We start from the raw sequence: 288,358 nt of genomic DNA, 5'->3' as shown, positions 1-288,358 counted from the left end.
AGGCCATCATCATGTAGCTGAATACACTGAGGATTTTCGTGACCTGGCCAGCTGAGTCGACTGGCCAGAAGATATTCCACTCTGCTTGTTCAAAGATGGACTCTATGATGACCTGTATACTGCCTGCTTGGCCTGTGGGGCCCCTAACCTTCTGCATAAATGGTACCTGATGGCAGAGGGGGCGGAGATCGACATGGCCCATAACCAATATCACACCGGCAGGGTTTGGAGAAGATCTCCATCCCAGGGGAAGTGGAAGTTTTTCAAACCCCAAACTACCATGACTCCAAGTTCATCTGGCTGTTTCAGGTGTGGAAAGAGAGGCACAACACAGTGGAGTGCCATTCAAAAAACCCTGCCAGAAAACCAGACCACCCATCAGAAGGGGAACCTGGAAAATCCAACCTCTGAGGAAAAGAAACCGCCCTGAGAAGCTGAGAAGCCATGGTGTTTGGGTCCCTCCCAAACCCAGAGGAAGACTCTCCAATGCCCTGAGAAGATCTGAGCCAGTCCAAAAGTGATCCGGAAGATGATCCTCTAGTAAGCAACCCAATCGAACCACTCTCTTTACCCCTAAGACTGTTTATCCCCAGCCAAGGGAAGGGGGAGGAAGTAGCAGCATTATTGGATTTGGAATGTACCCAGTGCCTAATCAGCCCCACCTTAGTAGGGAAATTGGGAATCCAGCTAAGGAGAATGGAAAACCCCATTGCTTTTTGTCAATTAGATGGAACCATAGCGGTGGGGGGAGCCAGCCAATTTCATCACAGAACCATTGCAAATAGAACTGGGGAACGTAGCAAGATGCTCACATTCATTTTCTATTTGTAGCTCCGGGAATGGAAAGGCCTCTAGTTCTAGGACTCACATGGCTATGGAAATGGAAACCAAAATCACGCTGGAAGAAAGGAACTGTACATTGCCAGAAACATGTGACACTTGCAAACATCCCGGGGGGGGGGGGAGGAAAGAAAAGCCTGCCAAACCCATTAATATCCCCAATGAATACCAGGATTTGGCTGAAGTATTTAGTGAGGAGGCTTCTGATGAACTCCTGCCTCATCACACCACAGACTGTGCCATTGAGATCCTGCCAAGGGCTAAACTTCTAAAACTGAAAATATATTGCATGTCCTCCAGAGAACTAAATGAACTCAGAGCATTTATTGATAAAAATCTAAAACATGGTTTCATTGAACCTACTCGAGCGAAACTAGCAGCCCCAGTATTCCACAAAAAGATGGCACACTATGCCTTTGTGTGGATTTCCGTAACCTGAACACCATCAGCATGAAAAATATGTTCCCACTTCCCCTCATGAAGGACATGCTAGCTCACCTCTCAAAAGGAACAATGTTTTCAAAGTTAGATCTACAAGAGCCATACTACTGCATCAGAATAAGGGAAGGGGATGAGTGGAAGACTGCTTTTAATACCCCACTGGGGTGCTACCAGTTTAAAGTACTCCCTTTCAGACTACAAGGAGCCCCTGCCATATTTATGCAACTAATTAATGAGGTGCTCCATGATTTTTTTGTATAAAAGGGCCCTAGTTTATCTTGATTACATTTTAACTTATACAAAAACAAAAGAAGAACACATAAAGTTACTCTGAGCAATTCTCATGAAACTCCGAAATGCCAAACTACATGCAAAACTCTCTAAATGTGAGTTCATCAAGAAAAAATTGACTACCTGGGATACAGAATATCCCATGAGGGAACAGAGATGGACCCACAAAAAGTAAATGTTCTCATCAATTGGGAGCCACCCCATACTCACAAACAACTGCAAAGCTTCCTGGTTTTTGCAAACTTTTACCATCAGTTCATTCTGGCTTTTACATATATCACCCTCCCCATCACGAGCTTGTTGAAAATGAAATTGGGGGGGGGGGACCAAAGCCATGCAACCCCTTAACTGGACAATGGAATGCCAAGGAGCATTCGATAAACTTAAACAGCAGAACCAATCTTGAACCACCTAGATCCAGAGCAGCCATTTGTCATCCAAGTGGACACTAGCAACATAGCAGTAGGAGCTCCAAAAGAATGAATGTGGACAGTTGCAACCATGTGCTTATACTTCCAAGAAATTGACAGAAATCGAACAAAGATGGGCCATATGGGAGAAAGAGGCATACAGTGCGTGATGGGCACTCGTTTCATGGAGACACTTCCTAGAAGGAAACAAAATCCCCTTCGAAGTCTGGACTGATCATAAAAATCTAGAAGCCCTGAAAAATTCATGGAAACTCTCCCCCAAACAAGTATGTTGGGCACAATATTTTAAACATTTTAATTTTACTCTCAAATATCTCCCTTCTTGGCAGAAGCTCTCTGCAAGAAACCCCAATAAACAGCAAAAAGATTAAAATTGTAAAACCCATGATCCATCCAACCCAACTGGCTGCCAAAGTAATCACCTGAGCAGAAGGGAAGAAATAACCACTTGCTGACAACGCAACAACTTCCAAATTTTAAAAGGCACTAGTTAAGGACAACTGGCTCCAGGCTAATAAAAACATTTGCTTACTCAAAGACAATCTAGCCTGGGTAGAAAACAAATTTTACATCCCTGCCAGCCAGAGACTGGACCTCATGAAACAATGCCACAATTCCAAAATAGCTGGATTTGTAAAAATCTTGCACCTCATCAAAAGACAATGCTGGTGTCTGTCTCTCCAAAAAGACATTGAAAGCTATGTTGTTAGTTGCTCTATCTGCGTGACTTCAAAAAGAAGACAAGGGAGATCCCTTGGACTTCTACAAACAGTAGCAGAACCTTCAGCACCCTGGAGAGATCTCTATGGAGTTTATAATGGAGCTCACAGAAAGTGCAGGAAATACTGTTATTTGGGTTGTAATGGACCTTTTTTCAAAACAGGTTCATTTTATACCCTGCCAAAAGATCCCAACAGCCAAGGCATTAGCAAATATGTTTTAGTATACATTTATCACCTCCATGGAGCTCCCCATGATTATCTCAGATAGGGATGTACAATTCACTTCCACATTTTGGCGGGCATTTTTAAACCTATTAGGATTCACCCAGGGGTTGTCCTCTTCGAATCACCCTCCAACCAATGGTGGGATAGAGAAAGCCAATGGTGTATTAGAACAATATTTAAGGTGCTTTATTAATTATCAGCAGGACAATTGGACTGACCTTCTATCTTTTGCAGAGGTATTGTACAATAACTCGGTACACAGTAGCACTGGTTTCACCCCATTCCAGGTAGCCAGACAAGAATTCAACCCAATGCCGGAGCTACCTACCAAGGAACCAGAAATCCTCTCCCTTAAGGAGGGGATAAATAATTTACAAACCACTTGGCCTTACAAGAGTAGCCTTACAAGAGGCTAGAGCAGCATTTACAGCTCAAACTGAAAAAAAACACTGTGAACCTAAACTGTTCAAAGTTGGGGACCACGTATATCTATCTACAAAGTTCCTAAAATCATTACAACCCTCTAAGAAATTGGGACCTAAATTGATTGGCCCATTTTCCATCTCCAGAATCATCAACCCTGTTACTGTAGAGCTTCTACTCCCCAAGACACTTATACAGACTCATCTAGTATTTCATTGCAGCCTACACAAACCAGAGATCACTTCAAAAATTAGACATCCCCTTCCCACACCTCCAACTCCCATTAAGGTACACGGGGAACAACATTTTGAAATTAAAGATATCCTTTACTCATGCACCCACTGTGGATCCACACCTTCCCTCCTCACAAAATGAGTGGTTAGCCAAACTGCATGTAAAAACTTCCACATTACTATGGAAGTTCCACCAGAAATAACCTCACAAACCATCCTAAATTGTAAATGTAACATATGTTTTATGTCTTCCAGGTGAATTTCTCATTTTGGGGGGTGGGGGGAAGGGGACAATATGTCAGATCCATGCATATGACATTCTTCAATGGAAGAAGGGTGGTGGTGGATACAAATAATCCTTTTTGATGTAACCTGAATATCCTAATTTTCATATTTTTGAACTGCTGATCTTTCTCAAAGATTTATTCATTTTATAAATAACAAATGAGATATTATTTTCCTATAGTGTGTTTCCAAAAAATATTAATGATTTGAAGAATTTTGTGAGAAGAGACAAAAGAAATGAAAAGAAAATAAGTTTTAGGACTCTATGCAAAGGTACTAAAGATCAAGATTGTTAAAAGTAAAAGGGAGATATATAAAATTGGTTTATTTGATTAAGGTTAAAATAGATATGTTGTTATATCTGATAATCCTTAACTTTTGATAATCAGGACTGAAACTTTTGATGATCAGGATTGAAACAAGGAGACTTTAAGAATTTGTTTATAGATCAGAGTTGAGATATAGAAAGAAGAGATCAGCAACATAATTCTCCTCCTGTATTTCAATTGGGGCTGAGTTCTACACCAAGAATGTCTTTATAGAGTTACTGAGTTGCTATGTGGTTTGTATCAGTTCTCCATGCTGCATCGAGAGCCCAGGATGGGTTGACTCCTTCCTATGATGTCATTTAGCTGAGTCTGCATTAAGATATAAAAGTCAGCCCCCGGGAGAGACCCCAGCTTTTGACTCAGCGCCTTTCAGTCAGAAACTGTGTCTCTGAAAGAGTTCTGTTAGTTAGCACTCACCAGCGATCCTCAGTACTTTTTCCTCACTTCAAGCAGCTCCCAGAGATCTGGGCAGCTGCTCTTCCAGGAGAGCAGGGCTCTCTCTCCTGCAACATTAGGAGCAGTGTTACCAGAGCTCTGTGCAGGCGAGCTGGGCAGCATCTGTAGACCTCCCCCACGCCTGCGGTTTTGAGCGATCGTAAAAACGATCGGCAAACCAATAAGAGCACAAGCCAGTTGATTGTATGGCCGGTGGCTGCGTTTTCCTTTGCTGACTTTGCTCGGGGCTCTTTATAGCCTAAGGAGCAATTCTTCGATCTTGGAACCTGTTTCCCCTAGTCAGCAGCCATCTTGGATTAAAGCCTTCCACCACGAGGTGAGTGGCCATTTTATAAGCCCCGGGGCCATTTTATACCCTAAAGGACTTAATAAAAATTTCTAAACAGTTTCTTTCCAATGCAAGAGCCTTTATTCTACAAATGGAGCAAGATAAGGCTCAGGCAGAGTTTTCCCCCTCAGTGGAACAGTCTCTTAAGCCCAATAAGAGAAAAAGACATAGGCAATGCATCCAATCAGTCCAGAGGAAGGTGGCTGCTAAAATCAGAGCTAAGGCTCTAGCCCCTAAGAAGGCAACTCCGGCTGAGTTGAGGGCAGAGAAGTGCAGACATGCGGCCCTAGAGAGGCAGTTCAACAGAAGGGAGTGCAACTACAGCATGTTTCAGGTGATACCCATGGGCCCCAGCCAAGCCCCCCCAGGGGAGGAGAAGTTATCTATCAGCCTTTCCATCCTCCATCCTGGTCTCCTGAGGTTTTTGCAGAACAATCAGATCCTCAGGATCTCAGCAGATCTGGGCCTTATTTCCAACAGGCTTCTGGGCCCTATGCTCCTCCCCGTCCCTCCAGGCCTCGAACCTCTTCTCAGTCTAGGCCTGAAGCCACCTTCACTTCCACAGCAGTGGGCCTTCTGCCTTCTGCCTCTACCTTTGAGCATAGACTAGGGGATATCCAAGATGTTGTCTCATTGGCCATTAGGCAGGGATTGGCTGAAGGCTTCAAGCAAATTCTTCAACCTCTGGAAAGGGTTCAGGCCCTTCTCCCTTCTCAATCTATAAGTTCCTTGCCTCATCACCCAGATTTACACAGGCCCCAGGACCTCAGGGTCCATTCTTCTCTACCAGAATGGGAGGAGGTTGATGAGGAAGGAAGGGCTTCACCATCTGAACACAGTTACTCCTCTTGTTCAGAGTGTGAAGAGGATGAGATTTTTGACCCAAATCTTTCAGAGGAAGAGGATTCTCGCCCAGAGCAGACATCCTCTGCATTGGTCTTCAAACCTACTCTCTTCAGGCCATTACTCAGCAAGGCTTTGGTCACTGCCAAGTTGTTGCCGGAGGAAGTGGCTCCTGAGACACAAGGAAATCCCTCTAGCCAAGGAGACTCGCTCTTCTCCAAGCCTGTAGTGCATGCAGGGTTTTGCCTTCTCCCATTTTGTTCCTGGACATGGTCAAAGAACAGTGTGCTTCCCCTTCGACAGGTCCTCGCCCATCTTCTCTGGATAAGCATTTCTACAACGTCAGCGCAGCTCTGGACAATGCCCTGGCAGTGCCTTCTGTTGACATTCTGGTTCTGGCCTTGTTCTCATCTTCTGGCACTCCCATAGAGCCAGAATATATCCTGAAATGGAGCCAGAAGATATCCTGGATGATAAACATTCTGAACAGACCCTCAAGCGCAATCACCAGGCTGCTGCATGGGCTGTTCGGGCTTCAACGGTAGCATTCTTTTTCACAAGGGCATCCATACGGTGGCTATGCCAACTCCAGAATAGATTGCCTGCTTCTCACTTTTGGTCTCACCTCCTTAATAAGATTATCACAGCTGCGGAATTCACTGCGGATGCTACTCTCAATTCTGCCAAATTTGCATCCAGGGCCATGTCATCTTCAGTAGCAGCAAGAAGACTTTTATGGTTCTGAAATTGGCAGATGGAGTCACGCCAAAAATGGAAGCTGGCTTCAGTTCCATTTGCAGACGATAAGCTTTTTGGCGATGCTCTGGAACCTTATCTCATCGAAACCAGAGATAAACATAAAATTCTCTCTTCCTCTGGGAAGAAAGCCCATTATCGCCCAGTTCCTTATCACCCTCCTGCCTTTCAAGTGGAGACCTCATTCTGCTTCCCTGCTCTCAAGAGGCTGTACGCCAAGACCAATGTGCAAAAGCATCTGGCAGGCAGCAATCTTCTACTGGTAAATGGCCTTTTCGGAGGGAAGGGGGTCGTTCCTTCCATCGCTCTAAGTAATCCCTCGTTCTCCCCCCCATCGGAGGTCGCCTAGTCTTCTTTGCCTCCAAATGGGAGGAGTCAACGACGGACGCCTGGGTGCTCAGCACTATTAGGTCAGGGTTACAGTTGGACTTCCTAACACCACCCCCAGAAAATTTTTTGATCTGTCCTGTCTCTTCGGACATTTCAAGGCAAGCCCTGATGAATCAGGCCATTCAACACCTTCTTGAAATCAGGACTATTCAACCTGTTCCCCCTCTCAATGGGAATGTGGGCTTTACTCTTGCCTTTTCATCATTCCCAAAGCCTCAGGAGGAGGGGTGGCAAGCCATCCTTGATCTCAAATTTCTCAAACAATTTGTAAAATACAGGCGATTTAAAATGCAGACTCTGCATTCTATTTTAGAGAGCGTTCGGGAGGGCGACCTCCTCTCTTCCACTGGTCTCACGGAGGCTTACCTCCACATCCCAATTTGGCCTTGTGATTGCCAGTTTCTCCATTTCTGTTATCAGAATACCCATTGCCAGTATCGAGCACTTCCCTTCGGCCTCTCATCAGCTCCAAGTGTCTTCACAAAGGTTCTGGCAACATTGATGGCATCTCTGCGTTCTGTTCCAGTGAGGATCCAATGCTACTTGGATGACATTTTGATGCTGTCCTCTTCCATCCATGCGGCCCATCAGGATCTGCAAATTACCCTGTCATGTCTCCAGAGCCATGGATTTTCCATCAACAACAAAAAGAGCAAGCTCTCTCCCACAACCAAATTGCAACACTTGGGAGCAGTCATCGATACCACATCATGCCAGGTTTTCCTGTCCCCAGCTCATGGAAAGAGCCTTGCAGAGATCATCAGCCAGATCCAGCAACATCAAACTGTCCCCCTGTCGCTGCTGTCCAAACTTCTGGGGAAGATGGTCTCCTGTATTGGCATCCTCCCATGGGCTCGGCTCCACTCCCGACCTCTCTAGTGGTTCCTGCTTCCCTACCAATGAGCAGGAACCAGCCACTCATCCATCAAGGTCCCCTCCCACTACAAATCCAGAGATCTCTCAATTGGTGGTGTTCCCCGTCAATCTGGAAGGGACTCCTGTTCAGGGACCCAGACAGGCTAGTGATAACCACCGATGCCAGCCTCCTGGGTTGGGGTTCCCATATGCAGGGCCAGATAGCTCAGGGTGTTTGGTCCAGGTCAGAGCAGACCCTTCCCATAAATTGACTAGAGCTCAGAGCCATTTTTCTGGCTCTCAAGCATTTCAGGCAATCAATGACCAGTTCTCATGTTCTAGTCCTTATGGGCAACATGGCAGCAAAGGCTCATGTCGACCAGCAAGGGGGGATGAGTCCAAAGCCCTCATGAGAGAGGATCTACGGTTGGGGTTATGGGCAGAGAAACACCTGTTGTCGATATTGGTGGACCACATCTCCGGGGTCGATAACTCCCAGGCCAACTGGCTCAGCAGGAGCCTAGTCGACGAGGCAGAATGGTCCATTCCTCCATCTCTATTCAGGGACCTTTCCCTCAGATTCGGAACACTGGAAGTAGATCTCTTGTCCACTCCTCAAAATGCCCAAGTCACCAGATTCTTCACCAGGTTCCCTTGCCAGGGAGTGGAGGGGACCAATGCTCTTTGGTGCAGATGGCCCAAGGGGCTCATCTACGCATTTCCCCCTGCTTCCCATCATTCCAGCAGTAATTTGGAAGATGTTGGAGGAACGAGCGGAGTTCCTCCTCCTGGCACCCTATTGGCCAAGGAGGCCCTGGTTTGTGAACCTGGTCAACCTATCTGTGGCTTCTCCTTGGAGGATCCTAGCCCATCTAATCTCCCTTCACCAGGGGGCCCTGCTCCACCCAGAGCCCCAGTGGTTCAAGCTGACCGTGTGGCACTTGAGTGGCAGCGGTTAGAGGAGGCTGATCTGATCTTCCAGAAAGGGTCATCCTCACTATCCTGGTGTCTCGCAAACCTTCTACAAGGCGCATCTATGATGCCACTTGGAAGGCTTTTTCCTGATGGTGCCTTAGGGAGGGTCTCTCTCCTGCTTCAGCCCAGTTGGAAGAAGTTCTTAGCTTCCTTCAGTATGGTCTGGAGAAAGGCTTGGCCCCCAGTACCTTACACAGGCAGGTTGCGGCCCTCTCCTCGGTCCTTTCATGGGATTCTCTTCCTTCCTTATCCCATCACCCTTCAGTCAGGAGGTTTTTGAAAGGGGCTTCCAACCTGCACCCACCGGTGATTCACGGGTATTGTTCCTGGGGCCCTCATAGGGTCCTTAATGCCCTTACAAAGCCCCCCCTTTGAATCCCTTAGAACAGTGTCTCTCCGTTTCCTGACTCTGAAGTTAGTGTTCCTCATTTCCATCACTTCTACCAGGAGGGTTTCCGAGCTTGCTGTTGTTTCCATCAGACAGTACCTTTGTTCCTTTCACAATGATAGGGTTGTTCCCCATCTGGACCCCTCATTTATTCTGAAGGTTAACACCTGGTTTCACAGGTCCCAGGACATTGTGTTGCCTGACTTCTGTCCTCTCCCGCACCATGACTTAGAGCAGCAGTGGCACCCGCTAGATGTAAGAAGGGCTCTTAGAATATATATTAAGCGCACTTCCTCCCTCAGGAAGTTGGAAGCCATGTTTGTTTCCTTTTCCCCCTCTCACTTGGGGCACAAGGCCTCTTCTACTATTAGCAGGTGGCTCAGGTCTTGCATTGAGCAGGCCTACAAAGCTGCGGCCCTTCCGTGACCATACTTCTGCTGCCTGAGTGACCCAAGCATCCTTGGAGGAGATTTGTCGTGTGGCCACGTGGACATCCCTGTCTTCTTTCATCAGACACTACCGTCTGGATGCCTTTGCCTCGGTGACTGCAGCCTTCAGCAAACGGGGTGCTTCAACAAGTGGTTCCACAGTCGGTGTGATGAGCCAGACGAGGACCCGCCCGTGGACATGCAAGCTTTGATATGTCTCATCCTGGGCTCTCAATGCCGCATGGAGGAGAATGGGCATTGGTAAAAGTTACCGTGAACGCCCTTTCTATCTATGCTGCAAGAGAGCCCAGCCTCTCCCTTGATTCGTCCAGAGAGGGTAAGACATATTTCTGTATTCATTTGTGCTTTCAGATACACCTTTCAGTCTGTCAAGTATCTTCGCCAAAGCTGGGGTCTCTCCTGGGGGCTGGTTTTTATATCTTAGTACAGACTCAGCTAAATGATATCATAGGAAGGAGTCAACCCATCCTGGGCTCTCTTGCAGAAAGGGCGTTCACAGTAACTTTTACCAACGCCCAATTTCTAACAGGTTTTCACAGGCCATCAACTTATCATTTTGCTACCAAGGATTGGTAGTGACAAAATGTCTTTTTCATTGACTAGTTGTTGAGAACAATTTAATGCACAATTATTCTAGAGGTAGTATGTTCTAATGTTCAGAGAAATGTAAAATGTCATTGATTTTCAGTATCCATTCTCAATGTATTTCTAATTTTAAACTTCTTAGGTGACAATTTGACTTATTTTTACTGAAAAAAGAATTGATGCAACAATAATTAATGAAACTTTCTAGCTTTTAACATTTTCCAATGTGCCTCTTGATGCTTGAACAAATGACCTTGGATATAAACTTTGATCTCCTTAGGAAAATGAGACCAGAGTTTTTTCAATTATACATAATATATTCTAGGCCACAATGAATTTTTGATTTTGCACATAGCAAAAATGAGTGTGGAAATTTATAAGCAATATCCAAATACTTTTCCTACTTTCCAATCTCTTGAACTAATGTTGAAAAACATATGGTCAGTCCTAAACAGTGAAAAACACCACTGTTTTGATGATATTAGGTACATTAATGTGAAGGTAAATATTATTAAAATTCAAAAAACCAGAGTTTTTCTTTCAATTTTGGGCATTTGAGTTGATAAAATGCCTGCTTGGGTTTGTAGGTGTTAATATTTTTTTGTTTTGTTTTTAATCTGTATTTTCATTGTATTTCATCTTTCTCTACAGAAATGTGATGTGCTTTGGGAAGATTTTCACCAAAAGCTCGTAGATGGGTCATTACTAACTTTGGATACATATTTGGGACAGTTTCCTGATATTAAGGTATATCATGCCACTATGTGTCTTATGTCAAATGCTTAGCAAAAGAAGCAAAAATATTCTATTTGGAAGGCAGATAATTTGAACCTTAGACTTGCCAGCCTCTGTTCGTGCATCATAATACTCTATAAAAGCTTTCTTCCAGCTGCTTATATATAATTACCAGAAAACAGACAAGGATATTGACCCCTCTGGCTAAAAGGCACTTCCTTAGAAATTTACCCTCAACCTTAAATGTTGATAAGACTGGGGATTCTAGGTGGGATGAAGACAAATGGTTTTATTGTTTTGATTTGCCTTTGCACAAGATGTGACTAAATTTTTAAATACTTAAATAAGAATGGCAATGCGCCTGTTATCCACTCACTTTTCAGGACTCCAGAGAGTAGAAAATTAGAGCAGAGATTCTGCCCCACTCACATAGCAGTCTAATATTTCCCGACCCCTTGTATCGGTCCCAGGTGTATCACATTTATCTCTTGAACCAAATCAAAGTTTGTTTATTTATTTATTTATTTGATTTGTCAATCGCTTAAGTATAAACATGAGTAAGAATACAGGAAATAGGTACAAATAATTGGGGACAATAGGACAGGGACGATAGGCACAATTGTGTACTTATGCACACCCGTTACAGACCTCTTAGGAATGGGGTGAAGTCAATAGTGGATAGTTTAAGGTTAAAGGAGTGGGGGTTAGAGGATGTAACAACAGAATCAGGTAGTGCATTCCAGGCATTGACCACTCTGTTGCTGAAATCATATTTTCTGTAATGAAGTTTGGAGCGGTTAACATTGAGTTTGTGTCTGTTGTGTGCTCTTTTATTGTTGCAGTTGAAGCTGAAATAGTCATTGACTGGTAGGACATTGTAGCAGATAATTTTGTGTACTACACTTAAGTCCAACCGTAGGCAGTGTAGTTCAAGGTTGTCCAAGCCCAAAATTTCAAGCCTGGTGATATAGGGTATTCTGTTGCAAGCAGAGGAGTGTAGCACTCTTCTCATGAAATACGTGAAATACTTGAAGTTGAAACCATCTCTATGAGAATCTGATTTATATAGCATTTATTTCTTTGGAGCGGGGACAGTCTGTGAATGGAACATGACTTGTTTTAAGTCTAAATAAATTATTTGTGGTTTGGCTATATATCTGGTTTATCCAATAATATTTTTCATAGAAGCATTCTAGATTGTCATGAACATTCATGGAACAAAACTGATAATAGGATTTGCTATATGTTTTGTGCTAGGATTGCTAAATCTTTACTGTATTAACTAAATATCTTTGTCCAGGCATGCATGTTCTCCTGACATTTGAAATAGTACATTGTTTTTACCTTTTCTTTCAATTACTATATTTGCCTTACTGACCAACCTGATTCAATCACAAAGAATGGTCAGTGAGTTTTGTGTTTAACATCTTTGGTTGTTTTTTTTATCGTAAGTACAAAGTTGTTTTCTTGTATCAGCACTTTGAGGTAGAGCAAAACAAGAAGCGTACTCTAGCTCTATCTGTATTGCAAGGCTACATGAGCAAATTGTTGCAAGTCTGAAAATACACTTTTCCTCCCTAATCTTTACAGTCCAAACTAGATAGGACCTGTTTTGAAATGTTTGCTGTGCTTCTATTCCTTCTGTGGGCTCCACTGCCTCTTCTCTGACCATTGCCTAGTCTGTGGCTCTTTCTCCTATCTGCCAGGGTCAGTCCCATATATTATTACACCTAAACCTTTCATTACTAAAACATTCTGCTGCTCTGTTTGAATTTAATTTCAGAATTAAATGTATAATTTTTAATATTATAACTATTCTATTGTTTCCCTTCTTTTGCATAGTTTATTGTGGTGCTATTTTAATCCTTATCACAAATGAGTAAATGCAATAAAAACATTATTTTAAATTTTTAGGCTTTTTAAAAAAAATCTTTGGAGAAGATTTCATATGTTTTCAATAAAGTCTGGAGCAGCAAATTTTAAGTTGTATGTTGAATAGAAATATGGAATTTTAAAAGTTCAAAGTCTGTGGCTTTTGAAATGATGTGTTTTCTTTAGTCAAGAGTTTTCACTTTAAAAAATATAATCTCCATGCCTGGATTTTTTTAAAAAATAAAAACAAAATTTATGGGCCTCTTATCATTTTAGTTTTATAACAACAACTTTTCCAGGAATATTAGGGAGAGAGAAAGTGATAATTCAGGCATCTGAATGAAAAAAAGGAGACTTGAATCTGGGTCACCTTGGTTCTAGTTCACATATACCACACTGGCTTAGTTTTTAAGTGATGGAAGAAACTCATAATATTTTTAAAACAGGAAAGTTACCTTTTATTGTGATTTTTTTATTTGGATATCATTATTTACAGAATCGCATTGCAAAGCGGAGCAGGAAACTAGTAGACTACGATAGTGCAAGACATCATCTGGAAGCTTTGCAAAGTTCAAAAAGAAAAGATGAAGGGAGAATTTCTAAGGTGAGAGAGAGAAAGAGATACAACAATATTAATAATCTTTATAAGACATGCAGGGAGTGAATGAGATTAATCTCTGTTTAGTGCTGTTAAATTGTGTTTTATCATTCGCTTGGGCTATCAATATTTCAATATTAGCATGAGCCAATCATGTTAAATATCACTAGTTGTAGTACATTGATAGTATATCACAGATAGCCAATAATTAAAATGTCCATAAATGACATGTAGATCATGCCTCTGGGATTAGCATTTCCAAATAAAATAACATTTTCTCTTCAATATTGCACTGGAAATTAATTCAGTATGTGGATGACACATCCCTGTGTTATTGAGTTTAAACAGATTCAGATATAATTTTGTGGGAGGTCCTTCCTGGATGTATTAGATTGTCTTTTCCTTAAAGGAGCTTTACTCCTGGTACACCCATTTCCTTGGCCATAGTACAAAAGTTACTGTCTTCAGTCTTAACAAACTTCTCATTGTTTTTCAATTTTTCAGCCCAGCCTATACTGCTGAAATCCCTTTGTGATTTCTGTCCTAGTGCTGATAGGACTCTGTTTAATTTTGGGAAAGTATGACAGTTATAATCCAATGCTTACAAATGACAATATGTTAGCAAAAGCTGATAAAGCTCTTGGAGTTATATCAAAGTATCATCACATATTAAATCAAATGTAACTGATGACTTCATAAAACCTGTACAGATTAATGTCAGAAAAATTTAGCATAGATGTGAAATAGATATCTGCGGGATTTTTTTTTTTTTAGTTTTCAAATAAGATTACAGAAGACTGGTTCTCTCTTACAGCAAAGAGGAAATTTGAAGATTGTCACTTTATTTTTGCTCTACTTTCCTACTAAGTGATTAATTAATTAAACTTGTATTTAGTGCTTGAGAGGGATAGATATGTGTTTCAAGATTTTTGTATCAGACTTCAAAATGATTGGCTGGGGATGCTCTTTACTTTGATAATGGAAGTAAAAGCATCATTTGCTGTGCAGCCTTAGGATGCATAGTATTTTGATCTGACCTGTTTTAAATAGTTACAGTTGTGAAGAGAACGAATAACTTTTATAAGAATGGTAGTATACTGGAAGAGAAGGCTTAATGTTTTCCTTTACAGCTATGATTTCTGCTGCAAAAAAGAAAGAAAGAAAATCCCATTTGATAGGACTGTAAGCTTTCTTTTAAAAAGTTCCCATAGGCATTAAATGGCATTTTCTCATTAAAGCTTTATTGCCATCCACTTATTTTAAGGGATTAGGAATGGAGAAAGAAGGGATAAGTGACTAACACATGCACAATTGCACATTTGTTATGATATTGAATCAGGACATTTAAAACAGTAGCTTTTTCTTTTTAAAGGCTTGGTTGTATGGTGTCCCTAAAATTTAGGTTTAGCTTTAAACTCAACAACTTCAGCTAAGTGCAATGAAGGCAGTAATAAGCTATTCATATTCTGAGTCACATTACCAATATACCCTAGTATAAAAAAAATTATCAGCAATTTAAGAAAAATTAAAAAATTATTAACCTTATACAATAATAAATAAGTCTTAAATTCATTCAGATTAAAGCAAGGAAGCTGGAATCTCATTAGATCTTCAGGGTATTTTAACAAAAAAATCTCATCAAATTTAAGATTCTTTAATTTTCTTATTTTCTTTTTGTTTGGTACCAGGCATCTGAAAAAACAGTCAACCTCTGGATTAAGCTCTGAGACTGACTGCTTTTGTCCTTAAAAGGAGTACAAACCCAAATAAATCCCACCAGGAATAATATGTTGCATTTTTCAGAACTGTTTTGTTTCTTTTTTCCCCAAAAAAGTTTGCTAGGTATTTCACTTTGTTGTAGGCAGAAGAAGAGTTTCAGAAAGCACAGAAGGTATTTGAAGAATTTAACACTGATTTGCAAGAAGAACTACCATCTTTATGGTCAAGGTATATTGTTTGGAAAGTTATGTGCTTCATCTTTTTATTTCCCCAAAGCTTTTAAAAAAATAAATTGTTGTTTCTCTATGATCTTTTAATGGCATCTTTGAACCCTTAGAAAAATTCATTGGCTGTTCTAACAGTCATTTTCTTATTAGCACAGTGAACTAAGTAACTATGATTCAAAAGTGGAGCTTGTTGAGAAACTAAATCTTAATTTTATTTTCATTAAGTGTTGGAGACATCTAACTCAATGAGGGAACAAACAAAAATAATGAAAACAAAAGGGCAAACTTTGTGCTTCCAAATATGCTTCACTGTCCATTGTGTGTAGAGCAAGCCCAAGCAATAGGGATCTACACTATGGAGATAAATGTATCTAAAGAAAGCTTAAGTTTAATATCATGCTATAAATTTGCAAAAAAAGAGGTTGTTTGCCCATTCAAGTTATACATGTAAATTATATAAGTTTTATATTTTCAGGATTCTTTGAATAAGAATAAAATATGCTATGTCCATATACAATAAGCAGTTTTTCATTTTTTTTCTTTCTTTCTTTACAAACTTTTCATCTTTACCTGTCATTTCTACTTAGGCGTGTGGGCTTCTATGTGAACACGTTTAAAAATATCTCCAGTCTTGAAGCCAAATTTCATAAAGAAATAGCTTTGGTGAGTAAATACATAGAGAGATATAGATATAGATATAGATAAATGCAGTGTAAAAGTAAGGAAGGTATAAAATATAAAGCTGTCAATAAATACATATTTAATCTGTAAAGGTTGATTCAGCTTTCCATCCTTCCAAGATTGGTAAAATGAGGACCCAGATTTTTGGGGGCAATATGCTGACTGTAAAACTGCTCAGAGAGGGCTATAAAGCATGTAAAGTCTAATGGCTATTGGTATTGCTAACTGCAGCAATATCTTTTTGTGATTAAACTTATTGCTCTAATTATAATTATTGTAGACTAGACTAATGCTAAAATTATTATAGCAATAATCATCATTTGTTAAGTTGATTCCTTGACTTTGTTGTTGCCTGGGTTGTATCTTGCCTATGCTGGTTCTTTTTTTATATCAATTTCTTATCTTTGTTGTTTTTTTAATCTTGGTTTTTTTTTCTATTAGCCACTAGAGTGATATGCTTGAGATATGCTTGAGATTGACACTCATGTAGAATGAATGAATGAATTAATTAATTAATGAGTTAATGAATTAATGAATGAATGGGATGAATGAATGGGATGAATGAATGGGTGATATAATAATAAAACGAGTAAGCTTTTATCAACTGAAATTTAAGAGAAGACTTAAGCTTCTCAAGCTAAAAAAAAACCTGTGAATGATTCTGAACTTAGTATAATAGAGCAAGGTGAGTTTTTAGGATGATCACAGTCTACCTAGATTACAGGTAGCCCTCGGCTTATGACTGTAATGGAGCCTGCAAGTCACAATCACCTCACTTAACAAATCTCTCTGCTTTCCCTGATGCAATAATGTGAACGCTAAATGAATGCTATGTAAATTGCTAAATGGAGCATGGGGTGCCTCAGATATGGGAGAGGCCCAACCTACCTACCCAAAGTCTCCTAAGACTCTTCTGCCTGCTGAGGTACCTTGTGTTGTATTTCCTGCCCTCAGAATCTTCCTGCCTTGGGCCTGCTTTCCCATTCCATCAAATCCTATGCCTTCCTTTTCACCCCCATCACCCATCATGCACTTATCATATGTGGCTCTCCAAAGATTTGAATATCTGCAGAAAGTAAGTGGACCACACTCCCAACCTCCAATCTGTCACTTACCATTTATTTACTTAATAATTATTTGTCTGCCTATCTTACTACAGGGTAACTCTGGGAAGTTTACAATATTAAAAGATAAAATTACATGAATAAAATATTCCAAAATATAAAAATATAAAATACAGTAGGTAAAAATGGGGAGGGGTGAATAGGATTAGCAGGTATGATCCAATATTAATCTGTCAACCACCTTCAACAATGAAGCTCCTTTTCTGGAGCTCCAACTCAACTGGCAGAGCTCATGCACAAGATCAGGAGAGTTGGAGCAGACCTCACTCCAGGAGGCAGGATGTTCCAAAGTAGAGGGGCAATAGCAAAAAAGGCTCTTCTCCTGGACTCTACCAGCCAGAATACCCTAGTCAATGGGGTCTGCAATATGCCTCTTGCTGGCATGGGTGGTGTGGGCCAATCCCAATGAGACAGGTCCTCAAGTAACCTGGCTTTAAATGAAAGGCTTTAAAGGTTATTACGAACACCTTAAATTGCACCCAGAAGTAAACCATCAGCCAGTGCAGCTCGCGGAGCAGTGATGTTACATTGGTCACCCTTGGGACCCCAGCATTGCCTGTGCCACTGCACTCTGTACCAGCTGTAGCTTCCAAATGCTGTTCAAGGGTAGCCCCATATAGAGTGTGTTATAGTAGTCCAGCCATGAGATGATTAGGGCTTGAATGACTGTGTGCAGGGACTACTGATTTTGTAAATCTCCAAAGCTTTGGAGTTCATGTTGGAGAAGGGGAGCAGGCCACTCCATCTTTCATTCTCCCTAGACTATATGGCATAGTCTCAGAAACACCATTTTCTGGGACTGCACCATGCAGCCTCAGGAGCATAAGGGATAGATCTTATGTTGAGGAGAGAGAACAGGCCCCTCCACCCTCCTTGGGATCCCTGCAGGCTACATGATATGATTATGGAGACAACTGGCACAATTAATTGCAGATGCTGTGAAAATGGTGCCCATTTCTGGGGTTGTGCCACATTAATGCAAGTTGGGGAGCTCCAGAGATCTTCCAAAGGTAAGTATACATTGGGTGATTGAGAGGGTGGAGAGAAGGTATGGGATCCAGTAAAGTGGGAAGCAGGCCCAAGGTTTATGGAAACCTGATGGGGAGAGGGAACTGGATAATAAGTAGCTTTTGAGGCATTATCAAAACTTCAAATGGTTCGTAAACGGCTGATCATAAGTCGAGAACTACCTGTAGCTCTTTTCTCAAATAGAATTTTAGACTTAATACAAGTATCAATAATACCACATCATGAAATCTTATATAAAATACTGAAATACATTCCTGCTGTGAAACTATAGAGGCCATTATAATGTTTCTTTCCATAGTAGAAAATGCAGTAGTTTGAGTTTTATGCATGGCTTTAATATTTAATCCATTCTATATATTAAAAAACCCACCCCCTTTTATAATCATGTAATCATTTAATTCAGGGTAGAGTTGAGCTGAATGTTTACAGGCTGGATGCCCTTCCGGGGGTGGGGGGTGTTCTTCCCTAGGAAAGAAATGCCTGCCACTACTTAGAATTGAACTCCCATCTTCCAAATGGGAGGCAAGCATCTTAAGCACTAGACCACTACACCACTCCTATCCGTTCTGTACCCTTGTACCTAAAAATAAATCTGTCATGAATGATAATTTATACGCAGATACCAGGTCTGTGTGAAAGGTATATCTGTACCAAACTATTTCTACTTACATATACACATTGCAATAGCTATGATGATGGAGATAAAACATAAAAGGAACTTAGAACATTGTTTACTTTGATCTTGTTGAAAATGTCAAATTGGGCAGTTGGTAAGGAAATGGGAAATCCCAGAACATTTGATTGTCCTCATGCAAAAGCTATACACAGATAATTGGGAACAACATAGTAAAGAAGACTGGCTCCTGGTCAGCAAAAAAGTAAGACATGGTGACATATACTCTCACTTTATTTATTCAATCAATATGATATATTTGGGAGAGAGGTTAGATTGAAAAGAAATGGGCATGCTTTTAAAACTAAAGGAAAAAAAACATGAATAATCTATGCCTGTGAGGGTGAATCTATGGCACGCGTGCCACAGATGGCACGCATGCCACAGGTGGCACGCAGATCCATGTGTGCAGGCATGCGAGCCCCAGCCAAACTTACCTGCACTGTGCATGCATGCACCTCCCAGCTGATTTTAGGCCCATTTGAGGCCATTTTCCCTCTCCTGAGGCTCAAGGGAAGCTTCTACAGCCTTGGGAAGCTGAAAAATGGGCCCTCCAGAAATACCAGAAGTGCCCATTTTCAGTGTCCAGGTGGCCTCTGGTGCTTGGGGGAGGCTATTTTCCACCCTCCCAAGGTTCAAGGGAAGCCTCTTCAGCCTCAGGAGGTTGAAAAATGGGCCTTCCAGAAATACCGGAAGTGCTGAAACAGACCCGTTTTTAGCCTTCCGAGGCATCCCTTGAGCCTCTGGGTGAATGAAAACAGCCTCCCCCGCGAGAGAGACCCTCCGGAGGCTGAAAATGGGCACTTCTGGTATTTCCAGAAGACCCATTTTTTTCAGCCTCTGAAGCTGAAGAGGCTTCCCTCGAGCCTTGGAAGGGTGAAAACAACCTCAAATTTTTTAGGCCAAAAATCAGCTGGGAGGCATGTGCAAACACAAGGGGTAAGGGGGTGGGAGTGCTGCGTGTGCGTGCACGGGAGGCACATTGCATTGTGGATGCCAGCACGCGTGTGCGCTATCACATGCGCACTTTCAGCACACCACAACTAAAAGGTTCGCCATCACTGACTTATGCTAATAATGCTTTTTTGATAGCCGAAAATACAAAGCTATAGTGATGAAAGTCCAGGGACATAATGAAAAAAATATTTAATTACAGTTAAATATAAAGAATACCAAGGTAACAAACAGCTTTTAGAACTGACAATTAAGATATTTAGATTGATTTTGCTTTTTGTATCAATTTGGTAATCAATCTTATACAAAAATATGAAACTGTCAATAAATAAGCCATACGCATTCAGCAGAGCAGTGCTTTTCAACCTATGGTACACGTACCACAGGTGGTACTTTGGCATCTGGCAGGTGGTATGCATATGGACGGTTGAAAAGCACTGTAAAAATGTTGTAAAAAGTATAGCGGAGGGTGAGCTAAAGTGGCAGTAGTGCCACACAGGTCTGTGGGAGAGTCAGCTGGAGCTGCAGTGTTGCCAGGTCTCTGCTGAGCATCTAAGATCTGTGCATGCAGCTCCAACTGATTGGTGCTTCCGATAGCAGCATGCAGCCTTGGGGGGAGGCGTCAGCTAGGGTTACACCAAAAAAAAAGGAGGAAGGTTGAGAGTGTAGATTGTATAAAAGGAGGAGGTTTTAATGGGAAAGGGAGAGGGAAAAAAAGATGGCAGGAAGAGACAAAGAAAGACAGACAGAGAAGAGGACAGGCTTTTTTGAGACAAGCAGAGGGAGAGAAGGAGCAAGGATTAATGTCAGAGAAACAGGAACAATATTCCCATTAAAAGTGTGATAAGTGGATGTACAGATAGTCCTCAGCCTATGACCAAATTTATGACCCAGAAACTCTGCGACCATCATAAATATGAATCAGTTGCCAAGCATCTGAATATAAATTACATGACCCTGGAGATGCTGCAACAGCTATAAGTATGAAAAATGATCATGTCATTTTTTTCCAGTGCCGTTGTAACCTTGAACTGTTGTACTTGAACTGTTTCACTTTAACTAAGTGAACTGTTGTAAGTCGAGCACTACCTGTACTTTATCACTTTTTTCCTTTCTTTTTTTTGGTCAAGTTTTTGACACTTTGCTAGGTGACTGATGGTACTCAAATATTGCCATATCCTAAAAGTGGTACAATCTGTGAAAAGGTTGAAAAGCACTGCAGTAAAGAATCTGTGAAGGCCTTGGAAAAGAAAAGAGAATGACCAACATTCTCTTGGTCATTCTCTTCTCTTTTCCAGAAAGAGGAAAAAATGTCTGGATTCAGTTACAGGGGGAATTGGTGCATTATTAGAAGGCCTAAAGGACAGGTTTGGAGACAGATCATCACAGAGATGATCTGTGTGCTTGTTAAGAGTTGACACAATTTTGATGGCACGTAATCAATAAATCAATCATTTTATAAACTAATTTCTGATTAATGCAGTTAGTAAAATGAAGTTCCATATCTAATAGGCACAGAGAATTTTTTGTTTGGAAAATACACATATATACAATATGTGTCAGTAATTCCCAACTCCTGGGCCACAGCCAATTACTGAGCCCAGAGCCAATTGCAACCAGACTGTGGCAATGTGTGTGCACACATGCATTCTCTCTTGCACAAGCAGCAGGCAAGCACACACTCCCTTTGCGCAAGCAGTCGGTGCGTGTCTCCATTGTTCATGCAATAGAGTTTCACATGCATGTGTGCACTTGTCCGCCACTTGTGCAGGATCATCCCCTCTCCCTCCTCCACTGGTCCACAAAGGTAGCAATGTTGGGGAATTCCAATTTAGGGTAATCTAAATTCGCAGATTAGTTAGATTTTGACCGGAGATATACAGATATTATTTGATAGCTTTAAAGATATTGTTTTGTTGCATCAAATTGGTATAGCTGTCTATCAATCAGAATAGAGCTGGAAGGGACCTTGGCGGTTTTCTAATCCTACCTCCTGCTCAAGCAGGAGATCCTATACAGTTTGAGACAAATGGTTGTCCAGTTTTTTCATAAAAACCTTCTGTAATAAAGTATCCACATCTTCTGAAAATAAGCTGTTCCGTGGTTAATTGTTCTTACTGTTAGAAAGTTTCTCTAGAATTCTCCTTGGTTTTAGATTGCTTCTTTCCTTGATTAGTTTCCATCCATTGTTTCTTGTCTTGCCTTCTGGTGCTTTGGAAAATAAGTTGACTTCTTTGTAGCAGCACTTCAAACAATGGAATACTGCTATCCACTGCTGTCCACTTTCTCTGGTTCAAACTGTTTCCAGATAACTTGGCAAGACTTTTCTCCAGGCATCTTTCCTGGACCTGGAACAAGGCCAGCACTCAAGGAATTAATCCAATCAATTTTATCCAACAGAAGCTACAAAATTCCTCCACATTCATGTTAGAGTTTCTCTATGCCCAACAGAGCATGTGTCATACAAAGTAGGGCTGCAGGAGAGCAATCTGCAGATGCAATAAGAATAAACAAGCACTGATACTTTACTGCCTTTATTGCCACAAAGTAGGCTTTAATAGCAGCACTGACTCATGATTAAATTTGTCCTTCACTGAATACCAGATTAACTAAATTATGGTATCTATTTTATCAATGTATCTATTTTCTGTCTTAGTAGATTGAATGTTAATTGCATTAAATATTAAATTGGAGTCATTCTCAGCTGCAGTTGCCACATTTATTGCAAACTATTAATAGCTGTAAAAGCAGCTTTATAAATATCACATAAACAATTCTATAAGGAATCATAGTTGATTTGTGCTAGCTATTTAAATTTTGTATTTTCATATTTGAACCCTGGAGAAGAAAGGATATTTAGATCTGATGCAATGAAGATCTTTCTAAATATATTCCAGTGCAATAAATTCCATTTGTTGTGTTGGCCTTAATTTTTCTTCAAATCAGTTGTACAGAAGGTTGAATTTGTCATATGCCCAAAGGTGTAAGTAGGGCTTTTGGGGCTTGGACCCCCAACAGCATATCTCTCCAACAGGCTCCCCAATGATGAAAAAGCTCGTGAATTAAGGTCCCTCTGTGTTAAGGTACTTCAGGATGGGCAGGAGAAAGGTAACTGGAGTGCAATATAGTTGTTCCTTCTATGCTGCATCAGAAGAATTAACTCAATAAAAGTATCTCCTCTCCTCTTCAGTCACCCCCAACTATTTAATCTTCGTCTTCTCTTCTCAATAGAACAGATCCATTAATGAGCACAGCACAAGCTATCCTCAAATTTTAGATGTGTGAAATCTTCTAGGGCCTAGGCATACAGGTTATGTTGGCTGTACACATTTGGATGAACACTACATGGCAATGGTAATTTCATGATCTAATTTGCTGCCACTGGTCATTTGGAGTTGTTGCTCAAATTTGTTAGGCTAATTTTCTTTATTACTTCACAAGAAAGGAAGAGGAAAATGAGTGCAAGACTGGTAGCAGTTTCCTAGAAAAGTATCCACACCTCCAAGGCTTCCACTTCTAGTGCATATTCAGGTTATTATTGCAACAATAAATTTAATACTGTAAGAAAGAGAAGTAATAGTGCCAGCACACCCTCATTCCCTCCATTTGTCTGTGCTGTTGCTGTTCCAAGATAGTTCCAAGTTCATGCTTAGGCTAATGTGTCTGCAATACAAATATCTTAACAACCATGAGATGGAGCAACAAAGAGATGTGGAAGTTCATAGCCCTACTTCATGCAATCAAATTTGTTGAAGCTGTGGTGGAGGAACTAGACAGTAAGAGGGAGCCCACTCCCTGCACTCATGAACTCTCAGACAGCTGCTTCCCTAGCCTTTTCTACTGTAGATAATATAATTGTAACAGATTTTGTTAGATTTTAGAGTTGATTAAAGCACCCTATCTAACCATAACCTGAGCTTCATAACCCAAAGGTGCTAAATCTGAAAAGCATCTTGTCTTTATCCTGATTTCTATAAATGACATCAAGCATTTATAAACCCCTTTTCTCCTTCATTTTTTTTCACTGATTCATCCCAGCAAACAAATTCTTATTTGGTATATTATAAGTATTAAGTGTGAAATTTTGTATTTGTGTAATATGTGTGACGGTGATAATGTCCCATATTTGAAATTGTGTTTAACCTTAGTTCCATTGTCTGGAAACAAAAATTAACAGTGTTATTTCCCTCCACCGTTACCATAGTAGCTTTGTTAAAATGACAGTTTTGTTGTGGTGATTTTTCTCCTCAGCTCTGCCACAAACTTTATGAGGTGATAACTAAATTGGGAGAACAGCATGCTGACAAGGCCTTCACAATCCTTGGGGCACCCAGGTAAAAATCTTTTATCTAACTGCAGCTAAATGTACAAATAATATGATCTGGTTATTAGAGTAAAATAAATAAGTTGATAGTAAAAAAATGTTTATTGAATATGTGTTGTCATCTTTTCTATCAGTGCATTAAAAGGACACTTTAGTTGTTTGAAATTCAATATAATTTTGTAAAAGTAAATTATATGTTGCACTGGAAAAAGGATGGATATTTACGAGAGATGATTAAGGAACCCATTATTTACCAGTTCCAATGCAAACTGACTCCACTGGTAATTTCTAATTCATGTGCAGTTCAGTGTGGAGTTATTATCTGGATTTCTCAGTTCCCCAAATTTTGACAGTTCAAAGGAACTAAAATAAATATAAAGCTATATATATGTGCTGTATTTGAAGATAATGTATTGTTTTCTGAAAAAAAATAATCGTAATATGCATAGGCAATATTCAAATGCAATTTTCATATTCCTTTTTGTAACAAATATAAATGAATGCAAAATGGATAGAATGCATTCAGCTGAGAAATGAGTGCAGCCTACAGGGAGAGAATTGTGATCTCTAATTTCCAAATGTGGGTTTTGTGCCTGGACAGAAAAGCTTCTAGAGTTTGGTGGGAATAACCCCTTCCACCAATACTAGGCAGGGCTCTTATCAAAGTAATTTCAGCAAACTTCCTTTAAGATGTTCTTCTGTCTAAGTTATTTTGGCAATGAGATTCAATCTTCCACCCTAATCCAGTAGTATAATTTGGATTTCTCAGAGAGATACTGCTCCTAGAAGGATTCTCCTTTCTTTGGTCATTTGATTGCAACCAGAAACTCCTTTGGTATAGAGCTCATTCGTGATAAAAAAAGAATTAACCTCTTACATGTAACTGCAATTCTTGAGGTGATCATTGGTTAATTCATACAATTTAGCCTTCTAATTGAGATAGTAATTTCATGGTTCCCTCAGTTTGCTCAATTAGTCTTAAGAACTGAAGAATCTTGGTAAGAACTGTGGTTGGTTATATGATTGCAGGAGATATCTAGTCTCTGATCAATGACTGCTATAGATTGGGAGGCCAGAAATCATCTGGAAAAATGATACTTTGGTAAAGAAAACTGGATGAATGTATTCATGAAATCACCAGGAATCAAAGCTGAGTCAGAAGAAACTTGTTGTTACTGGTCTACATTAGACAGGGTTCAAAAATAACAGAATGTGTCCACCTGCTAAAGGCAAAATGTAGTTATTGTAGGTGCCAGCTAGATGCAAGCTTTTATTTCCTCATTGAACTTTTTCCAATACTGAAACAATCTGAAACCATTTATCTTTTCACATGTTATTTTATTTATTGGTATGCTGTGAGCATTTCTAAAGTTGGACCAGTTTCATTGAAAACATAACTATTTTATGATTCATTTAAAAAGAAAAATATTAGTAAATAGTTAATCCTTCTCCCTCCTTCTCCAAATTTGTAAGGGGTGGGGAGAAGAGGTGAATGTCTTCGAAAAACACAAAGGAAATTAAAAAGGGAAATGTTTCCTTAATCATTCAGTTTTCTATTTCTTTGTCTAAGTATGCTATTATTAAATGATATACACAAACAGCAATAGAATTCTTAAAAAAAAATTAAGGGGGATCAAAATGGGAAATACCTTGTAAGTTTCCCCTGGAGAAAAGCGTTTTCATTAGTTTTATTAGGCATACCAGGACTGTACTTATCTTTCCATAGCCATTCAGCATACCTTCATTATGGATTTGTTTTATGTCATGACTGGTGTGTTGAATATCAGTGTATTGTTACTGTTTAATTGGCTGCATCATGTCTCCTCAACCAAAATGGATTGATCTTCATCTACTTTGATGCCTACCAGCATGACTACGGGGATTGTTCAGACTGGTTCTGATTATGGGACATAAGGTCTATTTTATCTGAAGGCTAAGTAAAGAATGGGTCATATAAATCTTGATTAACCATTCAAATATTTTTAACAAGTAAACAACATTAAAGCAGCACCTAAGTAAATCATTGAAAGGTCAGAAGATGAATGAGTTCAAAAAATAAATTGCACTTTCTGAAAGCACTTTTTTTTTTTGCACCAGGCATGTTTGCACACAAAATATTTATAAATCCTATGAAGTCTCTTGTAGCTGTACCTTTGTTGAAAATTAGAGACAAATTGAATAAGAAAAAAATAACATTTCCTTCTTTCTTTTATTAAAACTTGCTCTTTTATATTTCTTCTCTTTCCATAGAAAGAGGTGGTGAGTGAACAGCAAAGTTTTTTGAATTTTAAAAATGATATTGCTTTGCTTTAGTATAGAAAACATGATTGAAATTTGAACAATCATGTATTACTTTAGTGCTTCACAAAAATGTTGAAAACCAAATTTCTTCTTCTTGTGAGGCTTTTAGAGTGTAATAGCTGCATGTACCTTCAAAATATAATATTAGTATTTTTATGTATTATAAATCTTAAGTGGGGTTTAGACAGCAAAATTATATTTAAATGTTTGGCTCTTTTAACACTGAAACTCTAGTACAGTAAAACTTTACTAATTAAGTGACTAGCTCAATGGTTTTCATTTCCAAATATATTTCTTGTTATAGCTTAAAAACCAAGGGCCTTTATAATGAAATGTATGTTAAAAATAGGACATGAAATATAAATGGTAATATAGAGAGATATAGAGAAGTGATATATTCTAGTAAAATCTGGTGAGCATTGATATTCAGAAGTGAACGTTAGCAATGCTATATAATCAAAGATTATGCTAAGAGATGTAATCTGAATGTTAATTGTTCACATGTCAGTACATGAAAAATAAGAAAGTAGGTATATCTTTGTAGATGTTCATAAAATTAAGCCAGCACTATACTAAGGGCTCAGATTCACTTCATTTTGTATAATGTAGGAAAGCTGTTTAAACAGTTATTATATCAGTTGTCATAGATAATAAGGATTTTCAGAATTCAGGAAACAAGGAGCTTATAAAATCAAAATCTAAGCAAATATAAGATTGGTTTCTAGGATGTATTGCATTTTATAGATATCATAAATAATTTAAATGTTTTAAATTTTCTTTTGTGTCCCTAGATGTTCCTTGAGAACGAGTATATTTTACATATATTAATATTTTGTGTTCCCCTAGTGATTCTGGTCCACTCCGCATTGCAAAAACTCCATCACCACCAGAAGAGGCTTCCCCACCACTTAGTCCTGAAGCTGATGCAAATCATACATTGACAACCCCAAGTTCTCCAGCACCTGCACGTCCTAAATCTCCTTCACAGGTAACATAATGCAGATAATATTTTTGGCACTCATAATCACAATTTAAGGTTGCTATGGTAAAATCAATTTTGAGCTAAAAGCTTTCAGTTGTCTCTGATATCGATCCAAGCAGTAAACCTAGCGTGTCTATTTTTATCCTCCTGATATAAAAAGGATATAATTTATTTTCCTATAGGCTGAATGTGATTTTATTTCTTTTGTCATTGATGGTTTACTGATCTGTGTTAGCATTACATGCTAGTGGCTGTTGAAGAAATTCTGGCTAGGTCTGCTGATGACCAATTAAACTACCTTTCACAGATTAGAACATCCAAATTGCTTTTCAGATTCTAAGTACAGAAGACAGCTATAGTCCACAACAGCTTTTGATTTATTGGCACATGCCTTATTTATGTAAGATAGAAATGTTCCACGGCAAATACTCTTCTTTCAATGGATTTGTGGACTCCACTTCACTCACGATTATTTCAAAAACTTGACACAGGTTCTCCTGGGATGAACAAATTTTAATAGACAATCCTATATACATTCACCTTTGCTTGCCAGCCATTATTTTTCTCCATTCTTCTCAGAGTAATTTTTCTTTTACGTCTTTCTATTTCTTCTTCCTTGCCAGCCCAGAAGAGGCCATTTTTACCTATAGGAAATACCACCTCTAACATTATGAGAGCCAGTATATCTCTCTTAGGCTCATTATGTATTTATCTAAACAGAGTAACCGACTGAACAAATACTTAAAATAAAATTTAACTAGTTTCAAGGATTTCATGATCCAAAAACTATATAGAAAATGTGTAAAAATTGTCCTGCTAAGGATTTTGCCATTCCAAGATGGATAAAGTATTAATGGTATGGTATTCATGGGGAAAAATACTCTGAAGCTGCTCATCCCCATTCCACACTGTTGGGTAAGGTTCTTCTTTCTCCTTACTAATTATAATACTAACTTCATCAAAGACTTACATTTGGTTTCCAGGAGATTTCTATCCTCTTGAGCAAATCACACCTGCAAAAAAGAGATGAAAATACCCCTACACACAAAATAGTTGACTCAAGGTTATATGCTGCCCACACTCAATAGTGGTACTTCCTTCTGCTATAACAAAGATTTTCATTTTTAGAATGATTCAAAAGGAGGGGCATCATGTGTGGTCTTTAGTTCAGTGCCTGCTTGGCTGTTCCCTAAAGCCAGCGCTGCTTTCAAAATATAGTTCACTGCAGCCAGACAGAAGTGGGTAGTCTTTCAACACACCAGAATTCCACAGGTTGCTAACTCTTTCATATGCCATGAATTGTCCAGATGGGAAGTCCATTGATGGCATAAGGAGTTTGATCTGGCTCAAACTCAAATCTTGAGTTTCAAGATTGATGCAGCCTTCCATCTTTCTGAGGTTGGGAAAATGGGGACTCAAATTGTTGGAGGCAATATGATAACTCAGTAAATTGCGTAGAGAGGACTGTAAAGCAGCATATAACTCTAAGTGCTATTGCTATAAAATGGAAAACATTATCCTTAACTAAAGCTCAATTTCTGCCTGCCTCATTGGTGGAATGTCTGTAAGATGGAATTCATTTGTGAGGATATGTTCCAGAGGTGGTGTTCAGCAGATTCTGACCAGTTCAGGAGAACCGGTAGCAGAAATTTTGAGTAGTTCGGAGAATCGGCAAATGCCACCTCTTACTGAGATTTTACAATATTCTTTCCCTGCCATGCCCACCAAGCCACACCCACAGAACCAGTAGTAAAAAAAAAATTGAATCCCACCACTGGTATGTTCCTTGGCAAACAGTAAATGGACCAGCTTTGTACTATAACAAACAAGAGACTCTGAGAATATTGCTGAGAGATCTTTTTCATTCCCCTTTCCTGTGCTGTCACCCAGATTTCATCCTGTGAAAAAGCACTGCAGTGTTTTTCAAATTTGGGAACTTTATGATGTGAAATTTCCCAGCTAGTAGTACAAACTAATTCTGCCAATTTTCAGGTGTATAGTGAAATTGGAGCTTCTCAGCAGAGCTTCTAATGATTGAGAGATAACTACATGAATACAATTTTGGTATTTTAAAATATTTGTTTTGTAATTTAATACTATCTTTTATGCTTTAGAGATACTCCTTGACTTACAAACATTTGTATAGCAACCATTTGAAGTTACAACAGCACTGAAAAAAGTGACTTATGACCAATTTTCACACTTATGAGTGTTGCAGCATCTCCATGATCACATGATTGGGTGCTTGGTAGCATGTATTCATGACAGTTGTACTGTCCCAAGGTCATGTGACCATCATTTGTAACCTTCCCAACTGACTTCTGAGAAGCAAAGCCAATGGGAGAAGCCACCTAACAACTGCATGGTTTACTAAACAACTGCACTGATTTTTTTAACAATTATGACAAAAAGGTCATAAAATTGGTCAAAACACACTTAACAATTGCCTTACTTGACAATGAAATTTTGTGGTCAAAAATTAAGGACTACCTATATAAACAAAGATTCTATTAGACATGGTAGAATAACAAAAACCAAGTAAATAAAACAAAATGTATGGGAATATACATCAATCCTTAGATAAGTAATTGAATAATTGCAAAATAACCCTTCCCAGAGTGGGAAATAAAAGGAAGGTAAAAATTGCATATTAAAGTTCCCATCTATGATTAATATAAAAAAATATGCATTTTTCTTGCTGTGACTTTCTATGAACTAAGAAACAATGTCACTTGAAGAAAGCTTGAAAGTAATGTTTTACACCTAAATGATATAGAAATTGCCAGTTCTAGTTCTGAAACACTGAAAAAAATAATTATTACTATGGTATATACTTTTGATATATTATTTAATCTTTCAAACATACTTATTTTTCTTTCAGCTGAGGAAAGGACCTCCTGTCCCACCATTGCCTAAACTCACACCAGTGGTAGACATGCAACAAGAAAATATCATCAGTTTATTTGATGATAATTTTGTCCCAGAAATAAATGTAACAACCCCTTCACAGGTGAGTCCAGATTGAATATATCAATCTTCTCCAGCATCATGTATTCAAATGGATAGTACTACAACTTGTTCATCCCAAACCAAAAGACCTTGGCACATCTTTTTGAATGGAGATGATAGGAATGACTCACATTCAAGCTATGAAATATAGAATAAGTTGTTCTTGTCACTGACAAAATATTTCCATTAATTTGAAACTGTTTTATACGTTTAGGGATGAAACCTCTAGTTCACAAAAACTTGGTGGCATTTGATAAGTGAATCCCACAAACTCTCTGTGCTTGGATGAGCATGACTAAAATTTGTCCAAGATGAGTACTGACTATGTAAATGACTATGATCCTTAGTCCTAACAGATTGTATTTATTTAAAGAAAAATACACACATGATGAAATATTAACTGAATCTGAGCTTGAGGCTAATGAAATCATTCATTAATTCCTCACAAAATGGTTTGCATAAAACAATTGAAAGCTAATTCAGAAAAGTCTGCTGTCTTACCCATTTTCTATTATATCCCATGACATCTTCCTTTATTCTGGACTAACGCCACTGAATTCTAATCTCTTATTGTTTGCCCTGATGAATATTTTATGAGGAAAATAATTTCTACATTCCAATTAAAGATTATGTTTAAAAATTTTGTAATTCTAACAGAATGAAGCTCCTGATGATAAAAAAGAAGAATCTTTGTTAGATTTGGACTTTGATCCTTTCAAGCCTGATAATGCATCTACTGTGGTAACCCATTCTCCAGTGTCTCAGGTATTTGTATGTCTGTGTTACTATGTGTCCCATAATGAGGGTTGTTTTATACCACAATCCTGTGGAAACCTAGAAATGTAGCTTTAATTTGTTAAAAGCAAGTTGCTGATTCTTATATTAAATGTTATAAAGAAGTGTAATAATTAAAAATAAATGTTTGATATGGCTGGCTAATATAAGTTGCAGTGATTGGAAATGGCTAAATGGCTTAGGTGATGTCTTGCAGAAGCAGATACAATTATACAAAATAGCCTAAAATCAATAATGAAAAATGTGCACAATTTTGGCCAGTTTACAAAATGTATGCTGATTACAGAATTTAGAATTTTTCTTAGTGTTTAGTAACATATATTAGAAATGAAGTGAGTAACAGAAAGTACTGAATAATGTGAAGTTAGGCTTGATGAGAGCCAGAATGAACATGTAGCTTTGATGCCACGTAGGGTTGCATATCTTTTTTTTTTAATTAAATTTTGATTGAATTTTACACAGTTAAAAACAACACAACAACAAAACAACACAAATACAAACTTTGCAGTGTTCTATCATCGAGTTTCCCAGTTTCTACTAACTACACACACACACACATTTTTTCATTTATATTATTTTTTATTCCTATTGTCCTACTATCCAACCAGTTATACCATTTTTTCCAGACTATAATATATTCCTTCCTCCCTCTCTTGCAATTCTAACATAAGTTTTACCATTTCTGTGCAGTCCCTAATTTTCTTTATAATCATATTGTCTGTGGGAGTACTGTCTAATTTCCAGCTCTGGGCTGCATGTCTTATTTGGAAACATAGCAGATTAACTATTTAATCAATCCAAGCTGCAGGTTTTTCCCAAAGCACCACTTTTAGATTTTATTATTTCAGACTTTACTAATAAATGATATTCAATCCTACAAATGTTATTTCTTTTTAACAGAACACCTGTCCTTAACAATAGATTTAAATTAAACATTTGTTCCTGGGACCTGGAGCCACTGACATTAGCCATTTAAAAATGCATTACTGTACATTGTGTCACAAATTATGTAAGAAATTAGACTTCTGTCAATCAGACCAAAGATCTGATTGTCTACTTATGTCTGTTACTGATATTTCAAAAAATGATTGCAAATTTTGCTGCTTATATTATATATGTTGTGTGTATGTGGGTGTGGCCTTGTGCATATGCATGCACACTTTCAAATCAGTTTTTCACTCCTGGTGATTACCTGACACAAATTTCTGCAGTTTTCTTGACAAAATTTTAGAAGTGGTTTGCCATTGTTTCCTTCTTAAGGCTGAGAGAGTGATTGGCCCAAGGTCATCCAAGGACTTTATGTCTAATACAGAATTAGAACTTATATGTTTCTAGCCTGATTCCTTAGGTGCTATACCAGTCTTGTTCTCTATAACACCATCTTTGCTTATACAATTTTTGTAATAGAAAAGTTTCTAGACAACTGAAACAAAATATACTGTTCATACACATGAACAATAATAGATTTCCATTTCAAAATATGTTTTTTTAAAGTCACCTCTGCATATACAAGTTTATATTGAATTACAATTTCCCACCTGACTAGTAACTATTTTATTTTATTTTTTATTTTACTAGTTTATTGATTTGAGAGGTTATACTCTAAATTTTGGTAAAAATGAAAGCAGAAAATAGCTTACAGCATGTTGAAAACTACAAAATTGGTTTCCAAATTAAATAACATTACAAATAATTAAAAAGCAAGCATAGACCTAACAGGCAATCAAATTAAAAATGGATGTAGTGCAATAAAATCTCTTCCCTTTTAAAACAACCTGTTTTTCTATTTCTGTGCATCTGTATACCATATACTGAAGACCTTGAGGACCAAGTAGGCCATAGGTAGAATGAGGTGTGCAAAGCTCAAGTCAATTAGCAAAGGCTTTCAGGCTTGATATATGGGACAGGGAGAAGAAACCTTAAAATGCAATTTGAGCTGGCACTATAAATAAGCTGAAGTTTCTTATAGTAAGTGGTTTGATATTGTAAAACCTCCCCTTATACTTGAGGCCATTAAAGAAGTATCTGAGAAGTTTAAAGGCACCATGGCAGAGTTAAAACAGACCACAAAGAAGTCATCAATATCATTGATTTTTAGTAAATGAATTTTTTTTGTATTATTGTATTATCGAGAAAAAGAATACTTTACCTGATATGATACTAAATAGGAAGAGCTGTTAAATCTACTTCTTAAAAGGTTGTTTTATGATAGAAGTTCTTGATTACATGCACTATGATTATCTTATACTGTTAAAGATGTTTGTTGAAATATACTTAGAAATGAAATTGTGATATGATTCAGAAACTAAAATTGAAGAATGAGTGGCAACAGAAAAACTGACTATACATTCACAGCAGAAATCTAATAAATCCAAGCAGAAATAATTTAGTTAAATAACAAGGACACTTAGAACATTGTTTTTGAAGAAAAAAGAGAAATTGTTTTTTTTTAATCTAAATGGCCAAAATAGAAATGACCAATGATCACAGATGATGAAGTATTTTTTTTCGGTCCTGAGCTCAAAAACAAAGACAGCTTGATGGCCCCACGCCTCTGCAGGGTTGTTTGCAAAAATGAATCAAACAAACGCAAATTCATCTTCTCAATAAATTCACTCGCAAAGAGCAACAACTACCACAAGAACCTTCATTTTCATCCTGATCTAACCTTACAGCAACATGTACGATTTCGTGAACTACGCTCTGAACTTAAAAAGCTACATGAATTAGGTAATACTAATTTATATACATTGACTACCGTGCAGATTGTATCAAAAGCAAGAGCCACAACCCACATCACAATAACCATCACCCAAACATTCAATGTTGGGGCTGCATGCCCCTTACTTTCTCCAGACCCACTACTTCATATCTTAAATGCAAACTACTCAATGCAAGAAGCCTCGCAAATAAAATGCATGAATTCCTCATCTTACTAAGCACAGCCGTATTCGACATTATATTTGTCTATGAAACGTGGTTGAATGCATCTTTCCCAGATTCCATTACCACTGTAAGAGAATATCACGTTTATCGATCTGATTGCAAAATCTGTAGAGGAGGTGGAGTTACTATATTCTATAAAAATCTAAAAAAGATTCGAATTATACAAGAGCTTGCTCTTCCTGAGATCATTGTCTGTGAACTGTCCTTAAATACCTCAATCCACTTCTTACTATGCTATTGAGCCTCTGACTGTGACATAATTCATGCAAACAACTAGCTTCACTACTGACATGGGCTGCCTCTTGCCCACACCCTCTTATTTTTCCTGTGACCTCTACTTACCTCTTATAAATTGGACACTAAATGAATGTACATCTGAACTCATTCATACAACCCTGTACAATGCCGTTACCACACTGGAACTGGATCAGTTAGTATATAACAACACCAGGCTAAACAACTGCCTTGACCTCATCTTCTGCAACAGCTCAAACTCAATTTATGGCCTACAAATACAGGAACCATTTTCAAACAGTGACCATAGCATGATTGACTTTTGTCTAAATTTACACCCTCTCAAAGAGGATCATAATGATGGATCTCCAAAATACAATTTTATAAAAGCCAATTATGAACTCATAGCTGCCAACTTTTCATCTCTTAATTGGTACATTCTGTTCTCTGGCTGTAATACTACAGAACAAGAACATAATGCTTTCTTGCTTGAACTCGAAAGAGTCATTAAACTATATGTTCCATTAGTAACCCCCAAAACAAAACAAAAAAAAACAATTTACCCAAAATAATAAGAAAATTTCAATTAAAAAAAAATCCTTATGGCATAAAAACAAAACTAAATATGTAACTAACTTTAAAAACTGATACAACACCTTATGCCGACAGATAAAGGCAGAATGCATTAATTACCACTGCAAGCAAGAGGAAAATCTTCTACACACAAAATCCACCAGTGCCTTCTATAACTTTTAAACACCAAACTTAAAGACTCAAAAACCATCCTACCCCTAAAAGGACCAAATGGGAAAGACTATAGCGATGAAGCCATTAAGGCAAACCTCTTCAACACATTCTTCAGTTCAGTCTTTGTAAACAGTAATGGCTCATGCCCCACATTTCCTAATTATACCACAACTAACTGCAATGATCTACTACATATTGACTCTACTGAAGATAACATAGAAAATGCACTACATTACCTAAAACCATTCTTATCTATCGGCCCTAATGGTTTATGTGCATACTTCTTAAAAAAGTTCTCCACTGCCATAGCAGAACCCCTAAGCATAACATATGAGATATCATTCAGAACCAGCTTCTTACCAAACCTATGGTCTTTAGCAACGGTCATTCCTATCTTCAAAAAAGGTGACCCCCTGCCTGGTTGAAAACTACAGACCAATCTCATTGTGTTGTGTCACATGCAAAGTTATGGAATCAATTATTAATCAATGCATTACCTTCCACCTAGAGTCAAACAACTTACTCTCCAATAAACAATTTGGCTTCAGAAAAAAATTGTCCTGCAATTTGCAACTTCTACACTGAAAAAACATATGGACTATATTACTTGACCAGGGCAAGGCAATAGATGTAATTGACATAGACTTCTGCAAAGCCTTTGACTCAGTGATACATGACAAACTATTATTCAAATTAAATTCTTACAGCATTTCTGGATCCCTTCACAAGTAGATTACTGCCTTCCTGTCAAAAAGGCAACAAATAGTAAAAATAGGAAACGCCCTATCACACCCTGCACCAGTTATTAGCAGTGTCCCCCAAGGGACACTATATAAATGACCTTTGTGATCACCTTATAAGCAACTGCGTCCTCTTCGCTGATGATGTAAAACTATTCAACACCACCGACAATGCTACCGTCCTTCAAAACAATCTTGATTATGTATCTGAATGGTCTAATAGTTGGCAACTCTAAATCTCGACCAACAAATGCTCTGTCCTACACATTGGTAAAAAAAATAAATACACCAAGTACAAGCTAGGCGAATATGATCTTGTTGGTGAGCCTCACTCTGTCAAGGACCTTGGTGTTCTCATAGTGAATGACCTAAGTGCCAAAACTTACTGCAACAGTATTGCCAAAAAGGCTTTAAGAGTTGTTAATCTAATTTTACACAGCTTCTCCTCTGGTAATACTGATTTGCAAACTAGGGCATTCAAAACCTTTGTTTGACCAATACTTGAATACAGCTCTACTGTCTGGAATCCGCACTGTATATCTGACATAAATACAATTGAGCGAGTCCAGAAGTATTTTACAAGAAGAATACTACGTTCCTCTGTTCGCAACAGAATACCCTACACCACCAGACTTGAGATTCTAGGCTTAGACAACCTTGAACTATGCCGGCTAAGATTGGACTTAAGTATAGTACATAAAATCATATGTTACAATGTTTTACCAGTTAATGAATAGTTCAGCTTTAACCACAACAGATATAAACTTAATTGTAGGAAGTATGATTTCAGCAATGGAGTAGTCAATGTCCTGAACGCACTACCTGATTCTGTTCTCACCTGCCCAAACCCCCCACTCCTTTACCCTCAAACTAACCTCTATCGACCTTACCCCATTCCTAAGAGGTCTGTAAGGGGCGTGCATAAGCGCACAATCATACCTACCATCCCTGTCCTATTGTCCCCAATTATTAGTTCCTATTTCTTATATTTAAACTTATGTTTATTCTTATTTTATAATGTAAGCATTTAACTAAATAAATAAATAAATATTTTTTTTTTAAAGTAGCAATTAGAGTTAAGGGGAAAAGAAGGGAGAAAGGAAAGGAGGAGATTAGAATGATTTTTCTTACAATATTTTTTTTCTTATCTTTTTTTAAACTTTTTTAAAATCTATTTTTACCATCAGATTTCAAAGTTTGCTATACAGGCAATTCTCGCCTTAAAATCATTCATTTAGCGTCTGTTTAAAGTTACATCAGCACTGATAAAACTGTCTTACGACCACTTTTCACACTTATGACTGTTGTGGCATCCCCATTGTCACATGATTGATATAGGGTTGCTTGGCAACTGGCATGTATTTCTGACAGTTGCACTGTTCCAGGGTCACATGATCACCAGTTGTAACTGTTAGATGTGAGCTAGATTAAAGAGGCAGGACAACGATAGAAGGAAAGGATTTCTTTATTTAGCTCTGAACAAAGATTGCCACCAGGTGTGCCTGCTGTTCTTTTTACAGGCTGCTGTCCACAATTTCAGCCACTGATGGCTGTTTATTTTCCCACCTAGAAAATGAACCAATGGGGGAAGTCTGACATCACTGACTTTTCCCCATTGAATATCTAACAGTAACAGAGGTGGTATTCAGGAGGTTCTGACCAGTTCTGGAGAACTGGTAGCAGACATTTTGAGTAGTTCGGAGAACCGGAAAATACCACTCTGACTGGAAATTTTACAGTATCCTTCTCCTACCATGGCCACCAAGCCATGCCCACAGAACTGGTAGTAAAAAAAATTTGAATCCCACCACTGAGTAGTAACCTTCCCAGATGCTTCCAACAAGTAAAATCATTGGGGGAAGGCAGTTTTTCTTAATGACCACATAATTCATTTAACAACTCTGGTGATTTGCTTAACTCTGGCAAAAAAAATCATAAAATAAGCAAAACTCACTTAACTGACTTGTTCAGGAACAGAAATTTGGAGCTCAGTTGTTGTTATAAGTTGAGGACTATCTGTAATGTAAAGTTCATTTTATGGATGCCTGTGTATTCTTTTCCCTTTTTGTTTTTGCTATTATTTTATTTTCTTAATTTTAAAAAATAATTAAAAATAAGGGATGTGATAATTCAGTCATGCTATCAACAATGCTCTTGAGAGCTACCAGTTTACCACAAGTGGGGGGTTTAGCAGCAAACCTCCTGGAGAATTACACTTTAAGAGATAAAATTAGAATTCCTTTTCATTGGATAAAACTAATATAATTTTTTGAGAATATGGTAGGAGAGAGGCTAGGATGCACCCAGATCCAATTCTCTAATCTATAACTAACTCCTTTGCCAATTTCAGTTTATTTATTTATTTTGTCAAATGCTTACAATATAATTATAATAAGAATAAACATAAGTTTAAATACATGAAATAGGAACTAATAATTGGGGACAATAGGACAGGGACGGTAGACATGGTTGTGCGCTTATGCATGCCCCTTACAGATCTCTTAGGAATGGGATGAGGTCAATAGAGGTTAGTTTGAGGGTAAAAGAATGGGGGTTTGAGCATGTGATAACAGAATCAGGTAGTGAGTTCCAGACATTGACCACTTTGTTTCTGAAATCGTACTTCCTGCAATTGAGTTTGGAGTAGTTTACATTTAGTTTATATCTGTTGTGTGCTCTTGTGTTGTTGCGGTTAAAGCTGAAATATTCATTAACTGGTAAAACGTTGTAACATATGATTTTATGTACTATGCTAAAGCCCGATCTTAGCCGGCATAGTTCAAGGTTGTCTAAGCCTTGAATCTCAAGTTTAGTGGTGTAGGATATTCTGTTGCGAACAGAGGAATGTAGTATTCTTCTTGTTAAATACTTCTGGACTCACTCAATTGTATTGATGTCTGATATACAGTGCAGATTCCAGACAGTGGAGCTGTATTTAAGTATTGGAGTAGCAAAGGTTTTGAATGCCCTAGTTTGCAAATCAGTGTTACCAGAGGAGAAGCTGCGTAAGATCAGATTGACAACTGTTAAAGCCTTTTTTGTGATGTTGTTGCTGTGAGCTCTGGCACTTAGGTCATTCTATATGAGAACTCCAAGGTCTTTGACAGAGTGAGGGTCGTCAATGAGGTCATATCCATCTAGCTTGTATTTGGTGTATTGATTTTTTTTACCAATATGTAGGACAATATGTTGGTTGAGATTTGAAGTTGCCATCTGTTTGACCATTCAGACACATAATTAAGGTTGCTTTGAGGGAAACTAGCATTATCAGTGGTGTTGAATAGTTTTACATCATCAGCGAAGAGGACTCAGTTACTTATAAGATGATCACAAAGTTCATTTATATAGAGTGTAAAGAGTGTGAGTCCTAGAACACTCCCTTGGGGGACACCACTGTTAACTGGTACAGGGTTTGATAAGGCATTTCCTTTTTTTTAACTAATTGTTGCCTGGTTATGCACATGTATAATCACATTGTTATCTAATGATGCTTTACAGTACATAAAAAGATGTACATATGAGGTTTTGAACCTTGTCCTTCTTTCCCTTCTCAGACGCTACCTTGGGATCTGTGGACGGTATGGATGGCTTTTATTTCTTTTTTTTTTGTTTTATATTTCAAGTTTTGTTTTATATTTTAATGTGCAAAATATATCAATCACAAAAAAGTTGTCTAAATTTTGAGAGGCCAGTTAGTGAAAGAAATAAGTAAGAGAATAACAGTTAAATGTTGATTTCTGTACTGAGATTTTAATTTAGTTTGAGAAATCTCTGAGGACACCTTCTGTATCTGTATTTTTATAGTAGCCCCAAAATTTTGAAATTGTCTTGCTTTAAGAAAAAATTAAATATGCTTTTCAGGAGGCAAATAGTATGTGTTGATTATACCTGTAAATAATATTTACATCACCCTCTTAAACTATAAATTATTCCACTAATATGTGGTGACAAAATTTAAGAATATAAACTGCGTTTATGTTAAAGAGCTCTAAGTAATGTAATTTCTTTGTAGATACCAATTTTAATACTGACAGAAATTATGCTAATATGGAAAAAAATACTCAATTATTTCTTGTTTTCCTCTCTTTATTGGGAATTACAGAAAACAATTTAAAGAATCCTACACTGATGAAAAGATTATGTAGACTCTTTGGTTACATTAATAGTCACAAATTACTGATACTGATACTCTGTACCATAAATTTGTAAATGAACTTTAAACAAACATAATTCAAAAGCACATCATGTTTTTGGATTAATCGGTTTTATTGGTTTTAGTTCACTGAGTAGACTCTATCCAGTGGAAATAATCTTTATCTGCATTTCAGACTGACCATGAAACAAAAGCTTGAAACATTTTGATTTTGCTCAGTTAAATCATCACCCCACCCCACCACCCCATCTTCAGATCTAGAAATTATTTTAAAGTAATTTTAGTGGTTGAACAGAGCAAAGCTGATGCTCATTATCCCTCCCTCTAACATGGACTGTGCCCTGGCTTGGATGCTCCATCGCCTCAATCTGTAAATACCTTCTTGGTGTTTGAGCTTCCTTGCTTCCTTGCAGACCTTTTGTTTTCCAGCTAAGTAGCATCTTCAGTGTAAAAAGGGAATAGGGTTTGCTCTGTTTATATACTGTATATTGCTCTGTCAATGATGGTAGGAGTGTTGATTTCTGCTTGGTAATTCCTTGTTTAGTCTGTTTTCTGCTTGATTGTTTGACTGACTTCATAGTTTCTTAATTGAGGTATTTTTTTACTGCTTGATTGTTTGTCTGGTGTTAATCCAGGGTTAATCCTCTTATTGGGTGATTGGTTGCTGGTAAGAGGTGTTCTGGTCTTTTTGTTTCCTTTGTAGCTTTTTGTCTCTTGAATAGTGTGTAAATGTTTATTTCTATATGCCTATTGATGGCTGATTTCTTTGAGTTGCCAAGCTTCTAGGAATTTCTGATTTGGATTTGGATTGATCTAGGATGTTCACAGTTTCCTATTTGGGACTGTGGTTAAGCCTGTTCATGTGTTGCAAAATTAAGGCATTTTCATTGTGTCTTCTGACTATTAGTTGGTGTTTATAAATGCACTTTAGATCTTTCAATTTATTTAATATGTTTCTTTTCAGTAACATGATGCAATATCGTCTCCATTTTCTCTGATCTTTTATTTTTAATATTTTCTTTCCTCACAGACCAATAATGAGGTGGTGCAGCCGGTAAGTAATTTCTTTCTTCAAATGTAGATTTCCTTACAGGTGTTACAAATTGTATTAATTCCTTAATTTAGTCAGTTAATTTTGAGTTCTGTATTTTTTTCTCCCTAACCTTTATCATGCTCATCTTGTTTTTTTTTCTTTACTTTCCTACTTATTTAAAGCCTGATTCTCCAAAAAGTCATTCCCTGTGTAACCTCATCATGGAGGAAAATCCAGACAGTGGGTCAACAGAAGATCTTAACAAGCCCCAAACTGATTTAGGTTCACTCAATGTGGGCCTAGATCCAGATTCCCTCAAGGAGGCAGCCATTGAGGGCCAGGAAAGAACTGCTGGTGATCCTATGCCTTTTCTTCAGGCAGAGGAAAATTCAGCAGAATTATCTGATATGCTAGCTACTCCTACTTTGCCTGCTGTAGGCGAGCATGAGGATGGTGCATCATGGACAGCTTATGCGAATAAACATGAAACTACTTTCCTAAAACCCTGCCTGGACATTAGTCATAGTGAAGACGATGGCATTGACCTGGTGGAGAATAACCAACTTTTAGTGAGTAAAACTTTGGCTGAGACGTCTTCAGTGAAAACCGACAGCTTTTCGGGTGGCAAGCCATTTAGTGTGGAAATGACAAAAGAGGTGAATCCAGGCTTAGAAGACACTTTCTGGACAAATACAGATCCACGTGAAAAGGTAGACACCAGAGGTCCTAACCTCAAGGAGTCCTTCAATTAAATTGAATGTCTTAAGCCATTAGGACAACCTGATAATGAAGCTGTAAAAAAGACTGAGATAGAAATTAGACAAGATTTAGAATGTACAAATGGGCAACAAGAAACAATTACTGATAGTTGTCCCCAGAAATTTGATGTAGAATTTAATAGAGCTGATATGGTTAATGAGACAGTTGGAAGAGATTTCAAGAATATGAGCAGCTCTACAGCTCTAGAACATAATAGACTTGAAATGCAAAATGCTTTGTTCCCTGTGTCGGGATCCTGAAGAAACATGTGAGGATAAGGGGGCCATAAAATGCATACAGGAAAGTGATATGGCAAGTATTATAGAAACTGCTAACATTCAAGTCAAAGGAAAACTTGGGTATTATTTTGAAGCAAAAGAGGCAGAAGAGCTTTGTAAAAAACATGAAGACTGTGGCCTCAATATCTCTCAAGAGAAAAAAGATATTGAATGTAAAGCTACCTGTATATCCTTTGACAAGGATATGACTCTGCAGCACAGGCTTGAGAATCCAACTAATGCATATTTCAGTATTTCTGGGTTAGAGAATATGGAAGGTAAATTGGAGGATAGGGGAATGTTTTGTTTGCCTGAAGAACCTAACATTAGTTTACACAAAGTGCTAGAGACAGAACCCTGGGATGACAGCTGGGATCCTACATTTAATTCTGATGCCTGGGGTTTTTTTAGCCAGTCAAGTAGTTATGATTCCTGTCACTTTCCTCCCACACAAGAATCTCTCGAAGGAAACTTGGATAATCTATGGCCAAGTTTCATACAAGATTTAGGAGAATTAAATAATAGCTGGGGAACTGCATGTGTAATGACCAGTCAGCAGAATCAGGAAGTGGCTTTACAGCAAGGATCATCTGGGGAAGAGACAAACATTAGCACCTGTGGATCAAACAAGATAAGTAGGCCACTGATTCTGCTGCAAATGGGAAACTCTGGAAATGCTAGCACCGAAAACTTCACTAGCCCCAAAGAAAATGAGACCAACAACTCAGATTTATCTGAAGATGAAATTGCTAACCGGAGATATGGATTGTTATACCAACAAACTGAGGCTGATAAAGAAGAGGTACCTACCCTATTATATAGCATAGTTTAGAAAAGAGAGATTCCCTAAGTGATATTTACCTTTGTATAAAATATGAATTTTATGAACAGCTGTCCTTATCTTTCTTTTGCTATGTAGTCATGCATTCATGGCACAATTCAACCATATAATTATGCTAGGTTGACCACAAAAAGGTTGACTGTTGAATAAGCCATCTTACTTTGTACCACATCTTGTTTTGGAATTTTGCGTTTAGATAGTTTATGTTGCTGGCATCTCTTCCAGTTATCAAAATGTATCACTGTGCTTTCTTTTTATTATTTTTTTAAATTTTATTGTCATTCTTTCCCTTCACTTTAAAAGATGTATATGTTTGGGCCATGCACAATTAAGACTTTGATATTAAAATCTGTCTTCTAATTTTTAATTTGGCCTAGGCATCAAGCAACACTTTTAATGGATTTGCACAGGTAAGGAGTAACTTTATTTTATTTATATATCTATTTATCTAAAATATTTTATAGCCATCCTTCTTAAAACACAACTCTGGGAGCTCACAACAACAATAAAACCCTAGATTACATTTAAAAAACCCCACTTCAGTAACCCACCCAAGGTCTCCTTACTCTATCCCAGAGTAAAAGGTCAGGTCTTGATGACCTCCCAGAAGACTAAAAGAGTTGAGGCCTGCTGTATCACTGGAAAGAGGGTACACTATAAAGTAGGGGAAAGCCATGGAAAAGCACCTTTCTGAAGTCCTCTAGATAGCAATATTTCAGGGAACAGATTTGGAACATGCTTATTGTATTTTATCCCGTGGATACTGTCAAAGACAAACCATTTTGCAATCAGTCCATTCCTGTGCCCTGTAGGGCTGTAAACATGATACCAGGATCTTTAATTTTACTTGGAAGGAAACTGGCAGCCAGTGCTGCTTGAGCAACACATGGGCAAATCTTGAAGCACCCAGCACTATGTGTGCCCATGTTCTGGACTAGTTGCAGCTACTGGGTAGTCGTCAAGGGCAGCCTAATGTAAAAGTATTGGAGTAATACAAAGATGGAAATAACTTAAGACATGAGTAACAGTAAGTAAGGCTTCTCAATCCATGAAAGGATAAAATTTGCACTCAAGTTGAATCTATGCAAAGCCTTTTCCAGTCATGGCTGCCAACTACTTATTGATCAGGACCCATGAATGCAAGAGGACCCTCAAATTGTACACAAGGTCAGTCCAAGAAAGTGCTACCTCATCCGAGTAAAACATGAATATCACCAAACTGTGGGGGGACGGATGATCCAAAAGACATTCTATCTTGTCAGGGTTGAGTTGATGTTAGTTTCTCCCTATCCAGACCCACACAGATTCCAGGCACTTGGTCAGCACTGTAGTAGAATCCTTTGCCCTACCAGGAATGGAGATATGTATCCTGTGCCATCAAGTGACTTCACTGAATAATTTCATGTAAATGTTAAAGAGGACAGGTGAGAGACAGGGTCTAAGGGTTTGGTCTCTCCTCCATAACACTGACCAGAACCAGCTGTGGAGAAAGGAGAACACTGCAAAACACTGCCTACCTAACTCCAGCAAGTGGGATCTATAGATGATGGCGTTGTAGGCCAACTTCACCAGAAGGCAGTGGGTTATCAGATCCACAATGTAATGGCAAATTCAATCCACATCTAGATGTCAGTAGTTTATTAGGTATAGAGGTATACAGACTTTGGATCTAAAGTAAGCTCCCTTACTGCACCTGTGAGGAGCTCATTAAGGCCATGCCTTTTCTTGTACTTGTATAACAGTGTCAAAAAAAATCATCTGGATTAAGAAACAGTAGAGAAGCAACAATGGTCTGCCTTCATGCTCCATGGATCCCTTATAAATGAAAAAGCAATTCAAAAAATGTTAATGTAAGAATGCTGTAATAATGAATGACATTGAATGAAATTTGCTGTTTAATAAGAAAATAGAATAGAAAAGTTTTAATGTCCAACCTTTATGATAATAATTCAGAATGCCTCATTTGATTACAAAGTCAGTTTGTTTCTAAAAGGAATGTTTTTGCAAATCTCAATCCCCAGATTCCATATTAGAAGCTTGCTTAACTCACTAAGAACTATGAAAAAAATGTCAATTATCAAATGCTGGGAAAATATTCAATTAAATGAGAAGACAAAATTTGAGTTGTATGTATTGGGGAATAGTTTTTTATATTGTACATAATTTTTAGAAGGTTTTTAAATGCTGATGCTTAAATGATTCTCTAGATGTATTCTTTCTATGTGTACATTCCCAGGATACCTCCCTGTTTTCATTGCAGCCAAGTCAGGACATTATAGATAGTAAGGTAAGTTGTTGCTTTTTGTATCAACTTATATTAACCTCACTTTCTAATTGCTTTTGGAAATTGCCATTTTAAATCTATTAGAGACTTCCAGAACAATAAGTTTGGAAAATATTGATAGAGGATGTGTTCAACAAAGAAAATTAATTTTAAGCCTAATAGCTTAAAGAATTTAGTACAAAGTTACATAAAACTTTGCTGTAAAAAAGTTATAAATGGACTAAAGTTTAGACACATTTTGAATATTTACCTTTATTGTAAATTTTTCTCTATTCTAGGTCATAGCAAAGAGAAATGATGATTATAGAAACTTGAGACTAAAGATTCTAAGCAGAAGAAAAAATATATAAGCCTGTGCGTCATGTCAGTTAATGTTGGGACTTAATGACACATATGACAAAATGACACAACATTATAACATCAGTAATATTAAAGAAAATATTTGAAGAGTAGAGCCAGACATCAGTAACTATGATACAGTAATTCAGTAATGATGCCTGCTTTTATGGATAGACTATTTTTAAAAGATATCAGTGAAGGAATCAAAGATATGGAACAAATTTTATCTGACAAAACAATGTTGAAACTATAAATGACATGCAAAAGAATCATTTTGGAAAAGAATATTCAAAAGAAACTTTGTAAAATTTTAAAATTTAAAAGACAACCATAAATGATAAACTAAGAAAATAATCTAGAAAATATTTTGTTATTGGATCTACAAAAGACGCTAATTAAAGCCGTGAAGAAATATGTGTGATGGGATGAAGCATTGAAGAGAAATCAAACCAGATTTAGCATTTAGGAAATTGTGTGAACCCAAACATTGAGCTTTATTTGTCTGCTTTTCCCAATTGAAGGCTGAAGAAGCAGCTCCATCTTTGGAAATCCAGGCAGAGGAAGACATCAATATTGCTGCCTCTGATACCAAGCCAGAAGCACAGGCTTTGGAGATTGATAAGTCCACAGCTGAAACTGTGGTGAGTAATTGGTAAAGTGATTTTAGAATTGATTATCACCCAATTATTATAGATAGTCAGTAGAGAAAATCTTCATTTGGGTCTTTGCTGTTTGATGAGAGGATTGAACCTGTCCCACCAAGACCAATATTCAAATCTCATACTAAGCATCAGGGGCACTGGGATAGGATAAAAAAGTCAGGATGGTGGGCAAAACACATAATCAAAGCCACATATAAACATGTGTAAAATTTGCTTTTACTTTTTTTTTATGCTTCACAATTGCTAGGATTTATAGCTGCACTGAAAGACAAATGGAAACATTAATATTATTTGCAAGGGATTATATTAACATTCCCTGAGAATTAAAAAATTAAAAGAAATGATTTTTCTTACATTAACATAAAACATCAAAATCATTTCACAATATAAAATCCTCTTTACTTCCTACATTGCTCACCATTCTTTTGTTTTTAATCCACAGCATGTTGCAATTATGACAACTGCATAACGTATCTCCTTATTTGCATGTCATGGTTGTAGTTGGTTGAGGTTAGTACTTTAATCACTAGGAAATACCAGGATTGTAAGATAAATTGGAATGTGTATGTATAAGTGTAATAAATGAATCAATGAATCTCCAGGGAGCTGTGGAGCCTGGTGAGGTGAGAGCTGCAAAAATTTTGACAGCAGCAGCGAAGGTGCTGGACAGCTAAAGAATTTGTGAAAAAGAAACCAGGAAATAATAAGATCTGAATAAAGCTGGAAGGGGCAAAAAAGAAGAGATACATAAGAGAAACTTTGTAGAGCATTAACTTTTTGGTGTTACATAGTCTATGAATAGAAAATAAAATAAAAATAGAGACTTGGAAATTTTAAAACTATGGTTAATAGCTAAGATGAATGGAGTCTATAAAAACAATGATTTTTCAATATAGAGTGTGACAATTAGAAGAGAGAGTCATCTGTTGAACATCTGTTGGACAGTAATTGGTAGTGTCAAAAAAAATCCTTATTGACTGTTGAATATAGTTACTATCAAATATCAATATAAGTTATATCTACTGTTAAAATTGCTATATAGGATATTAGAATAAGATAGCCTAATTATATTGTGGTGATATTGCTGAGAATATTATAATTACTATAATTAATATTTTTATAAGGATAAAAATAAAATTAAGGAATTATTTAGCAACATTGATATTGGGATATTCTTATTGTTGTTCTTTGATTGTTGATTCCCTACCTGGGCCTAAATCTCTCCTCCCCTCCACTGAATAAAGGGAACAAAGGAGCAAAAGAAAAATAGTTAAAGAATACTATCAATAGATGATTGGTTAATGCCCACATAAAGATAAAAAATATAAATTAACAGTGGAGGAACAAAGAGGTGGAAGTCATAAGTGGGATATTTTGTTAAACAATAATTTTTGAAAAATCTGTTTAATATGGCAAGCAACCCAAACTTGACAAAATAGGAATGGGCTCCATTATGTCTTCTAGCCCTTCGACACAAAAATTCATCGAAGATATGATCCAGAGGGAACGATCTAACCCTATAAGGATCACCAAATAATGATGCAGAACATGCAAGGAGTTATGTAAAAAATCAAGAAGCCATGTTAAAAAATCATGAAGACTTTAAAAAGATTAGTGTTATAAGAAATGACACAAGCGAATTAAAAGAAAAGATGCAATTGATAGATGGGAAGTTTGAAGCCTTCCAGGTACAAATTACTAAAAAATGAGCAGAAACTAGTAGAAGGAGAAGAAAGACTCTCCAAAGAAGAAAAGAAACTCGTGGAGATGAATGAGAAACTAGCCCTGGTTAACAAGGAATTAGAAACATCAGTGATCTTAGAAGCAGAGAGAGCTGCCCAATATCTTCGGCTCCAAAATATAACAGAAGAAAAAGAAGAAGATTTACCAGAAAAGATGAACGAATTATTGGCGGGAGCTTTAGAGACTGAGAAATAGTCTCAGAAATGGACGAGATATATAGAGTCCAAACAAGTTACGGAAGAAGACACCATCTCCCCAAAGAAGTTCACGTAAAATTTACTAAAAGATTGATCAGGGACGAAATCTTACATTGAACACGCAATAAGCAACTTGAATACAAAGGAAAACAAATAATAGTTTTAAAACAGGTTTCAAAAAAAATGAGGGATTTATGGAGAAATTACCAGTTTTTAATGATGAGATTAAACAAAAATAACATCAATTTTAAATGGCTAACAGCAGAAGGGATAATGGAACTTGGAAGGACAAAAGATATAAGCTCAACACCATTGAAAAGGCTGAAGATTTTTACAAGCAACACTGTGATATTAAAGAAGACTCAGGAGACCAAGGAGAAGAAAGCGATATAACAGAAAGCAGAGACTCAGAACAAGCAATAGAAGAAAAAGAAAGACCACAAGAAACGGAAAGACTCAAGAGAAGAGGAGAAGGAGATAAGGTAGAATACTATGGAAGGAAATATGAAGAGCCAAAGGAATCTAGAATTACGAGAAGTACGAGAACAAGATACAATTAAGAAAACAGATGAAGAGACTTCCAGTTGCGGCGCCGCAGCAGTGTGGGGAGAGAAGAGCAAGTTCTGCTCTCTCATCCCCAATCTGCATGCTTGGAGGCCCCAGCGAAGGGCGCGTAGACCCCAGAGGGGAAGACGAAGGTGTGGGGAAGCCCAAGAAGAAGTTTGACGGTGGTGACAGTCGGCAGCTTTGAGGGAGACCTCATTTACTCCTGCATGTGAGAGATCGGCCATCTCAATGGCAGTCCGAAGCCATGGTACTCTCACACAATGAGGAAGATACCAGAGTGTGAGCAGCATTTTTGACATCAACAGCAGATTGGGCAGATAGTGGAGAAGGCAGAAAGTGAAAGTCGAGGAGAGGAAACAGCAGAGGAGAGATGACAGAACTGTGAGTCTTAAAATAGCGGATGAAAGTCCAATCAGAAAATGACGATCCAGTGGTGGAAGCAAGGAACTTTTAAGATAGAGAACTGGAGCCGATCTATTTGAGGACAGAAGATTGACTGATGCTTTAGATTTGTTCTGATTAACTTGGAGCTGATTAAAACAGAGGGTTCAGAAATTTGGAATTTAACTTGATGGATTTGTGATTTGAAAATGAAGAACAGTGAAAGGAAGAGACAGGACTGGACTTAGGAACATAAGTGACCATTTGAGACTGCATAGAGAGAAGAGAAACTGATGCAATAAACTGTGACTAAACAGAATGTGAATGGAAAATAATTGAACAATAACTGTAACAATAACAATAACAATACCTAAAAACAATTAATGAAATAATATCTTGATTAAGGTTTGAATTTATTAGGCATTTAAAAATTTAAATGATATGAAATTGTGAGAAGATTAATGAATTGTCATATGGATGATTATTGATTGATTATCACTATCTGATTAACTCTATATCTTTATATTTATATTTATCACTTGCTTAACATAAATTAAATTCTAATGTTAAGGATAAATAATATAGTTGATACAATATAATACAATAATACCGTACAGCTAAATAAGGATAACCTATTGTATCTATTCTTTGCCCTGTTCTATTTTATCCTCTGTTTTTCTTTTCTTCTTTTTACTTATAATATTTTCCTTTTCCTCTTATCTTCTTTTATTGGTGAGCTACCTATATTAACTTTAATATAAGATAGAATTAGTCCTAATAATATAGATACATAACATAACAGGCTAGATCTGTGGAAAGATATATATTAAGGGTTAGGGTTAGGGTTATTGAATAGAATTGATAACGAAGATAAGACTAAATAGTGAATGGTAAAGTGGGAAGAAATTTATAATAAAGTTAAGAATATGACCAGCATTACGACAATGACTTTGAAAGGGAGAAAACTGATTTCAGGCTCATCAGTGTCCATCGCTTCTCCAGCAGGCCAAAAAACAATAGAAGGAATGTTGAATATAGAAAAAGCAAGCAACACCGCTAATATGCAAACGATGCAAGCAACATTGTCAGCCATCCAAGAAACTATGCTTAAAAAGCAGGAGACAGTGGTAAATAATCATACAGAGTTAAAGACAGAAATGGGAGAGATGAAGGGTAATATCCAAAAACTGGATGAGAAGATAGAAACGATTCAACAGATGATGGAGAAGAATGAACAAAAAATAAAGAATATAGAAATCAAAGCCGAACAAACAGATAAGAGATTGGAAGGGATGGACAGAAAAGTAACAGAGATGAATAGAGACTTGGAAGATTCGATAATTCACCTTGAAATGGAACATGCAGCATTTTATCTGTGGTTCTAGAACGTACCTGAATCTAAGGATGAAGATCTAGGAAACATAATGTTGCAATTAATAGCAGAAGCATTGCAGAGGGATCAACAAGAGATCGTAAAAGAACTAGACAAGGTCTTTCGAATCCACACAAATTATGCAAGACAAAATAAGTTGCCAAGGGAGGTCCATATTAGGTTCGCCAGAAAAAAACGTAAGAGACATTGTTTATAGAATTACAAAGGATGAGCTGATGGTGTACAAAGAAAAAGAGATTACAACCCTAAAACAGATCTCGAGGCGGGTGAGAGAGTTAAGGAAGGATTATAGATCTCTGGCAATACTTCTGAACAAACAAAATATCTGGTTCCGATGGCTGGTGCCAGAAGGAATGCTGGTGATGTGGCAAGAAAGAAAAGTAAAAATTGATAACATTGAAAAGGCACAAGAATTCTACAACCAGCTAGTAGAAATGGAAGAGGAAGGGAGCAACAAAGAAGAGTCGGAAAGTAAGAGTCAGGAGAACCAACAGGAAGATCGTCAACAAGGAATATTGGAGATGGACCAAGAAGAAAAAGGTAGAGAAGAGAGAGAACATCCAAGAAGAGAGGGACTAAGAGCAAGACCACTAAGAGAAACAAGAACCAACAGAAGATTTAGGTAATCCTATAATTGACAATGGATGAAGAAATCAAAATACTTTTGATAAACATCAACGGATTGAACTCCCAGATTAAAAGAAAACAAATATTGACCAAATTAACAAAACAAAATGTCAACATAATATGCCTACAGGAGGTACAAATCCAAACACAGAAAATGTCTAGAATATCCCAAATTAGACATACTTTTTACAGGATTGGCAGATCAAAAGAAAAGGGGGGTAGCAATTTATGTTAAAAAGGAGATAAATGCAAAACAAGCATATGCAGACGAACAAGGCAGAATTTTAATGATACAAATAAACATATATCAAAACAATTACTACTGGTGGGGATTTATGCCCCCAATGATAACCAAAAGTTCTACAAGAGATTACATGATAAAATAATTAGTGTAGGTGAAGAAAATATTTGTTTAATAGGGGATTTTAATGCCATTGAAGAAGTAGAAAAGGATTGTGTTAGTATGGAAGAAATTAGGAAGAAAAAAAAGAGAATACTACCAAAAACTTTCTTTGATTTAAAGAAAGAAATTAATCTGGAAGATATTTGGCAGAAGAGGAACCTAAATGAGAAGAATTACACATTTTACTCCAGTCCACAAAAATTGTGATCCAGAATCGATATGGTGTCGTTGAATGGGGCAATTGAGAAAGATATCACTGCAGTAGAAATAATGCCCAATAAATGGGCCAACCATAATCTGGTGAAAATTACTTGGAGAGGACAAAAGAAAAGAAAAAGGAGATGGATATTAAACTCACGAATTATAAAAGAAAAAGAATACAGTCAGAGAATTAAAGATGAATTAGACATATTTTTAGGATTAATTTAAAACAACACACTAACTTACAAAATTTATGGAACACCACAAAGGCCTATGTAAGGGGTATATCAATAGCGTATATTGCTAAGAAAAACAAAGAAAAATGGAAGAAATAGAATGAATTACAAGAAAGAATTAAAAAATTTGAATGTGAACTCCAAAAAGACCCAAAAAATACGGAAGCGAAGAAAGAAATAGGGATGATTAGACATAAATTAAATTTGACAGCCACAGAGGAAAATGCACGTAACTTAAAATTTGTTAAACAGAATTTCTTTGAATCAGCAAATAAGCTAGGCAGGTGGTTATCCCATAAATTAAACATAGAGAAAGAAAAAAAGACTAATCCATCAACTTAAGGATAAGGAAGAGAAGGTGTGTTATCAGATGGAGGAGGAAAAAAAATTGTGCAAAGATATTTTGGCGAGCTCTATAAACAAGAAGTTAAGGAAGAAAATATTAGACACTACTTGGAGGGAAATGGTCTGACCCAATCTCTGAAGAAAAAAGAGAAATACTTAATAAAGAAATAATATTGGTAGAATTACAAAAGGCGATACAAAAACAATAAAACACCAGATCCAGATGGTTTACCTGGTGAACTATATAAAAACTTGCATGAAATATTCCAACCAATATTACTAGAGTTATACAATGAAAATTATTGGAAGCCAGACTCCCGAGGTCCTGGTCCGAGGCATACTTCTCCTTAATCTCAAAAGATGGCACCGATCAACAATTAATTTTGAATTATAGGCCAGTCTCGTTGCTAAATACGGATTATAAGATATTTATGACAATATTAGCAGAAAGAATGAAACAGGTTTTGAGCAAAATTATATATCCAGACCAGAATGGTTTCCTGCCAAACAGACAAATTAAAATCAATATCAGAACAATATTAAATTCAGTTGAATACTATGAAGCACACCCGGAAAAACAGGCAGCCTTAATCTTCTTAGATGCGCAAAAGGCATTTGATAATCTCAATTGGCAATTTATGTTATATCAAATTAAATAATTGAATTTTGGTACCAATATAGAAAAAACATTACAAGAAATATATTCAAATCAAAAAGCGAGTGTACTGGTAAATGGAGACCACACGAAGACTTTGAAATTGCGAAAGGAGTGAGACAAGGGTGTCCACTATCGCCCCTGCTGTTTATCTTGTCCTTAGAAGTGTTATTAGCCGCAACCATACAGAACTCAGAGATACAAGGATTAAAATTAGAAATGAGGAATATAAGGTTCAGGCATTTGCCAACGATTTGGCATTTATAGTGGAAGACCCGATGAATATGGGACAAATATTGTTACAACAAACAGAAAAATTTAGGAAAGTGGCAGGACTTAAAATAAAGAAAAACAAAACTAAGAGGATAGTTAAAAACTACTCCAAAGCAGAAAAAAGAACTGGAAAATATAATGAAACTGCAAATAGCAAAAAAAAGTGAAATATCTGAGAATTTGGTTATCTCCCAGATGTTTGTTACTAAAAGAGGATAATTATGTTAAATTGATTAAGCAAATTAGAAAAGAATTGGAAATAGGAAGAATAGCCATACTGAAAATGAATACCCTACCAAAATTAATATACTTATTTCAAATGATCCTGATTAAATTAGGGAAAACCTTTTTTACAGAATTAAATAAAATGACGACTAAGTTTGTCTGGCAAGAAGCCAAGCATTAAAATGAAATTATTACATGATAACAGGAGCAGAGGCAGTATTGGAATACCAGAATAGGAACTCTATTATCAAGCAGAAGTGTTGAATTGGGTTAAGGAGTTGGTGAAATTAAGAGATAAGAGAACATTAGAAGGACATGACCTCCTGATAGGTTGGCATGCATTTCTGTGGGAGAACAAAAGTAATGTACATATCTATTTTAACCACCATTTAATAAGGGATTCACTGATTACAACATGGAATAAAGTTAAAAGTAAACATTATATGGAAATACCATGATGGCTGGATCCATCCAAATAGATTAGATTTAAGGAAAATGGTGAACTATGGGGAATTATTAGATAATCCAGGAAATTTACAATCAAATCAAGAGCTAAAGGAAAATGGAATTATAATTCACTGGTGGCCATATTTGCAAATCCAAAATAAATATAAAAAAAGATTTGAGAGATGTTGGATTTGATAAAGGGCAAAACCAACTAGACAAAATTTTAATGGGACTGGAACAAAAATTTATAACCAAAATATATAAATACTTACTAGACTTTAAAATGGAAGAGGAAACAGTGAAAAGTACAATGATAGCATAAGCCCAGAATTTTGGATACTATATAGAATTAGGGGAATAGGAGAAAATATGGAGCGTAAATTATAAATTAACTATATCCTCAGCATACAAAGAAAATATGTATAAAATGTTTTATAGATGGTATTTAGCACCAACAAGATTGGCAACAACACAAGTCCAAAATGCTGGAAAAGTAAGAAAGTTGACGGTACATTTTATCATATGTGGTGGCTATGCCCCGAGACTAGGAAATTTTTTTTTTAATAAAGTTTTATTTGGGTTTTCACACATACAAAATACAAGCAAAACATCTTTTTTGAAAATAGCATGGTCCCGGGTTGAGCTTCTTTATACAGACACAAAACTCAATTTCATGCTCCTTTTTGTATTCTATTCCGTATCTTATACAATTTTACATTTTCTATATTATACAATTTTACATTTTCTATATAGTTTCTCTCCCTCTTTTAATTTCCTCAATTTTATTTTGATTATCTCATCTCAATTCAAATCATTATATTTATACTTTTGTCTGTTCTGTTTCAATTTCATATTTTCTCATTAAATAAATTTTCTCCTGTAGTTACCAATTGGAGTATGACACCTTTATATCTTTTAATTACATCCATTCAAGTCTTATTTAAACTTCAATATATACCTTAAGTTTATGACCTTCAATATAATACATAATACAAAACTTCCAATCGAATTCTGCTTGGTACATTCTTATAATACACACTATATTCTTTTTTAAAAAAAGAAAGAGATTGTAAATATATGTAATTATAAACCCTCATTCCATTCCAGTTCAGTTCTATCATTAATAATCATTAAAATCTTAACATCTTTAACACTTCTTTTCAATTAAATATCATACTTCCTTAAAAACACATATAATCTCCATAATTAATTTTTCCCTTATTTCTCTTCACATATGTTTTATAAATCATTAAATATACCTTTTGTTACATTTATTTATTGACATTCCACTGAATTACGATAGCTATTTTATCAGACATTTTAATCATACATTGTTTCATATTTTCTAAAACTATTTCTATTTCTAATATAACCATACTATCTTATGTAGCTTTGCAGAATCCCTTTTTCCATTTAGTTTTCGCCCATTATCTCTAAATAGGCCCTGTTTCTCTATATTTTGCTTCTGTCCTTTATAACTTCTTTTCCTTTTTTCTTCCCTCTCATCTTCTCCCTCCCCTTTTTACCCCCTTATCTCTCTAGTTCTAATTCTCTCTTCTGCATTTCCCTCTTCTGTTGCTTTCTGATTTTATACTTATTTTTCACTCTATTTTGGAGGGGGGAGTTGTTTTCCCAATCTTAAACTTTCCATTCTCTTTCCCCCTTTCCTTTTTTCCCCATCTAAGATTACTTGTTCATTAAGATAGCTTCTTCTTTGTCACAATCTTCTTGTTCTGCAGGCATTTCTTGTTTCTCATAATTCCAAATCTCCATTTCTAAAAACTGAAATACGAAGCCAAAAAAACCTCTCCCTTCTTGTGCATCTTGTTTGTACTTTTTAAGTTCCATTTTCAGTTCTTCTAAAAGTGGAGCCATTTTAAACAGTTTTAAACAACCACCCGATTGATTTTAGTCATTCAAAACAATAACCAAGAATCCAGAAATCATCAAGTAATCCCAATAGTCCCAAGTTATATCTTCTTATTTCTTTTTCGACTTTCTCTTCCTGGGGTTTTTGTTGCGATATTTCAGTTAGAATGTATCTTTTGGAAGTCTTGTTGAGATTTTGCTGTAAGTTCTTTCTTAATTCCAGGCAGTCTCCTCCCTTCCAGATCCTGCCCTTTTATTCTTTTTTTCTCCTTTCCTGTTTTCAAAAGCTTTTCAAAAGATACACTGAATAGTAAAATGTAGGTTTTACTTCCAGTAAACGGGTAAACAAAGTCCAACAAACAGTCCAAATCATACACGGTTAAAGCAGTTAGTATCAGTCCAGGGATAATCCAAAAATGAAGTCAAGTATCATAAACAAAGTTCAATAAATGGAGTTTGCTAACAGTTGCAAGTCTCACAACAATCCAAGTCGAACAACGATCAGGCAATACGGCAATACAGGAAATGCAAGGAGAAAGAAACCAGTTTTCTGGCTCCATCTTATGGCTGTTGGAGGAACCTCAGCCAATCACACTTACAGCATTCTCTTAAAGATACAGTATTAAATTACTATCCTGCTTTATATATTTCCAACCCAACTGTTAGGTGACTATCATTCCTCACAATTTTGGATTCAAATTAAAAACTGGCTACAAGAGATTACTGGTTATGAGATTGAGCTCAGACCGGAAACCTTCCTTTTAGGAATTATTAAAGATAGAATACCAAAAGAAATAAAATATCTATTGTTACACATCACAACAGCTGCCAGAATAGCCTTTGCACAGGTATGAAAAACTCCCAATATTACAATATTACAAATTACAATATTACAAAAAGTAACAGAAAGCCACCGAAATGAATATGTTAACGTTGAAATTGAAAGAAAGAGATGATTCTGAATATTTCCTAATCTGGAACAAATGATATGACTGGTTAGCGAACAGAAATAAAAAATAAGACAAGAAACTTACTTGTGAGAAGCCTTAAGAATATAAAATTGTAAATTTGTAAATCATGTAAGAATATAGGAATAACAATTATAGTTAAAATTAGTAATATTAGATAAATATAAATACAATGTATTAAGGTATTTATGATAAGAACGTGTATAGATGTCAAGAATGTTGTTGAAACTGATGCTTTATGTTGAAAATTAGAAACTTAATAAAAAACATATTTAAAAGAAAAGAAAACAGATGAAGAATATGGGATCAATAAATATCAACAGACTCAATTCACCAATAAAACAACAAAAAATATTAGCTAAACTACAAAAATTGAAAACCGATATAATTGCTTTGCAAGAAGTCCATATAAGAAATGATCAAACATCTACTAGAACAACCTAAGTTAAGGAACCTGTTTGTATCAATAGATCAGTTAAAAAAAAAGGTCTGGCCTTTTATGTGAAAAATAAGATTAAGGCAAAATAGATTTACAGAGATAAAGAAGAGAGAATTTTAATAGTTGAGATTAAACTAAACAACAAAAATATAATTGCCTCAATATATGCACCAAATGGAGCCCAAGAACTCTTCTATAAAAATCTTCATAACATAATCAGAGATATAGAATATGATGGGTTATGTATAGTGGGGACTTCAATGCAATTGTAGGTAGGAAAAGAGACCTCAAACATAATGATACAAGAAAGGAGGGGAAAAGAATACTCCCCAAAACATTTTTTGATATGATTAGAGATCTAAATTTGATAGATCTTTGGAGAGAAAGGAACAATGAAGAAAATTATTACACATTTTATTCTAGTTGCCATAAAGCCTGGTCTAGGATTGACATGGTCTGGATATCAACAGACTTAGATTCCGAAATACAAAAAGTGACTATAGAGACTAATACCTGGGCCGATTATAACCCCATAAGTTTACAGTGGAAGGGACATAAGGCCATACCAAGATGGACTTTTCAAAGGGCAATTCTCAAAGAAAAGGCATTCAATATAATGATGGAAAAAGAATTGGATATCTTTTTAAAATTAATAAACAAGACAATATTTCAATACATGCTCTCTGGGACAGGGTCGCCAATCTTTGGGACCTCAGGGACCACCAAATTCATAATTTTAAATCCCAGGGACCACTAACCGGTTCTGTGGGTGTGACCTAATATGTGGGTGTGGCTTGGTGGTCATATGACTGGTTGGGCACAGCTTGTATGTAAATATAAATATTTATATAAATATTGATTTTGTTATTTAAAAAGAGCAACATTTACCCAAAATCAGGCAAAGCAGGCAGGCAGATTGAGCTACTCACAGAATCACAGATTCATTCAGAGATCTATTTATCTGTGATCGGCTACCTAAGTCTGTCACATAAAATTTGCTTGCAAGCAAACTCATAAAATTTGCTAGCCAGTAAACTCACAAAATTAACTCACAACACACCATGTATGTAAATATTGAATTTTTTTATTAAAAAAGAGCAACTTTTACCCAAAATCAGGCAAAGCAGGCAGGCAGATTGAGTTGCTCACAGAATTATTCAGTGATCTATCTATCTGCCTTCGGCTGCCTGAGTCTAACACATAAAATTTACTTGCCATGAGTGCACTGAATAATAGAAGCTTCAATCCTAAGGGAGGTTCGGCTGTGCTTAAAAGTAGAGCCGAAGATCTAAAGACTAGCTAGAAAGCAAGAAATGCAACCATTTCCTGCTTTCTATCTAATCTAAATCTCCCAGCACAGCAGAACAGCTGATAGTTGGAAAGAAAAGAAAGGAAAAATAGCAATTTAGCAGGCAAGTTTGCCAGGTAGGGAGTGAATGGGCGGGGAGGGTTCCCACAGGCCATGTGGGCGGCACAGCCTTGTGTTTCTGCACAGCCTGGATTAATTTCTTTGGGCAGTGCTCAGGGGGTGACATTTCTCTGAGGCCCACCAAAATTTTCTCGCGGCCCACCTGTGGGCTGCGCCCCACCGGTTGGCGATCGCTGCTCTGGGACACTGCTAAAGCATACGTACGTGGTGTAACAATTTCCTATACAGCAAAAAGAAATAAGGCAAAAAAAGAACATCAAGAAAAATTAAAACAAGAACATAGGCAAATTGAGGTACTACACCAGAAAAAACCCAATAACAAAAATCTGAAAAGTGAATTAGATCTTCTTAAACATAAACTACATATTTTGAAGACAGAGAGACTAGCACAACAAATCAAACTAACCAAACAAAATTATTTTGAAAACACCAATAAATCTGGATGTTGGGTGACACAAAAATTAAGAAATTGCAGAGAAAAACAATGAATAAACTACAAGATGAAGAAGGGAATATATATTATGACGAGAACTCCAAAAAAGATATTGCCCAGAGGTTCTATCCAAAATTATATACAAGAAACGAAAGCTACTCAGAAGAAAAGATTAGGACTTATTTAAGGAAAGCTAAACTACCAAAGATTCCAGAAGCTATGAAATCAATGTTTAATGAAGGAATTACTATGACAGAAGTAGCTAAGGCAATCAACAAACAAAAAAATAACAAAGCATCTGGCCCAGATGGTACTCCTATAGAGCTGTACAAAGAACATCAGAATACCCTGAATCAATATTTATTAGAGGTCTTCAACGCTGTGTTTTATGTAGGGAAAATACCAAAATCGTGGAGAGAGGCCAATATAGTGTTGATTTAAAAAGAAGGTACAGGTTAGACAAGAATTCAAAATTACAGGCCAATATCTCAAATACAGATTACAAAATAGTTACAACGATTATTGCTGAGAGATTTAAAAATTATTTAAATGAATTCATACATAGTGATCAAAACGGCTTTCTCCCAAATAGACAAACAAAATATAATGTGAGAATAATTTTAGATGCTCTTGAATTTTATGAAGAACATAGCGATTGATAGGCAGCCCTGTTATTTCTAGATGCCCAGAAAGCTTTTGACAACATAAATTGGCCCTTTTAAATTACAACAATTAAAACACATGGATATTGGTGAAAAGTTTTTTAAAAATAATTATGGCAATATACACACAACAAGAAAAAAAATAATACTAAATGAAGAATTGACAAGTAGCTTTCATATACAAAAAGGCATGAAACAAGGCTGCCCTTTGTCCCCATTACTATTCATATATACATTAGATGTCTTAAAGAGAATAATTAGGCAAGAGCTCCAGATCCAAGGATTGGAAATTTGAAAAGAAATTTTTAAATTGCAAGCATATGCTAATGACTTAGTATTTTTCTTGGAAGTCCCTGAACAAACAGGTCCAAAATTATTAAAAAAACTTGAAAAATATGGTGGCTGGTTTGAAAATAAAGAAAGAAAAAACAAAAATCATAACTAAGAACATGATCAGCAAACAAAAAGAAAACCTCATTAAGTTATTAGATATTCAAAAAGTACAAAAATGAAATATTTATGAATCAATATCTCGGTACATTGCTCAACAATAAAGGAGGATAATTATGAGAAATTATTACATATTAAAAAAGATTTAGAAAATTGGAATAATCTTCAATTATCATTAATAGGCAGAATTTAAGCAATCAAATGAACATACTACCTTTGTTTCTATTCCAAAATATACCAATTAAATTAGGGGAAATTTTCTTTAAAAGATCTGAATAAAATAACATTAAATTTTGTGTGGCAGAGTAAGTGACCAAGAATCAAATTAAGACACAAAAGAAAGAGGGGGAGATTAGGCTTTCTGGATTGGGAACTGTATTATCAAGCAGCAGCCTTAACATGGATTAAGGATTGGATAAATTTGGATAATAAAAGACTTTTACTTTTAGAAGGGCATGATTTACAACAGGGCTGGCATGTGTATTTGTGGCCCAGTAGACATACGACACACCAATATTTTTTGAGGCATAAAATCTGACAAGCTCTAATCTTAATTTGGAATAAAATAAGATTACAAAGATATATGGAAACTCCAAATTGGTTCTCCTCCTCAGAAGCCATATCATGTCTGAATCTCTATAACCAGAAAAAGGCAAAACAAAGAATAGAACTTAACCAGAAGGGTTTAACATTGGAATGGTGGGCATATCTCCAAGTACAATCTAGATATGAAAGGAGTAAAAAAGAATGGGGAATTAACTGTCAAGATACAATATTAGATAAAATATTAGGATCAGAGAAGAAACAAAAAAAGAAATTATATAACTATTTACTAGATTATAAAATGTATGAGGAGCAGGTTAAAGAACCAGTGTTAACTTGGGCTAGAAATTTTGGCTATAACATAAATTTGGATCAATGGCAGCAAATTTGGGACCAGAATAAAAAGATTACATTAGCCACATCCTACAGAGAAAACCTGTTTAACATGTTTTACAGATGGCATCTTCCATCTGCTAGGTTAGCCAAAACATATAGCTTTCAACCACCTACATGCTGGAAATGATTGAAATAACATAGCACATATTATTATATGTGGTGGGAGTGCAAGAAAATACAATTCTGGCACAAAATATGACAATGGGTAGAAGAAATGTTGGATTTAAAAATAAATTATACACCAGAAATGTTTTTATTGGGAATAATAAATGAGAATTTTTAAAAAGAAGATATTTACCTAATCATTCATGTTATTAAAGTTGCAAGATTACTATTTGCCCAAACATGGAAGTTAAAAGGAATACCGAATGATGAAGCAATAATAGAAAAGATTTTTCAATGCACTGAATTAGATAGTATGGTGTTATGACTCCCCCTCAAAATTCAAACGAACAAAACAGAAAGCAGCCGTTTCACAATTAAATCAAACGGAAAGAAGTCTTACAAGATAACGGCTGGCAGAAACCACAGCATAAATCTTTACTCTGTCCGGCAAACCAGTCCTGGCAATAAATCTCCAGTCTCAGAGCTTCTTGCTGTAACGTCCTCACTCAAATAGTCATTTTGTTCCTGGCAAAATGTACCAGCCCAGCTGTGTCCTTTTATACTCATTGAGGCAACGTGCTAATTTACTGACTCGCTCTCCTCATTTGCTCCAGCTGATTTTGCCTTCTCAACCGTCTTCTATTTTTACATTTAACCACAAATTTTCCAAGTTCTCATCTCCACTAGAAGACTCTCTCAAAACTTCCTGTCAGCCATTCCCGGCTGTTGATCAGATAAGGAACCAGAGGAGGTCAAAGGTCCTGACAATTCTAATACATCAGGTCTGTCGTCCTTTGTCACGTCCATCTCCTCATCCTGGTTATCAGTCCAATCAGTAAGCCAGGCCGGCTCATATTTTTCTGCCATGACCTCCTCACTTGAAGTCATATCAGTCACAGGAGCTGAATCCAAGCCCGGAGCCACAACACTATCCCTCACCGCAGGGCCCTTCCCCCGGGTCTGACGATCCAGATGCGGTTTCGAAGGGAAACGTTCATGAAAGTCCCGAATGATGTCTGGAGCATGAACTGCAGACGCATCCATACATGAGCCAATTTCCGAGTCATCCACTCTCCTCCCGACTAAATACTGGAAACGACCCTTGAGCCAACACGAATCAGTAACGCTGACCACTGTGTCATCAACCTCCGCCTCCTCACGGGGTGTTGATGGGGAAGTCGTACCAGCTGGAGCACGCAGAGGACAGTCCGGGGAGTCAGGAACCAAAAGAGAGCGATGGAATACAGGGTGAATACGCATGGAGAGCAGTAATGTGAGCCAGTATGCCACAGGGTTGATAACCGCCTCAATCGGGAATGGACCGATGAAACGATGGTCCAATTTCCTAATTGGGCGATCGATCCGAAGGTGTTTCGTGGACAACCACACCTTGTCACCCACAGCTAACGGAGGCGGTGCTCGATGTGACCAGTCCGCAAACCGTTTATAGTCCTCTTTCGCTCGTTCAAGTTGTTGCCTTACTAAACGGTGGACCGCTTGTAGTTCCTCCAGAAAATCTTGTGTCTCAGGAACCGGTGAATCCATCCAAGTTAATGGGAAGAAGCGCGGATGATAACCTACATTCGTGAAAAATGGCGTTACTCGAGTGGAGGTGTGCTGCGAGTTATTAAAAGCGAATTCTGCCAATGGGAGGTATTTCGCCCAATCACTTTGTCGCTGATTAACAAAACACCTCAAATATTGGGTAAGAATGCCAATCACCTTCTCAGTTCCACCATCAGTTTCCGGATGGTGCGCTGACGCTAAGCACACCTGAACTTGTAGCGCTGCCATTAACTGTTTCCAAAACTGCGCAGTAAACTGAACCCCACGATCAGGAACCACTCTATCTGGCAGTCCATGCAGACGAAAGATATGCTGTAAAAATAGCTGAGCCGTAGTGCGGGATGAAGGTAATCTCCGACAGGGAATGAAATGAGCCATTTTAGTCAGCATATCAACTACCATGAGCACCGTCGTGAAGCCCGACGAGGATGGTAAATGCGTTAGAAAGTCCATGGAGATCGCTTCGCATGGTCTGCCCGGAGTTGGCAATGGTTGGAGGAGTCCAGGGGGCGCACCCGATGCCGCTTTCACTTGCCTACACTGGACGCAAGAAGCGACGTAAGAGAACACATCGTGACGAACCCGAGGCCACCAAAAAGTCCGGGTGACCAAATGCAAGGTTTTATAAAATCCAAAATGGCCAGCAGCGGGGTTATCATGACATTGTGTCATGATGAGAGCTCTCAACGACCTGGTAGGTGCGTATAATAAACCCGATGTCGAGCAAGTCCTCTTCAATGGACCATGGAGAATCAGGTCCGACGTCCCTCCGTCTCTGCTGGGTCCACGCATCCAATCGTTGCGCCTCTCGTATGCGAGCCCGCAAGTCTACTGGATCTTGCAGTATGGCCAAGGATTCCGGTGGTAACACCGTTCGTAGAGGAAGAGGATCCTCGGGCCCGATATACTTGGGCTTCCGAGACAATGCGTCTGCCCTCCGATTCGGTCCACTCGGAACATAAGTAACGGAGAAATTGAACCTGGCAAAAAACAACGACCACCGAATCTGGCGTTGGTTCAATTTCTTAGCTGTGGTCAAATGTTCCAAGTTTCGGTGATCTGTCCGAACCTCTACCTTGTGCCGAGTCCCCTCTAAATGATGTCTCCAGGTCTCAAAAGCAGCCTTAATGGCCAACAACTCCTTTTCCCAGATGGTGTAGTTGCGCTCTGAAGCGTCACATTGCTTTGCAGTAGCTGATTAATTTGTTGTTGTTGCTGCTCTACCAAACGCTGCAGTTGATTTGAATCCATCTTGCTTTAAAGATGGTTTGTTTGGGCCAGGAACAATAATGTTATGACTTCCCCTCAAAATTCAAACGAACAAAACAGAAAGCAGCCGTTTCACAATTAAATCAAACGGAAAGAAGTCTTACAAGATAACGGCTGGCAGAAACCACAGCATAAATCTTTACTCTGTCTGGCAAACCAGTCCTGGCAATAAATCTCCAGTCTCAGAGCTTCTTGCTGTAACGTCCTCACTCAAATAGTCACTTTGTTCCTGGCAAAATGTACCAGCCCAGCTGTGTCCTTTTATACTCATTGAGGCAACGTGCTAATTTACTGACTCGCTCTCCTCATTCACTCCAGCTGATTTTGCCTTCTCAACCGTCTTCTATTTTTTACATTTAACCACAAATTTTCCAAGTTCTCATCTCAACTAGAAGACTCTCTCAAAACTTCCCTGTCAGCCATTCCCGGCTGTTGATCAGATAAGGAACCAGAGGAGGTCAAAGGTCCTGACAATTCTAATACATCAGGTCTGTCGTCCTTTGTCATGTCCATCTCCTCATTCTGGTTATCAGTCCAATCAGTGAGCCAGGCCGGCTCATATTTTTCTGCCATGACCTCCTCACTTGAAGTCATATCAGTCACAGGAGCTGAATCCAAGCCCGGAGCCACAACAGTATGGCGTTAGAATTGAAGGAATGGGAAAATTTCTATGTATGGAGGGATATGAAAGGAAGTCTAAAAATGTGAACTAGAATTTAAGAAGAGATTGTATCGCAACATAATGTCTAGGATAGAAATCAATATAAAGATCAAATGTAAATATGTATATAGTTGTATATATGTATATAAATGTTTTATTGTTGGATGATATTTTGCTTATATAACAATGTAAAGACTGAGATATATGTCAAAAAGACCACCATGCCCAAGAACAAATCTGAAAAGTGCTGGAAATGTCATCAGATACCTGGCTCATACTACCATATGTGGTGGACTTGTGAGGATGCTAGAAAATATTGGACTAAAATTCGCATATGGTTGGAAAAAATGATAAAGACACATATAGACTTGAAACCAGAGATTTTTTTATTGGGAATCTTACCTGATACATATAATAAAAATTTGAAGTATTTGATTGTAAATGTATTAACAGCGGCTAGGATTGTATTTGCTAAAAACTGGAAGAGTGAGAAAATTCCATCAGAGGAAGAAATTATTAAGAAAATATTGGATTGTGCTGAAATGAGTAAATTGACATTTGAAATTAGAGAACAAGAAGATAAACAATTTTATGAAGTTTGGGATCTTTTTTATCAATGGTTAGATAATAAAACATAATAATAAAACATTTAGACTTAGGATATAATTTTTTTTTATATTATTTTTATAAAACTTTATTAAGATAGATTTGGTATGATCTTACGATTCATTGCAAAATAAATTAAGTAAATTATAGTTATCTCATTAAAGTATGAGTTAATAAAATTATAGATAAATGATTTCTTAGTGATGATATTGGGTTATACAATTATTGATTGATAATATGAGTTATTATGTAATATAATTATATTAGCGTTTAGGAAATGGATGCACACAAAAAAAGTGGTAAATCAACCGATACATTGTTTGTAAATTTATGAAGAAGGATGATGTTTTTATGTTTTATGTTGTATGTCTTATGTTGTTTTGTTTGTTGTTAAAATAAAAAAACTTTAAAAAAAGACCACCATGTTCAATGTTTTTAAAGCTTAATTTTAATAAAAACTATTATTTAAAAGAATAAATAAATAAATCTCCACGAGAAGAATTACATATGCTAAGAAGAAATATATGCTATACCTTCCAGCAAGTGGCACTGAGAGGCATCCTCTTTATATAGTATATTGATGGCAAAAGACATGTCTTCATTGAAAGTCATTAGGCAAACCTTTATCCCATGATTTTCTCTGCACTTTCTTTTAAAAACTCTTTTATTTATTATAGGATTGGATATTAAAAAGGATCTATGTGAATAACAGTTTTACCTTTCTTATTAGTTGCAGATGGACTCAGTAATTGAAAGTCCTACTGAAACTGAGTGTGTTGATGCCACTTCTACAAATGAAGGTGGTGAAGTTGCTGTTACTGATGAAATAGCAGTTACTGAAAGCAACATGGATTACATAGAAGGAAAAGCAGAAAACATCCAGGTACTACTAAAGCACAAATCTTTTTTTACCCTTTTTCCCTTCCAGTATTTTTGAAAATTCATGGTCTTAACTCTACCACAAATCTTCAGTTTGGTCATGGCTTGTCCCAAGAATTCTAGGAATAATTGAGTGAGTTATTGAGAATTGAGGTATTGAAAATTCTCTTTGACATTCCTCTTTAATCACTCCAATAGTTTTTAGAATAATTGTATAATTATGATTTAAGTTAAAATCTAACGTGACTTTATGCATGATGTGTAATATGTTTTAAAATGGAAGATTTTTTGAAAAAAAATCAAGTTTATAGCCTGTATTATTTTAAATTGTGTTACTTTGGTTTCACAATCTTTTTTAACTCCAGCATGACACACTTTCTAGCAAGGTAACAAAAATTCTTTATGGTCATTTTAAAAAAATCAATAATATAAGCCTCTAAGGTAAAATATTCCAGATTAATTTACAATAATAAACTTCTATCTATAATGATTGTGACATAAATGTAAGTTTCAGAAATATTACTTTAAAAATCCTGCATTAAGAACCAGAATTTTAATATTACTATTCTATCTCCAATATTTCCATTCACATTCTAACAAGATTTTCAAAGCAGCAAACATAATGTACTATTTAAAACTGTCAATTAATAAATTTATATCAAACAGTCAAAATCTCTGTGGACAGCAAAAATTAAAACATTAAATAAACTTTTCTATTAGGCAGATGTGTGGGTGTTTCAGCCACATGCTAGTAAAATCCTGTGAGTGTCTATATTATTAGATCTTATCTTTTTTTAATAACCTTTATTAAAAGTTTAAAACATTAAAATACAAAATACAATATAGATATTTAAAATGAAAATATTATGTATATTAAAATCCATTTTGATAGTACTTACATTTCAAATATTATTCCAGTGCATATTTTATACTCCTAATTGTTCATATATATGTATGTATGTATGTATGTATGTATAAACACACACACACACATACACACACACACATATATATATATACACCTCTATCTTTCTAAACTATACATTCCTTATTTATTTTATTGCTTGTTTCTATTATTTATCCAAAGATAGCAATTTTTTCAAACTATAATAATCTGAGTCTTCTTCTGTTTTAGTTCTAATGTAAGTTTGTTCATTTCCCCACAATCAAAACTCTTTTGGATTATTGAGTTCTGGTTAGACTCCCACACTGATGGACCGAATCCACGACCGTCCGTGGTTTCAGTTTGTGCTTACCACTGGAGGGCCCCTATCTACCTGATTTGGGGCCAAAGCCACCCTGTAGAGGTGGCAGAGAAAGGAGAAAACACCAGCTGAGTTGAGGGGAGTCGCATTTCCCCTCCTTGGTGAGGCATAAAACTCCCCTCCGAAGGCGGATACATTGATGGCCAAAATGGCCATCCCAAAGAGGAAGATCTGACCAGACAAGATTGTGCAGGAGTAGAGAGAAGAGGACAGCTTGGGTGAACAGGCTAAGCAGGATTAACATCTGAATACAAGGTACCCTGGAGCTAAAAAACTTAAGAACTCTTAGGAAAAGATTTTTAAAGCTTTGGCACGGAAGAGAGGGAAGATCTGAAAAAAGGGGGTGGAACTTGGACATACTAAAGAGTACCTGATGCTGAAAGAAATTAATGTCAACTTTTAAAAGACTTTTAAAGAAAAACAAATTAAATGAAATGTTGCTACAATCAAATAGAGCCCCTGGAAAGTGAAGATGGAGTTTGGAACTTTGTAACAAAGAAAGAAGCAAGAAGAAACTGTTCTGGAATTGTTTGATGATTTTGGAAACTTTGGAAATTAATTCTGGGAAGCAATCTTATAGAATTTAGTTGTCTAAAAGTACTGGGAAATGTTGAAAGATGGCAGAACTTTATTTGGAACTGAAAATGGAACTAAAAATATGAAGGAATAATTGCAAGTGAAAGGAGAATTATTTGGCTTTGTTCTGAAATCCCTGGAAATGGCAGTCTTGGACTATGAGGATCAGCAAAAAGCTTCAGAGGAAGAAGACTTGAATAAAGGGAAGGTGATCTTTAATTAAAAAAAATCGAGACAACGAGGTTTGAAACTCAAAAAAGGGGAAAGGGACTTAAAACTGGAGATTAGAGGAAGTAATCAGAAAAAGGAACAGTGTGAGAAATAAACAAAATATAAGGAAAGAGCAGAAGGGAGGATTACAGAAGGAAGCATTAAAGAGGGAGGGGACAAAAATTGGAGTGAGAAAAAGAGGAGGAAAATAAAGGAGAAAAGAAGTTACAAAAAACAGAAACAGGAAATAAGAAATATGGGAAACAAGAATTAAAGGGAATAGCTTAATTGATAGGCACAGAGATAATGGTTAAAATCACAACTAAAATAGAGGATTCTGCATGGTGATAAGGGATTTTATAAATATTTTAGAAAACAGGAAAATATATATAATTAAAATGGAAGATGAAACGGGATTGTTACGTAATGGAATGTATGATAACAGGTAGATCAAATAAAAAACAAAAATATGTAAAATAAAATTGAATTATATTAATATATATTAAGGATTTATAAAATGTGATTGAAATGAATTATGAGAAGGATTATAAGGGAATTAATACCAGTTTTTTCTTTAGGATGAGTTTGAAATGATTAATTAATCTCTACCATTTTATCTATTTTTTATTTCTTTTAAACTTAAAATTGGTTAGAAGTAATTTAAAGGGGAAGTACCATGCAGAATCTGTCTAAAAAGGGATTTATGTTATAATATATTAGGTGATGGAAATTATAATTGCTTAATAGGATAATTTAGGAGTAGAATATTTAAAGGAAATCAACTATAAGATATGAAGGTGACACACCCCTCCCCTCAGGAGCACAAAGCACTCGCCACTGTCTGGCAGCCACCAAGCCTCCTCCCACCATGCTTCTCTTTCTCCCTGCCAGAAGTGCTCACATGCCCAGTGGGAAGGAGGAGGCTTGGCGGGAGCCAGAGGGGTGGTGAGCGCTTTGCGGCTCCTGAGGGAAGGGATCAAGCCTCCTCCTTGCAATATTTTCACCTGAAGGCATCACCGGCAGCCGTTTCCTGCGGCTCAGGAGGTCTGCACTCTTTTCACTGTTGCTCAGCCTCCTCAACGTGCAGAGGCAGGAGGCAACAGCCACAATACAGGTTTGCTAGGGAGACTGCAGTATTGCCCCACCTCCCTACCAGCCATCCAGTCTTCAGAAAGAGAAGACACGCACACACATATACAGAGGGAGAGAGAGAGAGAGAGGGAGGGAGGGAGGGAAAGGGAGGGAGGGAGGGAAAGAGAGAGGGGGGGAGAGAGAGAGAGATCCTGATTTGTTTTCTGTGGGAAAAGTGTCCAAAGGACTCTTTGAGTATTTAAGGTTGCAGAAACAGCTAGGTTCTTGAAGGGCCCCACTTATTACCACTGATGGGATCATCAGTGGGAGTTCAGGCACTTCAGCGAGCACCATGCTGGATTCATATTAGTGGTAAAGTGATATTATGTCCAATTTTAATCTTTGTAATTTTAAAAATATTTTCTTTCTTTTCATAGGGGAGTTCAGCCCATTTATATTGACTGATAGCATCTTTGTTTCTTCTTGCATTGTTTTCTTATATATATATAGGTCTTATACTTCTGGTTTCTCTTATTTCTCTGAGTTCTTTTGCTGTTGCTACTTCTCACTCTGCCTGTTCTATTTTCACTCTCATCTTTTTTTTCCTTTTTTTATTTTTTTGGTTCTATAAACACATCATTGTGTGAACAGTGTGGTTCCAGGGTGCCTTACATTTTAAACCAAACATGGCAATATTTTCACAGTGGTATTATTAACTTTCTTATATAATTTGATATTAATATATATTATCAATCTTAATCATTCAATATTCTCATGTACTATTTTGTATCAATCTCTACATCCTTAACATCAGTTCTTACTATGTTACAGAGCCCCTGATTATGACATCAAACATGCAAAGAAGCTAAATACACTACTAACATGGGTAGCACCCTGCCCACATGCTTTTATCTTTCCTGGTGACTTCAATCTACCTCATGTTAACTGGACCCTAAACAAATGTACAACTGAACCCATACATGTAACCTTCTACAATGCTAAAACAAATCTGGGACTGGAATAACTAGTAACCAAAAATACTAGACTTAACAACTGCCTTGATCTCATCTTCTGCAATAGTTTGAATTCAATTTATGGAATACAAATTAAAAAAACCCTTTTCCAACAGTGACCACAACATGATTGACTTTTGTCTCAACATAGGTCCACACAAAAATCATTACAATGACGGAATCCCCAATTATAACTTCAAAAAAGGCAACTATGATCTTATAAACAACGATCTCTCATCCCTTAATTGGCAATTTCTAATCACTGGATGCAATACTGTTGAAGACCATTACAACATATTTTTACTAGAAATCAAAAAAGTCATCAAACTATATGTACCAATAACAAGTCCCAAAACCAGGAAAAACAGATTACCCAAAACAATAAGGAAGCTTCAATCCAAAAAGAGATCACTTTGGCGAAAAAGCAAATCTGGTTTTTCAACTTCAAAAGCTGATGCAAAAATATATCCCGCCCATCCACCCCTGCTCTTTCCTGTGCTTTATTTCCATTTTTTTTTTTTAGCACAGCTGATTTGCACGGTAGAGCAGTTTGCCGTACCTCAGCTGTTTCAGTCACCGGGGCTGCAGTAGAAGGTAAGTAATTCAGTTTAAAATTGGCTTTTTAAAACAGAGCCCATGCCCAAAGCACACGTTTGGCACGCGCACACTCACCAAACCAATTGTTACACTGGTTGAATCGCACCTCTGGAGATAGCCTACATATCAAAAGAAGGAAACCATATACAAGTTTGGCTTCCTCCAATTCAGATGCAATCAATTTTCAATGTCTCAGTGTCTCAATGTCTCAATATTTCAATGCCAAAATCAAAATCAATTCAATTTGTAATCCATAAGGCCGGCTGAAACCCCAGTCTTGACTCTTTATTATTTCAATAGTTTATAGGATCAGTCCATGATCAAAAAAATAAACAACAAAAAAGGAGAACAGAAAAAAGCAATAATAATAAAAAATCAAAAAATGGAGAAGGGAAGGGGAGAGTTGTTTGTCCTTGAAAATGTTTGTTATATTCTGTGAGTTAATATTTATAATATTTATATTCCACAGTGCCTGCTTTATCCCCAGCCCTTGATAGTTCAGTATTCAACAAAGAGGAAGGGAAAAAAGAAAAAAAAAAGAAATAACAATGCTAAAATCAAAGTCAATTCAATTTATAATCCATAAGGCCCACTGTAACCTCAGTCTTGGCTTTTTATTGTTCCAATAGTTTACAGGGTGAATCCAAAAACAAGGGAAAAAAGGGAAAAAGTAGCAAGCTAAACAAAAATGTTCTTCAGACATCTGCAAAATAGGTATTTATCTTTTCACTTTTCCATCCATCTGCCAAAACTATTTATATTTCACAAAGATCCAATTCTTCCCTATAGCTATCCAATCTTGTTTTTCCCACAGCAATTTCCAAATCAGGGATTAGTTATAGTCCTCCTCCCCCCTCCTCCTCTCATGACCCCCTGGCCAGCTGTGTTGTGGCTGGGAAGGTGCACATGTGCGGGAAGGCCTTCCTCAAGCAAACAGCCACCCACCCCGTGCGTTCCTTTGCTGTGCTTTGGTCGAGCCCAGCTGCTTGCTTGAGGAAGATTTCCCCACATGTGTGTACCCTCCCAGCCTTGCCACAGCACTGCCAAGCCCACTTGCAAACTCTGGCGAGTACAGCTGCAACCATTCACTCATGCATTCCTCCCAGCTAGCACCATCATGGCAGTGGACAAGGTGCATGCTCTGCCTGCTCCACTGTTGCCATGGAGCCCTGCCTCCTCCTAGCTGGAGAGCTAACTTTGTTTGCTTGCTGGCCACCTCAGAGGTGGGAGCTGTGCTCAGGCTGCCCGGGTCACCTCTGCGGGGGAGAGGGAGAGGGAAGGGGAGGATCCAGGTTAGAGTTGCCTTATTTTGCATGGATCTCCAACACTTGGCTTTGCCTGCAGCCATTCCCCTTCTACAGCCCAAGTGGTTGAATTCACACAACACGTGAAGCTGGGCAGGAGAACAGAGATAGATGGATGGATAGATAGATGGAGGGAGGGAGGGATAGATAAATGGAGGGAGGGCGGGATACAGGGATAGATGGAGGGTCAGAAGGATAGAAAGATAGAGGGATGAAGGAATCGATGGAGGGATGGAGGAATAGATGGAGGGATTCAGGGATGGAGGGAGAAATAGATAGATGAATAGATGGAGGGAAGGAGGGAGGGATAGATAGATGAGACAGAGAGAGACAGAGAAAGATAGAGGGAGACACACACACACATACACACACAGAGAGATGCCTGTTTCCCACAGAAAAAAAACTGGGAGCCACAAAACCTGGGTAGGCATGGCTGGGGGATCATGTGACTGGGTGGGAGTTACATCAAGTTGGCTCCCTGTGTTTTCTGTGGGAAACCAATCCAAATGGCTCTTTGAATGTTTTAAGGTTGCAGACCCCTGTCCTAATTCAATTATGTGGGAAGTTTTCGATCCTGCTTCTTTTGTCCTGCAATCCCTTCCCTTCAATAAAAAGCTGTTTTTGAAATGTTAATTTCAAACTTTTACTTTCTTGAATGGAGAGGAGAGGCAGACCTATACAGTGTGTGAGATACAAGGGGGAAGAGCAAAAGAAAGGAAAAGGGGAATTAACTTCCAATTCTTCCTGGCACAATACAAAATAAACACATTGCAAACTCAACTTTTTGCTTTTACACATTAATTAATTAACTAGCCATTCTTATAAAATCAAATCTTTCTAATCAACAAAACCAAGATCAAAGTTTCATTTTTTTCTTCACAAGCCCAAATTCCAGAAGTGTTATACTAATAATAGCACATTTTCCTCTTTAAATAAATAACCAATTTAACCATTCCTGCTTTATCTTCTTTGCTATAAAAATAGTATGTATTTATATTTGCAGCTTGTAATGTTTGTGAACTGTCAACATTTTTATTTACAAAATTTATTGTATTATTTCAAATACTTTGGCCTTACTGAAAAAAAGGAAAGAAAACATTTTTCCTTCAAAGTACTAAACTTTTTTTTAAAAAATACTTGTTTAAAATCAAAATGTTCTAATACATCTTTTTCTTTGATTTTTTAACGTACAAGCTTTGAACTTCAGTGTTACATTTAGATCCTTCCCTCCAAATTATTGCATATTTTCCCCTTTTATAAACATCCTTTTTAACATACAGGGTTTTTCTTTAAACTGGCACATAATTTTCTTTAACTTTCTCTTAATATAGATACTCTTAAATACATTTTCAATAGCTTTTGCCTACTTTAAGAGTTACTTAAGCATTGTGTGTGTGTGTGTGTGTGTATTTATAAAAAACATTTTCAAATTTTGGGTCACACCTTTTTTTCAGTTGCACATATCAAGCAGAGAAAAATTCATCCTGATTTCAGTTAACCCATTAAGTTTAAGTTACTCCTTCCAGCTTATCTTCATGGAGTAAAATCTTTTTCTTCTCTGGAAATATCAAAGACTTGTAGGCCTTTCTTTTTATTATGAGACCCTCAATCCTGTTAATTTCCTTTAAGAAAATGTCCCAAATTTGTCTTTTTTCTTCTTTCAGTTGTGTTGAGAGGTTTACATTTGAACGATAATAATGAAAGTTAATATCCGGTTCTTCCAAAACTGCGATAAACTCCTCTGCATTTTTAGCTACTTGTGAAGTTGCCTTGATAGTTTGTAGCATTCTCCCATGTTTGCATCTCAGAAGTACCTTGAGAGGATTTTTTTTGTCATCAGAGAACAACTAGTTAACAAATTGGCATATTTTATTTAGAGACCTTTCAAATATCTCTCAAATTGGCTTCCTCTTTTAGTCAGAATCAGAAGATTTTTAGCCACCCACAATACAATAATAGACTAAAATCACACTTTCAATCTTCATTTTTCTCTATCAGCTTTTTTTTCAGCACATTTCCTTGTTTGGATTGCCTTAGCAGTCTTCTTCCTTGTTCTTTGTGACAAAAAGAGACCCTTGAAATGGTACAAGTCTTCAAAAAGGTATAGCAGGCTATTACTAGAAAGAGCCTCTTTGGTTTAAGATAGAATTACAATAGTTGAAGGTGATTAAGAAGAGGAAGGCATAACTGTCTGTTTGAAAGGTGAATTTCAAAATGACAGTTTCTTCAACCTCCGAACAGATTGTAGCTCCTCCCCTTCCAGCTTTTGGCATGCATATAGCTCTGGAGTTCAATTCCAGAAACTGTTTGCCAGATTACAGCTCTATTGAAGGGTTCTGAGAGGAAGTTCTTCAACACACCCTGGCTGGGTGGGTAATAAAAGCTGATGGGATATCAGTCCCTTCAGTTAGAAGGCAGAAGAGTAATACCCCAGGGAAAAATATTTCAGAGATCTTTCCCTGGGCATGTATTCAGTTAGCCATGTTCCTTGGAAGTCCCCAAACATAATCACCTTTTTGAGATATCAAAAAGTAATATTTATCTCCACCAGACATTTCCAAAAGAAAACTATCTAAGCCAGATAACCATTCATTGTCACCGAAAATAAGAATTAGTACTTTAATCATAATCAGATGAATCATTTTATTTTCCTTCTTCTTCTTAATCTTAACATGATTGACTTTTGTCTGAACGTACGTCCACACAAAAATCATCACAACGACGGAATCCCCAATTATAACTTCAAAAAAGGCAACTATGATCTTATAAACAATGATCTCTCATCCCTTGATTGGCAATTTCTATTCCCTGGATGCAATACTGTAGAAGACCATTACAATATATTTTTACTTGAAGTCAAAAGAGTCATCAAACTATATGTACCATTAACAACTCCCAAAACCAGAAAAAAACAAATTACCCAAAACAATAAGGAAGCTTCAATCCAAAAAGAAATCACTTTGGCAGAAAAACAAATCTGGTCATGTTGCCAACTTCAAAAGCCAATACAAAAATTTATCCCACCAGATAAAAACTGAATACACCAATTATCACATTAAACAAGAGGAAAACCTTCTACGCACCAATTCCACCCATGCTTTCTACAATTTTATAAATAAACTAAAAGACTCAAGGTCCATCCCACCCCTGAAAGGACCTAATGGTAAAGACTGCAACGATGACACTATTAAAGCCAACCTCTTTAACACAATCTTTGGCTCAGTATTTGTAAACAGCAATGGATCATGCCCAGTATTTCCTAGTCAAACCACAGAAAACTACAATGATCTAATACATATCGATTTTACAGAAGACATTGTTGAAAAAGCACTGCGCAATCTAAAACCATCTCTATCTATTGGACCGGACGGAATATGTGCCTACTTCTTAAAAAAGCTATCCACTGCCATAATCAAACCTCTAAGCATAACCTTTGAAAAATCTTTCAGGACCAGCTCCTTGCCAAAACTATGGTCACAAGCCACGGTCATCCCCATCTTCAAAAAGGGAGACCCAAGCCTAGTTGAAAATTACAGACCAATCTCTCTATGCTGCACCACCTGCTAAAGTCCTGGAATCAATTATTAACCAATCCATCATCCTCCACTTAGAAACAAACAATCTACTCTCTAATAAAAAATTTGGTTTTAGGAAAAAACTATCATGTAATCAGCAACTTTTACACTGCAAAAACATATGGACTACACAACTTGATCAGGGTAAAGCAATAGACGCAATCTACATAGACTTCTGTAAAACCTTTGATTCGGTGGTACACAACAAACTACTCCTAAAACTAAAATCTTACGGTATCTCTGGACACCTGCATAACTCGATAGAAGCATTCCTGTCAAACAGACAAAAAATGGTCAAAATTGGGAGCATCCTATCAAATTCTGTACCTGTCAACAGTGGTGTCCCCCAAGGCAGTGTTCTGGGACCAACTCTTTTCATACTCTACATAAATGACCTCTGTGATTATATCAAGAGCAACTGCGTTCTCTTCGCTGATGATGTAAAGCTATTCAACACCACAGACAATACTGCTACCCTTCAAAAAGACCTTGACTATGTATCAGAATGGTCAAACAAATGGCAACTTCAAATCTCAACAAATAAATGCTCTGTCCTACATATTGGCAAAAAAAATCAGAAAATAAAATACAGGCTGAATAGTCAAGACCTTGTTCATGATTCAAACTCTGTCAAGGATCTTGGAGTACTCATCTCTAATGACCTAAATGCTAGAGCCCACTGTAACTACATAGCCAAAAAGGCATTAAGAGTTGTTAACCTAATCTTACGTAGCTTTTTCTCTGGTAATATTACACTAATAACTGGAGCATACAAAACATTTGCTAGACCAATGCTCGAATACAGCTCATCAGTCTGGAACCCACATCACGTATCTGATATTAACACAGTTGAGAAAGCCCATAAATATTTCACAAGAAGAGTTCTCTGCTCCTCTATTTGTTGCAGAATATCTTATGCCACCAGACTCGAAATTCTAGACCTAGAAAACCTAGAACTACGCTGCCTTCAGTCCGATCTAAGTATAGTCTCATGCATTGCAATGTCCTACCTGTCAATGAATACTTCAGCTTCAACCATAACAACACTAGAGCAAGCGATAGATACAAACTCAAGGTTAATCGCACCAAACTTGATTGCAGGAAATACGACTTCAGCAACAGAGTGGTCAATGTCTGGAATACTCTACCTGACTCTGTGGTTTTTTTCCCCAAACCCCAAAAACTTTAATCTTAGACTGTCTACTATTGACCTCACCCCTTTCCTAAGAGGTCTGTAGGGGGCGTGCATAAGCGCACCAAGGTGCCTACCGTCCCTGTCCTATTGTTTCTTTTATATTTTTTTAAATTTGTCTTATATGTATCCATGTATTCATAACTATGTTTTTACTTATACCTATAATCTTGTAAGCAATTGACAAATAAAAATAAATAAATTAAATATTTAAGTCCCATAAATAAAATTCTAACTCATCTTCTTCCAGCATCTTTTAAAATTCTTATCATTTTTCAAGTCCAGTTGTAGTTTTTATGAAATAACACCAATAAATCTCCTATACTTCCAATTTGAAAGGGGAATCCACAATGTCTTTTTCAATTTTTAAATGGTTATTCAGTTGCATTTATAATTTCAGTGAATCCATCTCGATTGTTTCCAGAGGGATTTCTTTGTCATCAATAGTAAGTTCTAGTTCCAATAAAGAGTTCAAAATTTCAAGAACTTCATTGGCCAATAAATCAAATATTTCCTTTAAAGTAGTCAGGTTTCCTCCTTAAATTCAGAGGAGAAAAAGTCCCCCATCCAATAACTGGGGGAAAACCAGCAAGACAACCATAATGGACCCTGTCCATTGTGGTCAGATGTCATGATGGCTGTTATGTGAAGTATCCACGTGATCATCTTGCTTACAACCTCCCACCCAACCTTCCTTGAGGGGGCCTTGAAAAGCCTAGGGAGGCCCTTCCGTACATTTCCCAGGGCCTTCCTCTCCCCCTAAGACATCCCATGCTTGTTTCCCACCCAATGGGTCCACAGTTTAATACAGCTGTCCAGAAAATGGCTGCTTACAGCATCACACCATGTGGCCCAGGAATATAAAGGCCTGCTCTGCTTCCCTAATGTAACTCCAGAAAGCTCTGGATTAGTTCTCTCCAAAGCTTGTATTAAAGAAACAAAGCAGGTTTCTTCATTCCTGGGCCATGTGGCATGGTCTTGGAAATAGCCACCATCTTCAGAGTGATCACAGTTCAATGTAACTACCCAGAAAATGGTGGCTATGTCAGATTTCCGGATCTGACATAAACCAGAATTACACCACATAATATTGGAAATTAGAAAGAGCCCCCAAAAGTCACAGTCCCCAACAGGAATAAATCAACCTTGCCTGGAGTCATCAATGTCCACTCCAGATTTCAGCAGGAACAGCTTCTGTTCCCACAGGAAGGAAAGTTACCTAGCCAAAACAATCCTCACTATCTAACCACTCCTCCCACCTTAAGAATGTAACGAGCCCGAAACCCTCCCCACCATTAACAGCAAAGAGAAAGAAAGAAAAGGAATAAATGATTAGAATATAGGGCTAAATAAAATGGCTACACAAATGTCAATTTCAGGCTCGACTGGCTACCCCCCCCCCCAATTGAAAAGAAAATCCTGCAATGATATAGAATACACAAAGATTGCAATTAGGTTAACCTCTGTCACCCAAAGGATTCGCTTTGGGTTTGTGTGAATATTTTTCATGGAATTTTTTTCACCAATCTATCAGCATTAATTTTCCAGCTATTTACCCAAGTAGCATCTAAATTATCCAATAAATTAAATAGTGTAATTTCCCCTTGAAAATCCTAGAGTCCAATATTTTTTAATGTCATAATGTTCATGCCCTGCAATGACCATAGCCTTTGGAGCCGCACAGTCTGCTGGCCATTTGAGGAAGTAACAAACAGCTTTAAAAAATAATGTGAAAAACCGGAAGTTAGAGAATTTAAATTTGACAGTCACTCTGTTTATTATTTTAATTATCTGAAAAAGTCCTATAAATTTTGGACTCAGTTTTCTAGAAGATAACTGTAACTTTAAATATTTAGTTGACAAATTAACCTTATCTCCCACTTTGAATTTTGGTTGTTGTGGGTGATGTTTGTCAGCTTGCTTCTTATGGATCTGTGCTGCCTTATTCAAAGCCTTTTTAGTATTTTCCCAGGACTCCATTCATATACTGACATGGATGGGGAGAAGGGGAAATCCCTTGGCAATTCAGGCATGGGGATGAATTCCATCCCAGTATTTATCTGGAAAGGGGTTAGCCCAGTACTGCTATGTACAGCATTATTATAAGCAACCTCCACAAATGGCAGTAAATCAGCCCAGTTGGATTGTTGGTAATTTACATAATATCTTAGATATTGACCAATAACCTGGTTAACTTTTTCAGACAGTCCATTCATTTTAGGATGAAATCCAGAGTTTAACCCTTTAGAGGATCCAATAGTTTTATAAACTCCCTCCAGAATTTTGAAGTAAACTAAATCCCTCTGTCTGAAATTATCCTGCAAGGTATTCCATGTAATCTATTTATATGATTAACAAACATTTTGGACAATTTCCTGGCTGATGGTAATCCTGGACATGCAACAAAATGAGCTTGTTTTGAAAATCCACAACAGTCCAAGTGACTGTATTTCCCCCCACTTTCAGGTAAATCTATTATAAAATCCATTCCTATCTCCTCCCAAGGTCGGAATGGTTCTGACAGGTTGCAAAAGTCCTGGAGGTTTTCCTGGTCTGGTTTTATCATAGCACAAGTGGCACAACTCTTTACATAATCCTCAATGTCATGTTTCAAAACTGACATCTGGCCAAATGTGGGGTTTTTAAATAACCAAAATGTCTTGCTTGCTTTGAGTTATGGCTTTTCTGAAGTACATGAAGGTGTAAAGTTTTGGGGACATGTAACTTCAACCACTTCCATGCTACACCATTCCTTATAATTAATAGACCCTTATTTTCTTGATACCAAGAATCTGCACTTAATTCATTTTGTAACTTTCTGTCATTTCTGATTTGTCTTTCATCTTTTGGCTTTGGGCTTGTGCCCGAGTAATCACTTGAACTGTCTCCTAGGGGAAAAGTGGAATAATTGTGTGAATTACTTCTTCCCACTTGCTGTCAAATTGGGGTTTCCTAGATGGCACATCTGCTAGTAGATTCCCCCCCACCCAGGGGAAGGTACTTCAATTGGAAATTGACTCTTTTGAAATATTGTGCCTATCTGACTTGTTTAGGAGAGAGTTTCCTGGTGTTTTTAGAGCTTCTAAATTTTTGTGGTCTGTCCACACCTTGAAAGGATTGTTGCTTCCTTCTAAAAACTGTCTCTATGTTAGTAGAGCCTAACTTCTCCCATACAACCCACCTTCTTTCAGTATTTGTGAGTTTTTTGGGCATATATGCACATAGTTGCAGGTCTCCTTTCTCATTTTTATTGGAGGAGTACAGCTGCCACTGCTATGTCACTAGCATCAGCTTGCACTACAAAAGGCAGTTCTGGCTCAGGGTGTCTTAAAATGGGTTCCTGTGCAAAATGCCTTTTTAACAATTCAAATTGGGCTTTTTGGCATTCTAGAGTCCATTTCAGAAGTTAGCCAGGTTTTGGCTTGGTTGCCCCCCCTCCCCCCCGTTTTTAATAGCTCTGTCACTGGTAGTGTGCTCTCAGCAAATGAGGGGATAAATTGCTGGTAAAAGTTTGCAAATTCCAGGAAGCTTTGCAGCTGTTTCTGGGTTTTGGGTGGTGCCAGTCTAGTACTGCTTTCACTTTTGCCGGATCCATTTCTATCCCGATTTGAAATGCAGTAGCCAAGATAACCTAGTGACTCTTTATGGAATTTGCACTTAGACAATATCACATACAGCTTTGCCTCCAACAGTTTTCTTAATACTTTTCTCACTAACTTGATGTGTTCTTCTAAAGTTTTGTTGTAAATAAGAATGTCACAAATTAAACAAGGACCCCTTTATACAAATGTTCATGTAGTACTTCATTTATCAACTTCATGAAAACTCCTGGGGCTCCTTGCAATCCAAATGGCATTACTCTGAATTCAAAGCTGCCTAAGGAGCAGTTGAAAGCAGTCCTCCATTCATCTCCTCCTCTGATGAGGATTTGGTAATACGCTTCATGGAGATATAATTTAGTAAACACTTTCTCTTTTGCGAAGTGTCCTAACATGTCTTTCATGAGCAGTAGGGGATAAGTGTTGTGAATATACACAGTGTTAATTCCTTTAAAATCCATGCATAATATAACCCCGCCATCTTTTTTTCTTTAAATAGCATGGGGGCTGCCATTCTAGACTTTGCAAGTTGTATGGAACCTCTGGCTATATTTGAGTGTATGTAGTCTCATTTCTTTAGGTGTCTTGGAGTACATCTTTGGTTTTGGTAATTTCACCCCTTCTGTAAACTCTATGGTGCAGTCAGTGTAGCGATGGAGTGGTGGTAGCACATTGAATTCCTCCTCACTGAAAACCTCAGCTAGGTCACGGTATTGGATTGAGATTTGAGGGATCCCTGGGGGTTGCTCAGCCAATGCCGCTTCATGGCGCTTCATGGCTCTCCCGTAATCCTGAGTTGTCAATTTGGTTGTTGTCTTGTTCAAGAGGTAGCTTGGGACCGAGTGCTAATTTAATTCTCCTACATTCGCCCTCCCAGCTTATAATTGGGTGCCATTTGTCTAGCCAGGTGAGACCCAGGATTACTGACTGAGTCATTTTTGGCACTACTGTGAACCTATAGTTAGCTTCCCTATAGCTTCCCTATAGTTACTTTTACTTTTTCAGTGATGTGCATGGCCAGACTTCCCCCTATCATATATCCATCCAGTTATTGGAATCGAATGGGGTTAGTTAATGCTTGAGTCTCTATGCTTAGGCTATGCACACACTCAGGACTAATAAGGCATCGCAAACTGCTGGTGTCAATAATAATGTCTATGGGTTCTTCTATGCCTGTGCAGTAACAGTCAATGTCCCTTCAATTTTAAAGGGTCAGAAAGGCTTACCATCGGGCCCTCTTCTTCGCTGTCTGCATCCTGAATAATGGGTAATGCTGCTGCCAGAGTTCCCTCTCCTGTGGGTTGCTGGGGATAGGGACCTCAATGGCTTGGCACACAAATTTGCTTTTGTCCAATGGTTTTCTTGGTGCTTTTTTCCCTTTAGGGGGAGCAGGTGCTCTCACTTGCGGTAATGGGGCCAGCGCTAAGCACTCTGAAGTGTGGTGCCCTTGCTGGCCACACAGAAGCACTTTATAGAAATCAGGGCAGCTGCTGTTTGATGTCTTTTGCTGTGGCTGGTACTGAGCATTGTGTGAATTGTCTTCTGGATTGTTTCTCAGTGTTGCTTCTTCTGTACTGTCTGAGCATGTTATCCTTTGCTATGGCAATTCAATACCACTCATAGATTCTGTCCTTGGGCAACCTATGGCAAAGGCAGATTTTTAATAACTCCTCATCCAGGCTTTCTTGGAAATAGTGCACCAGTATTCTCTCCTACCAGTGTCTGAGACTAGTGGCCAGGTGTCTGAACTCAAATACAAGTTCCTTGGTGGGTCTCTCCTTCTGCCTAATGCTTTTGAGTTCTGCTTCAGCCTCTTGAGAAAAAATCCTCAAATGCACCTGGAGCTCTCTCAGGAAGTCTTCCACAATGTTTAATTCAAGAGCACCTTCATCGTTGATCTGGGTGAACCATTTGGATGCCTCCTCCTCCAGATTGTCCCCTAGGAATTGGATGAGTTGGGTATCATCATGGAATTCATCTCTATGCCTGTTGATGTAAGACTATTCAGGAAAAATACAAGTTTGCTTGAGGTTCCATCAAACATGGTTTTTAAAGGTGTTGGGGTGTTTGTGCGTGGAGCTGGCTATGGCAGCAGAGGTGAGATTGCAGTAGGGCTGGTATAATTTGAGCTTGGTCTTGAACCCATCCTCTGCCTGGGTAAAATGCCCATCCTGGAGGGATCTGGTCAGCCAGAGGCAGACAAGGAGGGGGGGAACTCATTCCTCAATGGATTCTTTGTGGACTCCCCCTTCTTCTCGCTCCTCTCTGTTCCACTCTCGGGAATGAATGATGCAATGGTGGTAGATCTCCAGCAGCAGTAAATCGCCCTCTTTTGGGAGGAGATAAATCTCCCAACTGGGTTAGACCGAAGGTTGACAGGCTGGAAGCACATGTTGCTCTATCTCTCCGGGTGGTCATTTGCCTCACTTGTGGGCTTCTGCCTTGATGTCCGAAGACAAGCTGCTCCATCTGGTCAGGTAGGTCCTCAAAGGTCTGGTTACACATTGCCATTTGGTACTGCCATTCATCCGTCTCATTGTGATCTGCCATGGGTCCAGTTGCTGCTCTCCACAAGATCATGGCTCAAGACTCTCTGGCCACAGTTAACAGGTGATTGTTGAGTGGGTCAGGAAGGGTTGATTGGCCAATCAGGTCCCTTTCCATCCATTGAATACCAGCGCTTGCAGACCATTCAACTGCGGATTTCGGGTGAGCTCCCATCTGGCGCGTGATATCTCCATGATTGCAGTCACTCAGATTGTCTCCTGGGGATCCATTGCGGGGGCTGGCTGGCAACTTCACACAGCCCCCCCAAGTTTGCATTCACATTCCGGTACCCCTGGGTTCCATCCTTCTGCCATCTTCCCTGAGTCTTTGCTGTTGCCCAATGCTCCGGGTAAACAGCCAGGGCTCAGGATTCTGAATAGCAATCCTTGTTTGGGATTAGGTTGTGGGGATCCAGAATAATGTCAGGTTTCCAAGTAATGAAATCCATTTAAAAAGAAATGAGCAAAGTCCATTTTCCAAAATAAATATCTTTTATTTAGGTAATAGCAATAGCATTTAGACTTATATAACACTTTATAATGCTTTACAGCCCACTCTAAGTGGTTTTACAGAGTCAGCATATTGCCCCCAACAATTTGGGTCCTCATTTTACCCACACCAGAAGGATGGAAGGCTGAGTCAACCTTGAGCCTGGTGACATTTGATCTGCCAAATTGCAGGCAGCTGGCTGCAACAGAAGTAGCTTGCAGTACTGCACTCTAACCAATGTGCCACCAAGCATCAAATTGGCAAATTTTCTTGTATTCTGGATCTGACACAAACCAGAATTACAGCACATAATGTTGGAAATTAGAAACACCCCCAAAAGTCACATTCCCCAATAGCAATAAATCAACCTTTCCTGGTGTCATCAATCTCCACCTCCAGGTCTCAGCAGGGACAGTTTCTGTTCCCGTGGGAAGGAAAGTCACCTAGCCAAATCAGTCCTCACTATCTAACTACTCCCACCTTAGGAATGTGGTAAGCCCAAAACCCTCCCTCCATTGACAGCAAAGAAAAAGAAAAAAAGGAATAAATGATTAGAATATAGGGCTAAATAAAATGGCAACACATGTCAATTTCGGGCTCAACAGGCTGCTTCTGAGATCCATGCCACGAGGCCCAGGAATGAAGCAGCCTTCCTTTCTTCTCTAAACCATGTTCTGGGGATTTTTGAAAGGTAAGTGAGGGGTAGGATCACCTAGGAAAAGCCCATTATATCCATCTTTTTAAAAAATTCTAGGTATTTGGATTTGAGTGGTTGCTCTAAAAGTTCAGAATATTTTTAAGCATCAGTAATTTTTGTTCAAAATATTGCTTTCCTCCTCCCTTCATCTTCCTTTCTTCTTATTCTAAGGACAACCTTAGTAACATCCCTTCAGTAGTTATAGAGCCTGCCTCAAATAATGAAGATGGAGACGCCCATGAAATACAAATTACTGAATCTAAAGATTCTGTGGAAGAAGTTGCTAATCAGAAAACTGAAGTACCCATTGTTGAATCTTCAGATGATATAAGTGAACCACCAAATATTGTAGAAGGAAAGCCTGCATCTTCTGAGAAGCAGCCTGCAGCAACAGATGACATGCCTCCTGGATTCCTCTATAAGGTTTATTTCAGGATTTATTTTGGGAGGGTGTATGTGTTGTGTTATAGCATAGAATATAGATGAAGTCCAAGAAGGTATACAAATGGCATAATGCAGCTTTCAAGTGTAGCAATAAAAATGTTGTTGATCAACGTGCAATTATAAATAAACTTTTTCTGTCTTCAAATTTTGCAATTTTCAGTAGCATGTTCATTAAGTTATAATTAGCTTATTATTGTAGTATAACAAATATCTCTCAAACTTAGCAACTTTAAGATGGGTGGATTTCAATTTTCAGAACTCTCCAACCAGCATGAGCTGAGGAATTCTAGGAGTTAAAGGCCACCCACCTTGAACTTGACAAGGTTGAGAAACACTTGCATAGTCTTAAAATGTGGCCACAAAATAGCAATAGCAGTTAGACTTATATGTCACTTTACAGTGCTTTACAGCCATCTCTAAGCAGTTTACAAAGTCAGCATATTGCCCCCAACAATCTGGGTCCTCGTTTTGCCCACCTTGGAAGGATGGAAGGCTGAGTCAATCTTGAGCCTGGTGAGATTTGAACTGCCAAATTGCAGTCAGCAGGCACTCAACAGAAGTAGCCTGCACTATTGTACTCTAACCACTGCACCACCATGGCTCGTGTTGATATAAACCTTGTTTTTCAAGTTTTCTCATACATGAAGATGTATAGATCATGTTGCCAAAAGGACCTAGATGGAGACATATCAACAGCCTTAGTTGCTTAGAATGTTTCCAATCTATAAAACATTATTTGTTTGAATAGCAAAAAAAGAAAAACAAAAAAAATATTTTATTTAGCCAAGCTACTACAGTATATTGTGTCTTGTAACATTAGATGAAATAAAATATCTATATATAATTAGTCCATAGGCACTTATTTCTGTTCTTAGGTTGAAGCTCTGCATGATTTTGAGGCAGCCAACAGTGATGAACTGACATTGCAACGAGGCGATATTGTATTAGTAATCCCATCAGCAGCAGAAGCAGATCAGGTAACAGCAGAGGGGCTTTTCTTATATTAAGTTTTTAAATACATTTGCTTTTTACTGAAAACTTAAATGCTCACTGGAATATTTTTTATTTATAGGAGTAAAATATTTTAGAAGGGCTTTGTAGTGAAAAAGCGAAATATCATATGTTAAAATTGCTACAGGCCATATTGTAAAAGCTTATTTTTTTCACATAATATAGATGGAAGAGCATTGCTAACCTTTGCTCTTTTTAAAAAGGTTGCTAGAGATAATTTGTACATGCATAGATAGTATATATGACCAGTTCTTATGAAAATATAATTAGAAAATTAAAGTTTTCTTTTCCTTTCAGGAAGCAGGTTGGTTAACAGGCATTAAGGAACGCGATTGGCTTCAATACAAAGATGCATCCACATACAAGGGACTGTTCCCTGAAAACTTCACCTGCCGTTTCGAGTAATTCCCAGCCCCAGAGCAACACCCTCTTATAGTTTGAACATCTCCAACATACAGGAGTCCACAGTTGAGTCATCACTTCAGACAAAATTCAGCTGAAGCATTTCAAGTGAGCATGATTGCAAGAAATTAAAAGCTAGCATATTTTGAAACAGTATGTGGAAAAAAGTTCTTATTTGTTCACATATATATGGCAATAGGTTTGTTTGTACTTTGTTAGAGCTATGGTGATCCTGTAACTTGACCTTTCCCCATGCAAATGAGTAGGCTCCTCAATACCAAACCTTAACTTTTCTGCACTAACTGTATTGAATTGAATTGCTGCACTGCAGAAGACTTCATTAGTAATCATGTAGTACTGAAATAAAAGTATTCTATTTTCAATGTGTTTTGGGGGGAAAAAATCTGCCACAAAATTTTTCCATGCCATTTTCTTCCATATGTATGTACATATAGAGAGATAACTATGTGTTGTATGCATACACAGCACATAAAAATCCCAGGAAACTAACCTGCAGCACAAGTAATTGGTGACATATATAGCAAACATTTGACATGAAACCAGGAGAAAATGGAGAACATATGTAAATTGTTAAGCTTAGGAAACTAATAGGGAGTTATTACAGAGGGACGATAATATGCATTAGAATCACTATCATCTTTGAAGGTTGACTATCAACTGATTTTATGCATTAGCAAATATCTTACGTACTTAATAGTCATTCTTTCATGTAGAATTGTTCATTCAGACATTTGCTCTTATCAGTAGAAAATTCTGTTACAAAAGGAAACTAGCTGCACCATTACCAAAATATTGAGTAGTAAAAATATGCATTTGTAATGCAAAGTTATCATTTCAAGCATTATAAAAAAGCTACCAAACACATTTTCAAAACAGTTGAAACACAAGTGAAGGCATGGCTCGTTAACCTCTGCATTATCTATCTACTATAGATAAGGATTAAACTATTCTGATAAGCAAACTATAGTGGTAGATTTTGTATTTTTAAAATGGCTGGATGAATAAATACATTTCTGAATTAAGTGAATATGAATTAAGACAATATATTTGCACAGTATGCATTTATCCACATATATTCAACAATCCCCCAAAATATGTATTGTGTATCAAAAAGACATCTGTAACGATTATGTTTTTTCAGTGTTGTGTCATTTTAAATAAATCTATGATCAACTCCATAAGTTCGATTTTTGTATATGCTCTTGTACCAAAGGTGGTATTCAGCAGATTCTGACCACTTCTGGAGAACCGATAGTGGAAATTTTGAGTAGTTTGGAATACCACCTCTGACTGGTCTCTCCCCCATCTATTCTCTGCCTCCCAAGACCCAGCTGATCGGCTGGGTCTTCTTTTGTTGCCCTACAGCAAGAGAACGTGCATGGAAAGCAGGTTAGTGAGGTGGGGAGACAATGGGGATTTACAGTATCCTTCCCCTGGATTGGGGAGGGAATGGAGATTTTATAGTATCCTTCCCATGCCATGCCCACCAAGCCACGGCTACAGAACCAATAGTAAAAAAAAATTGAATCCCACCACTGTCTTGCACATATACAAGCATCTTGCACAGCATCTTTTAAATTCTGCTATCATACATACTGTTGGCCTTAAGCTAAATTGCTGGTCTTCACCATACAGGTTCATTGAATCAAAGCTCTACATCTATGGTTCAGTAAGCAAGAATGAAATGTTAGCCCAGATGAACATATGGTGCTCAGTAGCTTGCAACACTGTCATTTCTAATTTATCCATTTATCAAGCCTTGCTGAAATTAATTTTTACTAAGGTCTATTTCATCATATTAATAAACTGGGCTTGTAGACACCCAGAACTTAACTATCTACTGTATGTATATCTCCTTGAAAGGCCAATAGAGAGGAAATCAATACCGAATACAGTGGTACCTTAGTATAAATTCATTGGTGCACTTGGTGCATTTTGATGTGAAAACTTTGTCCCAGTCCTTATTGTTTGGTACTCAATGCACAAGCCAGGACTTTTATCAATTGCCTTGTGATTCATTACATTATTTCTTATGGGAAAAAATTCTTTAGTACTCATCATTCTTAGTACTCATTGTGCCTCCCAGAACCAATTACAGTTGGGTACCGAGATATCACTTTAATTGAGAATTGGATTACAGTTAACATACAAAGATTTTATGCCTGGACTGGAGACACTTACTGTGAGAAGTTCCTATGGAGGACTAACACAAGCAGTTTATTTGAACTTGAAGTGTAATTTGTAAGTACCAATTTTCTTAAAAGTTAATTCAAGGCATATAGCTTTTACTATCCATTTTAACAATTAGAAATGTAATACTTAGGGAAATTTTCACCAAAATAATATTGCAAAGCCATGCAAGTTGGTTATAACCTAAAAAGTGCTGAAGAGATTCCTATTCCAAACAAAAATTATTCATTCAATATATTCAGCCACTTGATGGATATTCGTTTGTCATTTGTCATTCCTATGTTCCATTGTCATTCACTTAATTGTTCTATTTTATTTCTATTTACACACCTTTTCATTTTTCTTCCTATTTATTACTATAAACCATATAGAGTAACGCTGCAGGAATATAGGCAGTAAATAAATTTAACAAATAAGCAATTAAATTTAGAGTTCCACTGCTAAATGAGACCAGAACGACAAGCAAGAGCATGTTTTTTTATTTTTTAAGATGGCAACAGCAGCTGCATGTGTTTGTAGATGGTGCTCCGAAGTATTGGGCAGAGAGGTTTTTGAAGAATTTGGATAGTAGAGATTGGTATATGGAAGTGGAAGACTGTGTAGAGGGAAAGGCAAGAAAGAGACAAACTTGATAAACTAACTGTGAGGCTGGAATTTGTTAAAGAAACAGAGGTGAAGAAACTGATAGGCCAAGATCTGGTAGAGTCGAATGGTCGTAAAGTGAGAGTTGGAAGGTGAGACGGACAGACAGAGCAGAGGAGGTGGACAATTTTCCGATTGTGTGGCTGGCTTCCCTGATCTCACCCTGGACTCCCCTGACTGAAGGTAAACCCTGGTCTGAGAACCCAAGAGTCAGCAGCTGCAGATCTGAATTGATAGTGTGGGTCATCTGATGGAGGCAGAACTGACAGAAGAGACAAGCTTCTCAGGCCTTTGTTGGCAGCTGGGCCTATTCATGGTTAATAACACTGGGGAGAGTGGCAGGCTACCTTTGGGATTTCCTGAGATTAACTGACGAGTGAGAGCTTGGAACTGTGAACTTCATGTGTGATGCGTTGCGGGTCCCAGTACCGGGATGAATCAGTCAGCTGACGACCTACACCCAGGCAGACTGTCCGGGCGGGCTCCTCTTGATGGCAAAGATGACAGCGACACAAAGGTTTCTTTTGGTGAGAGGAAGCCCAGATAGTACTACGCACCTCTCTTTTATTGTGCAGCAAGCAGGGGGGGGTTAGGTTACACATGAGGAAGTTAGACAGGAATAGGGAATATTGCCATATATGGCTAATCCTTATGCTATAGCCAACTCACGTTTTACACGTTGCTGTTCCTATAGTGTCGCCCTATATGTGTATTGTATGTGTATTGGGTTTTCTGTGTACGTGACTTCCTACTGATGTGTCATGATATTGCAACATCTCTGTTTTTTATTATTTTGATACCTCTCTTATTCTTTATGCTGCGAGATCTAGTCCTCCTCCGAGTCCAAGTCCTGCCGGCATATTAGAATGCGAGGGCCGTCTCCTTTTTCTGGGTATTCATCTTCGTTCTCCTCCGAGTCCGAAGTGAATGCCAATAGAGACCTTTTTTCTGCTGGAGTGTTGATCTCGGACCTTATTTTTACAAGCATGTTTATGTTGGTAATCTCAGTATCAATAATGGCCAGTCGTTTTTTGAGGAATTGCATTATTTTCCCAAATACACAAGGGCCCATGGCACACAGCAATAGGAGCAATATTAATGGTCTGGCAATTGAGGAAAGAAGTGTTGTGAGCCATGGGGAGAAATTAAACATATTATGATACCAAGTGTTACCTGCTTTCCTTTCCCTTTTGCGTATTTCCAACCGCTCTTTTAGTTTATCTAATGAGTCTTGTACTAAGCCGGTATGATCAGCATAGAAACAACATTCTTCTTTTAATGCTACACATAGCCCTCCTTCTTTTAAAAACAACAGATCAAGGCCCCTTCTATTCTGCAAAACAACTTCTGATAAGGATGTAAGAGATGTTTTAAGGTGAGAAATAGATTGTTCGAGAAGTTCGAGATCTTTGTCTATATCAGCACGCAAAGTTTGGTATTGATTATTACTAACTGCTAGACTGGCAATTCCCGTAGCAGCACCTGTAGCTCCTAGTCCTAGTAATACAGCAAGGGTAAGGGTGGTGACTACCTCTCTCTTAGGACGAGCAAAATCGGTGTTATCCTGCAGAAAGGTTTGGCCAGAGTGGTAAGTTATTTTGGGGACTATCGAAATGAGAACACAGTAACCATTCCTTTGAGTGATGGTGGGGCCGTGAGCACAAGCGGTGAGGCCAGTGTCACAGGCCCACCATGAATTGTTGTCTGGAACAAAATACAAATTCTGAAAAACAGTAGTGAAATTCCCACCAGTACTCCAAAGTGCCCTTGAAATACCATTGAGCCATAAGTAAGTCTGGTTACAATGATGACTTGTGGTGTTAGGTACATTTCCCAGGCAGTATCCTGTCCCTATAATGTTACCAATGGTTTGAGTACCTTGTGACCAACGACAAGATGAAGGTGATTTTTGGGCAGTGAAATTGGTGGTGCTACCAATGGCCTCATAGTAAGGGGGGCCTGCGTTAAGACACAGCCAACAATCATTGGTAATTGCAGGGTTGCTGGCATTGAGGAGGAGGTAACTAGAGTTTATTAACCATAGCAAAGGTTGGGGAACTGTATGGCCTGGACGATATTCTACCAGGGATATGTTTCTATTGGGACCTACTTGGATAGCGGGCCGCTCAATGATGAGTTTTATGGTAAAAGTATTGCCATAGTCGTACCCATCAGCATAAATCCGGATTCCCCAGGTAAGACCCGCCTCCCACCGTGTAGTCAGCCTTTTCCCTCCCGCTGAAAACAGAATATACATGGGATTACATGGAGTCCATATGCCCCCTGAGGGGCAATTATCTTGATGCCAAGAACCATTTTGGAAGGCAAAGATATAATCGTCTTTGATCGGTGGCGACCAGGAGATAGAACCGGTGGAGAGACATGACCAAGCGGCACAGAAGGCGTCTGTGGGGCCTCCGCAAACGCGAATAATCTCGCGAGTCTGCTTATGTCCGGGGCAAATATAAAATCGATAGCGATGGACGAATCCTGGAGAAGGTGTGGGTGTCTCGGTCGTGCTGGTGTAGGTGGTGAGGCCTACCAATATCTGTCCGACGTCAGCTTTGAGGGTAGGCCACCAGGTGTATGGGTGAGTGGTGTTGCTGATGGAAAATAAGACACGATCGTAGGCATCATATATTGTCCAAGTTTGTTTCACTGGCTGGTGTAGATTGAGGGGGTTTGCAGGCAATGTTTGTAGGAAAAAGGAAGAAAATAATGCAGTGAAGAAGAGAAGGCAGTTATTCATCATGGAGCTTCAGCCAGTGGAGATCCAGAGGGTCTGCATTGGGTTGTGGCTGATCAGGTGGGGAGGTGTGGCAAGGGCGCACACAGCGACCAGGAATCCAGAGAACTTTTTCAGGTAACTGAATTGCAGCGTAGCCTCGCCCCCAAGTGATAAGTTCAGCAGGACCCTTCCAAGCTGGATCTGGGAGTTGCCTGTAATAGACAAGTGGTCTTGCAGTGGGGAGAGAGGGTTTAGTGAAATGACGAGACACAGCAGACGAGGGAGGGTTTCCAGTGAGGTTAAGGAAATTAAGAGCATACAAACAGACATTTAACAGATTTTGCAGTATCGGGAGGTTGGGGGGGCTAATCCCTTTTGACCCCGTGTACCGATCAAGGGCTTGTTTAAGCGTTTGGTTTGCCCTTTCTACAATAGCTTGCCCTTGTCTATTGAAAGGGATTTCAAATTTGTGGTTAATGGACCAATGATGGCAAAACTCCGAAAAAGCAGAGCTTGTGTAGGCAGGTCCATTATCCGTTTTTAGTATTTTTGGACATCCCAACACTGAAAAGGTTCGAATACAGTGGTTGATTACTTGTTTTGCATTTTCGCCCCTTTGGGGCGTGGCCAATATGAATCCTGAATAAGTATCAATGGTAACATGAAGATATTTCCATGGGGCAAAAGGAGGGTATTGAGTAACATCCATTTGCCACGTATCACATGCCTGAAGTCCCCTGGGGTTAACCCCTTGAGGGATAGCTTTCGCTTGGAGACTGCATGTGGGGCATTGTTGGATGATAGCAATTGCTTCAGCCATGGTAATGCCAAATTGTTTGACCAGAGCCTTTATATTTTGGTGAAAATAAGCATGACTTTCTCCTGCCGTTAAGGGGGCAGGTTGTGTTTGAGCAGCAAAAACCTGTTGACAAGCAGTATCAGCTCTGACATTTCCCTCGGAGAGGTAACCCGGGAGGTGCTAAAAGGGAAGTCTCCACGGAGGGGGAAAGATAAGAGCCATATATGTGAAATACTACTTGAGTGACATACAAGCTGTCAGAGATAAGATTGATTGGGATGTGAGGAAATTTTTCCAAGGCTAAGATGACGGCCGCTAGTTCTGCTTTTTGGGCTGAGGTCTGAAGAGTTGTACGACAGGAATGCCATACTTAGAAGCAGCAGTTTTTAATTCCTTTAACAAAGCCCACTCCAATGGGGTATAATGAGGGACAGGATTACCCCCAGCTGCGGGGGTTTGAAGAATCATAGGGAAACAAGAAAGATCATCTGCAGATAGCTTTCCTTCCGCCAAAGCCGATTGAAAGGCATTACGGACAGGAGTATCTGTCGCCGTGGAGGAAGGAGGTAACAGAGAAGAGGGGTTCGGAGAAGAGTCAAGGGGTGGGGGGGAGTAGGGTGGAGGTGCCGAGGCAGCAACAGGACAGAGTTCAGCGGAAGGTGGGTCTGAGGAAGACTGGATAGAATCATCGGGAAAGAGAATATTAAGGGCAGCCATAATGGCACACCAAGAACAAATAATCTGAGGTGGAGCCCTAGGTGGTGCATGCATCCATTTCCCCATCCGTTCCCAAGAGGAACGTTTAAGAGTGCCTTCCCATGGGATACGCGGGCAGTGTTGTTGGACATAACTCAAAAAATCATCCAAATACTTTTTGACAGAGGATATACATTTGTGCCATTAGCCTTCTGCAAATAATTTGCCTTCTTCACTAAAGAGAGAAGTTCATCCCTATGCTTGAGTTGAACTTGAGAAAGTGAGGAGCCCATACTTACGATGCGCGAGCCTATTCCAGGTGCGTAGTACAGGAGTGAAGGAAGCGCATTCCTAGACAAGAATCACGCTTTGTCGGGGACGTATCGTTGAGACGATCACGTCGGGTCACCAGTTGATGCGTTGCGGGTCCCAGTACCGGGATGAATCAGTCAGCTGACGACCTGCACCCAGGCAGACAGTTTGGGCGGGCTCCTCTTGATGGCAAAGATGACAGCGACACAAAGGTTTCTTTTGGTGAGAGGAAGCCCAGATAGTACTACGCACCTCTCTTTTATTGTGCAGCAAGCAGGGTGGGGGTTAGGTTACACATGAGGAAGTTAGACAGGAATAGGGAATATTGCCTTATATGGCTAATCCTTATGCTATAGCCAACTCACGTTTTACACGTTGCTGTTCCTATAGTGTCGCCCTATATGTGTATTGTATGTGTATTGGGTTTTCTGTGTACGTGACTTCCTACTGATGTGTCATGATATTGCAACACATGTGACATTGTAGGACTACAAAGCTGCTAAATTTCCAAAGCAGCATAGAAGGCCTTTCTGACTATTTTTTCTGGCTACCTTTTGCAGTCTTGCTTCTCAGTTTTGTGGGTGTTCTGTGGTCGGGCCTGGGAAGGTTGTTTGGGGGAATCCTGAAGTTGTGGGGAAAAGTTGAATGAGTATGTTGGTCCCTTTCCCCTAGTGAGAGCTGGGAGGGAGTGGCTCCCTGTTTGGTGGGTGAGAGCAACTGGGCAGGGTGCCATTTATGCATCGAGTGGATGTATTCTGAGTCTGTTGGGAGATAAGGGGGACTGGATGCGACCCCTCTGCAGCAATAAGGGATGGTATGAGTTTGAGGGCACTGAGAGCAAATGATATAGTGCCTGTAAATCTCACCTTGCCCCAACAGTCTGTCAGTGGGAGTAGGGTTTCCTCCCCACTTTTTAAAGAAGAGTGTTCAGATGGGGGATGGAATGGTTCTCGGGGAAGGCAGAGGAGGGCGTCTTATTTCAGTGATGTCAGGTAACAGAAGATATGGAAGACAAGAGAGAGGGCAGGCACAGGAACGCGATCTCAGTGTTTAGTACCAATCTTGTGTTCTGCCTCATTGCACACCTCAATTTTCTGGTCAGCAGACCTGTGGTGGCCCTGGTCATAGATTGCTGCTTTTAAATGTGAGATCAGACTGTAATAAGGCTAGCCTTATTGTCGATTTGATCCTCAAAGAGAAGGCTGATCTGTCTATAACTGAGACCTGGCTGGGCCCAGAGTGAGGCATTCCCCTTGTAGAAATAACCCAGTGGGTTATCGAGCATGGCCCCAGTCCATGGGGCCGGGGAGGAGGTGTGGCTGTTGTTATCAGAGAATCTCTTAGTAGCCTCCAGAGGCACTGTTCAACAAGTGACCCTTTTTCTTAGATTGGGCTTAAGGGATCAGGTGGGATTGCTGCTGCTGTACCAGCCTCCCTGCTGCACGGCAGCTTCCCATGACAGGCTCCTGGACCTCACCGCAGGGCTGCCAGTGGAATTCCCCATGCTTATAGTTCTGGGAGATTTCAACCTGCTTATAGTTCTGGGAGATTTCAATCTCTGGAAGTGGGGGCGGAAGTAGCCTGAGATTTCATGGAAACCATGACTTCCATGAGCCTGTCCCAGATTATCCAGAGCTCGACTAGTAATAGTGGTCACATTCCTGATTTGGTATTCTTGTCAGAGCAGTGTCTATGTGACCTGGAATTGGTGGACCTGTCCTTGATCCCCTTGTCATGGTCAGATCACAGTCCAGTGGCAATGAGTTTCTCAAAAGCTGCACCCACCCCGCAGGGAGCATGACCTATTAGATTATGCTCCCCCATCGACTAATGGACCCAGATGGGTTCCAGAAGAAGCTGGGGGTTATAACTGCAGATCTATTATGCAGTCCAGCCAAGCTCTTAGTCACTGTTTGGAATAGTAAGGTGACTGAGGCCCTGGATAGGATCGCACTCTTGTGACCTCTCCTCATCCTAGACCTCTCTGTGCCCCATGGTATGCAGAGGAACTGAGAGGGATAAAACACATGTCTAGAGTGCCGCTGGCAGAAGACAGGAGATGAACTCAAACACGGGTAAGAGCTGCTACTAAGGCCTACTTTGTGGTGATTCGTGTGGTGAAGTGTAAATACTTCTGCAGATAACTGCATCTGCAGATAATTCATGACCCTCTTTAAGGTCAGCCATCTCCTCCTAGGGAAGGAGGAGATTGAGGTCCACTGAAGGGGTGCGCTGAGGAATTTGCAAATTTTCTGTAAGACAAAATTGCTCAACTTCATTCCCAGTTAGATACTGGCATGGTTGCTGGTCCAGTGGAAATTCGTGAGGCAGGTTCTTGCCCTGTTATCTGGGAATGGTTTGACCCTGTTGCTCTTGAGGAAGTGGACATGATCCTAGCAAATATGCATGCAAGCACCTGTGTTTTAGATGCATGTCCCTCCTGGCTTGTGAAAGCTTCCCAGGAAGTGACAGGCGGGTGGACTCTGGTGGTGATTAAAGATTCTCTACAGGAGGGGATGGTACCCCAGCACTTTAAGGATGCTGTGATCTGCCCTCTTCTTAAGAAACCATTGCTGGACTCCACCCAGTTGGATAATTTCTGTCCTGTCTCCAATCTTCCTTTTGGGGGGAAGGTTGTTGAGAAGGTGGTCGCGCAGCAGCTCCAGAGGTTTCTGGATTAAACAGATAATCTTGACTCATACCAGTTAGGATTCAGGCCTGGATTTGGAACAGAAACGGCATTGGTTGCACTTTTGGATGATCTCTGGTGGGAGCGGGATGGGGGTAGTGCATCCATCCTTGCCCTACTTGAACTCTTGGCGGCTTTTGATACAATTGACCATGGGATTCTCCTGGGGCGGCTTCGGGGGATGGAAGTGGGAGGACTTGTGCTGTCTTGGTTCACTTCCTTCCTCTGCGGCCCCTTTCAGTCAGTGTTGATAGGAGGGGAGAGATCCAGTCCTCACCCACTGCTTTACGGGGTTCCACGGGGCTCGGTACTCTCTCTGCTCCTGTTCAACATTTATATGAAGCCACAGGGTGAGATCATGTCACCATGGACTGGAGTATCACCAATATGCTGATGATACTCAGCTGTATGTCTCAGCCTGTGATGAGCTAAGTGTTGCTGTGTCTTCCCTTTTGCAGTGCCTGGAGGCTGTTAGGGGCTGGATGGGGAGCAACGGGTTGAAACTAAACCCATGTAAGACTGAGTGGCTCTGGGTTTGGGGTTTGTTGGCTCAGGGAGAATTGTCACCGTTGCTCTTGGATGGAGTGGCACTACCCAGAGACCCTGTGCATAATCTAGGGGTTTTCCTGGACTCACAACTCCTGCTCAAAGAGCAGGTGGCGGTTATGGCCAGGAGGACCTTTGCGCAACTGCAGGTTGTGCAGAAGTTACGCTCTTTCCTGGACCAACAGTCCCTACTCAGAGTCACTCATGCCCTAGTCACCTCCCGTCTTGATTATTGCAACGCACTCTACATAGGGCTTCCCTTGAAGAGCATCCGGAAGCTCCCGTTGGTTCAAAATGCAACGGCCAGCATGGTGCAGCCCCCCAATATGCATGTGTCACCTCTCCTGCAGGAGCTGCATTGGTTGTCAATTTGCTTCCGGGTGCAATTCAAGGTGCTGGTTGTCACCTTTAAAGCCCTTCATGGCTTGGAACCAGGTTATGAGGGAATGTCTCTTGCCGGTCACATCTACCATGGGGAGGATGTTGCAGGTCCCATCCCTGTGGGAGATACACCTGGTAGGACCCAGAAGACCTCTTTGGTGGCTCCCTCTCTTTGGAGTATCATTCCCCCAGATATTAGAATGGCCCCCACTCTAGCACTCTTTGGGAAGGCACTGAAGACCTGGTTTTGCCAGCGGGCCTGGGGAACCCAGAGCAGGATGGAGCCCATAAAATGGCTAGTGTGATCTGCTGTCATTGGAGCAGGGGATGGGAGTTTGGGGGGTGAGTTTTTATTTTTTTATTTTTTCCAGATTTTGTTCTATTGTACTTTATTAATTTGATTCTTTTTGTTAGTTTTTATTGTTTTTTATTTTTTGTTTTAAATATGGTTTTACATTGTGTAAGCCACCTCGAGTCACCACGGGCAAATAGGCAGCAATATAAAATAAATAAATAAATAAATAAAATAAAATAAATAATAAATAAAATAAATGTTACTTCCCAGTATAAGTTCCTGTTTTGAAATTTTTCTTCGGGAAGGTCTTGAAAATTCTTTGCAAATCTTTCAACTCTAGAAAAACCGGGTTGCTGGATTTAGGTGAGGTATGACTGTTGTATGTTTCTATTTTATAAACTGCCAAGAGAAAGTCATCAACTTACAATGGTTTGTTTAACAACCGTTCAGTTACAATGGCACTGAAAAAAAGTGGCTTATGACCGTTTTTCACACTTATGATGGTTGCAGCATTCCTATGGTCATATCATCAAAATTCAGATGCTAGGCTATTTAGCTGCAGTGTCCTGGGAGTCATATGATCAGGTTCTGATAAGCAAAGTCAATGGGGAAGCCAGATTCACTTAACCATGGTACTATCTTAATAACTACAATGATTCACTTAATAACTGCAAGAAATATCATAAAATGGAGCAAACTCACTTAACAAATGTCTCATTTAGCAATATAAATTTTGAGCTCAATTGTGGTCATAATTCAAGGACTACCTGTATTCAGAAGTCATTGGTGTAAAAGCATTAATAACTAACTTGGAAATTATGGGTTGAGGACCAGTTTGATGTAATGATCAAGGTATCAGGATAGAAACTACGGGTCCATGAGCTCTAGTCCTACATTAGGCACAAAGTCGGCTAGATTAGGTTGGGCTAGTCACTTTCAGTCGCAGTGGAAAATCATTTCTAAAAACCTTGCTGAGAAAATTGCACGGACTTGTTCAGTAAATCAGATACAATTAAACATTTTTTAAAAAGAAATAATAAATGTGTAATTATACAGATAAAGTTTACGCAATAAAGATGGATGTGAGAAACCCTGGTTTTTAAATAGCATATAAAACACTGATATAAATTGTGGACATTATTTTAAAGTGTATATAGAACATATTCATAAATAACACACCAATTCTTACAATGTAGCAGAAGCAACCCTTATTTTTGGCTTCAATTAAGTATCAAAACTTTACATTTAGGTAGTCCTCAAATTATGACAGTAATGCAGCCTGCCCATAATGGTAACTTATGACAGTTGTAAAATGGGTTGGCCACATGACTGACCCAATTTTACCACCTTGTTTGTGACAACTGTCAAGCAAATTCTTGGTGATTAAGTGAACCAAGGGTTCGCTATGGACATGATTTTGCCAAAAATCGGAAGTAAATGCTGGTTTTCAGTAAAACTGTTGTAAAACCTGGTCACATAACCATGAGGCATTGCAAACAGTTGTAAATGCACCCTAACTGCAGAGTGCCCAAAGTGTGGTCATGTCACTGCGGGAGATAAGGGGTGTCCATCAGAACTATGTAAGTTTGTAAGTATCTCCAGGTAGGTTCATTAGGACTTCAAGGACTACAGTCAGTTAAGAGTCAGGCAGATTCAAAGTTGAATAGATAAAATGAAAAGAAAATAGAAGTATTGATTTGAAGTTAAAGAGTTTGAGGCCTTCTTCACAGAATTAAGAATTTACAAAGAAATCTGTGGTATCATTTTTTATTAATGTGTTTCTTTAATATACAAATGTGTACTTCATTTAAAAAGATACATTGTTAAAATTTAAATTTAAAATTAATACAAAAATTATAGCAAATTTAAATCCTTATTAGCTGACCACTATACAGTGGTAAGACCTACTGATTTAATTACCCAGCATCAGTAGATCAGGTGTATTTCAAACATAAATTAATACATTATGAACAAGCATTTCTTTATATTGGATACAATTCAATCACACACATAAACATACACATGTACAGAAATGTGTGTGTGTGTGTTCTATCTGCACATATATGTAGATGTATGCAGATGCAAAAGAGTTTTGATGAGGTATTATAAAGCAGGAAGATAAATTCCTTTGTTCAATAATTAAACGAAGCCATTAGGCATTTCAACAATAAGTGAACTGCCCGCATCACCATAATAGTTCCACGAGTAAGAATCTTCAAGCTATTTCACAGTCAAATTTTCACTCTGAAAAGGAAAACAAAATACTTTATGTAATATGACAATTAACATAGCCTTACATACAGGATTCAGCGTGAAAGGAAAAGGATTTTAACTTAAATCTCCCCAAATCTCTCTGTGTCTAAGATAGTTTCTTTGTGTATAGCAATCTTAACTAAAGTTAAAATATAGTCAATAGTATACTGTGGTGTAATATAAATAAGAAAAATGATAAATTTACCACTGGTTTTGTTTTGTTTTTTGAAAAATACACAGTCAGATGACTTAATATACAAGAAATTTATTGCAAAATAAAATTATTTTCTTAGTAAACTAAACTGTTAGAAAAACTGAGAAACAAAAGGCTGGAGTGAAAATATTCAGCCTCTACCAGTGCCCCAAAGCTACCTTTTCAAGAGGCAGTTGGACTTTTTGGTTATTCTTTGAGGATATTGCATTTCTCATCCAAGATGCTTCTTGGATGAGAAGCGAAACATCTTCAAGGAAAAATCGTGTTCAGATAAGCTAGCACCTATTCTCCAAAGCAACAGAGGACAGGAAAAGAAACAATGGTTAGAAATAATCAAAGAGAAAATTAAGCTGGAATTACAGAGAAACTTCCTAACAGTGAGGACAATTGACCAGTGGAACAGCTTGCCTTCAGAAATTGTGGGCACTCCATCACTGGATGTTTTTAAGAAGAGACTGGGCAGTCACTTATCTGAGATGGTATAGCTACTCCTACTTGAGCAGGGGCTTGGACCAAAGTACCTTCCAGCTCCTATTCTGTCCTATTTTCTTTTCTATTCTATTCTATTCTATTCTATTCTAGTCTAGTCTAGTCTAGTCTAGTCTAGTCTAGTCTAGTCTAGTCTAGTCTAGTCTAGTCTAGTCTAGTCTAGTCTAGTCTAGTCTATTCTTCTAGTCTATTTTCTATTCTATTCTATTTCTATTCTCAGATGTTTTATTATTATACCAACTGACTTTCTAAAGTACTTGAGCATTAAATTGTAAATTGTTGAATATTTCAGGAGTCTTGGAAATGCTTCTTGGAAAGGACTGAAATGCTGATAGAGGGTGTCTATGGAGATTTTCAGTCATCCACGTCATGGTTGTCATAAAGGTGCTTTCCCAAGATGTTTCTCAACATGCCTTGGGAGGATCTACACATATGGGTTGAATCTGCCTTTCTGCCCAGAGACTGAGTCATCAATCTTTGCCACACCTCTTCCTGTCAGGCCAGGAAGTCCCCAGTCACGACGAAGGTGCAGCCACCTGATGATCTTCTAATGGTGTTGGCTCTGCTTCCTACCTGGACACTGGATTAGATGGTTGCCAGATGGGAATGGATTCTCCCAAGGCATGCTAGAAATCACATTCAGGTAAGCCAACGCCTATTCTCCAGCATGCCTGTGGGAAATCTACACATATGTGACATATCAAAGCTGGCAGTCCCTATGGGCAGGAAGAAGTCTGGTCCTGTGAATCTCTGTATGTATGTACTCGTTGTAGCACTCTTCTGCAAGGCCACCTCTGCTGAGGCGTATGTGTCCAGTTTGTAGTGCCTTACGAAAGGAGACGGGGAGGACCATGTCACCACCCTACAGTTGTCCTCAAGTGAGGCTTGCGTTGCCAGGCTGCTGTGGTAGCTGCACTTCTTGTTGAATGGGCAGTTAGTCGTCTGGGTACAGGAAGAGCCTGAGTCTCAAAGGCCTTGGCTATACACATCCTTAACCTATGGTCAATGATGTGACCTAGGTACCCATGGAAGATGGTTTAAATGAGACAAATGGCTTCAGATCTGTGATATGACGAAGTTCGCTTAATGTACCTGTGGAGTGCTCTCCTTATGTCCAGTGTTTGCCGTCTGTGCTCCAGGTCATGAGATGGAGCAGGGCAAAAATCCGGTAGGATAATTTCTTGAACCCTGTGGAAGTGGGAGTTAATTTTAGGGACGAAGGAGAGATCTAGGTGTAGAACAACCCTGTTTGAGTGGAAGGTGCAAAGGTCTTCTCTGACCAAAAGAGCTGCCAGTTCTGATATGTGCCTGGCCAAAGTGATGGCTACTAAGAAGGCAACTTTCAATGTTAAGTAGTGCAGATTGGTGCACTGCAGAGGTTCAAATGGTCCCAGAGTGAGGGCTTGCAGAACTTTATATAGGTCCCAAATAGGGTACCTATGAATTGTAGGTGGTTTCAGATTGATTGCTCCCTTGATGAAGGTGCAGATGAATGGATGGTGGGCTAGGAAGTCTAAATCTCCATAATTCAGCACTGTAGACAGGGCAGCCACCTGTCTGCGTAGAGTACTGGATGAGAAACGTTTGTCGAGTCCATCCTGCAAGAAGTCTAAGGTCTGCAGAATTGAGACTGTCGTGGGATCCATTTCTTTTCTGGCACACCACCTACACAATGCTTTCAAGCTAGAGTCATATATTCTATTGGTGGAAGGTCTCCTGGAAGCTTGGATGGTCCATAACATTTTTCGTGAAAAGTTGTCCTTCCTCAGGATCCTCCTCTCAAGTGCCAGGTGATTGGACCCACTGTGGCTCTGGGTGTTCCAAGACCACCTGGTTGAGGGAGATCCTGTCCTGAGGAATCCTCCAAGGACAGGACGCTGACAAGCTTACCAGGTCTGCTTACCATGATCATCTGGGCCAATGGGGAGTGATGAGCAGAATCTCCACCTGTTCTAGCAAGTACTTTACTTATCACCCCCAGAATGAGGGGAAGCAGAAGAAAGGCATAAAGTAGGCCCTTGGGCCATTGGCTATGAAGGGTGTCGATCCCTTCTGTCCCTGGAGTTGAGAATCTGGAGAAGAATTGGGGGAGTGGGTGTTTGCTGGAGTGGCAAACAGATCCAGTATTGGCTGTCCAAATTTCCAAGACATTTCGTTGAAAGAATCTGGATGGAGACGCCACTCTGAGTTGTCCACCTTGATCCTGCTCAGGTAGTCTGCCTGAACACTTGTTGCCCCCAATAGATGCTCCACTTTGATGGACAATGAGTTTCCTCCCAGTTGTTCGACTTCGATCATGAGGGACCTGGAATGGGTACCTTCTTGTCTGTTGATATGCTCTTTAGCCACCACATTGTCTGTCAGGACCAAGACATGCTAGCCAGAGACCGAGCTCTGGAATTGCTTTAGAGCTAGATGGATAGCTCGGAGTTCCAGCCAATTGATATTGTGTTTCAGGTCCTGGGGGGACCATTGCCTTTGTGTTATTTGCACCTGTAGATGGGCTTCCCATCTGAATAGACTGGCATCTGAGGTTACAGTAGGTGTACTGTGATGTGAATGGGCTCCCTGAATAGGGTTCCTTTGGTCATTGCTAGGGAAACCCACCATTTGAGTGACCTGAGCATATCTAGGGGAACCTGAGCCTTGACATTGGATGTGCTGGTCCCTGCCATTTGGAATGGTAGGGGAAAACATTGGAAGGTTCTGGCATGTAAACACGCCCAGGGAACTATGGCTATGCATGATATCATTTTTCCCAGGAGTTGGAATAGAACTGCCAAGGGAACCACTCATTCTGCTCTGCTCTGGCTGATCAAGGACTTGTTGCTGTCCTGGCGCTCCTGGGACAAGTAAACTTGGCACAGGCTGCTGCTGCTTTTACAGCCCATGCATTGGCCTGGTGCATCCTGCAGAAGTTTAGTTCAACCTCCCAATCCTCTGTCTTGAGGGCCTCTGCTATGTATCCGAATAAAGTGGCTGGAGAAACCAAGGAGGCCAATGGCTCATCTAATGAGGGCAATTGAAGCACCTCTGCAAGAAGGGGAGCCATATTAAAAAACTTATCACCACCTGAGATGAGAAAGGTGCCTGGTTGTAACTATTGTCTTTGAACCATGTCTAGGAACAGCTTGGGGCAAGGTATGTCTTGTTATATAGGAGTGGGCTCAGAGAACACTTTACTGTTTGGGCCCTGGTTGTTGGATGGCATTGCTGGAGGAGAAAGTTCTGTGCCTATCTGAGCAGTGGTTCTGGCCTAATGTAATAAGGATTTAAAGAGGGCTGGGCTAAAAAGTCCAGTAAATTGGGTGGGGGGAGGTCAGGAACTATGCCCTCATCTTCTGAGAACCCATTCTCTTTGCTCTTCCTCTTCTAGCACAGATGCCATGCTCCTAACAGAGAGGCTGGGAGACTCTTCTCTGTGGTGTCTAAGGGCCTCAATAGGAACCTGGTATTGCATGATTTGCAATGGAGGCTCAGATTCCAAGGAGGGGGATGGCTCCTCCCCAGTAGGGTAGAGGCCACCCCAAGGGAAATGATCTGGTCTATAAGGGCCTTAATCTCCTAAGATAAACCAGGTCCCACTGGATCAGTTGGGTGAAGTCCTGCTGCAGTAGGTGTAAAAGAGGCCTCTAGAACTCTATTTCTCTCCCTTATCTATGATTCTGCAGGATCAGGGGCCAGGCATGCAAAGGGAAAAGATTCAGTTTGAATTTCCCCTGGTGAGGGTGGATAAAGCTCACTATCCTCCTCTGGTGACCAAGCTCGTTGCATTGCAAGCAAGGCTTTCAGCAATGGGGGAGGGGGAATACCTCTCCTGCACAGCTTCTCAGCTCTGGAAAATGGTTTTTCAAGGGCTTTTTGTCTTCTGTTTGCATCCCTTTCTTCTGCCCTGGTAGGCTTTCTGGAGTAGATGGCTTTTGCCCTTATTTTGTCTGCTGCATCCTTGCTTGCAGATTTAGCCTTCCTGGAGGAATTCTTAGCATGCTTGGGCTCCATGCTATCTACTGAGTAATCAGCCATCGTGTAGCTTGAGCCCTGAGACTGCCTTGGGAGGAGAGGCTAATGGCTCAATCCTCCTTAATCCTCCAATTATGGGCAGTCCTTGTCCCAGGTCTTCTCCCCTGGGTTGTGGCAGTGGCGGCAAGACCAGACTCCTGGGGTAGCCTGCACAATTCACCACGCAGTCACTTCCAAAATGGTGGCCACTAGCCCAGATGATCAGCTGTGGGGTAGTAAAGTGAAAAATGGCTCTACCTGAGTTATCAGGCAACCCTGGGTGAGCAGGAATTTGCAACTGTGGCTCTTCGGCACACCCCCTAAGGGGTGGAAATTAATGAAGAGCTGTCCCCTCTATGGCTGGCTATTGGGCCCTTATTGGTGATTCAGGAGAAGCCGCGCAATAAATGAGGCGAAGAGCAGGCTTTGAATCCAATTGTTGCCTCCCTTCTGTATTTCAAACCTTTTGGAGAATCCACACAATGAAGAATGCTGCTTTTCCAAAATATCACTGGAGCCAACCTTTGCCACATCTCTATCAGGCCAAGATTGAGTCATAATTGGGGACTTCCTGGCCCGACAAGAAGAGGTGTGGCAAAGATTGATGACTCAGTCTCTGGGCAAAAACGCAGATTCAATCCATATGTGTGGATTCTCCCATAGGCAGGCAGGAGAATAATTTGGCCCCCTCTTCTTTGTGGCAGCCTCTCAAATACTGCTATCATGTCACCCCAATTCTTCTTTTCTTTACACTAGCCAGACCCAAAACCTGCAGCCGTTCTTTGTATGGTTTAGTCTCCAGGCATTTGATCATCTTAGTTGCTCTTCTCTGAACTTTTTTCAAAATCTCAACATAATAATAATAATACTTTATTTGCGGTCACAGACCAAAACACAAGTACAACAAAAGAAGAACATGGGAAAAATAGTCATGAACAATTGGTCACCAAAAACTTGACTAAGGGGAATTATAGCATTCTCCTCTGATGGTTACAGCTATTAAAAAAAAATTGGAAACCTGAAAAGTGATGTATGAGGAGCCATCCCCTAGACAATATAAGAACAAATTACTAACATTGGGTCTAGAAGGGTCTGTTTCAAGGAGAGATAGTAACTTAGATCTGCCTGTGTTATACATAGGGCATATTTGCGGACTTCCAGTTTGAGCTTCTTTGCCAACAGACCTAAACCTCGTCTCTCCGAGGCTTCGATCCGTGCTCACCGCTGGAGCACCCCGAGCTGGCTGGTTTCAGGGCTAAGCCACCCCATAGAGGTGGTGAAGAGTGGGGAGACTGCCTCCAGGGTTGAGGAGAACCGCATCTCTCCTCCCCAGCTGGCCATTACTCCCTTTCCCGAAGGCGGTTGTAGCGGTGGTCAGAAATGGCCACTACAAAGAAGAACTCAACCAGAAAAGAATGTGCAGGAGGAAGATAAGAAGAGAAAATTTTGGTTGACCGGGTCAGACAGCAAAAGCAACAAAAAAGGTACCCTGGAATTTAAACTTAACAACATTGTTCCCAAAGAAGATTTTGAAGCTGCAAAGGAGAGAGAGAAGGGAAAGGATTACGGTTTTTTTCTTCCCTTCCTTATACTGATAGCTAAGAAACTTAAGCAAGAAATTGAAAAAAACAAAACACTTTGTCATTAATAGGCATCTAAGCTGAAAATAAAAGTCAAATGGATAATAAAGATTTCTGGACATTTAAAAGTTTTTAAAAGCAGGAAAGGAGAAAAAATAAAATAAAAGGGCAGGATCTGGAAAAATGGAGGAGACTGCCTAGAACTAAGGAATGAACTTACAGTGAAATTTTAACAAGATTCCTCAAAGATACATTTTAATTGAAACTTGGTAACAAAATAATAGAACCCCAGGAAGAGAAAGTGGAAAAAAGAAGCAAGTAGAAACAGCCTTGGATTATTTGGTGATTTTTGGTTTTTGCATCTAGATGACTAAAATTAACTGGGTGGTTGTTTAAAAGTTTTTAAAATGGTATCACTCTTAGAAGAACTGAAAACGGAACTTTAAAAATGGAAAGAAGATGCACAAGAAGGGAGAGGTTCTTTTGGCTTCGTGTTTCAATTCTTAGAAATGGAGATCTGGAACTATGAGAAGCAACAAGAAATGCTTGCAGAACAAGAAGATTGGGACAAAGAAGAAGCCATCTTTAATGATCAAATAATTTTAAGTGGGGGGAAGGGGGGAAAGAGGGTGAAAGGTTTAAGACTAGAAAAACAACCAAAAAGAAGAACAATTTGAAAGATAAGTATAATATTAGAAAGCAACAGAAGAGGGGATTACAGATGAGAGAATTAGAAGTAGATAGATGAGGGGGTAAAAAGGGGAGGGAGAAGAAGAGGGAGAAGAAGAGGGAGAAGAAGGCAAGGAAAAGAAGTTGTAAAAAACAGAAACAAGAAATGGAGAAACAGAGAAAAGATATAAGGATTGTAACCATAAACTTGTTTAGAGATAATGGGTGAAAATTTAATTGCAAAAGGGATTCCGCAAAGGTACATAAGATAGCATTGTTACATTACGAATAGAAATAATTTTAGAAAATACGATGATGGATAAAATATTTACTGTAATGTAGTGGGATGTTTGTTAATAAATAAATGAATTAAAATGATTGAGAGAATTAAAAGGGAACATTTTTAATTATTAGTAATGATTTATACAAATATAAGTGAGAAATATGGAAAAAAAAGAATTAACCATGGAAAGTTTATAAGTGTTCCCAAGGAAGTATATTTAATTGAAAAGAAATGTTAAAGATGTTAAGATTTTAATGCATATTAATGATAGCATTGAATTGGAATGGAATGTGTGTTTTATTTACATATACTTTATTTAACCTTCAATATATATACCTTTAAGATTATAGCATTCAATATAATACATAACTTCAAATCGAGTTCTGCTTGGTGCATTCTTAAAATAGAGACTATATTTTAAAAGAAAATTTATATATATATATATATATATAAATTTTCTTTTAAGAATATAGTCTCTATTTTAAGAATGCACCAAGCAGAACTCGATTTGAAGTTATGTATTATATTGAATGCTATAATCTTAAAGGTATATATTGAAGGTTAAATAAGAGTTTGAATGGATAAAATTAAAGGATATAAAGGTGTCATACTCTAATTGGTAACTACAGGGAAAAATTTGCTTAATAAGAAAAGATAATGTGAAATTGAAACAGGACAGACAAAAGTATAAATATAATGATTTGAATTGAGATGAGATAATTAAAACAAAGTTGAGAAAATTAAAAGAGGGGAAAAACTATGTAGAAAATATAAAATGGCAATAAGATATGGAATAGAATATAAAAATGAGCATGAAATTGAGTTTTGTGTCTGTATGAAGAAGTGATAACCTGGGACCATGCTATTTTCAAAAAAGATGTTTTATTTGTATTTTGTTTTTGTGAAAACCCAAATAAAATAATAATAATAATAATAATAATAATAATAATAATAATAATAATAATAATAATAATAATAATAATAATAATAATAATACTTTATTTGCGGTCACAGACCAAAACACAAGTACAACAAAAGAAGAACATGGGAAAAATAGTCATGAACAATTGGTCACCAAAAACTTGACTAAGGGGAATTATAGCATTCTCCTCTGATGGTTACAGCTATTAAAAAAAAATTGGAAACCTGAAAAGTGATGTATGAGGAGCCATCCCCTAGACAATATAAGAACAAATTACTAACATTGGGTCTAGAAGGGTCTGTTTCAAGGAGAGACAGTAACTTAGATTTGCCTGTGTTATACATAGGGCAATATAAAAGGACATGCTCCACAGTTTCACCCTCAGCTCTGTCACAGGGGCATAGCCGCTCGTTAATCAGGAGCCTCTTAAATCATCCATCCAGTAGTGCTGAGGGCAAGACATTAAAGCGAGCTAGGGAGAAAGCTCTTCTATACTTGGGAATGGTTAGAATGTAAAAATAGGAAGCCATCCTCAGTCTGTAATTATTAAATTGGCTGAAGATAAGAGGGGAGCAAGTTTTGTTAGCTCTGGCTCATAGATATTGCAAGTCAATGTCCACAAGCCGTTGGACTACCCTAAATTGGGCGTCCTTAAGGCCATAATCTCCCAGGGCATCCCCCGTAAAACCTAGCAGCTGTGATTTCTTCATCAGCTCCCTCTCCCAATGAGAAATATGAGAGTCAGCCAACACCAGGGAGACGTAGCTACCAGGAACTGCCAGAAAGAGCACCCAAAACCACCATTTAAAGGTGTTAATCCACGCCATACATTCGACTGATTGAGTGCCCAGTTCCAGGTAAATCGGAGCAAAACCAACACAGGGAGGAAGACCCAGAAGTTTTCTAAAAAAGACAGCCTGGGTTCTTTCAATACAATCTTTGAAGCCCCATATCCACATGGGAATTCCGTAAAGAGTTTGAGCCAAAGTTTTGGCTTTGTAAATACACAGAGCAGAAGGAATAAACTGGCCTCTTTAGGTATAAAAAAAATCTTAAAATCTGCTGGTGACTAGGGGAGGCCGAATTCAGCACCTGGTTTCGATGTCTAGTCCAAGCACCGGTGTTGTGAAATTGAATACTTAAATACTTAAAATGGAAAACCTGCTTAACAGCATTACCATTGATAGCCCAGTTATACAATTTCCGGGCTCTAAAGAACACCAATACTTTGGATTTGTCATAATTAATGGACAAATGGTTCTCAGCACAGTAAGCCCCAAATGCAGAAAGTAATCTTTTCAGACCTGGCCTTGACAATGAAAGGAGGGCCACATCGTCAGCATAAAGGCGAAGCGGGATCTTCATAGTTGACAGCTTTGGGGCATGGGACTCAATACGTCCAATGTGAAAGGCCAAGTCAGATAAGAATAAATTAAACAAAAGAGGAGCCAGAACACAACCCTGCCTATTCCATTCTTAATTGGGATAGGATTCGAAAGTGCTCCCTGCAAACCACACCTGACCTGACTAGAGGTCTGGTTGTACAAGGATCTAATTAGGAACAGAAGACGTCTATCGATAGAACTTTTAAGCAGTTTTGACCACAACAGTCCCCTAGGGACTGATTCAAACACTAACTTTAGGTCAATAAAAGCAGTAAAAAGTTTGCCACCTGGTATGGTAGTATATTTATCGACCAGGTGTGCTAAGACAAAGCAGTGGTCCAGTGTGGCAAAGCCTGCTTTAAACCCAATCTGCTCAGCACCAATAATATTGGACTCCTCAACCCAAGTGAGGAGTCTACATTGGAGATATTTAGCATACAGTTTTCCAATGATGGAGAGCAGGCTTATGGGGCTATAGTCGGCTGGGTTGTTCCTATTTCCTCATTTAAAAACTGGAACAATAATCGCTAAGCTCCTGGAGGTAGGGATCCTGCCAGAGGTATTGATATGCGTAAAGAGTCTTGCTAAGAGAGGAATCCACCACTCGGGATTGGATTTTAGCAAATCAGGGCCAGGGGCTTTACCTGACTTGAGTTTGGAGATAAGCTCGGTAATCTCAGCATGAGTCACGGGTTGCCAGTCAGGAACTGCAGGAGGCAGCTGTGGCCCAAGCATGGCCAAACTTGTTGATACCTGAAAAATTGCCAAGAAATGGTTTTCCCAATCTCTGTTGGAAATACAGCAGAGGGGGAGTTCTTGATGACCCGGCAAGGAGCTGGCAACAATTTGCCAAAATAATTGAGTGTTCTTCTGCTGAATGGAGAGAAGTAGATCCCACTTCTTTCTCTCTTTAGCTTTCTTTTTCTTAGCAATTAGTCCTTTATACTTCCACTTCAAGCGATAGTAGTCCTCTGGTGGGCATTTATCCCCTAGATTATGATAGAGCAGGTAAACCCGATTAATCTGGTTCCTGAGCATCAGACACTCTTTGTCAAACCAAGAATTAATTCTTGAATGATATGAACCTCTCGGCCTGCGGACGGCTCCTAGCTCCCTTTGAACGCTATTAATTAGTGATTCAAAGGCCGAGATTGTCCCTGGGCCACTACTTGTTAGGGCCTGATTGTATAGGCTGAGACACTCCAGAGATGATAAAAAGGTGGAACTTTTTTTCAGTATTAGAAGACCATTTGATCCTCCTTGTATACGAGACCACATAGGGATCTAATATCTGGGGACCCCTAGGGAGATGTATATTTGAGGAAAGCCCAATGATTGTAACCAGGGGGTAGTGGTCGCTCTCCATAAGGCAGTCCACATAGAAAGCACAGACTGCCTTTCTAAGAAGCTAGGAAACCAGCACAAAATCAATAACATTACTCTCACGTGAGGAACTAAAAGTAAACTCACCAGCTAGATCACCTAGGGTACTCCCATTAAGAATTATCTTATTGTGTTGGGCTGCTAAAAAGGGCTAACTGAATGCCAGCAAAATTTGTTAATTCATCCTTAGAATGTCTGGCTGAAATCAGGTGTCCTATAGCCTGGAGGGTTTCTTGGGAGTAGAGTGCCTCAATCGATGGGGGAACTTGGACTCCCAATTGGGCATTAAAGTCACCCCCTATAAGGATGTACAGCGCTGGGAATTTAGTTTCCATACAAGTAATGTAATTCTCCAGCACGCCCCATTGACCTTAGTATCAGCTTTACTCATTGTCAGGGGAAGATAAACATTGAACACTAACAATTTGCTGCGTCCTCTCTTAATTAGGAGCGCCATAGCTAAAGAGCCACAGGGGGGCAGCTCCACTGTCTCCACTTTCAAAGAAGTAGAGACCAAGCAAGCTAGACCACCCTTAGGCCTTCCTGTCATAGATTGTCTGGTGGCGGCCAAGGAAATGACCATAAACCCTGTAAGGGATATCTTATCACATGCCCAGGTCTCCTGAAGCAGGACCACATCAAATGAGTGAATATAGTTGGTGAATTCTGTGGTACCACACCTTCTCCCCCAGCCTGCTATGTTCCACGAAAGTCACTTAAGTATGCAGGGTTTTTTTCCCCAGATTTAATAGTCATTCTGTGTGATTAATTTTTCCCAGAGCGCCCTTTGGATCCGAAAAGATACACCCATTGTTAAGTGGCAGGGTCATCCTCTTAGGAGGCAAAGGCAGGGGAGGAGGGAGGGCAGGCGAGCCTTGTTCATGGGGCTGTAGGGCTCTAAGCGCACCCCAGTTCATACTTGTGGCAATAATTAGTTGCTTAGCTGACAAGTATTCAGCAGCATCAACAGACAGAGTTTGAAGCAGCCCTGGATCTTCAAATTTATGAATTAGACATTCTGGAGAGAGCGCCAAGGGAACTTCAGTTGGTAAATCAGTATAGACTCCCTGAAGTTCAAGGGAATCCTTATCAGGTAGTGAAAGACTCCGGAGCTTCGATTTGACTGCATCCAGATGTTTTATGATTTGGGCCTTTTCTGATTGTGGAAGCTCACAAAGGAGTTGAAGAGCTGTGTCTCCTCCTGGTTCCAGAAATTGTTTTGACATAAGTCAGTCTCATAAATTGATGGAATCCCAGAAGCACTGACCTGGGGCTTATTTACTAAGGAACCTTGGGTGCCCTGAACTGGTATCGCTTCCTTTGGGGCCATTTCTTCCCAGCTGATCAAATCAAGGGAAGCTTCCTGGTAAGATGTTACTCGCTGCGGGGGGGTTAATTTGACTGGTTGTAGGAGGAACCGTCAGGCTATCATCTGAGAGGACACCAACTGGAGGTTTTGCGGGAATAGGTGCATAATTAGTACATGATGTAGTATCCAAGATGGCATTCAAGGTTGGCACATCAATATGTACTGCTGAGAATCTTTTGGGGGCAATAAATCTCCTGCCACTCACAAATTGTCAATTACTCAAGAGTGGCTTAATCAACATATCTTTGAAGACTCTTCTTGGCAGAATGCCAAAGGATCTTAACAGGGATCCTCTTCTGAAAAATAGTTTGGGGGTGTTGGAGTTGTCAAAACTGAGTAGTACTCTAGTGCAGTATTCAGGAGAGGGTAAAAGTTCAACCTTCTTCAAATCATCAGCTTTTAGCCCCAATAACTGTAATATATGGCCCCTCGCCAGCTGTGTTGAACCCCAGTGAGGTAAGTTGTCATTAATGGGATTAATGATGAGGGCCACCTGTTTTGACTGTAAGACCAGGTGACTGTTTGCGTCAAAAGATGTAAAGTTTGAACTATTGGTAGGATTACATTGGCCAGTGCTTTTGCTGAGGCTTGGCAGGGAGAACCCTGCCGCCGCATCAGGCTGCCGAGCAGTCAACTCAGGGCTCCCATTGGTAGCCCAGGAAACTAAGTAGTTTAAAATACTTATTATTTTATCAAGCTGGAGCTGAATGCTCACTGTAGTTTCTGCAACCAAGAAACATTGCTGTGCCAAAAGTAAGTGTGGGCTCATTTAAGGATTGGTTGGGGGCTGTAGTTTTAGATAAGCCTTTGTTCTCAACTCAGGGGTGACACCCTCAACCATCAGAAGATCGCAACAACTGGCAGCAGCCAGGCAAAAGGGAGCAGGAGCTTTCAAACCGAGAGGCCGAGCTAAAACAAAGTCCCCAATCTTGGATTGCTTCAGAGAAGGTTGACGAACCGGGTCAGTGAGAGATCTGCTCCTTTTCCTTGTCTTCATTATATTAAGTAGCACAATAGAAGTGGAGCTGTGTACTATAGGATAGAATCTAGTCACTGAAACAAGTCCTAAATCCAGAGGAAAAGGAATCGGGGGTCGAGAAGAAACGAGTCCTAATGCAAAAAATGGCAGAGCTCCTCACAAGTATACCAAGGATCCTGACCTCTTGACAGAGCAGGGAAAATGAGTAAATAAAAATGATAAAATAATAAAAATAGAATAAATCAGATAAGAGAAATCACATCAAAGCTAGGCATAGCTAGATTTCCAACTAAAGGAATAAGATCTTTAGAACAACAACAAAGAAGCAGCAGCAAGGCCCTCCTATAGCTGAGGCCAGCTTGGGCTTTTTTTTAAAATACAGCTAAACCATAGCTGAAATATAACTAAAAGTGGATTAGTAATCACACTGCAAAATTTTCAAAAATGTAAAGGGTTTAAAAATACAAATAAAATTTTGAAGACTAAGATATGATAGAAAAATAGCCTTAAAAGCAGGTAATAATTAGAATAGGTTAATTTGATCTTAGTTAAGCAGAGAGCCTACTTGCCTGCTGCTCCCCAGGAGATATAGAATATATTCCAAAAGGGTTAAATATCACTTATTCAGATTAAATCCTATTTCAAAATATCCACTTAATCTTATTTTCTTATTAATTAAATATATACCATAAATAAATATAAGGTGAAGCTATACCACTCCAATCAGTTCTAAGAGGGAAAAGACAGAGAGAAAAAATGGAAAACAGAGAAAAAAGAAAAGCACTGGACGGGAAGAGGATTTACAGCCTCCTACTTTCTTGTTGTTGCCTTGGTATTCCAGCTATGTCCAATAGTAAATTAAAGTCTTAGTTCTCAGTTCTAACAGTCACTTCAGCTGCTTTCCTCCTGGAATCACCAGTCTCAATGGCTTCCACTACAAATTGTACTGTCACTCTTCCGTTCAATTTCAAGGTTTCAAAGTTCTTGTCCATCTGTAAAGTACTCTCCATGATTTGTTCGTTGAGCTAAAAATGAAAAGTTTCCACCAAGGATAATTGCTCTTCTCGCCTTTTCACTTTCCTATTTCATGGTAAGTTTCAGTTTATCCAATGCTGGGGGTAAACAATTCAGTTCTGCCGCCAGTTTCTGCTTTCCCCCTTCCACATCGGAGCTTCAAACGCACACTCAAGTCTCAACATCTTTTTGTTGCTTAGTGACTTAAACTGGTTGTAGTATTCTAAGTGTGGTCTTACTAGGATTTTGTAAAACAGCACTAAAACTTAATGTGATCTTGAATCTATGCCTCTGTTTAAATAACCAAGGATTGTATTAGCTTTTTTGGTGGCAGTTGCACATTGCTGGCTCGTATCTCATATCTGATGCAAAACATAAAGTCTATGTCACAGTTGCTATCCAAACCTCTAATCATAACTCCACTTGCCAGATTTGTTATGCAACTGGTTTTTCATTGTCCTGTTTTTCTTCATCAGATTCTTCATCAGATCCTATAAAAACAAAATATTTAATACAATGCAGCCATTAAACTTTACTAAATAATAGTACATATATATTCATATGCATAAGAATAGTTTGGGGTTTTTGTGTGTAAGGGTTTTTTGTGCCTTTAGTTCACTTCCTGGGCTAACCCCTGCAATTTTATTGACAAGATTTCAGACATGGCTTATCATTGCTTGGGCTGAGAGAGAGTGATTAGCCCAAGGTCAACTAGCTGGCTTATTCCTATGGTAGAAATAAAATTCATTGACTCCCAGTTTGTAGCCTAGTGCTTTAACTACTACATCAAACTAGTTCTCTATTAAGAGAAACTAAAATTATCTACCGTTAATTAATTTAATCAGAAACATTGTGTAACTGTTTCTATAATTGTCATGCTCTTCATTAGGATTAATCTAAGTTGCCAAATACATATAGACACCTTTCAATCATAATGCCATTGCATTATAACAAAAAGATACCAAACATGCAGAAGTGACTCTATCATTTGACACATGGATAATTTCTTCAATCTAAGAGAGAAACCTATCTATATGTATATACAGCCTGGAATAATCTTAGTAGCAAGAAAAATGTATGGTTCAGTATTAGGTAGATATCCTGATTCTGTTTTCTGGTTTAAAATTAAAACTTCTCATATATAATACATAATCAAATATAGCAAAAAAAATTAAAGGCATAAAGTACTTTGCACACCACTTTAACTCAAACATAAGCATATTCTCCCAGGTATCTGGTATTCCACCTACAGTATTTTTTCCATTAGCTACTGCCCTATGGGAGGTATATCTACTGGTGGATATTGTTAAATGTATTTCTAACCCTAACCTAACCCCCTAAACTTTCTTAGAAGAATCTGTTTCCTGAAATTTGAGCCACAATATATGTAAGTACTAAACATGGAATGGTCAACATTTTTCATCAAGATCACTAGATGGCAATAAAAGGGAAATCATTTTACTTCTTGAGTCTTACTATTTCCCCAACATTCTTTATAATAAAACCAACCCCAAATTCATTGATGTTCTATTGCCTGGTATTCACCAAGTAGTTCAAAACCATGTAATGCTTCTGTGTCAGTAACACATTTAGCATACATACCCCAGCAAAAAGCAAACATCAACATAGTTTAGTATAAATTTTAAACACTAAAAATATCAGAATCTTGAAATTAAATACACATGTTTTTATATAATTTTTTGTTCACAACATAACTACTCACAAAGGTAATATTATTGTGTATATATAATCATTATAACATAAAATGTTACTCTTACAATATTGTTACATCCTAAATTTATTTTGTGCTATTTTTATTTTTTAACTATTGCAAGAGAAAAACAATACATTATCTATACAGAATTCATGAGAATAAAAAACATTTTAAATTGCATGAGGTATTAGAGTCTATATATTCAACAAAAATGTTTTGAGTAGATGAGGATTAGATGATGTTTTCATTTATCCAGCTTTTTGATGCCATCAATAAAAATGCTATACAAGTCAGACAATTACCATCCTACGTACTACAGTGTTCAAATAGATTCATTTGAGATACCAATACATAGAACATGAACACAGGGCTCATTATACATAGTACACCTATTTTATATTTAGGTGTTTATTATTTCTATTGATAGTGGACTAGGTGTCTTTTTTAATTATTAGAATCACTGAAGCATGACTGAAGATGTAACACTAATACATGATGTCACCAGAGATGTTAAGGTATTATATATCTCATATTAAGAGCAAATGCATTCTCTTCGCTGATGATGTAAAGCTATTCAATATCACAGACAATACTGCTACCCTTCAAAAAGACCTCGACTATGTATCAGAATGGTCAAACAAACGGCAACTTCAAAATCTCAATAAATAAATGCTCTGTCTTACATACTGGCAAAAAAAATCAGAAATAAAACACAAGCTTAATAGTCAAGACCTTGTTGATGATCCAAACTCTGTCAAGGACCTTGGAGTACTCATCTCTAATGATCTAAGTGCTAGAGCCCACTATAACTGCATAGCCAAAAAGGCATTAAGAGCTGTTAACCTAATCCTACATAGCTTTTTCTCTGGTAATATCACACTACTAACTAGAGCATACAAAACATTTGCTAGACAAATACTTGAATACAGCTCATCAGTCTGGAACATGCATTACATATCTGATATTAACACAGTTGAGAAAGTCCAGAAATATTTCACAAGAAGAGTTCTCCACTCCTCTACTCGTTGCAGAATACCTTGTGCCACCAGACTCAAAATTCTAGACCTAGAAAACCTAGAACTACGTCGCCTTCGGTCTGATCTAAATATAGCATATAAAATTATACATTGCAATGTCCTACCTGTCAATGAATACTTCAGCTTCAACCATAACAATACAAGAGCACACAATAGATACAAACTCAAGGTAAACCACACCAAACTTGATTGCAGGAAATACAACTTCAGCAACAGAGTGGTCAATGTCTGGAATGCTCTACCTGACTCTGTGGTTTCTTCCCCAAACCCCAAAAACTTTAACCTTAGACTGTCTACTATTGACCTCACCCCTTTCCTAAGAGGTCTGTAGGGGGCATGCATAAACACACCAACGTGCCTACCATCCCTGTCCTATCATTTCTTTTTTTATTTTTCTTATATGTATCCATTTCATGTATTCATAACTATGTTTATATTTATACCTATTATCTTATAATCACTTGACAAAATAAATAAATAAATGTTCCACATGGATTATTGAAGGAATTAATGGAAAGGCTAAAGGGCAAAATAACAGAATCCAAAACAGACATATTCCATCCTGACATCTCCCTAGAAACACTGAGCTGCTCTGCTTCAACTGATCTCTTTGTCTCAAGAAATAGAAGAGAAGCCACTTCATTTCATTACAACACATCAAATGTGCACACAAAGCTTCACTGAGCCAAACAATCCACATTAATCCAAATCAGATGTATTAAGATTTGAATGGGTTTACTACATTTATTTTACACATTTTGGACATAAAACAATGGAAAGTTGTACCCCTAAGAGTCAGTTTTGCTACCATTTTTTTTATATTCCCATTTAGGAATTACAGTATTGCAAACAGCTCACAATTTATAACTTTGCTTTATGTTCTTATAAAAAACCCTTATTGTTATTGTATATGGATGATACCTGAACAAGATGAATACATATGTTCACTGTAGAATTTCACTTAACCTAACATCTATTTTTGAACAAATAGCCCTCAACTTACAACTGGTTGTTTAACAACCATTCAAAGTTATGACAGATTTTTTTAAAAATCAGCTTACAATTCATCCTTGAAGCTACAGCTGCTATTGCACTGCCAGTCATGTGATTGCATTTTGAGCAGTTGACAACCTGTTCACATCTATAAACAGTTGCCAAGTGACCCTCCATAATGTGATCAACATTTAAAATCTTCTCTGCTTGCTTCTCCAGAAAGTCAATGAAGAAACTGGCAGGAAGGATTGGAAGGACCTGCTGCCAGCCAAAGGATTTCTCCTTCCTTCCATGCATGGGATAGGGGACATTACTACAGCAAGCTGGAGAAACAAAGCTTGGATGACAAAGATCTAAGCTTCTTTTCTCCAGCCCATTGCTGGAGTTCCCTTTTGTGCAAGGAGGGAAAGGTAGCTCATCCATTTATTGACCTGCATGGTTGCTTAACAATTGTATCTGGAAAAGTTGGGAAAACAAGTTTCAATATTTCCCTTACAACAAGGAAGTAAAATTATAATAATGCCAATTTTGACTAATTTAAAAGTGTTGGCCTGAGTTAAATTTATTTTAGTACAATATATAAAGAAAAGAGAAGCTAATCAATTTAGCTCTTTATTCAACTTTTCAATCAACCTTCATTCAAATAACCATAGTTCTCATCAACTTTCATTCTGAATGGCCATCTACTCACTACAACTGCATCAAGGAATATTATCTATCTCTTCTATATCATAAAGAGTGTGCTATTTTAATTATTTTTCAGTAGGAACAATTAGGCATGTTATATATCTGATCTGTCTTCATCAGTGTAATCTTAACAGAAAAATTGTTAATTAGATTAACTATTATAGACTATGTTGTACTGGTGTGATTGACACATATGAAGCACAAAAGAAAACTGAGGAAAACAAAACTAATTGCATCCATGTAACAGTGATGAAATTAATGCAAACTATACATACATTCTGAAAGTTAGGATCCAAACAGAATTTGGGCACAATAAACTGAGTTAAATTGGAAAAAGTCAAGCTATATGCCAGATCAATTACGTTCAGTTCATATATCAATGATGGCTTGTCTAATTTGACCCTGCAGTGTAATTTAGGATTGATCTTATGATTCCTCCAATGCAATGATAAATTACATTCTGCCAAGCACTATGAAAGCAGGGACACTATATGGAGGGAACGTATGAATTGACTGAATGATGTTTCAAATGATGCAGTAATTATGCTCCACTTGTTATTCTAGATTAAATTTCTACATTTATATCTTCCCGTTCTAACTATCACTAAGATGATAGGACAACAGGTACATGCTTAAGAGTCATAATTAGGACTCTAATACCTTCCTGCTTATCCTATTGAAAAAGCAATGTGATCAACTGTGGATATTTCTGGGTAGTTGTACTGGAACTAAAGAATGTACAAATGGGAAAAAGAAAACTGAGAAGAACAATGAGAACAAAACTTAATTCAAATAGTTTCTCAAACAGCAGGCATATCATTTTCTGCTTATCAGATCATGTGCTAAATGAATGTTATCAAATATAATTATAATAATTAAATAAATAATGCAAGTTGTAAAGCAAAATACCAATAAATATTTCTAAAATATCTGAAATACATATTTATCAGTTCTGTATCTGTTGAAATGTAAAGATCATTTGGCCAAGTGCTCTGATTACTAAAATAAAAAAGTAAACAAGAGACCATTCACCTGGCCTGGATAAAGAAGAAAATTTATTGTAGTGGTACAGAATACCCTGACATTAGAAGGGGCAGCAAAGAAGTAGCATTTTATGAGTGATTACACAGTCAACTGGTGACAAGTATTTTATGAATATTTATTCTCAAAATTCCAAATGTACTCCCCAGTCTGCTTGATTTAAATCTTAATTACCTGCTTCAGATTCAGGAGGGGAATAAAACTGGCCCTCGGAAAGGAGCCCAGGTTGAATAAGGGCAGCTCGTTCAGAGGCATCCTGTACTAGGAATAGTCCTAAAGGCAAATAATCAGAGTAGTATTTCTTTATTACTGTATCTTACAAAACAAATATAATTAGTCATACTTTTAATATGGTATCCTGATTTAATTCACTTCAATGTTACATTCAAATTACAATTGCATCTCATGAATACTAATGCTGTGTATTTTAAGACTTCTTCTGTCTGCATACAATACTGGAGGAAAATTGGGGAAGAAGCCTTACTGGTTTCTTCTTCTGCTTCTTGTGGTAACACTTTGAAATCCAAGAACCATGTTTCTATCCAGGCAAGGAGAAAAGATATGATAGGTAACACATAGCCAAAAGCACCCTGAGATAACAGCTTAAAGAGGAACAAGGAGGAAAGGAAAAAAGAAAAAAAAGTTATATAAAAAACAGTAAAACAGTTATGTGAATTAAATAATATAAACAGATATACACTATTATAATTCATACCTTTGAAATAATTACTTTTATTAATAGGAAGGCACTGGTTACAGCAGTTGTAAACTGAAAGAAATATGAACATATGCACAAATATATAAAGATGTTTCTCACTGAAATACATAGCTATGAACAGGCAATCATTGAAGTATAGTAGTTTTCATAAAGCTTTGGCAACAATTAACAATCTTAAAATTTCTAAAACTATGGATTTATGCAAACAGCCAAATATTATCAAAAAATACCCCCTATTTTTCTGCTTTTAAACATGAATCAACAATGTACCCAGAAAATTTTCCTCTCCATTTTAACATGCTTGTTCACTACATCGGTTTTGAGTATACATTAAGATACAACTCCCAGAACTATTGTTGTAAGGAAAATAGGAAACAGAAGCATTATACACACCATCCTGAGTTGTACAAAATAAAGTTGGGAAATAAATCTAAGAAGGACTGGGAAGAAGAACAGCATTTGTGAAAGGAGAAAAAAAATCCAATTACTTCACTCTTAAACCCCTAAATGAACAAAGTTCTATATCTGTTGAAATGTAAAGATCATTTGGTAAAGTGTTCTGATTACTAAAATAAATAAGTAAAGAAAAGAGACAGATTATGCTATCTATCATTATTTACCCTAAATATACTTGAAGATTTGTAAAATAATCAAAATTCAATTACATAATGTAATATTTGAATATACTCTACCCATCAAACTTTCTGTGAATTATTTTTAAATAAACAAACAAAAAGCTCTAGGTGCTTTGTTAAATGTTGATTTCCTTAAATAATGTACATTTTTGTAGAAACTTTTTGACAAACAATTTTATTTGAGATATGGTTTAAGATAAAGATAATAAGATTTTAAATTATACATTTCACTGCTCCACCAAAGTTTTGATTGTGGCTATTCAGGTTGTTTGAGAAAAACCTTGAAGCATTTTATTTGTAAATAAAGGTTTTATCACACATAATCAAGGGTGGGATTCTACCAGTTCAGACAAGTTCAGGAGAACCAGTAATTCCAGTGAGCATTTGGGGGGGGGGTGCTCTGTCCTGTGCTTTATTTCACTGTTTTAAAGCACAGTTGATTTGCATGGCACAGCAGTTTGCAGCTCCTCAGCTATTTATTTATAGGGGCTGCAGTCGAAGGTAAGTATTAGAGCTGAAAATGGACTTTTTAAAATGCAAAGCATGCAGTCACTGAACTGGTTGTTACACCAGTCGAATCACACCACTGCACATAATGATTATAACTACCCAACAGGAAAACTTTAGCTTTATCTATTATAAACCTAAGGGTAATACCATTTCATATCCATTACATAACAATGTAGTTTTTTTATTCCAAAATTCATTTGATCAATCTGCAACTTACTGCTATTGCCCACCAGTGCCGTAGTCTGCACAGCGCATATGCAAGTATCAAAATCTTAAACCGAAAAACTGCCAGGAGCTATGGAATAAAACAGGGAAAGAAAAGACATGGCAATATTTTCTTTGAAAAGCAGTAAAAATGAAATAGCAATTCATCCAGCTAAGATTATATAAAAGCAACTTCTTAATATTTTATGGCCCCATTCTCCTTTTTTCCAAGACACAGTTTTGGCCAAGATACTACACTTGCTGTTTCTTTGCTACAATGTAAAGCAACTACTTCCTCTGAAAAGGTTTCATCTGTAAAACATAATTATTTCAATGTCTTCACAATCTAACCTGTCTGAAAATATTCCTCCAAGATCTTTTGATATAGGCATATCCAATTTTGTATTCAATAAATGATCAAAGATTAAATTTGAATTAATACTGACAGCATAAGTTCTTCAAATCTGGGAGAAAAGTATAATAAAAATTCTGGTATCTTTAAAATTATTTGTTCACATAAACTTTTTTTTAGCTGCCTAAAGTAGTCCCATGGCAAGAGAGGCAAAAAATAAATTTAACAAACAATTTTAATTATCCAACTCATAAGTATTTTGCATATTTTAATAATTAATAAATTTACTTCACTAGTACCATGGATTGTTTATTTCATTAGTCTGTTGTCCATTATTTCCTTGATACATTTAGCATTGTTAATGTTAGACCCAATGCTTATCTTTTTGTCAGTTATCAAGTTTCTTAGCTCTCTGCCCTCAAATCATGCACCACTGGTTCAGCTTGAGGTTTTTTTTTAACTAAAATTTCTGATCCATCGATCAGATGCTGGCACAAGAGAAAGTTTAAAATGATGGTTTCTATATTGTGTTGGTATAAGAAGGACCAAACAGAAATCAAATTTCCTTTATTTAAATTTAAATCTGCTCTTGATTACTTCAAGTCCACTCTTAATTCAGTTTTGAAGTTTATTTCACTTCAGCAACGTAATTTTAGGAAAAAGTCATTCTGACCTTATTAATTTATGGTACAGTTGTAGGCTAGATTGGAAGAAGGTAATGCCAAACTACTTTTGCACTTTCCAAAAAAATGATATGGATATTTCCGTGAAGTTTTCAGAAGCCAAGTTTGAGTCAAACAATAAATTTGTTTCACTTATTAACTAGCTTTTAGAAATTCTTGTTAAAATATTAGAAATCTTCTAGAACTGAAAACCCATGGGAGATGCAAGGAGATTTACATCTCATCTCTCCCGCGCTTCTTCTCGCTTTTATTTCTAATTATTGCAATAGTGGAAATCTGGGTGGGAGGGTGCTTCATAGAATGTTTTTAAGTTTGGAATCAGTGGAAAATGGGCATTGGTATATTTATCTGAGAATACCCTTTCTATACATGCTGCTAGAGAGTCCAGGAATGGGTCAGATTCCTCCCTCTGATGTCATTGAGCTGAGTCTGCCACAGTATAAAAAGTCAGCCTCTGCTGTTAGCCCCAGCTTTTCTGGCAAAGAAACTTGACAGATGTAGTGTGTCTCTGGAAGATAAAACAGTGAGAAGAACCCTCCCCAACCAAGACCAGACTAACACAGGGTGGGGTTGGATTCTCTAGCAGCGTGGATAGAAAGGGAGTTCTCAGGTAAATACCAACACCCATTTTCCTCCATGCTGCAACAAGAGTCCAGGAATGGGACATACCAAATCCTGCATGTCCAAAGGAGAGCCATCGTCTGGTCCGTTTAGTCTAACACTGGAAGAACCTTGTGGAGCATCTGCCTCCCAAATGCTGCTTCTGCAGAGGCGAAGGAGTCCAGCCGATAGTGCCGGATAAATGGAGAAGACGACTCTCAGGTAGCCGCCCTGCAAATCTCAAGATGCCTGGATAGCCCAAGCCACTGCAGTGTGTGCTGTGAACTTCTTGGGAACCGGAAGAGATAAGGTCTTGTAGGCAGTGGAAATACATGCCCTGATCCATCTGCTAACATCATGGATGAAGAAGGCTTACTCCCCAAGGAAGGAGATTGAAAGGACATGAACATCGCTTCTGTTTTTCGAAAAGTGGTGGTACATTTAACATAAATATGGAGAGCTCTCTGCACATCCAGGGTATGCCACTTGTGTTCCAACTCCTGTTGAGGCTTAGGGCAGAAATCCAATAGGACTATGTCTTATGCCCTGTGGAACCAAGAATTAAAAAAAGGAAGGGTCTAATTGTATCACTACTCTGTTCTTGTGAAAGATGCACAAATCTTGCCTCACCGAGAGAGCCATCAACTCAGACACCCTCCTGGCCAACATGATAGTGACTAGGAAGGCCACTTTGAGTGTCAAAAGACAAAGATCCATCAACCGTAAAGGTTCAAATAAGGGTTCCGTCGGGGCCTGTAGTACCTTAGGGAGATCCCAAGTGGGATACCTATGAACTACTGGGGGATGTAGATTTGAAGCTCCCCTTAAAAATCTACGCACTGATGGATGGTGGGATAGAGAAGAATAATTATTCCATGACAATATTGCCAGCGCAGAGTGTTTGGTGAGAGTCCTTTATCTAGACCTTCCTGTAGGAACATCAGCACCTCTGAGACTGAAGCAGATGTAGGGTCCCGGGCCACTTTGAAACACCAACTACAAAAAGTCCTCCAAGTGGCATCATAGATGTGGTTGGTTGATGGTTTACATGATGCATCATCTGATGGTTTGAATCACCCTATCAGATAAATTAGACTCTTTCAGAGATTTCCACTCAAGCACCATATGGCCAATTAGAACCACTGAGGTTGTGGGTGGAGTAGGGCCCCCTGGCTGAGTGAAATCCTGTTGGCTGGGATTCTCCACGTCAGTGAACCAGGGCCTCCTGGGCCAATGGGGTGCCAGAAGTAGTAGCTCTGCTTTCACCTCCAACATCTTCTGAATTATGGCCAGAATGATAGGAAGAGGGGGGAAGGCATAGAGGAGACCTGGAGGCCATCTGCTCCGAAGTGCATTGGTCCCGTCCACACCCTGGGTAAGAAACTTGGTGAAGAATCTGCCTATCTGTGCATTCTGGGGGGTGGCAAATAGGTCCATCACTGGGGATCCAAATTTGTCGGACAGTTCCTGGAACAGGGATGGGTGAAGACTCCACTCCAAGTTGTCAACCTTGGTCCAACTCAGCCAGTTGGCTTGGGTCTTGTCAACCCCCAAAATATGGTCTGCCCTGAGGGACAGAGGTGTTTCTCTGCCCACCTCCCCAGACATTCGGCTTCCAGCATCAAGGATTTGGACAGGGTCCCCCCCGCCTGTTGACATGAACCTTGGCGGCCATGTTGTCTGTCATGACCTTGTCCTGGAAGTGTGTCAAAGCCAAGAAAATAGCCTTGAGTTCTAGCAAATGGATGGGGTGGGACCTGTCTACCTGGGACCAGCGACCCTGAGCTATCTCACTTTGCAGATGAGCCCCCCTGGCCATAAAGGCTGGCATCTGTTGTGACCATGATCCTGTCTGGTTCCTTGAACAGATGGCCCTTCCTGATGGCTGGAGACTGCCACAGCTGGAAGGAATGAAGAACCTGTGGAGGAATTAGGACCCTGATGGATGAGTGGCGGGTTCCCGCCCGTTGGAATGGCAGCAGGAACCATTGTAGGGCTTGGGCATGGAGACGAGCCCACAGCACTATGTCAATGCAGGAAATCGTCTTCCCAAGTAGCTGTGACAGGAGAGACAGAAGAATGCTGTGCTGCTGTTGAACCCAGTTTATCAACTCATTTAGACTCTCTTGCTGATTCAGGGAAAGAAAGACCTCACAAAGGCTCGTGTCGATGATTATCCCCAGGTGTACAAGATGGGTGGTTGGCAGAAGATGACTCTTGTTAAAATTTATGGAGAACTCATGTGCCTGCAAGAGCCACATTGTGGTCTGAAGATCGTGATTGGCTGAATGGACTGGATCGTCCAGGTGGCATTGGACCCTCATAGGTAGAGCTCAAAGGGACACTGCCAATGCTGCCAAGACCTTGATGAAGACTCTGGGGGCCGATGAGAGGCCAAATGGAAGGGCAAAATGGATAGGTGTCTGTTGTTGTAGCAGAAGTGCAGGAACTGGCGGTGAAAGGGCCAGATCGGAATATGGAAGTATGCCTCTGTGAGGTTTATGGATGAGAGATTGTCCTCCCAAACACTCTGCATATAGAGAGAAGGGACTGCATCTTGACGCACCTGTAGGGGATGAACTTGTTCAAAGACTTGAAGTTGAGAATTGCTCTCCATCCCTCTGCTGAGGCCTTTGGGATCAGGAAGAGCAGGGAGTAGAACCCTAGCCCCTGTTGATCCACGGGAACTGGCTGAATGGCTCTGATGTCGACCAGGTGTTGGATGGTCGATTCCATAAGGGCCCATCTGGATCTATCCCGGGATATTGGGCAGCAAACAAAAAATCTCAGAGAGGAAAGAAACTCAGGTTGGAGACCTGATCTCACAGTCCTGAGAACCCAGGCATCCAAAGTTGAATGCCTCCCATCTTGAGGCGAAGAAGGCCAGATGACCTCTGATGGAAGGGGAGGGAATGCAGTCATTTAGAGCATCGGAACGAACAACCTCCTCCTCCTTGAAAGGGCTGTTTTCCGGAGAACTGCTGCTGTCTGCTGGCTTGAACAGGTTGCTGTTCCTGACGAGGAGGGAATGATTTTTGGCCCCAAGGAAACCAAGAGCTGGGTTTGGGCCAAAAGGAGGATAGTCTGGAATATGACGTCTGACGGAATTCTGACCACTTGCTTGCTGATGATAGGATCTTCCTTTTATCCTTGGTCTCCACCAGGTAAGGTTCCAGGGCCTCCCCAAACAGATTCTCACCTGAGCATGGAGAGATGCTAGCTTCCACTTGTGATGGGAGTCTGTTTCCCAATTGCACAGCCACAGGAGGCATCTAGCTGCTGAGGATGCTATTGCCTTTGAGGAAAATCCAACAGAGTTTAATGTGGCGTCAGCTATAAACTCTGCTGCAGCGATGATCTTGTTCAAGTCTTGGTGAGATCTGGAATTGCTGATCAACAAACAATCTTGCAGCTGGTGGAGCCAATGCAGCGATGACCTCGTAAAGAAAGAGGCTGTGGTGGAGGCCCGCACCACCCAAGCTGCTGCCTGATGTGTACATTTGAGGGTCTGTTCAGACCTCTTGTCATCAAGTTTAAGGATATCCTCCAGTTTTGTTGGAGCTCTGGAGGTGGAAAAGGTGGCAACAATAGGGGCATTTACAGGCGGCACTATTAAGGCATTAGCCAAGGAAGGGCCCACATTATAAAACCTCTTATCCCGAGATGAGAGGCGAGGTCCTAATACTGGAGAGGGGCATTGATCTCTAACCAGATCTAGAAACAACAAATGGATGGAAGCATCTCAGCACCTCCAATTGGTTTGGAAACTAAAGCTGCCCTGGACTGTGGATTCTACTTGAGACTCTGATGCCACCTCATCGGCGCCTAGTTGGGCTGTGCCTAAGGCTTTATGAAGAAGAGATTTGAACAAGGATGGCCTGAAGATGGCTGCCGAGATGGACTGCTCATGTCTGGATCTTTCATCCTCCGATAGATTGGATTCCCTAAGTTCACCTTCCTCCCATTCTCAAATGGAAGATTGACTATAGTCAGAAAGATGCATAGAGCCCCTGTCCTCATATTCTCCCCATTCAGGATGAGTGGCAGGAAACAGAACTGACCTGGACAGGAGAGATAATCTGACAGAAGGCCGAGAGTAAACCTTGGTCACCCCTCCCCAGGGCAAAGGAGTTGTTGAAATCCCTCAGTGATTCCCTACCTAATGGCCATAGAGACCATATCCTTAAGCGCCTCAGGCCTGTTGCCTAAAGGAGGATCCATTGGGTGAAAACCAGCAGCAGTGGGAGTAAAAGTGGCCTCCATCCTGGGCCTACATCCTCTCTGGGGTAAAAGGCCTTGAGGATTTGAAGTACCAGGAACCTAGTCTGCTTGTTTGAAACTAGGCCCAGACCTAATCAGGTCCTGAGAGAAGGAAGCCTCATCCACTCTCTCAGGGGACCATGCCTGCAGATGACTAGTGGTATTACTTTCTACTCCTCCAGCCAGGGGTGGGATTCAAATTTTCAACAACTGGTTCTGTGGGTGTGGCTTAGGTGGTGGGCGTGGCTTGGTGGTCATGTGCCTGGGTGGATATGGCTTGGTGGTAATGTTATTGGCTGGGTGTGGCCAACTCAATATCACTCGCATTGAGGCATTCATCTCCTCGCCTGGCCTCTCATGACTGTGGGGATGCTGCAACAGTCGTAAGTGTGAAAAATGGTCATAAGTCACTTTTTTCAGTGCCATTGTAACTTTGAATGGTCACTCCAAACAAGCAAAGTACCAGCAAAGGAGGGAAAAGAAACTCCAGAGATGTTCCTGAGACAGGAAGTCTAGTCCTGCCAAGAATGCGATAAGGGTTAATGGAGAGGCAGTTTCTGTAAGCAACACAAGAATGTTTCCTTCCTGCCTTCCTTACAGGATTAGGCCAGTAATTTCTTTTAACAACCAGTTCTCCGAACTGCTTAGAATGTTAACAATCGGTTCTAGCGAATAGGTGCGAACTGGTAGAATCCCACCCCTGCCTCCAGCCTTAGAAACGGGCTCTGAGCTGGCCTGCAACTGTCCTGATTGAATTAGGCTCTACCCTCTCAACTGTTCCAAATTCTTGGCAAATTGCTTCTCCAATGCAACATGCCTCCCCTTTTCAGCTCTCAGTTCAGATTTTGAGGCCTTCTTAGGAGCCAATGCCTTGGCTCTGATTTTTGCTGCAGCCTCCCTATTAGCTGACCTCGTCAATGGCCTCTTTGAAATTTCACAGCTATGGGCTTCTTCTAGGCTCGATTGTTCCGCTTGGGTCCAACTGCTCTCCATTTTGCTAGGCAGGTACAGTCAACTCCTCCCAAATCATGTCACTCTAAATGTTGGCCAGGTGAACGAGATCCCTGCTGTGAAGCCCCCACAAAATGATGCTGGGTAATGGCCTAATCCCAAAATGGATGATTGCCACGTGCTCGGAGGCCAATAGAAAACCCTTCTCAAAGGCCAGTCTATGGACCTGGCAACTCATTCAGGGCTTGGCCTTTGTCTTCTAAAGTGCTGCAAGGCCTGATTTGAGGGCCCTGAAAAGCCACTTTGGGGTGCTGAGTGAAAATTGGGCTGCACATCAGCGAAAAACCACGTGGGAGGCTCAGCCAAACTCTCCTGGCCTGCGGTCTCCAAAATCACTGTTGGGGATGTGCGACAGGCAAGGGCTGCATGGGAGGCTCAGCCGAGCTCTCCCCGCCTGAGCTTACAGTATTTGACGTCGGAGCCTTTGCAATCCCCGCTCTCCTTGAAGGCACAGCTGTACTGGAACTGCGCTGGTTATTCTGCTTTCTTCTTTGCTTTCTCCTTTGTTTTGGAATTAATTAGCTTCTGTAACTACCTATGACTCCAGAGACACTAGCTCTGACTTCAAGGAGCTGAGTCAAAAAACTGGGGCCAACAGCAGAGGCTGGCTTTTTATACCGTGGCAGACTCAGCTTGATGACATTAGAGGGAAGAGTCTAACCCATTTCTGGACTCTCATCACAGCATGGAGGAGAAGTTGTCAGATACCAGGTTTTGCTCACTTAAAACAAAATCTTAATGGTAAATTCCTATCAAAATGTAATAAAGAGTCCTTGATATGAATTTCTCTTATCTATAGTGATGAAAATCAGGTTTTTTAAAAAATATGTCTATTTGCTCTTTTAAGATTTCTTGTTCTTTTTAAGTTATTGTAGATTAAGCAAAGGAATTAATTTTTAACGATTAATAGTTAAAATACAAAATACTTACAAAGATATCAAAATATGAATAATGGTAGTCATAATGCAGAACTTCTTTTTCTAGTGTTTTTTCAATGCCACCATTTACCTAAAGGAAATATTTATACTAGTCAGTAATATCTTATCTGTTCAGCCATATATTAGCAATATGCTCCATTCTACAGTGGTAAATTAAATTTAAGATAGTGGTTACATCATTCTAAGAATATAGCAAAGTAATTAATATTTAATACTACACAGAATTTATAGAGGTCTTGGGATTTCTTTTGAGTGAAGTCTGAAGATCTGCTGTTCTGACTTTGACTTTGTTTTTATGGTATGCTCCTGAAGTGACTCTGACAGGATGGTGTCCTTAAGATGTCTTCTCCATTTCAAGATTATGTTTCTAACTGAGGAACAATGGAGTACTATTTAAAAAATAGTGCTTGATTTTTCTCGAACAAATGACTATGTTGTGGAGATCTTCAGTTTTCAGTCAGTCATCTGCATCTCTGGAACTTACATATTGCAAGCTTCATTATGATGAGGTGAGTCAAAGTTTATAAGATTTAAAGAGTGTAAGTTAATGCCAATGAGCCCTAATTATTTAATGAACTATTCTCACAACTGACTTTTATTAATTAAATGATTGAAGTAGGAAAGTGATTACCTTTTCATGCAAAAACATTGCATGTTGGAAGATTTTATGAACAAATGAAATAAACACAAAATGGTATTATCTATTTCCTTACGATTTTTATGTATCAGGAGAACCTCCATGAACCTCTGATAACATTTAACAGAAAATGTATTTTTCTTCTTCCATATCTAGATCAAACTTTAAACTGCCAGAATGAAGCCACTCTGTTGGCTTTTTCATTGGCCAAAAATAAGTCATTATCGATACATGTTTTTGATAGTACCTGCAGATGGGCCAGGCTCTATATCTCACCACATTCACAAAGTGTATTGTTATTCACTAAGAGCCTCCAAGTAGTATAAGGAAGGTCAGATCTTTCAGCCATATCCTACTTTAATGTTATTCCTTGCTCAACAGTCTCCTTCCTTCATCTTTTGATTTGATTTTATTCTTGTTGTATCCTCAATGTTTGCCATAAAGCTGTTCCTAGATCTGAGTTGGCAGGTTTGTGGTATATGTCCGTTTAGAGAATGTTGAACATTATTCCTTGCTTAGTTCTTTCGGCATCTGCTGTTACTTCTCTTAGGTGGGGCAAGACCAGTGAGAGGATATATTTTGTCAATTGGTATAGGATTGAGACAACCTGTCACTAAGCATACTGGTTCATTGATGATGATATGAACATATTTTGCATATGCAGATGTGCACCACACTGGAGCAGCACACTGGAGCAGCACACTGTGCTGCAGAGATGCTCAAGGCCAAATCCAATGTATGCAATGTAGATGGATGAGCTCCCCATGTGTCGTTTAGCAATTTTTTAATATTGTTCCTCAAACTGACCTTAACCTTAATGTTCAAGCAAAGCTGTTTAAAAGAGAACATCATGTCATGCCAATATACTTCAGTATTGGACAGTGCTGTAGTTGGTTCCCTTGCTATGTAACATCCAACTCTTCTCTTGCATCTCAATTTCAGAGATGGAAAACACACACTTGGATATTTTTTGAGTTGGGCTTTAAATGGTTTGTACTGTAACAGAAAATAAATGCAAATATTCAATTATCAAAATTGTAAATGATATAGTAAAAACCCAAATGAAACTTCTCCACTCAATCTCTATAAATTCAGGTATCTACTAGGAAGCCAAAAAAGTACAACCTTCAGAAAAATTGAAGTATTACAAATGGAAAAAAATATTACTTAGGGAGCAGAAAATAAGGAAAAAAGAAATATATGCAACATTTTAACACACCACAGATATGATAGTTCACTACTTTATAAAATGTAATATATACAATTTGTTGATTTTTAAAGCGTAGTAAAAGTCCTCTGCCTTGGCCATCTGGGAAATGTCTGGAGAAAGGCCAGATTACTCAGTGATATAAGAATAACCACCTGTGCATTAGATCCATGCTCTGGTTGGTTTAGGCCTCCTGGGAAATAATATGTGGTTGGTGAGGGATGTTGCATCTTTGAGATAGAAGGTAGTCTATTCCTTCCTCAAGAAACTATCCCTGGTTTCAATAGTACTGGATACAAATTTTCTCTTTTTATATAAGATTTTTGAGAAGGCAGTCAGGTTATAGTTTCAACTGACCCTGGAAGATATACCATATATACTCGAGTATAACCTGAGTTTTTCCAGCACATTTTTAGTGCTGAAAAAAAACCCCTCGGCTTATACTCGAGTGAGATTCCTCTCTGAAAAATAAATGGTGTGGAGCTCCGGAGCTGGGCAGCCGCTTCCCTGCTTCCGTGTTTCCTTTGCAACTTGTAAGCATGGGGGTAATCGGAAGCAGAAAAGTTCTTGCATGAGGATATATTGTTTTTTCTTTTTTTAACTGTTTTTTTTGGGGGGAAAGACCCACTGTCATGTGAGAATGCTCAGACACGAAATCTATCCACCCGAAAATAAGTGTGTGTGTGTGGGGGAGGGGATTTTAACAGAGGGAAGACGTAGGGAGAAGGCAAAAGCGACGGAAGATCCTTCAGGGGAAACTGAGGGGGAGACTCACCCTTGGTCCAGATGAGCCCCCTTCCCCACCCCTAAGGAAGCAGAGGCAGCCAGCAAGGGCAGGCAAGCCCCACTTCGCAGACTCCATCCATCCTCGCTCCCACCCACCCACCCACCCAAAGCCACGAAGTCCCCCAATCGCACAGCCCAGAATCACCCTCCCCTCAGGGGGCAGCAATGACGCCCGGCGTTTCCCGAGACAAGAAGCTCCGCTGTACAATGAAAGCGCCCTGGCTCTAGGCTCGTGGGCTCAGAAAACATCGCGAGCCGCCACCACCACCACCTCCTCCTCCTCCTTCTCCCTGAGCAGACTGAAAGCAGCTGGGGCTGAGGAAACAAAGCCAAGCGGAGCCAAAGCCACCTCGGCTCGTGTTGTTTTCTGAGCCCATGAGCCTAGAGCCAGGGCGCTTTCATTGCACGGCGGAGCTTCTTGTCTCAGGAAATGCCAGGCATCGTTGCTGCCTCCTGAGGGCGATTCTGGGCTGCGCGGTTGGGGGACTTCGTGGCTTTGAGTGGGTGGGTGGGTGGGAGCGAGGACATTGACTTTAAGCACTGCCAACCGAGTGTTTCACAAATACCAGTGAGACCTCCGTCCACCACCACCCCTTCCTCTTTTGCCTCCTTCCTTCTGATCAATCAGGTTTTCCCAGTATTTGCTCACAGCTGCGTTCTCTCTTCTGCCGTGCTAGGCGTTGAACACAAGGATTCCTGATTCCCCTTACACGAGCGTGGATATGCTGCGGGGCGTTTTCTTCCAAACGCCCCACAGGCAGAGAACACTGACTTTCATGATAGTGAGATCGTTCCCCAAATTAATTGATTCACTAACCCAAAGAAGATGATGATGACAGTGGGAGGCAGGAATCACTCTCTTCCTTGCAAGAAAAAGCAAGAGCTATTCTTATGATCTCTCTCTCTCCCGGAATAGTCAAGCCCTTTCCAGCACGCGTGATCCGCCCCCGCTGCTTGCCCCTTGCAAATGCAAAAACCCCGGATTTTGCATTTGCAAGGGCAAAGCGCGGCAGCGGATTGCGCATGCTGGAAAGGGCTTGACTGTATTCTGGAGAGAGAGAGAGATTCTAAGAATGGCTCTTGCTTTTTCTTGCAAGGAGAGAGTCCTGCCTCCCACTGTCATCATCATCTTCTTCTTTGGGTTAGTGAATCAATTAAACCTTTCATGATAGTGAGATCATTTCCCAAATTTCCCTTAAATCAGGGAAGAAATCAGAAACAAACCTTTGGACTGAGAATAAGCCTGTTCCTATGATGCCATTTTTGTTCACTGCAGTGTGAAAAGTGTGAAAAAAAACCACTTCTTTTTCTTCATCTTCTTGTTCCCTATTTACTGGTCTCTTTCAAAGAGGAAATTGTGAACATCAAACTTCTTCTCAACTGTCCTAGTGCAAGTTTTTATTGGTATCTATTTTTATTTTTGAAATTTACCAGTAGCTGCTGCATTTCCTACCCTAGGCTTATACTCGAGTCAATAAGTTTTCCCAGTTTTTTGTGGTAAAATTAGGTTTACCTAATTAAGCCTCGGCTTATATTCGGGTCGACTTATGCTCGAGTATATACGGTAGGTCAGTGATGGCTAACCTTTTCCATGTTGTGTGTGGAAAGTGTGTGTGTGCTCATGTGTATGTGCACTCGCGTGCCTGCACCCATAATACAATATGTGCATGACCCCCTGCATGTGCACTGCATGCCTCTGCGCATGTGCATATGACCCGCTGCACTGTGCACCTCTGCGCATGTATCCCACCCCATGCATGCTCGTGTGTCTTCTATGTGTGCATCTCCCCCACACATGCACAGTAGATACCTGACAACTAGCTGGCTGGCGAGGGGTGTGCATGTGCAGTGGGGCTTTTCCAGGCAACCTCTCACGTGCCGGCAGAAATGGCTCTGCATGCCACTTTGAGCACACATGCCATAGGTTCGCCATCACAGATATAGGTTATCTAGTCCCAGTCAAGTTTCAGATTAGGATACAGTACTGAGATAGCATTAATTGTTGATAATCTCTGACAGGACCACCATGGAGATAGTAGATACTGGCTCTCTTTGTTTTATCAGTGATCTTCAATATGATCAATGATGATATCCTTCTGGATCAGCTTCAGGAGTTAAGGCCAATTTCAGGGCTTTCTCATTACACAGCTAGTTCTAACTAGCATTGTGGTGAAAATGAGGGCTGACTATAGAGGCTTTTTGTATTCTTCAGGGCTTTCTAATCTTTTCATTTCTATTTAACATGTTCATGAATCCACTAAATATGTTTACAATGGATAAGTTCCATCACATTGTTAATGATGTCCAGCTACACATCTCTATCTCTATCTGCCAACCAAGTGATACTTCAAACTTGTTTGAAAGCCATGGTAGTCTTTTGTTTCTGTGCAGCCTGGATTAATTGCTTGGGGGGGGGGGGTGCTCTGTGGGTGAGATTTCTCTGTGGCCCACCAAAATTTTCTCACGGCCCACTGGTTGGCAATCGCTGGTCTAGATGAAAAAAACCAAACTAACTGTAGCAAGATGAAGTGGTTAACAGGTTTTAGTGGCCCTTCCATCTTTAAGTCTGGATAGACTCCTCTATGCTATGTCCATGCAACACCAAAGCTTTCAAATGCAATTCAAGATGCTGGTTACCATAAAGCGCTTTATAGCCTAGATTGACTTATCCCTGCTTATTCCAGAAGATCCAACAAGGAAGGAAGATTCTGGATCCTCTATATGAAACAATAGCATTTATGAGACTCAGGAAATGTATCTTTCTGCTTTGGTGCCTGACTTTTAAACTAGTATGCACCCTGAAATTCGAGTTACTATTTGTAAGGCCTTGAAAAACTTGGCTCTTTCTCTAAGCATTGGGCCAGAGTGTTAAGCCTGTTTTGTGATGGTTTATAGAAATGATTTTAGCTGCCCTGAATGTATTTTTCTATTGTTGATTTTATTTTTGTTGGATATTTTTTAAAATTTGTCTTAACCTAATGGGTCATTTCCATGTCAAGTGGTCTGATTTCAGAAAAATGCCCTGCTTGACCATCATGGATTTCAATGAAGTTTTGTGTGAACATCCCCAATGAACATTGGTAAGTTGTTACATTTGCTTGTGGAGATTTGTTTTGGAGTTGTTACATATACTTGCAGAGATATAGTCATTTGTTTGACATCCATACCACAGCCTTCTACAGTATGACTCTGAGGTTTCAGCAACTTTGAGACGTAATATCTCCAGCAATATTTTTTTGAGAGAAACAAAACTTGGCCATCTTGTACAACCTTTTGTGCTTTATCAAACAAAATAATAAAAACATTCTCATGAGTGATCTCCATCTAGATAATTTGGAGCAAAGTTGGCCAAAAATATTGCAGCTTGAAAAAAGGTTAAAGTTTAGCTTTTTATATCTCTGGAAGGAAAGGTATGATAAATGTGAAACTTTGCACCTAATGATTTAGCAACTTAAGTTTTTCGAATATAAAATTTTATTCTCCTACTGCTTTCCAATGGTTTACAAATTGAGTGTAAAGTTGGTGGTTTTTGTAAAAACACCAAAAACAGGTGTTTTTTTGTTTTTACAAAAAAATACCTTCTGGAAACCCTGTTAAACCATTCTCATTAGAGTGTGCATGTTTCAAACCCCCTAAAAAAGTAGGATTGGTTTTTCATCACTGATGTATAAAAATAGACCTAAAAATAGGAACAAAGTTGAGGGTGTTGCTATGGCAACATCATGTACATCAACATGCATTTTTAAATATTGTGCCATTATAATTTCATTTATGCTGGAGTTTAAAGTGTGCAATTCATTTCCTGCATGCTAAATGAACCTGTTACTCTACTAGCTGTGCTTCTACATTAATGACAGCGGTTAAATGTGCTGAAAGTACTTGAGTGACACCACAAGTTAGCATGTTGCAGCTATAGGATTCTGAACTGTACAGGTTTAATTGACATATTTCTGTCATAACATTAGAACCTTATATAACTTTTGTGTTTCAGATGTTGCAGTAATACACTTTATATTACTGCAATTTCCATAATATGCTAAATGGATGTCGACGAGTCAACAGGCAATCCTACTTTGCCCAAATGCATTGTTGGAGAAAAATTGTTCTTGCCACCATGGTTCATTTTATTCTAATAAAATTGGGCTGCGTTATGTCGAAGGGAAAAAACCTCATTACTTGGCAGAGGTTGAGCTCAGACGATGACCAAATTTGCTTGCATCACAAAGTGATGTATCTGAAAAAGTACGACATGAAGCAAAAGTCGTGCTGCAACCCATTTGACAAACAAAATCACATAACTAAACATGGGTTGTTCCAAGTCAATCTAGCCATGGCCTATCATTTAACAAAAGTGGCAAAAACAAATGTGAAGCAGGTTCAAAATATTTTTTCCAAAGCCAAATACGTTTCCAGTGGTCAAAGCATGGCAGACTCTTCGTCACTGGATAATTATGATATGGACATTTCAGACACTGTTAATCAAAGTTTGACCGATTTAGGGACTTCTCTGTTAAAAATTCAGAAGTTGAGCAGTAGGGATAAAACTAGCTATGTAAAACAAAAAATTGAACACATGTAGAAAGTGGTAACAGACAAAATAACATTAGCTACTGGAATCACAGCTGAAGGTATTAGGAAAACTAGCAAATCTACTGCTAAGGAATGCCAGTCATGCCAAGATTACGCTGACCTAATTGAAGACATGAAAACAAAAATTAAAATATCTGATAGATTGACAAAAGTTCAATTATTGACTTTGGGTACAAAGAGTTGGTCGATAACGGTGACAGCAAAAACGTTTGGCATTTCAGTATGTATGGTTAAAACAGCAAGAAAAACAAAGAAATAGAGATGCATTTGTGCACTACCAGATGTAAAAGTTGGCAAACCACTGCCAAAAGAAATTGCCTACAGAATTCGAGATTTCTACAAGGATGATGAATTTAGCAGGATGTGCCCCGGCAGAAAAGAATTGTATTTCTGTTCGGCTTGATGGTGTCAAGGTTCACAAACAAAAGCGATTGCTACTGTGCAATTTGAAAGAATTGTATGTGGCATATTGAAACAAATATGGTGCTGAAATTGGTTTCTCCAAATTCTGTGAACTCTGACCAAAGTGGTGTCTGTGCCTCAGGTACATATTCCATCTGTGTCTGCATCATTTATCAAAATGTTAAGTTTATGCTACAAGGTGCCAACATAAAAGAGGACTACAAGCTGTTTTTGGGAAAGGCAGCTGAACTGAACATCAAAGATTGTATGTTGCAGCAATGCCAAAACTGCCCTGATGAAGAGGCACTGATAACGCATTTATACAAAATATTAGAGGACTGGGATTCAGAAGAACCAATTGTATTCAAACAATGGGTTCATACTGACCGTGAAACATTGGAAACAAATGTTCTCTCTGTTGATGGCTTCACCAAAAAACTCACTAGCAAAATATGGAAACTGACTGGCCATCAATTCATTTCAAAACATCAAAGCGAATATTTGAAGTCATTGAAAGCCGGCCTAAAAGAAACCGAACTGATTGTACTGATGGATTTTGCAGAGAATTACTTGTTTGTTGTCCAAAATGCTGTTCAGGGTTTTCACTGGGAGAATTCCCAAGCCACAGTACATTCATTAATCACTTATGTCAATAAAAATTGTGCACTGCAAATTGTCAACTGTTGCATAATTTCTGATCATATGCAACATGATACAATTTCTGAGCATGTGTTCATTCGGAAGTTGATTTGAGTTTTGATGACTAAAACAAAGAATATACAACTTTAGTGATGGTTCAGCGGCGCAATACAAACATTACAAAAATTTCGTCAATCTGTGCAATCACAAACATGATTTCGAAATTGAGGCTGAATGGAATTTTTGTGACAGAGTTAGTGGCACAACTCAACGTTTGGTGCTTGAGCCAGCCTCCAACAACCATCAACCAACCAAATACTGACACCAACAGATCTGTTCAACTTTTGCGACAGAAACATTCACAGAATTAAATATATCCAAAGGAAAAAATCGAAGAAAGCAGGATGCTGCAAGAAGAAAGATGGAAAGTTAGCAGCACAACAGCTGGCACAAGAGATTATCACCAGTTTGTGACAGTTGATTCAAATTCAATTTCTGTCAGCAAAGCTTCAAATGACACAATTAACTTTGTGTCCAAAATGTCCAATACTGTAGATCCGAATTTAAAATTGGCGACATATTTTCTGGTTGTTATGTTGCCTGCATTTATGACAAAAAATGCTGGATAGGCAACATTGTGGAAATTTTGATCAAACAAAATGATGCATTGGTAACATTTATGCATCTGTGAGGCCCTCCTCGTTCATTTTATTGGCCTAAAAGCAAGGTGTTTATTGGGTTCCAGAACCACATCTTATTTGCGTGCTTCCAGTGCCTTCAATTACATCGTCAGGTTGTCAGTATCAATTTCCAGAAACGCTAAAGAACGTGATGCATAAATTCAATAATAAGCAATCATTGGAATTTGGCAGTTCATACGAACAGTATGGACTTCGGCTTGGGAACCATATAAGATACCCACTTTAGGCTTGGGAAACTAGGATAAGCTGCCCAATCATCACCTTGGGAACCGGACAGATACCCACACAAGCTTTGGAACCTCAAGGAAGAAATCAAACTACAGGCTTGGGATCCTGAACCAAGAAACCCACCTGTGGCTGGTATTGCATGACTATCGGGCATGCCCCCTATGGTAATGGGGTTGATAGTTAAAATGTCTGAACTGGTAGTGACAAGGTCACCACGGACCAATGCAGTATAATAGTAGTAATGATGTCTATATAAAACAAACAAGATGAAAAAATAATAGAATGCACGTGACATTGCCATAGCAATGTCCTCAATTTTGTCCCTAGTTTTAGGGCTTCATACGTTAGCAATGAAAAACTAATCCTATTTTTTTAGGGAGGGGTTGAAAGGTGATCTTTCTAATGAGAATGATTTAATAGTTTCCAGAAGGTCTTTTTTTGTAAAAACAGGCTGAAAATACCCTATTTTTGGTGTTTTTACAAAAACTATCAACTTTACACTCAATTTGTGAACTATTGGAAAGTAGTAGGAGAATAAAATTTTATATTCAGAAAACTTGTGTTGCTAAGTCATTAAGTGCAAAGTTTCACGTTTATCATACCTTTCTTTCCAGAGATATAAAAAGCCAAACTTTAATCTTTTTTAAAGCTGCAATATTTTTGGCCAACTTTGCTCCAAATTATCTAGATGGAGATTGCTCATGAGAATGTTTTTATTATTTTATTTAATAAAGCACAAAAAGTTAAGGGGCGTGCATTAGCGCACAATCATGCCTACCATCCCTGTCCTATTGTCCCCAATCATTAGTTCCTATTTCTTGTATTTAAACTTATGTTTATTCTTGTTTCTCTTGTATTGTAAGCTTTTGGCAAATAAATACAATAAAATAAAAAATAAAAAATAAAAAAGTTGTACAAGATGGCCAAGTTTTGTTTCTCTCAACAAAATATTGCCGGAGATATGTCTCAAAGTTGCTGAAACCTGAGTCATACTGTAGAAGGCTGGGGTATGGGGTCAAACAAATGACTATATCTCTGCAAGTATTGCATCGGCAAACGTAACACTTTACCAATGTTCATTGGGGACATGTATGCATGTTCACACAAAACTTCATTGAAATCCATGATGGTCAAGCAGGGCATTTTTCTGAAATTAGACCACTTGGAATGACCCTAATGGTAGCTGTCCTGAATCACAAACAGGGGAGTTCTTTGAGTTGGGTAAGCATACAAACTAAGTTCACAATAAATAACCAAAATTTAGATTTAAAAAGTCAACATATAAAAAATACCAGCAGAAAGCATTAGTCCACCTTTCTCTTTTGAAAATTCCTCTCTGAAGGAAGAAAAGCATTCATGCACTTGAATTGAGAATTTTTGTATATACTGTAGCTCCTTCCCACTGCACAATTTAATGATTTTATACCAAATCTAAATTTGATATAACATATAAAATAACAAGATATGAACCCCTGATATATAAGGACAAGGAGTTATAAACCCTGAAAAAGATCATAAAGAAAGTAAGAGAACAAAGAAGAGACTATAAATTCCTTGCAACACAACTGATTAAGAGAAATATAATGCTTAGGTGATTAATTCTGGAGGGGATGCTGGTATTTTGAGAAGAGGATCAGGATAGACAATTTGGATAAGGCACAAGAATTGTATGACCAAATTGTGGGAGTGGAACAACAAAGCAGTAGCAAGGAAGAATTGGAGACTGGTAGCCAGAAGGACCAGCAACAGGAGGTGGGAGAAATAAAACAGGAAGAAGGAAGCAAGGAAGAGACCAAACAAAGGAAAAAAGGAATAAGATTAAGAACACACCCACAAAGGGACATAAGTATTAATAGAAGACAGATACCAAGCCGCAAGTAGGATAATAGAAGAAGAAATTTAGGCTAATATCATTAAATATTAATGGATTAAATTCACCTACCAAAAGAAAACAAATATTGACAAAATTGGCAAAACAAAAAGTAGATATAGTGTGCTTACAAAAAGTACATATTAAAGAACAATATAGGAAATGTTTAGAATACCCAAAATTTGGAATATTATACACAGCCTTGGCAGAACTGAAACAGACAGAAATAGCAGTATATATCAAATAAGGAATTAAGGCAGTATATAAGTATGCTGATATGAATGGAAGAATTTTGATGATTGAATTAGAGATAGGTCAAAAACAAATGTTATTGGTTACAATTTATTCCCCAAATCAAAGTGAATTTTATAGCAAATAACAGGAAAAATTTTTTAGAAATTGGACAGAGAAACATATGTATAGTTGGGGACTATAATGCGATAGTAGACATAAAAAGGATTATATTAGCAATACAAAAAATAAGAAAAAAAGGAAAATACTACCAACATCCTCCTTTGATATGACACAGGAATTAAATTTGTCGGATCAGTGGAAGAGATTAAACCCTGAAAAAAACAAATATACTTTTTACTTGAACCCACATAAGTCATGGTCCTGATTAGACATGGTATGAATGAATGGAGAAATAGGAAATGAAGTAGAAACAATAGAAATTATGACAAATGTATGGGCAGATCAAAACCCTCTAAAAATAATTTGGAAAGGGAGGAAAAAAATAAGGAGAAGATGGACATTGAATTCCCAATTGTAAAAGAAAAAGAATATATTTTAATTTTTTAAAGAAGAAATAGAATTATTTTTTAAGGAAAACATGAATCAACAAACATTGTTGCTTTGGGATACTATGATATTATGGGATATAGCCAAAGCATATTTAAGGAGAATAACGATGGCATACATGGCGAAAAGAAATAAGGAAAAATGGCAACAACACATTATTTTACAGGAGATTAAAAATTTAGAAATTAGACTACAAAGAAAACCACAGGATGAGAAAGTGAAGGGGGAAATGGCCCTAGCTAAACATAAATTAAATGTGATAGACCAGGAAGAAAGAGAAAGGGATTTGAATTTCAGAAACAGAATTTCTTTGAATATGCTAACAAAACAGAGATGGTTCTCCTATAAATTAAAAATAGAAAGGGAGAAAAGGGATGAAAATGAGAAATTACAGTACCAAATGGCAGAAAATAAAAGAATAGTTCAGAGTTAATTTGGAGGGTTGTATAAAGAGGAAAAAGTGAATAAAGATAATATTGAACAATACCTAAAGGAGAATGGCCTACCAGAAATAAGAGAGGAACATAGAGAAACGTTAAATAAATAACAGCTATAGAATTGGGAAAAGCAGAGCAAAAACAGAAAAACAATAAAACTCAGGGCCCTGATGGACTCCCTGCAGAAATTTATAAATGTTTATATGAATGTTTTGAACTGGTGATGTTGGAATTGTATAATGATGTACTGGAACAAGCTAAACTACCCAAATCATGGACTGAAGCATATATTTCATTAATCCCAAAAGAAGATTCGGATCATATTAAAATTAAAAATAAAAAAAAATTAAAAATTACAGGCCAGTCTTGCTGTTAAATTATAAAATATTTACTACAGATCAGAATGGTTTTCTACCTTCCAGACAGATAAATACAAGAATTGTGTTAAATGTCTTAGAATATTGCAAAGCTCATCCAGAAAAGCAGGCGCACTGACTTTCTTAGATGTTCAAAAAGCATTTGACAATCTTAATTGACAGTTTTTGATCCAACAAGTGAAGGATATGGGATTTGGAATGAATACTCCATTCAAAAAGCTAGGGCAATAATAAATGGAGATAATATTGAGAGATTTGAAATAATGAAAGGAGTGAGACAGGGATGTCCAATGTCACTTCTACTTTTTATTTTAATGCTGGAAGTGCTTCTAGTCCAGATCAGAAAAAAATACTTAAATAAGAGGATTGAAAATTAAAAAAGAATATAAAGTATAGGCATTTGTGGATGATTTGGTGTTTTTTATTGAGGAACCAATAGAGACAGGGAATAATTTGATACAAGAAATAGAAAGATATGGAGTGATAGCAGGATTAAAAATTAATAGAGACAAGCCAAAAATATTAGCCAAAAAATTGACAGAAAACCAAAAAAAGGTTTTAGAAAGAGAGATGGGACTGCAAATTGAAAAACAGTTTAAATATTTAGGAATTTGGCTAACTAGATGTTCCTCCAGAAAAGGGTCATTGGTTCTCACCTGATACGACCTTTCTCTTTGGGTGGAGATAGCATTCAGAATTGGGTGATCGGTCTCCGCTTGCTGATTGGACTGAGTCTGTCAAATCTTTGAGGACACTCCCTCTGTTGCTAGGGACCTCCCAGAGAATGGTGAAGGAATATTGACAGACTGTTGTGTTCTCCTATAACAATAGCATACACATTCGGAATGGACCAAAACCAGGGTGAGACTGAATGCTATCTCTACCCAAAGAGAAAGGTCATATCAAGTGAGAACCAATGACTCTTCTCCATTGTGGTGGAGATAGCATTCAGGATTGGGACATACCAAAGCTGGTTGTCCTATGGGTAGGTGTAATGAGGTCCAAATCCCCTAGACAGAGTGGCCCTTTCAAAGAACTCTTCATCCAAAAGCTGCCTCAGCAGAAGCAAAAACTTATAGTGTCTGATGAACGGAGAAGGTGAGGCCCTGCAAACCTCCTCAAAGAGGCCTGAGTGGCCCATGCTACCGACATGGCCGCACTTCTTGTCAAGTGTGCTGTTATCCTTGGAGGAACCACAAGTCCTTGGGTCTGGTAGGCTTTGGATATGCAGTCTTACCCATCTCCCCACAGTTGTTTGAGTCACCTTGCAGACCACAGTAAGAGGTTGAAAGGAAATAAAAAGGGATTCAGACCTCCTGAAGGGCGATGTCTGCTTAACATAAATCCGCAAGGCTCTGCGAACGTCCAGAGTGTGCCATCTTTTTTCTAATCCATGCATAGGATGCAGGCAAAAATCAGGTAAGATTAGTTCCTGGACTCTGTGGAATCACAAGTTCACCTTTGGCATGAATGAAGGGTCTAGTTTTAACACAGCTCAGTTGGTGTGAAACACACAAAGGTCCTTCCTAACAGATAAAGCTGCCAAATCTGAAATCCTTCTGGCAGAGACCAATTGCTACCAGGAAGGCCACCTTGCAAGACAAAAACTGCAAGGAAGTAGATCTCAGTGGTTCAAATGGGGTCTCAGTCAGCGAGTGCAGGACTTTAGAAAGGTCCCATGTCGGATATCGATGAACCACTGAAGGCCTCAGGTTTCTAGCACCCTTCAGAATCTGCGGACCGTGGGGTGTCTAGACAAAGATTCCACTCCCCCCAAGGATAGAACAGACAAGTCTGTCTGTATCCCCCCAAGGATAGAACAGAACAAGGCTGAACCTGCCTCAGCAACGTGTTAGGTGAAAGTCCCCTTGTCTAGGCCCTCTTGGAGGAAGTCCAGCACCTGGGCAATCAAGGCACCAGAAGGGTAACTGTCAGACTTAAAACATCATTCGCTGAAAGCCTTCCAGGTTGCATTGTAGATGCAGTTGGTGGAGGGTCTCCTGGAGGCCTGGATAGTTCTTATTACTCTGGAGAAATAATTGTCCCAGATCAGAGATTCCCGCTCCATCTCCAGGTGGCCAACTGAAGCCACTGGGACTCACTGGATGCAATACTGGCCCCTGGCTGAGTGACACTCTGTCCTCCAGTATCCTCCAAGGTCTGGAGATGGAAAGGTTTACTAAGTCCATAAACCATGGCCTTCTGGGTCAATGAGGGGCTACAAGGATAAGTTCTTCTCTTTCCGCCAACAGTTTCTGGATCACCTTCAGGATCAGGGGCAGAGGAGGAAAGACACAAAGAAGCTCCCGTGGCCAAGGGCTGCGCAAAGCATTTGTTCCCTCCACCCCCAGAACCACAAACCTGAAGGAGAATCTTAGGAGTTGTGTATTGCCCTGGGAAGTGAAGAGATCCATAGTTGGCACTCCGAAGCGCTCTGATAGCTCCTGAAACAAAATGGGGTGCAACCACCACTCTGCGTGATCAATGGTGGCTCTGCTAAGCCAGTCAGCCTCAACATTGTTGAGGTATTCCACATTAGGAGAATGAGTGCACTCAGGGAAACGTAGTGAGAGTGGTAAGGAATAACACACAACCAGCATACAGATACCGTGTTTTACTTCCTATAAACAGGTAAACAAAGTCCAACAAACAGTCCAAATCATACACGGTTAAAGCAGGTAGTATCAGTCCAGGGATAATCCAAAAACAAAGTCCAAGATCAAAAACAGAGTTCAGTAAACAGAGTTTGCTAATAGTTGCAAGACTCACAGCAATCCGAGCAGGATGACGATCAGGCAACACAGCAATACAGGAAATGCAAGAAGAAAGAAACCAGGTTTCTGGCTCCACCTTATGGCTGTTGGAGAAACTTCAGCCAATCACACTTACAGCATTCTCTTAAAGATACAGTATTAAATTACTATCCTGGTTTATATATTTCTAACCCAACTGTTAGGTGACTATCATTCCTAACAAACACTGGCCATTCCTGCAATGTGCTCAGCTCTGAGCGATACCTGAGGTCTCTCTGCCCATAAGCAGAGTTGTTCTGCCTCTAGTATCAATTGCCATGAATGTGTCCCACCTTGGTGGTTAATGTGCACCTTGGTTGACACGTTGTCAGTCAAGACAGGATGTCCTTATCTGAGACAGCAAGTGTCTCAGGGCCAGATGGACCGCCCTAAGCTATAGACAATTAATATTATGGCCCAAATCTGCCTGGGACCATTGTCCCTGGACCACCCTGGATTGAATATGGGCTCCCCAGCCATAAAGACTGGCATCCGTAGTCAGCACTAACCTGTCAGGTTCCTTGAATAAGAGTCCCATGGAAAGTGCCTCAGATGACCAGCATTGCATTGATCTAAGGACCATCGGAGTTAATCTGACCTGTAGAAGGGAACAACTCCTACCTGTCCTCTGATAAGGGAGAAGAACCCATTGGGATGGCCTGGCATGAAATCTAGCCCAGGGCACAATATTAATGCATGATATCATTTTCCCCAGGAGCTTGGAAAGTGTAGCTAGGGACATTCTATGTTTAGATTTTACTTGCCCAATTAACTCCCTGATACTCTCCTGGTGTTCCTGGGATAAGGACATCTTGCAGGAAATTGTATCTATTACAGCTCCCAGATGGAGTAAGGTATTGGTGGGAGTGAAGTGGCTTTTGGTCTCGTTGACCGAAAAGCCATGATCCTGGAGCACCTGAATGATGATTTCCAAATCCTCTGTTGCACTCGATGGGGAGGATGACAGAACCAGTATATCATCCAGTAACACTGGACTCTTACTGGGATTGCCCTAAGATGGGCTGCCAGGGCTGCCAACAGTTTTGTAAATGTTCTGGGTGCTGATGAGAGCCCAAAGGCAAGGCTCTATATTGATAATGCTTCCCATTATAGCAGAACCTGAGGAATTGTCGATGGGCTGGAACAATAGGGACATGCAGGTAGGCCTCAGTTAAATCTATGGAGGTCAAGAAATCCCCCTCCCTAATTCTCTCCAGAATTGACTGGAGCGAATGCATCTTAAACCTCCTGTATTTAACACGACAGTTAAGATACTTCAAGTCCAGAATTGCTCTCCATCCCCCCGAGGCTTTGGGGATTACAAACAGGATGGAATAAAACCCCATGCCCTGTTGGCCCTCAGGCACTGGCTGAATAGCCTGGATTTCCAGCAGGTGCTGAATAGCTGTTTCCATAAGTACCTTTCTCTTTCTATTCAGAGAGACAGGACAACGAATAAAAAACCTCGGGGTTATAGAAAGGAACTCTATAGAGAGGCCCGAGCAGACCGTTTCCAGTACCCAGTACCCAATGCCTGGTGAAAAAGGCCAGATGTCCCCAATAGGAGGGTTGACATCCAATTTATCTGGGGCATCGGAAAGGACGACTCCCAGCCCCTCGAAAGGGCCGCTTATTGTTAAATGGGCTATGTCTACCTGTCCTGTCCTGGGGTTGATCCTGCCTGGGGATGAAAGGTCTCTGGTGCTTAAAGAACTCCGCTCCTACTTCAGGAGTTCTATAATAGGGGCATCTGAGATAGGGTGTTGATCTGAATTCACCCCTTCTGGACCTGGATGGTAAGACCTTCCCCTTGTCCTTGGAGTCCACCAGAACTTTGTCCAGAGCCTCTGCAAATAATTTATCCCCCTTAAAGGGGCAGTGGCCAACCTCCACTCATGTCTCATATCAGCCTGCCATTGTCTTAGCCAGAGCAGGCGGCGAGAGGTCACAGCCCCCCCATTGCCCTAGATGCAAATCTGGCCGCACTGTGGGTGGCATCAGTTGAAAGTACCACTGCTGCTAATAGCTTGTTCACATGTCGATGTGATCTGACATCGTCCAGTGGAATTCTTTCTAGCAGCTCTTGGAGCCAGATAAGGGAGGCCCTCTTAAAAAAAGATGCAGCCGTGGAGGCCCTCGGTGCCCATGCTGCTGACAGGTGTGTTCTCTGCAACATCTGTTCAGCCCTCTTGTCCTCTGCCTTCAGCGAGTCCTCAGGCTCCACAGGGATTGTTGGCTTGTAGAGAGCAACTGGGGTGTCGACAATGGGCACTTCCAGGGCCTTGGAGATCACCTCCCACGTTGAACATCTTCTTGCCCAGGGAGGAAGGGCTTGGACTTGACTCAAGAGACGACCACTGCCTTTGGATGACCGTGGTGAACATCCTTGGCACAGGGATGACATTTGCTGTTACTGTTTTTTCAGAAAAAAGTGGGTCACTTGGGTCTTCAGAAGAATCTGTAGGCTCCTGTGGTTCAGGAACCAAGCCCCACCCTTTAGCCTTGAAGAGGAGCGAGCTGAAGATGGCTGGTTGGAACAGGCCTGGCATAGAGACTTGGACAGCATCGAGGCCTTCATCATCAGAGTAGTTTCTGTCCATCAGTTCCCCACTTTCAGATGTGATTGAGTGGGAGCTTTCAGCAGGAGCATAGAACCCTGATTCTGAATGCAGGGAAAGATCATCCTCATGATGAGACCTGTGTCTCCTACTATGTCTGGATGAAGGGACTGAAGCCTCTGAAAGTGAACACCTGGTCTGTTTCAAGACAGCTGACACCCCTTGCCTTATTGCCTCATTTAAAAGAACCTGCATATTAATTTGGCATTCAGGCTCCTGCCCCCTGACTGGTATAATTCCAGCTGACATGGGAGTAAATGTGGCTTCAGGAGCCAGTCTGGGTCTCTGGTCTGTAGCTGTCAGTTGCTCTGTTGCTGGACAGACTGAGAAAATTTTTTTAATCTCTGAAGCTTCAATAGACTCTTGCAGCTCTTCAGCTCCCCCTGTGGTCGTTTCTGTTACTACACTCCTGTCAGTTTGCAGCTGCCTATCTCCTCTTAATAACGGTCGCTCCTCATTTAGGCAGGAAGTTGTGCCGGGCACCATTTCTTCTGAAGTTTTGGCTGCTTCTTTTCCTCTAGCCTACAGCTTGTCAAGAGCCTTGTCTCTGGGTGCTCGTCATGCTCAGCTGCCTTGGAGCTCTTTTGAGCCTCTGCAACCTTGTCTTTTGGCTTGGGGCTATAATAGGAAGACATCTGGTCTGGGGCTGTTGTGCTTAGAGAGCGTGACGGCCTACGAGCTGTCTCCTCCACTTCCCTGACTGCGCGACTAGCTTTCTGTGATTCCACCATTTTTAACTCCAACACTGTTATTCCGGAGTTTCCACAAGTTAATCTGCAGCCTTTCCTATCACTATGCTACCTAAAGGCTACTTTCCCTACCTGACCTGTTACTCTGTGAGATTTTCGTCTTCACTGCAATCTTCTGCCCCTTTAATGCTGCCGCAGTAAAACTGGCATCTGCAATGGCCATTTCAAGCCACTGAGAGCCTTGCCAAGCCAAAGCGCGGGGATGCAGTGTGGATGGTGTTTCTACACACCTCCTGTGAAAAATACCTCAGTATGATGTAGATTGGCCCTTAGCTGATCCGCTGTCTGACAGCCTGGGCCGAAGCCCCAAACACGCTGTCTCTGATAGCTGTCAAATGTGTAGACCAGCTCACCTTTGAAATAGGATTCAGGATTGGTGATTTTTTTTCTCTATTTGTCAAATTAAATTCCTTTAAATTTTGGTTCTTTAGGAGAAGAAATTTAACACGTCGTCCAGATATCTGACTGAATCAATTTCTGGGAGGACCCTAGCAACAGAAGGAGTGTCCTCAAAGATTTGAAAGACTCAGTCCAATCAGCAAGCGGAGACTGATCACCCAATCCTGAAAGCTGTCTCCACCACAATGGAGAAGACGACAATTGTAAGAAACTGATACAACAAATAAAGAAAGATTTAATAACTTGGGAGAAATTACAACTATCTCTATTAGGAAGGATAGCCATGATAAAAATGAATGCGTTACCAAAGTTATTGTATTGTTTTCAGACAATTCCTATAAGGTTAGACAAGAAATTTTTTTGAGGAATTAAACAGAATAGTTACAAAATTTATATGGCTGGGCAAGAAAACATGAATAAGCTTAAAGATTCTATAAAATAGTAGAAGTAGAGGTGGCTTTGAACTTCCAAAATGGGAATTGTACTATCAGGTGGCGCTTCTAACATGGATTAAGGAGTGGATAAATTTAAAAAATAAAAGGATTCTAACAATCGAAGGTTATGACCTACAGCAGGGTGGCATGCCTTCCTATGGGATAAAAGAAATAAGACATTCATATTTTTACAGACATCAGATAATACATTAATACAAACATGGGAAAAAATAAAAATAAAACATATGAAATTACCACGTTGGGTCTCACCTATGGAAACAACAATATATCCAAATATAAAGGACGTAAAGAAAATTATTAGATACAAAGAATTATTAGATAGTCAGGGGAACCTTAAAACAAATGAAGAATTAAAAGATCAGGGTACAATTGTAGATTGATGGCCATATTTACAGATACAGGTGAGATTTAGAAAGGATTTAGAGGAATATGGAATTGAAAAGGAACTACAACCAAATTCTGACAGGTAAGGAAGAAAAACTTATAACAAGATTGTATAATTATTTATTAGAAGTGGAACTAGAAGAAGAGATAGTGAAGGGACCAATGATAGCTTGGGAAAGGAACATAGGTCATAATATAAAATTAGACAACTGGAAAAGAACATGGACCAAAACCTGCAAATTAACATTGTCAACAGCATATAAAGAAAATCAGTATAAAATGTTCTATAGATGGCATTTAGCACCAGCGAGATTGGCAAAAATATATCGAAAATCAGAGTGTTGGAAATGTAAATAAAAAGATGGAACGTTCTTTCACATGTGGTGGCAATGCCCAAAAGCCAGAAAATATTGGATGAAGATACAAAGATGTTTACAGGAGATAACAGAACACCAAATAGAATTTAAACCTGAAATGTTCTTATTGGGTATAAAGGGAAATTTAGCAAATAAATCCAATACATCCTATTACATATAATAATAGTGGCAAGGATAGTTTTTGCACAGGGTTGGAAATCAGAAAATATACCAACTGAAGAGATATTAATACAAAAAATATTAGATTGTGCTGAGATGAACAACTTACAACAGAACTAAAAGGCAAGGAGGAATAGAATATTATGTGGTTTGGGATAGATGGTATAAATGGATAGAACGTAGGAATAAGGATTAATGTATTGGAATAAATGTAAATATATGTATTATTGATGACACAAAACTGTTAACAATGTAAATAGAGATGTGTAATTAAAAAATAGAAATAATTTATGGCCGTAATAACTGGGTAATAGAAATATTTTACTAACTATGTATAATTTAAAATAAAACATTACAAAATCATCAATAATCCTTTCTTCTAATTTTTGCACAAAAAGATAACTGTTTAGAAATCCAGTCCTTATTTTTTTCCCTATATCCCTAGGCAAGCCACTTTCAGCCACTTCTGCAATATAGTACTATAATGATACAACATTCCATTAATTTGTTAATTATTGCAAAATATGCTTAAGCAGCATCTCAAATATTCTAAAACACCAAATGTTAAACATTACTAAATAAGAACTAGGCTTCCTTCATTTTACTCATGCACAATAAAAACTTGTTCAAATTTTATGAACTAAAATAAAGTTGTAGAAGATGCTGATCCAGAATTCCTATCACTAAACAAACTTGTAAAAACAAACTGTAGAGTTGTAGAGATTGTGGGAAGATAATAAATTCCATATTATTTCTTTCCTTGGGGAAAATGTGCATATATATTTAAGATAATAAATTACTCAATTGTTATGTTTTTAAAAAGTAAATAGATATGGCCAAAATTTATTTTTAGTATAGAAGTGTGAATTAAATAATCACCTGAATGATCTTCTCAGTTAGTCAAAGCGCATGAATAATTCAACCGGTCATATTCTGACATAAATACTGTGTGTGCATGTGTGCGTGCACACACACACATACATACACAATAAATAAGACAGTTAACATTAAAAGTTCCTTCTTTGCACATCTGCTAAATACCACAATTAAACATGTCACAAGCTATGAACCCAACCTCCAAATATATATAATTTTTTAAAAATAAGATTTTCCATTAATTCATGTCATTATTTTTGCATGAATCTCAGCCTATTTTAATTACTTTACTTCTTATACTTTTGAGAATGTATAGTCAATTAATCTTTAAAAGTCAGTAAAGCAAGTAAACCTAAATAAGAAAGGAAAAAATATTTTCAGTTGGATTGGTGTAATATGGATGTGTAAAAAAGAAGAGTGATCCATGGAATTTTCATTATTTTAGCTCCCCTTATGTTTACTCTAGGCATGGGTACAAGTATGCGCACACGCAAAGTATATGTAAGTATAAGCCACAAAAATTCCTCTCATCTTATCCGTATACAATAAAATTATTCCAATAATTCATAATCAAACCTCAAATTGATTTATTTTTAGAATAATCAACCCCCAAATCAATTTTTCATTGAACAGCTGAGGTGACACAAGTAACCATCAATTCAGGTTTTGGGGGATCCAAAATAGTTCTTTGGGTCACACAATCAACACTGTATTATACCAAGAAAATATTCAGCTCTAGATAATATTCAATTTGCAACCACAACTGAGACCAGAATTTCTTTGTTAAACAAGACAGTTGTTAAATGAACTCAATTTAACAACTTTTTTACTAGGTGAATTCAGTTTCCCCCATTGATTTTTGTCTGTCAGAATCTGTTTGAGAAGGTCCTAATATGTGACTCTAATATGATGCAAATTTTGTAAATGGATACTAGTCCTAAGCACTCAAATTTTGATCAATTGACGGTGAGGATGCTGCATTGATTGTGTGAGGACTTTTTGTCACTTTTTTCAGTGTCGGTATAACTTTGAATACACACAAAATGAATGGTTGTAAATTGAGGACTAGCTATATTTCTTTAGATCCAGGGATCTACAAAAAATTAAAGTGCTATCTCAAGTGCTATCTTTTATTAGAATTTTTACATGATGCAAACGCTTCTAAAGAAACTTATTTTGTTACATTAGTAGGATGTTTAAACTGTTCCAAATAGCTCAGTAATTGTATATATACACAAACATACATACATACATACATACATACATACATACATACATATATATACACACACACATACAAACACATTACTATAAATATATATACACACACACACACATATATACACACACACATATATATGTGTGTGGGTGTCCCAAATTAGTTTAATCCCAGTTCAGCAGGCAAAAGACTTGCAGTCTAATTTAATGAAAGAAATAATCTTCACTATTCTTGCTCTCACAAAATTCTCAGAGAAAATTATACTTTTAAAAGGAACTCACGTTTAATTCTATTATCCACAGCAAGGTTATAAACAACAAGTCAAACGTGACAAATAAACAGAAAGTCCTTCGAACATCAGAAATGCCGTTTTTCCCCCTGGTTTCATACGACTCAATTCTTGGCATTAGCTGCGTTGGGTTGATGGAATGAACATCCCTTAAAGAAGGATAAGAACCCAGACCTCTGCCTTGGGCATTTTCTTGGTTGCCTGACATCCAACTCATCTTGTCTTTGGTTATAGCAGCTTTGTTTCAGTTTCAACATTACTACCAGATTAATCCACTTTGAAGATTTCTCTACAAAAGAAATGCCATAATTAATTGTATTAATCTATTCTTTACTAATAAAACTTGATTATGCAATATAAACATCCCCAAAACAATGTGTTCTAGAAGTAAATTTAGTCTTTGGCCTTCAATTTTCTCAGCATGGCAAAAAATGTTGAGGGCTTTTGATTGAAGTTGATGTAATTAATGAAGCATAATTGTTCTCTCCACATTCTTCTTCCTCCAATAAGTCAAATATTACTAATACATCAAAGTAGGTATGGCAAATTGTGCTGTTATCATCTTAAGTAGAGAGCTAATTTCTCTTTTCAAACTAAAGACAGAAAACATGAAAAAATATAAGAAAGTTTAATGTACTTTGGTTTCCAATATTAATAAATTATTTTTGGTATATTTTGGACACCAAGATAGATGGCATATAAATTTAATAACGAAATAAATTTTAAGTTGTTTTCTTATTTCTAAGCTTCAATTCCAATCCAAACTCTAATGCTGGCAAGTTAAATCATTTTTAAAAAATTATTTTTATTATAAATAGATAGCAACATATTCAATTTTCATACAGACAGTGTGTTGTCTGGTTACAATTCCTTTGAACAATACTCAGCATCATATTAGTGATGATATTCTCTAGCAATAATCTTATAGTACCAGTGCTCTTCATAATATTAATACATGTTAATTACTAATACTAATTAGCATTAATAATAGCTGACAGTAATCATCCATAATGATAAAATTAATCTTTCTCTTGTAATTTTAAAAGTTCTAACTTCTGTTTCTCTTATTTAACATCGATAGGACAAATCCCATATCTCAAAATATTCAGTGTCCTCCTTTTCTTTAATTTCAAGAGTTAGTCTACTCATTTCTGCAGATTCTAAGATTTTTTAAATTATCTTCTCTTTTGTAGGGATCTCCTCGTCCTTCCAATGTTGTGCAAACATGATTCTGGCCGCTGTTAACTGTTAGTATTAAATACACATTCCTTTTACTGTATTTTGGTATAACGTCCAACAGAAATATTTCCAGTTTTAGATCTATATGTTCCTTTATCATTTTTTCTATCCATGTGTGTATTCTTGTCCAATATTTTTTTGCTTTTAGACACGTCTACCACATGCAGTAGTATGAACTTGGGATCTGGTTGCACTTCCAACACTTGGCAGACATATCTTTAAACATCCTGGCTAATCTTGCTGGAGAACATTTTGTATAAATTTTCTTTATATGCAGTGGATATTGTTAGTTTATAGTTTCTGTCCCACAGCTTTTACCATTTATTCAATTCTACAAAGTGCCCAAAGTTTTTGGCCCACACTATCATGGTTTCCTTTCCTTTTTCCATTCTAATACTCAATAAATAATTATAGAATTTTTTAAATTAGTCTCTCCTCGGGTCTTGTTAAAAGTTGATCCAGTTCTGATGGTTCTTTATGAAAACTATATATTTTAGCATCTTTTTGATGTCTAGATTGTATTCATACATATGATCACTATGTTAAATCTATCCCTTGTCTATTCAATTCCTGCTTGTTTTATAATTCCCCCTTCTCTTTCAAAATAACCTTATATCTTATAATTTTTCCTATATCCAACACATTTAGGTATATTTGACCTCCATTGTGGAGGGCCAGACTGGTATTTTCAAATATCGTTTCTCCTTGATTTTTGCCTATACTAAAAACAAAAATGTTTCTAATATAATGTCCTTGAAAATATTTCTGTTTTCAAGAAGAAAAAGATTATAAAATATGGGATTTATTTTACCAATGGTTAGATAGAAAAATAGGAAAATGAAATATATTACAATATAAATATAATACAATAGTCAATATAAAATGATATGTTTTAGTGGATTATTATGGAAGGAAGTATAATATAAATTAGGATTTGGAAAATTTTGAGATTTACTCAAAATATTAATGTAAATTTACAACTAAAGTCTAATGATAATGTAATGATAAGATAATGATATGGTATGTTGATTAATATGATTATAAATTTAAATCTAAGAGGGAAGATGATATTGTGCACAAGAAATATGTACCAACCAACATACTGTACAATTGAAAGGTTTTATTTGTTGTTTTGTGTTGTTTGTTTGTTGCCAAAAAATAAAAAAACTTTTTACAAATATATATATATATATTGGTGTATTTTATCTTTCCCATACCATAGGAAGGCATGCCACCTGCAGTTGCAAATCATGTCCCTCCAATGTTAATAGTCATCTATGTTTCAGAGTTATCCATTCTTTTAACCAAATAAGAGCAGCTGCCTGGTAGTATAATACCCAGTTTGGCAACCCAAAGAATCCTCTATTAGTAGAGACTTGTAGTAATTTCAGACTTATTATTGCCTTTCTATTAAGGGGAGAAAAGCTAAAGACCTTTTAAAACATAGAAAATTGGATCTTTAAACTGGGTAGGTGTTGTTTTGGAAAGCATTATAAAATGCTGGAATTATTTACTTGAATCTACTTGAACAGCCAACTTTGCTTCTATAAATTATGCTAAATTTGGATTAATCAATTTATCAGACTTGAAATAATGCTGCGTAACCTAAGCTCAGGGCGCTGTCTACTGGTGAATGGAAAATATACCATACCCCTACAAGTCTAGGGAAATTTTTGATAAGAGAAATAAACATTCATCTGGAGGACTATGGTGATACTTATTGTTCTATAACTATCTATTTTATGATTACTAGATATTTTATTGTGGGAATAAAGAAGATTTTTAAGTAAAGTAAAGTGACTTTTGATTTGTGAAAAGGACTTGATTTGTGCCTGGACTACTTAAATGGAACTGATTAATAATCTTGAGATGTAAAGAACTATGACTATTGAACTTTCTGAGGAGCAACATTGGACTAGAACATATTTTTTTGGGGGGGGACATGAGTAAGAGCGAGACTTACTAAAATAAGACAAGATCCTCCATCAGGTGGAAATGAGTGAGATTTCAAGGGAAATGTGTTGATGTATCAAAGCATTAGGGGTACTATGACAAAGAATCACAGAGAGATAAAGAACCTAATGCAAGGCATAAATGAGAAAATAGAAAATGTTACAATTGATAATGAATGAAGATCAAAGAGTCCAGGAAATAGAGGAGACAGCAGAAAGAATGGAGAAAAAGATAGAACAGACAAACCAGCAAACAAAACAAGAAGATGAGAAGGGGAAGACAATAAAGGTAATGATGACTGATGAAATAAACCAAGGGAAAAGTACTTTAAGAGATTTAAAAACAGAATCGGATAACCTGGAAGATAGTTTTGAGAGATAGGGGTTTGGGTGAACACTTTGGAGACCTGGCAGCTTAGGATAGAGATGAGAGAAATATCCAGGCTGAATAATGAAGACACAGATGCTCACAGAGACAAAGGTCCAAGAGAGGAATATGGGAGGCAAGTCAAAAAATGAATAAGAATTGAAGTATTAGAATGAACAAGAGACAATGGATAGAAAGGAATTATTTTTATTTTATTTTATTTCCTTTTTTCTAATGATGGTCTGATTAAAAAATAGAGTAGAGGTAGAAATAAGAATACACACCTTTATATAAAGCAACAGTTAAATGGAAAGATTGGAGGTTGAAACATGGTATAATTAAGTATGTTTAAATAATAGGATGACTAGTATTTGAATGGTGTTATTGTGACTTTGAACAACCAAATAATGAAGGACTATGTCTTAATATAAACATGTGTATTAGTACTAGAATTAGTAATGGTGACCTGGCTAGAAGTTAGAGTAGAGTAGAAATAAGAAATATGGGGAATTTTTATATAATAGAATATAAATAATAATTAGATGGAAAAATTAGAGATTGAAATTACTATGTATGTTTAATAATATCATTGGCATAAAATGGAACATTGAAATATTGAATTACTCCAAAACAATTATGTATATCAATACTAGGATTATATAAGTTTGATTAATGTAACAACTATTATTATTATTGCTGTTTGTATCAAAATGAAATATACCCAGAGGCCACACTGTTCATGTATTGATATTAATGTATTTTTAAAAATAAAAATCCAATAAAACTTGGTGTGTGTGTGGGGGGAATAAATACAGTAAAAAAAATATGAAGGCCAGAAAAGGGGGACAGAGATTTTTAAAAAGGAAAAAAGAAACCTTCTCCTTCATCCCCTGCAAATATAACCACCATAAAGAACTTACCACTCTTAAAATAAAACCACGCACCTCTTCATTCTGTATTTCCCACAGTTTCTATAAACTTCAACATCCTCCCTCCCTATTAAACAGCAATCCAGTCGAGGTTATCAGAAATGACAACATAAATCTAAGGTAATCCTCAATTTATGACCACAATTGATCCTAGAAGTTATGCTGCAAAGTGAGACAGTTGTTAAGTGAATTCTGTCCCAATTTATGGCCTTTCTTGCCACAGATGTTAAGTGAATCATTGTGGTTAAGTTCGTAACATGGTTGTTAAATGAATCTGGCTTCCCCATTGACTTTGCAAAGGTCGCAAAGAGTAATCTTGGGATAACATGACCTTGGGATACTGCAACCATCATAAATATGAACCAGCTGCCAAGCATTCAAATTTTGATAAGCAAAACATTTTATAGTTTAATGTACTATTTAAGGTGCTGGCTTAGAAAATTTTGGATGCAGACCAACCTACCTCACAGTTGTTGGAAGAAAAACAGTAGCTGGAAGAAGTATTTTGTATGTTTGCCGACTTCAGTTATTTATAAAGATGAGTTGAAAATTTAAAAAGTAAATAATCATCTAAAGTCAGTAGGCTTCTTGGTAATGAGTGATGTAATCAAACAACTACCAAGAAGAAAACAACACCTCTACTTACATTGACAGGACAAGCTACAGAGAAAAAGAAACTCCTTTTCAGCATTGAAGAATATTGCCTTGAAATTGTAAATGTTATCTAATATATAATATATATTTTTTTTAAGAACAGTTTCCTTACAACTTTATTTTGACAACTTTGGATTATGTCCCTACTGATAGTTTTGTGGATTTCTAAAAAAAAAATATTTCAGTTCTTAATCTTTCACAGCATTAGCTAGATGACAAGTTATAAAAGGAAAATCTTTAGTCTAGCAAATAAAACATAGGGACAGGCTGGATGAAATATATTTTTGGTTCCAATTTCCTGTTAAGCATGAGTACTTATACAGAGTGTATCTTGAAGATATCGTGAGAACTGCTAGCTGATAAAATTCACAGAAATCTATTCAACGGTTCGTTTAGTAAAAAAAAAAAAAACATTAGTGACGTCCCATCTTCACGACAGCAATTTTTCACCCACTTAATAAAAGCTTTTAGCCCAGCAGCCACTACTGGATGCCATCCGAGACGAGCATCTTAGACTTCCTCCTCCCCATTCCTCCACCTAAGCCTGATCCTTCCTCTATGGATAGAGCCCTGGAAAACAGAGCCCTGGAAAAGCTAGGAAACATCTGCACCGGGGGCAAACTAGGCCCACAGGATGCCATATCCTCACATTGCCTGGCCCGGAGAGGAAACGGAGGCAGCGGAGGAGAGAGTTCCGCACTTTTCAGATTTCCCTTCGGGGCCGCCCAGGAAGAGAGGACGGAGGCTGTCACAATTGTCCCTCCCCAGTTACTGAATTACGTGCGGGAACGGGGAGGAAGAGCAAAAAGGTCATCAGGAACGAAGGAGTGTGGTGGAAGCCGAGCGCCTTCCCAAGGCTCCAGGAGAGAAGGTGGCTGAGCGACGGTTCTCAAACCCTGGCGGGGAAAGGAAGGGGGGGGTGAAGTTCTTACCGGGACGAACAGCTCTGTTTTTTCTGGAGGGCGGGGCAAGCTTGCCGAAGTTATCCCGCCTCAAGCGGCTCCTCACCGTCCTCCCCACCCCCAAGTAACTAAGGTCACGCCCGATCGGCGACGATAACACACCGCCCGGAGGCCTTGAGGGAGGAGCCGGACGGGTAGCGGAACGGCTGATAGTCAGAGCGGCCACTAAAGCGCCGCCAGCAAAGGGCGGAACCACCCGAAAAGGAAGGCGGCAGGGAAGGTCCAACAGGGGCGAAGGTTCCTCCCTTTTATTTGACTGTTCATCGTCGGAAGTGTTCATCATAGAAGTGATTTGTTGCTGAAAGACTAGTTTTCTGTCTGCATTAACTAATTGTGCAAATTTTCAGTTATGGTGAAAATTTCATGTCCATTGCCCTTTGGTAAGGTGCTGCATTACAATTCAAACGGTATCATAGAATACATTTTTAAAAAATCAAAAGTAAGTCTGCTTTACGAAAGGTCGTCAGGAAAGTACGTAGAAAGTACTTTCCCCCATGCTTTGTGCTGTATATGCGCAGTCCGCGCCCTGGGGAACGTGGCAATTCGCATAGGAGTTATTTGGGACTCTGCTAAGTAACTTACGCACGAGGTACGATGGAAGATTTTTAATGGCATTTTTTCCTTTAGCTCTCTTTAGACCTGAACTTCAGCTTTTTCGCAAATCAATTATAGTCTTTTTGCTTCAATTTTCCTAATTTTTTAAAAATATTTTTATTAGTTTATAATGCAGCATACAAAGAAAATACAAAGTAAATAATAGGAAAGATTATCTAATCAATAAAATCCAAAATCAAAGTTTCATTTTTCCCTATCTCAAGCATAAAGTCTAGAAGCTATTTCCAAGTAGAAATAAAAGTGTTTGCATTTTTTTTTTCTTTGATCAAAGCCATCTTTCTTTGATCAAAGCCATTTAGCCATCCCTACTAACTCCATCAGTTTTTGCAGCCATTTGCTCATTTTGGAAATAGAGGTGGCCTTCCATTTCTGTGCATAGAGTAATATCAAAGTTCCATTTTTTCCAAGTCTTTCCATGAAACCCAAAAGAAAACTGGTTTTCTGGTTATATTCATTTTAAGAATTGTCTGTATTAAGGTGTGAATCCTACTCTAATATTTCTTTGCTTTATCACACATCCATCATAAATAATAAAAAGCTCCTTCTTTACATTTACAACGTTCATCTGAAGTGCTTTTTATACATCCTTGACAACTTGTCTGCAGTTAAGTACCAACAAAAGAAAGAAAAGGGAGCATTGACTTCCAACTTTTCCGAGTACATCATCCTTTTTATCCTTTTTTATTTTATTGTATAAAATACAAAAAAGGGAAAAATAAGAAATTAAGGGAAGGAAAGGGAACAGGAAAGGGGGTGTGAAATACAAAGGGGAAGAGAAAAATAAAGAAAAGGGAGCATTGACTTCCTAGTACAGTACAAGATAAATATATTCCAACCTCAACTTTTTGCTTTTACATACTAATATATAACTAGCCATTTCTATAACAGCAAATCTTTCCAACCAACAAAACCAAAATCAAAGTTTCATTTTTTTCACAAATTCCAGAATTGATAGCCAAATAACATATTTTCCTCTTCAAGTAAACTATTCAATATAACCATTCCAACTTTATCTTCCTTGCTATAGTATTTGCACCTAGTAATCATTGTGAACAGGCACCATTTTTATTTACAAAATTTATTTCAAATTCTTTGATCTTACAGAAGGGGGGGGACTTTTTTCTTTCTTTCTGCCTTTCTTTCACCCTTCCCTTTCCCTCAAAGTACAATTGTAAAGTTGTCTCAGCAGTTTGTTAACATTCTCCATATGTTTGCATCTCAGAAGTACTTTGAGAGGACTTTTTTTTGTCATCAGAGAACAACTGGTCAACAAATTAGCATATTTTATTTAGAGACATTTCAAATATATCTCAAATACTTTGCTCCACCATCTTAGCTTCCTTTTTTAGTCAGAATCAGAAGATTTTAGCCATGCATAGCTTTGAAAATCAAGCTACCAGTTACTACAATAGTAAACAAAAATCACAGCTTTCAATCTTTTATCTTTCTCTGACAGCTTATTTTTCTCAGCATATTTCCTTGTTTGGATTGCCTTTGCAGCCTTCTTCCTTGTTCTTTGAGACAAAGAGATCCCTAAAATGGTGCGAGTCTTCAAAATAGTATATCAGGCTGTTGCTACAAAGAGCATCTATTAAGTTGACTTAAGATAGAATAATAATAATTGAAGGTGATTAAGAAAGAAAGGCATAACTTACTGGTTTTTTGAAAAATGAATTTCAAAACATATGTCTTCTTTGATCCCTAAACACATAGCAGTCCCTCCCCTCCCAGCTTTTGGCAATCAGATAGCTTAGGAATTCAACTTCGGAAGCAATTTGCCAGTTTACAGCTGCATTGAAGGGTCCTAAGGGGAAGTCCTTCAACACACCCTAACTGGGTGGGTCATTAAAAATTGATGAGATATCAGTCCCTTCAGTTAAAAGATAGAAGAGCCAACACTCCAGGGAGAAATCCTACAGAGATCTCCCCCCATAAGTGTGTTTAGTTAGCCATATTCCCCAGAAGTCCCAACAATACATCATCCTATAGATTATAGATTATATAATTTAATGATTATAGATTATATAATTTAATGTAAATTTGAAACATTTCTTCCATATATTCTCTCTTAGTTCAGGCATTTTCCTAGACAATTTTTAAGTCTTTACAAACTTCCATCTGAAAAATGGGGGGCAAAAATGAGGTGAGGACTCAGAAGGTGAGAATACTGAATTCAATGTATGTTGTTCATCTGTTGTTATTTTAAATTTGTTTTTGTGATAATAGTTGACAAAGAAGAGTTCACCAAATTGTGTTGCAATTCCCATTTGTTTTATGTCACTAATGAATGCTAGAATGGAAGGGGAGGGGAGGAGAGGCTAGGAGCAGAGGAAAGGAGAGAAAGAAGAGAAGAGAAGAAATAATTCTTTATTGGCCAAGTGTGATTGGACACACAAGGAATTTGTCTCCAGCGCATAAACTCTCAGTGTACATACAAGCAACAAATGATAAATCATGATCATAATCATAAAATACAACAATCATAAATCATATATACTTGCAGGAGGTAACCCCCAGATTTTTAAGTGAACAGAAAAGACCAACAGGCACCAAATAGGCTCAGCAATCATGGGATGCTAAAAGCTTGTTAGATAAAAAATAATGCAAAATAATGTGAATTGGAAAAATAAGCCTATGAGCCAGCTACATACCAGATTTGTAAAGGTCCAAACAACCACTAGATGGTGGGAAAGGATATGACTAAGACATTTCAGTGGAGCAGCATCAAGAAAAGATTCTCAAAATTTAGCGGTAATCTCAAACAACTGAGATCATACCTTTTAAAAAATAGTCAAGTTTGCACCGACCAAGTGAGAAGTGCTTTAAAAATATTCCTTAATAATAAGATGGATATAGCTGCTGATTTCATACAAAATGACTCTTAAGTAGCATAGAAGGATTAAAACGACACATACAAAACCCATCACATTTAATCCCAGGCATATAAGAATAAAAAATAAAAAAAATCTTTATAAATCTCAATAAAAAGAAACAAAAGCATCTCATGACAGCAGAACTCACCTAAACACCTGACCCCAACTTCTTGGGAAACAGCCAGTTTTTCAGTATCTTAGGAAAGGCTAACAAGCCATTTCTGAGATGCTATTCTGTAAGACAGAGACTGTAACAGAGACTGCAACTGAGGTAACATGTCTTTGGGGTCCAATAAGATGTGGGATAGAAGGGATCTGAAACATGCCCCCTCTAAAATTATTCCTGTTCTGTTTGGTCAAGCCCCTAGCAATCTATCAATCTCAGCACTTTATTATTTGGTTGTTTGTTTATTAACATTTAATTTCATTCATGAAAGAGATCAGATTATTTCATTTATTTACGGCATCACACCTCAGCAAATTTTAAGAACTAGAATAGACTAGTTTCAAGTAATTTCAACCATTATTTTGTGGTAAGAATCAATGCAGTCTAATGAAAAGGTTCCTTTGATATACAGGTCTTGTTTGCTTATAGAAGACAAATTAATTCATTTAGATAAACCTGAACACAGGCAGTTCTACAGCTTTTGTCATTTTAAAAAATGTATTATTTACAAGTTCAGCTTTTGGCCCATTTGCTAACTGAAATCATTCTGATGAATTACCATGGTGGAATTTCCCTTAGCTGATATAAGAGAGGATTATATGTATGCCTTTCCTGCTGATTTTTTTTCCAGTTGTTTCCAAACTATATTTAAACTGAACAATAGTTTTTTTTTCTCTTTAGCATTAAGAAGAGTTGTACTAAAATACTCCTTTGTTTCCAATACTTTCTTAGATTTTAATTATATATATATTGTTAGAATACTTGTTCAAAAGAAAGTGGTATTTATTGAAACTAGAATTATTATCAAAGGTTTTTAGGTTAGCAAACTTAACATGAAATTAATATGTAATAATTGAAATCCTACATTTGAGAAAAGAAAAATACCTGTTTCAGTTACTCCTGTTGGACAATAAGTATCATCCCATTTAAAATTTTATGAGACTGCATAAAATGTGGCAATTTTGAATGTTTGCTAGTGGCAGGAGCTATTGCTTTACTTCTTATAGAACTTTTTAAAATGCTATGTCAGATCTCTACTGTGATACTGCCGTTTCTGTGGGGAGGGAGGGCCCTGGATCATTTATTCACTTATTACCCTCTTCCTGTTTCCTACATATCCTGTACTCCCTTAGTTTATAACCCTAGCTCTGACATCTATTTGCCCTATGCTTTGATTTACTTTTGGGGAATGTGTAAGGGGAAGGGCCATCTGTTTTGCTTCAGTTCTGAAGCCTCTTGAAAGAAGTGCCTGAGAACAATCCTTTTTCGCCTTCCCAGGATGGCCATTTCCACAACAACCTGTGGATTGTGGATTGGCTCATTCAACATCAGACTGAGGAGAGGGGTTTCTAACTTCTTTATCCTAATTGAATTGCCTAAGGGGAACTTAGTGCCTGCTTTGCTTTTGTATTGCAATCACCTTCCTTTCAATAAAAGTTCCTTTTGAAAAGCTGAAGCTTGAACAGTTCGTGCTTTCTTGAACAGGGAGGAGAGGCAAACCTTACATAAAGCAGGCTCTGCAAAAGTGGTCAACCTGGAGAAGCAATTTCACTCTACCAAGGGGACCCTGCAAATAATGTCGAACAAAGCGGTGAGGGAGGAGAGGCAGAATGCAGGGGGAGACCTCTACTACTACCCAGCCAGATGCCAGCCCCATCTGTCTCCATTGAAAACATCGAAGCTGTGCTGGAAGCTCTGGTGGTTGATTGGAGTGGGGAAAAAAGACAACTGGGATGGCAGAACCAGAGGAGTCCCCCTCACCTATGGCAGCCAGCAACCAAGCTGGAAATGTGCTGTAAGCCCTGTCAGACCAAGAACCAACTGAGGAATTGGACAGGAATGATCAACTCAAAAGACATGTCATGTGACTCATGATGGAAGCTTTTGAGGACCTCAGAGTAAAGGGGGAGCTGGATCATCGCCAGGGAGGGAGGCTGTAGCAGAAGCCAATGGAGCCAGACCTGTCATTTTGGATACAGTGGTCGCAAGCCAAGCCAACGCTGCCACAGGAGCAGCAGCTGCCCCACCCAACCTGCCCTCGCATCGCCGGCTCCAATGAATGTCCCCAGTAGGCCCAGGGTACCACAACTGGAGAGGAAGGCACCCCCCCGGAGTGAAGTACGATGGCAACCAGCAACTGGGATCCTTCCTGGCGCATGTACTCACATACATGAAAGAGTATGGTGGAACTGCCAAACCCAGTTCGAGTTGTCACCCTGGCCCTGGAAGAGACGGCAGCCAAAATGCCAAGGCCCCTGAGCTGAGAAATTCTGACTGTTTTATGGTGGCTCTCTGCTGCCAGTTTGACAACACCCTGGTGGATCAAAAGGCCCATGACTGCATCAGACCTGTGAAGCAGGGTCAGTGGCCAATAGCTGAATACACTGAAGAATTCCGAGACCTTGCCTGCAGGATGGATTGGTGGGAAGACATCCTGGTGATCTGGTTCAGGGATAGCCTGAAAACAATGACCTCTACCAGGCTTTCCTAGCTAGAGGAGCCCCAAACCGTCTGCATGAATTATACCTTCTAGCCGAAGAGGTGGAGAGCAATCTGGCCAGGAGCCAGTACCAAGCAGGAAGAACCTGGAAAAGATCCCCATCCCAGGGGAAAAGGGAAATGCCCAAGCCTCAAACTGCCCTCATGCCGAGATCGTCAGCCTGTTTCAAGTACAGGAAGGAGGGGCACCATACAGCTAAGTGCCATTCAAAAACCCTGCCCAGAAGCCTGAATGCCTGTCAGATGGAAAGCCCATGGGAAAGAGACCACTCCCTGTGTTAAACCGCGCTGGGAAGTAGAGAGGCTGTGGAGTTTCTGCCCCTCGCAAAATCAGGGGAAGGAACTCCGGCACCACTAGGGGAAGGACTGAGCTGTCCAAAAGTGACTCTGAAGATGACCCATTTTTAAGTGACCCAATTGAACTGCTCACCCTGCCCCTGAGGCTGTTCATCCCTAGCCAGGGGGAAAGAATAAAACTTTCTTGGAATCAGGGTACACCCAGTGCTTAATTAGCCCAACTATGGTAGGGAAGCTAGGCATCCACCTGCACAAGCTAAAAAAAACCCCAATGCACTTTGCCAGTTAGACGGATCAATCACCGGGGGAAGCCAGCAACATTTGCCACAGAACCTCTAGACATAGCCATGGGGATTCATGATGAGGGACTCATATTTATTGTGGCATCCAGAATGGAATGGCCACTAGTCCTGGGACTTACCTGGTTGAGGAAGTAGAACTCCAGAATAAACTGGAAGGAGGGAACTCTAAGATTCCAATGGGGAGTGACTGGACCAGATGGCCAAAAAGAGGAACTGGGAAGAAACCCAAAGAAAGAAACAGCTGTGACTGGGAGAGCTGCGCCAAGGGAATACATTGTATTCCCATTGTATTCCAGGGAATACAAGAACTTAGTTGAGGTGTTCAGTGAAGAGGGCTTGGATGAGCTTCCCCTCCACTGTCCCACAGATTGCACCATCAAAATCCTCCCAGGCACCAAACTACCAAAACCCAAGATGTATAGCATGTCCCCCCGAGAATTTGAGGAATTTAGGATCTTCTTGGCTAGGGGTTTCATCAAACTAATGCTACCAAAAATTGCTGCCCCAGTGCTGTTCTGAGAAAAAAAAGATGGGGAAAGTCTTTTCAAAACTGGACAAAGAGAAGCTTACTACCGAATCAGGATTAGAGAAGGGGAGAAATGGAAAACCACTTTTAACACCCAATTCAAAGTGCTCCCATTTTGACTACAAAGAGCTCCTGCTGTATTCATCCAACTCATATACAAGGTGCTCCAGGAGTACCTATACAAAGGGGTTTTGGTGTATTTAGATGACATTTTAATATACACCAAAACCAAAACTGGGCACATAAAACTTTTCCAGGCAGTCCTAAAGAAACTCCGTGCCGCTAAGCTTTATGCAAAACTGTCTAAATGTGAATTCCACCAGGATAAGATAGACTAGTGAGATACCAAATATCCCACAAGGGCGTGGAGATGGATCCAGGAAAAGTGCAAGCAGTGATTGACTGCACCCCTCCCCGCACGCACAAGTAACTGCAGAGTTTCCTGGGGTTTGCAAACTTCTATTGACAATTTATCCTGGCTTTCACGCAAATTGCACTCTTCATCACTAACCTTTTGAAAACAAAAGAGGAAACAAGTCGAAGCCAAAATGGGCTATAAACTGGACTATGGAAGGCCAGGAGGCATTCGAGAAACTGAAACAATGATTTTCAGCTGAATCCATCCTAAAACACCGAGACCCAGAAAAACCTTTTGTCATACAGGTAAATGATTGAGGGGGAACAACACTTCGAAATCAAGGAAATCCTAGACTCTCACACACACCATTGTTCCATGCAATTTAGTAGCCTGGAAGCATTTACCCCCTTCCTAGAATGAGCTAAAAATCATGTCAGAAGCCCTGCATTACTGCAGAAGTCCCTTAACAAACTCAAATAACTCACTTTGTTGTTGCTTTTTGTGCTTTCTTCACAGGTAGATCTCTCATTTTTCGGGGTGGGGGGCAGCATATCAGATTGTGATATTGCCATTTTTGTGGGGAGGGGGCACTAGGTAGTTTATTCAATTATTACCCTCTTCCTGTTTCCTACATATCTGTAATCCCTTAGTTTATTAACCCTAACTCTGACACCTATCTGCCATGTGCTTTGATTTACCTTTGGGGAATGTTTAAGTGGGGAAGGGCCATCTGTTTTGTCTTAGTTCTGAAGCCTCCTGAAAGAAGTTCCTGGAACAGTCCCTTATCTCCTTCCCAGGATGGCCATTTCCACAACATTTTCACACCTGTGGATTGGCTCATTCAATATTGGACTCAGGGAAGCGGTTTCTAACTCCTTTATCCTAACGAAATTGGCTTAGGGGAACTTAGAGCCTGCTTTTCTTTTGTCTGGCAATCACCTTCCTTTGAATAAAAGTTTCCTTTTGAAAAGCTGAAGCTTCAAGAGTTTGTGCTTTCTTGAACGGGGAGGAGAGGCAGACCTTACATATTATTTCAGTTATTAAATCCTTAGAACAGTGAAAATGACCTCCTTCCGATTCCCCATAATTACAGATTTATCAAAGAGGTGTCAAAGACTAATAAGGGCATGAATGGTATGAATTGGAAACTATAACCTCTGGAATATGTGAGAAATATGTGATAAAAATGAATTTACTGATTTGGAAAATGTAGTTGTATTAATGCAATTGCTCTTTTTATTTTGATTGCACATTCATTCTGGTTTATTTATGCATCAGTCCATAAGTTATTCCAGAATTTTCTGGCTTCTGAGAGATATATATAATTTTTCATTCACTGGCAAAAGTTGTGAAATGAAGGAAGTAGCTCTACTGAAATGGGGAGCAATATAGATAACATATGAAAGTGTATGCATGTGCTCATGCACACACAGATACACAAAATACTAATTGGACCAAACAGATCCCAGAGGTATACACACATACACACACACATATATATTTGTAGGGGGAGTAAGCTGAGATAACAGAAAAATATCTTTTTTATTTATTTCAAAATTTTATTAAGTAAATTATTAAAAATATTGGATGTAGTGTGATCATTCCGACAATCCTGTTTGTCATATATTATGGCATAAAATACATATTTTATATACATATCTACAATTATACACCTGTACATTTATGCAAGTTTCCAATTCTAGTGATCCGTTCTACCAACCATATTCTCTTTTGATTCTAAATCCTTCCTTTTTTCCCACCATAGATAGAATTTATCCCATACTTTATAGTATTCTATTTTGTCTTTATTTTTAATCTCTAACGTTAGTTTATCCATCTCAGCGCATGTCCATATCTTTTTTATTACATCATTTTCATTGGGAATTTGTCTTTCCACTTTTGAGCAAAGGTTAGTCTTGCTGCCGTAATCAAATGTATTATTAAATAAATCTCTTCTTTATTGTATTTTTCTCTTTAATTCCACAAAGGAAAAATTCTGGTTTATATTCAACTTTATGCCCTACCATCTCCTCAAGCCACCTCTGAATTCTCTGCTTTTTTCTTTTGCCATATAAAATTTGATGTTATTTTGTTTAATTCTCCAAAAATCTTTTTATCTAATATTACTGCTATGTTTTGAAAGAGGAAGAGTAGTTTTGGAAGGACATTCATCTTTATTACGGCTATTCTACCCATAAAAGATAACCTTAGGTTTTCCCATCTTTCCAGGTCTTCTGATATATATTTCATTAATGTACCATAATTATCTTCCCTAATTGTTGTACATCTTGCCAATATTTGAATTCCTAAATCTTTTATTTTGCTAAATACCTGGATGCCCATTATCTTAGTCAATGATTCTTTTTGTTTATTTGATTCTTTTTGTCTCATATTTTTAGTAATTATTTTAGTTTTCTCTTTTTTTATTTTCAGTCCTGCAACCTCTCTGTATTCTTCTAATATTTTTATAAGTTTTGGTCCCAATTGTTCTGGTTCTTCCAGAATAAAGAGCAAGTCATATGCGAAGGCTTGTAATATGAATATTTCTTTCTTAATTTGTAGGCCTTTTATTGATGTTTCTTTTCTAATTATCCTTGTTAATACTTCTAGTGTTAGAATAAACAGAAGCGGGGATCATGGACAGCCTTGCCTTGTACCTTTTTGGATTTTGAAATTTTCCATCATCTCCCTATTTATTATTATCTTGACTTCCTGCTTATTATATATCGCCGATATTACATTTAGAAATTTCTGACCAAAGTCCATGTATCTGAGTTGTTATAGAATGAAGTCCCATTTAACATTATCAAATGCCTTTTGGGCATCCAGAAATAGTAGGGCCACCTGCTCCCTGTTATGTTCTTCATAAAATTCCAAGGTATTTAAAATTACTCTTATATTATTTTTAAGCTGTCTTTTTGGTAGAAAGTCATTTTGATCAGTGTATATGAAATCATTTAAGAATTTTTTTCAGTCAATCAGCTATTATTGATACAAAGATCTTATAGTCCATATTTAAGAGAGATATTTTTGATTGTTTGGTTTGTATTTTCCTTAGGGATAATTGTGATGGTTGCTTCTCTCCATGTTTGTGGTATTTTCGCCTCTTCCAGAACTACATTATATACTTCAAGTAACACATTTCTTAAAATTTCCTGCTGATCTTTATACAGGTCTGCCGGAAGTCTGTTTGGGCTTGGTGCCTTGTTATTGTTTTGTTTATTTATCGCCACAATTACTTCTGATAATCTTATCTCTTTGTTTAACATATTATTATTTTTCTTTGGTTATTTTAGGTACTTCTGCTTTTTTTTAGACATTGTATCGCTTTATCCTCTGTAGTATAGCTTTCTTCATTATATAATTTCTCGTAGAACCCCTGAATTTTATATATATATATATATATATATATATATATATATATATATATATATATATATATATATATATATATATATATTCCTCTTGGTGGCTCATTCTGCAATTTAGCAATCCAACTTTTTTCTGTCTGTTTTTTCAATTTATAGGCTAACCATCTACCCGGTTTATTGGCATTCTCAAATAAGTTTTATTTTGTCTTTTTTATTGTCATGCCAACTCTTCTTTCTCAAGTATATTAATTTTGTATTTAATTAGATAGAAAAATATCTTGAGAGGTATTAAGAGATGTCAGCAGGCATCCTTTCCATTTTGTGTGATAAGCATTTTTATTAGTTATGAACACCATGGTCCACTTCATGGAAGAACATTCATAAATCCCAAATTTGCCCACTGCAGGGTTGAAGACCCCCAGATTAGATCTATTGAATAGATTTATAATTATTCTGTGTGACAGCAAACTAGGGTGATAAATAGGATATATTTCACACACTTTCCTCTTTTGTGAATATATTTTTATTTTGGCCTCCTTTTGCAAGTTTGGCAGTAGCCCCTTACATTATATAAAAATCCATGTAAATTTCATTTATGCAACACTTAGGTGCTTTTCAAAGGGTATTCTCATTTTTAAAGTATATTTCTTTAACATGATGCATTAATGTGCATGGTTTCCTATAATACCATATAGGCATTTTCTTTAATACATGTATTTTGTTAAATTTTCACAATTTACTACACAAAAATGGAAATTCCATCTTGGAAATGTATTCCATTTCATAGGTCTGTAGAGCTTCTGAGTCATCCAGGCAGGGGTGGGATTCAATTTTTTTAACAACTGGTTCTGTGGGCATTGCTTAGTTGGTGGGCATGGCTTGGTGGTCATGTTATTGGCTGGGCGTGGCCAACTCAATATCACTCACATCGAGGCACGCATCTCCTCGCCTGGCCTCTCATGACTGTGGGGATGCTGCAACAGTTGTAAGTGTGAAAAATGGTCATAAGTCACTTTTTTCAGTGCCATTGTAACTTTGAATGGTCATTCCAAACAAGCAAAGTACCAGCAAAGGAGGGAAAAGAAACTCCAGAGACATTCCTGAGACAGGAAGTCTAATCCTGCCAAGAATGTAATAAGGGTTAATGAAAAGGCAGTTTCTGTAAGCAACACCAGAATGTTTCCTTTCTGCATTCCTTACAGGATTAGGCCAGTAATTTCTTCTAACAACTGGTTCTCCGAACTGCTTAGAATGTTAACAATCGGTTCTAGCGAATAGGTGCGAACTGGTAGAATCCCACCCCTGCATCCATGTCATGATTGTCTCAAAGGTGCTTTTTCAGGAGGCAACTGGACTTCCTTGTTTTTTCTTCGAAGACATTTCATTTCTCATCCAAGAAGCTTCTTCAACTCTGATAAGATAGTGGGGAATATTCTATTTCATGTATGAATATAGGATGGACAATTCAGTTACATTAAAAGCACATTACAACTCCATATTTCCTTTATTCCTTTATTATCTTTATTTGTTATATTTCTGTCCCATCTTTTTTCTCGCAGGTTAAAACAGCATGCATGGGAAACTTCTCTCATTTTATCTTCATGACAGAATCTTGTGAAAACATTGAATTACGAATTTGTGATTGACTGAATTATCTAATAAGCTTCATGTCATGTGAAGATCTGAAACTGGATCATTGGCATTTTAACCAACATAAATTCTAGTAAAATGAGGAGCAAGGTATCAGTTAAGCATCAGACTGAAAGCTGGAGGAATATAAGTCAGATAAACCCAATAAATTATTGGTGAATCTGTCCATGCTACTATATTCCACAGCACCTAGACTTAATGTAACTTAGTGTATTTGAACACTTTAGGCAGAGGAATGAAATAAAATCTCCAGAAGATTTGTAATTGCTTAATTGATTTAATCTAAAAATGCATTAAAATGCTACCAAAAGATCAATAGATTATCATGCCCCAAAGATCTCCAAGTTTAAGATTTATTCTGCTAATCTATTCTGGAGTGTGGGAATCACAATTATTACATTTACAGACTTGCCAAAATAAAAGTCATTTTTTAAAATTGGCACCATCTATCTAAACTACCACTATTATTTTCACTCCCTAAGTCCTAAGAAACAGCTTGAAATAATCTATTAATGCCTTCATTTCTATCATGCTAAGAACAAAGAATAAAAAAAAATTTATTTTTGCACCTTGCTCTTGCATAGAAAATAATACCAAAATAGGCAACTAAAAAGATCTACGGAAGTTTCTATAAATGGCAAGAGTATCATAGTACAAAGACAGAAAGACTTTGAAATACTCCTACAGAATTTGCAAAGATGGCAAAATTAGCTTGTTTAATTAATGAAAAACTATAACTACATTTGTTAATGACTGGAACTTTTTATGTTCTTTTTGCTGAAAACTACAAAAATGAAACTACAAAAATACGTTTGCTGATTAGAATGAGAAGACTGTGTAAAGAATATGTAAAGAAGGAACAGACACAGAAAAATCTGCTATAAAGAAGATTGGAACCCACTCATTTATAACTTGTTCTTTTACCTTTTCTCAATTACTTAATCACATTTCTTTGCTTCTTTTTCCAAGTTGGTATTGATTTTTATTCTGTAAAAATATTTAATAAAAAGTAACTTACAAAAAGAAAATTATGCCAATAATGCCACTGTGGCCACTTTTTAGAATAAAATTGAGTTCTGAATAGGAAGTTTTCAATATGACAAAATTTAATAACTTGTCTCCTTATAATTACATGAATACTTAAGAATTTCACAATAATTGTAACTAAGCTTGTTTATTACAGGTTTTTTTAATAAAGGTATGCTCTGATCTGTTCCTACATTACAAAATTCTAAAAGTAGCTTATTATGCTTATTAAGGAATAGTTGAAATTTTAAATGCTTTAAAATTATAGATAATATATGTACATATGCAAATATCCCAGTAGAGCATCTGAGCAACATTAGATACTCAAAGTAAAGTGAATTCAACAGACATATGAAAGGGCTGTAAATTAAAAAGAATCATGGTGAAATCTTTGTGAGTATCATTAAACTGGCTGAACGTGTTATACTAATGAATCTAACCATATGTTGCATTTGCCCCAGGAGTGACCACCAACACACATTTCCATCTTCTCTGTTCTGTCACTAGCCACAGAACAAGAGGTAAACATACAATACCAGATTGCTGCTGACTCTGCTATGTTCAGAAATATGAAAATCTTTTGCTCATCTCTTGTTTCATCTCTTGTTAAAAAACTGCTATATAAACTGATATCACCACAGAGTAAGGAAGTGAAAAGTGGTCAGAGGTCAAAGACAATTATATGTGATGCTAACCATATCACTCTTTTGTGGTGGTATCTTAGCACTAGGCTACAAAAAAGTATCTGTTTTGCTTGCAGTTAAATATTTTTCAAGACATTTTGTTCCAGTTGTTACAGCTTAAAAATCAAAAGTATTAAAAAAAAAATAGCAGGAGTCTGTCAGTTGCAAACCTCTAACAAGAGTTTTCACTTCAGAAATGCACACTATTGTGTTAGGAAATGTCCAAGTTTTTCCACAGAACTGTTATGTTGAGATTTCATGTTAAGACTGGCGGACTGTCCTCTTCATATAGTTATTTTTTTAAAGTCAAGTTTGTCATTTATATATAAATATTTTGAATACAGTGTAATATCCTGGCATTTCATTTTACAAAGGAAAAAGGAAAAATAACAGATAATGCATAGTAATTATCATATTTATAATTATATTTGCTTATTTATGATCATAATAATACTAGCATATTTGTAATTATAAACAGCATATTTTACTTATGCCTAACAATGATCTTTCTTCATCTAATTTCTACCTCTTATCTCTAGCCATTGATAAAACCTATTCCATGTTGAATAATATTCTGCATCTCCTTTATCTTTTATTTTCAATGTCAATCTATCTATGCACAGTCCAATATTTTCGTAATTATATTTTCATCTGGTGTGGTTTCATTTTTCCAATATTGTGAAAATATAATTCTTGCTGCTGTCAATACATGTAGCATTAAGTATATAGTCCCTTTGTCATAGCTTTCTGGTATTATACCTAACAAAAATATTTCTGGTTTTAAACCTATATGCTGCTTTATCATCTTTTCCATCCATGTGTGTATTTTCATCCAATATTTTTTTGCTTTTATACATGTCCACTTATGTAGTAGGTACTTATGATAGTAGGTACCCAGCATCTGATTACATTTCCAACATTTGGCGGACACGTTGTTAAATATTTTTGCTAATCTTGCCGGTGGCAAATGCCACCTATAAAACATTTTATAAAGATTTTGCTTATAAACAGTAGTTGACATCACAATTATAGCCAATTAACTGCCGAATAATCCTAAAATTTACTAATCTTAGTTATTTTCTATTCATTAGGTATCTATGTTTACATATCCAGATTTCTAACTTCTGCCATTATTTCTATTATAGTGTGCTGTCCAGACAGTTTAGAGTTAATGGGATTTGGATAGTTAGGTAGCAATTGTGAGCTGTCCCCTTAAGGGAATGCATCATGGTAAATGTAGTTAAGGTATCCTGGGAAATGTAGTCCATATCACGTGACCACATCTGTAATCTTGATTGGTCACTAAATTGACCCTTGAGGAGTTGGGGGGAGTTTTCCTCATTCTTGCCTGAACTCACGGACTCATGGTAACTGTATCACTACAACAAGAGGGAAAAAAGATAGAAGATAAATCATCTTTTTACCTACAAGACAGATATACAAAGGATTGATCATTAAAGAAGAACTTCGTCACAAATGTGAATTATGAGGATACCTGATGAACCAATAAAAATACTTTGTTATGGATGTTTTGTGGAGTTATCTATCTGCATCTGTACAGGATACAGAATATATAGAATAGTTCCCAAATCAAAAAGGTAATCTTCTAATTTCTATCTTAGTACTAATTCTTGACATTATAGCTTCTGTGTTAAACAATGTTCTGCATTTATCCCTCATCTCTTGCCTGTTTTCATATCTCAACTCTTGTTGACTTCTTGGCATGTCTCCCATACTCCTCCCATGTAATCTTGTATATTCTTATCTCATTCATATTCAGTCTAAGTATTTCTTCTATCTCTATCGCTTCTTTACCCTTTTGGACCTTCCATACATTTTTCAATGGTCTTTTCCTGATTTCATAAGTATCTTTCTGTGTATCCCCTTCTAACTCTTGGTCTCTCACAGTATAGTTCACTATTTCTATTTCAGCTTTAACTATTTCCTCTTTTTTATCTTTTTGTATAATTTGTCGGTTTCCCTCCCTTGTCCATTCCTCTATTCTTTCTATTTTGTTTTCTATTTCCTGGACTTCTTGTTTGTTGTTTAATGTCTTCTGGTCATAGTTTTCTGGTCTTTTAATCATATTATGTATCATTTCTTTTATCTCCCTATGGTTCCTTGTCATCATTTCCTGATATCTTGGATGGTCAATAACATTTCTTTTAATAAGTCATTTGTTTCTTCTTGCAATCCCATTTTACCTTATTTTAATTAATTTAAACTCAGTAATCAATCAGAATCTCACTGTCCCAGTGGTGGGATTCAAAAATTTTTACTACCAGTTCTGTAGGCATTGCTTGGCTTGGTGCGCATGGCGGGGATGAATACTGTAAAAACTCCATTCCCACCCCACTCCAGGGAAGGATACTGTAAAATCCCCATTCTCTCTCCACCCCACCCATCTGCTTTCCAACTCTTCTCCTCTGCAGGGCAACAAATGAAAGCCCAGCCAATCAGCTGGGACTCGGGAGGCAGAGAAAAAATGGGGGCGGGGCCAGTCAGAAGTGGTATTCTGAATTACTCAAAATTTCCACTACTGGTTCTCCAGAACTGGTCAGAACCTGCTGAATACCACCTCTGCACTGTCCCCTTTATACCGCAATAAATTAGCCAGTATTGGAGCAGTTCAGACAGCCCCTCCATTAATTAGTCCCCTGACAGTTCCCACTTTGTTTCAAAACTTGTTTCACACTTACACACTGTCCAGTATAAAGTATAATTATAGCTCTCAAGGTTCTCACAAATGTCTTCACAATCTGTCTCCAAACAGTGAGCATAATCAGTTGCAGATGTTTAGTGTATCCAGCCAATCCATCCAGTTTGTAACCACTTTCCCTTCCACTTTTTCCAGTTTTATTTTGCTTCTTTGGTAGCTTTTTCCCTCTCCACTTTTACCATCAAAATGTCTCCGAATAAGATTGTTTTCCAATAGTTTCCCAAAGTTCTTCAAGTTGAGGAGTAGTAAGAATATAGTCCAGGAATTTGAAACAATTTTAGTTTTCACAGAGCTAACCAATCCAATCTGTCCTTTACTTTTAAAGTTATTTTTAGCTGCAATATCTTTTCTTTCTTTACCAAATCTGACAGTCACTCCTGATCATTAATTGCCGCTAATTTCCTCCAATGACTCCCACTTTCCAAGGGGGGATATTTTAAGAAAAAAATCCACTGCAGAATTTAGAATGATTCTTACCCAGACCAAGCAGGCTGTTAACAAGATCTTTGTTCACTTCCATCTCAGCTGTCTTCCAGGCTTCGGCTCCGCCATGATGGCCATTCTTCTGTCCAGATGAAGGAGTTTTCTTTGGGTCAGTCAAGGAAACTGTGCTCTCATGACCACCGAAGCATCCCCTCCAGGGGTGGGATTCAAATTTTTTAACAAATGGTTCTATGGGCATGGCTTAGTTGGTGGGTGTGACTTGGTGGTCATGTGACTGGATGTGGCTTGGTGATCATGTGACTGGCTGGGCATGGCCAACTCAACATCACTCACATCGAGGGGTGCTTCTCGTCGCCTGGCCTCTCATGACCATGGGGAAGCTGCAATGGTTGTAAGTGTGAAAAATGATCATAAGTCACTTTTTAAAGTGCCGTTGTAACTTTAAATGGTCACTAAATGAATTGTTGTAAGTCAAGGATTACCTGTACAAAAATACAAAAAACTTCTTTGCTTGCAAAAAGCTGCCCTATATACCAATCATTAGATTAAAAATACCTGCAAGCCAAAGTTACAAATCAAGCAGGGTGCCAGAGCACCTTGAGGAATTAAAATAGTTAAAATACAATAATAACTATTAGCAGCCAACTGTGGCTCATAAAGTGAAACCCTTTAGCAGAGAGGTCATTTAAAGAGCACACCCACGAGATCCATTTAGATCCATTTGTCACTTAAAGACACCAGCTGGTCTCACTCACTTTGCAAGATGTCCTAAGGATATCATCCAGATTTAAGGAAAGATTACATGCCCCCCAGAAAGGCAGTAAAAAATTAGTGCCAAGCTTGCATTCTGCCTCTTGGAAGTACACCACAAAGGGACAGTGCCAGCTACCACTAAAGCAGTGAAGGAAGACCCCCTCCTCAGATAAAAAAAGCCATGAGGCAGGAAAAAATTCAAACAAAATACAAATAATTAAATCACAACAGTAGCTGTTGCTTGTTAAACCAATTACCAGAACAAATAGACACAGGAACTAGCCAGTTTCTTTTCAGGAACAGAGATTAACCTTTTCCCTTCCAAACAAAGCTGAATAGGAAAAATTATCCCATCAATAAACACAGGATTAAACATCACTAAGCACAGTATTAAACTTCACCAAAAACCAGTTTTAGACCAAAACTCAGAAAGGGTATGTAAACTCATGTTTGAATGTCAATCTTTCTAGCTAACCAAGAAGCCTTGCTGAATGTCTTGGTTCCTTGTCATTAAAAGCTTCTTTCCGGCAGCTCTGCTTTGTTATTCAATTATTTCTTCAAAGTGCTAACTCCAACAGGGGAGTATTATTTCCCAACAGCAGTGTAAAAAGCTTAAAACAACCCTTCCCCCTTTAAAGTCAAGCTGTCAGGTTTCCAAGTGAAATGGCTCCACATATGTCAAATTCGGGCTCCACACAAGTAAAGTTCCAGCAAAGGAGAAAAAAAAAAAAAAACCTCCAGAGAAGCTCCGGAGAAAGGAAGTCTAGTCCTGCCAAGAATGTAATAAGGATTAATGGAGAGGCAGTTTCTGTAAGCAACAACACCAAAATGTTTCCTTCTTGCCTTCCTTATAGGATTAGGCCAGTAAAATGAAAAAAACAAAAACAAAAGGAGATTTCTTCTAAAAATTGGTTCTCTGAACTGCTTAGAAAGTTAACAACTGATTCTAGTGAATAGGTGCGAACCAGTAGAATCCCACCCCTGATCCCCTCTACCTTCATCACCCCTCCAGGGTGACTCCGTAGAGCCTTGGGGCTCAAACAAATCAGCAGGACTTTTTAGACTTGCCACTCATCCACACTGCTTCACCATGAGGTCAGCTGCCTTCTCTCAGAAATCCCATGTTTTTATATCTTTCTCATATCTCGATTGTATTTGCAAGTTGGCCACCATGCTAAATCCATCCCATGGTTTTGTAATTCCTATATGATTTTAAGTTCCCCTTTCTCATTTAAGATGTCTTTATAGCAGTTTTTTGTACCAGGGACCAGTTTCACACAGAAACACTTTTTCAAGGACTGGGGGGGAGGGGGAGGAGTCCAAGTTTGGTGGTTTGCTTGCAGCCGTTTCATTACCTGACTAGATAACATCTGATGTTGTTACCTAGTCAGGTAATAAAACGACTGCCAGCAAACCACCAAGTTCAGGGAGTGCCAATGCCTCCTCATTGCAACCCTGAGCGGCAGATGTTCTCTTCTATTGGGACATTTAAAACGGAGGGTTTCAGCTTCAGATTCAGGAACTGCGCCGGGCTGAGAAGCGCCTTCAAAACTGAGCGCTGGGTGGCGGCGGCCCATGGCTGTCTCCGCAGCTCAGGACAAGTCCCTGCAGGATGGCTGAGAAGCCCCGCCTCTCAGCCCTGCCTCCCTCAGCCTCATCCCTCAGGTGTCTCCCTCCCTCCCTCAGCCTTATCCCTCAGGTGTCTGCCTCGTTCCTCTCTCAGTCGCTCTCTCGCTCCTCCACCAGCCCAGGAAGAAACTGCTTCAAAGAAGCCAGCAGGGTGGCTTTTCCTGTCGGCGCAGCTCCTCCAAAGCGCCCATTCACCCCCACCCCACCACCCGTGGTTCAATCCAGTGCTCCGTTCTGCCTGCCTGCCTGCCTGCCTTCGTTTCTGGTTGTTTCGGAGCAGCTTCAGCTGAGTAAAAGAGGCAAATAGTTATTATTCTCAGCCAAAGCTACTCTGAAACAACCAGAAACGAAGGCAGGCAGAACGGAGCACTGGATTGAACTGCGGGCGGCGGGGTGGGGGTGAATGGGCACTTCGGAGGAGCTGCGCCGACAGGAAAAGCCACCCTGCCGGCTTCTTTGAAGCAGTTTCTTCCTGGGCTGGTGGAGGAGTGAGAGAGCGACTGAGGAAACCGAAGCCGCTGAGCTGGAGAGCAGGACAGGCTTTGGTTGCTTCCTCCCTCCACTTCTTTCATTTGTGTCCCTGATCCCTGATCCCAGCAGCATTCACCGAAGGCGAAGAAAGCCGCCATTTTTATTTTATTTTTATTTTCTTTGCGGCCCGGTACCAAATGATCCACGGCCCAGTACCGGTCCGCGGCCCGGTGGTTGGGGACCCCTGCTTTATAGGATACATTTCTTTCCAAATTGACAACATTTGGATGTATCATGCTTCCATTGTTGAAAGCCAGACTGGTATTTTCCTATAGTTTTGTAATTTGACTTTTTCCTATACTAAAATTAAAGCATTCCTCACATAGTGTTTTTGAAAATATCTATGTACTGTACTTCTTCCATCCCATAGAAAGGCATAGTTGGAGATCAAAACCCTTCAGTAATAATAATCTACTATGCCTCAAGCTTATCCATTCTTTCACCCAAGTAAGTATAGATGCCTGATAATACAACTCCCAGTGTGGTAATCCAAAACTGCCATTACATTTAGGCTTCTGTAAACTTGTTCATTTTTATAGTAGCTGTTCTCCCCATCATTGAGAGTTGTAAGTTCTTCCATTTCTCCAAGTGAAGCTAAATTTGTTGCGTTAACTATGCAAAGTTATCATATTTAATTGTTGCACATCTTGCTGTTAAGTAGATTCCTAAATATTTCACTTTCTTTACTGTCTGAAGGTCTATCTTCTTTGTCAATTCATTTCTCTGTTTATCAGTAAGATTTTAAACTATTATTTTAGTTTTTTATTTTCAGTCCTGCAACTTCTCCATACTCTTCAATTTTCCCTATCAGTCTGAGGCCAGTTTCTAATGGTTCTTCTAGTATAAAGACTAGGTCATCTGCAAATGCTTGTAATTTATACTCTTCTTTTTTATTTCCATTCCTTTTATATCCAAATCCTGTCTGATAATTATTTAATATGAATAACAGTGGAGGTAATGGACATCCTTGTCTTGTGCCTTTTTCTTTTTTACAAAAATGTTTTCTCCATCTCCATTCACAATCACTTTTGCTCTCTGATTTGTTTAAATTGCCTTAATCATATTTATAAATTTTTCACCAAGGTCCATGCATTTTAATTGTTGCACAATAAATTGCCAGTTCACATTGTCAAAAGCTTTCTGAGCATCTAAAAAGATCAATGCCAATTGTTTTTTGTAAGGTACTTCATAATATTCCAGCATATCTAAAATTATTCTCACATTGTTTCTAATTTGCCTTTTAGGTAAAAACCCATTTTGGTCAGAGTGTATAAACTCATTCAGAAATCTCTTGAGTTGGGGGTGGGGCTGACATTGTGGTGATATGCTGCATCCCCTGGGGCTCCATGGGATCACAGCAAAATGATGCAAGAAGATTCTGACGGACCTAAATCACCCCAGCGGGTGATGAAGTAAGAGAGCATACTCCGCTGATCTCAGGAAGTCCACAAACTTCCTGATTAATCTAGAGAAGGTTCTCAATCCAGCAGGAAGAAAAAGATGGCCATTGTGTGCCTGATCAAAGCCAGAACAACTGACTGATGAAGGAAGCATGAAAGATCAAAGAACAGTGTGAACAATCTGGGTGAGAAATTTCTAACTTCTAACTGCTATTGAGGAACAAGCCCCCTGAAAACTACCCTGGGAGAGTGGGATCCAGAAAAGAGGAGGCAGATTTGTTCTTCTTCCACCTCCCAAGAAAAGTGGCAAGCAAGCCAAAGAGTCATTTTTAAAACTGGAAAGAAGAAAAGAGAATTTTTTAAGAGAATGAAAGAGCCTTAAAATTAGGAAGCTGGACTGGGGACCTCAAATATAATATTGATCAACTTTGTACTTAAATAACTTTTTCCCTTTTGGAAAACTGGATTGGATAATACAATATAAAATAATGAGGAGAGAAGCTGCTGGGACACCTGCTGGCAGAAGTTGAAGGGTGCAAGGGAGAAAATAAAAGGGGGGAATTAACCTTGAGAAACTGAAGAATAAGATAAGAGTTGGCTGTTAAATTAAATAACATCTAATACCAGTAAGCTGTTTATGCTAGATAGCTGAGACAGAGTGTCACACACAGACTTTTTAAAATAGTGTACCTCTTGGAACTCAAGCAGAAGCTAAACAGACAAAGTGAACAGTAAAATACTCTCTTTCCTTTTTGTTTCTTGCACTGTCAACTCTCTCTTTGGAGATACAAGACAGCTGGCTGGTTGAACTCTGGGATTTGGTGAACCTATGTGGATTACAAATTTAACAAGAGAAACAGAACACTTTTTGAAGAATGAAGAGCTAACAGTCTAATAACTCTTGGATTACAATTTATATTTTCACATTCCCTTTGGATTATAAATAATGGTCTTATTTCTCTGTTTTTGTGAATTATAATCACGTGTTCCTGGGATTACAATTAAATCGCAATTATAATTAAAGCATCACAAAATGAAGAAAACTACTTCTGCACCATCTTCAGTATTATCAGCATCAGCCTCTAGCCCAGCAGGTCAAAGGTCATTGGATGTGATGTTACAACAAGAAAAAATGAATATGATGTGGGCAGAGATGAAAGCTCTCCTCCAAGTCATGCATGAAGACTTCAAGGAAAGAAAAGGAAAAGTAGAGGATCTAATAGAAAATTTTCAACAAATAATGATTTAAAAAAAGTAGAAAGTAGAGAAAGCTGAACAAACAGAGGAAGAGATTGATCACAGACCTACATTAGCAGATAAAAATCAAGAGAGAACAATAATATTAATGGAGATGGATAAGGCTAATTATTATTTATGTTTTTAGAACATTGAAGAAGAAAAGGGAGAAAATTTGATGGAGATAATGGCAGAGTTGCAAATGTCTTAGAGATATCCAAAGAAAAAGTGCTTACTAAAATGGATGAAATATTTAGAGTTCATACTATATATGCAACAAGAAATAGACTTTCCAGAGAAGTACATGTGAGATTCACCAAAAACACAATAAAAACAGAGATACTACAAAGAACAAGGGATGAAACCATAAAATATAAAGAGAAAGAAATAGTAGCTCTAAAACAGATAACTAGAAGAGTAAGAGAGGTAAGACAGAAATATCAATTTTTCACAAAACAGCCTATTAAGAATGGAGTAAATTTTAGATGGCTGATACTGTAGGGAATATTGGTGACTTGGATGGAGCAAAGACATAGTGTAGATTGGATTCCATAGAAAAAGCAGAACAATTTTATGATTACTATTTTGGACCACAAGAGGGAAAGATAGTAAGAGAGGAAAAAGAGAATAGAAAATAAGAGGAAGCTACAGGAGAGGAAATAAAGGTGATAGAGAATTAGAGGAAATAGCAAAAAGAAAAGGGTCAAAAGCAAAAGAACAGAGGGGGACAAGAGTGACTAAAACAACAAAACCTACGTACAAGTAAAACCATGGAAGAAGAAATAAAACTATTGTCCATTAATATAAATGGGTTGAGATAACAATGGTGGAGATAACAATGAATTACAAACAGGTACTCATGGTACAAATAGTAAACAAGAGGACTTTTATAGTAAACTCCATAAAAAAATAATAAAATTGGACTATGAAAATATTTGTGTAGTGGGAGATTTCAGTGCAATTGTAGATGTGGAACTAGACTATAAAACCAAGAAAGTGAACAAAAAGGTGAGGAAAATGGCTTTCTTTAAAATGGTGGAAGAACTAGGCATCCAAGATGTATGGCAAGAGATACATACTTGGGAAAATCAATACTCATTCTACTCAAATAGGCACATGTCTTGGTCAAGAATAGATATGATATGGATGTCAGGTGAACTGAAATCTAATGTACAAGAAGTGAATATAGAAACAAGTAATTGGGCAACCATTATCTAATAAAAGTGACATGGAAAGGACAAAAAAGGAAATTAAGATGGATGTTGAATCAATATTAAAAGACAATGAATTTATTCAATTCATGGAAAAATAATTGGATCTTTTCTTTAAAGAAAATAGTAAAGAGACCTCATTACAAAAGGTATGAGATACAGTTAAGGCATATATTAGAGGCTTAGTCATAACTTATACAGGAAAGAAAAATAATAATAAGAAACAAAATCAAAAGACATTAGAAGAGGAATATAAGAGACTAGAAACAGAATTACAAAAAGAACCACAAAAGAACTTAAAAAACCAAATGGAATTAATAAAGCACAAGTTAAATATAATAAAGAAGAATTTAATTTAAAAAATTTAAAACACCCCCCAAAATTTTGAAAATGCAAATAAACCAGGAAGATGGTTGGCATGTAAATTGAAAAGGGAGAAAGAAAAAAATGATACATCAATTAATGGATGAAGAAGGAAACCTTTACCATCAAAATGATTTTAAAAAGAAAGTGATTCAAAATAACTATGGGAAACTATATGACCAAAAGAGAGTTTCAGAAGATAAAATCAAACAATATCTTAAAAAATTACCTAAAATATCTGAAACAGAAAAGGCCATATTAGATGAATGTACAATAGTGAAGGAACTAACAGAAGCAATTAAGAGACAAAAAAAAATGGTAAAATGCCAGACCCAGATGGTCTACCAGCAGAACTTCACAAAGATTTGCAAAATATTCTAAGTATATCAAATGCTGGAAGTGTTCAATGACATGCTGTTAGAAGCGAAAATACCAAATTCATGGACGGGAGCATACATCATGCTCATACAAAAAGAGGACTCAGACCTACAACAGATAAAACATTATAGACCAATATCTTTACTGAATGCGGATTATAAAATATATGCTTCAATAATTGCAGAAAGACTCAAAAGATTTTAAAAGCAGTTTGTACATCCGGATCAAAATGGATTTTTACTTAAGAGACAAAGATAATATGAGAATAATCTTAAACACACTGGACTACTATGAAACATACCCAGGGAAATAAATGGCATTGATCTTCCTAAATGCACAGAAAACATTTGACAATTTGAACTGGCAATTCATGTTAGCACAGTTAAAAGACATGGATTTTGAGGAGAGATATATCAATATGGTCAAGAATGCCAGGAAGGACTGTGATGTTGATGCTATTATACATCTTGGTACAAATGATCAGTCCCAGAAGGATGAATTTTCTGTTCAGAAAGACTTCCAGAGCTTGGGGTATGAACTTAGTAATATGGGCTGTAGGTTTATCTTTTCAGAGATTCTACCAGTATACAAGGAACAAAAAGGGAAAGGCCAGTGTGTAGCAGAGTTTAATATGTGGCTAAAGGAGTGGTGTAAAAGGGAAAGCTTTGGTTTTATTAGTCATAATGTTTGCAGCTGATCCAATGAAAAACTGTACAAAAGAGATGGTTTGCATCCATCAAAGAAAGGGACTGAGTTACTTGGAATTAAATTCACAGATTTCCTGGATAAACATTTAAACTGAACAGTGGGGACAGAGAATTAATGGATACAGAACATTTCTGTCCCCAGCAACCTAAATACCAGTGCATGCAAAATAGATGTTTGTGCAGGTACGATTATCAACCTTGATGCCAATCAAAACCAAGCATTTAATAGTGAGTGCCATACCATGTGCATTAATCAAACAGGTGGCAAGAAATTGGGGCAGACAGGCACAACACAGGTTATGTAGACAGTAAACACAGTGTCAGACATAAAGATCTCAAATGCCTATATACAAATGCACAAAGTCTGGGGAACAAACAGGGTGAACTCGAACTACGAATACATGAAGGTAAATATGATATAGTTGGAATAACAGAAATTTGGTGGGATGAAACCCATAACTGAAACATACTGGTAGAAGGATACAAACTATTTGAAAAAAACCAGACGCCATAAAAGAGGAGGTGGAGTTGCACTGTATGTAAAGGACCACTATATTGCTACAGAAATGCATGAAACCAAAGATGAAAACCTCCTAGAATGCATATGGGTCAATATAAAAGAAAAAAAAAGAACAACATGGCCATAGGTGTATATTATAGGCCACCCAATCAAGGAGAAAAAATAGATGTCCTTTTAGCCAGCCAACTAAAAAACATATTCAGGAAACACATAACAATAGTAATGGAAGACTTCAATAATCCTGATATCAATTGGAAAACTAATTCTGCATCGAGAAATCAAATAAATTCCTAACCAACCTAACTGACAACTTTGTTGTCCAAAAGGTAGAGGGTGAAACTAAAGGGACAGCCATATTGGACTTAATTTTTACAAACAGAGAAGAAGTGATAGAGGGAATTGAAACTGCAGGAACCTTGGGTGAGAGTGACCATGTCATACTAGAATTCAACATAACACAAACACAAGCAATAGAACATAATGACACCAGAGTCTTCGATTTTATTTTATTTTTTATAAAGTTTTTATTTTTTACAACAAACATACAAACAAGACATAAAAACATCTTTCAATTATATACATACAGTGTATCAGTTGATTACAATCTTTTGTGCTATCCTTTTTTTTTGGGCCATTACTCAGAAGTTGTATAAATTCTCACCTTATCAATCTAACGTGCTTATGTATTATCAATCATTAATGATTCATTTGACTAAACTATTTTTCCATCATTCTATGCGAGATATTCTTAATTTCATTATAATTTAATCTTATACATTCATCCAATGGTTATATATTTTATATTGTATTCTATGTCAATCTATTAACTTTTTATTGTAAAGCTTCCAAATCTATTTCTTTACCATGTCTTTTTATCTAACCATTGATAAAATAAAACCCATATCATATAAAAATTTTTGTCTTCTTGTTCTCTGATTTCAAATGTCAATTTACTCATTTCAGCACAGTCCATGATTTGCTTAATAATTTCCTCCTGCATACGTATTTTTTCATTTTTCCGATTCTTAGCAAGTACAATTCTAGCCACTGTTAAAACTTTAACAATAAGATATTTCAATTCTTTACTGTATATTTCCGGTATAATTCCCAATAAAAATATCTCAGGTTTAAAGTCTTTATGTTATTTTATCATTTTTTCCAACCATATGTGGATTATAGTCCAGTATCTTTTTGCATCTGAGCATGTCCACCACATATGGTAATATGAACCAGGTATCTGATGATATTTCCAACATTTATCTGATTTATTCTTGAACATTCTCGCAATTCTCGTCAGGGTAAGTGCCACTTGTAAAACATCTTATACATATTTTCTTTATATGCAGTTGACATCGTCATTTTATAATTTTGAGACCACAATTTTTGCCATTTATCTAGGTCAATCCCATATCCAAAATTTCCCCCCCCAAGCAATCGTTTCTTTAACTTGTTCTTCCTCTAATTTAAGCTCCAGCAAATGTCTATAAAGTTTTTTAATTGCTTTTTCATCAGTACCTGTAAAAATTTTATCTAAATCAGTCAACTTATCATAGATACCTTCTGTTTTAGTATCTTTATCAAATCTAGATTGTATTTGCAAATATGAAAACCAATTCATTTTTACACCTTGTCTTCCAGCGCTTGCATAGATTTAAGTTAACTCTTCTCATTCAATATCTCACCATATCTAACTGTTTGTTCCTTTTTATATATTATTGGATAAGAAAAGGCTTCAATAGTAGATAACCATAATGGATTTTTTTTTAATAATATTGCTTTTTTATCTTCTCCCAGTTTAAAAACAGTGCTTCTCAAATATGTCTTCTAAAGACCCCTGTGTTTTAGTTCCCTTATACCAGAGGAAGGCATGCCACCCTAACAGCAAGTCATGTCATTCTAAATTCAAAAGTCTAGTATTCCTTAGTGTTATCCATTCCTTTACCCAAATCCAGAGTCTTGGATTTTAAAAGTATTGATTTTAATAAACTCAGAGAGAACTTGGGAAATATTCCATGGATGAAAATTCTAAAGGGGAAAACAACTCAAGAATCTTGGGAAACTCTGAAAAGTACGATCATAGAAGCCCAGACCAGCACAATACCACTGAGAAAGAAAAACAAGAAATCCAAGAAGAAACCAGCATGGCTGCACAAAGATCTATCTGGCAAATTGAAAGAAAAAAAGGACAAGTACAAAAAATGGAAAGAAGGCCATACAACTAAGACAGAATATCAGCAGGTAGCCAGAATCTGCAAAGACGAAGTCAGGATAGCAAAGGCTCAGAACGAACGAAGACTTGCAACAAAAGTCAAAGATAATAAAAAAAGTTTATTCCAACATATAAATAACAAGAAAAAAATCAAGGAAACAGTCAGTCCACTAAAGAGAGGAGATGGCAAGGAATAACAGGCAACAGAGAGAAAGCAGAACTGCTTAACTCATTCTTTGCATCCATCTTCACACAAAAAGAAACTATAGCTCAACCCACCAACGACATAACTGTAAAAGACAGGCCAGAAATAAAAGTTAAAAAGGCAAAAAAAAAAATAGTAAGGGAACACTTGTCTGATCTTGATGAACACAAATCACCAGGGACTGATGGATTACATCCCAGAGTTTTAAAGGAGCTGGCAGAGGTCATCTCAGAACCACTGCACCTTATCTTTCAAAAATCCTGGAGCACCGGAGAACTACCAGAGGACTGGAAAAGAGCTTATTGCAACGCACTCTACATGGGGCTGTCCTTGAAGAGTATCCGGAAGCTCCTGTTGATGTAAAATGCAGCAGCCCACATGATTTTGTGAAGACCCCAATGTGCACATGTGTCACCTCTCCTGCAGGAGCTGCATTGGTTGCTGATTTGGTTCTGGATGCAATTCAAGGTGCTGCCTGTCACCTTTAAAGTCCTTCATGGTTTGGGTCTGGGTTATCTGAGAAAACATCTCTTGACAGTCACATCTAGCCAACCCATTAGAGTGAGGATGTTGCAGGTCCCACCCGAGTGGGCCACCTGGTGGGAGCCAGAAGAAGGGCCTTCTTCATGGTGGTTCCCTCTTTCTGGAATATCATTCCCCCAGAGATTAGAATAGTCCCCACTCTAGCACTCTTCCAAAAGGCACTGAAGACCTGGTTTTGCCAGCAGGCATGGGGAACCCAGAGAGTGATGGAACCCATCAAATGACTAGTGTGATCTGCTGTTGTCAGGGTGGGAGTTGGTTTTTTGTTTTGTTTTGTTTTGTTTTGTTTTCCCAAATTTTGTGTATTGTACTTTACTAATTTATTTGATTCTTTTTGTTCTTTATTTTTATTTTTTGTTTTAAATATGGTATTACATTGTGTAAGCCACCTCGAGTTGCCATGGGCGAATAGGTGGCAATATAAATAAAATAAATAAATAAATAAATGGAGATATAGCAGAGAAAGTTGAGATTTTAAAAAGGCACAAAGCAAAGATGTCCCTTGTCTCCCCTATTATTCATATTGACACTGGAAGTATTAAATAGAAATATGAGACAAGATATAGAGTATGGAAATAAAAAAAGAAAAATACAAATTACAGGCATTTACAGATGATTTAGTTTTCATTGTGGAAGATCCACAAAAAACAGGGCCTAAACTAATTTTAAAAATAGAGGAATATGGTGAAATGGCAGGATTGAAAATAAAGAGAATTAGTTAAAAATTGTAGAGATATGCAGAAAAAAGTTAATAAATAGAATAGGTATTCAGATTACTAAGAAAATAAAACACAGGGATTAATTTGACAGCAGGATGTGTAACTATTAAGGAAGATAATTATTATAAAAGGATGCAACAAATTAAAACAGATCTGGAGAAATGGAAAAAAACTGCAATTATCACTGATAGGTAAGATGGCTACAATAAAAATGAATATATTGCCAACATTATTATATCTATTTCAAACAATTCCAATAAAACTGGAAAAAATATTTTGAGGAACTCAATAAAGTAATATTAAGATATATTTGGCAAGGGAAAAAAGAAAGAATAAGTTTTAAAATGTTTCAAAATGTGAGAAAAAAAGGAAGCTTCGAGTTACCAAATTAGGAATTATATTATCAGGCTGCGTTATTCACTTGGGTAAAAAAATGGATTGTATTTAGAAACAAAAATGGGAGGGGGTGATGTTAATTGAGTAGCTGTTAGTAAGCAAAATATATTATTTTGATAGTTCAAGTTTACAGAGTATGGCGCAGAAAGAATTAGAACTTACTTTGGAATTGGTGCATGTGATGTAGTGATGAGAAAAAGAGGATGGGCTGTAGGTTGGGATTTTGTGGAGAAGCTGGGAAGATTTAGTTCCAGGTTTCCGCAGTACTTACCAGATGCTGTTCTAATAAAAGTACTTTGAGATGACGTGTATCTTGGAGTTACTGACAGGAATGGATTTTCCCTGGAACGCTGACAATAAAGATATTTTGAAAGAGAAGGGGGAACTAAAAAATAAACAAGAATTGAGCCATCAAGGGATTGATATAACATGGTATTCACAAGTGCAGATACAATCTAGATATAAGATTGCAAAACAGTATGGTTTTTATAAAGAATTAATAGAATTAGGCAAGATACTAACAGGGGTAGAAGAAAAATTTATAAAACATGCAGCTACTTATACATTAAATTGGAAGATGAACAAGTAAAGGAAACAATGATAGCATGGGCAAAAAACATTGGTTAGATAAATGGCAAAAATTGTGGGACAGGAACTATAAATTAACAATGTCAACTGCATTCAAAGAAAATCTCTATAAGGTGTTTTATAGATGGCATTTTGCACCCGGGTGGTTGGCAAAGATGTTTAAAGATAAGTCAGCTAAATGCTGGAAGTGCCATCAGATACCTGGGTCATATTATCATATGTGGTGGACTTGCCCAAAAGCAAACAAATACTGGACAAAAATACATACATCGTTGGAAAAAATGATAAAGCAGCATATTGATTTGAAGCCAGAAATGTTTCTGTAGGGAATTCTACCCGAAAATATAGTAAGGAAAATGCATATTTAGTTATTTGTATATTAACTGCTGCTAGAATTGAGACTAGCGAAGATGCACTCCAACATGACTCTGAATTGCTGGAAATGCAAAAAAAAAAAAAAAAAAAGGAGGGAATATTCTTCCATATGTGGTGGTCTTGTACAGAGGCACAAAAATATTGGCAGAAAATTAGAAAATGGTTGGAGGAAATGACAATAGAACAGATCAAATTCAAACCAGAAATCTTTCTATTAGGGATCTTTAATAAAAATTCCCCCCAAAAGTGAAGTACACAACAATACACATTTTGACAGTGGCCAGATTGGCCTTTGCACAACGTTGGAAACAACCTCATGTTCCATCAGAGGAAATGATTATTCAAAAAATATCAAGTTGTGCAGAAATAGACAAATTAACTTTGGCATTAAAAGATAAAGAAACATCAATGTATTATGACAGCTGGAACTGCTGGTACGAATGGATAGACCAAAGTTAGATTACACAATAAAGGGCAAAAGAAGATATGTTATAATTGTAGTAGTGAATGTATGTATGTATGTATGTATGTATGTATGTATGTATGTATGTATGCTTTCTGAGGTTCTCGCAGGTATTTGTATGTAGATCTTTGGTTATTCGGGTTTTCTCCTGCGTAAGATTGGAAGTATCTAGGCAACGTTTCAATGAAGTCCAAAGAGCTTCCATTTTATGTGACCTCACATTCCTATGCAACTGCCGAGATCAAAATTTAATTCCCACAAGCTTCCAATTGAAATTCCACACCAACACAGCAGCCACCAAACGCATCCTAAAAAGAACAGAATTGGCCCTAATTAGAAATGAACTTCACACAAAAAGATTTCTCCTAGACCAAATCAACAAAGATCTCCTCACACTCCACCTCAGACTCACCAACAAGATTCACCCCTTACTTTGGGACAAATTCAAACAACTTGCTGTCTGGAGAGCCGAAACACAGACCACCCTCAAGACAGACACACACACCAACAAACTCAGAAAACTACAACAATGCCAGAAACAAACTCCTCCCCCCTCACAGCCACACATGAAACAAACAATGCACAACATCTCAGACAAGATCCTCACCGAAGCCGAAATCAAGGTCCTTTCAAAAGGATTCAACTTTGCTGTCGCTCCCAAACACATCCCCACAGAAACCATCATATGCGGAGTTGAAACCAGCCTGAACAAAACCAACCCTGATGATGCTAATAGAATCAGACTCGAAATCACCAACATCCTCTGCACTAGCAAACCACCCAAAAGCAACTAATCCAAAGATGAACAAACTGCACTACGTAACCTGAAAGAAGACACCAGCATAATAATCCTACCAGCAGACAAGGGCAATGCGACAGTGGTTATGAACACTTCTGACTACCAAACCAAGTTAACCAACCTACTCCAAGACCACACATACAAACCCCTAAAGACAGACCCCTAAAGACAGACCCGACCACCTACCTAGAAAAAACCACCAGGTCCAAAATAAAAGCCTCCCCCATCAGCAAAGAAATCCAGCAGAGAATCATACCCAGAGAGAAATCATCCAGATGCCCTAAGCTTTATGGTCTCCCCAAGATACAAAGAAGGAACCCCACTTAGACCAATAGTCAGCTCCATAGGCTCACCTCTACAAAACCTAGCCAAATTTCTCGCCAAACAACTACAGCCCTATGCAGAATCCATCAACTCAATGTAAGAAACTCATTCCAGTTCATCGAGATCATAAAGAAACAAAAATTACATTGTACCTTCTTTTCACCCTATTTTTCTTTTTCTTGGTTATTTTATTAAATCTTAAATTCTCATTTTTCCTTCCTCCCTTCCCATTTTCTTTCTTAGTCAAACTTTTTAGTCCATTAAAAATGGCTTCTTCCTTTTCTTCTTCTTCTCCTTCCTCCAGTATTTGCTGGTACGTAGAAACCGCCATTTCTAAAAAATGGAAGGCAGCTCCCAAGGAATCCTTGCCACTTTGTTGTCTTTCTTTTAATTTTTCATATTCCATTTTCAGTTCATCAACAGATGGTACCATTATAGGTTTTTAAAAACAACCCAGATGCTTTCAATCTTAAAGTAATTTCCAAATATCAGAGTTATCAAACAATCCAAACAAACAAAAATTATTTCCTCTTCTTCTCTTTTACAGTTTTTCCTCCAGAGGCAAAATCCCAGATGTATTTTAAAAGCCGTATTACCATTAATTAATGGTCTTGTAATCTTCAAGGTGTCTCCTCCAACAAAGTTTAAAAAAATTTTTTTTTTAGTCCTCTCCTTCCCACTTATATCAAAGAGCTTATTTTTACCTTTAAAAAGCAGGTTTTTCTGTGCTCCTTTGCTTTCTCCGTAAGGAGGGGAGTGAGCTTTCCTTCAGCACTTTCGCCGATGTAACAAATTCTTTTGGAAACAAATGTATCAATCCTAAGTCAGGTTTCCAGGGTGTTTTAAAAGTAACATAATGTCCTGGTTCAGCCAAGAAAACTTCTCCTTCTGGCTCTTCCTCCTGCACAATCTTATCCAGTTGAAGATTTCTTTGTGGCTGCCATACTGACAGCTGCTCCACCGTCTCAGGAAAAAGGAGTCTAGCCGGCTGGGGAAGGGGGGTGCGATATCCCCAGACCCCTGCCTGGATCTCCTCTATCTTCCGCTGCCCCTTCAGGGCAGCGACAACCCCCAAATCCAGTTGGATCGGGGGTACCTCGATGGCGAGCGCAGCAGGGACCAGCAGAGAAGCGGATTCCTGCTGCCGCCGAAGCCTTGCAACCGGAAGTAAGAAAGCAATTGAAAAGAGAATTACAACAGAGAGGGAAACTTAAAAAGGGGGAGAAGAGAAGGGGGGGCAAAAAGACCAGATTGGAGAAGAAAGGGAGGGAAAAAGAAAAAAAAAGCCACGGGCTAGAACAAGATTTTAAAAAGAAAGTTTTTTTTAGAGACGAAGGATGATGGATAGTGTATAATTAAAGAAGATTCTGCAAGAGTGCATAAGATAGTATTGTAGTATTTGCATTTGAAATAGTTTATTGGAATATTTAATAAAATATTAATGTTTAATAATGATAGATGTTGATATTTAATAAAATATTAGGAGAATGTGTTAAATGATTAGTGCTTAGTTAAAGTTTAATTTGTTACTGTTTTAATGTTATTATAACCTTAGTATTTTATTTTTTTATTCTAAAACAATGTACTTATCAGAATTAGAATTAGAATAGAAATTATACATTTAACTATACTATAAGTTTACTATTCTTTTATTTTAAGATTTAATATGTAGAATGTACTAAGCAGAATCAGGATGGAAATTATGTATTATTTTAAGCTTTAGTTTAGGAGAAGGCGTCATACTTCAAAAGTGATTACAGGGGAAATTTTTTGTTAAAGAGAAGAGATAAATAGATGTTTGGTAAAGAACGGATAAAAGATATAAGTATAATGACTTTGAAATAAGATGAAATAAATAAATACAAAATGGTTAATAAGATATGAAGGGTATATAAGGTGGGCATGAATTTGATTTAGGTCTGTCAAAAAAAGATGTAACCTGGGGCCAAGTCACTTTTCAAAAGAAGTTTTATGTTTTATGTTTTGTGTGTGGATTATTTATGTTTGATTGTAAATTAATAAAATCTTGGAGAAATGAAATCAAAGGGAGAGAAATTGGGAAAAGACATGTATAAACGATAACTAAGGAGGTTTTTTTTTCCAATGTTTTGTTTTAGGTTATGTATTTTGTGTGCTTATGACTGATTGAGAATTACTAAAACTTTGATAGAAAGAAATATAATTGAATAAAAGTGAAGGGAGAAATAATGAGAAATTTGGAAAAGATATATATGTGTAAATGGAAATGTGATAATGTGGAACTATGTTTTAAAAAAATAATGCTTTATTTGACTTGTTAAAATTTATAAGTAATTCTTAGAAAGGAGGTTTTATATTTTTATGTGTTATGTTTTGTTTGTCTTCAAAAATCAATAAAACTTGTTCTTAAAGAAGAAACAAAAATTACAGCCCAGTGACCTACTAGTGAGCTTCGATGTCATATCCCTCTTCACCCAAGTGCCAATAAAAGAAGCCTTGACAGGCATCCAAAACAAATATAACCCCCCCAAGCACATCCTAGATCTGACCAACCACTGCCTATCCAATACATACTTCACCTACAATGGACAAAGATACAAACAAATAGAAGGAGCACCCATGGGATCACCCCTCTCACCTTTCATTGCAAACCTCTACATGGAACACTTTGAAACACAAGCTCTAGAAAAATATGGTCACAAACCCAAACTCTGGCTCAGATACATAGATGACACCTTCATAATCTGGCCACATGGGAAAGAAAAACTGAACAACTTCCCCACACACCTCAACAGCCTACACCCCAAAATACAATTCACAATGGAAACAGAAGCTAACAATCAACTTGCCTTCCTAGATGTCTTGGTATACAAAAAAACTCCAATGGCTCCCTAGGACATACCATCTACCAGAAGAAAACACATACAAACCACTATCTACATGCACTCTCACACCACCACCCAGCACAGATCAATTCCGTAGCCAAGACACTCATCTCCAGAACAAAATGCTTAGCTGATGAACAACACCAAAAAACCGAACTACACACTCTCACCAACGTACTTACAGCCAATGGATTCCAAAGAAAGAAGATTACCCACCTAATCCAAAAAGAAACCCCAACCAAAATCCAAGGCAGAGAACAAGAAACGGCAAAGCTCTCCTCCCATATATAAAAGGCACTACAGACAAAATCAGCAAGATCCTCCAAAAACACAACATTAAAACAGCATTCTGCACAAACAGAAAAATATCCACCATCCTAAGAAACCCCAAAGACAAAATCGAATTAGAAAACCAAGGAGTATACGAAATCCCCTGCACTGCCTGCCCTACCACATACATTGGACAAACTAACAGAAGAATAAGTGCACGCATTGAAGAACATAAGAACTCAATCAAAAAAGAAGAAACGACCTCTTCCCTGGTCCAACACCTCAAAGCCACAGGACATGAAATTGACTTTAAAAATTCCAGAACTATCGCCAAAACCGAACACTTCAACAGCAGAATAATCAGAGAAGCCATAGAGATAGAAAAACGCCCACACAGCATGAACAAACGAGATGACACCTCCCGCCTTCCAGCCATTTGGAAACCCGCCCTCATGAACAGACGAGTACCTAACATGAAGAATGACACCAGACCCACACCCATGAGAGCCACACAAGATGCCACCACCACACTTCCATGTAGAAAACAGACTCACACCCACTCAGAAATGAGACACGACCACAGACCAGAAGCTGCACTGCAGCTGCATCACTACCCACTTCAAACCCCTCCGAGCCATACATGAAGCAAACCGACACCCACTATGAAGATGCAGCACGACCACAAACTCGAAGCCAAACAGCAAGATCACAGCTCACCAACTCAAATCCCCCAGCAACTAAGACCAACCTGAGCACAACCAAGCCCCCACCTGAACAGAACACGCCTCCAACCAATCAGAACACGGCCAACCCCCCACCCAATCAGAACACAGCCAAGCCCCCACCCAATCAAGTCCCACCCCCACTAGCAGTTAAAAGGAAGAAGCAGCTGCAATCTCACATCACTCTGAGAAGCAAGAGCTGAAGACAGAAGCCTGAAGATGATGAATGAGATTTCATCGAAACGTTGCCTAGATACTTCAAATCTTACGCGGGAGAAAACCCGAACAACCAAAGATCCATATATATATATATATATATGTGTGTGTGTGTGTGTGTGTGTGTGTGTGTGTTTTCTGAGGTTCTCGCGGGTACTTCGAATCTTACGCGGGAGAAAACCCGAACAACCAAAGATCCATACACACACACACACACACACACACACACACACACACACACACATATACACACACACACGCACGCACGCACACATACATACATACATATGTTCATAGATTTTCACAGGTACAGGTATGTAGGTCTAGGTGTGTTCAGGTCTTTTCCCGTGTAAGATTAAGAGTATCTTGGTGATGTTTCAGTGAGGTCCCACTCGCCATCCTCAGGCTGATGCTTTCGGCTTCGTGCCAGTGCAAGCAGTGTGTGATCGGAGCTGCCATCTCTCTATAAATACTGGTGGTGGGGGCTGGTGTGCTGGGCTGGTTAGCTGCGCTGCTGCCTCTTGATTGGTTGATGGAGTTGATGTTGGTATAATGGGCTGTGTGATGGCCTTGTGAGTTTTGTTGTGGAGATATCCTGGATCTTGTGCTGTAATCTCCTGGGTCGTTTGTTTTGTAGTGATCTTTTTTCACTAGCCTCTTGTGTTTTAACAGCTTGGGTAATGGGTTGTCTGATGGGCTTGCGAGTTCTTTTGTTGTGGTATCCTGGGTCCTGCGTTGTAATCTCCTGGGTTGTTTGTGTTTTGATCTCTTTTCCATTAGCCTCCTGTGTTGTAATGGCTTGGGTAATGGGTTGTGTGATGACCTTGTGAGATTTATTGCTATGGTATCCTTGGTCTTGTGCTGTGATATCCTGGGTCATTTGCTGTGAGTTCTTGTGATGTAATTTCCTGAGTTTTCTGATGTGATATCCTGAGTGGGTGGCTGTGATGTAGCATTCTGGCTTTTAGTCTGGCTTCGAGTTTAGGGTCTGGGTCTGTGTTCTTGGTGTGTGTTAGCTTGTTTTGTTTTGGGATTGGGGGTGTGACAGCTGGTGAGGAAGCCATGGTCTGGTTTTTGGATGGTGGTTGTCCTTCGTTTATAGGATGGGCTTGGGCCTGGGTCTGATGAGGGGGATTGGCAGTGGTGTCCGGTGTTGTTTCGGATCTGGTGTTGGTTTTCTTAGGATGGCTGCTATTTTTCTGTCTGTTTTGAAGGCAGTCTTGATTTGATGCCTGTGTAGTATCTTACTGATTTTGTCTGTAGTACCTTTTATGTAGGGCAGGACAGCTGGTCCATAGGTCTGTTCAATTTCTAGGTCTCCATTATGTCTCAGTGTGTTTTTGTGGATCAAGCCAGTGATTTTGCTTTTGTGGAAACTGTTGGTTGTCAGCACTTTAGTCAGGGTGCATAGTTCAGTCTTTATGTGTGTCTTGTCTGCCAGGCATTTGGTTCTGGCAATTAGTGTTTTGGCCACAGAGTTTATCTGTGCTGGGTGGTGGTGGGATTGGGCGTTGAGGTAGCGGTTGGTGTGTGTTTTCTTCTGGTATATAGTGTGTCCTAGTGTGCCATCTGTTTTTTTGTAGATTAGTACATCTAGGAATGGTAGTTGTTTGTTTTTGTTTCCATGGTGAATTTGATTTTGTGGTGTGTGCTGTTTAGGTGTGTTAGGAAATTGTTTAGGTTTTCTATTCCATGGGGCCAAATCACAAAGGTGTCATCAATGTATCTTAGCCATAGTTTGGGTTTGTGGGTGGCATTGGCTAGAGCTTTGGATTCGAATTCTTCCATGAACAGGTTTGCAATGATGGGTGACAGTGGTGATCCCATAGGGGCTCCTTCTACAGACAAAATCAGGAAGATACTACACAGGCATCACATCAAGACTGCCTTCAAAACAGACAGAAAACTAGCAGCCATCCTAAGAAACCCCAAAGATAAAATTGACCTGGAAAACCAAGGCATATATGAAGTCCCCTGTGCATCATGTCCTGCCACATACATTGGACAGACCAATAGAAGAATAAGTACCCGCCTGGATGAACACAAAAATGCAGTAAAAAAGCTGGAACACACTTCCTCACTAGTCCAACACATGAAAGCCACAGGTCATTTCATCGACTTCAATGGCACCAAAACCCTAGCCACTATAGAAAACCCCAGCTACAGAATTATCAGGGAAGCCATAGAGATTGAAAAAAGACCTGAAAGCATGAATAAAAGAGATGACTCCACCAGACTGTCAATTATTAGGAAGCCTGCACTCACAAACAAAAAAATCTCACACCACAAGGCAAGCAAACACCTGGGCACAAACAGACCCCCCCGATACCTCCAGCTCAAACACACCCCAACCAAGCACCCAGATGAAACCTAGCTTCCTAATAAATGATAGCCGTCCATTTACTCGGAGCCAAGCCACACTAAAAGCCTCCAATACAGGAAACACAATGTTGCCAGCCAATCAAGACAAAAAAAGCCAAAAAACAGACAGAAGATATTAGAAACCCCAATCAAGCAGAACACAGCAAACTCCAAGACCAATAAACGCAGACCAAGACTCCCAACCAATCAGGATGAAGAAAAAAACCATGGCACAGCAGTAGGCTAGCCCCAAATTTAAAACAGAAACGGCTGTGATAGTCTGACTCCAGACGAACACAATACAGAAGCCTGATGATGGCAGATGAGATTCTGCTGAAACGTTGCTACAACTTTAAAAGCATAACTATAGTGATGTGGGAAAATAGCCGAACAAAGCTGAATACCATATATGTCAGTACCCATGAAAACTTAAGAATATATATATATATTCTTAAGTTTTCTCAGGTACTTACATGTATGGCATTCAGCTTTGTTCGGTATTTTCCCATCGTCATTGTGAAGTGTGCTTTTAAAGTTGTAGTTGTGCTTTTAAAGTTGTAGCAACGTTTCGGCAGAATCTCATCTGCCATCAGAAGGATTAATCATACATATGGCATAAAATAAGGTTAAAAATAAAGTCCCACAAACTGTCGAGGATGAAATTGTTTTTAATTGTTTTCTGGTTTTTCTTTCTACTCTTTTTTCTTTGTTTCCTTTTCCTTTCTCACACTTATGTGCATGTTGTTTGTCTATTTTAATTGTAAAATTAATAAAGTTTATTTTTTAAAAAAGAATCTTCCTGACTGCTAGCCACTACAGCAATACAACAATTTTAGGGAAAAATATGATGGAATGGAAGTTTCCCAGAAAAAAATAGGTTGCAAGCATTGCAGAATATTTGAAATTTCGACCAAAGAAAAAACTGTCCATGGAGCAAGGGAATGGAAGAATGTCCAAACTGAATCAGCAGGAAAGAGTAAAGAAGTACAGCAAGCTTCTCTCAGAAAGAAATTGAGGGCACATTTCTCACCTAAGGCTTACAACATTTGTACAGAGAAGTTGAAGCAATGTGAGCAGGATGTGATAAGCAAAGGACTGGAGAGGATGGCTGAGAAATATTTGGGTAGTACATGCAAAGTGTTTACTACAGTGTATAGTCTGGCACAAATGTGCAGACCATTTTCATATATAGAAGATTTGATTGAACTGCAAATAAAAAAATGGTTTAGATTTGGGAACAGGGTTGCATTCATGTAAAACTGCAGTTGCAATAGTAGATTTCATTGCAAAAGACATTATGAAACATTTATTTAGCAAAATTATTGAAAAAAAACTCTCAAATCTGTTTGATAATTGACAAAGCCTCAACAATATCTTCCGAACCAGTTCTTATACTGTACTTAAAAGTTGAGGATCCAGTTTTCTCATCAACAGTTTTCCTTGAACTAGTAGAATTGGATAAAAAAGATGCAGAGACAATATGTTGTTCAGTTATGGAAAGTCTGAATAAAGTTGGGTTCAATAAGAACTATCTGGAGAAACATTTAATTGGATTTTGCTCTGGTGGTGCCAGTGTTAGGCTTGGGAGAAAATCTGGGGTAAGCGCTAGGATAGCCAAAGACTTTCCAAACATTATAATATGGCACTGCTTAAACCATCATCTGCAACTTGTTTTAGATGATTCTATTAGGGAAATAAAGCCAGTAAATCATTTTCAATTTTTTATTTATAAAATATATTCTATTTTCCATCAATCGAATAAGAACCTAATTGAACTTAACAAAATTTCCAAACAACTTGAGATTGAAATTATAAAAATTGGTAGAGTTTTTGGACCAAGATGGGCTGCCTGTTTAAGATCAACCCTAGCTGTGTGGCATGCTTATCTAGTGCTACATCAGTTTTTCTGTTCAAATAAAAAAATACTCTGGTATGGCTGCCCATCTTGAAAACACATGTTTTCTCACTGATTTGGCCTGGATGATTGATGTGCTAACTGAAATATTTCTTCTTTCTAATGCATTGAAGACAAGAAACATAGACATTATAAAGGCTGAAAAACTTGTGGTAAGATCAATTAAATCATTTGAAACACTTATAAAGGAAAAGGGTTCATATGAAAAAAGGTTGATGGATTAATTACTTCAGAATTCTTTAAAAATCTAAATTTTATACAAAGTCATGGATTTGTGGGACTTCCTCGTGAAAGACTTATAGAAAGCATTGTAACTAATTTGAAGAAAAGATTGATGGATTGCGAACATTTAAAAACAGGTTGCCAATTTAAAGACACTGATCAATTAAGACTTCTAAATTATTTGTAGCCAGATTATTGGAACATTGAAGAAGTGGTGGTTCCATGGAGAGCAGCTGAAGAACAATTGGTTGCACTGGTGAAATTTTCAATTATGAAATCAATATTAATGATTATTGTGATTTCATAGAAAATGTATTAAAAGATTTGGAAAAATATACAATTCCTTGCAGCATTAAAAAGGCTAGAGATATTATTAGAACTATTGCCGTCAGTTCAGCAGAGGCAGAAAGGGGCTTTTTGCAGATGAATATAATATGTTCAGAGGACAGAAGTTGCCTTATAGTTTCCAATATAACAAACCTCCTGAAGATCAATCTAATTGGCTTACCTCTGCAAGAAAGGGACCCTGTTCCAATAGTAAAGAAGTGGTTACAGGCGCATTACACAGCTCATGTTAAACACAAGAAAACTGTAACTGAAGACGCTAATAGAAAAGCAATTTGGCAGTACTTTAAATAAGTTTTATTGTTTTTTGTAAAGTTTTGTTATGTAATGGTTTTTGATTAATATTTTAAAATGTTGTAACAAAATACTTTTATGTACCTTTTTTATTATTGAAGCATTAAAGATATGACATAATAAACTACCTTTGTTTTGGTATATCTTTTTAATACTTAAAGTCATTGGGCCAAAGAAGTGATGTTGAGTTGGCCATGCCCAACTGGTCATGTGATCACCATGGCCGGTGGTCACATGATCACCAAACCATGCCCAGCCAGTCACATGATCACCAAGCCGCACCCCCAAATTAAGCCATGCCCACAGAACCGGTTGTTAAGAAATTTGAATCCCACCCCTGACTAGCTCCCTTAGTCGATTGTTAGCATTTAGTAATTCACAAGTCAATACACTGCACAGACATGTAATTAAATTATGTCAAAATTCTGTGTAATGTTGAAAAGTACAGCTTACAGCCACAGGCTGCATTTAACAGGTTTTTTTAAAAAAATATTCTTTTTTTTTTTTGCTTTCTGGACTTTGGAATCTTAGCAGTGGTGTGTTCATTTCTGATATCTGCAGTTTACACAATTACCATGCACAGGCAGAATTGGGAGAAGGAGAAACAACATAGTAATAATCTATTAATTTACTTGATATTATATTATTTGAAGTAAAACCTTAGAATGAAGCTACCAATAAAAATGGTCTAATTCCATTTAAAGCAGTTTTATTTCAGAAGAAAGGGCTTTGGTCTTCCTTTCCAGGTTATTGTTAACGCCCTTTTGGGGGGGGAAATAGTCAGTTTGATGCACTAACTCAAAAAGATACAATCTTGAGGTGATGCTTTACCTGTATTTCATTTGAATATGTTTTATATTCATTTGGTGATAGTGGTGCTTATAACAGTAGATGTGTGTTCTAGTATGGACTCAAAGAATTGTAGAAAAATAGGTAGATACGATTCTTTTGCTTTTTCATCAGATTGAATCACTGTTTTTCTCCATGAAAAGACATCCATTTGGGGTATTTGAAGATTGAGGTGGAAGGAAATAGAAACTCTTTTACTGTCTATATCTCAGCTCAGAATCTTAAAAGAGTATCAGAGTCAGCTCTGGCTGATCATCAGCTCTTTTGTACATTTTAGCCATATTATGCATTCATGTTTTTTAAGTGTTAGACATATCAGACAAGAAAGAAAGGTTTCTACATTTTTGCTATGTTTAATCGGCTTGTACAATTGAAAAGAAAGAAAAAAACTGTCTCCATATTTGAGCTTTTTCTGACCTACAAACGCCACCATATGCTATTCTTTCTGTCTGCCATATAATTGTGGTACAATTTGAAACATGTTTTAAAATGTGGTATTTTAAAATCATGAAAGTATTTCCTTGTGGAAAGAACTGAAAGAATAGCTAGCAAGGTTCTGTGTTTTGCAGCATAACATCCTGAAGGCTTGGTTTTAGGTTGCAAAGAAGAATGCCAATGAAAACTAGGAAGCAAGTGAAAGGTCAATATGGTCACAATTCACTGCCTCTGATTAAAAACACCAAAGAAAGGGGTTGTAGAAACTCCTACACTTAAACAATATTGGCTTGTAAAGTTACAAAATACAAAATTTAATAGTAATGGAAGTAAAATGAGAGACAGATGATGGGGTGAAGAAAGTGATAAATGAGGAGATGGCTACAGAAGGCTATTCAGGAAGATGGCTATCAGAAAGGAAGGGGAACAAAGAGACCTAGTGAAGATGCCAAAAGTAAGAAAGAAGTTATGTTAAAGTAGAAAAGTGAGGTGGGGCAAGAAAGGAACAGAGAAAAATCTGTTTGTGAACCAAAATCTGGACTATTATTATAGAGGAGAAAAATCTTATAGTACAGTGATGGCGAACCTTTTCGGCATCAAGTGCCCAAACCGGAACACTTATTAAAGAAAAAAGGCAGCATGATTGTTTTTAATTTTTATTTTGCAATTTTCTGAGATTTTAGTTCTTTTGAGTTGAGAAATATTTGGCACATTAAAAATGTTATTACACATTGAAAGTCATTATATATTCATTTTTTTGAAAGTATGTTTTAAAAAAGCATAATATACCAATTTTAAAAAGTACCTGCCAAAATAAAAATTGACTGTACAAATGTTTTTGAAAACGACTAACCTGAATAAGAATCTGAAGGGCAAATAGATATAAAAAGTAGAGATGGGAATTTGATTTATTTTTTCACTGAAGAATTTTGCAGGTAAGGCAGAAGTTGAGAGATGGATAAAAGAGACATTTCATCACAAGCTATTTCAACATTTCTAACCATCAGGAAATGGACATGCATAAAATTTAGATAGATTTGCAAGCATAATGAACTGTAGAACTTGAGAGTTGAGAAAATGTTTATTGTAAATAACAACACTGAGAAATTGAGGAACAATTGCAAATGTTCCATTTTGGGACGGGATATGACAAAATAAATTATTTTGCATAGGATGAAATTAGCTCAACTCTAATAACAGGCTGACTGAATTACTTTTTGCCACAATTTTATCTTCACACTTTCTGCACAGTAAATGACAACTGTATATTTTGCCATCTTTTCACAAAATATGGGACAAAGAAAAAAAAAATGAAGGGGAAATTTAAGTGATAAATAATAAAAGGGAAACACTTTTTCCTTTTCTTCCTCTTAACTTCCAATTAAAATGTTACACTTTTTAAAGCAACAATCTAAATACAATCGGGGTTTTGGACTACCAGATTGGGAGCTATATTGTCAGACATCTGTACTTATATGGGTAAAAGAATGGATACATTTGAAACATAGAAGATTATTATTATTGGAGGGACATGACCTCCAATTAGAATGGCACACTTTTTTATGGCATGGAAGGAGTTCAATATATAGATATTTTCAAAGAGACTATGTGAGGGAATACTTTGTTTCAGGTATGGGAAAAAAATTAAACTACAAAACTATATGAAAATACCAGTCTGGCTCTCCAAAATGGAAACATTGATACATCCAAATCTTATTAATTTGGAAAAAATATATTTTATCTAAACATTTTAAATGAGAATGGTGAACTTAAAACTAGACAACAACTACAAAATGAAGAGGTGGACTTAGCTTAGTGGCCACATCTGCAAATACAATTGAGATATGAGAAAGATGCAAAAACAATGATTTTATGGGCAATTTTGGGGGGTTATACTATAGAATTAGGTAAATGGCAAAATCTTTGAGATAGGAACTATAAATTGACAATAGGTACTGCATATACGGAAAATCTCTATAAAATGTTTTATAGGTGGCACTTGCCATCGGGAAGATTAGCAAAAATATTTAGCAGTGGAAGTATAATCAGACCCCAGTAGCTTATGTGGTGGACTTGTATGAGAGCAAGAAAATATTGGACGAAAATACATATATAGTTGGAAAAGATGATCAAGCAATACATAGAAATATTGTTGTTGGATATAATGCCAATCAGCATGATTGATGATGATGATGAGCATGGTGGGTGGTGGCAGCTTATGAAGGCACTGAGGGGTTTGGAGAAGCTGTCCGAGAATAAAGCTTTGGCCACCATGATGGCGATGATGGAGGAAGGGCAATTTCTATTCACTGGATACAATACTGTTGAAGACCATTACAACATATTTTTACTTGAAGTCAAAAGAGTCATCAAATTATATATACCAATAACAACTCCAAAAACCAGAAAAAACAGATTACCCATAACAATAAGGAAGCTTCAATCCAAAAAGAGACCACTTTGGCAGAAAAACAAATCTGGTCATGTTGCCAACTTCAAAAGCTGATGCAAAAATTTATGCCACCAGGTAAAGACTGTATGCACTAATTATCACATTAAACAATTCACGCACCAATTCAACCTGTGCTTTCTACGATTTTGTAAACAACATACTAAAAGACTCAAGGTCCATCCCACCCCTGAAATGACCTAATGGTAAAGACTGCAATGATGACACCATTAAAGCCAACCTCTTTAACACATTCTTTGGCTTAGTATTTGAAAACAGCAATGGATCATGCCCAGTATTTCCTAGTCGAACCACAGACAACTACAATGATCTAATACATATCGATTTTACAGAAGAGAATGTTGAAAAAGCACTACGCAATCTAAAACCATCTCTATCTATTGGACTGGATGGAATATGTGCCTACTTCTTTAAAAAGCTATCCACTGCCATAGCCGAACCTCTAAGCATAATCTTTGAAAAATCTTTCAGGACCAGCTCCTTGCCAAACCTATGGTCACAAGCCATGGTCATCCCCATCTTCAAAAAGGAAGACCCCAGCCTAGTTGAAAATTACAGACCAATCTCTTTATGCTGCATCACCTATAAAGTCATGGAATCAATTATTAACCAATCCATTATCCTCCACTTAGAGACAAACAACCTACTCTCCAATAAACAATTTGGTTTCAGAAAAAAACTATCCTGTAATCTGCAACTCTTACACTGCAAAAATGTATGGACTACACAACTCGATCAGGGCAAAGCAATAGACACAATCTACAACTTCTGTAAAGCCTTTGATTCAGTGGTACATGACAAACTACTACTAAAACTAAAATCTTATGGTATCTCTGGATCACCTGCATAACTGGATAGAAGCATTCCTGTCAAACAGACAACAAATGGTCAAAATTGGGAGCGTCCTATCAAATTCTGTACCTGTCAACAGTGGTGTCCCCCAAGGCAGTGTTCTGGGACTAACTCTCTTCATACTCTACATAAATGACCTCTGTGATCATATTAAGAGCAACGGTGCTCTTCACTGATGATGTAAACACAGAAAATACTGCTACCCTTCAAAAAGACCTCAACTATGTATCAGAATGGTCAATCAAAAGGCAACTTCAAATCTCAACTAATAAATGCTCTGTCTTACATATTGGCAAAAATAATAAGAAAATAAAATACAAGCTGAATAGTCAATACCTTGTTGATGATCCAAACTCTGTCAAGGACCTTGGAGTACTCATCTCTAATGATCTAAGTGCTAGAGCCCACTATAACTACATAGTCAAAAAGGCATTAAGATTTGTTAATCTAATCACTATGCAGCTTTTTTTCTGGTAATATCACACTACTAACTAGAGCATAAAAAACATTTGCTAGACCAATACTTGAATACAGCTCATCAGTCTGGAACCCACATTACGTATCTAATATTAACACAGTTGAGAAAGACAAGAAATATTTCACAAGAAGAGTTCTCCACTCCTCTACTCATTGCAGAATACCTTATGCCACCAGACTTGAAGCTCTAGACCTAGAAAACCTAGAACCACACCGCCTTCGGTCCTATCTAAGTATAGTATATAAAATCATACATTGCAATGTCCTACCTGTCAATGAATACTTCAGCTTCAACCATAACAATACAAGAGCACACAATAGATACAAACTCAAGGTTAACCGCACCAAACTTGATTGTAGGAAATACGACTTCAGCAACAGAGTGGTCAATGTCTGGAATATTCTTCCAGACTCTGTGCTTTCTTCCCCAAACCCTAAAAACTTTAACCTTAGACTGTCTACTAACCCCTTTCCTAAGAGGTCTGTAGAGGGCATGCATAAGCGTACCAACATGCCTACCATCTCTGTCCTATTGTTTCTTTTTATTTTTCTTATATGTATCCATTTCATGTATTCATAATCATGTTTATACTTATACCTATTATCTTGTAAGCGATTGACAAATCAAATAAATAAAATAAAATAAATAAATAAATGCCGGAGGGCTATGATAAAGGAGGGCATATATTGACAACAGCAATGATTGTATTTGTACAATACGGGAAAAATGAGAACACTCCATCAGATGAGGATGTAATTCAGAAAATATTAGGCTGTGCAGAGATGGATAGATTGACATTAAACATAAAGGACAAAGAAGATACAGAATATTACTTAACATGGAATAGATTTTATGAGTGGTTAGAGATAAGAGGTAGAAATTAGATGAAGAAAGATTATTGCTATGTATGAACTAAATATAAGGATGGTTTATAATTATAAATATGTCAATATAATCAACAGAACTACAGATAAGGTAATATAAAGAGAAATCTAGTTAAAATTATTGTTACACTATTACTAATGTCATTAGTATATTATTCCTTTTTGTTCTTTCTTTGCTTTTCTGTATAGTTTGGGATCACAATTAGATGGATCGTATTATCTGTTTTGCAGTTATCAGATAGCTGGAGTTAGATGACTCACAGTGATTCAACTCTTGGTTTATATTGCTAAATATTTTAGTGGGAAGCAAAGTGTTTACATTTTTGAAAAAGGTATGTAACTTTAAAAAAAGAGAGATGCTGCTGAAGTTTCTGGACAATGTGGTTTCCTTAATTGAAGGCTATAAAAAAAGAGGGCCGTTTCAGACATTGTTTGATTAGTCACTAAAGGGTGGATCACCCTTTTCTGTTATTTGATGTCTGGTAATATGAGGCAACTTAAAAGAGATTCCGCTCATATTCCATGCCTTTTTGCAACCAGGGAACTAGAAAATTATTAACTCTCCCCACAATCTCTTTCCTTTGCAATGGTAAGAAAGAAAATGGAGAATAATGTGTTTCCCAGCATCCTTGGATTGACTTCCCAAGTGTTATGGACTGTCTGTATACATTTATTCTGGTTAGCACTGCTGTTATGAGAAGCAGAGTTACCAGAAACACTGGCAAGGTTTTGGGAAGTTTTTCCATCCCACTAATTTTCAGAGGGCGACTTCCTTAACCATTTGGCAGAGTGATTACAGGAAGAATGTCAAAGGTTCCATTGCAGTGTAAAGCATTGTTTTTCCACTATCTGAAACATTCTCATATTAACTATTCAGATGGATTGGGCTTGGGAGGAATCAGACCTTCCAGCTCTGATTCCTAATTCATAGCATCCATTCCATTTAGCTCTTTCCTCATTTCTTACCTACTTTCTCTTCTACTGCATGGTTTTGTATGGTAACCTCACCATTCAATCTGTGATAGGATAGGAGGATAAAAGCTATCCTAATAATACTGCAGTTCCACTTCAAATGAGAAGTTCAACAAGAGGTTAGGATCTAATATTGTTGGGCACACTTTAGGGAATACTCATAATCTATTCTACAGTATTCAGCATGATTGCATGAGCAGAATGGACATAAGCATCTTTCTAAATGACATTGCATCCAGACTTTATTATAAAAAATAGCCCCATTTACTTTGAAATTTGTATTTTAAAACATTTCACTCTAATTAGGGACTGAATTTAAAGAGCAGAAATTATTCTCCTTGCTGATATTTTTTAATTCTGATTTGGAGATGGTATATATGCCACTATCCAGATCCACTAAAATTGCTGCCTTCTCATTTACTTCAATTGACAATTTACTTTTGTTAAAATATGTTATTTTTTAATTCATTTTGAGAAACTAACTAAACAATGTTATTACTTCATTTTTTATTTGAATTTTCTGCCTTTTCTATTTTTATCGATTTGTGAGGTTTTTGCATAGAAGTTTAAGGCACCATACATTGTATTTTTTCAGTTCCCTAACTGTATCGAGGTACAGTAGGCTGTATGGAGGGAACATTTGAATCAAGTCTCTGTCCATCCTAGAACTATATCTTGACTACTCCTTATGGATCTATTTCTTTACCTTCTCCTTAGAACTTCCATATTATGCACACACATATTTCAAGATGTTAGTTGTTCCACCACCACCATGACCATTGCCATATCTTTCTCTAGACTTAACTGTTGTTTATTTTAGCTTTAGAACTATAGAGGTACTATTAACTTAAAATGGAAAGTAGAATATAAAATTATGTGGAATCTGTAACAAAATACTGCAGAGTAAACCTGCTCCAATCCAGCCATTGCTTTTCCTCCCTCTTCCATCCTGCCCTTTGATTTTTCTAGTCTCTCAGCATTTAGCATTCTCATGAATCATTAGACAGTGCTATATTTTTCCTGTGAGGTTTTTGCTATGATTACAATATGGGTAAAGGAATTTTCTTTTATTTTTTAAACTAGAAACAACAAAAAGCTCACACTTATTTTTGGCTGTCTACAGTTCTCATCTGGCAACATTTCCTGCATCCCAGTAGGGATGTAGTGTATACTGTAACATAAAAATTGAAAAATTCTCAATCAGCTCCAAAAATTTCAGATTTGCATCAAACAGTGAACTCAACTATTATAATAATTTTTCCAAGTCTCTTTTTCCAGTTACTAAATAAACCACAGAGCAAGCATGGCAGCATCACCCTTAAAAATGTTACCTGGAAAATCTACTACTAAATTAGATGGGGGGATGGATCAGCAAAACAGTTGGAAAAAACTTTTCTTTAACTGCTGCTTTTCCCACACGTTGGCTATTGCTCAATAGAGAGAGCTGATTTTCATTTTTCAACTTTGAACTGGATAAAAACAATGATAAAGTGTGGCATCATTGCACAATTAAAAAACTGTTAAAAGATGGTGGAATATTCCTCCCTAGAGTGAAATGGGTCCTGGTGCTGCAGCAGTGAGGAATGAAATGAGTTTTGCTGTTTAGCTTTATCTGCTTTAAAGAAGCTTTGGATAATTATGTGGGGAGATATAATAGCACCTTTTTATTAGCTAACAATCAATGAGAGGTTAAGCATTTTAATTTAGCTTTTCCTTAGCTCTGTTCTGATGAAAGATGGCGTGCATAAGCGCACCAACATGCCTACCATCCCTGTCCTATTGTCCCTGTCCTATTTTTTTATTTTTCTAATATGTATCCATTTCATGTATTCATAACTATGTTTATACTTATACCTGTTATCTTAAAATCGCTTGACAAATAAATAAATACAAATACAAGATGTTGAGATTCTGGAAAGAGTGAAAAAAAGAAGAACAAAGTTAATTAGAGGACTGGAGACTAAAACATATGAAGAACAATTGCAGGAATTGGGTAAGTCTAATCTAGTGAAAAAGGGATTAGGGGAGACATGATAGCAATGTTTCAATATATGAGGGGCTGCCACAAAGAAGAGAGAGTCAACTTATTTTTTAAAGCACCAGAAAGCAAAACAAGAAACAATGGATGGAAACTAAACAGAGAGAGAAGCTACCAAAAAATCAGGAGAAATTTCCTAACAGTGAAAATAATTTACAGTGGAATGGCTTGCCTTCAGAAGTAGTGGGTTTATCACATTAATAAACTCTTGGCAGCTGTTGAGTTCTCTGCTGATGCCACCCTCAGTGAGGCCAGGTTCGCATCAAGGGCTATAGAATCATCTGTTGTCTCTTGCTGTCTGCTCTGGCTCAGACAATGGCAGACAGACAAGAGACATAAGTGGAGGTTGGCTACTGCCCCCTTCAAAGGGGATTAATTAATTGGAGAGGCTCTTGACAAAGTTCTGGAGGACTCTTAAGACAAAGGGAAGATTCTACCATCCAGGTCAAGACGTCGCAAATTCTGCTCTGCACTTTACTTTCGCCATATCTCTTTTAGGGCAATGGAAGCTGGGGTGGAGTTTCCTAGATCCCAGAGACCTTTCATTCCCAGACAGGATCAACAACAGGACCGGACAGGTAGAAACTGCCAGTTCCGGGTGGCCCTTTCGAGGGGGAGGGGGTCATCCCTTCCAATGCCCTAGATCAACCCTCCCATTGGGGGACATCTGACCTTGTTTGTCAGGTGTTGGGAGAAAGTAACTACAGACACCTGGTCCATTTGGGCCTGTCTCTGGAGTTCCTCTCCATACCCCTGAGGTTTTTCATTCGTTGCCCTGTTTCTAAGAATAGAGAGAAAAGGGTTCTCATGGAAACAGCTATTCAGGACCTGCTGGATATCCATGCAATCCAGCTGGTGCCTGAGGAAAAACAAGGGATGGGATTTTATTCCATCCTGTTTGTCATCCCAAAGGCCTTGGGGAGGATGGAGGGCAATTCTTTATCTGAAGCATCTGAACCGTCAACTAACATACAGGCAGTTCAAGATGCATTCTCTCCAGTTTATCCTGGATGGAGTTAGGGAGGATGACTTCCTCACTTTTATTGATTTAACAGAAGCCTACCTATATGTCCCTATATTACCTGCCCATAGGCAGTTCCTTAGAGTTTTCTATAATGGCAGACATTTCCAATACAGGGCCTTGCCCTTTGGTCTTTCGTCTGCACCTAGAACATTCATGAAACTGTTAGCAGTCTGAGGAGCTCACCTTAGGGCTATCCCAGTCAGAGTCCAGTGTTATCTGGATAACATCCTTGACCAGTCCTCTTCTTTATCTCAAGCAGTGGAGGACTTGAGGATCACCATCCAGGTGCTCCAGGAGCACGGGTTTTCTGTAAAGATGGCCAAAAGCCATTTCACTCCTACTAACCATTTACTCCATCTGGGAGCCGTAAAGGATATCATGGCATGCAAGGTTTTCTTATCCCAGGACCATCAGGCAAGCATCAGGGAATTAATTATTCTGGTGAAGTCCGAGAGCAGGGTGCCCCTGGCTCTGCTTTTGAGGCTCCTTGGCAAAATGATTTCATGTATTGCTATAGTGCCCCTGGCTCTGCTTTTGAAGCTCCTTGGCAAAATGGTTTCATGTATTGCTATAGTGTCCTGGGAACATCAGCACACCAGGGGTCTCCAATGGTTTCTCCTACAGACAGGAGGGCAGACAGGAGTTGTTCCCATTTCCAAGTCAGGGTACCACTGGAAGTTATTAAGTCCTAACCAGCTGGTCCTGAGCACTGATGCCAGCTTTTACGGCTATGGAGTTCATCTCCAATCCATGATGGTCCAGGGACAGTAGTCCCAGACTGATTTGGACCATAATATCAATTGGTTAGAATTCAGGGCAATCACCTGGCCCTGAAACAATTCCAAAACATAGTATCAGGCAATTACATCCCGGTCTTAACTGACAATGTGACCACTAAGATATATGTAAATGGCCAAGGGGGAACACATTCTAGATCCCTGATGCTAGAAGCAGAACAACTGTGCCTCTGGGTGGAAAAACACCATGTCTCGCTCAGGGCTGAGCATATTTCTGGCATATTCACAGAGGAGCCTCTGTGGCGCAGTGGTTAGACTGCAGTACTGCAAGCTACTTCTGCAGCTATTACTATATCCAACATTGAACAGACTGGCTTAGCAGAGCCACTATAGACCTTCTTTTCACCCTATTTTTCTTTTTCTTGGTTGTTTTATTAAATCTTAAATTCTCATTTTTCCTTCCTCCCTTCCCATTTTCTTTCTTAATCGAACTTTTTAGTCCATTAAAGATGGCTTCTTCCTTTTCTTCTTCTTTTTCTCCTTCTCCTTCTTCCTCAAGTATTTGCTGGTACGTAGAAACCGCCATTTCTAAAAAGTGGAAGGCAGCTCCCAAGGAATCCTTGCCATTTTGCTGTCTTTCTTTTAATTTTTCATATTCCATTTTTAGTTCATCCACAGATGGTGCCATTGTAAAATTTTAAAAACAACCCAGATGTTTTCAATCTTAAAGTAATTTCCAAATGTCAAAGTTATCAAACAATCCAAACAAACAAAAATCATTTCCTCTTCTTCTCTTTACAATTTTTCCTCCAGGGGCAAAATCCCAAATGTATTTTAAAAGCCGTATTACAGTTAATTGATGGTCTTATAATCTTCAAGGCGTCTCCTCCAACAAAGTTTTAAAGATTTTTTTTTTTAGTCCTCTCCTTCCCGCTTGTAACAAAGAGCTTATTTTTACTTTTAAAAAGCAGGTTTTTCTGTGCTCCTTTGCTTTCTCCGTAAGGAAGGGAGTGAACTTTCCTTCAGCACTTTCTGCCGTTGTAACAAATTCTTTTGGAAACAAATGTATCAATCCAAAGTCAGGTTTCCAGGGTGTTTTGAAAGTAACTTAATGTCCCGGTTCAGCCAGAAAAACTTCTCCTTCTGGCTCTTCCTCCTGCACAATCTTATCCGGTTGAAGATTTCTTTGTGGCTGCCATTACTGACAGCTCTCCACCCTCAGGAAAAAGGAGTCTAGCCAGCTGGGGAAAGGGGGTGCGATATCCCCAGACCCCTGCCCAGATCTCCTCTGTCTTCTGCTGCCCCCTTCAGGGTAGTGACAACCCCCAAATCCAGTTGGATCGGGTACCTCAGCGGCGAGCGCAGCAGGGACCAGCAGAGAAGCGGATTCCTGCCGCCGCCGAAGCCTTGCAACTGGAAGTCTCACCTGGAGGACTTTCTATACCTGGTGTTCCAGATCAGGTTTGGATCCTGCAGCGGTATCATTCACTCAGGTGCTGGATTTCCACTTGCGGCCACTTGGACCTCATCGTTCCCATTCATCAAGCACTATAAGCTTGGCAGAGGCAGCCTTTGGATGGAGAGTTCTTCAAAAAGTCCAGGCTGACTAGGGGATCAGACCGAACCAGGTCTGCCCATAGGACAGCCAGCTTTGGTATGTCCCAATCCTGGATCCTCCACCACAAAGGAGAAGGGGCATTGGTCTTACCTGATATGCCTTTTTTCTTTGGGTGGAGATAGAATCCAGCCCCACCCTGAAGATGGTCCGCTCCAGATCCAGTGGAGCACAACACCAGTAAAACACGTCAGTCTGTCACTATTCCTTCACCAATTTCTGGGGACCATAGGTAATAGGGGAGTGTCCTCACAGATCTGACAGACTCAGTCCAATCAGCTAGCAGCAGCTGACAACCCATTCCTGGATGCTATCTCCACCAAAAGAGAAAGGACATATCAGGTAAGACCAACACCCCATTTGTTTCAAAACAATATTTGGACACATATAGAAAATATTATCTGGACTGCTGATATCTAGCAGAGCTTGGTTCTTTCAGCTATAAGTCAATTGTTTTCCCCTCTTGAATAGAATAGAATAGAATAGAATAGAATAGAATAGAATAGAATAGAATAGAATAGAATAGAATAGAATAAAATAGAATAGAATAGAATACCTTTATTCTCATTGCATTCAAAATACAATGAAACTTGAAAGCTACTCCAGCACAGTGCACCACATCTCAATCACACTACGCAGTATTTAAAAAGTAAAATAATAATATTAATAATAATAATAATAAACCTAGTCTAAAACCTATTTGAAACATATATTAAGTTAGATAGTTTAAAAATGCCACTTTATATATAGAACTAAATCACAAATATACTGTTTGATTCAAGACAATTATTGCCTTGGAAAAGAAACTGTTCCTCAGTCTATTAGTCCTCATTTTAAGACATCTATAACGTCTCCCTGATGGTAACAATTCAAAATATGAATGACCAGGATGAGAACAGTCTGCAGAGATTTTTTGTGCTTTGGGAGGAGCCTGGCCTTCGCAATCTCTTCCAAAGAAGAAAGAGAGCAACTGATGATTTTTTGTGTTGTGTTTATAACTCTCTGGAGCATCATCTTATCCACTACAGAGCATCCAGCATACCACACTGTTACACAGTATGCCAAAATGCTCTTGATGGTAGAACGGTAAAAAGTAACTAGCAACTTCTCACCCAGACCACTCTTTTTCAGCAGCCTCAGAAAGTGCAGGCGCTGTTGGGCCTTCTTTGCAGTGGCCATAGTGTGGACCGACCAAGTAAGGTTGTCGGAAATATGAGTTCCTAGAAATTTAAAACTATGAACTCTTTCCAAACAATCTCCATTGATATATAGTGGGAGAGGCTCTGCTTTGCATCGTCTGAAGTCTATAATCAATTCTTCGGTCTTTTTGATGTTCAGGGTGAAGTTATGACTCTTGCACCACAAGACCAGTCTGAGAACCTCTGACCTATCGGCCATTTCATCTTCTTCTGATATGAGTCCCACCAATGTGGTATTGTCTACAAATTTTATTATAGTGTTAGTGGGACAAGAGGGAGTGCAGTCATAGCTATAGAGTGAATACAAAAGGGGGCCCATCACTGTGGAGAAGCAGTGCTGAGAACAAGAGTGGAGGAAAAATAGCTGTCAATCCTAACGGTTTGGGGTCTGTTAGTAAGAAAGTCCTTTATCCATTAGCAGATGTGAGAGGAGAGGCCCAATTCCAGCAACTTCTTAATCAGTATATCCGGAATGATGGTATTAAAAGCTGAGCTGTAATCAATGAAAAGCATCCTTACATAGCTCCCACTATGCTCCAGATGGTTCAGTGCAATGTGGAGAGCCATGGCAATAGCATCCTCTGTGGATCTGTTATTCCAATAGGCAAACTGGTATGGGTCAAGGTTTGATGGGAGGCAATCCTGTATATATTTTAAGACCAGTCTTTCCTCATGATTATGGGTGTGAGTGCTACTGGTCTATAGTCATTTGAAGTATCAGGAGAGGTCTTTTGGGGAACTGGAATAATAATGGAAGTTTTGAGACAAGATGGAACAATGACTTGTGTAAGAGAAAGGTTAAAATATTTGTAAACACACTTGCGAGCTGGTCAGCACATGCTTTGAGTACTTTCCCAGGTACCCCATCAGGGCCAGCGGCCTTCTTTACATTCACTGCTCTAAGCACCTGCTTCACATCATACTCTTGTACTGTGAACAGCTGAGTACTGGTAGTTTGTAAAGGCAGTGTGTTTGAAGACCTATTCAGTTCAAACTGGGCAAAGAAGCAGTTTAATTCTTCTGCCAGTGATGCGTCCTGGCTCCAAAATGTATTTGAAGGAGTTGGGTATTCCTGCTCAAGTGAAAAACATATTTTGGGTGATCCCAATGTAAAAAATGTAGGTAAATTCTTGATGTAATGGTAGTAGTAGTAGTAGTGACAGTATTTGGGCATAAAGTGATATTACTATTTAAACTATTTAAACATGATTATAAGAATTGGAATTGGCTATAACTATTCAATGAGAACACTGTATATTAAATTATTATTATTTATTTTTCAATTTGGATATAATATAACCCTCTGAAATTCTGACTTACATATGATATTGAAAAGCGTTTTTCGAGTGTCTAAATCTACAACGTGTTTATATGGACAACTTAAGAATATTGCTAAAATAGATACTGTTAATCTACAAGAAAACAAATTATTGGTTGTGTATGAACAAATTTGATATATGTCTCTTTTGATCTTAAATTGAAGCAAATTCATCAAAATACTCTGAGAACATCTCAGTTGCTTATTATTACAGATTAAATGTTAATGTATGCAAGTGATTTAATGTAGTTGACAGGAATAATACATATATGATTTGGGCTTGCTCTATAGCAATAATACTTTTATATTAGATTATATTTTAAAAAGTATTTTTTCTTCTACTGATAGTGAAAGGTTTAACTATAGTAAATATTGAAAACTGCTTTGATTTAATTTTAAAGAGTTTAAAAGAAAAAAGGATATGATCCTTTAAAAAACGGAAAAAGTTTCCATTAATGGTAGCAACTATCAGAAGAAGATTTTGCCCAAAATAAATTAAATAAAAGGGGTGAATCACCATGCCTACAACTAAAAAAAAGAGAGAGGGGTGGGGTGGGGAAGCAAAGCTATTTTTTTTTTGCCACTAAGATTTGTGAGTCAACAAAATTCCTAAAATAGTAAGCATTGGAAGTTGATATTTACCTTCACATTCCCATGAACAAAGGAGATTTCCCTGTGTGACAATTGGCAATTAACTTCCCAATCCATTAAAACTGGATTGCCAGCCAAAGTTGTGGCATGTCAATGGACTACAGTCTCTAGTGGCCATCGTTTAGGCAGTTCTCTTGTGGTTCCAATCCCATCATGCTGGGTTTCTGCACCAGGCCACAGGATTCCATCCTCTTGTTATTCTGAAATGCCCACTTTCAGCTGATTCAAATCAGTCCAAATCAAATCAAACCATATCAGATTTTTATTATAGTCATAGACAAGCAGAAGGAGGATAGGATAGAAACAATAGTTTCAACAAAGCTAAAAATATGTAAAATAACATTCCTAAAAGGAATCTAATGAGAGTAAAAATATTAATGGATGTAAGAGAGCATAAAAATAATATATGGCTAAATATGTCTACAATGCAAGGAATCTCAAGGAATAAAACTAGTTCATTAAGGTTACATAAATTGTATTTGTGTTTAGATTTTTAGCACTATCAAACCCATGGCATTTTGGCTTGAAGATCAGATTAATTGTGATATCATTCCTGAAGTAATGTCTCTTTCTCTCTCTCTCTCTCTCTCTCTCTCTCTCTCTCTCTCTCTCTCTCTCTCTCTCTCTCTCACACACACACACACACACACACACACACACACACTGCAGTTATGTTTTGCCAGTTTCAACTGTTTTCAAACCTTAACAGGGATTGTTTGTTTTAGTTTGTTAATTCTTGCTTGCTCCAGGGTTGTATGCATGAAAGGACTGGAAAGCATATAAAAAAATGAGAAGCTAATTCAGATCTGATCTTGTATTTATTACAGCTCCATTCTAGAGTCATTAAATCTATGATGGATCTGACAAAAAATAGTAAAATAAAAGGTTTTTCAGATAGATCATCTTCCCAATGGAGGGTATGTGCATCGATTTTAATATTTCTGTAACTTGGCATCCAAAGCATGCCACTTTCTTATATCCTTGTTGATGGAATAACTGGGCTGAAAAGGTATAGTATTTTAAGTATAATTGAATGTCTTTCTTCTACTAATATAGTTTACAAACCTGAAATAGACATATCATCACCCATTTCTCACTCTTACTAACTGGGAATGATGGTAAAGATTTAATTTTCTTAAGGAGAAGTAATGCATTGACTAATAGGTGCCTCTAAGTAATAGGACATTCTGCTCCTTCTTCAACACCTCTAACATTTGCATAAGATCATACAATGATCAGGATGGAAAGAACAGCCAAAATAGAAACTATGATGCTATAGTGTACATTTTGTAAGCAAAAAGACCAGGGGTGATATTCAAATTTTTAACAACCTGTTCTGTGGGCATGGCTAGGTGGGCGTGGCTAGGTAGGCATGGTCATGTTACTGGGTGGATGTGGCTTTTTTGCAGCAGCACCCCCATTTTTTTGCCTCCTGGGCCTTAGGGAAGCCTCCTGGTTTTTGCTCCCAGAAAGGTTCCCTGAGGCTGAGGAAGGCAAAAAATGGAGCCGGGGGGGAACCATGCAGCACCCCCCATGCTCCTGGGCCTCAGGGAAGCCTCCTGGGGGGTATTTTTCCTCCCAGAAGGCTTTCCTGGAACCCAGGAAGGCAAAAAACGGAGCCTGGCACAGCACACCCACCACACTTCTGGGCCTTAGGGAAGCCTCCTGGGCGAAGAAGTAAGACAGCGAGGGGGATCCTGGCACAGCTGATCATCAGAACAGCCGATAGTCGGAAGGGAAGAAAAAAAGAGATACCTTAAGGAGTTATTGGTGGGGAGAATGCCGTCAGTGATGTTGGGCATGTGCGTGATGTCACACATGTGCTATAAGGACTGTCTGGGTGGGGAGGGGTGGGTGGGGAGGGGCAGGGGCAGCCAGGGGCACAATTTACTGGTTCTCTGAACTGCACAGAATCATAACAACTGGTAGAATCCCACCCCGAAAAAGACCAAGTTCATTCCTCAGAATCTCAGTTTTTAAAAGAATTGCATATAAGATGACAAGGAAAACAGAATAGAAAAGCCAATACATGTAGCAGTAAGTCCTTGAAATATAATGTTCATTTAATAGCCATTCAAAGTTATGACAAACCTCATTCCAAACTTCTTAATTACAGTTTGAAATTACAGTTGCTGCAACACGCACCCAGTCATTCATCCTTAGAACTGACAAGTATGTTGTAGCATTGCGAGAAGTACATAAAAATGAATCAACAGACTTATGATAATCTGATCCATAGGATGCTTTATTGGGGAAAATACTGCAGTATGGACCCCTCTACTCCAGAAAAAAAACATTTTCTAGGAGGAAGGAAACATTCCCATTTAGTGAATACAGCTTATATAGGTTTATCAAATCACGTGGTTACATAACACTTCCTGTTTCCCATATGTGAATGTTATACAATGTTATACAACATTTTCATAAAAAGTTCCAACCTTTCATGGACAACTTCCAACATTCTCATTATAGTCCGATTTCCTGTTATTCAAATACCAGAAAATTATAAGAAAACATTAATATCTCTTAATGTGATTTATAATGTCAGAGAACCCCAGCACATAGCTCTAACTTATGCCAAGTACATAGTTTTGCAATCTGGTATAATTGTCCAGCAAAAACACATTTCATAACTGTTCTGAGCTTTAAAATTTTAAACTGCGAATACAAAATGGTTTCAGTTCGGCTCTTTATATTCTCAGGTGTAATAACCAAATTTTTACTTATAACAAGCATCCTCCTCCTTCTCTCTCTTCCTTCCCACCCCATATTTTCTAAAACAAAAATAATATTCAAGGTAAAATAAAGGTGATCTTCAACTTACAACAGTTTGTTTAGTAACCATTCAAAGTTACAACAGCACTGAAAAAAGTCACTTATGACTATTTTTCACACTTATGACCCAGAAACAAAATAAGCAGAAGAGGAACAATGGGAGGTCCTGTCCTGTTCTTTTTTTGTATTTCACGTAGATTTATTAAATCTTCATTAACAGTAATTTGTGTCTGCTGTAAAGTTTAAAATCAATTTCACCCATTTCATAGATAGTCTCAAGATACTACCATAATAGAGCCTGCCCATTGTGGTTGCATGTCACAACAGCTGTTAAGTGAAGTAATCATAAACACATAGATGGTTAAATGGAACATAGGTGCCTCAGGGATGGGGAAGGTCTAGCACCTGCCCTAAAGCTCCCCTATCCCCTAAGACGACCCATATTCTACTTTCCATTCCTTAGTTCCCCACAGGCATTTTCTAACACCTACTAAGTCCCCACAGGCCTTAGGCTCATTTCCCATCTCATCAGATCAAACACCTTCTTCGTCATTTACCTTACGAAGAGCTCTGAGGCCTTCCAGAAACTTAGAATGGATTGCCCATGTTAGGCAATTCTGGAAGTAGCCCAGTGATAATTTAACAACTGGTTCTCTGCCCAAATGACTGGGTGGGCATGGCTGGGTTGTCATGTGACTGGGTGGGCATGGCCAACTTGATTGGTCTCACCCTTAGGAAATTTCTCCTTAATCCAATTCACAATAAAATAGCACAATAAAATAGCACTGTTCCGATATTTAGAATAGAATAACAGAGTTGGAAAGGACCTTGGAGGTCTTCTAGTCCAACCCCCTGCTTAGGCAGGAAACCTTACATTACTTCAGACAAATGATTATCCAATCTCTTCTTAAAAACTTCTAGTGTTGGAGCATTTACAACTTCTCGAGGCAAGTTGTTCCACTGATTAATTGTTCTGTAGGAAATTTGAGGGGCTCCTACTGTTAGATGGGTCCACGCGGGAAAGGAGAGGCAGGACACAGAAGGACTGGTAAGCAGACTTTATTTAGGTCAGTTCGGAAAAAGCTGCTCAAAAGCTTCAGCCGCTGATGGGACTTTGTCCCACCAGCGGCTGGGCCAATGAGTGGAGTCTATTAGCCGACTCCACTCTTTGGCCATATTTGGTCATATATAACACCCCAGCCCTCCTAGTTAGTGTCCCTCCAATCAGCGCTTGCCTACCGTACATAATCATGTAAGTAGGCAGGGCTTCAGTGGGTGCGACTGGACCTGCACACCTCACTTGTTCCTGGGGTGGCAGCTCGAGCAGATGGGTCTGCCACTGCTCTGGTCCCCGCCAGTGGAACCATCTTGAAACTTGTCACTGGCGTGGCAGGGACTGTCAAGCCTGAGGCATCAGAAGGACACCGCGGGACTCCCTCTTTGCAAGATAAGTGTCTCTGTCGTTGTTCGGGGGGTTGTGCCTGCGGGGTTGGTGTTTGTGATCTGTGTTGTTCAGTTATTGCATGTCGGGTGTTTGGCTGGTTGTCCGTGATCAGGACCTGGCCCCGTAGCTGATCAATGTGTCGCTCCCAAAGCTTCCCTCCATCTCTACTCTGTAGGACTGGGGCCCTGGCTTTCGATCACCCTGGCTGGCACCCACATTGGTCCCCAATGTAATTGTGTGCGTAGACCAGGTCCCCTATGGTGAATTGTCTGCATTTCCCCGTGGAGTCCGGGAGTGTTTCTGTGCTGTAGTTGGGATGGACCCAGTCTAGTACAGTCCACAGCCACCGACACATTAACAGTTCTGCTGGGCTGTGTTGTGTTGTAGTGTGGGGTGTAATGTGCTGGGCAAGGAGCATTCTGTCGATCCTCTCCTGCCAGTCCCCTCAGCCCATTCGCTGGAGTGTTTCCTTAGTGGATCGAACCATTATCTCCGCTTGGCCATTTGTGGCCGGGTGAGCAGGTGCTGATAGCGTGTGTCTGATCCCCAGTTCAGCTAGGAAGGCCTTGAATGGTTTTGAGGTGAACTGTGGCCCGTTACCTGAGACGAGGACATCTGGTAGTCCATGGGTGGCGAATAGGCACCTGAGTACTTTTATTGTTGCCTCCAATGTGGTGGATTGCATTAAAATTACTTCCAGCCACTTGGAGTACATCTCTACAACTATAAGAAATGTCTGTCCCTGGTAGGGCCAGCGTAGTCGACATGTATTCTGGCCCATTGTGTTATAGGTGTCTCCCATTTCCTGGGTCTCATAGCCGGGGATGCTGGCCTGGATTCTTGGCAGGGCGTGCAAGTGGTGACCCAGGTTTCTATCTCCTTGTCCATCCCTGTCCACCATACATAGCTTCTGGCTAGGGCTTTCATCTGGACCGTTCCAAGGTGGCCTTCGTGAAGCATTTCTAATATTTTATTTCTTAATGTGTGGGGGATAACTACCCGGTCCCCCTACAGTAGACAACCTTTTAGTACTGACAGCTCAGTTTGCCTATTTTGGTATGGTTTGTATTCCTCCCCCTGTGTTGCCTCCAGCCATCCCCTTCACACCCATTTTGAAATCCGCACCATCGTTTTGTCATGAGCAGTGAGCCTCACGATCTCTGAGGACGTCATCATTTTAGGCCGTATGTTCTCTATTAGCAGCACTGTTGTGGATGGCACTGGGTCTTTGGCTGTGTCTGGGAGGGGGCAACGGCTGAGAGTGTCAGCGTGGGCAATGTCTTTCCCTGGCTGGTGGGTTAAGGTGTAGCTGTATGCTGGCAAGAATACTGTCCATCTCAACATCTAGGGTGACAGGATGTTCGGTGTGGGTTTGTTGCTGGCGAGGATGCCCAGTAAGGGTTTATGTTGGTGATGAGGTTGAACTGCCTGCCATACAGATACTCGTGGAAGCGCTTTAACCCTGCGACCGCAGCAAGTGCTTCCTTGTCGATCTGGCTGTAATTTCTTTGCATTTTTGATAGTGTCTTTGAGAAATAGGTGATGGGGCTTCAGTCCCATTGGGTAGTTTGTGGCTGAGGACTGTTCCAATGCCATAGGAGGAGGCATTGCAGGTTAGTGGTAGTGGTAGTGTCTCGCTGTATTCGATGAGAATGCTGTCCGATGTTTAAATGCTTTTTATTTTTTTTGAATGCTTCAGCCTTGTGCTGTCCCCAATTGCAGCTTGCCATCTTATCGAGTAGCCTGTGGAGCGGTTCTGCAATGGTTGCTTTCTGCGGCAGAAACACATTGTAAAAGCTCAGCAACCCTAGGAATACTTGCAGCTCCACTTTGTTTTGTGGTGTGGGGGCTTCCTGTATAGCTTTAAACTTCCTGTTTGTGGGTCTGATGCCTGTGGCGTCAATTAGGAACCCCCAAAATTTTACTTGTGGAACTGCTATGTGCCATTTGTTTCTCTTTAATTTCAATCCTGCCTCCTGGAATCTTCCCAGGACTGCCCTTAGCCACTCCATCAATTGGTCCCTGCTGGTGACTGAGATGACTACATCGTCAAAGTAGGATATGTCTCCGGGGATGTTGTGCAACAGCTGTTCCATGATACTCTGGAACAGGCCAGGGGCTATGCTTTCCCCGAATTGGAGTCTCTTGTACTTGAATGCCCCCCTATGCATGACGATGGTTTGCGCCTCAGTAGTAGCCTCATTGACAGGCAGTTGCAGATAGGCCTGGGCCAAGTCCAATTTAGTGAATATAGTCCCCCGGCCCAAGGAGTGTAGAAGGTGATGGACTACGGGCACTGGGTAGGCGCTTTGCTGAAGAGCTTTATTCAGGGTCTTTTTATAGTCAGCACAGATTCTTATTGACCCATCTGGCTTAACTGGAATCACAATTGGGGTTTCCCATTTACCATGGTCCACTGGTTCTATAACCCCTTGAGCTATTAATTTGTCCAGTTGTTCCTTGACTTTTGGTCGGAGGGCAAACGGGACTCACTGCGGCTTGAGACAGACTGGGGCAATATTGGGATCTAAATTAAATGATATAGGGGTCCCTGTGTACTTGTCCAGTTTGTCATCAAAAACGTTGCTGCACTCCCGTTCCAGCTCCGTGATGTCTCCGGTCGCTCTGGGGGGGGGTCTCTGTCACATGGATACCGGTGACACTTATTTGGAGTGGCAGGAACCATCCTCTGCCGAGCAGGCTGGGTAGGCTCTGGTCTACTATTGTGAGTGGTAGGCTGCCGCTGAAGGTGCCATATTCCACATGTGCAGTTTTTTTCCCCAAGACCTTATGCGGCAGCCCTGGTATCTCTCAAAACAATGGCTTGTGGTTCCAATTGGTCACACCATACCTAAGGAGTTTTTAAAGGGTGTCCCATGATATCATTGATATGTAGGACCCTGAGTTCACTTCCATACAGCAAGGTTTTCCCTCGATTCTGACTGTGGCCATTATTTTGTTTCCTTCGAAGGCATCGGTGCATCTCACTCTGGTCTGTGCATAGCCCATGAGCATGAAACAGGCTTCCTCTTCCCTGGTGTCTTCCTTCTTTTTGAATCTCCCACCAGGGTTCTTCCCCTTGGTGGCCATGTTGTTTTGCGGGTGATGCGGCTCATCAGCCTTGTTTGCTCATCGGTTGTGTTGCATGACATACCTCTGCGATGCTTGCATCTCCGGCATACGGTATCTCTGAAACAGCACGCTGATCGATGGTGATTTCCGCCGCAGCCGCTGCACTCTCAGTTTCCCGGTTTCCTGCCTGGCTTACTGGACCTCAGCTTATGTATGTCTCTGCCATTGTCATCATCTCTGGTATCAGAGGTGGACTCGCTGGGCCAAAGCAGGCGATCAGACCTGGTTGCATGGACTTTCCCACTCCCTCAGATCCGTGCTGCTGAATTGTTGGACAATTCAGCAGCTCTGGCCTCATCGAGGGCTTCTTGGAAGGAGACGTCCTCGTGGGTCAGGAGCTTCTTTTGGAGCATGGGATTCTTTGTTCCTAAGATGATCCGGTCCCAGATCATCCCCTCAGTGTCTGGGAATCTGCAGTTCTTTGTGATTCTCCATAGAATGAGTTGATCATCTCTCCCTCTCTCTGGCTCTGTGTGTAAAAGTCATAGCAGCTGGCCAAATAGGACAGAGATGGGATGTAGTGACTGTGGAGGGTATGCTGGAGTTCATCCCAGGACACGGTCTGTAGATCGTCTGCAACCAGGGCATCAGCCATTTCATAGATTTCAATGTCACAGTATGTTAGAAAAAGTGCCCTTTTCTGTGCATCGGGGGCTACTTGGAGTCCATTAACCTCCAGGTGCAGGTTGAAATGGCCCATGTAGGATGACCATTTCTCCTTAGCAGGATCGTAAGGGATGGCCATTGGGCAGTGGGCCAGGCTGGATCCCCTAGATACTTTATTAATTAATCTCTTTAGCTCTGCATTTTGTGGCCCAAGTATGCCCACCCACTTTCTGGAGAGTTTAAATGACCTCTCTGCTAAAGGGTTTCACTTTATGAGCAAGAGTTGACTGCTGATAGTTAATCATTGCATTTTAACTATTTTAATTCCTCAAGGTGCCCTGGCACCCTACCTGATTCCTCAAAGTGTTCTGGCATCCTGGTAGCAGATATTGCTGATGAAAAGGAAAGAATTCAGACAGAATGGTTTAGGTTTCCATGATGGCTGTCACTCACTGATCTTCAGTGTGTATTCTCCCATTTCTAATATAATGATTGTATTTAGGGCAGCTTTTTGCAAGCAAAGAAGCTATTTATATTTTTGTACAGGTAATCCTTGACATACAACAGTTTATTTAGTGACTATTCAAAGTTACAATGGTACTGAAAAAAGTGACATGACCATTTTTCACACTTACGACTGTTGCAGCATCCCCACGGTCACATGATAAAAATTCAGACGTTGTCAACTATCCCACATTTATGACGATTGTAGTCTCCAAGGATCATGTGATCCCCTTTTGCAACCTTCTGACAAGCAAAGTCAGTGGGGAGGCCAGATTCACTTAACAGTCATATTACTAAATTAACAAGCGCAGTGATTCACTTAATAAATGTGGCAAGAAAAGTTGTGAAATGGGGCAAAATTCACTGACTCAGCCTATCATTAGTAAAGAGTTCTGACTGCACAGAGGCTATAATAAATCACTCGCTTGCAGACTCATATCAAAACTCTATCAGTAAGTGGCAAGTGACAGTTTAATTCAGGTGGCAGGCTTTAAGTCAGAATCCAACATTTATTTTAGTCCACTCATGGTCCACCCATTATTTTATTTATCGCTTCCATCTTTCCCCCACCGTGCACTTGTCTCAATCACAATTTTGATAAGCCCACAAGCTAACCCTAGTCAAAATGAGTAAAAAAACAAACATTGCTGGAGAGCTTCTTAGAAAAGGTAGAAAGACCCAATAGTGAGAGAGAAGACTCTAAGACTGCCAACAAAAAGAAAGGTGCATTTAAAAGAAAATACTAAGAGTCTTACTTAAATTACAGGTTCATTGCAACAGGTTATCACATTCTTCAAACCTGCTTTGTATAATGGGTGGCAACTGGCTAGCCAACAAAATGAAACCTTCAAAACTGCTTCACCACCCAGAGACCAAGCACCCTGTATTAAACGTTTTTGGAGTTTTTCAAAAGAAAAAATGTGAACACAAAGAACCAAATAAATTATTGAAGGCCACCACTTCATCACATGTGTCTGAATTAACAGCATCATTCTTAATGATTAACCACATTGCTAAAGCTAAGCAGTCCTTTACTATTGGTGAAGAGTTGATCTGTTTGCTGCTAAGGATATGTGTTTTGAAATTTTAGGAGAGTCTGCAGTTCAAAAGATGGCACGTGTTCCTCTTTTGGATAACACCATAACTAGACAAATTGATGAAATAGTTGAGGGTACTGAGGTGAAATTATTAGAGAGGATTAATGAGGCACCATGGTAGAAGTCTACTTATATTGACAACAAGGCAACAATGCTTGTTTTTGTGTGATATATTTTTCAAGAAGATGTGCATGCGAATGTTACGTACACTTTCATTGCCAACCAACACCACAGCTGCAGAACTATGCAAGTTTTTGAACAATCAGGAAAACTGAACTTGTCATTTTGTGATGGTATAAGCACAGATGGAGCAGCTGCCATGACTGGATGGCTTTTTGGTTTCACTACATGGGTCAAGAAGGTTGTTTCTGAATGTAAGTCTACGCACTGTGTCATCTATAGAGAAATGCTGGCTACTGAACAATGTCACCTGCACCTCCTTTTTGCAGGATACAGTTAAAATTGTCAACCACATTAAAGTACATGCCTTTAACTCACATCTGTTCATGCAGCTCTGTAAGTAATTGAATACAGACAACACACATCTGTTATATGCAAAAGTGAGATAGTTTTCTAAAGGAATTTTTGAGTTACCAAAGCTATTCCTGAGATTTATTTTAGAAAAACACTCAACACATTTCAGTGACGCAAATTGGGTAATAAAACTTGCTCATTTCTGTGATATATTCAACCTGCTCAATGAATTCAATCTGTCACTTCAGGGGAGAATGACAACTATGTTCAAGTCAGCAGATAAAGTGGCTGCATTCGAAGCCAAACTAAATTATTGGGGTGATGAGTGAACATTTAGATTTTTGAAATGTTTTAAAAATTAGCAGATATTTTGAATGAGACTGAGCTAGTGTCAGCTGCTGCTCCATTCAAAATCCAAGAAAGAAATACTTAGACTCCTTTAATCAGAGAAAAGATATCTTTTACTGGAAATCAAGTGGTAGCAACAAAAGAACTCTGAATCTGAGAAAATGGGCGCGTAAATCACATATACAAAGTAATGGCAACGTTCCCACCCCCAATAGTTCAATTGGCTCATCCAATTAAAAGTTGTGTATATCATCATGTGGGCATCTCCAGGTGGTGATGAGGCTTCTGTCCGCTGACCTTGGCATAGTTTGATAAAGAGTTGCAGCTGCGCAAAGCATAGGATAGAAACCTAAGCAAGAATGTACACCCCCCCCAGCTTATACAGTTCTGGTTTGAAACACCTCCAGCTCACTTCCCATAACCATTCCCCCCTCCCCCCTGTTACTTATGACAGCTGAAAGATGCAAAGCAAAGGGAGAAAATCTTGAAGGCTGACAGCTAGTATCTTCTTTCTCCCAGATGGCACATGTTCACTCATCTCAACTTGCAAAAGAATTTGAGCATTATTTCTCAACCACAAAAGACCCCTGAACTGGGAAGGAAAGGATCCGTGACATATTTCAGGAGTGGGATTCTACTGGTTCAGCCTGGTTTGGGTGAATCGGTAGTTAAGAATGTTACCATTTGGCCAAACAGGTAGTAAAAAAAACAGCTTCCGGTATAGCTGAACCAGTATTTCTTTTTACTTTTTCCCACAGCTGTGCCGGCACATGGCCATGCCCACCTAGCCACATCCACCTAGCCACGCTCACATAACTGGTAGTAAAAATATTTGCACCCTATCCCTGACACATTTGTGAATAAGCCTGGTGAACTGACTTTGTCCGTTCCGGAAGAGAATCAACTGTTTGAGATTGCAAATGATGGTGGCCTTAAAAGTATGTTTGAGACAACTTCAAATCTCCATAAGTTCTGGATTAAAGTCAAGGCAGAATATCCTGAATGCCACAAAACCACTGAAAAGCCTGCTTCCATTTCCTTTTTTTTTTTTTTAATAGATTTTATTGAATTTACAATTTAAAAACACATCGACAATACATTTACAAAATAGAAAGAAAAATGGCTAGAGGGAAAGAAGGAAAACACCCGGCCTAACACACCGGATAAAGGCTGGTTGGGGGGAAGAGAAAAGATATAGAGGGAGAGAAGGGAAGGGAAGGGGAGGGAGAATAGGATAGAAAATATAATTAAAAACGAATGATATCTTTTTGTGACAGTCTGTAAGGATCATTTCTCTTCGTCATATCCAATCTACTCCTCTTTTCCATTATGTTTAAGTTACTTTTTATCATTTACATAATTTGTCTCTGTGTAAGCCAATTTTACCATGAGTCCCAGTTGTCGTGAAATGTTGAGGACTCTTTGTTTTTTAATGCTATCGTTAGTTTATCCATTTCAGCACATTCACAAATTTTCTGAATAACCATTTGCTCTGAAGGTGTATGAGGTAATTTCCAACACTGAGCAAACGCTAATCTAGCCGCAGTTAGAATATGGATTATTACATATTTTGTCTTTTTGGATAAATATCTATCAGAGATCCCTAACAGGAAGAACTCTGGTTTATAGTCTATTTGTTCTTTAGTTATATCCTCCAACCATTTTCTGATTTTTTGCCAAAATTTTTGGGTAGTTTTACAAGACCACCATGTGTGGAAAAATGTTCCTTCAGTGCTTTTGCATTTCCAACACCTTGAGCTCATGTTAGGGTTCATCTTCGCCAACCTCGAAGGGGGTTAAGTGCCATCTATATAACATTTTATACATATTTTCTTTGTACGCTGCCAATTTTGTAATCTTGATGTTTCTATTCCAGATCTTTTCCCATTCTGTTAATGTAATGCTTCTTCCAATATTCCTACTCCATGTTATCATGTTCCCTTTCACTATCTCTTGCTCTAATTCTACCTCCAATAAATATTTATAAAATTTGGAGATATTCTTTTTATTTGATCCTAATAAGATTTTATCTAAATATTGTAATTTGCTATAGATTCCAAACTCTTTGATATCTTGTTTGTATCTGCTATGGATTTGTATATATAACCACTGGTCGATTTTAAATCCCTGTTCCTGTAAATCCTGTTGAGTTCTTAATTTTCCTAGAGGGTCTAATAAATCTTTAGTCATTTTTGTTATATCCAAATTGTTGGGATGAACCATTGCCTCCATTGTTGAAAGCCAAATCGGAATTTTTAAATAATGTTTTTTGCATATTTTTTCCCAATTAGTTAATAATGAATCTCTAATAAGGTGTCTATGAAAATACGACTGTTTAGTTTTCCCCACTTCCCATAGAAATGCGTGCCACCCTCTCTGAAGATCGTGCCCTTCCAAGGCTAAAGTTCTTTTGTTGAGTAAATTAACCCAGTCTTTTAACCATAATAAGTTGGCTGCCCAATAATATAATTCCCAATTTGGGAGCACTAGCCCACCTCTACTTTTTGCATCTTGTAAAGCCTTAATATTGATTCTAGCTTTTTTCCCTTGCCAAATAAATTTAAGTGTTACCTTATTTATATCTTCAAAAAAAAAATTTTGGTAATTTAATTGGGATTGTCTGGAATAAGTAAAGGAATTTTTGTAAGATGGCAATCCTGCCCAGTAGAGAAAGCTGCAGCTTATTCCAAGATTCTAGGTCTTTCTTAATTTGCTGTAATAGTTTATCATAATTATTCTCTTTGAGCGATTTACTATGTGGTGTTAACCATATGCCTAGATATTTGACCCTTTTTGTTGCCTGTACCCCCATGGTTTTTTCTAATTCTTTCCTCTGATTCTCTGTTAGATTTTTAGTCATTAATTTTGTCTTATTTCTATTAATCTTTAATCCTGCTACTGAACCAAATTGTTCTAGTTCTTTTATTAGGTTATGTCCTTTTTCCATGGGTTCCTCTAGGAAGAAAACCATATCGTCTGCAAACGCCTGTAGTTTATATTCCTCTGCTTTGACCCTTACTCCTTGGATTTCAGAGTTTTGTCTTATCCGTGTTAACAGTGATTCTAAAGCAAGTATAAATAGGAGGGGTGAGAGGGGGCAACCCTGTCTAACGCCCTTTTCAATGTTTAATGGGCCTGTTTGTTCACCATTAATTAGTATATTGGCCTGTTGGGTGTTGTAAATTGTTGTGATAATGTTCTCGAATTTAGTGCCCAGACTCATGTTATAGATTTTTTGTATTAAAAAGTGCCAATGTAGATTATCAAATGCTTTCTCCGCATCTAAAAACATGAGTGCAAATTGTTTCTCTGGATGAACTCCATAATATTCTAAGACATCAATAATGGTTCTTAGATTATTTTTGATTTGGCGGGATGGAAGGAAACCATTTTGGTCTTCATGAATGTATAAATTTAAGACTTGTTTTACTCTATTCGCTATAATTGAGGTAAATAATTTATAATCAGCGTTTAAAAGTGAAATTGGTCTATAATTGTTGATATATCTGGCATCTACATCCTCCTTTGGAATTAACAAAATCAACGCCCCCCCTCCATGAGTCTGGCATTTTGGCTGCCAAAAGTACTTCGTTAAACGCTTCCAGCATCAGTGGCCCTACTAACTCTATTTTGTACAATTCTACTGGAATCCCATCTGGACCAGGGGATTTATTATTACTTTGGTTCTCCATTGCAGATTTCAACTCAGACCATGTAATATCCTTATTTAATAATTCTTTCTCTCCTTCCCTTATTGTTTTATCATTCGCATTCTCCAGATAAGTTCTTATTTTGTCTTCATTGATTTCTTCTTTTTTATATAATCTTTGAAAATAGTTTAATATATCTTTTTTCTTCTCAATCTCATGTTGTGGTATGCCGTTCTCGTCTATTAGTTGGTGTATCAGTCTCTTTTCTTTTTCTTTTTTAAGTTTATAAGATAGCCATCTTCCTGGTTTATTAGCGTGTTCAAAATAATTTTGTTTGGACCTTCTCAAGCTAACTTCTATTTTATCTTGTTCAATCAAATTCAGCTTATGTTTGGCTAATATTAACTGGTTTTGTATTCCTTGGATCTTAGGGGTTATTTGTAATTGTATTTCTAAGTCTTTGATTTGTTGTTGTAATACGTTTTGTCGGGCATAAGTTCTCTTGTTTCTCATAGCATTATAGGAAATTGTCGTACCTCTTATAATTGCTTTCATAGTATCCCAAATATTCTGTTTTGAAGTTGTTTCATTATTATTATCTTTTAGGAAATAGTTTAGCTCCTCTTTCAGCTTATTAATATACTCTTCTTCATTTACTATTTGGGTGTTTAGTGTCCATCTTTTTTTTATTCCTCTCCTGTCTCTCCAAATTAGCTGTATTGGGTTGTGGTCAGCCCATTCATTTGGTAGGATTTTAATTTCTTTTATTTCATTAGCCAAATCCAAATCCATCCAAGCCATATCTATTCTAGTCCTAGTCTTACGTGGATTGGAATAGTATGTAAATTGTTTCACTTCAAGATTCCGTTCCCTCCATAAATCTTTTAAATTTAACTCTTTCATCATTTCCTTACATGCACTTGAAAGTTCCTTTTCCCCTTCTTGTTTTTTTCCCATATTACTATGGTCTTTTGGTAGTCTGCAATGGAGTTAAAATCGCCAATCAAGCAAATGTTCCTTTTTCAAAGCCTACTATTTTTGGTGGAGGTGTTTAAAAATTTCCTTTGGTCTTCATTTGGGGCATAGATTGCTACAAGTAAAAATGTGATGTGGTTTATCCAAACTTGTATAACCAGAGTTCTTCCTTCGGATCCGACCAGGTTAATTCTACCTTTACATCTTGTTTTACGTAAATTACAATTCCTTTTTCCTTGTGTTTATCGGCGGTGCCGTAAAAGTTTCCTAATTTTGGACAAATTAGATGTCTTTCATCATTTTTCGAAATATGTGTTTCTTGAAGACATATTATATCTGCGTTATGTCGAATAAGTTTTGAAAATATCCTTTTTCTTTTTGATATTGAATTTAATCCATTTATATTGATGGAGAGCAACTTCTTCCCCTCCACCATTTATCTACGTCTGCTTAGATTTTTGCCTAGTAATGATTCGATTCTCTTCTTGTTGTTGTTGTGGGATTTGCTCTTCTCTCCCAGGTTGTGGTTTATCACTTCCTGAAATTGGAGAAAGTCATTCCTTTTGGGTTCTGTGACAATATCGGTCCTCCTGTGGTCTCCTTTTAAGTTCTTCTTTAGTGGATTGACCATTCGTATTCGTGAGCTGTTGATAAAAGTCTTGGGCCTGTTCTATCGATTCTATTTTGATTTTCCTCTCTTTTCACGTAATTAACATCCCTTCCAGGATTAACCATTTAAATTGGATTCCTTTTTATTTAAATCATTAGCTAGAAATTTATAATCTTGTCTTATCATCCTCACTTTCTTTGGAATTTGTTTTAAAATCATAATTTCTCTGCCTTTATATGATATCGTTTCCTCCCTAGACATTTTCAAAATTAAATCTCTCAGGCATCTCCTAGAGAAGCAGATATGGATTTCTCTTGGGCAGTTGTTGCGTCTGGCATAGCTTGTGCTAACCCTATATACCTCATCAAACTCTTTAATTAGGTCATCTTTTTCTTTTCCTAACCATTCAGTCAATATTTCTGCCATCAAATGTTCCAATTCTTCATTTTTTGCTTCAGCCACATTCTGGAACCTTAAATACGCCATTGCTTTGTCCATCTCGAGGTGAACCAGTGAGTCTTCCATTTCTCTAAGTACATTTTTAAATTCCTCATCCATCCTTTCAAAGTTAGTCTCCATGCGTGTTGTTCTACTCTCTATATCTTTTATTTTCACTTCGTTTCTCTCCATGGCCTGCTGTAGAGACCCTATCTTACCCTCCACCTTCGATATATCCGCTTTCATTTCAGCCTTCAGTTTCCCCATCTCATCTTTCAATTCGCTTATATCTGCTCTAGTTTCATTGTGATTTTTAATCATCATTTCTTGCATTTTAGATATAACTTCCTGCAAGGATAATAAGGAAGTTTGTATATTAATGTTGGGGACATTAGGCTGCTTTTCCCCTGTTAAGGACTCCTCAATAGTTTTTGAGTTGTTGGTGGGGTGGGTGTCAACGTGAGTCGATAGGGTCGGGTAGCCTTCCTTCCTGTTTTTAAGGCCATAGTTGTCGTGGATGTCATCTCTCTAAGTATTTGTTTTTGTTGATGCACAATTTTAGATATATTATCCCAAATCACCATTCAGTGTTTGGGTCTTGTATTTTAAAGTCTATTCACGTATTTCAATTTAATATCTCACTCCACAGTCTTTTCCCCTATATCATAAATAGATATCTACTACAGTATTCTAGTCTATGTAATAAGAAAATTGGTCATCAATAGTACATCAATTAACACTTTAAGGAATTAATCTTAAATGTCTTAAGTAGTCTAAATAATTTATAAATAGTTTATATCAACAGAGTTTATCCCTCTTTACTATTAATACTTACAACAGTAATCTCTTAACTCTATAATAATAGTATACCCCCTCTTCCCCCCCCCAATAAGTAGAATTATGTAAGCTATTTAGGAGAAACAATAGGGAGGCAGGGGGCAAAACAATAAGAGAAAGGGTAGGAGAGAGATTACCACAGCTTCAGAGAATCAACAAACAAAAAGCAAGGAAGTCATCTTAAGGAGAAAGTAGTGCCAAACTAGTAATATTAAGTAGTACCACGTAATAAAGAAAGCAAGTTGGGTGAGCTAAAAGTCCATCTTCCAGCTAGAGGATTCTTTTCAGCCTTCCAATCAGCAAATAGTGTAATGTGCTGACTAATCTGCAGTCCCAAAACCGTCTTTCCCAGCCTTCTGTTCGTCTCTGCCTTCTTCCTCTTGCTTCTTCTTCTTTCTTTGCTTTCCAACTTTTAAATCAACATACAAATCTTCCAAAGTCCAATATAATGCTCAGTTTGTCTTCTCCACAATATTAAATAGATGTGATAGTCGTGTTGTGCTCAGATCTGAGGATTCATCAGACTCGATCAATGTCAGTATTCTTTCACCTCCGTCGCCTCCCTTTTCTCAAGTAAAGTCAAAAAGAAAGGTCCATAAATCAGATGAAGCCCCTCACCAATTCCGGACCTCTGATCTCCTGGTTTTAGCAATTTCCCTCTTTCCCCAGAGCTTCCCTTTCACAGGGTAAATCTGCGCTTTCACTTTTGTGCTTAGGCTTTTCCGCTCTCCATTATAATCCTTTCATTTTCCCAACTGCTTTTCTGGCCGCTTTCCGCCTGACTTCTGAAAGGTGCTAATCACAACCAGGAGAGAAGAATTTACGCTGTCATTCTTCTGTCATTCTGCTCTCTTCAGTCTTCAAAGATTCCAAATTATAAACCGTTTCTCTGTTCCTGTTACTCTTGACCTCGCAGGCTGTCACTGCTTTGCTTATTCACTCAAGTGGCAGACCAGACTTGAAGCCGCCATAGAATGACAGCTTACTCTTTTGCGCCGGGCTCGGGAGCTTCCCTCTTCACTGTCGGGGGGTTGCCTTCCCCATTCTGCAGCTCGAGGTTCTCCACATTGACACGAACCTCTCCGGGGTTCGTGTATCCCTGGGGGATCGCTCCTGGTGTCAGAAAAGGTGTTCAAAGACTGCAACAGTCTTCTTCACCTCCGTTCGCCCTGTCCTGCCACCAGAAGCTCTCCTACTAATCCCACATTTCCAATACCTATCTTTGTGAAGCAGGTTTTCTGCAGTGACAGAACCAAAATGAGATTACAGAGTAGGCTAGAATAAGCAACACACTTTGGATGTCACTGTCTCCTATTACCCCCAGATATGACCTTCGAATTGCAGGAAAAAAGGCTCAGGACTCCCACTGATTCTACATTATGTATTGTGTAATTATTTCATTGGAGGGTGCAGTGGCTCAGCGGCTAAGATGCTGAGCTTGTTGATCAGAAAAGTCAGCAGTTTGGCAGTTCAAATTCCTAACACAATATACCCGTGAGCACCCGTTATTTGTCCTAACTTCTGGCAACCTAGCAATTCAAAAGCATGTAAAAATGCAAATAGAAAAATAGGGATTACTTTGGTGGGAAGGTAACAGCGTTCCATACACCTTCGGCATTTAGTCATGCCAGACACATGACCACGGAGATGTCTTCGGACAGCGCTGGCTCTTCAGCTTTGTAATGGAGATGAGCACCACCCCCTAGAGCCGGAAATGATAGCACATATGTGCAAGGGGAACATTTACCTCTACCTTTAAATTATTTCATTATATATTACAATGTAATAATAACAGAAATAAAATGCACAATAAATGTAATGTGCTTGGATCCTGAAAACTTTCCTCCTCCAGTCTGTGGAAAAATTGTTTGCCACAAAGGCATTCCTGGTGCCAAAAAGAATGGTGGCCACTGATCCACAGCACAATATACTTTTTCGTAAATGCTTTAGCTTTCTAGAGCAGGAGTATCAAACTCAATTTCATTGAGGACCACATCAGGGTTGTGTTTGACCTTGGAGGGCCAGGGATGGTGGTGTGAGGCCAGGGGGATATGGTTATAGTGGGTGTGGCTGGGGTGGGCATTTAACACAGGCTCGAGATGCATTTTTTCCTTTTTCTTCTTTCTTTCCACAGTTCTTTACTATAATCATTTTCCTATCTCTTCTACCAGATATTACTGGCAAACATTTATCTGTCAGGATTCCAGTGATTGCCCTAATTAAATCATGAGCCTTGAACCAAACTTCTAAAAACTTCCAAGAATTCATTAGGAGTGACATACTGGTATGACCTGCATGAAGCTGATTTTGGCATACGTAATTACAGTCACCTGTGACCCTGCATCCCCCCTCCCCCATGGGTGTGCCATAAATCTGTTTCTCCAATTAAGCATGTACACAGACTAGGTGTCATCCATCACATTCTCCAATTAAAGATTTTCACGGGCAAAACCTTCAGTCACTTAGCTACAATCTTTTTTAAGATAAAGTTGGAATGTGCTTTTAAGTTCATTTGCTGTATGCTTCTCCAGTCCTTCCTCCCCTTTCTTCTGCCAACTTGGAAACAAGTGTAGGAATGTTTTATAAGTTGACATTCGGCTCCCCTCACTTCTTGAAAACAACCTGTGCAAAAACAAGTTGAGTGCAGGTATAGAATTTAGGGTTGTGACCCCCACCAGGTTTGATTGGATTTTCTGCATGGAATCTTGCTATAAGGTGATCGGACTGGACATTCCTACTCTTTACCCAAGATGTCTCTGATAAGGGTTAGCCTTTCCACTTGATTAAATATTGGAGTTGTCTCCTGTGCCACATCAAGTCAAGGATTTGCTCACCTCATAATGGGTTTGTCCTCCTATGACAATGGGGTCTGGAGGCTCACACAGTAGAGGTCTCAGGGTTGATCCAACCATGGATTTTAAGAGACTACTATGGAATATTGGGTGTATCTTCCCTAGCAATTGGAGCAATTTCAATTGCACTATGACTGGATTGATAATCTTTACTATGAGAAATGGTCCAATAAACTTTGACCCCAGTTTCTTGCTAGGAAGTTTTAACCTCAGATATTTGGTGAACAGGTAAACCTTCTCCCCAAATTGGAGTGGACATTGCGGTGCTTGGTGTTTATCTGCCTGTTTCTTATAAGTCTGTGCCACTTTAGCTAGCAGTTTTTAAACATTCTTCCAAGTTGCTTTCTGTGTTGACATCCTATCAGTCAGACTGACTGATGAGGCAGGATCCCTTGGATACTCAGGCATTGGGATGACATCCATACCACTCACTCCTCTGAAAGGGGTTAGTCCCATGCTGCTGTGAACAGCATTATTGTATGGAACCTCTGTGAATGGGAGGAAATCTGTCCAATTGGACTGCTGATAATTCATGTAGCATCTCAGGTATTGCTCCACCATGGCATACAGTCCCTCTGTCTCCCCATTGGTGATCAGATGAAAGATCCAATAGACCATAGGAACTCCCTCCAGAATATAGCTGTGAACTGGACCCCACTGTCTGTGATAATTCTCCGTGGTACTCCATGCAGGCAGTAGATGTGCTTCAGGAACAGCTTGGCTAACTGGTGAGCTGAGGGTAGTCCACTGCAAGATATGAAATGTGCCTGTTTGGAGAATAAATCCATTACAATCCAAATAACTGTGTTTCTCCCACTTTTTGGTAACTCCACTATGAAGTCCATTGCAATCTCCTCCCATGGCCTCGTTGGCTCTGCTGTAGCAGTCTGGGGTGGTGGTTTCCTGGTCAATTTTTTATTGCAGCACAGATAGTGCAACTCTTCACATAACTGTCCATGTCTTTCTTTATGCCAGGCCACCAGAATTGCCTTTGAGCTAGTCTTTAAGAACCTGAAATGGATTGCTGGTTTGATATCATGGCTCCTCTAGAGGACTAGGTTGCATAGGGATTCTGAGATGTAGAGTTTCATCCCCTTCCATGCTAGGTCATCTCTTTTTGTCAAAGTGTGTTGATTGTTCTGGAACCAGGGGTCTGCTAGCATTTCACTTTTCAGTTTAATGGTTAGGTTGCTTGTGGATTGGTCTTGCCAGTTGTGGTGTTGTCTTCTGGTGGTTACTTGGTTACTATTTATGTAAAGGGAATGATGGCATTCATGACCTCATCTCATTCACATTTGTACTGGGGCATGCGGGAGACGGCATCAGATAGAAAGTTCCTCCCCCCGGGATGTGTTTTAGCATGAAGTCAAATCAGTTGAAGTATTGAGCCCAGTGGAGTTATTTGGGTGATTGTCAGCCTTCAAGATCTTCTACTATTGCTTTGCATCTTTTGGCTGTCATAAGTAATGGGGGGAGGAGGGGGTAAAGTCTGGGAAGCGAGCTGGAGGTGTTACATTCTAGTGTTGTGTAAAATGAGGAGGGGGGAGTATAAATTCTTGCTTAGGATTCTATTTCTCACTTAGCTTTCTTTTCTCTGCGCAACTGCAAACTTTTATCAAAATATGCCAAGGTCAACGGACAGAGGCCTCATCATCACCTGAAGATGTCCACATGACCATATTCACAACTTTTAATTGGAAGAATCATTTGAACTATTGGGGGTGGGAACATTTCCATCACTTTGTATATGTGATCTGCGCACCTAATTTCCCAGATTCAGAATTCTATGGTTGCTACCACTTCATTTTCAATAAAAGATATATTTTCTCTAATCTAAGGAGTCTAAGTATTTCTTTCTTGAATTTTGAATGGAGCACCACCTGACAGTGATAGTTTTCACAGGGTCCTAAGGGCTTCCAGATTTTTATAGTCAGTCCAGACTATGAACGGTCTCTGCCCCCCTTCCAGCAGGTGGAGCCAGGTTTGCAGTGCCCATCTCACTGTGAAAGACTCTTTTTCCCATGAAGCCTATCATCTCTTTGTGACCGTGAGCTTGCGGGAGATGTAGGCACAGGGCTGTAAGCTTCCTTGGTCATTTTTTTGGAGTAATACTGCCCCATCTGCCATGCCAGTAGAGTCCACTTGAATGACAAAGGGTTGATTGGGGTCAGGATGCTTCAGCACTGGTTTTTTCACAAACAATTCTTTTGGTGTTTCAAATGCTTTTTGGCAGGTTAGGTCCTGGGTGGGGTTTTGTTCCTGGGCTCCCTGTCTTTAGGAGGTCTATCCTAGGTTTGGCAATCCTCACGAAGGAGGGGATGAAGTGTCAGTAGAAGTTTGTGAACCCCAAGAAGCTTTGTAGCTGTGAGGGGGCTGCCAGTCTAGGATGGCTTGTACTTTGGCTGGATCCATCTCTATTCCCTCATTTGAGACTCGGCAACCAGGTAGCCTAACCATGCATGGTGAAATTCACATTTCGACAGTTTGACATACAGGTGTGCCACTAGATGTTTTTCCAGTACCTGGCAGACTAGGGGTATGTGGTCATCCATGGTCTCAGTGTAGATGAGAATATCATTCAGATAGACAAGGACCCCCTTATAGAGGTGCTCATCCATATCTCATTTAACTGCATGAACATTGGTGGGGACCCCTGTAGTCCAAAAGGCATGACTTTGAATTGGAAGTCCCTAGAGGAGTGGTCACCAACCAGTGGGCCAGAGGCCACTGGTGATTCGCAAGAAAATTTTGGTGGTCCACAGAGAAATGTCACCTCCAAAGCAATTAATCCAGGCTATGTGGAAATGCAAGGCTGCACCGCCCACATGGACCATGGGAACACAAGTCTTGCATCGCTTGCATTGTGAACAACGTGAGCTAGTGAGGGGAAGGGGGAAAGGGAGGGGGAAACTTGCCCCACACACCCCATGCACCTGGCCTGGCAACCGGGCTGCTTCTTTCTGCTTCTTCTGCTTTTGGCTGCACGCAAGGAAAGCAGCAAAAGTCTTTCTTTCTCACCCCCAAACTCCACCAGAAATGAGTCTTTGGGATCCTGCAAGGTGGGGTGGGGAATTTTCCTACAGACTTTTGGGGGGATTTTCCCAGGGTGTCTGGTCCATGAAATTTAAAATTATGAGTTTGGTGGTCCCTGAGGTCCAAAAGGTTGGTGAACCCTGCCCTAGAGGGCAGTTGAATGCTGTTTTCCATTTGTCTCCCTCCCTGATGCAGACTCAATAGTATGCTTCTCTAAGGTCTAATTTGGTAAAAAACTTTCCCTTGGCTAGGTTAGATAGCATGTTCTTCATGAACGGGAGGGGGTATAGATTGTGCACACACAGACCGTTTATAGCTCTAAAGTCCACATATAATCTCATGGTCCCATCTTTTTTGCTCTTTGAATAGGATTGGAGCTGCGACCCGTGGCTTGGCTAGCTTGATGAACCCTCTTGCTATGTTTTTGTCTATGTATCTACACATTTCTTGCATTTCCTGGGGCGTCATGGCATATAATTTAGACTTTGTTAGTTTTGCTTTCTATGGTGCAGTCTGTCTCACAGTGGGGAGGTTGTACGTCACACTCAGTCTTGCTGAACACCTCCTTGAGGTCCTGATATTTCCTCAGGATCTATCCAGTCTTGAGGGTTTTGTTGGAGGTGGCTGATAGTTGTTCAGATGGGTTCTCTGGGACAGTTCCCTGCATGGGTGGTGCTTGTATTTGCTGATGAGGAGGGGATTGGGGTCCCCTTGCTATCCTCAGTCTGTGGCTGCCTCCCTGCCACCAGATGGTCAGGCCTCACTTGTCTAGCCAGGAGAGTCCCAGTATGACAGCATCTGTCATTTTGGGGGGCAGTATGAATCAAATTGTTTCCCAGTGATCTGCTAACTCTAGTCTCACTGGTTTGATTAAATGAGTGGCATGGGCCCCTCCCAATAGGGACCTATCAATCTTTTTGAACCGGATCAGGTGGGCCAACCTTTTCAGTCTAATTCCCAGTTTCAGAACCATGATTAGGTTGATCAGACATCTAGTGCAGCTTGAGTCTATTAGGGCTTGGAAAGTCCCCTGAGTCCCTGTTTTTGGAGCTTTGAGTTGTATTGTGAAGATGAAAGGGGAGACTGGTTGACTCATCATTGGGTTGTTTTTGCCCTCGTCCTCGCTGTCATAGGAATAGAGCTACTGGACATCATTGCCTGGAGTTCCCTCCCCTTCAGCTGGGCCAGGAGAGACCTCTACAGCCTGAAGAGCCTTGTGGGGCATGTTGGTGGCATGTTTGGGGCCTTGTTCTGGTTGGGCCCTGGGTAGTGGCTCTGGCTTTAGTTTTGGGGCTGCACTTGTGCATGTCATTGCACATATGTCCCATTCCCCCACACCTGTAGCATTTAATTTGGCTTCGTGAAAGGGTTGGTTTTAGGGATGGTTGTGGTGCTGTGATTCACCATCGTCTGAGTGGTCTCTGGTCTGGTTGATCTCTGCTTAGTGTCCTGAGGCTTTGTCATGTCGTTGGGGTGTAATGCCCCGTTGACTTTTTTTTTTGGTAAATTTTATTTGAGTTTTCACAAAGAGAAAAAAAACAAAAACAAATAAAACATCTTTTCTGAAAGTAGCATAATCTCGGGTTACATTTCTTCGTACAGACACAAATTCAGGTTCATGCTCATTTTTATATTCTATTCCATATCTTATTACTATTTTACATTTTCTGCATAGCTTCTCTTCTCTTTTAATTTTCTCAATTTTATTTTAATTATCTCATTTCAATTCAAATCATTGTATTTATATTTTTTGTCTGTCCTGTTTCAATTATCTATTATCTTTTCTCATTAAACAAAATTTCTCCTGTAGTTACTGATTGGAGTATGACGCCTTTATATGTTTTCCCTAAAGTTGTAACATTCAATATAATACATAACTGCCATTCGGATTCTGCTTGGTACATTCTTAAAATATACACTGTATTCTTAAAAAAAGAAAAAAAATATATAAATGTATAATATAATTAAAACAACATTCCATTCCAATTCAATTCTATCATTAATATTAATATTCATTAAAGTCTTAACATCTTTAACATTACTTTTCAATTAAATATCATACTTCTATGGGAACAATTATAAGCTTTCCATAGTTAATCCCCCCCTTCACTTATATTTTATAAAACATTAACTAATTAAAATGTTCCCGTTCCTTCCTAATTCAATTTACCCATTTATTTTATTTCACTTATTTTATTCACAAACATTTCACTAAATTACACTATTTTATCCCTCATTTTAATCATACATTGTTTCCAATTTTCTAAAGTTATTTCTATTACTAATATAACAATACAATCTTATGTACCTTTACAGAATCCCTTTTTCAGTTAGATTTTCACCCATTATCTCTAAATAGGTCCTGTTTCTTTATATCTTGCTCCAGTCCTTTGTAACTTATTTTCCTTTCCTCTTCCTCTCTTCTTCTCTCTCCCTTTTTTACCCCCTTGTCTCTCTACCTCTATTTCTCTCTTCTGTATTCCCCTTTTCTGTTGCTTTCCAGTATTATACTTATTTTTTGAATTATTTTTCTTTGGTTGTTTTTTTAAGTCTTAAATTCTCCATTCTCTTTCCCCCCTTTCCTTTTTCTTCCCCACATAAAATTGCTTGTTCATTAAAGATGGCTTCTTCTTTGTCCCAGTCTTCTTGTTTTGCAGTCTTTTCTTGTTGTTTCTTATAGTTCCAAATCTCCATTTCTAAGAATTGAAAAACAAAGCCAAAAGAACCCTTCCCTTCTTGTGCATTTTCTTTGTACTTTTTAAGTTCCATTTTCAATTCATCCAGAAGTGGTGCCATTGTATAAATTTTTAAACAACCACCCGATTGATTTTAGTCATTCAAATATAATAACCAAGAATCCAAAGATCACCAAATAATCCAAATATATGCAAGCTGTTTCTTTTTTGCTTTTTTTTCACTTTCTCTTCCTGGGGTTACTATTTAGTTGCAAAGTTTCAGTTAAAATGTATCTTTTAGAAGTCTTGTTGAAGTTTTACTGTAGGTTCTTTTTAATTCCAGGCAGTCTCCTCCCTCTTCCAGATCCTGCCCTTATTCTTTTTCTCTCCCTTCCTGCTTATGAAAAAGAAAACTTTTAATGTCCAGAAATCTTTATTATCCCTTTGGCATTTTGTTTTTTTTCAGCTTAATTGCCTATTGATGTCAAAGCGGATTTTTCTGTTTTCTTATTTAAGTCTCTTAGTTGTCAGTATAGGGAAGGAGAGAGAAGGGAAAAAAAGCCAAACCTTTCCCTTTTCAATTTCCTTCACTGCTTCCGACTCTTCTTTGGGAGCAATGTTATTTTTTGTAAATTTAAATTCCAGGGTACCTTAGTTGTTGCTTTTACAATTTAACCAGGTCAGCCAAAACTTTCACTTCATATCTTCCTCCTGCACATTCTTTTCCGGCCAAGTTCTTCTTTGTGGTGGCCATTTCTGACCACCACTGCAACTGCCTTCGGGAAAGGGAATAATGACCAGTTGAGGAGGAGAGATGTGGCTCTCCTCAACCCTGCTGGTGGTCTCCCCCCTCCTCACCACCTCTACGGGGTGCTTAGCCCCAAAACCAGCCAGCTCGGGGCACTCCAGCGGCGAGCCCAGACAGAAACCACACATGATCATGGATTTCTGTCTGTTGCCGAAGCCCTTCAAACCGGAAGTCACCCCATTGACTTTTATGACTACTTGGAACCACTCAGAGAGTCTGTTTGGGATATCTCAATAGGCGGTTACTTGGCTAATTTGCTTGTCCAGGCTTGTTCTGAAAAAATGAACCAGCATCCATTCAGGCAAAAGAGTTAGTTTCCCACTGATTCTCCTGAATTCACAGATGAGTTCCTTGATGAGTCACCCTCCCTGCTTTAGATTGCTAAGCTCATCTTCTGTGTACAGGTCTTCCTCTGACTCCTAAAATCTGACCTCTAGCAGGTATAGGAAGTCATCTACATCCTGCATTTGGGGGGCCCTTCTCTTGTGGAGGGTTGCTAGCCATCCTCTTGCTTCTCCCTCTAGACCCTCAGAAATGGTATTCACTATGACTCTGGGAATGGATAGAGATATCCATGTCTAGGTGGATTTCAGCTGAGTCAAGGAATAGAGCTAGCTGGACTGTGTCCCCATCAAATTTCCCCTTGAACTGGAATGGTTTGTTGAGCACTACTTCTCCCTCCTCCTCCCCCCTTTGGAAGCCTGAGCTCGAGGTGGCTGGCCTTCTTCCCCGGACCTAGTTTGTAGAGAGGGAGGGGGTTGCCTGCTGTGTGAGGGAGGCACTGACTGCAGCTTTGGACTCTTCTTTCTTCTGGTGGGTGAAGGAGGGCTGTGGTCTCACCTGATTCTCCTGACTTCAAAGGGCTCTGTAAAAACTTCCCTCTGTTTTGGGCAGTATGATGGGATGTCCTCTGAGTGGTAACCCAGTCAAATTCCTCCTTCAGATGCTCTATGGATCTCCCCAAGGATTCCATCAGAGACTTTGGGGCCCTGGACTGTGACCAGTCCCACATTCAATCCCTTCTTCCCAGTTTGCTCAGGGGCCTTCCCCCTTTTTGGCCATGGGGGTGGGGAAACCCAACCTCAGAACCTTTAGGAATTTGTTTTTCCACCAGTACTCATCTGTTTTTCTTTCCTCCACTGGAGCTTCAGAATTCAAGGTGGGCTGCCCTCTAGCTGCAATTATGCTGTCTGCTTCTGTCTGTAGGCCAAATCTGTTTCTCCTTGGGTTGCCTGGTGTAGGCTTTCTTCCTATAGCCTGCCCTCTGCCATGGCTGCCTGAGTTTCTCTCCATGCACCCCAGATGTCGGGAAGTGATTGGAGAGGCTGGGACCCAGGTACCCTGGTAATGTTAATTAAGAAAATCAACTTGCTGTCAGGATTCCATCAATTGCCCTAATTAAATCATGAACCTTGAGCCAAACTTCAAAAAACTTCAAATAATTCATTAGGAGTGACATACTGGCATGACCTGTATGAAACCGATTCTGGCATACATAATTACAGTCACCTATGACCCTGCATCCCCCACCCCCTGGGTGTGCTATAAATCTGTTTCTCCAATTAAGCATGTACACCGGCTAGGTGTCATCCATCACATTCTCCAATTAAAAATTTTCGCTAGCAAAAGCTTCAGTTGCTTAGCTACAATTTTTTAAATGTAAAATTGGAATGTGCTTCTAAGTTAATTTGCTTCTCCAGCCCTTCCCCCTAAACAAGTGTAGGAATGTTTTTCAAGTTGACTTATTCTTCATATTCCACTAAATTTTTATTTCTAAATGTATAACACATTGTTTAGTAATAAACTGCTTTTCCAGGCAGAAAAGCTATTTATACTATTTTTATTATCCAACTAATAATAAGAATACAATAGTATAAATAACATGATAATACAAGTTCTAACAGCAGAGGAAAATTTCCAGGATAGTAAATTGAAATGGCTGTCAATTATAGATTGTTGATTGTAAATTAAATGGACCAACAGTATGAAAAATCTGGCAATAAACTGTAGTATTAACATAGGATGTTGCTTGTTTTCCATCCATATCAGGCACATAATTATAATTGACATACTTGTAACCCAGTCCAATCCAGTCCTCCTGCAGTATTCTGCCATCCCCTCATGAACCCTGTGCAGCTCATTTGGGGCCACAGCCCCCCACAGCCTGTTTTGGCTGGCAGGGGCACCACAGGTTAGTCCTTTGTTATTTCCAGGCTAGCTCCTTGGGCCAGTTTTAAGTACCCCATGGGGCAGATCCTGTTTGCAGGCCTTGAGTTTGACACCCCTGGGCTAGAGATACCTTCTGAAGGAAAGAAACTGCACTCTACTTCAGTCCAACATGGATGTAATTAGCAAAGGAGAAATCTGGACTTAAAAATGAAAATAACCATAGCATCTGCCATCTGTCAGAAATGGTTAGGGTCCACTGCTTGGGTAGGTGTGTTGTGCCCAATTTGGGTCTGAGCCTGGTGCCAAAGCCAATGATGGACGCCAGACACAAGGTGCAGCTTTTCTGATTGCTTTTTATTGGAGTATTCCAAGGAAAAGGGCTCCTGTCAAAATACCAACAATAAAAGATTGAGTAAGTTTTATACATTTTCACTAAAGGAGAAGGTGGGACAAAGCGAGATAATAAGAAATATCATGTAATAAACATTTTAGTAATAATTCTACAATTTGTTCTATTAGTCTCTATCTGTCTCTATTCCCAAATCTTGGCCAATGAATGCCCTAGGAGTTATCTAATACACATTTGACTTGCTTCTCTATTCCTAACTTTTAGCTGAAGTCTGCAAGTTACCTGACTCATGTTATTTTTATCAGCTTTCTAATTAGCCAGGATTGTTATAAGATTTACACATGCATATTTCCTGTGGATAAGAATTCTTCGTTCTTGCCAGACAGATTCCACAATTACAGGCTTCCTGATTTATTTTCAAGTGTGTTTATGACCTTGCTTTATTTTAGCAGACAGCCCATCAAGGGGTTGGACTAGATGACCTATAAGATCTCTTCCAACGGTGTTAAACTGTTAAAATAGCATACAATGAAGAGAAGGTAAAAACTATATAGCAGTTTAAAAGCATACAAATGTGACTAGATAAATAGGTAACATTTAGATGACAAGGTACCTGCATTCTGTGCCCCTTCACAAATAGACATGCTTGGCTGCGCGATTGTGGAATTATCTTTGGATAATTCCCTTAACTAAGAAATGGAGATGAGCACTGCCCCCTAGAGTTCAACCTGACTTTACAGAGGAAACTTTTATCTCTATAGTACAAAAAAAACTGGGCCATTCCACCATCTGCACTATTCTTAAGGATTAAAAAAATATAGAAGGCAATTAAGGCAGCACCAGGAATAGTTTCTATAATAAGCAGATCAGGCCTTATTTCCAAAACAGAAAAACTGCTTATGCTTTGGATTGAGGGTTAAATTTAAAAATGCATTCCAATTAGCCTTCATCTGATTCAGACAAAGGTATGCAGCATTTCTGAACTGCTAAAGGAAAGAGCAGGTAAGGACTGTAATGAAACATTTAGAGACAGCTGTGGCTGGTTTATGTGGTTTCAAAGATGATTTAATTATTATGACATATGCATAACAGGTGAAGCACAAGGGCTAATGAAGAAACTGGCCTATGTTTTCCAGGACAACCAGGGGTGGGATTCAAATTTTTAACAACCGGTTCTGTGGGCATGGCTTAGGTGGTGGCCGTGGCTTGGTGGTCATATGACTGGGTGGATATGGCTTGGTGGTAATGTTATTGGCTGGGTGTGGCCAACTCAATATCACTCGCATTGAGGCACACATCTCCTCACCTGACCTCTCATGACTGTGGGGATGCTGCAACAGTTATAAGTATGAAAAATGGTCATAAGTCACTTCTTTCAGTGCCATTGTAACTTTGAATGGTCACTCCACACAAAGTAACCAGCAAAGGAGGAGGAAAAAATCCAGAGACGTTCCTGAGACAGGAAGTCTAGTCCTGCCAAGAATGTAATAAGGGTTAATGGAGAGGCAGTTTTTGTAAGCAACACCAGAATGTTTCCTTCCTGCCTTCCTTACAGGATTAAGCCAGTAATTTCTTCTAACAACCAGTTCTCCAAACTGCTTAGAATGTTAACAACTGGTTCTAGTAAATAGGTGCGAACTGGTAGAATTCCACCCCTGAGGACAACTGATGAGATCATAGTAGAGGGCAAATATTCACCTGAGCATATCTGCAATGTAGATGAAACTAGACTGTTCTGGAAAAAAATGTCAGTGTGGGCTTACATCCAAAAAAGCTAAAACGATGCCCAGATATAAACTAGTTAAGGATTGAATATCTGATGTTGGGCAGAAATATCTCTGGGTTCAAAGTGGGTTCAAACAAAAGTGATTACTGATTAACAGATCAGAGACTCCCCATGCCTTCAAAAACTGTTATATCTATTTTTATGTTACAGTATGTATGGCCAAAGTGATTGCCAAGAAGGTCGCACTGTGTTAAATTGTTTTTAATGTTTACTTAATAATTTTTTTCTTAAAAAAATATTAAGCATACTCTCCCAGTGTACTACAGTTCCAATCAGAAGGCTTTGATGCCACAAGTAATCTTTGAATTTGGGATTATGACATGCTTTGTGCTGCAGGCAAAGATCTATTACTTAGAGAACAAAACCCCTTTCAGAAGTGTGAGATTTAAAATATTCCAAATTTCATATTCACTAATTCGACAGACAACTCTGATGTACGGAGAAAGTTTATTAAAAATGTGTTTGCAAAGGCAGGCCTTCACGTCTCTTCCCAAAGTTGAGATCATGAAGTGCACTCCCAGGGTTTCAAACAATACTTTTATACAGTTCCAATCAATATAGACCACACCTGAGCTCTCCCAGTTCCTTTTATCTACATGCTTGACAAACACCTCCTGCATGTGTGACATACACATCCTTTCCAAACAAGTAACACATCCTGCATTCATGACAAACATAACTTCCTTTTGCCAGTTACTACAGGATTTATCTTATCTTTGTTTTATACAGTCTGTTCAAAGAAAGGCCACACTTCCTGCACATTCCGATCAAGCTGACACACATTTGTTCTTCCCTTACAGTTAGTGGCTTTGCTGCTGAATCTTGCAATAAGAGTCATTAGCATTTTATAATACGATTCAATTTCTTTTATAAAAGAGTAACTTTCTACCCATTCTCACAGAAGGGACATCCTGACTTCCGGTTTGACATCACAGTGAGATTGATGCAGGGAAGCGGGGCTCCACATCCCCATGCCAAACCCTCTTCATTGGAGGGCCCCCCAAGAGGCTAAGTCACCCCGTAGGGGTGACATACAAAAGAGAGGCATCCTGCAGGTCACAGAGAGTGACAGCTCTCCTGCTGGACTCAGGGTTTCTTCCCTCTTTGCCAAAGATGAATATGAGGTGGCCATTATGGCTGCCAAGAAGCTGGGGCAGGTAAAGAAACTAAGATTGTGCTGGAGCAGTGTGAGAGGACAATGATGGAGCTGGGTGAGGTGATTTTTAATTCTTGCCTAGGATCTGACCCTAAAAGAAAATAAATCCGGGAAGAGGCTCTCAGGAATGTTTTTAAGTGTTGATTAAAGAGAAGCAGAGAGAAATTCCACCCTAACAGGAAATAAGCAAAAGCTATAAAATGCAGAAAGACTGGATGTATAAATCTTATTGGCATGACTTTGAACAGGCATTTAAAATGCTGGACATTTGACTGTTTATTGAATATATTTTGAATCACTTGAAATAAATAACTGGCTTTAGCATTGACTTTTAAGCTGATGGTGCCATTTACTGGTGAATGGATATATACTATGTGATACTCCTAGAATAACAAAAACAACCCTGGAAAATTCTGATAAGAGAAGAAAATAACACCAGGAGGTCTGCTATATTATCTCCTGTTCTATATTATCTACCTTATGGTTACCAGAGGATCAACCTTGAAAACCTGGAGGATATTTAATGGAATGACTTTTGAATACTGGAACTAATTAGCAATTTAAAGAGTGGATTTAAGGAGCTATTTGGAAAATCCCTTGGACCGTATAAATGGAACCAACCAACTAATTGAGGGATATAAAGAACCATAACTTTTGTATCTCCTGATGAACAAAGTTAAGATTAAATAACTTGCTGGCTTTGGGAATTAAAAAAATGACTCTTGAGTGGTGACAGATTATTGATAGAACACTGAGTAATATTTGAACTTTTTAAAATAAGACAAGATGGCTCACCAGGAAGAATTGGAGGCCCTTCAAAAAAAACTATGTTGATGCTTCAAAGTTTTATGATACTATGAAGGGGAATTTCAGGGAGATAAAAAATTTACTACATGATATAACTGGAAATACTGAAAATGTGCAACAAGGAATAATGAATCAAGATAATAAAATCCAGGAAACGGGAGATAACTGGAAGCTTAGAGGATGTGATAGAACAGATTACACAACAAATAGAACAAGGAGAAAAGCAGGAGATAATAAAGTTGGGCGAAATAAAATTGGGAGAATATGTATTAGGAGGTAGAAAAATGGAACTGAATAAATCAAAAGGTATTTTTGGAAAAAAGACAGAGGATTTGGCAGACTTGCAGGTGGATTGGTAGCAAAAAATAGTGGAGATGGAAATAATGGTTGGGTTGAATATAAAAGAAGTAAATAACGATCCAAGGGAAGAGTATAGGAGGTGAATTAAAAAACAAAGATGTGAAACTTCTAAGAGGATGAGAGATGATGAATAGAAAGGATATTTTTTAAAACAAGATTGGCTGTATTAAGAATTAGAATAGATTAAGAAATTAGGAATAGGGGGAATTATTATACATATTTTTGCATAACACATTCAAAGTGAATGGTAGAGGTTAAGATCAGAATTTGAAAAAGGGTGTTGTTCTGTCTTTTATAATTACTGGCTGAATGTATAAAGACAAACAGGCAAACTCTACAGAGTCTTCCATACACATTTCTTTTTTGGTCACAAGGCATTCTGAAGCTGTAACTCACGGTTTTGTCAAGATTCATCTAATATCCAACTCTTTGCACAGCTGACTTCATAGTATAAAAAGACAGTTCTTTTCATCCCATAATGATGAAGCAGAGGGAGCCAGCATGCTTCTGGGTCCAGGCAAGGAAAGGGAACAAAGGGCTTCCCCCAATCCAACCAAGGGTCAATTCAGTGACCAATCAGGATTACAGATGTGACCACATGACATGAACTACATTTACCATGAAGCCTTAACTACATTTACCATGATGCATTCCCTTAAGGGGACAGCTCCCAATTCCTAACTAACTATCCCACTTCCTAATTAACTATATACTGTCTGGGCAGCACACTCCCCGACTGGAATTATAAATTCCACTACCAACTATCTATCAGTTAACTATAAATTAACTATATAACCAAGATAAACAGTAAACAGTAACATAGAATCAAACAAGCAAAGCATGCAAAGCTTGAGGTTCGATCTTCAAGTTCAGCCTTTCTCTGCAGCAACACTAGGTTGGTGATCAATCTGGTGTAGAGCTTCTTGGTGAAAGTCTGCTGGTCGTTTCTGGAGGCCTTGTAGGGTGGACAGGTACTCTTGCTTCCATTGGTTCCAAGGGATGTTGGCAAGCCATTGGAATGGCTGTTGCAAAGGCATTTGCCTGGGTTGGGGTCTGCAGCCGATCGACACATACTATTCCTGAGATTCCCCAGCCCAGTTCTGTCTTGACAGCAAAAGGGGAGCCTCTCGGGCCTCTGACTACTTCAATGCAAGCTAAAGCGTCAGGGGCATCTACTCCCAGCAAGAGCAAAATCTTGGCTTTAGGATCTAGAGTGGGAAAGTGATGAGCCATGTGCTTCAGGTGAGGTCTGCTGTTTACTACCTCTGATGTTGCAGTCTGGCTGCGGTCATCTGGTATCCCATCCCATTCTAACACAGTGGCAGTGGGAACCAGGAACTTCCATCTAATATACAGAGTCCAGTAGCTCTCCTCCCCACCATGCTTTGTGGTCCATTGAAGTGCATTTCTTCCTTTTGAGCAGTGATGAGGTTGAAGAATACGGACCTGGCCAAGGAGTGATTGCTCTGATTATCCACTATTACATACAACTTCACTGCTTCTTCTGGGCATTCATCAGGGTAGATGTTGACTAAGCAGAACTGATGACACGAGCGAGGGGATAGTCTTTTATAGCACAGTGCTGTGCAATTGACACTCGCCACTGGCTCCGGATGTGCTTCTGTAGCACACTGAGGTTCCTTGGCCAAAGGAGGGTTAGGAATTGTCTGCTGTGGTGAGTAAGAATCTGGATGCAGAGTGGCTGGGTGCGTGTTGCTATTGCATAAGTAACATTGCACCTTGGCTGTGCAATCTCTGGCCGTGTGTTTAGACAATTCGCAACACTTGTAGCAGAATCTGTACTCCCTTATCAAAGCTTTCCTTAGGCACAGGGGCTTCTTTGCAAATGCCTGGCACCTGTTCAGTGGGTGTGGAGTATTGTGTAATGGACAAATCTGGTCCTTCTTTGTTCTCAGAAGTCTATTTTGGGTTGTTTCTGACGTGTCTTCACCCATTCTCTGAATGGATGAGGTAGCAATCTCCGTTTTATGTACAGACATGAGGGATTTTCCCTTAGCAGTTTGTGTCAGTCCTGTGGATGGCGCAGAGTTGCTGCTGGGTCTTTTGTCAGTTGGAGGACTAACAGCTCTGAGTCTGCAGGTCTGGGGGTCATTGCACGATGTTGCCTGGTGGGCCATGAATGCTTCGAGAAAGGTGAAGGGAGGTACTTTGTTTCGACCATCGGCCCTGAAGGCCTCAGACAACTTGATCCATTGCTCAATTAGCATCTGTGGTAGTTTTTGAATGATTTTGCTTTGCATATCGAATTGGTTAAGACAAGTGAGTCCCGGTAAGTTGGGATCCCTTTGTGCCACTCTCAGCTGTATAAGGTCCCTGAGCTGGCTAGGCTCATTGAGAGTTATTTTAGGAAAGCTGTGGAGGTGATCCAAGAGTGATGATTCCACCTCTGTGTGTGCACCATACTCTTCATCAAGTCTCTTCCATGTTAGCTGAATTGCAGCATCTGGATCTTTCAAGTGGGATCCATAAATGTCCTTCACTGCTCTTGCAGACCGTGGCCCCAGCCATGCTATCAAGTGTATGAGTACTTTGTCAGGCTGCAGGTGTGCAGCCTGAATGTTGCACATGAAAATACTCTTCCATAGTAGATAACCTCTGCCTGGCTCATCAGAGAATTTGTATACACCATTGGTGGCCAAATCTAGCTTTCCTCTCCTTAGTGCCAACTCTTGCCAGAATGACAGGTCCTCTACTGAGGTGGCATAAGGGTTGTAGGTAAGGTACACTGGTACTGTGGGGTCTCCCTTTGGAATCTCATAGACTTGGTCTAGGTTGTGTCTCAGCGATGGCTCATAGTCTTCCTCCCTGTACTTCCTGAGGAGGTTGTCCTCCCAGGCCATATACAATGGTTGTGCTTCATGCTGCTGGGCAGGCGGACCGTGGTTATCTCGTTGTATCTCTGAGCTCGAGTAGTATTGAGGTTGTGGCAGGAAGTCCACTGCATTTGGGTTGATCTGGAGAGTTGCCGCTTGATTTCTGCTGAGAAATCTTCACTGTTACTGGAGGGCTAATTTGCTTGCCTTGCAGGTCTTGAGATGTTGGGTTAGGTTTTCTATTTTGGGGAATGGAATCTCGAGTCTTAGGTCTTATAACATCAGTTTTGTGACTGGTGTTTAGAGTCTGTGGTTGAGATTGAGCTTTCTGTGCAGTCTCATACTCCATATATACAACATCTGCTGTGGAGAAGATCTGCATGTCTATACTGATATTTAAACCCCCAAAATGGCCAAATGGAAGGTGGATTTTGAAAGCAGGTACTTTCCAAAGAGGTGGGCTGCAGAGTACCTGTTTGCTGAGATTGAAGATAAGGTCATGTGCCTTGTTTGCAGAGCTAATATACTTATAGGATATAACATGAGATGGAACTATGAGACAAAACATCAGGACAAGTACAAAAACTTGGACGTACAGCAGAAGCTAAAGAAGGTGAAATGGTTTTAAAAGAGTCTGATATCATGGCAACATATGTTCAAAAAAGCAAAATCACAAAGTGAAGCTGCTGTGAAAGCTAGTTTTATAGTGACAGAAGAGAAAGCTAAATCACCCAGAAGGGGAGTTTTTGAAGAACTGCATGATTATTTTCTAAGTCTTGGATTTGTTGTTGTAACACGTTTTGTTGGGCATAAATTCTCTTGTTTCTCATAGCATTATAGGAAATTGTTGTGCCTCTTATAATTGCTTTCATAGTATCCCAAATGTTCTGTTTTGAAGTTGTTTCATTATTATTATCTTTTAGAAAATAGTTTAGCTCCTCTTTCAGTTTATTAATATACTCTTCTTCGTTTACAATTTGGTTGTTTAGTGTCCATCTTTTTTTATTCGTCTCCTATCTCTCCAAATTAGCTGTATTGGGTTATGATCAGCCCATTCATTCGGTAGGATTTTGATTTCTTTTATTTCATTAGCCAAGTCCAAATCCATCCAAGCCATATCTATTCTGGTCCAAGTCTTATGTGGGTTAGAATAGTATGTAAATTGTTTTCCTTCAAGATTCCGTTCCCTCCATAGATCTTTTAAATTTAGCTCTCTCAACATTTCCTTACATGCCGCAGAAAGTTCCTTTTCCCCTTCTTGTTTTTCCCCATATTACTATGGTCTTTCTGGTAGTCTGCAATGGAGTTAAAATCGCCAATCAAGCAAATGTTTCTTTTTCAAAGCCTACTATTTTTGGTGAAGGTGTTTAAAAAATTTCCCCTGGTCATCATTTGGGGCATAGATTGCTACAAGTAAAAATGTGATGTGGTTTATCCAAACTTGTATAACCAGAGTTCTTCCTTCGGGATCCGACCAGATTAATTCTGCCTTTACATCTTGTTTTACGTAAATTGCAATTCCCTTTTTCTTGTGTTTGTCGGCCGGTGCTGTAAAAGTTTACCTAATTTTGGACAAATTAGATGTCTTTCGTCATTTTTCGAAATATGTGTCTCTTGAAGACATATTATATCTGCGTTATGTTGAATAAGTTTTGAGAATATCCTTTTTCTTTTTGATAATGAATTTAATCCGTTTATATTGATGGAGAGCAACTTCTTCCCCTCCACCATTTATCTACTTCTGCTTAGATTTTTGCCTAGTAATGATTCGGTTCTCTTGTTGTTGTTGTTGTGGGATTTGCTCTTCTCTCCCATGTTGTGGATTATCACTTCCTGAAATTGGAGAAAGTCGTTCCTTTTGGGTTCTGTGATAATATCGGACCTCCTGTGGTCTTGTTTTAGGTTCTTCTTTGGTGGGTTGACTATTCTTATCTGTGAGCTGTTGATGAAAAACTTGGGCCTGTTCTATCGATTCTATTTTGATTTTCCTCTCTTTCCATGTAATTAACATCCCTTCCGGGATTAACCATTTAAAATGGATTCCTTCTTTATTTAAATCATTAGCTAAAAATTTATAATCTTGTCTTATCATCCTCACTCTCTTTGGAATTTGTTTTAAAATCCTAATTTCTCTGCCTTTATATGATATTGTTTCCTCCCTAGACATTTTCAAAATTAAATCCCTCAGACATCTCCTAGAGAAGCGGATATGAATTTCTCTTGGACAGTTGTTACGCCTGGCATAGCTTGTGCTAACCCTATATACCTCATCAAACTCTTTAATTAGATCATCTTTTTCCTTTCCTAGCCATTCAGCCAATGTTTCTGCCATCAAATGTTCCAATTCTTCATTTTTGGCTTCCGCCACATTCTGGAATCTTAAATACGCCATTGCTTTGTCCATCTCGAGGTGGACCAGAGAGTCTTCCATTTCTCTAAGTACATTTTTAAATTCCTCATCCATCCTTTCAAAGTTAGTCTCCATGCGTGTTGTTCTACTCTCTATATCTTTTATTTTCACTTCGCTTCTCTCCATGGCCTGCTGTAGAGACCCTATCTTACCCTCCACCTTCGATATATCCGCTTTCATTTCAGCCTTCAGTTTCCCCATCTCATCTTTCAATTCGCTTATATCTGCTCTAGTTTCTTTGTGATTTTTAATCATCATTTCTTGCATTTTAGATATAGCTTCCTGCAAGGCTAATATGGAAGTTTGTATATTAATATTGGGGACATTGGGCTGCTTTTCCCCTATTAAAGACTCCTCGATAGTTTTTTGAGATGTTGGTGGGGTGGCTGTCAACGTAGTGCGATAGGGTCGGGATAGCCTTCTTTCCTGTTTTTAAGGCCATAGTTGTTGTGGATGTCATCTCTAAGTATTTGTTTTTGTTGATGCACAATTTTAAATATATTATCCCAAATCACCATTCAGTATTTGGGTCCTGTACTTGAAAGACTATTCACGTATTTCAATTTTATATCTCACTCCACAGTCTTTTCCCCTATATCATAAATAGATATCTGCAACAATATTCTAGTCTATGTAATAAGAAAATTGGTCAGCAATAGTACATCAATTAACACTTTAAGGGCTTAATCTTAAATGTCATAAGTAGTCTAAATAATTTATAAATAGATTATATCAACAAAGTTTATCCCTTTTACTATTAATACTTACAACAGTAAACTCTTAACTCTTTGATAATAGTGTATCCTCCTCTTCCCCCCCAAGTAAGTAAAATTATGTAAAGTATTTAGGAGATACAATAGGGAGGCAGGGGGCAAGATAATAAGAGAAGGGGTAGAAGAGAGATTACCACAGCTTCAGAAAATCAACAAACAAACAACAAGGAAGTCATCTTAAAGAGAAAATAGTACCCACTTAGTAAACTTAAGCAGTACCACGTAATAAAGAAAGCAAATTGGGTGAGCTAAAGTTCCATCTTCCAGCTAGAGGTTTCTTTTCAGCCTTCCAATCAGCAAATGGTGAAATGTGCTGACTAATCTGCAGTCCCAAAACCGTCTTTCCCAGCCTACTGTTCGCCTCTGCCTTCTTCCTCTTGCTGCTGCTTCTTTCTTTGCTTTCCAACTTTTAAATCCACATACAAATCTTCCAAAGTCCAATATAATGCTCAATTTATCTTCTCCCCAATATTAAGTAGATGTAATAGTCATGTTGTGCTCAGATCTGAGGATTCATAAGACTCAATCAATGTCAATATTCTTTCACCTCCATCGCCTCCCTCTTCTCAAATAGAGTCAAAAAGAAAGGTCCAAGAATCAAATAAAGCCCCTCACCAGTTCCGGACCTCCGATCTCCAGGTTTTAGCAATCTCCCTTTTTCCCAAAAGCTTCCCCTTCACAGGGTAAAACTGTGTTTTCCTTCGCTCTCCATTATAATCTTTCCATTTTCCCAATTGCTTTTCTGGCCGCTCTCCGCCCGACTTCCAAGAGGTGCTTATCACAACCAGGAGAGAAGAATTTATGCTATCATTCTTCTGTCATTCTACTCCCTTCAGACTTCAAAGAATCCAAGATATAAACCGTTTCTCTGTTCCTGTTACTCGATCTCGCAGGCTGTCACTGCTTTGCTTATTCACTCAAGTGGCAGACCGGATTGGAAGCCGCCATAAAATGACAGCTTACTCTTTAGCGCCGAGCTCGGGAGCTTCCCTCTTCACTGTCGGGGAGTTGCCTTCCCCCCTCTGCAGCTCGAGGATCTCCACGTTGACACGAACCTCTCCGGGGTTCATGTATCCCTGGGGGATCGCTCCTGACGCCAGAAAAGAGTGGCAGGACAGGAGAACGGAGGTGAAGAAGTCTGGTGCAGGCTTCGAACACCTTTTCTGGCGTAAGGACTGCATGATTAAAGTGTGCAAAGTCTTATGTTCAGACCAAAAGCAAGCATTTTTGATTGTAAGCATAAGAAGAAATACTGTTACTGATCAGTTATGTAAGCTTGCCACTGATTTACATTTTCATTGCATTTTCCCTTGCTGTGGATCAGAGCAGTTATATCACTGGCACAGCACAGCTGACAAACTTCATCTGTGGACTGGACTCAAGTTTATACAATACAGAGGAACATTTGGATATGAAATCAATGCATGGCACTACCACAGGAAAAGACATATTTGAAGCAGTATCTAAATGTGTAAATGACATGAAACTTCCCTGGGACAAATGTACAGGACTGACAACAAATGGAGCACCTTTGATGTTCTGGGAAAAGAGTGGATTAGTGGAAAGGATGTCAGAGAAGATGAAGAACGAGAATTGCACAGGTGAGCTGAAAGTATATCACTGCATCATACATCAGGAAACACTATGCAGTAAAGCTCTGAAGATGGAGCAAGTAATGAACACTGTAACATAGACAGCTAACTTTATAAATGCCAAAGGTTTAAAACACGACCAATTTAAGTCTTTTTTGGAGAAAATATATCCTGAACTTGGTGATCTGCCCCATCACACAGAGGTGTGATGGCTACATTGAGAAAAAGTGTTCAACAGATTTTTGAGTTGCATAAGTAAATCTGTCAGTTCATGGAAGTAAAGAAAAAGACTCTACAGTACTGTGGGATGAAAAGTGGCTGTATGAATTAGCTTTTTTGTGCAACATAAATATCTCACTGTGCTAAAACTTCAGTTTCAGGGACAGGACCGTATGATCATGGACACGTATGATGCAGTGAAAGCCTTTCAAGTTAAGCTGTGACTGTGGGAGACTCAGATGCAGCAGGGAAACTTGAGTCACTTTCCCTATTGCCAAACATTCATAAACCACTGCTGTGTTCTCAGATGCTCATTTTGCTGATAAACTGAGCATGCTTCACACGGAGTTTACACATCACTTTGTTGACTTTGAAGTACATAAATTCAATTTTGGACTGCTCAGTAATCCATTTGCAGTTGATGTGGAGAAAGCACCTGTAAACATCCAGATGGAATTGATAGAACTCCAATGTGAAAGCACACTTAAGGCAAAGTATGATTTTGTAAGGTACTGCCTCCCATAACACTGATGTTACTGTGAATAGTTCTAAATTAGTCTCTCTTTCTATCTATCTACAGGACAAGAATCTATACTTTTCCATCAACTCTTTCTTTGGCTAGAAATGTCTTCCCAAGGAAAGCAACCAAGCTCTATTTCAGCTCAACATGGAGAAAAGAAACAAAAAAATGTTAATTTGGACTTGAAAATAAAAATAATTAAAGTCCATGAGAAGGAGAAGAAGGTAAAGACTATAGGATAAAAAGGACTGGCCCATTTCATCATGTGCATAACGATAAAGAAGAGATAAAAGAGGCAATTAAATCAGCTCTAGGGACAGATGCCATAATCAACAAAAATAGGACAGACCTCTTTTCAAAAACAGAAAAGTTACTTGTGCTTTGGATTGATGATCAGATCCAAAAAAGAATTCCAAAAATAGTCTTCATCTGATTCATGCAAAGCACACAGTATTTTTGAAATGCTAAAGCAAGGAGAAGGTGAGGAGTGCAATGAGACATTTGGAGCCAGCCTTAGCTGGTTTATGCAATTTCAAAAATGATTCAGTTACTATAACATATGAGTAACAGGTAAAGCTGCAAGTATTAAAGCTGCCCAACACTTTCCAGACAAACTGGATGAAATTATAGTAGAGGGCAACTATTTACCACACCAGATCTTTAATATGGATAAATCTGGGTTGCATTGCAAGAAAATGCCAGAGCGGACTTACATCCACAAAAAGGGCCAAAACAATGGATATAAATAATTTAAGGACAGAATAACTTTGTTATTGGGCAGAAATGTCTCTGGGTTCAAGTTGAAGCTATTGCCAATTCATAGATCAGAGAAACCTCATGCCTTCAAAAACGTAAGCACACTCTCCCAGTGTGTTACAGATCCACTCAGAAGGCATGGATGACACAAGCAATCTTTGAGGATTATTTTATCTTGCTTTTTGTCACAAGTAAGAACTTACTACTTAGAGAATATCTCTTTCAGAATTCTCCTACTTCTGTACAATGCCCCTGGACCCCCAACATATCTCCTCAAAAACACAATCCCTCTCCTACAACCTATAGATCAGGGAGTGACTGCAACTTTTAAGGCACACTACTTATGTACTGCATTTGCCAAAGCCATAGCTGCAAGGGAAAAAGAGAAATTAGCATTGCATGACTTTTTGGAAAGGTTACAATATCCTTTACTGCATCAAAAACATTGTAGAAGCCTGGCAGGATGCAACTACAAAATGTATCCAAGGGTTTTGGATAAAATCATTGGAAGAGGCAGTATAGAAATTCCATATCTGGAAACAAAGTTCAATGATGTTTTGTGTGAATAGATACATTCATCAAGAGTCAAGAAAAAAAAACATTTCAGTGTGTGACTGAAATGGAGCATAATTTGCTCTTTAATTTAGAAAAGCAAGGATTTGAGACCACATTTGTAAATGGGTAGTGTTTTATAAAGAGATATGGCAATGTATGTGCAAAGGGCATAAAGCAAGATAACCTTTATGTGTTGCGGACTTCCAGTTTGAAGGGCTTCAGCGACAGACAGAAATCTGCGATCGTGCGTGGTTTCTGTCTGGGCTCGCTGCTGGAGCACCCCGACCCAGCTGGTTTTGGGGCTAAGCCACCCCATAGAGGTGGTGAAGAGGGGGAAGACTGCCAGCAGGGTTGAGAAGAGCCACATCTCTCCTCCTCAGCTGGCCATTACTCCCTTTCCCAAAGGCAGTTGCAGCAGTGGTCAGAAATGGCCACCACAAAGGAGAACTCGGCCGGAAAAGAATGTACAGGAGGAAGATGAGAAGTGAAAGTTTTGGCTGACTGGATTAAATTGTAAAAGCAACAACCAAGGTACCCTGGAATTTAAACTTACAAAAAAATAAAATCATTCCCAAAGAAGAGTCAGAAGCACAGAAGGAAAATGAAAAGGGAAAGGTTTGGCTTTTTTCTCTCTCTCTCTCTCCTTCCCTATACTGACAACTAAGAGACTTAAATAAGAAATCAGAAAAATCTGCTTTGACATCAATAGGCAATTAAGCTGAAAATAAAACAAAATGCCAAAGGGATAATAAAGATTTCTGGACATTAAAAGTTTTCTTTTTCATAAGCAGGAAGGGAGAGAAAAAGAATAAGGGCAGGATCTGGAAGAGGGAGGAGACTGCCTGGAATTAAAAAGAATCTACAGTAAAACTTCAACAAGACTTCTAAAAGATACATTTTAACTGAAACTTTGCAACTAAATAGTAACTCCAGGAAGAGAAAGTGAAAAAAAAGAGCAAAAAAGAAACAGCTTGCGTGTATTTGGATTATTTGGTGATCTTTGGATTTTTGGTTATTATATTTGAATGACTAAAATACACACTGCTTTGGATGCTTGCTCAGAGAGGCTTGAGCTGATCAGGGTCAGTGACTTTTTAAAGAGATTTTAAATTTAAATTGCCTCCAGAAGTTGTGGCTGCCCCATCACTGGAGGCTTTTAAGAAGAGACTGGATAGCCATCTATCAAAAATAGCATAGGAGTCCTACAAGAGCAATGGTTGGACTAGATGAGGCATCCTCAAACTATGGCCTGCAGAATGGACAGAGCCCGCCGAAGCCATTAATATGGGACCATGAGGTTGCCCTGCCACATCACCCCACCCAACCACCAGCCGCTACCCTTTGGCCAAGTGCAGGACTTACCTTTGTGAGCCCCATGGGCTAGAACTGGAAGATAAGGCCAATGTTGGATGAGCGGGGGAGGCCAAAAAAAAGGGATGGGCAGAGGCCCCAGGAGGCATCTGCACAACATGTTTTGGCCAGCAGAGTGCTTCTGGGGGGTGGGGGAAGCCAAAAATGGGGTGAGCAGAGGCCTTGTGAGGCATTTGGTTTTGGCTAGCAGAGTGCTTCTGGGGGGCAGGGGAGGCAAAAAATGGGCAGTGCCAACCAAGGAAAATATTCAAAAAGGCATCCCGGTGCCTGTTTTTGCTGGCAGAGTGCTTCTGGGGAATGGGAGAAGCCAGATACAGATACAGATAATCAGAGTTGGAAGGGACCTTGTAGGTCATGTAGTCCAAGCCCCTGCCCAAGCTGGAGACCCTACACTATTTCTGACAAATGGCAGTCCAATCTCTTCTTGAAAGTCTCAACTGATGGTACTCCCACAACTTCTGAGGGCAAGCTGTTCCATTGGTTGATTGTTTTCACTGTCAGAAAGTTTCTCCTTGTTTCCAGGTTAAACCTCTCCTTGTTCATTTTCCATCCATTATTCCTTGTCTGGCCTACAAGAGCTTTAGAAAATAGCTTGACCCCTTCCTCCCTGTGGCAGCCCCTCAAATATTGGAAGACCGCTATCATGTCTCCCCTGGTCCTTCTCTTTACTAGACTAGCCAAGTCCAGTTCCTGCAACCATTTGTTGTATATTTTAGCCTCCAGTCCCCTAATCATCCTGGTTGCTCTTCTCTGTACTTTTTCTAGAGTCTCAATATTTTTTTTATAATGTGGTGACCAAAACTGGATGCAGTACTTTAGGTGTGGTCTTACTAAGACTTTATAGAGTGGTATTAGTACTTCCCTTGATCTTGACTGTATCCCTCTGTTAATACAATTTAATACAATTTAGGATTGCATTAGTTTTTTTGGTGGCTGCTGCACACTGCTGGCTCATATTTAGCTGGTTGTCCCCTAAGACTCCAAGATCCCTCTCACAGTTACTGCTATTGAGCCTGGTTTCACCCAGTCTATATGTGTACTTTTGGTTTTTCTTTCTATATTGAATTTCAGTTTATTAGATATGGCCCAGTGTTCTAGTATGTCAAGATCCATCTGGATCTTGAGCCTATCTTCTTGGGTGTTTGCTTTTCCTGCCAGCTTAGTATCATCTGCAAATTTGGTAAATTCCCCTTCTATTCATTCCCTCATCTAAATCGTTAATGAAGATATTGAAGAGTACTGGACCTAAGACAGAATCTTGTGGCACCCCACTGCTTACTTCCCTCCATGTAGACTTAGACCCATTAAGGACTACTTGTTGAGTATGGTTTGCCAGCCAGTTGCGAATCCATCTAGTGGTGGTGCTATCTATTCCACTTTTTTCTAGCTTACTAAGAAGTAGTTTGTGGTCTACTTTATCGAATGCCTTGCTGAAATCTAAATATATTATGTCCACAGTATTTTGCTGGTCTACTAATTTAGTCACTATGTTGAAGAATGAAATAAGATTGGTTTGGCATGATCTGTTTTTAACAAACACGTGCTGACTGCTCGTTATTATTTTACTGGTTTCTAGATGTTGGCAGATCTGTTTTTTTATTATCTTTTCCCGGGTATTTTCCCGGGTATTTTTTATTATCTTTTCCCAGGAATCTTCCCGGCTATTGATGTGAGGCTGATTGGTCTATAGTTTCCTGAGTCTGTTTTTTTTTTTTTCCTTTTTTGAAGATGGGAACCACATCAGCTTTTTTCCAGTCCTCTAGTAGTTCCCCGGGGCTCCAGGATTTTTGAAGGATATGGTGCAGTGGTTCTGAGATGACCTCTGCCAGCTCCTTTAAAACTCTGGAACGTAATCCATCAGGCCCTGGTGATTTGTTTTTGTCAAGATTAGACAGGTGTTCTCTTACCATTATTTTGCTTATTTTAACTTTTATTTCTGGTCTGTCTTTTACAGTTATATTTTTGGTGGGTTGAGCTATAGTTTCTTTTTGCGTGAAGACAGAGGCAAAGAATGAGTTAAGCAGATTTGCTTTCTCTGTGTTGCCTGTTACTTCCTTGCCATCTTCTCTCTTTAGTGGACCAACTGTTTCCTTGATTTTTTTCTTGTTATTTATATGTTGGAAGAAACTTTTTTTATTATCTTTGACTTTTGTTCGTTCTGAGCCTTTGCTATCCTGACTTCATCTTTGCAGATTCTGGCTATCTGCTGATATTCTGCCTTAGTTGTATGTCCTTCTTTCCATTTTTTGTACTTGTCCTTTTTTTCTTTCAATTTGCCAGAGAGATCTTTGTGCAGCCATGCTGGTTTCTTCTTGGATTTCTTGTTTTTCTTTCTCAGTGGTATTGTGCTGGTCTGGGCTTCTATGATCATACTTTTTAGAGTTTCCCAAGATTCTTGAGTTGTTTTCCCATTTAGGATTTTCATCCATGGAATCTTTCCCAAGTTCTCTCTGAGTTTATTGAAATCGGGCAGCCAAAAGAAAATATTCAAAGATTTGCCATGGACTTCAGTCCACCATCACTTTGCTGGGGGGAGGGGGGAAACTGAAGGGTCCCAACAAGATAGACTGTGCCTGCTGTGTAATTATGCATTGCTTCCAAGAGTCATGCTTAATGCCAGGTACCTGCATACTTTCCATTCATCCTAGGTGAAGCAGAGCAGAAGTAGAGATGGGTGGGGGGGCCCAAGAGCATGCCGCACCCCAGTGCGGCGCTATCCCATGCTGACTGGACTAGCCCAGCAGCGGATCCCCCAGTCATGGACTGGATGAGGGGTCCAAAGCAGGGTGGAGGGTGAGTGGGTGGGTCTCAGTGGAGAGCACCACCCTGGCACTAAGTGCAACTCTTGGAAGTGATGCTTAATTATGCACTAGGTGCAGCCTCTCTCATTGGGACCCTTCGGCTCCACTTCCGGCAGAGTGACTGTGGCAAATCTTTGAGGTCTTTTCTCAGCCAGCAAAAGGCGCAGCCCTTCACTCATGAGGAGAACTTGGTGGCCTGTGGAGAATCAGAACTGGCAAGACATGAGCAAGCTAGGGAGCGGGTGCCTCAACAAACCGCCCCACCACCTTCTTAACTCCCTCCCACTGCCACCCCTTGGTTGCCTGTCCTTCTCCCGCTCAGCTCTCAGCAGTTCCAGGGCGGTGGACGATGAGGCTGCCTGCCCCTTAAGGACAGCGGTCTCTGTCCCTGGAGAGGGAGGCAGGAAGGGCATCCAAGTGATAGCAGTGGGGGAAAGATGGCGGGGCAGCTGTTGCAGCACCCACTCCCTAGCTCACTTGCATCTCGGCGGCTGCTGAGCCCTCGCCTTGGGGCTTTCTCGCCAGATCTGCTCTGAGCAATGCCTGCCTAGTCCAATCCTGCCTGCCAGATGTGTGGAGCCCTTGCTCTAGCCTGTTGTGCATGTTCAGCATGTGTGGAGGAAGCTCCAGGACAGCCAGTGAGATTCCAAAAGCTGATTGACACTACCGTGATGTGAATAGAATGGAATGGAAATAGGAGAGGATGGAATGAGAATGGGAATAGAAATGGGATGGAATAGCAATTGCATAGTGTGGGAGTGGGAATGGAAATAGGATGGAAAGGAAATGGAAAAGAATGGAATTCAATGAGGTATCCCAGGGTACTGCCAGGATTGAAGGGGATCCTGCAGAAGATGCCCCAGGAGAGAAATATGGAAAGAGAGAGATATGGAAAGAGACATAGATAGAGATAGATAGATAGATAGATAGATAGATAGATAGATAGATAGATAGATAGATGATAGATAGATAGATAGATAGATAGATAGATAGATAGATAGATAGATAGATAGATAGATAGATAATGACAGACAGACAGACAGACAGACTGACTTGTAAGCTCCTTGGGGCTGAGAAGACTTGCTGCAAAACTGAGTATGCTGAGGTGGAACACTAAACAACTTAAAAAACCATCTGGTAAAAAGAAAAATCAACCAAAAGAGCAACACGCAAAAACAAATAAAACACCCCCAGGAGCAAAACAAATGAAAATTTAATTTGTGTGTATTGTTTAATGGACTGCTAAATTGGCCTTGTCCACCACATGATCACCTAGCCATGCCCACCCAGCCAGTCTGGCCCCCCAAAAGTCTGAGGGACTGTGCATTGGTCCCATTTAAAAAGTTTGGGGACCTGGACTAGATGATTTCCAAGGTCCTTTCCAACTCTATTGCAAGCTTTACAAGTCTTTCCCCCATCTCCCTCTGGGTTTCTGTCTGGAGATGCCTGAGCTGATTAATGGCAAGGTTTTTTTTTTAAGTGACTCAAGCCAGGAACCCTGTAAATTCACCACCTGACTTTGGCTGCCTTTATGAACATATATATATACATATATAAAAGCAACTGCAAATGGAGAGTTCTGGGCGCATGCTTGGAGGCAATTTAGTTCCTGAGCAGAATGCTACTCTGGAATCAGCTGATGGGCAGCTGACAGCATTGAGTAAAGCTTCTCCGTTCACTTAATGATGGCAGCGATCAATTAACAAATGGGAGGAAATAGTAAGTCAAATCTTGGTTCATTTAATGACCCATTTGATTCAATTAATAAATTTGATTTTAAAAGGTGATAAAGTTGACTCTGATTCATTTGATAACATTTTTGACAGGCTCCATTAGGGTTGTACCTTGAGGACTACCTGGATGTGCAAACTAACTAGTAGGTAGATCTAATTAAATCAAGTATGTGACCAAGATGTTTCCATTTGATTTATATGTCAATTACCATTAACCCCAGTCTCCATGATAAGGATTTAGAGAATTCAAGTCCAAACTATAGAATTGGAAATAATTCTCAGTGGAAGAGGAATTCAGAATAAGCCTGTCACAAAGACCTAGAAATCTGCGTGTTGATGGTTTTATGGGCTGTTTCATAAATATCAAATCCATTTGAAAAATAAATGGCTTAAATGTCTTTTTTGTATTTGCATACATTTATTAAGCCACTTTAAGATACACAAGAAAAAAAGCATTAGGAAAGAAAGAAAATAGGATATTATAAGTTCAAGCAGAATGAAATCTCCCTTCCAAAAGGTTTTCACAAATGAAAAGAAAATTTATTCAAAGAACAATATAATTATAATACAACTGAACAAAAACAATGGTAGTACAAAACAAGCAGTCCAATCAACAAAACCAAGTTAAACAAAACAAGTCTTAATTTCCTGCCACCATTTTCTCCACAGCCATCTCAGAATGACAAAGTTTCCATTATAGAGAAGGCTAACCATATTTACTAACAGTTTCAGTGCTGGAGCACAAATCTATGTGATGCTGAATAGCAGCATCAATTTCCAATGGATTTCTTCTAGCTGAATCTCTGAAACATTTTGTTATGCAGTTTGATCACAAAGTCAAGTCTTAAAAAAGCGGCAAAACACAGAGAGGATCAGGAGCAGCATAGACACTGCATCTCAGCTGGTGAAGAGCTTAGGGCACTGACAGTGCAGGGCAAGGCCAAGCTTGCCTTGTATGCAGGGAACTGGTGAGGTATGGCAGGCAGATGCCAGTGCGAGGTGGTTCTTTCACTTTGGAGCTGGATGGGGTGTAGACACCTGCCTGGAAGCACTGCAATGCAGAGGAAAAAGGCTGCCTCATCTTGCCAGAACAGCTAACGAAGAGCAGCAGCAGTTCCCTCCTGGGCACCATGCCATGAAGCCCTACAAATTTTTGAGCCTCTTGATTAATTTAATGATCGTGGAGATTCTTAATGAACAGAAGCAAACAGCAAGCTTGATTTTAAATAGCTTAATAGCCCAGATGATTCACTTAACAAGCATGATAAAAACATGAGTCATCTACGGTATTTTTCGCACTGTAAGATGCACCTGAGCATAAGACGCATCTATGTTTAGAGGAGGATAACAAGAAAAAAAATTCTGAACCAAATGTGTACTAATATATTTAATAAAATATAGCAGAATAATGTTTCAACCATGTAGAATATTAAGAATCATTGTTGCAGGTGACAAGTGCCATCTATAAAACATTTTATAGAGATTTTCTTTATACGCTGTTGACATGGTAAGGTTGTAGTTTCTTTTCTGCCTTCTGCACAGAGGTGGATTTGAAGCTGTACAGATGCAGATAGATAACTCAACAAGACGTCCATAACAAATTACATTTATTGGTTCATCAGGTATCCTCATAACTCATGTTTGTGATGAACTTCTTTAATGACCAATCCTTTGTATATCTGCCTTGTAGTAAAAGATGGTTATCTCCTAACCCATCTCGTAGTGATAGAAAGAAGCTGCCATGAGTTAGAGAAAGACAAAAAAATGAGGAAAACCTCCACCACCCTTTGAGGGTCAATTTAGTGACCAATCAGGATTACAGATGTAATTCCTAAGTAACTATCCAATTCCCATAGACTGGCTGGGACAGCACAGTCTCTATTCCATCATTTCTGCCATTTGTCTAATTTGATTGTATAGCCAAAATTTTTAGCCCAAATTATCATGGTTTCTTTTACTTGTTCTTCCTCCAATTTAATAGTTAATAATTACATAATTTTTTTATCTGTTCCCATTTGCATCTGATCTAGCTCGTTTGGTTCTTTATAAAACCCACACACCTATCTTTTTCATATTTGGATTGTATCTGTAATTGTGGCCACCATGATAAGTCAATTCTTAATCTATTTAGTTCTTGTTTAGTTTTTAGTTTCATTTAGTATGTCCTTGTATCTTATGATTTTTTCCATATTCATGACATTTTGCTGTATCAATGCCTCCACTGTAAGTAACCAAACTGGTATTTTCAGATAATGTTGCTCTTTAATTTTGGTCCATACTTGCAGTAATGCCTTCCTAATGTAGTGCCTCTGGAAATAGCTATGGATCTCACTCTTCTCATACTATAAAAGGGCATGCCATCCCAATTGCAAATCATAACCCTCCAGTGTTAGTAATCTTGTATTCCTCAAATTAATCCACTCTTTCACTCATGTAAGTCCTGATGCTTAGTACTATAGCTCCCAATCCAGAAGATCAAAACCTCCTCTACTTTTAAATCTTGTAGCATTTTAAATTTTATTCTCTTTTTTACCTTGCCATACAAATTTTAATATCATCTTATCTAATTCTTCAAAATATTTCCCCCCCAGCTTTATTGGGATTGTCTGACAATAACATAATACAATACAATAACTTCGGCAGGATAATAGTACCTATTCGGCCGGTAGGCCATCTGATCCTGGTGTCTTGTTATTTTTTGCCTCTTAATTGCCTCTGTTAATTCCATCATTGTTATTTTTTCATTCAACATTGTCTTCACTTCTTCAGACACTTTTGGTAGGTTGGCTTCTTCCATATATTGTTTAATTTTATCTTCTAGTATGTTTTCTTTGCCGTATAATTTTTCATAAAATTCTTTTATTATTTTTTCTTATCTTCCTTTTCGTGTCAAATTGTACCCGTCTCATATCAGAGCTTTTGTCTCAGTTTCTTTTCTTTCTCTTTTTTAAGTCTGAATGCCAGCCATCTCCCCTGCTGACTGCTTTAATGTCCATTTTAGTTTTCTTATTTATCCTTTCCATTTAGCTTTTATTGGATTATGGTCTGCCCAAATACTTGATTCCACTTCTACTTCTTGTATATTCTCTTGAAATTCCAATGACAATGGCAAGTCTTTCCTGAAGGCCTCTTGTAGCTGATAACAAAGCCCCAGATTGATCCGGAGCTTTCCTCCAGGAAAGCCTTGCCGGCTGCAGAAGAAGTTCCTAAAGGCCTCTGACAGCAAAAAGGAGGCTGAGGGCAACACGCGCAAGTGAGGTTAGTCTGTGGATGACATCCCCCCAAAATAAGACCTAGTGCCTTTTTTGGTGGCAAAAAATATAAGACAGGGTCTTATTTTGGGGAAAACATGGTAAGTACAAAGATAAATCTATCAAATGTTGGAAATGTAACGAAATACCAGGTGCATATTATCACATGTGATAGATGTGTCCCAAAGCAAAAAAATATTGAAAGAAAATTTGCATAAGGTTGGAAGCTGTGATAGACTTGAAACCTGAGATATTCCTGCTGGGCATGCTATCAGAAAATTATAATAAAGGTAATATACACTTAATTCTACATATTTTAACAGCAGCTAGGAGTTTATAGGCACAATACTGGAAAAATGAAGAAACCCTTACAGATGAGAATATAATAAAAAAAAATACTGGAATGTGCAGAAATGGATAAGTTAATGCTAAAAATTAAAGAAAAAAAGACTGAGTATTTTATGACATGGGAATTTTTTTACAAATGGCTAGTCGACAGATACAGAAGTTTGATCAGTGGATTTATGTGAAAATATGGATTATATGAGAAAGAAAAACTTTAGTAAACATTTTAATATATAATTGAGGTCAATATGGAAGATAGTATACTTTAGAACAATGATTATTATCTACTATATCTTTGTATGTTGATATTACAATGATTATATTTAAACTTTAACTTTTGATACCTAGAAAACACCACATTCAATTTAGAAATGGAATTTCCAATATAAAACAATAAAAAAATTAATTAAAAAAGAGTATTATGAACCATCATCATGGTGATTAACAAATGAGAAAACACTTTAAGGTTCAAGCACTCTTCTACTTTCTGGAAACCTGAAGAATTCATCAACACTAGTGTCAGAATTTATGAAGCTCAGTTGCTCACAATAACTGATATCACTTTCTTCAATATCTTCATATGTGATCTTCAGATCCATCTAAGGCATTGCTAATGCCACATTTTTTGAATGACTGTTGTTAGGAATGATAGTCACCTAACAGTTGGGTTGGCAATATATAAACCTGGATAGTTATTTAATACTGTTGTATCTTTAAAAGAATGCTGTAATTGTGATTGGCTGAGGTTCCAATGACGGCCATAAGATCAAGCCAGAAACCTGGTTTGTTTTCTTTTTACATTTCCCTATTGCCTTTTGCCTGATTGTCATTCTGCTGGAATTGCTGTGAGTTTTGCAAACTGTTTTGCAAATTCTGTTTACTGAACTTTATGATACTGGACTTCGTTTTTGGATTATCCCTGGACTAACTGTATTGAACACTACCTGCTTTAAACGTGTATGATTTGGACAGCTTGTTGGACTTTGTTTACCCATTTACAGGAATGGGTACCTACATTTTACTATTCAGTGAATCTGTATACTGGTTGTGTGTTATTCCTCACCACTCTCACTACGTTTCCCTGAGTGCGCTCATTCTCCTAACGGGAAATACCTCAGCACTGGTTATGGGCCCAGTTCATACCAGACTCAGATAACTGAGAGTTAGTGAGAATATGCAGTACTGTATACAGGCAGCTGTTTACTGTTTAATCATGGATTACTGTCCTGGTAAAGATGGCACAAAACCCGTCAACAAGTCTATCACTGATAACCTGGTTGGATGGAACAAACTATGTTTCCTGGTCTATGAAGTGCAGTCTACTTCTGCATAGGGTTATGGGCTGCAGTTCAGGATCCACCGGATGTAAATGCTTGGGATCTAAATAATGAGGACGATGCCTAAAAGAAGTACATAAAAATGAAACAAAAGACTTTTGATAATCTGATCCATAGGAAAATACTGCAATATGGACCCCTGTACTCCAGAAAAAAAACATTTTCTAGGAGGAAGGAGACACTTCCATTTAGTGAATACAGCTTATATAGGTTTAGCAAATCACATGGTTACATAACACTTCCTGTTTCCATATATGGATGTTATACAATGTTTTCATAAAAAGTTCCAACCTCTCATGGACAACTTTCAACATCAAATTCCAGAAGATTATAAGAAAACATTAGTATCTCTTAATATGACATTTATAATGTCAGAGCGCCCCAGCACATACCTCTAACTCATGCCAAGCAGAGTGTTGCAATCAGGTATTATTCCTAGCAGAAAACACATTTCATAACTGTTCTGAGCTTTAAAAGTTCAAACTGTGAGCACAAAATGGCTTTGGTTCAGCTTTTTATATTCTCAGGTGTAATAACCAAATTTTACTCATAACAATGAAATGCAGTCTACTTCTGCGTAGGGAAGGGTTATGGGCTGCATTTCAGGATCCAATGGATGTAAATGCTTGGGATCCAAATAATGAGGACGATGCCAAAAAGTTAGCTGACTTTAAATGGAACAACAAACGAGCTCTTTGTATAATTGGACTAACACTGAGTGACCAGCAGCTAGTCCATATTCATGGAGAAGAGTCTGCTTCTAGGTGTTGGGAGAATTTGAAGAGGATTTATGTTCGTGACAGTGTAGGTGCACATGTACATCTTACACGTAAACCGTTTAGAGCATGTCTTCTGAAAGGTGGAGATATGTTAGCTCATTTGAACTTTATGAAAAGAACTTTTCAAGAGCTACATGAGAAGGAACTAATTTTTTCAGAGCTATATCAGGTTTACATCATTCTTTCCTCAGTGGATGAAAGTTATGATGATTATGTATCTTCACTGGAAGTCCTGACCAGAAATGAACTGACATTGACTGATATAACCGGACGATTGTTAGAAGAGGCAAGAAGAAGGCAGGATATAGACCAACTGAGAAAGAAACAACCACAAGAAGAGGATTTGTCTTCAACTGCCTATACTGTTAGGAAATGTTTTTCTTGTGGGGCTAGGGGACATATAGCTAGATTCTGTAAGAAGGGAAAATGACAGAATACTGGTAATCACCAGAAGGCTAAGAAGAATGTTAATTTAGCTATGTCTAGCAATTCAACTTGTGGGTAGCTGATAGTGGAGCATCGCAGTGCATTACTAGAAATAGAGAGAGGTTTGTAAAGATGTCCACAAGCAAGCAACATGTATCATTGGCAAATGGATGGAAGATGAAAGCATCTGGTGAAGGTACTGCATATTGTTCATGTGTAAATGAGCATTTACCTATGTTATATGTACCTAAACTGAAATTTAATTTGTTATCAGTAAGGGCTGATAATATTGGTTATGTAGTAACCTTTAGGCGAGATAACTGTATAATAGAAAAAGAGGGTAAAAGTATTACTGCTACTTTAAATAATGATTTATATGTTATACATGATGACCAATTGCAGATGGCTAACTTGGTTTATAACAATGTTAAGCCACATGACAAATGTATACATTTACTGCATAGACGTCTGGGGCACATTAATTTCAAAACGCTGAAACAAACTGTTAAATTGTCAGAGGGAGTAAAATTAAAACCCTGTAGGAAGTACTTAAAGTGTAATGCATATAACCAGGAGAAAAGCAAGGTTACACCAGCAAACAGACTGAATGGGTTTAAGATCAAAGAACCTTTAGAGGTTGTGTTTGCTGACATAATTGGTCCTAAGAAACACAATTTGGGAGGTGCCTGCTATGTTTTGAGTATGATGGATCATTACTCACAATACGGTTTCTGCTATCTAATGAAAAACAAAACAGAAACTTTCCAACATTTCTTTAATTGGCTAAGATTTGCAGAAAGGAAAATGAAACATAAGGTAATTACTTTAGTTACAGATAACGGGACTGAGTTTATTAACTCAGATAATAGATTCCAAACAATGTTGAAATTGGCTGGTATCAAGCATAAGTGTTCTGCACCTTACAGGCCACAATATAACTCGTTTATAGAACGAAGAGGGCAAATGTTACAAGCCATGGCTCGCACTATGTTATCTGATTCAGATTTGCCTGAAACACTGTGGGGTGAAGCCATAATGTATAGCAACCATATGTTAAACAATGTGGTGAACACAACAACTGGTGAATTGCCATTCACTCGGCATGGCAGAAAACCAAATTTAAGTTATCTACACACATTTGGAGCTCCAGCATGGGCACATATTCCCTCACAAATAAGTCTTAAAGGGCATCATAGAGCTAGGAAATTATTTTTCGTAGGTTACAAGGCCAATCATAGATTGTTTAGATTTTGGGCTCCAGACACAGCTAATATTTACTGTAGAGTTGGTTGGGTGGAATAAACTAGAACAGGAATCCAACAATTATGTTGTTATTGACACCCAAGTAGTCCCTAATGATGAGATAGTTAAACCATCAATAGCCATTAAAAAGGAAGAATAGGGACAGGAGGAGGTAGAAGAACAGGAGCAGGAGGAACAGGGGAGTCCACCAATAAGCCCTGAGTTACCTAGACTTCAACCCGTGTATCACGACCACAAGAAAGATATCAGGCTAGTATAGTATGCCAAGTAAATATAGTTCCTACTAACTATAATGAACTGAAACTGTATCCTGCTAAGGATCAGGCTGCTTGGCAGGAAGCAGTGGATAAGGAACTGAAATCCTTACAAAGTTTGGAGGTATATGAAAATGTCAGGTTACCACCAGGGGAGCATGCCATAGGGTGTAAGTGGATTTATAAAATTAAGACAGGTGTGGATGGGACTGTTACCCATAAAGTCAGCTTAGTAGCATAAGGTTTCAATCAGTCAGTCAACAACTATGATGAGGTGTTTGCACCTAGTCTGAAGGCTACCACATTACAAGCAGTATTAGTGTGGGCAGCTAAGAATAAATACACAATAAACCATTTAGATGTGGAGACGGCATATCTTCATGCACCATTGCAACATATCCCTTTAGGGATAAAAACTGACTAACAAAACTGATTGCTGGAGATTAAAAAAGAGTCTATATGGCTTGAAGAAATCAGGCTATGAATGGAACCAGTGCATAGTGAAGGAATTAACAAAGATAGGTTTTGTAGCTGGCATGGCTGATCCATGTTTATTCAAAAAGGAAAGTGATGATGTAATTTCATTGTTGCTATTGTTCACTGATGACATAGCATTAATCACTAAGACTGATCAAGAAGCTACTGGGATTATTTCACTGTTAGAAAAGAAATTTAAAATAAAACATTTAGGTGAGATTAAACAGTATCTTGGTTTGAAAATAGATAAAACTAGGGGAGGCTACAAAATCTCACAGACAGATAAAATTAACCAGTTACTGAAGAACTTCAAAATGGAACTTTGTAAGCCAGCTAAGATGCCAATGAGCCAGGAATTTAGCCACAGTGATGTGCAAAGTCCTGTTTTTGATAAAGACATTTATCAATCATTGTTTGGTAGCTTATCCTATCTCAGTAATTGGTCTAGGCAAGACATAGTATATAGTGTCAACCAATTAGCCAGGTTTAATACTGAGCCTATTGAAAGGCACTGGCAAGCTCCTAAGCGTGTGTTGAGATATCTTAAACAAACGATGCATTATGCATTATATTTGGAGCCTAAGGATGAACTAAGTTTAACTGCATATGCCGATGCAAGTTTCGTTACAGACGTACCTACACGTAAATCAACATCAGGTACTGTAGTGTTATTAGGAAAGGTGTTAATTGGATGGCAGTCTATTCGACAAAAACATCTAAGCTTATCAGCAATGGAGGCTGAATTCTCATGTTTGCCTCTATTATGTACAGATTTAGTATGTTATAAACAACTATATATAGACATGGAAATTGATGTAAAGGAACCTATTGTTGTATATGAAGACAACCAATCAGCAATTCAGATGGCTTCCAATCTCGCTGTAAAGACAAGATCAAAACACGCCGATCTATGATATCTAAATGTACGACAATGTGTTCAAAGTAAAATGATTATACTGGAGTACTGCATGTCAGAGAATAACATTGCAGATCATTTTACAAAAGCCCAAGGCATTGTAAAACATAAAGCTTGCTGTGAGGAATATGGACTTAAACTGTAAGGTTTTATATATTGTCCTACCCAAAGGGGAGAATATTAGGAATGATAGTCACCTAACAGTTGGGTTGGCAATATATAAACCCGGATAGTTATTTAATACTGTTGTATCTTTAAGAGAATGCTGTAATTGTGATTGGCTGAGGTTCCTCCAACGGCCATAAGATGGAGCCAGAAACCTGGTTTGTTCTCTTCTTGCATTTCCCAATTGTCTTTTGACTGATCGTCATTCTGCTGGAATTGCTGTGAGTCTTGCAAACTGTTAGCAAACTCTGTTTACTGAATCTCAGGAATTGTCAGTGTTGATCGGATGCAGGCCCCAACCCAGGCAAATGCCTTAGCACCATCCATTCCGACAGCCTTCCGACGCCCTTTAGCACCATTGAAAACAAGAATGCTGTTCCAGCCTAAAAGGCCTCCAGCGACCAGTACACTTTCGCTAGGACACCCTAAACAGCTGCCAGCAACCACCAGACATCCACTTAGATGCTCTACATGAGCATATGCCTCCGCAACACCCTTTTCAACAGCTTCCCAATGCTCTTTGTCACCAGGGAAGCAAGAGTACCGTTCCAACCCTAAAAGGTTGCCAGAAGCGACCACCAGAGTTTCACCATTGCCACCAAAAGTACCTGTACACCCTAAAAGGCCACCAGAGGTGATCAGCAGACTGGCACCAAGAATACCTGTCAACCCTGAAAGGCCACCAGAAGTGACCACCAGACTTTCACCATTGCCACCAAGAGCACCTTTACACCTTAAAAGGCCACCAGAGGTGACCAGCAGACTTGCACCAAGAGGCTGAATTTTGAATTTTGAACCTCAAGCTTTGCATGCTTTGCTTTGTTTGATGCTTTATTCATGTTTACTGTTTCTCTTAGTTATACAGCTAACTGTTTATAGTTAGTTATATCTATAGTTATATATAGTTAGTTATATCGTTATCTGCTATTCAGTTGGTATTACTGTCTATCTTAGTTTATAGTTAATTCCTTTTTCTTCTTCTCTTAATAGTGGCATTTACAACTCCAGGAAGGGAGTGTGCTGTCCAGCCAGTGTATGGGAATTGGATAGTTAGTAAGCAATTGTGAGCTGTCCCCTTAAGGGAATTCATCATGGTAAATGTAGTTAAGGTATCCTGGGAAATGTAGTCCATGTCACGTGACCACATCTGTAATCCTGATTGGTCACTAAATTGTCCCTCGATGGGTTGGGGGAGGTTTCTTCACTCTTGCCTGAACTCACGGACTCGTGGTAGCTGCTCTACTTCTACTGCTACGAGATGGGAGGAAAGGGATAAGGAGATAACCATCTTTTTACCTACAAGACAGATATGCAAAGGATTGGACATTAAGAACTTCGTCACAAATGTGAGTTATGAAGATACCTGATGAACCAATAATAAAGACTTTGTATGAATGTTTTGTTGAGTTTATCCATCTGCATCTGTATAGAAGACAAAATCTACCCTTGTACAGAATACAGAACAATTTTGTTTGTCCATTTTAACAAATTTCCATTTTAACATTTATCCTTTTTATGTCCCTTTCTTTCTAACTTCTGTTTTTATTGTCTAGCCATCGATAAAATAAGTCCCATGTCAAAAAGTATTTAGTTTCTTCTTTGTCCTTAATAGTGTTAGTCTATCCACTTCTGCACATTCTAATATTTTCTTAATTACCTTCTCATCTTCGAGATTTCATCACATTTCCATTGTTGAGCATATACAATTCTAGCTGCAGTTAGTACATATAAAATCAAGTATATAGTCTCTTTATCACATTTTTCTGGTAGAATGCCCAATAAAAATATATCCGGTTTCATATCTAAATGTTGTTTTATCATTTTTTCCCAACCAGGTATGTATTTTCATCCAATAGTTTTTAAATTGTGGGTAGGACCACCACATATAGAAATATGAACCAGATGTTTGATTACATTTCCAACATTTAGTAGATCTACCCTTATACATTTTTGCTAATCTTGTTGCTGCAAAATGCCATTTGTAAAACATTTTATACAAATTTTCTTTATATGCAGTTGACATTTCTATCCCCACAGCTTCTGCCATTTATTTAGTTCTATTGCATATCCAAAAATTTTAGAAATCAATGTCAGGGTAATGATGATTTAATAGCTGGCCAGCTGCTGTAATGTAATACTGCAATGTTGTAATGATGATGCTATGGTAGCAATGAGTCAGCAGGGTTATTTGACTGCTACCAGTTTAAGAGGCTGTAATATAAAAGAGACCCTGTGAGAGTGTATCTCTCTCCATGTATACTTCCGTGGTGTAGCTGATTACTGATTGCTGTTTGTTAAAGGCCTGTATCAATGTATTTGTATGTATATGTTTTTGTAGGGATAAAACCATTATATGTAAAGACAAGCCTGTGAACTATATTTGTTCCTGGGTTATCTCACCTAGTCACACTGTGTGCACCAGTGGTGGGTTTCAAAAATTTTCCTACTGGTTTGGTGTGAGTGCTTTGCACGTGTGCACCAAATGCATGTTTTGCATGTGCACAGTGTTTGCAACTCACCTTCTGCTGCAAGCCCTGTGTAAAGCAGCTGATACACAGCAATCAGCTGTGCCATGCAAAGCACCTGAGATTGAAAAGCAGGAAATAAGTATAGATGGGTGGGAGGGTCCAGCAGCTAATTGTTGGAGCAAACCAGTTCACTCACAGATAATCCTCGGAGCTACCGGTTCGGCTGAACCAGTAAAATACTACCACTGGTGTGCACTCTGACAGGTTATGGGCCCAGTCCAGAGAGAAAGCCAGAGTGAATAGAGAAACCAGAGAGAAGAGAAACCCAATGATAGCTTGCCTCCAGAGCAAGAAGGGTTTGTGCATCATGGTTTAGTGGTTAGTGCTTGTAATGGAAACAAGCAACATGGCTTCTGTCAACGTAATGGTGTCTTCACTGAATAATACAAACTACTTTTCCTGGAGTGTAAAATGGAGATGTACCTGAGAAGGGAGGAATTGTGATGATAGTTACTAATCCACCAGCAGTCCTGGGTGATGGGGACCGGAGAAGAAATGAAAAGGCATTAGCCAGCAAAGTTCTGGCTGTAGAAGATAGTCAGCTGATGCACATGAGGCATTGCACAGTGTGCATGTTAGAGAGATTGCGGGCAGTAAAGTGTTGCTGACAAAGAGACTATATAAAGCACAACTGAAGCTGGGGGAGAGCATGTCCACACATCTGCAGGCTATGAGAAAGACATTCGTGGAGTTAGAGGAAAGGAACCTGAATGTTTCTCTTTCTTTGGTGAGAGTCCAGAGCAAAGGGTTAACTCCCATCTCCTTGCTGACTGGACTGAATCTGTCAAAGCTGTTTAAGCTCCACCTCTGTTGCTGGCTCCTCCCCAGCTTTTGGCGAAGACACATGACAGACCGAATGTGTCTCTGTAGATGTAAGAAGGGAAAAATACATCATGCCCCCTGCGTCCAAGCCCCAGACCAGACATACCGAGGGTGAGGCTGGGCTCTCTCACCACAGAAAGAGAAAGAACATTCAGGTAAGGCCAATGTTTCTTCTCCTTTATGTGGTTACAAGAGTCCAGAGCAAAGGGATATTCCATACTGGAGTGTTCGTGGGAGGGCTCAAGTCTGGTCCTGTGCATTCCTCTCCACATGAACCCCCTGAAGAACCCATCTGCCAAATGCTGCATCTGCTGATGTGAAGGCATTCAGATAGTCCTTATGAATGGAGAGGGCAAAGACCACGTAGCTGCCCGGCAAATTTCATTGTGTGGCTCAGGTCACCATTGTACTTGCATTCCTTGTGGAATGTGCCATCATACTCCAAGGCACAGAAAGAGACCTACTCTCATAGGCGCTAGATATGCAGGAATTGATCCATCTGCCCACCATCGAAGGTGTGACCTTACCGCCCAACAAGGCTGGTTGAAATGATACAAAAAGTGACTCTGTTCTACGAAAGGCTGCAGTCCACAGAATATAAATCTTGAGTGTTTGATCAACATCAAGAGAATGCCATGCTCGTTCCAGAGCGCAATTCGGGTTAGGACAGAAATTAGGCAGAATAAGTTCCTGAGCTCTATGGAACCAGGAATTTACCTTAGGTACAAAGGTTGGATCCAATCTGAGTACCACCCTGTCCAGGTTAAAGATACACAAGTCTTCCTGAACCAACAGAACTGCCAGTTCTGAAATTCTCCTAGCTGGTGTAATTGCTACTAAGAATGCCACCTTAATGGTCAGCATGTGTAGGATAAACGATCTCAAAGGCTCCAAGTAAGAGACTGCAGTTCCTTGGACAAGTCCCATGTAGGGAACCTGTGCACCACAGGAGGCCTAAGATTGGATGCACGCTTAAGGAATCTACAGACTGTGGGGTTGAGTTTAAGGGACCCCAACTTCCCATAAGGCAGAACAGAAAATAAGGCTGCTAGTTGTCTGCAAAGCATATTAGCTGACAGGCCTTTATCCAGGACATCTTAGAGGAATTCCAATATGTTGGCAATAGAAACAGCTTTAGGGTTAAGATGAGACTTCAAGCACCACTGGCAAAAGCCTTCCAAGTTGCATTGTAAATATGATTCGTGGAAGGTCTCCTAGCTGCCTGAATAGTTGAAATCACTCTTTCTGAAAGATTGTCTTTCTTCAGAGAGTCCTGCTCAAGCGCCATGAGGTTAGTTGTAACCAATGTGGCTCTAGATGAACCAGGGCTCCCTGATGCAGTAATACCCTATCTTGCGGAATTCTTCAAGGTGGGGCAACAAATTCACCAGGTCCACAAACCAGGGATGGTGGGGCCAATAAGGTGCCAGCAGAATGATCTCCACTCTCTCCTCCAAAATCTTCCAGACCATTGCTGGCAACAGTGGAAGGGGAGGAAAAGTGTACATGAGGCCTGGAGGCCACTGGCTCCTTAGTGCATTGGTCCTCTCCGCCCCCCGGGTGACAAACCTGGAGAAGAACCTGGGCAGGCTGGTATTGCTTGGGGGTAGCAAAAAGGTCCACCAAGGGGTGGCTGAAACTCCTTGTCAGCTCTTGAAAAAGAGAGGGATGAAGACTCCACTCCGTATAATCTATCCTGGCTCTGCTGAGCCAATCCACTTGCACATTGTCTATTCCTGAAATGTGCTCTGCCAGATATGATTTTTCATCTAGCCACCCAGGCATTCCACTTCCATCATCAGGGATCGGGACATTGTCCCCACTTGTCTGCTTATGTGCGCCTTTGTGGCCATGTTGTCTGTCACAATTAAGACATGAGCTCCTTGCATCAAGTGCTTGAAGTACTTGAGGGCCAAATGAACTACCCTCAACTCCAACCAGTTGATGATCCATCCCTGTTCTGGCCCTGATCACTGACCTTGCGCCATTTGGGAGAGATGTGCTCCCCATCCGGACAGGTTGGCATTGGTTGTGATGATGACCCTTAGAGACTCCTTGAACAGGTGACCTTTGCAGATCTCCTGTGATTGCCACCACCGGAATGACCTTGTTACCAACCTGGGAACCCTAACCTTGATCAAGGAGTGACTCTTGCCTGCCTTTTGATAAGGCAGAAGGAACCACTGCAGCATCCTGGAGTGTAGACATCCCCAAGGGACGACAGAAATGCATAACACCATCTTCCCCAGGAGCTGCAAGAGGAAGGTCAAGGGAAAGTCCCTTCTCTCTGAATTCTGCCTGCCAGGGCCTGCAAACTCACCCACAGATCCTGGGAGAGAAAAACTTCGCATGAGACAGTATCAATCTTACCCCCAGATGTAATAAACAAGTAGTGGGGGAGAAATGGCTTTTCTTAGAATTTATGGAGAACCCATGGGCCTGCAAGACTGAGACTGTTGTCTGAAGGTCCCTTCGGACCACTCTTTCCGAGGATGACTGGATTAAAATGTCATCCAGGTAACATTGTACCCATACTGGAGTGGCCCATAAATATGCTGCTAGAGCTGCCAGCACCTTAGTAAAGACTCTGGGCACTGAAGAAAGCCCAAAGGGCATGGCCTGTACTGGTAATGTTGACCAGTGTAGCAGAACTGAAGGAAACAACTGTGTAATTGATATATCCAGATATGAAGACAGGCCTCAGTCAGGTTGATTGATGTAAGGAAGTCACCCTCCTGAATGCTCTTGTTCTGCTTATTAATGTTTGGATGGCATAAAGCAGACAGAGTAACTCGACAAAGGATCCATACAGAGTCTTTTTTTATTGGTTCATCAGGCATCCTGTCAACTCACATTTATGATGAGATTCTTCTTAATGTCCAATCCTTTACATATCTGAATTGTGGTGTAGAAAAATAATAAAGTCTTAACTCCATGATGATTGAAGCGACTGCATGATATGGTGGATTCAGGTAAGAGTGAGGGAGCCTCCCCCAACCCAACAAGGGTCAATTTAGTGACCAATCCGGATTATAGATGTGACCACATGACATGGACTACATTTCCCAGGATGCCTTAACTACATTTACCATGATGCATTCCCTTAAGGGGACAGCTCACAATTCCTAACTAACTATCCCAAATCCCATTAACTCTAAACTGTCTGGACAGCACAGCTCTCTAGAATTGTTTGAAATGATTGCACCTTAAAATGCTTGTAAATTAGATATTTATTGAGCCTTTTAGATCCAATATCGCTCTCCACCCCACCCACCCCGAGGCCTTAGGAGTAACGAAGAGTCTGGAATAAAAAACCCTTCCACGCTGACTCTGAGGGACCACCTGGATAGCCCTAATATCCACCAAGTGCTGAATGGCGGTCCCCTCTGTGTTACGTCCCTGGATGTGGGACAAGCCACAAAAAAATCTCAGGGGTTAGGATCTAAACTCAAGAAAAAGGCCCATTCTCATTGTTCTAAGTACCCAAGTGTCTGATGTAATATCCTCCCACTAATCCGCAAAGCAGGCTAATCTGCCTCCAATGGAAGGAACTGAACTGCAATCAATGAGAATGATGGAAAGGGCGACTTCCTCCCCCTCGAAAGGGTCGCTTGCCTGAGTATTGAGGTCTACTCTTGCCAGCCCGGTCCTGCTGTTGCTCTTGGTGAGGGAAAATTTGTCTCTGCAACCTTTGAAGCCCTGGGCTGGATTCTTGTCTGAAGGAAGATCTCCCGAAGTAAGAAGCTGATCTGAGGTCTGACCATCTGGAAAGGGACTGGAGGAACTTCCTCTTGTCCTTGGCTTCTACTAAGAAAGGGTCAAGGGATTCCCCAAATAGCTTATCCCCTCATACTGGGGTAGATGCAAGTTTCCACCTGCCAATTTTTAAGCCAGAACATTCTCTGTGCCACCACTGATGATGCTACAGCCTTTGATGTAAACCTGGTGCCATTTAGTGTGGCATCCACCATGAACTCCACCACAGCTACTAATTTGTTGATATCATGATGTGCTCGTACATCAGTGTCTGGAATTCTATCCTGAAGCTGGCAAAGCCATCATAGAGATGCCCTGATAAAAAAGGAGGCTGCCGTAGAAGCCTTGACAGCCCAGGCCACCACCTGATGGGCCCTCTGGAGTGATTGCTCAATTCTCTTATCCTCTACCTTCAGGACTTTCTCCAGATCAGCCCCAGTCGAGTGCCAGCTTCCGGGCCACCCAGCCACCCTTGCAGTAGTACACCAATTTTAAGGAAAAATATGATGGACTGGAAGTTTCCCAGAAAAGGCTAGGTTGCAAGTATTGCAAAAAAATTGAGGTTTCAACAAAAGAAAAAAGTATTTACGTAGCAAAGGAATGGAAAAATTTCCAAATCGAGCCAGCAGTGAAAAGTAAAGAGGTGCAACAAACATCTCTTAGAAAAATATTGAAAGAGCATTTCTCATCTAAAACTCACAACATTTGCACAGAGAAGTTAAAGCAATGTGAGCAGGATGTAATAAGTAAAGGACTGGACAAGATGACTGAAAAATATTTGGGTAGTACTTGTAGAGTGTTTAACACAGTGTACGATCTGACACAAATGTGCAAACCATTTTCAGATATAGAAGAGCTTACAAAATTGCAAATTAAAAATGGATTAGATCTGAGAATAGGATTGCATTCACGTACAACTGCAATTGCAATAGATTTCATTGCAAAAGACATTAGAAAACATTTACTAAAATTATTGAAAAAAATTGCAAAATCTGCTTGATTATTGACGAAGCCTCAACGATATCTTCCAAACCAGTTCTTATACTTTATTTAGCAGAAGGGGTTTCTCACAAATGAACATAATATGTTCAGAGAGCAGAAGTCACCTAACAGTTTCCAATGTAACTAACCTACTGACTATTAATCTAATTGGCCTACCTCTGCAAGAATGGGATCCTGTTCTATAGTAAATCATACACAGCTGATGATGCTCATGTAAAACAAAAGAAAACTGCAGAGAGAGAGAGAGAGATCTGATCTACCCTCTCTCTCTCTCTCTCTCTCTCTCTCACACACACACACACACACACAGAGGCAGGGGTGGGATTCAAATTTCTTAATAAATAGTTCTGTGGACATGGCCTAATTTGTGGGTGTGGCTTCGTGGTCATGTAAATATGTTTATGTAAATAAACATTGAAATATTGAAATTTTTATTAAAAAAAGAGCAACTTTTACTCAAAATCAGGCAAAGCAGGCAGGAAGATTGAGTTGCTCACAGAATCATTCAAAGATCTATCTATCTGCCATCGGCTGTCACATAAAATTTGCTTGCAATGAGTCTGCACTGAATAATAGAAGCTTCAGTCCTAAGGAAGGTTAAGCAGAACCGAAGATCTAAAGACTAGCTAGAAAGCAAGAAATGCAACAATTTCCTGCTTTCTAGCTAATCTAAATCTCCTGCCATAGCAGAACAGCTGATGGTCGGGGGAGAAAAAGGAAAAATAGCAACTTAGCAGGCAAGTTTGCCAGGTAAGGAGTGAGTGGGTGGCGAGGGTTCCTCTGGGCTATATGGGCACCGCAGCCTGGGTTAATTGCTTTGGGCGGTTGGTGCTCTGGGGGTGACATTTTTCTGCAGACCACCAAAATTTTCTCAAGGCCCACCACAATCAACTAGTTGGTGACTGCTGCTTTAAATAACAGTTTTTTTGTTTTTTTGTAAAGTATTATATTATGTAATAGTTTTGATTAATATTTTAAAACTTTGTTGTAACAAAATCTAGTTTTGTGTACCTTTTTTATTATTTAAGCATTAAAGGCATGAAATAATAAACTTTTGTTTTGGTATATCTTTTTTTAATGCTTAAAACAGTCATTAGGGCAAAGAAATGATGTTGAGTTGGCCACGCCAACCCAGTCATGTGACCAAGCCACAACCAGCCAGTCACATGACCACCAAGCCACACTCACAAATTAGGCCACACCCACAAAACTGGTTCTTAAAATTTTTGAATCCCACCACTGTAATAAAGGTATACTGCAAATGGGGTTAGACTCACTGCAAATGGGGTTAGACTAGGTAGTATTCATAATGAACCCCCTAAGTATATGGTCATCTTCATTGTCTAACAAAAAATGGAGGAAGCCAAAATTACAGAGAATGTCAAGCAGACAGAGAAACCAGAATGAGCTGGATAGAGAAAGTGAAGGTATTCAATCCAGAAATGGTAAGCAGGATGTAATGGAAATTAATGAGACAGTGTGTACAGAGTCATTAAAAATGAAATTAGGAGCAGATCCAGCAACAGGTTTTTAATTTTCCTTTTTCATTCAAAATATCTTTATATCTTACATTTTTTTCAATATTAATAACATTAGGATATATCAATGCTTCCATTGTAGAAAGTCACACATTTTCAGGCAGTGTTTTATTTTCAGGTATGGTTTTAATTTTAAGCCATATTGATAACAATGCATTTCTAACATAATGTCTTTGAAACATGTATCTTGTTCTTCCCATACCATAGGAAAGCATGCCAACTAATTGAAGGTCGTGCCCTTCTAAAATTAATAGTCTTTTATGTCTCAAATTAATCCATTCTTTTACCCAAGTTAATACTGAGGCCTGGTAGTACAATTTCCAATCCAGCAGTCCAAAGCCTCCTCTTTTTTTTGGAGTCTTGTAGCATTTTCAGATCTATTCTTGTTTTCTTTCCTAACCAAATACATCTTAGTATTATCTTATTTAATTCCTCAAAGTATTTTTCCCACTTTTATTGGGATTGTTTGAAATAAATATAATAGCCTTATTTTCTTTAACTCTTTCCACAATATTGGTCTTTTGTTTAATTTTTATTCTTATCCTCTGGATAACAAAAAGCTAAGTAAAATTGATTGAAGTAAATATATTTTCATTTTCCCTCAACTTTTAATGTTAATAAGCTGCCAACTCCCTAAAGCAGGTAATTGCAATGCTGCTCATTATCCTTTAAAGCAGTGGCCCCCAACCTTTTTTTTTTGCCACGGCTCGGTATCGGCATCACAAAATGATCCGCAGCCCGGTACCGGCATCAGCACGCATGACAAGCTGCAAGTCAAATGCACGCATGACAACTCAAATTCCAGGGTTTGAGTACGTTGTTCAAAAGAATATTATTTTCTGAAAATTTGAAAGCTTTATCACACAATCATCCTACCTGCGGGCGAAAGGAGGCAGGGCTCCTCCAGGCTGATCACGCAGGCACCTGGCAGCTGGGGGGGAGGGGAGGGAGAAGAGACCCGGGGTGTGACGTGGGTCCACTTTCCTCCCCACGGAAAACTTTTTTGCGTCTGGCGCAGGTAGTTCGGCGAGAAGCGGCAGGTCTATAACCCCAAAGGCAGCTCTCACCCGGCATCAGCGCACGCACACGCCCACACACAGAACACCCACTCACTATTCCCACAGAGCGAGAATAACAGGAATAATAGTCTTCTTTCCCCCACTCCGCCTGCCACTAGCCTTGCGGTTGTGACTTGTGTCCCCGCTCCTTGGCTCGGTTTTTCCTGCAACTGACTTTCGCCTCACACTTTTGAAAGAGTGAGAGTGTCTGAAGCGCACTCCATTGGGGGGATGGGGGGAGAGAAAGGTGTATTATTACTTGAGCCTTTTAAACTCATGAGAACGGGCTTCCCGGGCAAAAACCGTGGGCGGCCAGGAATCGTTTGCAAAACCGCTTCACCTTTGCCAGTCCTCTTTGCAAAATGCCGCCGCGGCTCTTCGTTTTTGCTTTTCCCTTCCCGAGGCAACGCGGGACTGGAGCCGTGTGGAGCCGCGCCAGGCAGTAGCAACTCCTGATGCAGGGGGCCTCCGAGGGGAGGGGAAGGAGGAGAAGGAAGGGTGGGGCAGGGCTGATTCCCCCAAAAATCAGAATTCCGATTTTAGTCGGAAGAATATCATGTCTGTGACAAAACAAGATGGTGGCGCCCAGCAAACCGGCGGCCCGGTAGAAAATGATCCATGGACCGGTCCCGGTTCGGGGACCGGTGGTTGGGGACCCCTGCTTTAAAGTGCCCAGTATTTCGTAATAGAGCTGGCATTCTTCAAAACTTGTTCTTTGAGCTTTGAGTTTCACTCAACAAGAGTACATTTTCCCCTAATTAGTCATGTTTTTCTTCCATCTTTCACAAAAGTCTAAAAATGATGCCATTGTTTTCAGAAGTTGAGTAATTCAAGAAACTCTTAAAGCAAAACAACAGATGAAGTTGTTTTAATTAATAGCAGTGTTGTAGTGATTTCATAAGGCACAAAACAATACTTATGAATGCATGCACAGTTCTAATATAAAATATTCGTACCCCTGTATTAAATTCATATTTTTATGACTGCTCCAGATGTAAATAAAGTGACAATCCTTTTATCTCTGTGGCCCTAGAAATAATGTGGTTATTTCCCACTTTTATACATTCTACCTGTATATGACAAATTCACAAAATTACAATGAATATGAACACCTTGTCTCCAGCTGTACAAGTTGAGTGAAAGCCAAAGGCTTTTCTAATTACAAATTCAGTACAGACTCCAATTATTTGTAAAGACATTTATATGTATAGCCCCCTTTTCGTTTCATTGTTTTCTGCAAGCACAAGATTTTCCCACATATATTTAATATTTATAGTAAAAATAAAAATAGCATGTAAACAAAACTCACAATAAAATTAGTTGTTCCAACAATAAATTAATAAAGAAGTACACCAGAGTAGAAGGAATACCAAGAATACCTGACCAATTATTGAAAAAATAGTTATGGGGAAATTAAAATTAAATTTCTAATCATCACTTGAGACTGCTTTATTCTTTGTTAACATACAGGTGAAACTCGAAAAATTAGAATATCGTGCAAAAGTTCATTTATTTCAGTAATGCAACTTAAAAGGTGAACCTAATATATAAGATAGACTCACTACATGCAAAGCAAGATAGTTCAAGCTGTGATTTGTCATAATTGTGATGATTATGGCTTACAGCTCATGAAGCCCCAAATCCACAATCTCAGAAAATTAGAATATTACATGCAATCAATAAAACAAGGATTGTACATAGAATATCAGACCTCTGAAAAGTATAAGCATGCATATGTATTCAGAACTTGGTTTGGGCCCCTTTTGCAGCAATTACTGCCTCAATGCAGCATGGCATGGAAGCTATCAGTCTGTGGCACAGCTGAGGTGTTATGGAAGACCGGGATGCTTCAATAGCGGCCTTCAGCTCTTCTGCATTGTTCGGTCTCATGTCTCTCATCTTTCTCTTGGCAATGCCCCATAGATTCTCTATGGGCTGCAGGTCAGACGGGTTTGCTGGCCAATCAAGCACAGTAACCCCACAGTCATTGAACCAGGTTTTGGTGCTTTTGGCAGTGTGGGCAGGTGCTAAGTGCTGCTGAAAAATAAAGTCAGCATCCCGATAAAGCTCATCTGTGGAAGGAAGCATGAAGTGCTCCAAAATCTCCTGGTAGATGGCTGTGTTGAACCTAGACTTAATGAAGCACCAACTTAATGAACCTAGACTTAATGGACCAACACCAGCAGATGACATGGCTCCCCAAATCAACAGACTGTGGAAACTTCACACTGGCTTCAAGCATCTTGCAGGGTGTGCCTCTCCATTCTTCCTCCAGACTCTGGGTCCTTGGTTTCCAAATGAGATGCAAAAAGTTGCTCTCATCAGAAAAGAGGATCTTGGACCACTGAGCAACAGACCAGTTCTGTTTTTCTTTAGCCCAGGTAAGACGCTTCTGACGTTTGTTGTTCAGGAGCGGGTTGACAAGAGGAATACGACATTTGAAGCCCATGTCCAGGATCCGTCTGTGTGTGGTGGCTCTTGATGCACTGACTCCAGCCTCAGTCCACTCCTTGTGAAAGTCCACAACACTTTTAAATGGCCTTTTCCGGACAATATTCTCCAGGCTGCGGTCATCCCTGCTGCTTGTGCACCTTTTTCTTCCACACTTTTCCCTTCCACATAACTTTCTATTAATGTGCTTTGATACAGCACTTAGTTTTTATATTGTTGTTTTTTAATAATGTATTGTACTTGGAGTCATCATGTGCAAGTTGGGCTACCATATAAATCTATTTAATAAATAAATAAGAGGATTATTCATTCACTATAGCACTTTGCTATAATGTGCCATATTATGGCTTGGAGATTCTCAGTCATCCAGGTTATGGTTGTCCCCGAGGAAAGGAAAAAGAAAACACTGCCCTTTTGTAATAGGCAAAGTTCTTTCCTTTTGTAGATTCAAATTTCCTGGCTGGGAGAAATGCAAAATGATTTGGTCAGCTGCGTTGAAAGTCAGAATCAGTTTATTAATAGGAAGGCAAGTAAGAAATCTCACAGCGTTCCTAGGATTAATCGAATCTTGTGAGTAGAGAATCTCCTTTATACCCTTCAGATCCTTTGATTTTGTAAGTGTGAACCTTTGAAGTCTTTGATTTGTGTGTGTGTGTGATGAGTTCCTTTCTTTTGATATTGGGATCTCTTCCTGGGATCTTGGTAATTGTTTTACAGTAGCTGTTTGTTGCATTAGGTTGCAATATCCTGAGTTTCCTGTTATGCCTTTTGATTTGCTTTTCACAAGTTTTATAGCTTGCCATCTATTTGATTTCTATGGGAAAGGATCTTAGCTAGTTTGTAGGGCTCTTTTTCTCTGTATCTCATGCCTGTAATTTTCTCCTTCCTTTGTTGTGAAAAGTAAGCTGGCTCCAGATATTTTAATAGCCCTACTTGACAAAGGGTGGGGGCTGATGGAGCTGACCCTGCTTGTGTTTTCACCTCTTCCTTTCTTCTAACGCTTTCCTAGAAGACGGGAATCACAACTTCCAACATCCCATAGGTACTTTTTCAAGAGGCACCTTGAAAATGTTTTTCTTTTTTTTCTATCCACATTTTGGATAGAGAGGACTACTGGTTTGAAAGAGGGGTCAAAGAGGCCATCCATGTCAAAATTTAACAGCCCACTCTCAATAGAGGTGGGGGGGATATAACATCTATTTCCAGTGTACAACACAGTTCTTTTAGCAATTCTAAGAAGACTCCACATCTATTTGCAGTACTCAGATGACCCTGAGAACACAGATAAACCTCCAAGTGGCCTCAATGACTCTAAAAAAATGCAAATGACCAATCTATGCTCTACAAGGAGCATAAATTCTTCCATTCTCTA

At 38.9% G+C, this 288,358-nt stretch overlaps 4 protein-coding genes, 1 long non-coding RNA gene and 3 pseudogenes across 21 annotated transcripts in view; 5 read left to right on the top strand and 3 right to left on the bottom strand.

Annotated features, from left to right (window-relative positions):
- Positions 1–55,987, bottom strand: part of LOC148124062 (uncharacterized) — a 247,060-nt gene extending 191,073 nt beyond the window's left edge. The window contains exon 1 of the mRNA XM_087918539.1: positions 55,974–55,987. The gene's annotated coding sequence lies outside the window, so the exon portion shown is untranslated. The remainder of the gene's footprint in view (positions 1–55,973) is intronic.
- Positions 1–87,446, top strand: part of AMPH (amphiphysin) — a 151,906-nt gene extending 64,460 nt beyond the window's left edge. The window contains exons 5-22 of one of the 4 annotated variants that reach the window (XM_087918530.1): positions 10,897–10,992; positions 13,349–13,456; positions 15,312–15,397; positions 15,984–16,059; positions 24,109–24,191; positions 27,329–27,470; positions 30,346–30,474; positions 31,131–31,238; positions 39,490–39,513; positions 41,119–41,142; positions 41,304–41,831; positions 43,377–43,409; positions 45,260–45,286; positions 46,144–46,263; positions 66,104–66,256; positions 84,559–84,810; positions 85,707–85,808; positions 86,140–87,446. In XM_087918530.1, coding sequence (XP_087774656.1) covers positions 10,897–10,992; positions 13,349–13,456; positions 15,312–15,397; positions 15,984–16,059; positions 24,109–24,191; positions 27,329–27,470; positions 30,346–30,474; positions 31,131–31,238; positions 39,490–39,513; positions 41,119–41,142; positions 41,304–41,831; positions 43,377–43,409; positions 45,260–45,286; positions 46,144–46,263; positions 66,104–66,256; positions 84,559–84,810; positions 85,707–85,808; positions 86,140–86,247 — 2,199 coding nt within the window. In that variant the 3' untranslated portion in view covers positions 86,248–87,446. Of the gene's footprint in view, positions 1–10,896; positions 10,993–13,348; positions 13,457–15,311; positions 15,398–15,983; positions 16,060–24,108; positions 24,192–27,328; positions 27,471–30,345; positions 30,475–31,130; positions 31,239–39,489; positions 39,514–41,118; positions 41,143–41,303; positions 41,832–43,376; positions 43,410–45,235; positions 45,287–46,143; positions 46,264–66,103; positions 66,257–84,558; positions 84,811–85,706; positions 85,809–86,139 lie in introns of all 4 variants that reach the window. The other 3 variants (XM_087918529.1, XM_087918532.1, XM_087918531.1) reach the window with 3 other exon arrangements.
- LOC148124063 (uncharacterized) lies at positions 50,117–51,892 on the top strand (annotated as a pseudogene).
- Positions 87,447–99,296: 11,850 nt separating the features above from the next.
- STARD3NL (STARD3 N-terminal like) lies at positions 99,297–158,849 on the bottom strand. 14 transcript variants are annotated; one of them, XM_087917194.1, is made up of 10 exons: positions 158,531–158,694; positions 152,450–152,746; positions 130,910–131,098; positions 129,458–129,535; positions 121,635–121,712; positions 120,270–120,323; positions 120,039–120,156; positions 119,729–119,827; positions 114,488–114,573; positions 99,297–99,787 (listed from the first exon to the last, which is right to left on the bottom strand). In XM_087917194.1, the coding sequence occupies exons 2-9, from the start codon at positions 152,672–152,674 to the stop codon at positions 114,518–114,520; spliced, it is 897 nt and encodes a 298-aa protein (XP_087773320.1). In that variant the 5' UTR covers positions 152,675–152,746; positions 158,531–158,694; the 3' UTR covers positions 99,297–99,787; positions 114,488–114,517. The 14 variants fall into 14 exon arrangements, with proteins under 14 accessions (XP_087773320.1, XP_087773319.1, XP_087773322.1 ...); XM_087917193.1 differs by having other exon boundaries at positions 114,510–114,573; XM_087917196.1 differs by lacking the exon at positions 158,531–158,694 and adding an exon at positions 157,408–157,543 and having other exon boundaries at positions 114,510–114,573.
- Positions 144,012–147,108, bottom strand: LOC148124061 (uncharacterized). The gene is given in 4 exon segments (XM_087915895.1): positions 144,012–145,916; positions 145,919–146,017; positions 146,020–146,653; positions 146,944–147,108. Coding segments are annotated over 4 exon segments (1,488 nt in total). The 3' UTR covers positions 144,012–145,326.
- LOC148124060 (uncharacterized) lies at positions 158,819–172,670 on the top strand. Its single transcript, XR_015740246.1, has 3 exons — positions 158,819–159,149; positions 161,253–161,318; positions 171,127–172,670. It is a non-coding gene; the product is annotated as an uncharacterized LOC148124060 (long non-coding RNA).
- A 26,053-nt stretch (positions 172,671–198,723) lies between these two features.
- LOC148124059 (E3 SUMO-protein ligase KIAA1586-like) lies at positions 198,724–222,664 on the top strand (annotated as a pseudogene).
- A 29,633-nt stretch (positions 222,665–252,297) lies between these two features.
- Positions 252,298–263,160, top strand: LOC148124058 (general transcription factor II-I repeat domain-containing protein 2-like; annotated as a pseudogene).
- Positions 263,161–288,358: the final 25,198 nt, after the last annotated feature.

This window comes from Pseudonaja textilis, chromosome Z (genome assembly GCF_049901715.1).
Source record: "Pseudonaja textilis isolate UNSWEBS1 chromosome Z, rPseTex1.2, whole genome shotgun sequence".
Lineage (NCBI taxonomy): Eukaryota > Metazoa > Chordata > Lepidosauria > Squamata > Elapidae > Pseudonaja > Pseudonaja textilis.
Note: the sequence above shows the minus strand (reverse complement) of the source record. Positions and strands in the feature narration are given on the sequence as shown.

Bases quoted from the DNA above. Each gene is read 5' to 3' on its own strand.
- STARD3NL (XM_087917194.1), bottom strand. From the start codon at position 152,674: ATGAGTTGGATGTCAGGCAACCAAGAAAATGCCCAAGGCAGAGGTCTG. The intron at 120,157-120,269 runs GTATGAATTATA...TTCCTCTTTAAG, and splicing joins TAAAAGTAATTATTTCAAAG to CTGTTATCTCAGGGTGCTTT. The intron at 119,828-120,038 runs GTAAGGCTTCTT...ATTTGCCTTTAG, and splicing joins AGAAGCAGAAGAAGAAACCA to GACTATTCCTAGTACAGGAT.